The sequence below is a fragment of the Uranotaenia lowii genome, chromosome 2, assembly GCF_029784155.1.
Source record: "Uranotaenia lowii strain MFRU-FL chromosome 2, ASM2978415v1, whole genome shotgun sequence".
NCBI lineage: Eukaryota > Metazoa > Arthropoda > Insecta > Diptera > Culicidae > Uranotaenia > Uranotaenia lowii.
The window spans coordinates 97,385,099-97,654,801 of NC_073692.1; the positions used below are offsets into that span (position 1 = coordinate 97,385,099).

At 34.9% G+C, this 269,703-nt stretch overlaps 4 protein-coding genes across 8 annotated transcripts; 2 read left to right on the top strand and 2 right to left on the bottom strand.

Annotated features, from left to right (window-relative positions):
- The first annotated feature begins 3,147 nt into the window (after positions 1–3,147).
- Positions 3,148–157,539, top strand: LOC129749775 (tyrosine-protein kinase Btk29A-like). 2 transcript variants are annotated; one of them, XM_055744850.1, is made up of 11 exons: positions 3,148–5,049; positions 112,442–112,935; positions 131,420–131,542; positions 132,312–132,392; positions 132,578–132,837; positions 132,907–133,100; positions 153,976–154,147; positions 154,215–154,383; positions 154,450–154,687; positions 154,758–154,891; positions 154,995–157,539. In XM_055744850.1, exons 1-11 carry the CDS (start codon positions 4,920–4,922, stop codon positions 155,091–155,093), a joined length of 2,094 nt encoding a protein of 697 aa, XP_055600825.1. In that variant the 5' UTR covers positions 3,148–4,919; the 3' UTR covers positions 155,094–157,539. The 2 variants fall into 2 exon arrangements, with proteins under 2 accessions (XP_055600825.1, XP_055600826.1); XM_055744851.1 differs by lacking the exon at positions 3,148–5,049 and adding an exon at positions 57,549–59,298.
- LOC129749777 (ficolin-2-like) lies at positions 138,452–139,858 on the bottom strand. Its single transcript, XM_055744853.1, has 3 exons — positions 139,715–139,858; positions 138,818–139,645; positions 138,452–138,703 (listed from the first exon to the last, which is right to left on the bottom strand). Exons 1-3 carry the CDS (start codon positions 139,843–139,845, stop codon positions 138,577–138,579), a joined length of 1,086 nt encoding a protein of 361 aa, XP_055600828.1. The 5' UTR covers positions 139,846–139,858; the 3' UTR covers positions 138,452–138,576.
- LOC129749776 (microfibril-associated glycoprotein 4-like) lies at positions 151,840–153,206 on the bottom strand. The gene is made up of 3 exons (XM_055744852.1): positions 153,032–153,206; positions 152,136–152,963; positions 151,840–152,022 (listed from the first exon to the last, which is right to left on the bottom strand). The coding sequence occupies exons 1-3, from the start codon at positions 153,160–153,162 to the stop codon at positions 151,896–151,898; spliced, it is 1,086 nt and encodes a 361-aa protein (XP_055600827.1). The 5' UTR covers positions 153,163–153,206; the 3' UTR covers positions 151,840–151,895.
- Positions 157,540–197,378: 39,839 nt separating the features above from the next.
- On the top strand, positions 197,379–265,186 carry LOC129746053 (uncharacterized). 4 transcript variants are annotated; one of them, XM_055739481.1, is made up of 11 exons: positions 197,379–198,320; positions 245,634–245,690; positions 245,854–246,094; positions 247,249–247,551; positions 250,071–250,169; positions 250,234–250,536; positions 250,705–252,576; positions 252,665–252,763; positions 259,345–259,443; positions 264,201–264,457; positions 264,618–264,905. In XM_055739481.1, exons 2-11 carry the CDS (start codon positions 245,688–245,690, stop codon positions 264,735–264,737), a joined length of 3,396 nt encoding a protein of 1,131 aa, XP_055595456.1. In that variant the 5' UTR covers positions 197,379–198,320; positions 245,634–245,687; the 3' UTR covers positions 264,738–264,905. The 4 variants fall into 4 exon arrangements, 2 of the variants coding, with proteins under 2 accessions (XP_055595456.1, XP_055595457.1); XR_008737228.1 differs by lacking the exon at positions 264,618–264,905 and adding an exon at positions 259,677–260,444 and having other exon boundaries at positions 197,380–198,320; positions 264,201–264,339; XM_055739482.1 differs by lacking the exon at positions 264,618–264,905 and adding an exon at positions 264,916–265,186 and having other exon boundaries at positions 197,380–198,320.
- The last annotated feature ends 4,517 nt before the right edge of the window (positions 265,187–269,703 follow it).

Genomic DNA, 269,703 nt, shown 5'->3' on the forward strand with positions numbered 1-269,703 from the left:
AATGAGAAATGATGAGAAATGAGAAATGATGAGGAATGAGAAATGAGAAATGAGGTATGAGAAATGAGAAATGAGAAATGAGAAATTAGAAATGAGAAATGAGAAATGAGAAATGAGAAATGAGAAATGAGAAATGAGAAATGAGAAATGAGAAATGAGAAATAAGAAATGAGAAATGAGAAATGAGAAATGAATAATGAAAAATGAAAAATGAAAAATGAAAAATGAGAAATGAGAAATGAGAAATGAGAAATGAGAAATAAGAAATGAGAAATGAGAAATGAGAAATGAGAAATGAATAATGAAAAATGAAAAATGAAAAATGAGAAATGAGAAATGAGAAATGAGAAATGAGAAATGAGAAATGAGAAATGAGAAATGAGAATTGAGAATTGAGAATTAAGAATTTAGAATTGAGAATTGAGAATTGAGAATTGAGAAATGAAAAATGAGAGATGAGAAATGGGAAATGAGAAATGAGAAATGAGAAATGAAAATTGAGAAATGAGAAATGCAAAAGATTTTTAATGCAACAAAAATTGAATTTACTGGAATTTTTCAAAGTTCACTACTTTGCGCGATTTTTTTACAAATTGAAATTTCATCTGTTTTTGTGGTCCACCGTCATGTTGTACCCGGATTATCAGTGCTTTTATTTTGTTTGGACCAACCAAGAGTATATTCATTAGAAAGCACATTTAATCTACATTCTAGTGAGGTGCTGCAATTCACGCTGTGAGATTTCACAAAAATATGAAAATTATAAACATAAAATCATTCCTGAATTTCTAGAACTACAAGCACCTCGTCCAGCAAAACGTGTTTGTTTGCTCTCCGAGTAGGTACGGTGGGTGGTGATTCGGGCAGAGAGCGAAGCCGACAGACGAAATAACGATGCGTGTCGAGCGTTTCTTGGTTGGAAATTTTCTAATGATAGTAGTTCGCGTTTGCTTGTCACGACACGCATCATTATTTCGTCTGTCGGCTTCGCTCTCTGCCCGAATCACCACCCACCGTACCTACTCGGAGAGCAAACAAACAAGTTTTGCTGGACGAGGTGATTGTAGTTCTAGAAATTCAGGAATGATTTTATGTTTATAATTTTCATATTTTTGTGAAATCTCACAGCGTTAATTGCAGCACCTCACTAGAATGTAGATTAAATGTGCTTTCTAATGAATATACTCTTGGTTGGTCCAAACAAAGTAGAAGCACTGATAATCCGGGTACAACATGACGGTGGACCACAAAAACAGATGAAATTTAAATTTGTAAAAAAATCGCGCAAAGTAGTGAACTTTGAAAAATTCCAGTAAATTCAATTTTTGTTGCATCAAAAATCTAATGACAGCAAAATGTTGGAATTTTAATAGATTTTGTAGTCATATTTTTTTCAAAACTCTACCATCGCTCAAACAGTATTTACTAGCAATCGAATGAAAAGTAGGATTTTTAGACCACTTTTTTGAACTTTTTGTGACCATTTCATTAAAAAAAATTTAAAAAAATATTTCTTAACTCATGATGTAGGCATTAACTTCAGCTTTCATATGCATAAGGCAAATATTTTTTTGGACGTGTAACATATGAACTACAACAGTTTTCGTGAGGCATGTTTTTTCGGATTTTTTTTCTTTCATGCTGAATAACGAGAAAACTAGTAACTTTAGCTATATATAATGTTCTAAACATATTTCACTGGCATTACAAGGTTTCTTTTGATGTAAGTTTTGTTTAAATCGGTCTAACACGCCAAAAGTTATAACGATTTGAGCTTGTGGTGTCAAATTGACACCACAAGTGCTGATTAGGGTAATGAAATCTAATGCGGATGAGGGTTAAGAATTGAAAATTGGCGATTGAGAAATGAGAAATGAGAAATGAGAGATGAGAAATGAGAAATGAGACATGAGAAATGAGAAATGAAATATGGAAAATAAGAAATGAGAAATGAGAAATGAGAAATGAGAAATGAGAAATGAGAAATGAGAAATGAGAAATGAGAAATGAGAAATGAGAAATGAGAAATGAGAAATGATAAATGAGAATTGAGAAATGTGAAATGAGAAACGAGATATGAGAAATGATAAATGAGAAATGAAAAATGAGAAATGAGAAATGTTAAATTTGAAATTAGAAATGAGAAATGAGAAATGAGAAATGAGAAATGAGGAATGAGAAATGAGAAATGAGAAATGAGAAATGAGAAATGAGAAATGAGAAATGAGAAATGAGAAATGAGGAATGAGAAATGAGAAATGAGAAATGAGAAATGAGAAATGAGAAATGAAAAATGAGAAATGAGAAATGAGAAATGAGAAATAAGAAATGAGAAATGAGAAATGAGAAATGAGAAATGAGAAATGAGAATTGAGAAATGAGAAATGAGAAATGAGAAATGATAAATGAGGAATGAGAAATGAGAAATGAGAAATGGGAAATGAGAAATGAGAAATGAGAAATGAGAAATGAGAAATGAGAAATGAAAAATTAGAAATTAGAAATTAGAAATTAGAAATTAGAAATGAGAAATGAGAAATGAGAAATGAGAAATGAGAAATGAGAAATGAGAAATGAGAAATGAGAAATGAGAAATGAGAAATGAGAAATGAGAAATGAGAAATGAGAAATGAGAAATGAGAAATGAGAAATGAGAAATGAGGAATGATAAATGAGATATAATAAATTAAGAATGATACTTGAGAAATAAGATATTCGATATACAAATAAAAAGGAATGGAGAAATGACGAATGGTGATAAGCAATCAAGGATTCAGGATTTAGTATTGAGAATTGAAAATTAACGGTTGAGAATTGTCTGAGAACATTTGTATTGAAAAAAGGTACAGATATTTGTAGTTTATGTTTTTAACAACACATAAAACACACACGAACAAAACTATAATCTTATGTCAAAGTGATGATGATATAATTTAACTCTGGTGAAGCCGCACTTGAAAGGTTACTTCACCAGAGCTGTTTAGTTTACTTTCGTTGCGCGATCGGAATGTCTTTGGCACACATCCAGTGCCTACACCTCACAGATAGGGGCCACTATCAACGATAACAACGCACGGTTGATTATGATGCTGGTACTTTGGAAACACGAAAAACGTTCGTGCGTTTAACAATTTGTTTTCATTTTTACAGTTTACAGTTGGCGTGCGGTGCCTGAAGAGTCGCTCACTCAACGTTTGTTCCGGCCCGAGCACTTTGCGTGACTTCAGTCTCGTCAGTTTTCGTTTCTCGGCTGTTTGTCAACAGCAGTGTTCCAAACTTCAGTAGAAACTCTAATCAACAACAGTCCCTCTTCCGAGAGAGAGAGAATCCTCTTGTTTAGTGCGGCAATTTTTTTACCATTTTTTTTACTTCGAGTGGTCGGCATTGGCCTCTGTAATCATCAATTCCCTTTTCCTTTTGTATACTGGGGACTGTGAGAAGGATTCCGTTTTGTCAAAACCAAGACTTATGGAGGAAAGGTGCTCCTTCGGTTGAAGAGAGATGGTCAAATATATCCGGGTCGTGATCAGCCGAGCTGCCGAAAAAGTGAAACCATAAATGCGATCCTCCGCAGCCTGGACTGAATTTGGCCGTGACATAGCCTACGGACTACGGAACATAAACACGATCGTCATCCGGCACTTGCTGAGACCTCGCTCTCGGAATGAAGATCGGAAAGGCCTCGCTCCGACCGAACGACGAATGATCGTGTGTAGTGAAGAGTGAATGAAAATAAGAAAGAGAGCATTTCGAATCCCTCGGGAAGAGCAACACATCGTCGATCTAAGAAAGAACGTCGCCCGTCGTCGTTGATTGGTGTCGAGCAGGTTTTTTTTCGTGTCGTCGTCAGTCATCTTCCAGAAGTCGGCTACTCGTGAAGCGTGGTGCTTATGCGTTAGGTTAAGCGTGCGCGTGCGTAATTCTACAAGTGGTGAGGCGTACAAGTGTTTGGAGTTAAACGCGTGGTACTTTTGAACCCGCAGATTTCAACCGAGAGCTCTAAGAGTTGATCCGTGCAACACGTTTCTGTTTAACGCTTTCCAGTTAATTTGATTCACACCGTTTTAAGATCTGCGCGTTAAACGCCTCAAGAGTGTGTGTACGTGTACGTGGTGTTTCACCTCCAAGAGGGTTCCAAGTTTCGTGAGTCGACCTAGCACGGGTTCGTACGTTCAGGCGCAAGAAGTGCGCGGGGGTGTTTCTGCTGCCAGTCAACAGGCCAGACCAGAAGTTCCAGAAGATAAAGCGATTTTCACAAAAACCTGTTTTTGGTAGCGGTGATCGTGTCTTGCGTGTGTATGTGTGAGTGTATTTCTACACGTATAGGCGCGCGCTTGGCCCAAAAGGAAGGAGCTTGAACCACTATCCAGAGGTCTTGTTGTCAGTTTAGTAAAGTCGCTGAAGACTTGCGCGGCCCATCGGAACGTTCCGAAGTGAGTGTATTAAATACGCCTCGAAATTCATTCACGCTACCAGGAAAAGTTGTCCAAAACCGGGGGGACAATTACATGTGATGACCGTATCCGGTAGTCCGGCTTGAAAGTTGCCAATTATTATTGTTATTAGTATTGATGCTGACAGCCCCAAAAATTCCCTTTCGAGGGATCCAACTGTCTACGCGCGAATAACCGGAGGGGCCAGCGAAAGTGAGAAGAGTTATCGCCGAAGAAGGTCATCAGATTGAAACAAGTTTTGGTTGGAAATTGGCCTACTGCCAGTAGTTTTGATTACAGTGTTAAAGGTTGTTGTAAACAAGTGAAGTGCAAACTGTGTGTCAGTCACTCGGAGAAAAAAATCCCTTACCTCTTTACACGTAAAATTTCTCGAGTGACACTTGGTTTTTTTTTTGTTCAATAAAAGCATATCGCAAGTGAAAAGTGAGCTTGGAGTGGGAGCTGATGTTGGAGCACGGCCATTAAATGATTCCGTGCGTGAGTCTCACCGAAACCAGTGTCCTTGGGAATATGAAAGAGCGCGTTAAAGAGATGCGCGTCTTCGGCTGTCGACTCAACTTCTGGAACAATGTTACCGCTAATTTTAGCAATAAAGGTAAGCGACCGACGATCTCACTAGGTGGTTGGTGGTGCTCTAAATGAAAAAAAAAAACAGATCCGCGAAACTTTGTTGCGGTTGAAATTGTCTTTGCCGGATTCAGAAAGAGTTTCCGCACAGTAGAATGAGAAGAATATTGATTTCAATTATAGGTTTCCATACCAACATCCGCTATTCTAGATTGATGAATCAATTCGAAGGATGTGGCTGTCAGAGGAATAATAGCTATTCGTATGTCAATTTTCTCGGCTAGTCAATTTCCTTCACTAGAATATATTATTAGAAAATGTTATTAGAATAGTGGAAAAAAAAGTTATTATAGCCTGGGATTTCAACCTTCTGGAAATATTTTTTGTCAATTATTGTGTAATGTTGATGGAAGAATGCATAATATCTTAATTCGGAAAAAAAACTTGATTCAAAATCAAATATGGGGCCATCCAAGCCAAAGTATAAGTGCAGAAATGATCGATTTTGAACACTACAAACTACATATATTTGATGATTATTATAATAAATATTTGAGGCCCTTGGAGCCAAATGCAGTTGAACTTTGTTGTGTTCCATTGAATTCCATAAATATTTTTATGAGCTTTTTTCATGAGAATGATCTTTTAGAATGAAAACAAAGCATTTTACACAATTTTCACTAAAGAAAACAACGTTTATTTTACGCAAATTGAGGCGACTCATGTTTTTTTTTATTTTTGCGCTTATACCCCATTGGCTCCAAATAGATTCACCTATACTCCTTTTCCACCAAAAAACTTTCACATTCAAGTGTTTTGATCTTGTTGATATGGTTAAGAAAACTTTAATATTTATTTCGGTAAAAGTCAATAATTTTTTATATATTTTTTTTCGCGGTTTTTATATGAAATGTATTCTGGTACAGTATAGGTTAAGAGATTTTGTGCCTAATGATCGACCTGGTCTTGTCAACTTGAAGTCAATCTCTTCAAACAACGATATTTCATCGGGATAATTTATAAAATAATTCGTGTAAGGTATTTTTCCACTAAATTTCAACCACTGCATGTGTTGTGCGTCTTTGCCTGATCAATTGAACATTGGAAATGGACTTCCAGTCAAGGTTGCCGAAAATAATTCTGTGTTTTTGAGAAAAAAAATCTGACTTTCTGTGATATTACCCAAAAATTCTGTGCTGGTTTTCTGAGATGCTATTTCCTTTAATTTAATTGAAAATTCATAATAAATTGGATCTTTTTTACATTTAAGTTGGGTAAAATCAATTAAAACTACCAATCTTATCATACTTTTTTAATTCAAAGTAATAAATCTTAATTTTATATAGGCCAAACAAAATGATTTTGTAAATGCATTCAAAATTCAAAAATTTGTGAAATCTGTGACTTTTTTCTAAATTCTGTGTTCTCTGACTTAGATTCTGTTATGAAAATTTGCTCAAAATTCTGTGAAATTACAGATTTTTCTGTGATTCCGGCAACCTTGCTTTCAGTTATTATGAGCTGATTTTTAACATTTAATTAACTAATGGCACTTCAAAATTAACATAATCGTCTCGTTCAAATACATTTTTCAAGCTTTTTTTATGAGCCCCATATCCGTGACACACTCCATATAATAGTTTTTTTTTGTGATTCACTCATTGGTGGTTGAAATAGAAAAAAATAATGAATTTTAATAATATCACTAAGTGCAATTAGATGAATCATAGTTGATAACGTATTTTAAACATCATCAGCTATCAAATAAAAGAAAATCACTTTTTTTTATTAATTTTTCGGTCCCTATTAAAAATCACTACTTTATGGCAATCAAGTTTGTGCAAAGGCGAAAAAGTTTATTGTCGTAACGTTATATTGAAGTGTTTTTCATTCAGGATACTTTTTTTCCTAATTATTTAAGTCCTAATACTTTGAAAAGAAAAATCCATTCAAGTGAGTCGGAAGAGCAGCCAAAAATCGGAAGTTGCTCATGGTCAAAGGAAATTCGAAGTCCGTTAGTGAAGTCATTATTTTCGTTTCAAGCATAAAGTTGTATTTAAGGGGGGGGGGGGGGGGGGGTTGGGAGGGTAGGGTCTTACACTTTCAAAAAATCTATTTTTTTATTTTTTTATTTTCTTATTGTAAAACATTTCAAGAATGTTGTGTCAAATTTTCAAGTCAATTGAAGCTAAACTGTAGAAATTATAGGCCTTTATCTCCTCCCATCTAATACTGCAAGAAAGCAAGAGCAGAAACTTCAATCGCGTTTTTCTCGAAAGCACATTTTTAAAGTCCGTGGACATCGTCATTTGAAAACTACTTATCCGATTCTTTTCAAATTTGGAACATATTTTCTACATATAAAATACCAGACCCCAACGTTTTTCTTTTTTTTTTTTACTTTGGGGAGATTTTGCAGATAAAAAATGGCGGATTTTCTCGTGAAAAATCGTAGTTTTTACTTCAAACAGCCACAAAAATTTCATAAATTTTTTTTAAGTTAAATAAAAACGTTGGGGTCCGGAAAAACATCTATTAAAAATATTTTGCCCTGATTTTTTGACTTCAGATGATTCTGTGCTGAGATACAGTGTCCACCGCAAATTCTGTCATCTTAAAGTGCTCCGTCACCGGTTCATTTTTCAATATTTTTTACGAAAAAAATACTAAATGTGCTTTTGACAATGCTTTGTATAATGCAAAAAATTTGAATAAATTTGTTTGAACGATAGCTCTAGAAAAAAATCGTGAAAATGGTGTTTTTTTACCCGTTAGACCTCCCCCCTTAACATAAAATGCTTAACAGATTTTTTTAAACTGTTTCATAAAAATTCGGAAAAATACTGGCAAAAATATGTAAACCAAAGGCTTGTGATATATTTTTTATTTTTGAATATTGACGGAAATTAAGAAAGTTCAATTGTGAAGCCTGGGTGAACGATTTTAGATTTTTTATCATCATGAATCAGCCGGCATCTAAGTTACCGACAAAAAAGTAAAAACAATAGATATCTTACATTCTGTGATTCGACCGAAAAGGTCTTTGACGATAATTTGTGAAGCTTTTTCAGAAATTTGATTGAAAAATTATAATATAAATCGATAAATTGAGTTATTTCACTTATAATTCGCATTCCACAATACCAAAGTCATATTATATCTTTAGAAATCCGATCCCAATGATATCAAAATAAGATTAAAAATTATAAAAATTTGGATAAAAAAGCTAGAATCAATAATGTAGTTTTTAAATAGTTTTTTTTTCTCATAATATGTGATATTGAACGTTTTTCTGTTATATCGACATCTTCGTTCATCATCTCAATGCAATGATCCAATACAGAGCATCAATTTAAAAAAAAAACAGGGTTTTTACCGTTTATAGGAGAAAAATTTATGCTTCGAGCAAAAGTTTTACTAGTGGAAAAAAGATAACAGAAATCCAACTAGCAATTCAACGACAAACGCTAAGAAGACGGCGATTTCTTTAAATATATATTTCTCACACTCTTAGTTATCACTGTAGTAAGTCTTGGAAGATTTTAAAATGTAATTTATCACAAATAGTACCAAAGGTTTTAACATGAATGTTGTAAGAACGAATGTTCGACAAAAACATTATTGAAAAATTGAGAGAATTTAAAAATGACAATTTCAAGTGATGTACCTTTTCAATATCGGGTATTTAAATAGTCGTGTTGAATTTCTGTTTTTAAACACGTGAATTGTTGTTATCTTTCTTTTTTCTGATTATTTTCGCTAAAAATAACGTGAAGCTCTGCTAATTATGAAAACAAAAATTAATTATAAGTGCGACCCGTCGATAATGTTTCAAATTTGGTTGAAAAGGTTGCTCACCCCTGTTCTAGATGCTTATAACAGTTTTTTTTTCAATTTTGTCACCTTTGACTCCAAAGGCCTCATTTTTAGAGTTTTATCTCCATACCAAATAAAAATACAAATTATCGAACAATCTTTGTTAAAAGTTTAAATACAACAACTTGAAAGCATTTATGTAATCGAGATTTGCTGTTATGTACTTTTAATCTTTTGGCTGCTTGGACTAGAGTCTCCAATTCCGGGATTTCACGACCGAGAATTCCCGTTTTTTTTTTATTCACGGGAAACGGGAAACATTCCGGGAATTCCCAAACCCAATTAATAGGCCTCATTTACTAAAAAATTACACGACCCGAATAGAAAAAATGTATCAAATGCAGCAAAGAAAAGGATTAAGCTTGCCAGATTGCGCGGTTTTATCCGGGTTTACCCAGATATTTAAAACAAAATTTGGGAAAAGTTGTTGTAATTTTTTTTGGGTCCAGAACGAAATTTTTAGAGCAAATTTAATCAAAGTAATCATAAATGGTTTTGTGAAAGCTTAAAAAACGATTTTAAATCTGCTAATAATTTTTTTTAGGAAAAAAAAACGGATTTTTGGTCGAAAGTTTTTAACTCAATACCCGAATTTTGCTAGATTTTGAGATTAAATAGTCCGGATTTGCCTGGTCCGCATACGTGCTGAATAATTTCTGGCAACCTTAGACTATTTTTTTTTCTTAAATCCGGTTAATACATTTAACTCGATAAAAATAGTTTTTTTTTCTTTGAAAGTTCAGTGTGTAAAAGTGAAAAACGATTTTTAAAATTTGATTTCCATAAATTACGTTCGAAAAAAAAAACAAAATATCAAAAAAGTATGATAAATCTCTGATTACAACAACTTGAAAGCGTTTTTTATCGAAACAAACTGTTATGCAATTTTGCCAGATACTTTCAGAAAAAGCGGGACATCGCCGAAAAAAGTGGGATATTTAAGATACTCTAATTAAACCTAATTTTAATAGTTGATCTTATACACAAACTCTGAGCCTTATAACTTTTATTCATAGAAAAATAGAATTATTGAAATTCCAATAGTTTTTTTTTGTCCTGTTCTATCTAATCCAATATTTGATTTTTTTAGCTTAAATTAGAGATAATCTAGAATGTGGTATATAATTCAGAGATTTTACTAGTATTCCTAATAAAATTAAGCAATCATAATCATTTGTAAACATTTTGAAAACTGTTTTTTTTTTCAATTCAAAGTTATTTCTATCGTTTGAACTTGCTCAGGAAAGCTCTACTGTACCAGAGTATTATTGGGAAGCTAAGAAATACACGAGTTTTCTTATCTTGCTTCTATGGCTTATTTAGAAAAAAAAAACGAACCAAAAAAATCTATTTGAATAATTATTTTTCGAAGAAGAATAACATTTTTTTCAAAGAAACAAGAGATTCAGTTCAGACAAGAATATCCTCTGGGTTTAAAAGGTTTTAAATAAATATCATCATGAAAATCGATGAAAGCGGTATCATGAATTTTTCGAAAAAAGGCTCACCGTCGGGATTCTCATGCTTCTTAAAAAAGCATCATCTTTGAAAATTTGATAGTTCTCAATTACAGAGGTACCAAAGACCTCATCCGAATTAGATTTGATATCTTGTTTGAATGATATTTTGTCTAAATTTCAAGTGAAAGTCTAGCAAACGTCGTGAAAATTTCTCAGAAAAAAGCGGGACATTAATAACAAAAGTTAGAAGCCGGGACATTTTGCGGACGCATTTGCGGGACGAATGGCAACCCTAACTTATACCCCTTTGGCTTCCCAATAAAGCTGGCCCAATAAAAGAGCTAAATTACTAAAGATTTACACGACCTTAATTGAAAAAAATGGATCAAATTCAGCAAGGTAAATGATTGTACTACCTTGATATATGGCGTAGACTTAAATATTTGTTTTTCTAAATTCCGGTCTAAATATTCCCAAAATGTAAATAAGTATTATTATGTTTCATCTTAAATCTAGAAATGGATGGCATTTAGGTGAAAAACAGGTATGAAAATCTTTTAAAAAGTGATTCATTCTAAGCAATATAAAATATTATATTTTTACTGAAATTTTAAATTTTAAGTGGATAATACTGCCCCTACTTTCATAACAGTCCCATATGCAAAAACGAGCAAGCGAGAAAATCAGCTTTTTCTGTTTTGGAATACATTTTTAAATTGTGACCACAGCTTCCAGCATAAACAAAAATCGTTTAATGGAATATGTTCTAGGTTGCCATAATAAATCGTAGGACCTGAATTTTTCGAAATTTGACAACTGGTAAGGTCAGGAGCACCATTTTTGTTTGTTATGGGACTGTTATGCGAGCATATTCGAGACCTTTTTCAAATCTACTCGCATAACAGTCCCATACAGAATATGGTTTGTTCGCCAAGCTACCTTCTAAGACTTAAATTTGATCATTTCTTAACATGTAAATGTAGTTCATGAATTCCACATTGTTAGTTGAATCTTATCATGGTTTTTAGGTTTTTCTGATAGTTTTTCTCATAGGAAGACCATCCTTCCTTTATCTTAGCCTGCCTTTCAAAAACTGTAGTTAAATTTACTGTGTAGTGTGCATAATTCGACATCAAGTGAGTTGCATCTTGTTTAAATGACTTGAAGCAATAAATCAAAGATCATTTCACCGAAAGAAACATAGTAAGGTAACTACATCCGTGGTATTTCACATATGGGACTGTTATGCGGGTATATTTCATATGGGACAGTCACTAGTTGATATTTTTTTCGTAATTTCTAGAACAAAGTCTCTTTTTTTATTGTTTTATATTGAAGTAAAATGTTCAAAATGACGAACTGTCAGGTTAGATGAAAAATGACGAAAATTCATATGGGACTGTTATGCGAGTAGGGGCAGAATAATGCTCGGGATTGTATGATTTTACCGCTTGAGCCGCAAATTCTTGTTGTATTATTCCGATCCAATTCTAACTGCTTTCCTACGTAATTTAGTTTTGAGTTTGAGCAAAATTTAGATCGCGTTTTCTAAATATCTAAGCTTTGCTTAAAGTTTTTTAATTACGAAATATGACTGAATAATAATGCAACCCAGGGAGAGTCTTTTGAAGACATACACCGTCTGAGCCGATTAAGGCTTCTTCTGAATGATCGCTAAACAGCAATTTGTAACCATAGATTAGCCAGTGATAAAAATGATAGTTCATAGATTTCAATATTTTTAAAGTTATTTCAAGAAAAGAACATTCGTTTTTTCAAAATCAATCATTTCAACAAAAAAAAAAAAATGTTTCTTACTGTAATATTAGATTGAGACAAAAAAAAAACAAGATTTCGAAACCGTCCACGTGTACATCCGGGAGAGTTGGTTAGGGTAACGTTGCCAGATCGCCCGGTTTTATCAGGATTTGCCCGGATATTTCATACAAAATTTAGTCTGAGCTTTGGGTGCTGGGTTCTGAATTTGCAATATTGATAAAAAATCTAAGAATTTTCAGTCCGGCCCCAAAAATGTACTATCATATTACTAAAAACTTTAAATTAGAAATTTTAATACAAATTTTCAAAAACGTGCTTAGGGTGAAATTTTTAATTTCTGGATATTTTTAATGAAGAATGCGGTTATCAGTAAAAGCGCAAAATTTTTAAATAACAAATGCCAAAAATTTTTAGTTTTATTAGAATTATTATTTTAAATATAACATTAACGGAATGAAAACTTGAAGTATGATTAAGATAAAAACGTGTATGTGTACTTCCTCATTCCCGATTTAAAATAGAAGAAAATAGAAGAATAAGAATTCAGGAAATGAATATCTACATATGAATACAAATTTTTGTTATCAAAATTTTTGGTTTCCTTAATTAATTTCAGACTTTCAGGTTATTTTTTTTCTTCAGATTCGAAAAAAAAATGCATGAGGGTATGAAATATATAACTCTGACATTAATTAACGCTATTAATGCTTATTTTAAAATAAATCCAAGCTTCACATTTATTTAAGGTTTATTTTAATCTAAAACGCATTTTAACTATACACAAGAAATTTTTCTGCTACGTTTTGTTATTTTAAAAGACGTTTACAAAATTTTAGGACTGAAATTGGAACACTGAAAATGTCGGTGCTGCTTAGCAAAGTATTTCCAATTTTCGAAAAAAATCTCGATTTTTATGCATATTTTCCTTACGGAATATAAAGTGTTCTTGGAAATGTAAAGCTTCTGGGAAAAACTATTCGTGTTGAAATGAATTAAAATTAGAATTCAATAGATTTATACATATATGAAAAACGATTGATACAGAGTTTTTCTGGTTTTGATTCGAGATTCCCGGGGTTTCCCCGGTGTCATTGTTAATTCCCATTTTTTTCTCGGTTTTCTCGGTTCGCTGGCCTCCATGCTACTGGCATAAAGACTCGAGCTCTTGGGCAAAATGATGCAGGAGCACTCCATACAAACGCTCAAGCGAAACAAGAAAAACCTTTTGTGAGATTTTCATCCTATTGGATTATTCATCCCACAAATAAAAAAAAAAGAAAAAGTACGTCCATGAGAATCGAACTCATAACAATTTTCTACCTTCATCTTGCCTATCCAACAGCTCAACCAGTGTACTACCTGAGTCAGATAGAGAACGAGGGTTAATATTCAAAGTCTTTCTGCCACGTCCAATCAGCAACAAAAAAACGCACAGTAGGTACTGGCCTTCTGGCGTTTAGCCGGGGGTTTGCTACTTTTGTTTTATGATGGGAAAGGGAATTGAAAACGAGAAACTATTTTTTGCTTTCCTACTGCCTACTGACCGAGGTGATCAATTCATTCGAGGATATCCTAATTGGCTGCCTGAAGTTTGTTTCCATCCTCCTTCGTCTTGTGATGAGATGGGGAGGGACATGAAAACGTTTTATTTTGTTTCCTTCAGTCATACGGTTTATGCCGGGGCGGTCTCAAATCGAATCGTCGTCGCTGGCTTTCACATCTTATGCCAATGACGTTGAAATATTGAGAACTCATGATTAGAGTAAAGGCGAAATTTTGGGTTTAGATTCGGTTTTGGATAGTTAGCAAAGCTTAAGGTTCACAAACATGAATTTCTTAAAGACATCGGGACATTTCAGTAAGAAGCTAAAGTGATTTGAATTTTCAATATAAAAAATAATCTTTTTAAATACCACCAAACTACTCAATAGGAATACACTTAAAAAATGTATTAAACGTTTAATACGTAAGAAAAGCTCACACAAAATCAGTATTTTTGCTTTGACTTCTGGTTAGATTGACTTAAACCAAAAAAAGTCTACCAAATAAACTGTTAAAAAAAATTAAAACGTTATTTTCAATGGATAAATCAGAAATCAGGATTCAAGATCCCTAGTTCATATTTCTGATTTGATCTCAAAACTGTTGTTTGTTCATCTCAATAATCTTCAAACACAGCCCTTGACAGCTTGTGCAATACCGAGTTAAACAACGAAACCGAAAGTAGAAAAGTAAGTAGAAAGTTAGGGGTCGACCTTTGCTAATCAAGTGTTGTTTTGCTTTACTCTCTTCCTCTATAGGTAGGTACCTACCTAGCTATCTCAACCTGTTTATTATCGTCTCTACTATAAATTGGCACTTTAGCGGCGATGCGATATTGAATTATCGAAAGGGGCCGCAATCATCGCACTGGTCCAGTCCGGTACGGTGGAAGATTGTTGCATCGTGATGGTTCCGATCGAATTTTCAATCATTGTTAGAGTGATGCTGAAAGTTGTATCAGGAAAGCCGTGGGAATCCTAGAGAGGGAAATTGTTTTAAATTTGTTGACATTTATGAATAAAAATGATATTAAGATAGAGTTTAGAACAGTACCTAGACACTTTGAATAATAGTTTTGGGATTTGAACAGTTTCTGTAAGTGAAAAAAACAACTTATACGCCCATAGCAGAGGCTGCAAAAGTCCAATGCCTAAAATGTGCGCTAAAACGTACTAAAGATGATACAATTGGGAAAGCATTACTGGCATAAAGATACGAGCTCCCAAGGAAAATGCTTGTATGTAGTATGTACCACTACATTCAAGCGAAACAAGAAAAACATTTTATGGGATTTTCATCCTATTAGATAATTCTTCAAAAAAAAATACAGTGAGAATCGAACTCACTGCAACATCTCATCTCGGTTTGCCAGTACGATATCCTTCCCAGTGCATCATCTGAGTCGGTTAGCAAGCGAATGTTTATTATCATAGTCGTTCTGACACCGCTGATTGGGTGAATGGGCCGTCTGCCGTTTGGCCAGCGTATTTTTTTTTAATCCTCCTTTGTCTTTGATGGGAAAGGGATGAGAATAGGAGGAGGATGGAGTGGGAATGTGAAACTAGGAACTGTTTTTTATTGCCGGCCGGTTTACATACACACGCACAGTTCATCTTTGATGGTGGTTTTTTGCGTAGGTTGGAAACAAAGAATGTATTTTTCCTAATGCCGGTACATCACTCGACAATATCCTTGTTGGCTGATTGTTTCCATCCTGCTTTGTCTTGTGATAGGATATGGGATATGTTTTATTTGGTTTCTTTCAGACATATGAAATGCGGTTGCGCTGGAAGGACAATGCCAGTTATTAAAAAGCTTGTTAATGCCGGTCAGGGATAGAGTCTTATACCGAAAATTCCACCTCCAAGGAAGTTCATTATTGGAGTAGATTCTGATTTTTTGTTGTAGTAATAACCTACTGATCCACCTTGATCGTCTACAGCTCATTCACCCTTCTCGAACCAGGAAAACCCTTCCGTGATGACCATCTCAAATATACACAATGTGCCCACGTATTGCCATCGGTGTTATTATGGCTTTCATGGGCTCCACTATACAAAAAGAAAGTATCAACCGATAGACAATAATTAATGGCTCAATCCCAATAACACTTTGCAGATGCGCTCGTAAAGGCCCAATGACCGATATTCTACAATGTTTCTCCTCTTGATGGGATAAAATCATCGTCATCCGAGCAAAACAACGACGACGTAAAATCGAGTCATTGTCGCCTACTCTCGGTGAGAATCGTTGAGATTCTGCCCAAGCCGTTTGCTGGTGTCCCCAGCTTCGATCACAAAGAAGAGCCATGTCCAGCAGATTTCAGCGCCCAGATAAGTGGCTATTCAATTTAGCTGCTCCTCCTCCTTCTTATGCAAGGCGCGCCGTGGTTCCCAGAACTTCGCGTCGATTTGTTACACTCATTTGTTGACGAGGCAGCAACCACAAACGCATTTCCCCGGTGGGGTGTGTATGTTCAAGGTAAAGACGCGCAAACCTAACGGTACCTTCTTCAGGGAGAGAACAGCAGCGGTTGTCCTTTGTGTTCCAGGAGTAGCTAAATTTGCTGTTACAGCTCATTCGAAAGGCATAATTTATGCAAGGATGACTGTTGGCTTGTTAATGGCCGCCGTTGGACACGATTTGACCGAACTTTGATAAATCACTTTTTTCAAAAATTTAACCCTGTAAGTATAAGTTAGGATTTTTTTTCTGGCCTTCGATCCATGGTTTCACGAAAAGAAACCCCTAAATTCAAAATCAGGGATAAATTGTTCGTCAAAATAAAGTCATTATGCGTTCATTTTTATGGTTTGTATACACGACATCTCAAAACTCATTTTTAAACGATATACATTTAACTGCTCCTGGCATTCCAAGAAGTTTAGAGATGTTTTTTCTTCTAAATAACAAAAGGAAATTCCAAAAGCATTCTCAATTGTAATCAGTATCGAGAAGACAAGAACAAAAATATGAAAACACTACACCCACATTCTTCAGATGTTGAAATATTGGCACTAAATTTTATGCCAAATTGGCGTTTATAAGCTTTGTGACCGCTGGCATTGTCCTCTAAGCGCATTGCATATTAGACTGAGTCGATTTGGGGTCATTTTGGAATTCCTTAAACCCTGGGGTCTAAAAAGCCTCGTCTTGGTCCAAAACTCATCCATGATTTTTTGCAAAATGTTTAAGTAACGTTTACGTAAATTTAAGTACGTAAATTTGAACTTTTAGGTTTGTATGGGAAAATTAAATATTTTGTACTGAAAAATCAACATCATTTTTGTTTGTTGGTTGTACTCCATTTACCCGAAAACCATTGCCCAGAATGAAAAATCCCCCGAATTCCAATCGCCAGAAAGAACCATTCCCCAGAATTTTTTCCCCAGACGAACCATTCCCCAGAAAAATTTTCGCCAGAATGTACCATTTCCCAGAAATTTTTTCACCAGAATGAACCATGTACCAGAAATTTTTTCGCCAAAAGGACCATTTCCCAGAAAATTGAAAACATTTATCCTTACTAGAAATTATTTAAAAAAAAAGGAATTGTTACAAAAAAAAATTGGGGTTTCATAACTTTATTCTTTTGCGGCAAGGCCGCAACCAACGAGGATGAAGGGGCTGAGGCGGCACAAAGCCGCCGAAGCTCCCAAATCCGAGGAGGCCGCCGATCCGCCTTCGGAAGCGGCGGCCCTAAGACATTGGTCTAGGTCTGCCGGGGCTTCCTAGGTCTGCGTGAAAGCTAGGGGTGATCCTTTAGCCCCGTCCGCCACGCGACAGCGTGAAGGACAAAACATCTTTCAAGTTCGAACGCGCAGCGTGAGGAGTCGGATACCAAAACGGTTTTTTAAAGGACCATGGTAAGCATTGAATCAATTAAAGTACCCAAACCACAAACAAAGCACAATATTGGTTCTAAAATAAATTTAGTTGGAAAATTTCAAAGTCGTAGTTTCATTAAAAAAACCATTTTGAAAAAAATAATTTCGAATCATATGAAATATTCAAGAATTCATTAGAAAAAAAAAACAAATAAAAATACTAAGAGAAAAAATCTGGGATTTGTGCCATTCTGGTAAATGTTCCATTCTGGGGAGAAAAATTCTGGGAAATGGTCCATTCTGGGAAAAAATTTCTGGTAAATGGTGCATTCTGGGGAATTTTTTTCTGGGAAATGGTTCATTCTGGGGTTTGATTTCGGGTATTTGTCATTCTGGGAAAAATTCATTCTGGGCAATGGTTTTCGGGTAAATGGGATACAATCTTGTTTGTTTTGTGGAACCGAGCTAGCTGATGATTTGTGTGCCAATTTATCAATTTCCTAAAGGAAATTTTCCGCTGAACGACTTTATTGAAGACTGTAACTTCGTTTCTTATTAGACAAAACAGTTATTAGCTGTTTAACAGGAGTATGTCTTTTCGCATTGATAAACAACAAATTCAATTGACATCACTGTTAGGTGCCTAGCGAGGTATTGCATGACTACTTTTCGTGCAACAATTAGCGAGGATCCAGCAGTGATGTCAATTGAATTTGTTGTTTATCAATGCGAAAAGACATACCCCTGTTAAACAGCTAGTAACTTTTTTCCTAATTAGATACGAAGTTACGGTCTTCGACAAAGTTGTTCAGCGGAAAATTTCCTTCAGGAATTATATAAATTGGCACAAAAACCTTCAGCTGGCTGGATTCCACAGACGAAACAAAAGTGATGTTGATTTTTCAGTACAAAATATTCAATTCTCCCATACAAACATAAAAGTTCAAATTTACTCATGTAAACGTTACTTAAAATTTTTGCAAAAAATCACGGATGAGTTCTGGACCAAGACGAAGCTTTTGAGACCCCAGGGTTTGAGGAATTCCAAAATGACCCCAAATCGACTCAGTCTAATGTAGCATATCCGTAAATAAAACGAATATCAAACGCAAGTAATTAGTTATAGACAGACAAATAAATAAGTAGAGAAATTACTTATTTTCATGTTATCAATCTTTTTACAATTTTCAATAATTCATTCGATAATTTTCTGTAGGCATTCCTGTGAAAAGCATACAAAAAATCACCTCTAATAAAAGTTTTTCATTTTTTTTCTACAATATTAGGTTTTGAATCTAATAAACTGAATCTAACGAATTCCATTATCCTTAGTTTGGAGTTAATTTATGATTTTTTTTTAATTCGTGTTTTTTTTTCTTTTGGGAAAAATCTGAACTACTGAAAAAAATTACAACAATATTTATGGAAAATTGTATAAAAAAAAGTTATTAAAATTAGTTTAATTTATATTTATTACATTAATTCAACTTATTTTTCGAAACTTTAAGCGAAAGTTTGAGTTGTTCTTGGCCATTAAGTTTTCCATACTGATCTATGTTTATCTAATAGGTTAATCCATATAGGAACAAGTATAATCAAAAATCATTCTTTATCTGTAAAATCTAGGAAAACTATGGAATTTTAACTCGAAAAAATGCTAGCAACCCTTTTTCATAGTCATTTTTTTCGATTTTAATGTACTCCACCACAAACATGTTTACTTAAAACTTGGGAGAAATAGCATTATTAGCATTCAGTATCTTCGAAAGAAAGTACTGATTAAATAATAAATACAGTCGAACCTGGATAAGCTAGAAACTTTTAAATAAGAGAAATCACCAGGTTCCATGCCTTTTAAGGCCCAAAACCTCTATAAATAAGAGTTGTAAACCTGTATTATCGAGAGTTTATTCCTGACTATGTAGACTAAGAAAATTCAAGAAAATAACGCTTCCGAACTCAATTTCTAGTAAAACTATGACATCGTGATGCGAAGGGAAACTGAAAATTTTAAAAACAATGCGTATATCTATACCTTGATCTTTAATAAGTTTGAACGGTTTTTTTTCTTATATCCCAGAAATATTGAATGTGTTTGTTTTTTTTGTCAATTTCCATGTATAAATTTACGCATGCAAACGTTACTTCAAAATTCTAATTTATATGGTTTGAGAAATTCAAAATTGACCCCATATTGACTCAGTCTAATGTACGGTGGTGTGCGAAAGAATAGTAACGCCACTAAATTCTAAGCAAAATGCTTTAAACCCATGTAAATTTGATTCACTAGAAAAAAAAAATCATATGGGTGTGTACAATAAAAAGAAGAATATTATGGATTTTTTTTTTCGTTAAATTTTTGTTTTTTTTTTATTGTTTTTTTCTTCTGCGCTACACTGGACGGAATAAAAACATAAGAAAAAACCGAAAATTTTATTTTTTTTACTTTAAAAAATCATTAATGTAAAGAGTGCGAAAATGGTTGAACAGTCATTCAAAAAAGTTTTGAAAAATCCGTCAAGACATACAAAAATGTTTCAAAAAACTAGTATAAAACTCTTTTTCTGTTAAAATCTTGGTACTGTACATTATCTTTTGTTGTATAATGGTTTTTATATTTTTCAATATTTCCTGTTACCTTAAAATTTAGCAATGCTTTATGTAAGGATTCAACCTCTTAATATATATCTCCAATACATACTAACTTACATAGAATTCATAGCCAGGTTGAATAAAACCAACTTGCCTCAGGGCATAATAGTTGAACTCAAAATTGGTAGTATTTTTCCATCATGTTTAAACGTTGCTCTCCCATTAGAGGGATGGATCTGACGCACGAATCTTATTCAGCAAAATGTTTAGATTTTAAAGCAATGGCTAACGATCACTTTTTTGGCGTAGAGATTTTGCTAGTTTTTTTTTGTTAAACGAATAAAATAAGAGATCATCCTTTTATTGCTTCTTCTGGAATGGTGCTGAAGCATAAAAATCCAACTAACGAAAAAGTAAAGCACAACAAAAAATCGACACATGAATGAGAGGTTCAACTGTTTTATGAGTTGTTTCCTAAACTTATTTAATTCCGAGCAACATTGCTGGGCAAAACGGCAGACTGGCAGTAGGAGCCCATAAGCTCGATTAATCTTCCCACCTCGATGTGTGTTAATTTGGAAAGGGTTCGTCTTTCCAGTTCATCATTAGGCCTCAAAATTGAAGTTGGGGATCGGTAACAAACTTTCCGAGATCAATTTGAACCCCTTGATTCGATTCGTCCGTCGAATCGGAGCAAGTTTGAATTTCTTCGTAACAACAAACAACATAAACGTACATCAGAGTCATTAAAAGCTCCATCATTCGAAACAGGTAGATCGGCAAACAGATCTTAGCTGTTGGGGAGCGGGAACCTGAAGGGGAATCCGAATGAAGATTCGATATAAATAAACAGCTGTGATCCGAGCGAGAGTGGTTGTGTTTATGGGTGGGAGCAACCGCCCGATCCCTTCATCGAGAGTCACGATAAATTGAAACAGATAAGACAGATTCGATTTATGACTTCGTTGATTCCATGTGTGACGGTTTTGTTGAGCTGTTGTATTTTTTGTTTATTATTAGTTACCATTTTTCTCGATTGTGAGAGCTAGAAATGTTGAGAAAGTCTCTTCAATTCAACAAAAAAAAATCAAGCAGCTACAAATGTCCCGATTGTGTGAGTCAAAGACAATTCAATTAAATTTACTGAAGCTTTCAGGACGATTTTTAAGTAGATAAAATTATTTGCATAAAACATATTCGACAACATCTAAAAATAATCAATGTTCCATTTGTTTGGAATATAAGAAGAGAAATCCTTTGCGTTATTCTAAATATCTTGCAGGTTTCTTATTTTTGACGATCACCAACCAATGAAAAAATCCATTTTTTTTTTATTATTTAGGATATTTTCTGTTTTTGACGGTCGCCATTCAAAAGCGTTTTCTAACAAGCGGTTTTTTTAAAAGAAATATTGAAGTTTTTCACGGTCGCCATGTAATAAGAAATCAAAGCGTTTGCTGAAGAGTGGTCATTTTTCTTAACAAAATTCATGTTTTTAATGGTCGCCATCCAATGAGAGAGTCAAAAAATTTCTGATCTTCTACGAAAATTATAAATTTTTGTTTATCGTTATCCCATGAGGAAATCCAATAAATTGGGATATCTGGACCAAAAATTCCTATCATAAACAAAATGTTAATGATTGGTATTGAACTTGTTGTTACTCATATTTAAAAAAAAATGCGTTGAAAAATACATCCATATGTTCAAAATTGTATTGTGTAACCGTTAGTTCCGACAAGTGTTGTTACGTAGTCCATCGCTAAAGGTATCTCCAAAATAAAGTGCTAATCAAGAGAAAGCCGTGCTCGCGACGAAGACGGGCGGTCAATAGATATAATCTAAAACAACCCTGACCAATCGGTTGATTTTATTTACCACATTTTTCGGTTTCGGTTTTATTTCCTGTGAATTTTTCTACATGACTCATAAATGCAGTTTCCGAATAGAGGAAGGTACCGAAAAATTAAAGCTCGAAAATAAAATAAAAACGAGGAACCGTAAACGATTGCACGACTTATACGGAAACTTGATCAATCTGCCGCCAAATGTGGTGAATCCCACCCAATCGACACACGGCATCAATCGATTCCACAACGTGCTAATAGACGAAGGTGAGGCTTTTTTCGGAGAAATTATTTATAAGTTAAGACGAGTTGTTGGTATCTCTCTTTAGCTTTCCTGATTTTTGCTTTTATATTTGGTTACAAGCCACTGGTCACAACAGTGACGCGTATTTTATTTATTGTTACATAAACTGTAAAATATTAGTTTTGACGTGTGCCATAGTGAAGATTATCTTCACATTTTCAGAAATTTTATCTTCCGAAATATTTGCGGGGATCACTTTTATGTGTTGTGAACACGATGGGATTCAAAATAATTCCTTGTGGATCTTCATTTGACAAAGAGGATCATTTTGATTAGCTTCAATCATTATGGATCATTTTGGCACATGACAAATGACCAACAAACCTACCTGTCCCGGACGATTTAATTAATTCGTTAAAAACTAAAGCTAGAAAAATAAGCATTCATATGCTAATCGTCGCGTTGGTTCGTATCACTATCATCCGTTTTTTTTTCGATGCCGATTTTGTCATTTTCAGTTTCTAGCGGCGCGACTCGTGTTCGCCGGCTTAAAGATTCAGGTGGAAGATTAGACTCTCGGAGTTGAGCTACAACAGTCGAGAGAGCTAGCATTTGTGTTCATGAAGCTGCTGGTCACGTTTTGCCTTTTTTTTCGAGTACCTAATGATCATCGAGTTCTACCTCATCATGATGGTTGAAGACGGAATTGAAGAGGTGTTTAATGCTGTTATTTAGATACTTAATGAGGTTACATATTGAACTATTAGAATGAATGTAAGCTTCAAGATTGAAGTCTTGAAAGATTTCAAATTCAGATGTTGAAAAATATATTAACGTTAGAATTAAGATATTTCATTCTGTTTCGAAAACACTAACTTATATTTTTTCTTTCTTTTTGCAGGTAAGTTGATGACAAATTTAGCAGGAGTAGTTAATTGTAAGTGTTCAACATCAAAAATGAATCGACTATCATTCAAATAATGGATCCACATAGGGACATGTGTTTAGAACACTGAAAAATGAGGCCAACATATCCAAGCGTTAATAATTTTTTATGACTTTCCAATACAAAGTTAAAAATCCAAAATCAATGTTGACATAAGAGATAAGAATTTTAGAAATAAGTGCGAAAATTTAGAAATCTGGGAAATCTGTGAATTATTTCAAAATTATGCGTTCTGTGACACAGATTTTGTGATTAAAAGTTCAAACTTCTGTGAAATTATAGATTTTTCCGTGATTTCAGCAACTATGTTTGTTTGTTGGATATCTTTAATATACTTCGCTATAAAAATTCGCGAAAAACGACTATTCATGAATTTTGAATCTCTACAAACCTTCTTTTTTATTTCACTAGCTCTTCAAATAATTGAATTTTCTTGTGCAGAAGTGTGTCATTCGTTATAAAATTATTGATTTTCAAAGCGAAGTCATGAAGATTTGTGAAAAAAATTTCGGATTGACCGCTGTGTGGCTCTTCAAGCACTCGACTCAGCCAAATTTTATTGGTCTGTTTTGTTGCTCAACTATAATCAAACTTTCTGTCAAAATTTGGCGAAATTTCATCAAGATTTGTAAATGTTATGTAAGATTTAGTACATGTCCAATTGAGTAATTTGAGTAATTTAAGGTGATAAATATCCTTTTTACTAAACTAGTATGAGTAAAATAATTATGAATTTTGTATTCATTCGTTCATATTTGAAGACATGAGTTATGAAACTGAATAATTTAAATTATATTTCAGCACAGAATGGCTGCAAATTTTCCGCTATATCATAAAGAGCGAAATAGTTCTCATATTGCTTCAGAATACAAAACATTTTTAAGTCAAATGTTGGGAAACGAGGATAATTAAATCAGTTTAAATGTCATTTGATATTACCGAAAATTAACGGTACCCAAAAAAAAAACAATACTTGAAAAAAATGTTTTTAAAATATTTTCATACAAATCAGATAAAAATAACGGGTATTTGAGATGTAAAACTTTTTATTTAAAACGAATAATTGTTCAATTTAACAAAGTTTATTCATTATTTTTATTTTCTCAGTTTTCCGTCGCGAGACATAACTTGATGCACCTAATTACTAAAACTTACTCGGTTCAAGGCCACCACATGCCAATTATTTGGATGTTGATTCAATTTCCATCTTATCAGATAAATATACGATTGTAAATTACCGGTGTTTAAATAATGAATAAGTAAATATATTATTTCAAGATATGATTGAAACTTTTTATCAGGAATGACAACAACGGAATTTTAAATAGAAATCAGTTATTTAAAATTCATATTGAGTCATGGTTTCTGGTTTGGTATAATTAAGATTTGTCAAAATACCTTAAAAAAAAGATGCAAAATTCCATCAATAATTTCCAAAATCAATAATTTCATAACGAATGACACACTTCTGCCCACCATAAATCAACGAGTTCTCATTGTCTGTTGTAAATGAAACCAAAAGCAAGCGAAGTTTTTTTTATCTTGTTCGAGTTATAGGGTTGTGAATTTTACCAGTCATTTTGACTGGTCACGGTCCGAGTGTCTATGGCGAAACTTTTTTCACTTATTTAAAGAGCTAGTGAAATTAAAAATACACAGTTTTGTAGAGATTCGAAAATTATGAATAGTCGTATTTTTTGCGAATTTTTGAAGCGACGTTTTTAAAAGATATTCAATAAACAAAGTGTCCAACCAGTCATTTTGACTGGTGCGGTCTTTCTAGTGTTAAAGCCTTCAATATCAGGTTTAATTTATATGCAATATTTAAAAAAAAAACTTTTGTGCTAAGAATGCTAGAAAATATCTTCAACGAAAAAATTGAAGTGAAACCATGCATCCATGGTCAATACCCATGACTATTTTACAAGATTTTTTAATATAATTGATAATGTGTTTAAATTTTTTGATAGTTATAAATACCCGCAATCATCGTCAACTATGCCAAAATGAGGTGATTCCGTGCACCCATGATGATAAAATATTTCCATTTCATAACAAATTTATTATCGAGTAAGTAACAAAATAATGTAGAGAAAAATGTTAGAAAAATTGTTACTTAATTTATCGGCCATATCGGTGAAAATTGATGTACTTTTTAGTTAGAACATCTTAAGATTATGAAATTTTAAAGACAGATAGAAAGTAAGTAGGAATGAAAGATGGTGAAAATTGACGGGTAGAATTTATTAGAAGCATTATCATAACAAACCGAACTTTTGTTCTGCACGGGCCAACTACTATGAAGTGGTAGATACAATTATGTTATAAAAATTTTCCCATTTACCAGTCATTTTAACTGGTCAATCATTTTCATTGGTCACGATCCGAATAGGAATCTTCAATTTGCCGGTCCTTCTAGTGTCAAAGATATTTCCGTTTTCAACGGTCATCATCATCAGATTTTTTATTTCTCGTACCAAATTTCTGCTTTGACGGTCGTCATCCGAATGGAAATGTATGTCTTAAGAGATCGTTCAACGACTGTAATGCTAGTTGTAATTTTTATTTTATTTGAGCATCATTTAGTACTTACATTTTACATGAGCAAATTTTACTCGATGAAAACCTAAATATTACATCATAGATGGATTCAAAAGTATCGTCCAGAAAATCTTTTCAATTCTGAATGAATTCCTCATATTTAAAAATCATAACGAAGTATTTTTTTTTTGTTCTGTCCGAACCATTTTTATGTTATTTAAGCTGAAATAAAATCAAACGTAATGGTGCTGTATACATTTAGAGGAAGAAATTATTTTTTTTTTGCAAACCCTCCACTTCTATGTTCAACATTATACCCAGAAACTAATTCAGATTCTCCTTCAGCAAAATCGAAAAGGGGTGTCGAAATCAAAATTTAGCTGGAAGAATATCAAAAACAAAAATTCAAAATAAAAAAGGATTTTTTTTTCTTAAATCATTTTCTTACTCATGACCATCACACAAAATCGAAAAAATAATAAACTTTACTGATTCGACTCAAAATAAATCAGAATCGCAGTTTAGTTCAATGTTATGCCCTGAAAGATATTATTAAATAATTTAAGATGATGATTCTTATTCTGAACTATTAGGTCATAATTTTCAAAATACAGAAACCGAATTCGGAATAAAATTTCGAACAAAACCAGAAGCTTTATTCATAAGAATTAGTGCACAGAAATGGAATACATAAAATATGAAACCAGATTCAAAAAAATAAATAAAATCCGAATTTTAAAATAAACTTCAGATCAGGTCAGTTATGACCCATGATAAAAAATTGTCAAGCAAAACTATTATAAATGGTAACCCTTAATTTCAAGATTTTTTATTTTTCCAGGGTTGCTAGCGAACCGGGAAAACCGGGAAAACCGGGAAAACCGGGAAAAACTTTGGAATTTCATCACGTCACCGGGAAACCGGGAATAAACCGGTAATTTCGGCATCTCACCGGGAAAATTGACATTTTTTAATTTATTTCACGAAGTTTCAAAAATATTTTTAGAATTATTTCAAAATTTAAGATTTTTTTGAGAGTCTCGATATAGATTTATCTCATAATCGCTTATTTTCTTTCATTAGTAAAATAAGCGTTTATGTTATTACTTTTTTAACTAATTGCGGAGAAATACGAGTTATCTCATTTTTTCGCTCTCCGCAAGTGTGACACACTTACAAGCGTAGCTCAAATGATATTAATTTAATAATGAAACTATTATCGAAAAAACTAAACACAAAATTGAACTTTTTTCCTTTTTTTAAAGAGGTTTCCAACTTAACCAGGTTCTCTTTTCTAGAGGGTCAGCAACATACAAATGAATAAAAGTGATCTAGAAATTCAACTGTATTTGATAAAAATCCACCTGACACCAGTTGATGCATCAGTTCGAAGTTTTCTGAGTAAGTTTCAATATGGTGCAAAAGTGTTATTTTCTCTAACTTCATTGGTCTAGTCAGGAAAACGACTCTTATGGAGGACGAGTTTATGGAGGCATTACACTCTAACTTGAAGAGGTTTTGTGTTTTGTAAATCTTGAGACTTGTTGTTTTCCCTCACTATAGAGGTTTCTCGCACATCAAGGTTAGGCTGTACCATTTTCAGTTTCGACGTAAAATTATTCTGTATTCGATATACATATTTCATAAAATTATTTTATGCAAAAAGCCAATAATTTGGCAGCGTGAGACGTTTTTAAGCAGAGTTACACCTCTTTTTTATCAGAAATTCATCGGAATTTTCAATGTTGTTGTTGTTGTGGAAGGAAACATTACATCGCAAGTGTTAAGTTTTTAATTCATTCTACGTTAAGCTGTTGCTTATAGTTTCCGAAATCTAAGGTCTTAACTCTGATAAAAAATAATATCTTAAACTCAAACTATTAAACCTCAGCCCTGTTTTATACACGGTTTCTATATTTTCACGAATCTTTAGTTCAAATGACTGTTACTATAGTTATTCATTGTTTTGTTTTAGAAAAACATTTTTTTCAAAAGCATTTCTTTGGATTTGTACACTGGATTTAGAAAATAACTAAATATTTTCCGGCATTATTATGATTTTGAAGTTTTGTAATCCCCATTCAAGTTGATTTTATAGTATGTTTCGATGTATTGTTAACATATTTCTATATAAATTATACTTTTTTTTCTAGAACTCTATAGAAATTCTAGAAAATTTATATTGGCTGAAAAGTACTACATCATAGTTTCAAGGTCAATTTAACCGGCCTTTTTTTTTGCAAAATTGTTGAAATTGTGGAGCAAACCAACGAATAGATGCCCAGTTCGTTAGATTTGTTTTAAAAAAATCATGAAAGCCTGTAAATTTGAAACGAAAAGACTACGTGTTACAAGACGCCGAAGTGTTTGCCATGATTTCTAATCGGTTAACAAGTTTTGGGATACAATTATTAGAAATTTGAAGCCTTTTATATTAATTTTTTTTATTCGTTATGATTTTAAATCAAAAACGAGTATAAAAAATATCGGAAAAATCATCATTTATAACCGGGAAAAAACCTGGGAAAAACCGGGAAAAACTTTGGAATTCCAAAACGAAAAATCGCTAGCAACCCTGTTTTTCGTTAGAATCATTTTAAACAGTTGCAAATGATGTGTACATCAAGAAAAAAAATTTAAATAAAATACGATTTTTCACTTTTTTCATACATTAATTGTAGCAAATTTGTTACTTTATGAAACGAAGGGTTAATTATCACACATTTTGATATACGTTTCTTTTTTTTCATTTTCAATCAAAGGGTCGGTTGGAAAATTCATTTTTCCTATCATAAATTTGAGAAAGTATTTAATCACAAATTGAAATGTGAATTTTCTATAAGGAAAAAATATCCATTTTGAACTTAAGTGAATTTATCAAAAACCCATTGATGCTAATTGAATTGAATTTGATAAAAAAAAATAGAAAATATGCAATTTTATTTCAAGAGTGACAATGAAAAGTCGACGATAAAATTCTCTTCCAGTTATCAGAATCAATGGCTACAAAGGTTTGATATTTTTTTCATTGCGTCATATTCGATTCTTAAAAGATGAATTAACAGTACAATAACGAGCAATACAAATACTTGAAACGTTTATAAATTTTCAAGCGCAATTTAGTTTGAATTTTAAGTTCTGAATATTTTGTCGTCGCCAATTTAAATATTGGCCCCCGGAAAAGATAAAAGATATGTAGACTCTTAGTTTGATTACAAAATCCATTTTTTATTTTTTATTTTCATAATCTTGAAATGTGCTTTTTAAAGGAATCTAACTTTCACTGATATGGTCGATAAATTAAATGAAAAAAAAAGTATATGAAGTTTATAAAATTAAAAATGCATCAGTTGAATCAATCAATGCATTGACAACAGAGAAACTAACAAATCTACATGAACAAACTGGTTCAGAAATTGTGTGTTATATTTTATTTTATTTAGGAATGATATTTTGATGATGATGATTATGATGCAAGATCAAAAAAGTTAAATTCTAAAGATTTTAAAAATTATCACATATTTGTTAAAGTTTGCAAAACAATTTAATTTTTGCTTTTAAAAATGTCGTTAATTCAATCTTGTTAACATTTTTTTTTTGAGAAAAGTAAACAAATAGAAAACTTTTATAGCTTTTTTCACAGAAGTAGAAACTTCTTGGGGTCTTGAAGAAAGTTGATAAAAACTTTTATTTTTAAATTTTTTATAGTGTTTTAATGTTTTGTCAGAAAAGTACAGAATTTTTTTAAATAATTTTTACCTATTTTTAAAAGTTTCAGAGCACTCAAATTCTTAAATTAAAGCTTAGTTCTTTTAGAAATGGGACAGTTACGAATGCCTGTATCTAAAAAACCATTCGTTAAAACGAAATACTTTCTTTGACGAAAAATAAGGTAATGTTATGATCTTTTATGGAAAAATTTGAAAAAAAATATTTACCGTTTTTGGTTAAAGAAATTTCTACTTTATTCTTGGTATCTCCCATTGGCCGGCGCACACTTTTTTCAGTCATGGTATTGATCAGTTTCTCCAACTTATACTTCGTAAAATCTATATTTCAGGTGGCTTCACCCTCCTTCTTCAATTTTTGATACTTTTTGGTCCAATACTTCTCTGGAAACTGGAAACTGGAAGCATTTTAGTGGATACAGTTGTTCCGAAATGAACAAATTTGATTATTTTTGACCACATTTTTGTACGTTTTTTTTTCCGGTACCGGTTTTACAGCTTAAGCGCTTTGGAACTATCAAAAAATATATGTTTGAGGTTGGATTTCAATGAGTCATCACTAGGCAACACTATCAGCTTATCGGAGAAAATTGTTTTGGACATTTCAGCGATCTACCCTTAGTTTTTCGTTTATTAAAAATTAAAAATGCTGGTATGAGACTTGACTTCCTTGATGACCCTTAACCGTTGTTGCCGATCATGTGCTTCACTCCAATGCTTGATTTGAACTTTGTGGACATTATTTACAGTGTTTGCATACTTATCCACCACAAAAACTCAGTAATTCTTTGAATAATCAACGGTTTTTTCAGCTATCAATTTGATAATGACGTATTTTAAAGGAAACTGTGCAAAATAATTTTTTTCTTTTTCTCTTGCATCGTACATATCTCAAAAACGCGTAAAGTTTAAATTTTGAAAAAAATAGGTCGAATAGTATTTTTTACAGGCAACAAAATGCTGTCAAAGTTTTTAATATCCAATAACTAGTTAACGAGCTATTAGCAAATGAAAATGTCCCATTTCTAAAAGAACTAAGCTTTATTTGCTCCTCAGAAAAATGTGAATTTAGTGGGCTTGTGTAATTCATCAGACCCTTTCGAATGTGGAGTCACAAAATAAAAAAGATGCTGAAATTGTTTTTTTTTTAGATTATTTTGTACATGCATAAAATTTGTAATGATATAAACGATTTTTATTATAAAATTGATAAGTAATAAAGAAATTGATGAACTTTCTTAGATACACTTTTTAAAAACCAGTTTTAAATCCGAGGCAGGGTTTTTAGTGTATCAAGATTTGAGTTTCAATATAAAATGTTTACTTCATTGCAAATCGAAATTTACAATTATAAATTAGTTTCAATTCGTGAACGTTATATAGTGTCGAAGAATGAAATGTCTTAGGCCTAGATTGATTGAGAACTAAATTCCGCCGGAAACAAGCCAATTTTTTTCTGACATGTTTGTTAACACTCGTTTTTAAACACCTTCTGGGATCAAGTAATATCACGTTACTACGATAAGTTCATTCTTGAACTGAAAATTTAACTTGGAAAAACAAAACAAATTCGATAAAAAAATCCACTTATTTGACCCACTATGCCGATTTTCAGTTTTAAAGTTGCAACTTTCAAAAACAAGTTAAAATTTATAGTTTTCGTTAACTGATTTATACTAGTTGCCTTAGTTAACCGAAGTTTATTCAACAAATGGTTTCAAAAATTTGGTTTCTTGAGTTGTAAATTTGACATTAGAGAGATTTTATACTGATATCGTTTAAAAAGAACTAAAACAACAATATTTTACGAGCTCAATATCGGCAATAGAGAAGAATTGCGCTAGTGAGTACCCAAGCAGATGCACCTGCCTGTCACCTTCTGAATCAAACCTGATTCGCGAGTCGTCTGTCTGAGGCAATTCTTGTCTTTCATTATTGCCTCTTTATTATCCTCTAATTTCAATCATCTTCGTGATTGGTAATAACAGAGAGCAGCATAGTTAGAAGGACATCAGCGATCGAGCGAGCGGGCAAGCGAGGAAGAAGCCCATCCATTCATGTTCCATCTTTTTGGTGGAATCTCCTTCCGATACACTCAAGAATGAAGCCTATCATCGATACACGTTTTCTCTATCAGATCTTTAGCTAACCTCGTTTGACTGATGAGCGAGCGAGGGACCTTCATTGACGTCTTCCTCATTGCCGGTGTACAATGACATCCGCAGCCAGAAGGAAAAGAAAATGAAGAAGCACCGGCTCGCTAAGTTGTTGCTGTGTTGATGATGATGGAGGATAACACCCCAATTGAAGGGGGGGCTTCAGAATGATTGAACCATTGAGCCAGAAAAAAAATTGATGAAAACCAGAATCTTTTAGTGTAATCACATGCTGACGAGTCAATGCCTTTAATGGCTTAAACATGCATGTTGAAGATTCTGATGGGAATAGTGAGAAAAGGTTGAGGTTCTGACTAGGATTTATCAATGAAATTTGCACATTCAAATTTTTAAATTTTTTTTTGCTAAAATTGAATTCGAAAATCTTTAAATTAAAAAACAAAATCGTTAAAATCTACGAAAATTGCAACTCAGAACCCGCTGTGCAAAATAATTGATCGTAAAAGCCTTTTTGAAGAGTATCGGCTGGTCGATGTTTGCCAGTAGTTTTTTTTGCTCGTTTTCCTCAACGAAACTCTTTCGGCGGGTGCTTCTAAACTCATTCAAACGCTTATAATGACGAGGGGGTAGTTGGGTACGTCACGTTTCTGTCCGATACGGCGGGATGACGTTGTCTAACCCCATCGCTACATGTAGGTGAGTACTGGCTGTATGGGTGCGATACTCGATCGGCATGTTTGGGGGAGATGAAATAAAAAAAAGCTATCGGTATATGGAGCTTTTCACGTTTTTCCTCCCTTGATGGTGGATTTTTCATGGAGCCCACTCATTCATTCATTGGGTGAGAAATCAAGCAGCTTGCTCGATATTTTGTTTCGAACGTGCTCGCTTGCTCGTTCGGTTGCATAGATTGAGGCTATTTTTATTTGGACGTTGAATGTTGCGGGTGCAATTCGTGGGTGCATTTCTTTTACTGTGCGCATGAATAACAATCACGGAGTTTTTCTAAGCGTTTTTCTAACTTCAAACCGGTGGCATGGGTTCGATACTGAGTGTAAAATGTACCTACATCTTAAGTTGTCTACGTTTATTAAGTCTTTAAAGCCTAAAACGGCAAAGACTGTGTATGTCTTTTCAAAGTAAATGAACGTTTGAAATCTTTCACACAATATGTAAGAAATGTTCATAATCGATAAATATTTTCAGGATGGTCACTAACTATAGGTAAAGTCGGGAAATGCGAAAAAAAAATCGGGATTCAAAATGAGTCGGAAAAATGCTGGAATTAGTTGGAAATTCCTTCAAGAAATCGAGAATTTTCGGCTCAGCTGCTCAGTGCATAGTATATTTCAATGAATCCATTGCTAGAGAATAACTAAAAAATCTTGAAACTAACACCCAAACTGTGTTCTGGTATCAACTTCTAGCAACTCAAAAATGATAAAATTGTAATCTTCAGTATCCAATTGTTTCCAAGTAAATGATTATTTTGGTGAAACTTGCTCTAAAAAAATCTTTTTTGGAATCAAAAATAAAAAAAACTAAATTCGAGATTTTGTTTGATTTTGCAAATGAAGTGAATAATTCCGGGAAATATACGGGCTCTTTTCAACGAAATCCGGGAAACCTTGCCGGACCGGATAAAAAAGTACATACTAAAAATGAATAAACTTTCAATAAATGCTTAACATTGCTACGAACTTTGACCTTATTTTCTTATTTCTGTTTTGAGTCAGAGCCGTAGGAAGAACGGCCTTATGGGGGGGGGGGGGGGGGGGGGTTTGGTTGCTCATTTTTTCTATGACATACAGTGAGCGAAATAAGAATAGCACCACTAGGTGTTTTGCTTGAAAAAATATGAGTACTTGAAAAATACGAAAATTTTCTTCCACAGTTTGTCCTGAATTTTAAAAGTAAATCATAAGTTTACTTTTTTCGGACGTAGCAATTGGCGTTGAGGACCAAAAATGAGAAAAAAAGGGTGCGAAATAAGAATAGCACCACTTGAGTTTTTCTACAAAAACAAGATTATTTTTAAAAATTTTCTGTGTAAAAGTTAATAATAAAGTTTCTATGAATTATTTGAATAGATAACTGCATTTTAGGAGTTTTTCAGAATTCAAAAGGTTTTCAAAGGTATTAAAAGGGTGTTTTAAAAGATGCTCCTCAAGCGTTAAGGAATTTGATTTATGAGCCTTAAAACTTTATCAAACTGCTTGATTTCTTCATTGACATTCATAAGTATGATGCGAAATGATGAAACATAGATTTCAGGCTGAGTTTGAATCCAAAAAGTAGGTTGGAATTCAAAAACACTAATATTTTTTGATAGTCAAACACTATTTATCTAGTTTTAAGTGATAGATGGCAGCACTATCTTGCCATTTAACAAAATTCATGCCCATTTTCGAATATCCGGGATTGATTAGGGAGTACTGGATTATTTTGGTCAAGAAATAAATACATGTACCGTGTGAACGCTTTGGAAATTCTAAGATCACAAAATCCAAAAAAAAATTAGAATTGCATCAAGGTCACTAAAAGTGAATTTTTTTGACCGATTATCAGAATAAAGTTATACTTTGTGATGGAGCTTGATGGAGCAGACGGTTAGCAGTATTATTGGTATGATTTGCAATTGAATCGGATGTTGAGATGAGCAGGAATTTTTTCGGTTGTACATTTTTGTGCTGGTGATTCTTTTGCAAATCCGGAAAAGCTTTCTGCAGCATGAACTTCCACAACACTGTGATGGAAGAATACCTCAAAACGATGAATATGGGCCTAAATAAACCTGAAAAATCAATATTGAGACAAAATTTGGTTTTAACTGCAAGATAGTGCTGCCATCTACGACTTGAAACTGGAAACAGTGTGCTTTACTGAACAAAATAAAAGTTTTTGATTTCCAACCTATTTTTTCTGATTCAAAATTAATCCCGAATGTTTGTTTCATCATTTAACGTCATTTTTATGAAGAATGTAAGTAGTTTGATAAAGAATTACAGCTCAAATATCAAATTCCTTAACGCTAGAGGAGCATCTCTTAAAAACCCCCTTTTAAAACCTTTGAAAACCTTTGGAATTCTGAAAAACTCCTAAAATGCAGTTATCTATTCAAATAATTCGTAGAAGCATTATTAGCATTCAGTTTTTGTTGAAAAACTCAAGTGGTGCTATTCTTATTTCGCACCCTTTTTTCACATTTTTGGTCCTCAACGCCAATTGCAACGTCCAAAAAAAGTAAACTTATGCTTGATTTATCCGTTAAGCAATTCAGAACAAACTGTGGAAGAAAATTTTCGTATTTTTCAAGCATTGATATTTTAACAAGCAAAACACATAGTGGTGCTATTCTTATTTCGCTCACTGTATTTGCTCAAACAATGAAAGAATTAAAAAAATCGAAAAAATATTTTTTATTCATTTTACCTAACCATTTTTAAGTTCTTTTACATAAAAAGTTTTATGTATTACATAGAAAATTTTGAATATACATCCGAAAGTCTTTTAAATGGTAAACTAGATTTGTATAAGGAATCCTTCATTAACAAATTAGAGAATTCATTTTCATCGATGGTTAAAATATTTGTTTTGAACAAAGAACAAGTTTTTACAAACAAACCTTCGATTTGCTAAAAAAAAAATATTCTTTGCTCAAATCGAATAAGCTAAATCTTTCAAACTCACGAGCAAATTCAAAGATATTAACCATTAATAAATTAAATTTTCAAAAGTAAAATATTTGTTTGAAGTTTTGCAGTTCAAAAATGAATTCCCAAAACTCTGTTGATTTCTTTTTTCTAAAAAAATCTTATAGACTTTGGTTACTAAGTTGAAATTTTGAAATTAAAATAACAATCAAAATTATGCGCCAGCGATCTCTTGCAATTTGTATTCTAAATTTTGAAAATTAATTCTATATCTAAATTCTGAATCTGAGTATGAATATGAATACGTATCAGAATGCAGATACAGCATTAATATTCAAAATTCAGATTAAGCTCATAAATGAGTGAAAATTTTCAAGATTACTAATTATGTTATTTTAAATTTTGATCTTTTTTCGAGTTTCAATATGATTTTGAAATGTGAAAAAAGATTTCTGAATTTAGATTCCATATTAATATTCCGATATGAGCCAAGAATTGAGAATGGTTTCAATCTAGTATTTTATATTTCATGTTTTGGGGTTTTAATCTGAATTCATTATTTTTTCTAATTTTTAATCTGATTTAAATGTTGAATTGCGAATGATGAATCTTATTTAGACTTGTCAATTCTGGATCGCCAAAAGAATTAAAGTTAAGAACCGATCTGATTATAAATATGATTATTTGATATCTGATCTAAGGTTGATGTCTAAAGCTATAATCATTTAGAGTCTGGGCACTTCATTTCGGTGATAACTACATTTCTAGTGTTCGTATATATAAACTTTTGACAGCGTTGTGTTGGTAATCAGACAGACTACTTTTACTATTTTTTCAGATGTCTAAATTAACGTGTTTTTTAGAAATTAAAAATATTTTTGCACAATCATCTCGGAAATCTTCCATTGTCGACTTGAAAACTAAGGAGACTTACAAAAATGCTCACGTTTTTCGATCAATCGAATAGTTTTTAAAATACACGCGTTTGTAGCTGCCCGGATTGTAAATGATCATAGCCTTAAAATGTTTTTTCCGATTCGGAAAATAATTTTTTTAAGGCTTATGGGGTTATAAAATTGTGGATAAAATTTTGAATGAAATCCAAAACCAAATTTTAATAACAATTTCAAATCACCTTTTCACTTCTTTTTTTCAATGATGATGCGAACTGAAAATCACGAATCCTAAACTAGAAACATAATGTGAAATATGAAAACAGAAATACAATTAAAATTCTGATAATAGGGAACCAAAATCCTGAAATGAGTTTAATCTATTAATATTTAGTATTTAGAAATAAAGTTCCATGATCAAGTGAGAAATTTTTGAAAATGTGTAACAGAATTCTGAACCTGGGATTAGTTTTCGTGGTTTTGGCATCAGCTCTGAGTAAAGTTTGTTAATTTTGAATAAACTCATTCAATCATAAAAATTTGAAATAGAATTTAAAATTTTGAGTGTCGAGAGGAGGGGGGGGGGGGGGCTTTATACCCCCAAATAACAATTTTAGGAACGTCGCTGGTGAACACAGACTTCCGGCAATCTAGTATTTCATTTTCCTTTGTCGGAAGTCCGGACTTCCGCTGCAAAAATTTGGTGCTGGCGCGATAATAGCATATACATATGTATGATTGACGGAATTTAGTTTCTTAGGTTTAAAACTACTGATTGTTTCTTAAGGATTGATTTGTATATTCAACAGAAACTTTTCGAAAAAATCAGCCATTTTTATCGCCATATTATCGATCTATTTTCTTGAAAAACATAGGGTTTTACAAAGTTACATTCAAACGAACTATAACACTGGGTGACAGCCAAAAAATAGTCTGAGTTAGAATATCACATTGATTTTGCTGTATCAGGTTAACTTTTTGAGATACAGCCATATGGCTATATACGCTTCAATATACTAGTAATAGGGGTTTTGACCTGATTGAACAAAACCATGGTCATTTTCGGACTCAGGGCGTCAATATTAGTCTAATTCAGTTGGAAAACCCTGGTCATTTTCAAAAAATCTTTTTTTGTTACTCAGTGTAATACATGATGGTTGCACATAAAATTAAAAAATGACCTCCTTTGTGATTTGAATTTACTTTAAATTAAATTAGAAAAATTATAATTTAAACACTTATTAAAGGTTGGAAACCGTTAAATAGAGCTTTTAGGACTATTTTTTTTAATTTTTGAGAATCGAATAATTTCGTTTTTGGGAATTTCGTGAGACCATGCGGGAAAAATTCGGAAAATCAAAAAATTTATTTGTATTTGATAATTTAATCTGAAATTGTAATTTTTTAATAAGCTGGACGCAAAAATAATATTTCACTCGAATCATTACTTTACTTTACTTTTGCAAATTAGAGAACGACTATTATTTGGTACCTTTTTTGAGAAACCAACTGAATCTTGCTGTTTTGTACTATTTTTGGTAAAGTTATTTTTCTTATCAGTTTTTAGCCATTAAAAGGTTTAAATATTTTAGAACTCGATTATTGGATTCTTACAAATTGCTTTGCTGTTTACTATCTGAAAATATTTTTTTTTCATTGATATACATCGATATCTGGGAACCCATTGAAAGTTCATTTCAACTTTTTGACTTTATATCAACTTTTGAATAAACAAAAGCATCCCAGTATTTTTCAGGTCATTTAATTCGTTTTTATTGCAGCCAAAACAAGTTTGTCATCTGATAGTTTATGAAATGATTCGAAAATAAGTCATTAATTTTTTTTATTTTGCTAGATGAAACGTTTATTTTTGTTTTTGAGTTGCACTTATTGAGCTCCGTTTTAGCTTATCTAGAAAAATAAGCAAAATCATGGAAAGGGTGGCTTTTTTTGGAATTCGCATAATCGGGCATCATTTGAGTTGTTTGTTGCTTAAAAAAACAAGAAAGCGCACTTAAGACGGATTTTTTTTGAACAGTTAGATATTATATTCCCAACAGAATTGTTAGCCCCCTCAAAAATTTAAAGTTTCAAAAAGTCATTACGCATTGCATTCATTTCTAAATTCAAATTCGTAAACCAAACTACATACTTACAAAACATGAAAAATACAAGTTTTGCACTTTTTCGGTATCTGTAGATTCCAGTCAAGACTCGGAGGAGTTTTTAACTTTTTAACAAAATGTATGTATGTATGTATGTATGGTTCCCCCATCGGTAGCAAGGTCCTGCCTATGTCTGTGTGGCTTGGCCTTCGAATTTCTTCTAGGGCTTCCACGGTCCGATGGTTCGTCGAAGGAAGGCATCCAACCCTCAAAAACCTACAATGGCCGGCTACCCGTGCCGCTTGCAATAATCTCCTTGGGTTATCCCCAGATGCATTCCTTCTAAAATAATAAAATATTTACAATACAAGAAATACCTAATTCCCAGCTATATGGCCGTAAGGATCATAACTCAAAATATTATAAAATAATATAGTTAGATATATAAAATTATGAAAATGATTATGTGTATTTTGTGTAGTATTGAAAAAAGGATACTGATCTGGAAAGTTTATTGGCATATTAAAATGTAGAGACGCTTCGTCTCTTTCAACCCACTTGATTAGACTATATTCATTCATTTACATGATTCACGACAGTTGGGAACTCCCTTTTCTAAATATTTATAATGTTTATAAGAATAGTAATCATGTTACGACTGTAACGAACAAAAAAAATCGTCGAGAAAACCCATATTTGCATATCTATCATTAACGGCTCTTAGAGACATCTATTGTTGAAATACAGGACTTGCAAAAAACCCACTCTTTTGCTCTTCGAGCTTTTGCTATCCACCGCTACCGAAATATAGCAGCATCAGCGGTCAATTAAAAAAAACCCACTATGCTATGGAAGCTATACTTTTCGTGGGAAGAAAATGAATATCAAAAACCCGATTTAATACACTTAACAGTGGATTGGAGCCTTTCTAACAGAGTTTAAATTATATTTGGAAATATATAAAATAATATAGAATATACATGATAGATTCCTTCCCTCTGAATCATATAAGTATGATTTCAGATATTCAAACACGAAAAATTCCAATCTCAATATAAAAAAATGATGCCTGATACGTTTTTTTGGGGAAAAGCGAACTGGTATGTAAGGAGCTCATTTTATGTATGGAAAGAATGGTATTTAAACAGTAGAATTTCCAAGATTTATAACACGCTGAAATGGTGCCGTGGTAGCAACCAGAACTTTCACGTTGCTGGTCACGGTTCGAATCTTACTGTTTTTTTATGCTTTTTTTTTACTGAATAAGTAAAACCAACTACAATATTGATGGATAGCCGTGACGCGTGCCCTAGCATGATACCTTTTTTAGAGCTCAACCATGCATAGAGGAAAAATTCCCACAAAAGGAGGGGAAAGTAATATGACTATTAAATGATTAATCTCATTCTGTAAACTAAATCTGAAATCTTATTCTGATTCTAAAGTTTGAATTTTGAGTTACAACACTTAGTCTAATATTTGAATATAAGTTCCAATTTCAAATTCCAGGTTGATCTTTAATCCAAATTCTTAATCAGAATTCTAAATCTGAATTCTCAATCTGAATTCTGAATCTGAACTCTGAATTTGAATTCTAAATCTGTATTCTGAATCTGAATTCTGAATCTGAATTCTGAATCTGAATTCTGAATCTGAATTCTGAATCTGAATTCTGAATCTGAATTCTGAATCTGAGTTCTGAATCTGAATTCTGAATCTGAATTCTGAATCTGAATTCTGAATTCTGAATCTGAATTCTGAATCTTAATTCTGAATCTGAATTCTGAATCTGAATTCTGAATCTGAATTCTGAATCTGAATTCTGAATCTGAATTCTGAATCTGAATTCTGAATCTAAATTCTGAATCTGAATTCTGAATCTGAATTCTGAATCTGAATTCTGAATCTGAATTCTGAATCTGAATTCTGAATCTGAATTCTGAATCTGAATTCTGAATCTGAATTCTGAATCTGAATTCTGAATCGGAATTCTGAATCTGAATTCTGAATCTGAATTCTGAATATGAATTCTGAATCTGAATTCTGGATCTGAATTCTGAATCTGAATTCTGAATCTGAATTCTGAATCTGAATTCTGAATCTGAATTCTGAATCTGAATTCTGAATCTGAATTCTGAATTCTGAATCTGAATTCTGAATCTGAATTCTGAATCTGAATTCTGAATCTGAATTCTGAATCTGAATTCTGAATCTGAATTCTGAATCTGAATTCTGAATCTGAATTCTGAATCTGAATTCTGAATCTGAATTCTTAATCTTGTAAATCTCATTTTGATTGTTTTGCATCACACGGTTTTCAACATTGAAATTTCTTTCATCCAAATTTTTTTTTATGATTTCGGATTTTACAACTTTTAATAGTATGGTTTTACCCCTAAAAGTATGCAGCAAACTTAATTTCAGAAAAATTGTGAAAAAAAGTTTTCACAAAACAAAATCGTGTTTTCATGCGTAATGATCTTTAAGTCATCGCAAATTTATCAAAAACTGTGCAAATTGGTATTCTTGGAGAAACAATTCCAGAATTGAAAATTGATAAAGTGAGGAGAAATTTTACGGATGATGAAAAGAGCGAAAGAACATTTTTGCAAGGAAAATTTATTAACGTACACCATACTTTACCTCGCAACATCCAGCTTCATCAATTTTTAATTCTGATATTCTTTCTCCATGAATCTAAATTTTTCACCGATATGCCGAAAATAAATTTACAAAAATTCTGAATCTGAATTCTGAATCTGAATTCTGATTCTGAATTCTGAATCTGAATTCTGAATCTGAATTCTGAATCTGAATTCTGATTCTGAATTCTGAATCTGAATTCTGAATCTGAATTCTGAATCTGAATTCTGAATCTGAATTCTGAATCTGAATTCTGAATCTGAATTCTGAATCTGAATTCTGAATCTGAATTCTGAATCTGAATTCTGAATCTGAATTCTGAATCTGAATTCTGAATCTGAATTCTGAATCTGAATCTGAATTCTGAATCTGAATTCTGAATCTGAATTCTGAATCTGAATTCTGAATCTGAATTCTGAATCTGAATTCTGAATCTGAATTCTGAATCTGAATTCTGAATCTGAATTCTGAATCTGAATTCTGAATCTGAATTCTGAATCTGAATTCTGAATCTGAATTCTGAATCTGAATTCTGAATCTGAATTCTGAATCTGAATTCTGAATCTGAATTCTGAATCTGAATTCTGAATCTGAATTCTGAATCTGAATTCTGAATCTGAATTCTGAATCTGAATTCTGAATCTGAATTCTGAATCTGAATTCTGAATCTGAATTCTGAATCTGAATTCTGAATCTGAATTCTGAATCTGAATTCTGAATCTGAATTCTGAATCTGAATTCTGAATCTGAATTCTGAATCTGAATTCTGAATCTGAATTCTGAATCTGAATTCTGAATCTGAATTCTGAATCTGAATTCTGAATCTGAATTCTTAATCTGAATTCTGAATCTGAATTCTGAATCTAAATTCTGAATCTGAATATGAGTTCTGAATCTGAATTTTGAATTCTGAATTTTGAATCCTGAATTCTGATTCCTAAACCTGTATCCTGAATTTGAAAACTGAATCTGAATTCTGCATCTGAAATTGAATCTAAATTATGTATGAGTATGTAGAAATGAAAAAAAAAACATAAATTCATTCTTCAACACGAGTAAAAAAAACGAGGGTCATAAGATCTTCATATAAATTCCCCCCCAACGCAGTTTCCTGTACGGCTCTGCATTTTGTTGACACCCGGCATGGCTTTAGACACTATAATTTCATAAATGAAATTATAATGTCTATAGGCATGGCGGACTCTGAAGGAAACGCCCATCCGCCATTTGCTGCATTGAAAAGCAAGAAGTGTAAGATATAAACACTGTTGCCGTATTTGCCCCAGCAGACTGAGAAACTGCCCAGACCACGGTGCGTCTTAGTAATGCCTTTTACCTATTTGAGTTTGAGCCGCTTTCAATCAAGCGTGCCGATGGTTTATTGGATAGCGCTTGCAACTTGGGATCTGAAGGGTTTTGGTTCAATTCTCGAGTTAATAAAAATATTATTTTTTTATTTTGATTATCTTCAATTTATAAATGATTGCTGGTGCTGCTGCTTCGAGGCGCCACTAGCAACTTTTTTTTATGCCATAATAAGTATGATATGTATTTGGTAAAGAAAACGGTTTCAACTATTTTGTTTTTTTCCCGTTTTTGAAAGGGTTGTGTAGAAAAAAAATGCATTCTTTTGAGACTAAAATCATTTTAATTGTGCAGCCCAGTTTCGCAAAAACGTTCTAGACATTTTTAAAATGGCACATACAAATCCACGGACATCAACAGAACTCGTCGAGCTGAGTCGATAGGTACCTATAAAGGTATGTCTAAGACCCATAATTAATGATCTCTCAAATCGACCGATAACCAAACCTTTCTGTTAGAAAGGCAAAAAAGATGGAACGCTCTCACCCGTTTTTTCTCTCCTGCTGTAAACGCCTTCTGCTTTCGCTTGCTGTGATCGGAATAGGCACGTTCGAACATGTTCCAACAAATTCCTTCTAAATTTTCGCACTTATTCACTATAAATCACCTAAACACTAACAACAAATCTATATCCTGTGGATCTAGAAGAAATTTCTCAAACTTTACGCTTCTTGTACACACAATTCTATGGATTCCGAAAACCAGCCTCGGCATTTCTTGTTCGAACTTACTTTGAATAACTATGAGTCGGGAGAAAGAAGACGACCGAACCGCTCGCGACGAATGCACACCGAAGACTGAGTTTTTAACTTTTTAACAAAATTAACAAAAATTGAAATTAAGAAATTCGTTTTATAAATTCAACTATACAAACAAATTTGAGCGCAAAATTTTGAAATTTCAAATTTTACGGTCAACGTAACGATTTTAGAACTTAAGATTTCTTTTTTTATTTGCCAAAACTTTTTTTCTTTTTTTTTATAGAGTTTTTCAAGTTTCAGCTGATTCATCTCTTAGTTGGTAAAAGCAATTTTTCATCATTCGGATTTTTTACGTTATTTGTCCTTAAATTTCTAAAATGGTTTTTTATAGACATGAATAAATTAAGTTAAAAAATCCACAATTCACTTAAAACCATCAGTTGATGCCTAAAAAATTGCAGCTGGAAAAACTGTTTTAAGTTGAAATTCCTTTTTTCCCAAAATTTCTGTTTATTAAATCATAATTTATTACTATCTCTAACATTTGTGTTTAATTTTATAGAAATCGGTTTTTGTTTTTGTACCTATTTTCTCAATGCTGATAATATAAAGTTGTTTTTTGTACTGAGAATGCGAATCTTGATGATGATAAATTTTCTAATAAAACTGGTCATTAAATTGAAAATCCGAACTGTTTGGCATATTTTCTAGACGAATTGCCGAAAACTCTTAATTTTTCCACTAGATTTAATGGTTTGAAATTTTGATTAAAGCTTAAGATCATAAGCCATTATACAAAGATGTTTTTCAGCAAATTTATTGTCACATATCACAGGTTTTCGATAAATTTTACCAATTTTCTTTCATTTTCATTTGATTATTAAAATGATTTTCTACGTCAAATTTTACTGAATTTTGATTTTATTTATAAATTAACTTAATGGTTTTACAAGTGTTTAATACTTTTTTTTCTCATTTATTACTTAAAAATACATTGTTATTATTATTAACGCCATTTTTATAAATTTTTGATAATTTTGTGTTATTTTTCGTTATTTTTATCCAGGGTTGGGCTATTAATATAACATAATTAATGATGTGTTTGAAAAGGTGTTACAATATATGGTGTACTTACTGAAATTTTTCGTTTTAATTGTCCAAAAAGTTTTTTGAATCTGCTATTATTAATAGACTCCTTGAAAAAGGCATAATAAATGCCGAAACGTCGGATGAAGAAATAAAAATCGTTTTATGATTTTTTCGTGACTGAAATCGCCAAAAATCGATTTATTCATTACCCATCCAGTCAATTGAATTTTACTATCAAATTTATAATTATCCTTGGACTTTCAAATAAATTAAAACATATGCCATATTAGAATACTGCTGTTAATGAGGTTTGTTGTTTTTTTATCATATGAGATTTTGTTTTGCATTTAAAATACTATAAAAAGTTCCAGATAAAATAAAGAAACTTTAATCAGGGCTCAGAATTATGAAATCTAAAAAATTTAGATCGAACAGGTTTCAAAGCTTTGAAAATAAAAGCAGGATATCGGAATCAAAACGGAAGACAAAAATAATCAGATTTCGAATAGTTTTGAGGTTCTGAATCCATGTATGGTATTTGTTTCTTTTTTCATAAGCCCTCATTTTTTTTTATCAAGGGTTAGCTTTTCAAAAGAAGGAATCATTCATTTAAAATGTTCATGCATCTGTTTTTTTGAGAATTTTGAAGAATATTACCAAAAATTTTAAATTAAATACCTTAATCCGTGGTAAGATTGATCACTTTTTCAATATTTTTCGATTATTTTTTTTTCTGAAAGGATAATATGGCATGTTTCATGTTTTTAAAAAACAAGTAGGTACTGGACATGTATGAACGTAGAACATGGTAGCAGAAATTTATTAGACTGTTTTAAATTTGATTTAAACATTGATTTGACACTTAACATTCATCAGTCTCTATTTTGACGGTTTTAAAGAGTTTTCTTGATTTTATGATGGATACTAAACACCTTCATAATATTTACAAATGCTAGTTTATCAATTGCTAAGGCAGCTTGGAACAAATTTAAATGATATAAAATCATTAAAATTGAACACCACATGGTGGCTCAAATATAATAAATTTGTAACTTTTGGTCTAGTGGTCGGTGTTTCTTGGTTCAGATTTCTTTGCGGTCCTAAAAAAAACAACATCGCATTCCTTTATGCCGAACAAAAATTAAAATCGAAAGATAGACAATGATGCTGCCTTAATTAAGGGGCTAAATTTTTTAACATTGCTCATAAAATTTTAACTACAAGAAAAATAAAACTTCGCCTTCATTCAATTCCCTAGGACCTTGCCCTTTCCCTTTTATATTTTCCTTCAAACTTTACCATTTGATAGGGTTTCCAGCCTTTTGTTCTATTCTGGCTTATTCTTGGAAAATGTACCTATTTTTTTAGATATCAAAAATTTGCCTCAAACTATAACAAAAAAATACACCAAAAGTATACGTTTACGAAAGAAAATAGTTGAACTTTCACATAAATCAACCTGTTTGCTTCTAAATGCTTTGATTTCATCAGAAAGGGTGTTTGCGAGCCTTCGAAAAAAATAGATATCTCAAAATTTTGAAGTATCATTTTTACTTACATTTGGAATTTTCAAAAACAAATCATGTTTTTCCCTATTTGAAAAATAATTTATAGGTTTTTAAACGTAGAAAGAAAAATTGAGATATTTTAACTTTAGATTTAGTTATTGATGTTAATATGGAGAAATTTCATGTTGTTCAAAATTTTTCATCAAAATTTCCTAGGTGATCAATGTTACCCTGGTTTACGGTACCCCTTGAAATCGATGATCAACTTTCTCGAAGACCGCAAGTAATTTTGACTCTCAAGAAAATAGTTAAAAATGTGTTTTTATGATTAAATTTTCCTGTTCGTTAAAATATGAGAATTTCGGCGAATGTTTTAGAAGTTTTTTACCGAAAAAAAATCTAAGATACTTTTAGAAGCGTCAGTTATAATGTTTTGCAGTCTTCTACAAAGTTGTCTAAAAAACATAATCTTAAATATCAAAAATCTAAAACCGTCCTTTAGGTGGTGTCAGAAAAAGTTATAAATTATTTTTTAGAGTTTTTAGAAATAATGGTATTGAATTTTAAAAATTGGTTGTATCAATAAAAGTAAAATATTTCAAAAAAAAAAATGTTTTTTTTCTAGTAGGTATGCTAGTTTTTCAGATAATAAATATTGGTTAAACTCAAAATTATTCAGTTTTAAAACTTTGAAATGCTTCATCACTAAAACAAGAGTTGATAAGCAAAATCAGACTTAATATGCATGCAATCTCAGGATGGCAAAACTTTTTCAAATTGGTTAATAGAACATAGGCACCAAATGAGCAGTTCCCCTGTGTTATTTTCATATGATCTTGTTTCTAAATTTTGCAATTCATAATAAATCTTCTCAATTCAAGAATCATTTCCTAAAATTCTAAGAAATCTCATAATCAAAGGTTGTTGGTTCAAAAAAAAAAATCCACTGTTAGCATATCCACTTTAAGCATACTAAAACGAATTCAATAGTATTTTTTAAAGGCTTGGGTTTAAAGATTTGATTAATGAAAATAATTTTTCAACTTGTTTATACACACTCAGGAAATTTGAATGAAATGTAAGATTTTTTTTTTCGTGCCATTTTGATCAAAACTTCTAATTTTAAAGAAAATTTTAATTTTTTGCTTGAAATGACCTTAAGGGGGGAGTAGGGTCTAACGGGTGAAAAAAACACCATTTTCACGAATTTTTTTTAGAGCTATCGTTCAAACAAATGTATTTAAATTTTTTGCATTATACAAAGCATTGTTAAAAGAACATTTAGTAATTTTTTCGTAGAAAAATATTGAAAAATGAGCCGGTGACGGAGCAATTTCGAGGATGCCTTTTAGAAAACAGGATTTGCGGTGGACACTGTATCTCAGCACAGAATTATCTGAAGTCAAAAAATCAGAGCAAAATATTTTTAATAGATGTTTTTCTGGACCCGAACGTTTTAATTAACTTAAAAATTTTTTTATGAAATTTTTGTGGCTGTTTGAAGTAAAAACTACGATTTTTCACGAAAAAATCCGCCATTTTTTATCTGTAAAATCTCATCAAAGTTAAAAAAAAGAAACTCGTTGTGGTTTGGAATTTTATATGTAGAAAATATGTTCCAAATTTGAAAAGAATCGGTGAAGTAGTTTTCAAATGACGATGTCCACGGACTTTAAAAATGTGCTTTCGAGAAAAACGCGTTTGAAGTTTCTGCTTGCAGTATTCTTGCAGTATCAGATAAGAGGAGATAAAGGCCTATCATTTCAACAGTTTTGCTTCGATTGACTTGAAAATTTGACACAACATTCTTGAAATGTTTTACAATTAGAAAATTTAAAAAAAAATAAAAATCGATTTTTTGAAAGTGTTAGACCCTACTCCCCCCTTAAAATTGTTTTCTCCAACACAAAATTAAAAAAAAAATCTACTTGCTTACATTTTCCGTCCAGTAGTTGAAGCAATAGGGCGTGAAACTACGTAAATGCACAATTACAGGGGCATAACTGCCGACTAAACTGATTCATTCCCCTTTGCCATTGCCAATGCAAACAAACGGAAAAAAAAATGTCGGGGGAGAAAAAGGTTAAAATGACGTAGTCTTTCTTGGTCGTGATAAATGTGCATTCTGGTGCAAGCCTATTTAGGAGGAGGTGAATATCTTTGGATGGAAATGGATGGTAGGAAAAAGTATCATTAAAAGAGGTGTGGCAATAAATACAAACACCAACCTTCTCAGCAAGTTTGCGTGTCTGATAGCATCTCCCCTTCACGGGTCCATGAATGGAAGAAGGGAGACGGGGGGAATAAATAGTTTGAAATAGTGTATTGACTATGCACGCTATCGCTATGAATGGATTCAAAGTGGTGCCCTCTTTAATTATTCCTCTCGGCGGGCGTCGTCGTTGGTTAAATGTCTTTTTTATAGTCTTGAACACGATCCAACTCGAATTTGCATGGATTCGAGGCTTTTTTTTTTGAAGAATTGAGCAAGCAGGTCTTTGTCTCCCGATTGATGGGGTGTTTATGATTGCAGGAAATGCTCGTTTAAGAGAAAATAACCATTCGAAAGACCACTTTTACACGAGCTTGAAGAACCCTTTTCGAAAATGGTCTATGCCGGGGAGCTATTTCTAGAGAAAACGGGCGCATAATGATTAGTGAAATTTTTTCCACATCAAAAGCGATAACTAATGGGAGGAGAGAAGGAACGAAAAAATCGATGACCCGAACCCAAAGATGAAGTGGGGGAAATCGAGTTCAATACCGGATGAGCGCCATTCAACCATCAATCATCGTTGTTTGAATTGTGTTGCGGGATCGCTTCTTTGAGCCTCTTTTTCCGACGAAAAAGAGGTTTATAATTTCAACCTTCATGGATGAAAATCCCTTTTACGTATCTGGATCTGCTGACCAGAACAAACTAAAAAAGCTTCCCTTTAAGAAGAAGGAAGAAAAAAATCTCTCAAGATGATCATGCCAGATAACGACACCTCTCAATCGAAATCACGTTACAACCGGGAAAGGATCAAATCTCGAAACCGAGTTTCTCAATGGATGTCGCTTAGCCTTCACAAATCCTCTTCCCGCTTTTAAGCATACCTAGAGGTAATCAGCGCTGAGATCCGATCCGATCAGGGGAAACAATCCATTTGCCATGAAATCGATTCACTTGTAAAAGGAAATAAATCAACACAACAACGATCTGAGGGAGGCAAAAAGGCAGTACGATCGCTCTAGCGCGGTCGAGGAGACTTCAATGCAACATTCTCGCCGCCAGTTGAAGGTAGGCGACGAACCTCGAGTTGTGTTGATCTTTTTTTTTTTTTTATATTCATCTGTTGTGTTACAGAACAACTATCATTCTTATCTAAAAAAAATGAATGCCTCCCCGTGTATTGAAAAACCTGCTGCACAACTTTTGTTCGATTTTTGTGAATTAATGTAAATAATGTTTTTCGAACGGTTCAAAAATCAAACGGTTCAATCAATTATAAGTTAGTTTTATTTTTCGACATTTTAATAAAGAATGTTTTGGCTGTTGATCAAAATAAAACAATTTCCAATTTTTATCCTAAACTTTTTGAATCATTTTATTTTAGAATTGCACCATTCGTCCTCTTGACGAGAACAAGAAGACAAAGGCTACAATATAAGAAAAAAAATCTCAAGCGAAGTGCAGCAGAACAAATATCAAACAAACGAGAGAAAATGTTGTTAACCTTAGATTCCCGCCCCTCAAAATTTTTTACTTCATTTTACAGCTCCGTTCAGGGATAACCCTCAAATTTACTGTACTGTATACAAACCAAAAAAAAATCATTCGATCACCAGGGAAAAAGATGGTAAATTCTGACCCCTACAAACGGGTATCTTCTCTGGCTGGAGGTGCATCGTTGCTGTTTTCGATCGGAAATCGGTGCCGGACAGCTGACGTCGTGGAACATGAAACTGAGAATAGAACGGTACAAGACAGGCGATCAGATCTTTCTACTTTTTGTTATTTTGGGATTGGAATGGGATGTTTTGAAGGGTGAGTAGATCAAAGGTCGGAAGTTTTTTTTTTTCGTTGGTTAGTTTGTTCAAGATCTGATGAAGATAGATACGTCTTTGTTTGTTACGTATGTTGATTATACATTTTTCCTCGATCGATGTGTGGAATAAAAAAGGGTTCAATTATTTAGTAATGACGTGGTATTGTCACTGATTGATGATTGCTTCGAAACGGATTTTTCCTCAACATATGTCGTCAATAAATTGCCGGTCATTCATCTTCGTAGAAGATGTTATAAAGATATTCAAACTAAATGGATTAACAAAACTTTTTTTTCTTTATTCCTTCTTCTAGGTAAGTCTGGCACTTTATATAAAAATGATTGTGAGTATTATTGTGTATTTTTAAAAGTTCTTTAGGTTTTAAAAGTACTGTAGTTTCTCGATTTTATCACTATTCGATTTTATCAATACTCGCCAAATTCACGCTCGATTTTATCACAGTTATTGTTTCGATTTTATCACGCTTTTTAAGAAATCATTCAGAAACCATTTCCAGGTCCTTAATTTTCATTCAAAAGCATACAGCGTCTTTGTTTATGATATTTTTTATGGTTTATGTTAAAGTATATAGGTATCCAATAATATGAAAATGTCATTGAACTGCTTATTTTATCTGTATAGTGTTTAAAATCGTCATTTGGATTTTAAAAACGCTTGTAATAATCGACACAAGTATTTAAACGTCACGCTGCTGCTGGATAGCCTTTAGTATTGTATGATTTTGGAAGATCAAAATGAAATTCTGCTAGCTTTGTCTGAAAATATGACTAAGATTTCTGTTTTTCTACATATGAAGACAAAAGATTATCTGCCCATAAAGCAAATTTCGAGAAACACACTGTAAAAGTCTAAGTTGAGCAAATTTTAAAATATTTTTCGAATAAATATACTTTTTAGTTCATCAAAGGTGTCAAGATTAAAATATTGAAATTTGAAACAAGCAGAATTTTTTTTTTTGATGCTAATTTCTTTGAACTTTTTTTCAAAATCGAAATAAGAGATAACGACTGTTAAATTTCCACCAAAACAAAATAATTCATTATAATTAGATGTAGACTATCAAATGGATATACAACATGGTTCAAGAAAAAACCTAAAAATTTGCTTTAGAGAAGAATAATTTGAACTGAAAACGACCCATTTTGTTTAGTAATCTTTAATAATTACGGCTTATGATCAAAATTTATTGATTCAAAACGTTTCCACTACTGAAAACATTATAAAATATTGATTAAATGCAGTAAAAATACTTTTTTCTACTTCAATTTTTTGTTTCGCCAAATTCACGGTTTCGCCATATTCACGGTGAAATTTTTTTTGACCGTGATAAAATCGAAAAACTACTGTAAACTAAAAATAAAGCGCCCAAAATCTAATTCTTTTCAAACTTACGGACAATAATTTTCAAACTATGCGTGATCTTTGGTCATTAAATACTTCTCTACGTCCAATTCCACTTTAAAGGCTGCAGCTTATGTTGTGCAGAAACCAACTTTTTCTTCGTTTATTTATCGGAATTGATGCTTTTGATATGCTCCTTGAGTAGGCACTCAAATAGCTTAAAAATAGCACAGTATTTTCCGATGATTCTTAGTTCAAACTAGTTCATGGGATTCATGTTCATACTGACCTCGTTGTCTGTATATCACTTCATGAATTTTTTTTGAATGGCGGATCGAACGAAGCTTAAATTCACTGTGCAGTTTGGTGTCCCAAAATTTGCATTATGTCTAGAAATCTGGGAGCTATACCTTCAAATAATAGATTAGAGTGTGAAATATGGAATTTTTTTAACATGAGTTTTTTCTCTCATTGACCTGAAAATGTGTACCTAGCGTAGCGGATTGTTGTGCACTCAAACTTTACTGAACATACTTTGTTCAACGTGTGAAGAGCTATTTACAATTCAATCGTTAAAAATATTGTTTTTTTTCTGAATATTAAGGATATTTTTTTTTATTATTTTACAAATTCGACTTTATCAATAATCTACTGGAACATCGAAACACTTGCAAAATAACTAAGATATTTTAAGAAAATTATGAGCAGACCATATGCCAAATTTGATCTTAATCTGACGACGGGAAAGGAAAGTCTGACGTGTAACAGGGATTCTGAGACATCGTGCCTAGTGAGGTCCCAGCAAACATGAAATCGTACCAGAAAGGATAACTTAAGTCGTTTACAATGGTATTGCGAATCGTAATTAGTAATCGAATCGTAAAAGTTCGTTTGAAATATCGTCTGAAGTCAGTTTAAATCGGTTATGATAGAAGGTCCACTATGTTTGTAAATTTTGAAATGATTTTGCTCCTGCGCAGGCTGAAAATGAGAAAATCATCATCATGTTTTCTCTGCAGCCAGCAGTGCATCCAGATGGCTAAAAATTAAATGGGAATTGAATGATATTGACCAATCAGAGAACTGGAAAATATTTTTGCTGGCAACGATCCGAAGGCTATGAGAGCAAAATCTTGCGCTCTCTTGCATTCTCCCGATAGGTACGAATAAGGTGTCGGATAACGTTTTCGTCGCTTTAGAAAGAAATGCAATTTATTTATGTATATTGCCTCCACTTTGGTAGGTAAATGCTGTTTTTCCAACATTCATACGATAATTCTATAAGGGGCCGTTCAAATACTACGTAACGCAATTTTTGAGCATTTTCGACCCCCCTCCCCTCTACGTGATTCGTCTCAGAATTTCTAAGGAAAATCCATAAAGCGTAACAAGCTGCTAAACCTCCTCCCTCCCCAAAAAGCGTTACGTAATATTGGAATAGTCCCTAAGTTATATACATCGCAAGGCACGAGCAGTGATGTCAGGTGAATTGATTGTTTTTCGATTCCAAAAGACAAACCCCTTTAAAATAGATAATAACTTTTTTGCATGATGGGATACGAAATTTTGTTCTTCGACAAAGTTGTTTTGCCGAAAATAACCTTTAAAAATTTATAAATTGGCACAAAAACCGTTAACAGGCTCGGTTCCACAAAAGATAAAAAAAAATTATGTCAATTTACATTAATAAACATTCTGCATAAAATCATGGACGAGTTTTGAACCAAAACAATTTTTTTTAAGACCCCAGGGTTTTAGAAATTCTAAAATGATCCCAAATCAATTCAGTCTACTGCTACGTATCACTTCATCTGGCTGACGATCTGTTGATGCGGAAACTTGAATAAGTCAAACATAAAAGGATTTAAAAAAAATAACTCAAAACTTAAACATAACATTACTATTTTATTTCACAGAAAATTTTGTTGGATTCCGTGTATGGTATCAAAAGTTGTAATAAAAAAATCGCTGCAAAGCTAATTAGACTTGGAAGGAAATTTATATCCAAAAATGATAATCTTTAAAAGTGTTTTGCTTATGTATATTTGTTGTTTAAAAAAATTACAGTGGTTAAAAAAATGTGTATTTTAAGCCCAAAAATGTGCATTTCTTAAGTGAAAATTCGGGTAAAAATAATTTCAGATACCGCTGAACATTCCAAACGAAAAGAAGTAGCCTATTTTACCGTTATTCTTTCCTTTTTTAAACTAGAAAAAAATTCAGCTTATGTATTATGATATTCAGCATCATATCAACCAAATATGATGGATCTTATATGATTTTTTCCATTAATTTTAAAATAACGCCCACATTTGTATGCTCAAACACAATTCAGAATATAGAAGAAATATAAAATAATCGAATTAAGAACATTAGAAACTGAAGAAAAGGCCGTGTGAATGAGGGGGGAGGGGTGTGTAGGAAGGTTTGAACGGGTTGACCTCCCCCCCTCAAGAAATTTTTTAAAGGAAAAATTTACATTTAAAGAATCTCATCTTAGCAACGGGAATTTCTAGATCCCTAAAAATATTTCAAATATATAATTGTTGACAATCATGTCAGAAAACTGGCTCGCCTCCGAAAAGAATCAACTCTTATGTATAATACTCTAGGACTGAGATATTCATTTAACGATGGTATATTACGTAGCAATTAATATTTTACTGTGAATTTCGAATTGCAATTCTCCATTCTTTTGTATTAAAACGCAAATCTGAAGCCATGTGTCAGATGTGTACTTCTCCAAATAGTCAATAGAATGAGCTAAAATAATCTAAAACCCAATATGAGCTAAAAAAAATCTAAAACCCAATATACATCACTTTTTGGTTGTAAAAAATATTGATTACAAACTTTATGCTGATATGAAATGTTTTTCAAAAAACCAATTTCATCCTTAATTATATTTTATGTTTCTTGTTCTTCTTAACGCTCAACTCCACTTTTGTTTTCGTTAACATTTCCCCATTCTGTAAAATAAAGGAATTTTGACTATTTTTTTTTTATAAAGTTTTATACCCAATTCAATTTTTGGATATTTTAAAAGCAATTTTTTTTATTGTTTTAAAATAACTTTTTCGTTAATTTCAAACCTGAATTTTAATGTCCTGAAAACATAATCTTCTGCGAAGCCTTCCAATCTGAATTTCAAAGTAGAAAAACGTTGTTTGTATCTTTTCATTTTTCCAGGACCCAATATTTTAAACTATCAAACCTAGGTTTGACAATTTATAAACGTTTCATTTATTTCTATTGTTTTAAATTTCCTTTTTTGAATCGATCATGATTTTTTAATTTATCGTTATGAAAAGTTCGAAAAATGATTCGAAATAGCTAGTTTGAACAAGGTTAATTTTATTCAATTTAACTATTAATGGTATTTTTGTTAAATACCCAATTTTAATAGGAAAAATATCAAATGAAAGTAATGAAAATTATATACGTATAGATTGGATTAGAAAGCATGATATGTGTTTAAAATGAGTTTTCTCATAACATGCTCTATGCCCATTTTCTTTCTTGTTCTTTGCACTAGCTATCTATTTAACTTGAAAAGAAAATCTGATGATTTTAATCGGAGAGTAGCAGGCTATATGCGCCTATAACGCAGAAAACTGATTTTATCAATCATTCCATCATATAGGAATTTATAAACTATATACACAATTGCGGGCGTCTGTTTTCTATAAATTGGAGTAATTTTTATATTGAAATCTCCTTCAGTTTTCAAGAAAACGATTTTATTATAAAAGTTTCGTCTTAATAGCCGAATCTCCAAAAGTGCGGAATATATCAGCCTATTTATGTTTAAGCGAAATTTCCCTTTCCTTAGCAATATTTTAGTTAATTATATTGAAAATGCTTGAATCCGAATCTGGTCGGTATGCTCAAATATTGTTTTAAACTTCCAAAATTTTGCCCGGGTTTATTCAGTTATTTGCTGAATCAAGTAAAAAATTCAATATTCTTTTAGAAAATTTATTAAATTTTTGTTCAAGAACGACATTTAAAAATTTTTAAAATCAACATAAAATTTTGTTTAATCCTTAGAAACGTTTCGAACACTGCTGCTGTGATTCAATCATTGTTATTATTTATTTATTTCATCAACTTTTGGCATTCAATGGCCGATGTGATTCAATGAAAAATATAAATTTCAAGATTTTTTTTCTTCTTTTTCCTCTTGTATGTTTCAATATAAAGCCTAGATTTTGTTAAGATTTTTTCTTTTTTACAATTTCTTCAAATATTGTCCTGAATAGCCCGTCCGTGTGGATACGTGTGGTAGCTTTGGGTTTAAGATCATCGTTGATTTTAAGGGACTATTTCGAAAAATTTTTGCTCAAATGCATCTTCATCTAATTCGATATCGAATAAGCAATTTCAAATTGCTTGGCACCTGTTTTGACATGGTTTGTCCCAGAGTTCACAAGAACCCAATCTCTTTGATGATAAACGCGCTAGAAGCGACAAGTCATCTGATGTCCTTTCATTTTTTCAGTTGATCCAGTTACATTTTCGAAATCAGAAGCCCCTTTTTGAAAATAAGATCTTGTACTACATTATCTTGTAATATCATCTGTTTGAAAATAGTCGACTCAAAAACAAGAGGGGCATTAAAATTGAAGAAATAGGAGGAAATTGAAATAATCGCTTTTGTTTTTTTTTCATTGAAAACTCAAAAAAAAATCGACCGAATATTCGTAATACTTGGAAAGTTCAATATTCGGTAATCGGCCGTTGGCCGAATACCACTATTCGGTACAACTCGAAAGCTGTTTAAGTATAAAGAAAAAAGGTTTCTGCGATTTCCTCCAGTTATTTGTTTCAAATTTCATGTTTTAGAACTATTTTTGTAAAATTTCTGTCACATTTAGCATATTTAGTCATTTAACAGTTTCAAAAATTTCTATGTGAGTTTTTTGTTTTTACGAATCACACCATTTTTAAAATTCCTTCTTTTGTTCAAGCTATGTCCGTTTTTACCACATTTTACTACTTTTCGCTTTTTTTCAAAATATTTTTTATCCAGTGTAAATGAAAAGCAAAGCAATTAGTAAGTTTAGTCTCTGAAGACATCATTCTAAATAATAATTATTTTATTATATCTGTCTCAAAGAGCACTTAATCAATTTATCTCCGATTAGATCTAATCCGTAAAAATTGACTCAATGAAAGCAACTGTTATCATAATTGCACTACACATGGCGACCGTTATAATTCAATGGTCTGCCATAATTTATATTGAAAACCAATATCTGAGTCCTTAAATACCGGGATATGTGCTCAGAAGTAATAGTCTAAAGTGTACCAAAAATAAGGTTGAAGAGTAAGTTGTGTCTGTCGGCAATAAAAGCATTCAAAATTATCAATATTTTATATGTGTCAGCTGGCTCTGTGCGTATATGATCAACTCATCTTCGGTTGGATCGCATTCTGAAGAACATCATCGATCAAAATTATCGAGTAAAAGCAGCTGCAATCAGAACTAAACAACACATGAAGACCATCATAATTTTATGGTCTGCCTTTATGTTTATGGAAACTTTTATATCTGTGACTTTGTTTGTAGTTTTGAACCAAACCATCGCGTTTATCGAAACAAAATGTGCAAAGGACAGCCAAATTATGTAGAAAATAAAGGATTGGTGCTATTGAAAAAACTTCCAGAATCCCTGACCCTGTTCATACTCCTCACTCTGGACATGGCGACCGTCATAATCTTCACCAGAAAATTTAGAGCCTATTCCCGGTCTCCATTCAAACCTAAATTTAGGAATCTCTTGCTGTACGTAGATGCCAAAACACCAACAAAAGCGTTGTTTTTTTCGCTGAACATGTTTCCCCCATCCGGTGCGATGTTGTTGTTTTCGATGCCTTCAGCCGGAGGAGTTGGTGGTGAATGTTCACTTCAGTTGAGTTGAGAGTCTACACCGCGTCAGCTAGCCAAGTTCACCACTCGAATTCGCATCTTCAAGTACGGCGCGCGCGGAACGCGTTCGTTCAATGAATTTACTTTTCACCATGAACAAAAAACATGTAAAAGAAAATCAAAAATTAAACAACAATCGCTCTGAAGCCGATTGAAGCCACACCGACCGAAAAACCAGGGTTGAAGCCGACTTTGCCGTCCGTTGTTGGCATCGGTCGTCATCGTTTTGAATAGTGAGTGAATGGTGGATGAGTCTCACTACGTATATGAGAGTGGCACCACACGTGTGGTGTAGCTAAGTAGCAGCATCGAGTGAAGGTTTTTCATTTCAGACTTTACAAGTAGGTACAGGTACACACAGTTAGAGTAGTTGGATTGTTCAATGGGGGGATCTCTTACCGGGTTTCAAGTATTCTTCCAATTCGACGCGGTGGATACATGGGGGAGAGTTGTGGGGCTTTTGATATCCGAAGAGAATCACGACGACGACTTGACTTGGTAGCTTGGTAGCAACCGTAGCGAGTTGTTGTTGATGTGGAAGTAAAAAAAAATTGAAAACGTAGACCCGCCGAGAAAAATCATATTTACATTAGTGAACAACAACGTTCCGGATCGTGCGGACGACTTAGACGACGACGCTCCAAATCGCGCGCGCGGTTTTTCTCTAGTAGTTACTTTTTTCGGGGTTTCCGAGTGTAGTTTTAGTTAAACTAGACTGGCTGCATCTGCTGTTTGCGGCGCTATACCTAATAGTGCCTGCTAGCTAGTGTTGTTCCAACTTTATTACGTTGCAATAAAATCGTTTTTCTTTTCGTGAGGTCTCTACAGAGTTTGATCGCGCTTCTCCGTCTTCTTCTGCTTGTTTGGGCTTCATCTTGTTTTAGCTGCAAAATTTCAATTGTACGTGGCCTCTGGGCGCCACATCGTGGCCATCATTTGGCCGTTGTCGTGATTTTTGGAGGCGCGCAGCCAGCCAGGTGGGGGTGGCGGATCGGTTCCGTGGCCATTGGCCGGGCTTGGTAGTTGTAAAGTTTCTGTTTTGAAACGTCGTCGTAGTCGTATTCGTCTTCGTTTTCGTCGTTGTTACCGTCTCGCGTTGTTGCTGCCTTACATTTGGATACCCATCGCGGTGTTTTACGCGAAAGCGAAAGTAGTTTCCAACAACCAATCCCATCGAATGCACGAAGCGCGAGCGAGCGAGAACTTTGGCGTCACGAGACAACTCAACGCTCAAGTATTGACAGAAGCTTGATCAAGAACAGTGAGTTGTTGTCCTAACACGTATACTTAGAACACACCTCCAGTCTCCGGGAACTGCATCGACTAATGCAACAGGTGCCACCGTCTAGTGAATCAGATTAGTGAAAGGTAGTTTTTGTTGTGGGTCCCAAGGAGAAAAGTGTGACCCTGAGGCGCAAAACGAGTAGTAGCTGTCGTTATTTCTATTGGAGCGAACGCAAACGCAAAACCGAACCGAAGGTTCTGCTCCAATAGCCCAGTTACGCCAGAGCGTTCCAAGTGGCCGATCACTTACTTCCTCAATTACAACTCTAGTAGGAGGCTCGGGGCATCGTGACGTGACGTGAGTGAGTTCTCCTTCTTCAAGTGCGGTGAAGATTTTTTGCCATGCGAATCGTAAAACGCTGCTGGTCTCGTTTACCCCACAACAACAACGGCAACTTCTTTCCCATTAATTGCAGGCGAAGAAAAAGTTTAGTTGAGCATCCACCACCGATATCCACTTATTAGAGAAGCAGCGCTATTGTGTCATGAGTTAATCGATTTCTTGCACTCTCAAAATTCGACGGGAAGAACCCCATCCAAGAGCCTCCAAGAAAGAAACGGGTGCCAGTACTTATGATAAATGAAGTGAAACTCTCTCCCAGTTTTTCTCCGCCTGCAACAACAACAAATCCACAGCTCCAAAGAAGTTAATCCGAAGAGTGTTCCGAAGAAGCAAAAACCAAGCCAATCGAAGCCGAGCCGTGTACCGTACACGGTTGTGTTCATCAAAAAGGGTTATTACTTCCTTACTGTGTGCTGCTTGTACATAGTACATAGTCGAGTGTAATTCCATTGAATTAAGCCGTGTTCAATACCATAATCAAGAAAAGTAAGAGAATTGAAGCAACAACGAAGAAAAAGAGTCGATTGTTGTGAGCGTTTTGCCTGAAGCCTAAGTGTAAGTGGCCTGAAGCCTCTAATGTAGAAACCATCCCATCGTCGTCGGAGGATATAGCAGCACCAGAACAAGCCCATTAACTGGACCGCCAAAGTTGTTTGTGTATCGGTTTAGCGGGATGTGAATCTACAAATCCCGAGAGAAGAGATCCAATAGTCGAGCCGAAGCCAACCAAGTGGTAGCGGATTTTTTTCCGAAACGTCTGCTTTAAGGCGATCTCAACTCCAAGTTCGGGTTTAGCGGGCGGAAAGTGCGGCACTTTGTTCTGTTGGCCAATGTGCCAGGATGCTACTGTCTACTGGCTGGAGAATCGGTAATGTTACTCTGAGCTAAGCTATATATGTAAGAGGCCATTCAAATATTACGTAACGCGTTTAGGAGGGGGGGGGGAGCGTTATAACAGCTTGTAACGTTTTGTAGATTTGGTTTAGAAAATCTGATCCGAATGTGTTACGTAGGAAGGAACGATCGAAAATGCGGTAACGTACTATTTGAATGGCTTCTTATGAAAAATAAATCTTCGAGTATTTTGAGCTAGATATGATAAACAAAATATCCCGATCCCAATCATGCCAAATTTTTATTTAGATATCATCAACTTTCAGCTGTTCTATGGAAGTACAGCAGGTTTTTATCATGTTACACATTAACAATGCCCAATTATGGGAGGGGCAATAGGGGCAATTTTTCCGGGGCCTCCGGCTCAAGGGGGCCACCCGAGGAGGAAAAAATATAACATCATACTGCTTTAAGCTCTAGAAATCTAGCCAAACAAGAATTGAAACGAGAAAATAAGAGAAATATAACATGTAAGGGGGCCTCAGTAAAATAATATTTTTAATAGTTTCACTATAATATAAGCTAAGGAATAAGAATTGCATAATTTTTTTCCATATTTTTATTGGTTTGACAAGTCAGTTCAATTATTTTCAAACCTAGTTAAATCTGGAATTTAGTTTTGAATTTTTGTATGTATGTATGTATTGGTCCCCTATCGGTAGCAAGCGAGCCTATGTCTGTGTGGCTTGGCCTTCGAATTTCTTCTAGGACTTCCACGGCCGATGGTTCGTCGAGGGAAGTCATCCAACCTTCAGAGGCCTACAATGGTTGGCAATCCACTCCGCTTGCAATAGCCTCTTCAGATTAACCCCAGATGCATTCCCTCAGAAATATATATTATTTATACAATGAAACACATCTTACCTGTCGGCAACTTTTGGGATTCGAACCCAAAAGTTTTTCTTGCCGATACCGGGAATCGAAGTACGCCTGGGTTACCAGACTCGCGCAGGCCTATCCGCTAGACCACCTCAGCGCTAGGAATTTGGTTTTGAATTGTTTTACACAAAATTCGAACAAATCAAATCCTGCTAAAAAAATCTATATCAGTGTGACCTACACCAAATACCTCAAATTATCATTTTTTATCAAAACTTCTCAAAAACGTTCGAATCGTTTTTAAAACTACAAAAAAAGAACTCAGCCGAAGAAAATTCAGACTAATAAGCTTATGAGTTTTGTTTGAGTCAGACCATAGTTCGCTTTTCTTGTCCGGTAAAAACTATCAAAACAAAGAAAATATTCTAGGAGCTACTAGCGAATCAAATATTATTTTTTAATATGAAATATTTTTTCAATGTTTGAAAAAGGTAATGATCTTTACGACAGCTAACGGGAACTAGAATAATAATAAAACCGAACAATCGGAATGCTCACTTCATAAGCATGCAAAAGTATTAGTATGAAAAATGCAAAATTATTGTTAGTATTTCGATCATTATTGAAATTTGCACTTCCATTTTGAAATTATCCTCTATTTCAGCAAAAAAAACCGGAAATAAGTCTGTCATTCTCTAGTTGATCAATCGCAAATTATTGTTGATCATAAAAACACACTCATAGTTGAATTTCGAATTTCGTTGAGTGATTCTCTAAATATGAATATAATTTTAATCTTATCTTCATCCAGATTCATGATTCTGTGTTTTGAACATTTTTCCACATAGAGAAAAACTATTGGACAAAAGTTTCTGTTATTTCTTTAATATTTGATCTGATGAGAATCTTATTCTTTATAAAAAATTTTTTGAGAAGAAAAAGTCTTAAATAAATTGGAGTGAATTTTAGCTTTTAATAGAGTTTTAAGATAGACTAACTTTTATGCAACATTTGCACGTGATGTATTAAAAATTATTGTTTGAAGACATCAGACAGAATTGTTGACAATGCAGTATAAAAAAAAATTAACTCCAGTTTTTTGTTTGGTTTTGCAAGAAATGTGAATAAATCTGGCAGAAACTTGGCTTTCCTCAAAAATTTTCGGCTTACTGGGCCGGGCCGTAACTTTCCCAAATTTTGAAATTGAATATTTGATCATGCCCGTATAAAACCGGATAATCTGGAATATACTGAACTTGTTTCCAGGTTCTTAATATGTTTAAAATATTATGTTTTCTCTGGGACGGTGGATGAAAAAAATCATAGGGCCCCTGAAAAAATTGTTCTCGAGCCCCCCGAATTCTTAATCTGGCCCTGCACATACCATACAAATACTATACAAATACCATACCATACAAAAAGGAAGGCCGCCTATCGAGGGCATTAAGTAAGAAGTAGTTGATTATTCTTCTGAGTTTAGGATTAGACGCATCCAATTAAATCATGAAACGAAAAAAAAAGAACAAATTTAAGACCCCCTCCTCTTTATGTAACCCGCCAAGACGTACCCCCTTGGTTAGTTAAACGTAAGGCAACATGATAACCGGAGTCTTCATAATTGAACTTTTCAAATAAAAATTTTTTGGTAGACTTTGTGATGATTTTGGATCTGATCTAAGAAAAATTCTAAAATCTTTAAAATTTGCATATACATAATTTCCACAACTTCCTCACAACTTTAACACAACTTTCGGTATGTTAAAAAGCTGTAAGTTCATATAAAAAAATGCGAGCATTAGGCAAAAATTCCAGGAGAATATTTTTTTTTTAGTTTTTTCGAATAGTTGTTGTTTTAAATTCAATTGGAAAAGTATGAAGACAAAAATGCTGATAATCTTAAATTTGAACTTTTTTCTTCGCCCATAATTTTCTCTGGCTTTGAGGGTCTCATTTGAACCTATTTTTCCATAGGGGAGAATGGGGAAACTTGCTTTCTTTTTCTTATTTTCATCATATCTTTTTGTGAAATATTTACAGATAGCCGTCTTTTGCATTTTCTGACAGTGTGTAATTTCAAGTTTATATGCTCCAAAAATAAGATCGATTGATGAACCCGTAGATGAACCAGAGGAGTTCTCGTGGGACTAAAAAAATTGTGAAATTTTGAAAGTTAAAGAAGACTTGATCCCTTATTAAAGGAGACTTGAGCTAAGGTGCCCTTAGCATTGGCAAAAATCATGTATTGTCTAAAGATAAAAGTTCCATTAACGTTTTTGCCATACAAGTTTTTGCCATTCAAGTTTTAACAATTTAAAAGTGTCAGACAAAAAGAATTCTAAAAGTTTGTTTACTACCCTATATTCATTGCTTTTCAAGTCCCTTTCACGGGAAATAATTGGATGAACATAAGTCATTGAATATTAAAAAATTCGTGCTATCAATGGCCAACATCCATCAGAAGAAAAAATACATCATTTAGGACTGGAGGGATCAAGTGAACTCATAACATACCTTCTAAAAAACTTTTTAAACAGAGTGCAATAACTCAAATTTCTTTTTAATTTTTTTTTTAAGATAACCGGTTTGATGTATTGTTCTGTAAAGTAAATTTTTCTAGAACATTTGATATATGTAAGACATTTTAAGTTCGAGATATAGCTGAGTAATCAAGTACCCCCAGGGATGAGGTAGAAAAAAAAATCTAAATTAATGGATTCGAGATAACGTTTAAAATCTCAAACAAGTACGAAAGATATATTTTTTTTTTGATAACGCAAAGTACCATTTCGTATGGTTTTTATGTTATAAACAGCAAACCGATTTTGAAGTAATTTAACATCCTGAATTCAAGTTGATTTGCTTATGACATCTAGTTTGAAACTTCAATAGTTTTTAATAAGACTGATTGATATTATACAAAGATCAAACTTCAAATTTTTCTTTTGTCACCCGGGGAATGGGGAATTGAGAATCAAAAGTTCAAAATTTAGAGCAAAGCATAAAAAATAAGGAAATCAGGAATGTGAAGCTGAGAATTGAGAATATTAACAGGAAAAGTGAGAACGGTGAAATGTGAATTAAGGGTGAGAATTGAGAATTGGGAGAAAGGTACAGAGAAAAAAGTTTTGAATGACAAAAATGACAAAAGTGACAAAAATGACAAAAGTGACAAAAGTGACAAAAATGACAAAAATGACAAAAATGACAAAAATGACAAAAATGACAAAAATTCCAAAAAATGACAAAAATGACAAAAATGACAAAAATGACAAAAATGACAAAAATGACAAAAATGACAAAAATGACAAAAATGACAAAAATGACAAAAATGACAAAAATGACAAAAATGACAAAAATGACAAAAATGACAAAAATGACAAAAATGGCAAAAATGACAAAAAAGACAAAAATGACAAAAATGACAAAAATGACAAAAATGATAAAAAATGACAAAAATGACAAAAATGACAAAAATGACAAAAATGACAAAAATGACAAAAATGACAAAAATGACAAAAATGACAGAAATGACAAAAATGACAAAAACGACAAAAAATGACAAAAATGACAAAATGACAAAAATGGCAAAAATGACAATAATGACAAAAATGACAAAAATGACAAAAATGACAAAAACTTTAAAAATGACAAAAATGACAAAAATGACAAAAATGACAAAAATGACAAAAATGACAAAAATGACAAAAATGACAAAAATGACAAAAATGACAAAAATGACAAAAATGACAAAAATGACAAAAATGACAAAAATGACAAAAATGACAAAAATGACAAAAATGACAAAAATGACAAAAATGACAAAAATGACAAAAATGACAAAAATGACAAAAATGACAAAAAAGACAAAAATGACAAAAATGACAAAAATGACAAAAATGACAAAAATGACAAAAATGACAAAAATGACAAAAATGACAAAAATGATAAAAATGACAAAAATGACAAAAATGACAAAAATGACAAAAATGACAAAAATGACAAAAATGACAAAAATGACAAAAATGACAAAAATGACAAAAATGACAAAAATGACAAAAATGACAAAAATGACAAAAATGACAAAAATGACAAAAATGACAAAAATGACAAAAATGACAAAAATGACAAAAATGACAAAAATGACAAAAATGACAAAAATGACAAAAATGACAAAAATGACAAAAATGACAAAAATGACAAAAATGACAAAAATGACAAAAATGACAAAAATGACAAAAATGACAAAAATGACAAAAATGACAAAAATGACAAAAATGACAAAAATGACAAAAATGACAAAAATGACAAAAATGACAAAAATGACAAAAATGACAAAAATGACAAAAATGACAAAAATGACAAAAATGACAAAAATGACAAAAATGACAAAAATGACAAAAATGACAAAAATGACAAAAATGACAAAAATGACAAAAATGACAAAAATGACAAAAATGACAAAAATGACAAAAATGACAAAAATGACAAAAATGACAAAAATGACAAAAATGACAAAAATGACAAAAATGACAAAAATGACATGAATGACAAAAATGACAAAAGTGACACCAATGACAAAAATGACATAAATGACAAAAATGACAAAAATGACAAAAATGACAAAAATGACAAAAATGACAAAAATGACAAAAATGACAAAAATGACAAAAATGACAAAAATGACAAAAATGACAAAAATGACAAAAATGACAAAAATGACAAAAATGACAAAAATGACAAAAATGACAAAAATGACAAAAATGACAAAAATGACAAAAATGACAAAAATGACAAAAATGACAAAAATGACAAAAATGACAAAAATGACAAAAATGACAAAAATGACAAAAATGACAAAAATGACAAAAATGACAAAAATGACAAAAATGACAAAAATGACAAAAATGACAAAAATGACAAAAATGACAAAAATGACAAAAATGACAAAAATGACAAAAATGACAAAAATGACAAAAATGACAAAAATGACAAAAATGACAAAAATGACAAAAATGACAAAAATGACAAAAATGACAAAAATGACAAAAATGACAAAAATGACAAAAATGACAAAAATTACAAAAATGACAAAAATGACAAAAATGACCAAAAATGACAAAAATGACCAAAAATGACAAAAGTGACAGAAATGACAAAAGTTACAAAAATTACATAAATGACAAAAATGACAAAAATGACAGAAATGACAAAATTACAAAAATGACAAAAATGACAAAAATGACAAAAATGACAAAAATGACAAAAATGACAAAAATGACAAAAATGACAAAAATGACAAAAATGACAAAAATGACAAAAATGACAAAAATGACAAAAATGACAAAAATGACAAAAATGACAAAAATGACAAAAATGACAAAAATGACAAAAATGACAAAAATGACAAAAATGACAAAAATGACAAAAATGACAAAAATGACAAAAATGACAAAAATGACAAAAATGACAAAAATGACAAAAATGACAAAAATGACAAAAATGACAAAAATGACAAAAATGACAAAAATGACAAAAATGAAAAAAATGACAAAAATGACAAAAATGACAAAAATGACAAAAATGACAAAAATGACAAAAATGACAAAAATGACAAAAATGACAAAAATGACAAAAATGACAAAAATGACAAAAATGACATGAATGACAAAAATGACAAAAGTGACACCAATGACAAAAATGACAAAAATGACAAAAATGACAAAAATGACAAAAATGACAAAAATGACAAAAATGACAAAAATGACAAAAATGACAAAAATGACAAAAATGACAAAAATGACAAAAATGACAAAAATGACAAAAATGACAAAAATGACAAAAATGACAAAAATGACAAAAATGACAAAAATGACAAAAATGACAAAAATGACAAAAATGACAAAAATGACAAAAATGACAAAAATGACAAAAATGACAAAAATGACAAAAATGACAAAAATGACAAAAATGACAAAAATGACAAAAATGACAAAAATGACAAAAATGACAAAAATGACAAAAATGACAAAAATGACAAAAATGACAAAAATGACAAAAATGACAAAAATGACAAAAATGACAAAAATGACAAAAATGACAAAAATGACAAAAATGACAAAAATGACAAAAATGACAAAAATTACAAAAATGACAAAAATGACAAAAATGACCAAAAATGACAAAAATGACCAAAAATGGCAAAAGTGACAGAAATGACAAAAGTTACAAAAATTACATAAATGACAAAAATGACAAAAATGACAAAAATGACAAAAATGACAGAAATGACAAAATTACAAAAATGACAAAAATGACAAAAATGACAAAAATGACAAAAATGACAAATATAACAAAATGACAAAAATTACAGAAATGACAAAACCTTCAAAAATTATTAAAATTGCTAAACTTACAAAAATTTCAAAAACTACAAAAATTACAAAAATGACAGAAATTACAATAATAACAAAAATGACGCAATAATGACACAATAATGACCCAAAAATGTCACAAAAATGACACAAAATAGACACAAATTTGACACGAAAAAAGCACACGAATCACATGAAAATCAATCAAAAAGAACACAAATATAACACAAAAAAGGTACAAAAAAATACTCAATAATGGCACATAAAGTTACAGAAATGTGAATTAAACGACTATTTACCGTAAAACTTGAACTTTTTTGTTTTATGATGATTGTGTTTCATTGAATATGAAACAGCATCTTTCATTTTCATTTTTTAGGCCCTATAATGTTAATTCTGAGTTTTTTTTTTCGAACGTATTGAATAGAATTTCATTTCACATGTTTATTATCACAAATTTGATAATCGAATTCATGTTATAATAGAATTTTAATACAAGGCAAAAGGTTGTCCCATTCCACTGACACAGGTTCATTGATTTTATTATTTATTTATTTTAGCTTTTCTCGGTTCCAACTTTCGTAGAGCTAACGTTTCAAAAACTTAGAAACCGGGCACCATTTTAGCCCAAGTATTCGATTGCTCACAAGTTGCGAAATCAACTTTCTTAGAGAGAGATTGCCTTTAATTGACCCATCAGTTTATAAATCTTGACATATAACATCTAACTACAGACTATTGATTTCTGCCTTTTGAACTTTTATTTTGGACTACTGACTTCAGATTTTGATTTCTGATTTCTAATCTTTGAAATCCGACTTTAATAATTCTCTTTATCAACTGCTGAATTCTTATTCATTTAAACTGTAATCTGGCTTATATCTTCTGAATTCTGACTTCTGACTTCGGGGTTCTTCAACTTTTGGATTCTTGACTTTTTACTTCTGACTGTTGAATTATGGCTTGACTTGTTCAATTCTAAACATATGATTCAAACATATGATTTGAGTTCAGAGTTTTTAGTTTTGGTTCCTAACATTTATTATTCGACTGTTTACTTTTGATTTCTAACGTATTACTTTTGGATTAAATAAATCAAATAATTGTACTTTTGGATTCAGACTTCTGACTTAGTTTCTGTTTCTTACCTCAAGCTTCTGAATGCTGTTTTCTTAATTTTGACTTTTGATGTTTGACTTCTGACTTCCGATTTTCGACTTCGCTCTAGGATTTTATCGACTTTATTTTGGCAAGTTTTTATTTAAAATAAAACCTAAATTTATCGGTTATTCAGACAGAACTACTGCCCATCGTGTAACCTAAGGTTGTCATGAATTTTTCAGTACGTATCTGGGCCGGATAAATCCGGATAATTTTATATAAAAGCCTGGCAAAATCTGGGCATTTGATTTCCAAATTGACGACTTAAAATCCGGGCAATTTTTTTCAAAATCCAGAAATTACTCAACATGAATAAAGAAAAAAAAACATGCACAAAAAATTTCGTTTTGGGGGCATAAATTATAAAATATTACAACAACATTGTTTTTTTTTGTTTTATTCGTCAAATAAAATGAATAAATCCATGACAAATCAGAGCTTTTTTCAATGAAATCCATGCAACCGGGCCGGGTCGGACTGTTCCCCAATTTTGTATTTAATATCTGGGCAAACCTGGATAAAACCGAGCAATCTAGCAACCTTATTCTAACCTAACTTGTTTTTGAACTTCGATCTTCTTACTTATGACTTGTGGCTTCTGCCTTCTGACTTCTGATTTTTTATTTTTGATCTCTGACTTTTGACTTAAGAGGGGAGTAGGGTCTAACACTTTCAGAAAATCGATTTTTTTTATTTTTTTATTTTTTTTATTGTAAAACATTTCAAGAATGTTGTGTCAAATTTTCAAGTCAATCGAAGCAAAACTGTAGAAATTATAGGGCTTTATCTCCTCTTATCTAATACTGCAAGAATTCGCAAGCAGAAACTTCAAACGCGTTCTCGTAAGCACATTTTTAAAGTCCGTGGACATCGTCATTTAAAACTACTTCACCGATTCTTTTAAAATTTGGAACATATTTTCTACATATAAAATACCAAACCCCAACGATTTTCTTTTTTTATTTTTTTTTCTTTGGGGAGATTTTACAGATAAAAAATGGCGGATTTTTTCGTGAAAAATCGTAGTGTTTACTTCAAACAGCCACAAAAATTTCATAAAAAATATTTTAAGTTTAATAAAATCGTTGGGTTCCAGAAAAACATCTATTAAAAATATTTTGCTCTGATTTTTTGACTTCAGATGATTCTGTGCTGAGATACAGTGTCCACCGCAAATCCTGTTTTCTAAAAGGCATCCTCGAAAGTGCTCCGTCATCGGCTTATTTTTCAATATTTTTCTACGAAAAAATTACTAAATGTTCTTTTAACAATGCTTTGTATAATGCAAAAAATTTGAATACATTTGTTTGAACGAGTGGTCTAAAAAAATTCGTGAAAATGGTGTTTTTTTAAGCCGTTAGACCCTACTCCCACCTTAAGGCTTTTGACCTCTGACTTCTGATCTAACTTCTGATCTTTTATTTTTGTCATTTGACTCCTGATTTCTTACTCCTCATGTTGGATTTTCGACTTTTGATTTCTGGTTTCTGACCTCTGACTTCTGATTTCTGACTGCTGACTTTTGGTTTTGGACCCTCTGCACTTCTGATTTCTGACTTCCGACTTTTGACTTCTGGCTCCCGACTTTTGCTTTTGATTTCTGTAATATTTTTTGTTTTTATATCAGGTTTTTGACATCTGATTTATGACTTCTGATATTCAGATTCAAACTCAAAAAATAAACTTCCCTTTTGAAATTTTACTTCAATTTTTTAAATTTCTCATTGCTTATTGGTTTACATTTGGGTTGTGATTTTTGATTTTTCGAATAAAGACCATTGGGTTTTAAATCATGATTAAAACTTTATTATTATTTTTCATGTTTTCCATATTTTCTGTCCATCAACCACATTTCTGCAGTATCACAGTGGCAAACTGGTTAGCAGTTAGGCCTGAAATTGCAGATTAAATGAAATAATCCAATTAAGCGTTAGGTTGTGGTAATGTTAGTTTAAAAATATCTTAAAATACTCTTGAAATATTTTATTTACAATTTGGTCTGGAATGTATTTTTTTAAAGGAATATTTGAAACTTGAATTTGAAGGATCTTAAAAATGTAATGGGATATTTTTAAATTGAACCACTATTGAACTACCGTTTTCATTCGGTTTATCTTTAGGTTTTCATAACAATGTTCATATTATTTTTTCCTCCGTTTTATATCTACCTTTGCAAATTAATTGAGTTCCCAAGCTGTCGATTGCATTTTATGTCCACAAGACAGCGCGGCAGTTGTCAACTATTTGTTCAGAATTAAGCCAACAAACGATTCGGTTTAATCTCCCTAAAAAGGATATAATTTTTAGTCATTATTCCAAACACTGCCTGGTTGGGATTGTGGTCTGGTTGTAGTTTCAATTGACTGCTGCTGCTGCTGCTGCTCGATAACGACGTTGTAAAAAATCGCACAAAAAATCACCACCAGATGACGAGAAACAAACAATACTTCGGCGGCAGTTCAAGTTCCATTCAAGATATGGAAAAACTGCTGGCTCCGGGCTGAGTTAAGGTTGGTTTATTCACAAACTCAAATGAATCGAGTTTTTTTTTCGTTCGTTCGTTCGTAGCTATACAGCAGAACCAGACTTGCATTGTCTGTAGTCGCCACATCGAGTGGTTTGGTTTAGTGTTTTCAGTTGAATCTTCTTGGTAGGAGTTTTTTTTCCCTTCTTCTTCTGGCCCTTTAGTACACTTTGTAGGCCAGTATTGGTTCCCTCTAGCAGACTCTTAACTATGTGTCTAGTGTTAAACGTTTTCAATAAAAAGATACATAAAAACAGAGACCTCTCAAAGCTACACCGTCTAATGGAAACGACAGGTTGGCATTTGACAGTTTCAACCTACCACCATCATGATGGCAGTTGAAGAAAGAAAGAAAAAATAGACAAGTCCAACGACGATGGATAGAAGGTGGATGCAGATGAAGTAAGAAAAGTTCTATCATGTGTTTAGGTTGTAAAAAATGTGTTCAATTGATTCAAATTGGTTTTGAATAAAAACAATGATGACTGATATTTTTTAAATGTTGTTTAGAACGTTTTCAGCAAAGAAGCTTTCTATAAGCGTTCTTACAAAAGCTGAGATAACTTTTAAGGTTATGATCCCTCTCTAGTAGGGTGGGTTGAATTGGACCTTTTTTTTCGGATTTGAAAACTCCTGTTATCAAAAAAGTTCCCTTTTTGAATTTTTTTTCATGAACCTAGCTGGCCCGTTGTGCTTTGCTACACCTTGTAAATTTTAAAAATGTTTGAATTTTGTTTTGTTAGTACATTATTTAATACATACTACTTTCAGCATCATGAAAAATCAACCCCTTGAAATAAAAGCATGACATTCGACTTGCAATACAAAGAAGATCATTTAAATTCTCTTAAATATTTTTTTTCTCTTCTCAAAACCTTATCCAAAATGTGTTTTCCCATCATTATATTGTGTCTGAAGTTAAACTCTGTATGTATTCTTCAAAAGATTGTAAATTCTTTCAAAATAATTGTTTTAACTGTATACATTTTTTTTCATAAAACACTGATCATATTTGTGGTTACCGTAATGTGTTGTTCTTAGAGTTTCATTAACACATTTGCTCACGTGTTCTCAGCTGTCCAATCTGAGATTTAATCTTCAACCATCGATGAAGAAACCATCATCGCCCTTCCTCAAGATTAGTGCCCTCTGCTGAAGGATCGTCGATGAGAATCGATTGATTCGATACATGATTGCCGCAACCGTACCCACGACTTTATTCATCTAGCTAGGGTCAAAGTTGCTGCAGGTGAAGGATTTCACTTTCGATCTGTCTGTGGTTGATTCGCTATACGTGTTGGTCTGGTGCCATGTTAAAGTTTAGGCTTCATCACCTGAACTGAACGTCAGCAGTCTCAGAGGAGGTCATCATCGGCGAAGCTAAATAATTACCTTTCCTCCTCTCCCCATGAACATATTTATCGCGCGGCGATGAATGGCTTATGCGAATCTACAGCTGGCTCCCAGCAAATCTTGGAGCGCGGATTGGATCGATAGAGACACAGCCGTTCGGTGTGACCTACTTAACTGATCGAGAGACACACAACTGACCGCAACAATGAGAGACAGAACTCATAAACAGCTGCTCAACTCCCCCATCATTACGACTATGCGCGACGCCGACTACATTGCGTGTACACAACAGCTCCAGAGATCTTAAGCCATAATCATCGGCTCAGCTTCCAAGCGCAAATAACATTGAAAAAGTGTAGAAGCAGCAAAAAAACAAAATCGTGCGCAGATTTCAAGTGGCTTCACACTTGCCACCAATCTCTCACGATCTCCGCGTAACTCAAACGGAACATGAGAATCGCGCAAATGTCAATGCCTTCAGATGAGATGCTACTGTTTAGCTTGGTTTGACTTTGCAGCTCGATGGGGCTCGACAGCTGCACCCTGTACGACAATTCATAACCATTTGAGTTAGAACAATATGGCTTCCTGTAAAATCACTTATTACGGCTACAAGATAGCCAGTCAAACAAGTTAGCAACTTTTAAGTTACTCAGGTGTATGTAACCCATATCCGCTTTCAGCTTATATGACCCCCAAGGTCATTCAAAATTCATCTAGTCTGTTTGTGTAAATATTAATATATTTTTGAATCAACCACTTGGGGAACGGGGTCTGAGTATTTTTTTTTTTTTAATTCGTTCATTTGAAACGGCTCAATCCTTTAGGTTAAAGAAGCCATTTTTTTTTATTTTTTAACGCTGTTTCTTATGATCAATAGCTAGAATAGATGAGTTTGGAATGAGTTGAATCAACGGCACATCTCTTACAGTCACATCACAGGTTGCCTTCCATTGACTCGAAGCGAATCTGTAAATTTCACTCTGGCAATCAAGAGGACCTCGCACGACACAACAACGTGAGCACAATGTCGTTATAACCATGACCACAGCTACACAATTGGTGCTAGATAGATTCACACGATACAGTAACGCGTTCGAGGAACAGTGATTTGACATGAGTCGGGAGAATGTTTTAATATAATCCCGGCTCAGGGTTAAACTTTGACAGAGTCACCTTTGGGATGATCAAATATAGCCGTTTTCCGAAAAACTGACTCCCAGAGTCCCAGAGAGTCGATTTTTGCCAGAAAAAAAATCCGATTAACATCCGATTTCGACTTTTTGTGCATTTTTATGTCATTTGGCATTAAAATCAAAGTTTCGATGCTATTTTGTGGTTTTTGAAGGAAGGCCAATTGGCATTGAAGCGTATTGGCTTACTTAAATATTCTTGGCCTTTAACACAGCCACACTTCCCCGATTATTGTGTACTTACGTCTCTGCAAACTAGGTACTCGCTGGAGGGACCTTTTCCTTCTCGGGCTTTGTCTGCCCCGAATTTTTTCGGTTTGCAGCCGCCTTGTGGAGCGCCGATTCTGTGGCCCCAAGGGAGCCTACGCCTCGATGGTCTGGGGCACTCTCCTGGAGACAACGCATCGATGGTCGGCTGTCCTACGCCTGAGGTGCCGTTTTGATAACACCCGTGGCTGCTGCTTCCTGAATTCGGGCTACTAGTGCTGCTAGTTTGATGTCGGCCGCTCTTCGCCAGGAGTGCCGACTTGGTGGCACTGGTGCCTCTGCTTCACTCTGCTTCACTGTTCGGCCGCCCTACGCCTGGGGCGCCGATTGGATGGCACTATAGCCGCCCTGGGGCTTGCTATCGATTGGATGGCACTATGGTGCCTCGGCTTTGCTCTTCGGTCGCCCTACACCTGGGATGCCGTTTGGATGGCACTATTGGTCCCTTTGCTTCACTTTTGGGCCGCCCTACGCCTGGAGCGCCAATTGGATGGCACTTTTGGTGCCACTGCCTTCGGTCGTCAGCCGCCCTTCGCCAGGGGCGCCGATTGCATGGTACTTTTGGGGCCTCTGCTTCGCTCTTTGGCCGCTCTGCGCCTGGGGCGCCGATTGGATGGCACTATTGGTGCCTCTTCCTTCCAAAGTCTACCAGCGGGCTGCTTTTTGTTTCGGGCTTTTATTTTAATCCGAATTTCCGACCTTTAACCTTGCCACCGAGGTGTGGAGTGTCCTGCCGAGCGTCTTGCCTGGACCACGATAGTCGGGTTCCTGCTGGGTTCGGAAATGGCGTTAATAAATTTGCTTTTCCCACTATGGGTTAACCGTAGCTGCTACTTTGGGCAACGTTGGGGGTCCTCGCACCTCTGTTCCGCAGCCATAATCCAACCGCTTTTTCTTGTGGCCAGTTTCCGAGCACCAAACTTTTTCGACGACCGCTACCGCAATAAGCCAGCACTTGATACAACATGGCGTTTTTTTCCGGTGTAGATGATTTGACAGGTTCAATACACGCTCCGTTTGGTTTCCTCAGTATTGGGTGTTTTTCACTGAAAATCGAAAATACCCAAACTTGAGAACTGCCACCCGCCAAACCTAAGTTCAAGATTGACAACTTAAGTTTGTGAAAAAATCTTAGCTTGTTAATACGCCAAACTTGTCCTTCGAGCGGAGAACTGTTTTTTTTGGGGGGGTTTTGTTGTAAGCGCATCTGATTCTGTTACCTCCATCGTGGCAGACTTAGGTTTGGGGGGTAAGTTCAAAGTGAAGAACTGTTTTTTTTTGGGGGATAACTTTTATTCCCGCTTCATTCGCAGAAAGTCTGTCGAGCGGTGGTCGAGCGGTTAGCATCCTGAGATGATAATCGCAAAGCCATTGCAGGTATGGGTGTGATTCCCGTACCTGCAGTAATTTTTTTATTTTGATTTCCGTTTTATTGCGGTATCAGATTTTGGGGGATGAGTTCTCCTTTAAGAGCTTAACTTTGGGTTATGCCTCCAATAGCCAAACCTGTAGGGAGGGAGTTTCATTCGGGTTGGCGGGGAAAGTTCTCAAGTTTGGGTATTTTCGAGGTTCAGTGTTTAACTCGATACTACACGCTTGGCGTATTTTAACCTATGTTGGTTTCATATTAGCAACACGCTAAGTTTAACCAGTATGGGGATGGGTTTTATGTGTTACTTTTGCCAATCGCTTAGGACTATTAATGTATGTATGTATGTATGTATGTGTTTTGCTTTCTTAGGACTATTAATGTATGTATGTATGTATGTATGTATGTATGTATGTATGTATGTATTGTATCCACCTTGGGTTTACGGCAGCGCCGCGGTTGTGGCAAAGAAAACGACCGCGGCGTCCACGCGTCTCTCTTGGTTACCACGCAAGACAGTCATGACCACTCAATGAGACTTCAAAGGGAATGGAATAGTAAGCAGAAGCACTTACGGTATCCAGGGTTAAAGGAGGAATAGTCTCGAGAAGCTATGTCTATGTTCATGTCTAACCAAGATAGCAAGCTTCCGAAAAAAGAGCGCGTCATTATTTTGCAAGAAATAATCTAATACCATATTTTTCTCAAATATGCCAAATTCCCTTGACATTAATTGAGAAACGTCCAGTATTTGATACAGGGACTAGCATACATGGTCACCCGCTCTTTTGCAAAGCGAGGATACCCAGATGCCCCTACCCTTGTCTTTTGTTTATAAAAAATAATATATGATATATAATTTGCAGTATTATAATGTAATGAAATATAATGTGATAAAATATAATATAGCAAATTGATAAGATATGATAAAATAAACATGATTCAATAAAATGATAAAATATTCAATGAAATAAAAATTTAATCAATGAAGGCGGTAATTATGAGCTAACTACTGAATCCAATGCTTCAAATTCTGAATGATGATGCCGCTGCAAAATGAATTGATTAGATTAGTAATATTATATATTATGTATTGTAAAATAACCCTCAATGTTAGGACTAGTAATGTAGCTATAAACTTATATGCAACATAACTTTTTCTGAAAGTTGGTTTTCGAATTTTTTTAAGGGGGCTCGGACGAATGATGTTAGGCCGCAGGTCGCTAGGCCGAATGGTTGTTCGGTTGAATATTAAAAAAGGCCGAATGGAACATAAGCCCGAAGGTTTTCCGGACGAAAGTTGTTAAGCTGGATGGTCACCGGCCAAAATTGTTGGTAGGCCGAATAAACCAGAAGTCTAATGTATGTTAGACGTCACGATTCATGGTAGTTAGGCCGAAAAAGCGTTAAGGTTCATTGGGCCAAATGAGCAATAAGCCAAATGGGTGAGGCAGAATGGTCGAATGGACTTTAGATCAAATAAGGCTGAAAAGATGTAAGGTCGAATGATTTTTTGCATTTTTCTTCAAGCATTTTTTAAACTAGCACAATTTTTGAAAAGTTGGGATACAACCTGGAGATTAGAGCCTCAACTTTCAGATTGAGAAGTGCGCAAGTTACCACAGAACTATACATTGGAATGAGAGCTTCGTAATGTATGTATGTATGGTTCCCCCATCGGTAGCAAGGTCCAGCCTATGTCTGTGTGGCTTGGCCTTCGAATTGATTCTCAGGCTTCCACGGCCGATGGTTCGTCGAGAGAAGGCATCCAACCTTCAGAGACCTACAGTGGTTGGCAATCCACTTCGCTTGCAATAGTCTCTTCAGATTTACCCCAGATGCATTCCCTCTGAAATATATAATTATTACAATGAAACACATCTTACTGTCGGCAACTTATGGGATTCGAACCCAAAAGTTTATCTTGCCGATACCGGGAATCGAATCCAGTACGCCTGGGTTACCAGACTCGCGCAAGCCTATCCATTAGGCCACATCAGCGCTACATTGGAATGAGAGCTTCATAATGTCAATAAAAGCTTTCGAAGCAGGCAAATAGAGGCACAACAAACAACTATTTGTATCAAAGGAGATATAATCTTTTTTTTCGAAACGAACGACAACAACGAAAATATTGATTTCAAAGCTATATATCTGAACAAGATGTCTCGTGGAGATTTATTTGAGTAACAATTTTTATATGCTCTCCTCATCTGGATAAGCTTGTCAGGTTGAAATATCCAGAAATGCCCGGATATTCAATATAAAACTTTGAAATGGTCCGGCCCTGCATAAAAAGTCTGAAGTTTGCAGGAAAACCATGTAAAAAATCAAATTGAATTTATTTTTCTGCAACAAACAACAAAATTTTTTATGCAATTTTTTTTTAAAGTACACTTGATAATTTTTTGAAATTTCCGGCCAGGATTCACGTTGAAAAAATTCTGGTACTTTTAGCTTATGACATAGAGGAATCAAAATAATTCGACAAAACATTGTATAAATATTATTTTGGAGTACAGACGAAGATAAAGGTCTAACATGATATCTCAGTATCGATTCAATTGATGGCATGTTGACATCTATTATCAAAAACAGTCGTATTAAATCTTATTAAAACTCAAAATATCAGGTATACAGAGTAAGAAAAACTTGAACAGATCGAAAATCAATTCGAAAAAATCGATTAAATGAAATTGACTAAAATTGAACATTTGATCCAAAAAATTAAAATTTTTGTTCAATACGTCGATCTTGAAAAGTTAGGTCCAAGATCGACCAAACCTAACTGACACACTCTAAATTAAATTTTAAGAATTCTATGGATGCCGTTTCCTTGGTCTCTGATTTGCTTCAATAACAGAAAACGCCACTGAAACTTGCAGAACCAGTTTTGACGGTCGCCATAGAAGGAGAAAAGTCTGTATAACACAGAAAATTTAGATGATTTTCCAGCGTATAACGGGTAAAATTTTCGAAACATATTCTTATTGAGATTTATTGCAGGTCACAATATTATCTATTAAATGTGTCTTTCACATCATAATCATCAAAAATTGACATAACTCTACTCGTTCAAGTGGGGGAATCTTCAGGGACGGTCCAAACGCAAATTCCCCACGAAACAAAGAACATCCTTCCGTAATTCGCGATCTGCCAAATCCTTGAGAGTTTGAGATTGGGATATGCTTGGGTGCAAATTAAAGAGGAATTTGATGATGGCATCAAGTGTAGGAAGTATTTTTTTATGACGGTGGGTTATTCAGGTAGATTAGAATTTCTGGGTTTTCTTTACTTGTGAAATCCACTCGCAATGGATTTAAGTCAATTTGGGATTTAAATGTTTTGCCGTGAACTTCACCCAACTTTTATAAAAATCATTCTCATTTTTCAGTCATTTTTTATCGTATCATCGATTTTATTGTGTAATGACACCCCAAATCCAATTAAATTACAATAATAAAAAAAATTTCAACGACATTCCTCCACATTTAGTTATTTTGCTGCGAAGGAGCACATCATGACAACAAAGTCGACACCTTACAAAAGACATTTTATGGCAGTTTAATATGGGTTCTAGACCGTGGGTAGAATATACATTACGATGAAGACTTACATTTTATATGCAGCGCTGCGATGGTGCCGAGTGTTCTTCTCAATGTTTTATTCGGAGTAATGAGGATGGATTACGTCCTCTGTTTGGAACAAAGATGGTTGAAGTTTGTGCTTGTAGCTAGATGGTGAGCTTTGTCTTCTGTCGTTTTATATAAGTAAAGTTTTTTTTACTCATTTTAAATGATATGTGCTCACGTAAGAACTTTTACTAGACACAAAAACACACGACGTATTACAGGACACGACACTTAACGTTCTTACTTAACGGAAAAAGGGTTTAAAATTACCTTTTTTGTCGACCGGTTTCGGGCTCGATGTTGCCCATCTACAGGACGATGTCCGACTCGTCGTCCGACTCCGAGTCGGACATCGTCCTGTAGATGGGCAACATCGAGCCCGAAACCGGTCGACAAAAAAGGTAATTTTAAACCCTTTTTCCGTTAAGTAAGAACGTTAAGTGTCGTGTCCTGTAATATAAAGTTTTTTTTTTTTTAAGTTTTTCCCTTTTTAACATTCTCACTTCGAAAATAGGTATCGCCTAAAATTTTGTTTTGCTAACCAGCTAACGCCCTAATAGAAACATTTGTCGAAGATGATTAGTGATGGGTCAACCCTTTTGAAGGGCACTGAGACCCACCATGGTGGGTTATAATTTCCATAGAATGGTTTTGTACCCCTTGCCCTTTTCCACGACCCAGAAAAGAAGAGACTCCTCTTCGCAAGACGTCAAGTGCCTGCCTACAAAAAAAAACCATTGAAGGTGTTGGCAGCTGTCGGTTTCATTAGCAATGTATATTAGACAGACTGATTATGGCTTAGCGTTAATCTTCCCATTAGGGGTGCAATTTTAAAGTATCTACCTCCTTCTGATCAGCGACTGAGTAATGTGAGCGACCATTCAAGGTTACATAAATGCCTCAAATGAGCGTCTTAGGAACTAAACGGTTGTATGTACTTTTATGTGCTCAGAAAAAAAACTGATCCAATGCAAGATTGCACCTTCTGTTAGGCTCACTACCCAAAAACTGCTCATCCTAATGATGATGATGAGAGATTTTGCTTGGCGTCTTAACTTCAAATATTTCGCTCCTTCAAAGCACTCATTGTTTGTCGGATTGCAACCAGTCGGATCAAATCGCCAAATTGATCTGTGATCGTTGCTTTTTTTGGGAAGATCGTTGGTTTAATTTTTCGGCAAGATGAATAATTTCTTTATTACCACTGCATGTGTGTGTACTCACCTGGGCCATCATCACCCCTGCCTTGATTGGTGCAATCTTTTGCGACGGATCTTGATTGGTTATTGTTGGGATGGGTCGCTTAATTTGTTTCGGAGTTGCCGCCGCCGATATGATCATTAATTAGCGATTCGTATGAACAATTGACAACGAAGGTGAGGCTTTTCAATGTGGAATAATATTCTTATTTGTTTATTTTCTGCCAAAGTTTACATTTAAAACTTTGAGGTTAAACCCATCTATAGGTACCTCATCGAAAGCGCCCATAACATTCATCATCATTAACCTCAATTATAAGTCACGATTTCGCACCATGTCTATCATCATCTCGATCAGACCCTTGTGATGGGTCGTTAACTCTAGTTTCAGTTTTTCAATTTTGAAAATCGCTAACGAGAAATTTGGCTGCGTTGTTACCTTTTTTGGGTTTCCAAAAACGTCAGTTTCCCCCGAATGATTACATACTATTAAGTTTGTTTAAATTTATGTAATGTTCAACAACAGTTGTTGAATGCAAAAATTCAACTTCAGGTCTGTGTTTCAAATCTAGCTTTAGGTCAAGTGTTATCTGTCAATCTGCATACGTAGAAGAAGCGATGTTTGCATACGTAAAAAGAAATTAGCGAGATTGCTGCAGCCGTTATGCGTGAGGTGTTCGATTGCGATAATCAATCAGATGAGATAAACAAACGATTGATAGCTCGAAACATCGGGTGCAAACACAACGTGCAACGGTTGGTGTGATATCAATTGATATCTTGGGGGTTGTTGTAATTTATTATTATTTGAATGTATTTTTTTTTTCTCAAAATGCTGATGCTTGGACAATGCATTTCAAATCACAAAGAAATTTTCCGAGTTTTTGTTCACGAGTTAAAGTTTTTAACTAAATAATTTCTTTGAACATTCGGTGAAACGCAAACTCGGTCGAATATTCTGTCGAGTTGTCATACCAAAGCAACTATTTAAATTTCCTTCTAGTTCTCCCATCTGAAACCTCATGTTTTAAAGTCGATTATTTTCAATCAGATGTGTAATGCATACCCGAGCAGACTTTAATTCCTGAATTGATAGCAAACAGTTACCAAACTGAGCTATCAATGCCAAAATGATAGCATAAATTACTGTCGCATTTTTACCGACTGAAATAAGGTATTCATTGAAGCATCAATATGTCGAAAAATTCCAAACCAATACCTAAATGAAGCATTGAGAGCAAAATGAAAGCAATATTTGGTTTTGATTTTTCCAAGAAAAAAAGAAGGTAACAATAAGGTTTTGTTTTTTTCATCGAACAGAAAAGTGAGATGGAAATGATATCATGATTTGGTGTTCCATTTTCTGCGATAAAAAAAAAGTTCATAAAAGAGTCAGAGGAACTGAAAAAAACAAACAAATTGTCACCAACATAGTGCTAGCATTATGGTGTTTCATTTTTCAGTAATATCGAAAGTAGGCATCATCAAGGTATCATTAATAATCTTTCATTTTCGTTTCGGTGGAAAAACTGCTATAAGCATCAATTCATCTTTTTTTATACAATAGCAAATTTGTTACCATGCCCTGTTATCAAAACTTGGTACCAATTTACACACACTTAGGCGAAAATATTCCCATCATTAAATTTGTGAAAAACATTGGATTTTTCGAAATATTGAAAGTGTCCGTTTAACCCGAATTTCCTATTGCTCAGTGTCTAGAAAGGATTTGTTGATCGAAAGACTTTTAATAATTCAATCAAACATTTTTTTGAATGGTTCTAAAACGCCTCGTTCACAGTTCAGTTTAATTTCTGGTGTGTAGCATTTTGTTGTGAAAGTTTTTCAAATATATTTGTAGGCACTTAAAATAAATGTTCAAGTGAAAATTTGTCAACAATTTTTATTTGTTTTGCCTTTCTTCATAGAAATAGTTAAAAATTATTTAAAAATTGCAAAAATGTCTATGAATTGGTAAAAAGTAGACATCGCTTTCATAAACTTTGAGGCGACTTTGAAGAATAGCCTCTATGATTTCAGCGGAAGGTGCGAAAAAAATCAAATAACTTAGTTCTTTACTACTGTATATTTTTTTAACAGAATTTAGAATTTTCACTCTGTTGATTTCCTACTATAGCTCTTTTTGTTTTTTTTTACTTTAACAAAGTTATTTTTATTTAAATTCAGTTGACCATATAAAAAATAGAGAGAAGTTCGGGAAAGTTTTTTTCAATTATTTTAGGCAAGCTATACAAGTTTACCCAAAATTGCTAAAACGTTCTATTCCTAAAAACACTATTCAAAGCTTCTGCATTCCGGGAAGGGGTGGCTATATCGAGCCATTCTCCTAAAATCGGTATTCAGTATTTCATTTTCCTAAAAAAAATCCGTTAAAACCAAAAATACCGGCATTGGGGAATGAATCAACAACAAAATTATTAAAGACTAGATTGTTTTTTAATGGAAAATTACGCGTTTTGGAATTAAAACTAGTTTTTTAGTAGATTCTATTTATGAAACTATCAAAAAACTTATTTTTTGCCTTATTCGTATCGAGGACTTAAATATATTTTTTCATGCTTCTTCAACACCTACCATCAATTCTCACTCAGAACTTGAGGACCTTTCTTATGAAAATACAAAACCGTATCCTGAAAGGGCTGCTTCAATGCCGGTTTCAGCCCGGATTTGCCCAGCCTTAATACGAGCAGGAAAAATTCTAATAATAAGTAAGTATGTAGCATAAGGTTGCCAGATTTTTTTCAGCACGTATCTGGGCCGGACAAATCCGATCAATTTTATAAAAAAAAACAGATAACAAAAATCAAGAAGAAAAAATTTAAAAAGAAATTTCATCCAAAATCATCGACAGATTTAAAATCGTATTTTAGGTTTCTAAAAATCATTTTATGATTATTTTTATAAAACTTTGTCAAAAAATTTCATTTTGAAGCCATAAATAAAAAAAAAAACTTTCATCACTATTCGTTTTTTTCTTTTTGATATACCACATAAAGTGAATAAATCCAGGGAACCGGGACTGTTCCCAAATTTGGATTAAATAAACGGGCAAACGCGGATAAAACCGGGCAATCTGGCAACCTTAATGTAGCACCATTAAAATAAAATTCAACATTTAATCCAGATGTGAAAGTCCGATAAAGAATGCAGATTTCATAGCTTTTTGTGGTATACTTTTTTCGACTAGAGGATATCAACACATTGCGGACCAAATACAAAATATCTCGTTTTTTTTGCCCGCCACAAGGGTGTTACACTTCTAAGCATAACTCAATTGTTTTATATTTTACTTTTTATGTATTACATTCGACAAAATTGTACACAACCCTTGTAGTAACTCTAAGATGCTAAATTTGTGGATTTTTTTTATTGGTTTCTGAGATAAAGAATGCCAAATTTCGATGTTTCTTGGCTTAGAATTTTCTGTGGCCCTTAATGTGTTTAATAGTAAAACAAACTTTTTATTTTTGATTCCATGTTGCGATTTTTATCGCTCACTTTAAACATTATCAAATAATATATTGGAGTGCGAGTGAAAATATACGCAAAAGATGAGATGTGTTTCCGGTGTCTTTTTTTTAATTGCTTTTTTATTTTTATTTTCATGAGACAGCTTTCTGCAATTTTTCTTCTCATATTAGGCACAAATCCAACAACACAAATTTGATATTTGCCGATTCCCAACATCTTCAATATTTAGCAAAAACAGAAGTAGAAAATCATAACAGTGAAGTATTGATACTGATGAACATAAATCCAAAATTGTAGAACAAAACTGATTTCTATCGGGTACTCAGAAAATTCTTTTTTAATAGAACATTCTTACGAGATCACTAACAAATAGTTATACATTATAAAAGAACTGTAAGACAACTTTATCTGATCTAAGCATCAAACCAAACGAAAAAACGAGATTCTATGCATCCAACAAATTTCATCTATTGTCAGTTCATCACTTTAAAAAAATTGAATCCTGAATTTTTAAATCTGATTTTGAAATAAGACTTGAAATTCAGATTTTGAACAAAGATTCCGAATTTCAAATTGCCTTCCTATAAGTCTTATAAGACTGAAGTATAAATCTGATTTCACTCTAAGGAATGCAGATTCCTTCAGAATTTGGATACATAAATAGAATTTCTAAATAGTGGGAGTATTGATATGCTGAATAAGAAAAATATTTTGTTGAATTACCTTTTCAGAAGAATTATAACAGGAGTAATTTTTGCTGCAGTTGATGCATAAAGTTTTTCAAAAAACCTCCCCTCTTTGTGATCCCTTCAACACTATTTACACTCAAAATAATCTGAACGTCGTGGGTACGTCAAAAACTACATATTTTTTTTTAATTTTTATCCAATTGAACTTCACGCAGATGCTTTGAAAAAAATATGTAAACGCGCCCCTATTAGAATTGGTACTTTATGAAAATCAGCTACAACTTTTTTTTTTGTAAAATCGATGTGGTGCACCAAAAGCATAGTTTACGTGAAAAAGGAATTTGAGCATTCATATTCGTCAAGTTATTTCGTTAGGCGGAATAATATGAAAATAAAAAATAAACGTAAAAATACCGTAAGATGGATTTCTAAATTATATCTAATTATAAATAAAAAAAAAATTTTTTTTTGTAAAAAAATGAATCCAACTGTGTTAGATGAAATTTCAGGGACTAGATAGGATGAACATTGATGTTATAAAACATGCGAAAAAAATTCGTCTTGTCTCCCGGTGGGACTTGAACCCACATCTTGCTCTTCTCCAGGGCCCATGTATTAACATTCTACTACAGGAGACATGTTACATCAAATGTGTTTAGTACTGAAATGATATTTGCGTATATTTTCTTTTCATTTTTTTATTCAAAATATTGCTTGTGAAATTAAATTTTATCGTCAATAAGATTTATTTTCTTTTTCTTTCACTACACTAACTATACTTATTTTGCTGTGGAAAAAATCTTCAATTCCGGTAGATCTTGCTAGTGGGTTGATTCATGAAATTCTGTATATCTATATATATAAAAATGAATTTCTGTCTGTCTGTCTGTCTGTCTGTCTGTCTGTCTGTCTGTCTGTCTGTCTGTTCCCTATAGACTCAGAAACTACTGAACCGATTTGCGTGAAACTTGGCAGGTGGGGGTATTGGAGGCTGGAGAAGGTTCCTATTATGGTTTGAGACCCCTCCCCCTAACAGGAAAGGGGGGAGGGGCCTCCCAAATAATAAACAATTTTTTGCATAACTCGAGAACCAATCAAGCAATGGTATCAAATTTGGCATGGGGTGGTATTTGGGGACGGGTAATATTTCTATGAATGTTAGGTACCCCTCCCTCCTATCAGTGGGGTGATAGGAAGGGGGGAGGGGGGCTACCTTACAATTTTTCATATAACTCGAAAACTAATCAAGATATTGGAACCAAATTTGACATGGGCAGGTATTTTGATACGAAAAATATTTTTATGATATTTTGAGTTCCCTCCCTCTTTCCAGTAGAAAGGAGGAGGGGGCCTCTTTCATATTTTTACACATAAATCATAAACTAATAATGCAAATGGAACCAAATTTGACATGGAAGGGTATTTGGATACGAAAAATATTTATACGATTATCTGGGACCCCTCCCTCTTTCCAGTAGGGAAATACAAAGGGAGGAGGGGGCCGTTTTTATAATTTTATACATAACTCAATAACTAATTAAGCAAATGGAACCAAATTTGGCATGGGCGGGTATTTGGGAACGTGACATATTCTTATGATTGTTTGAGACCCCTTCCTTTTTCCAGCGGGGAGAAAGGAAAGAGGGAGGGAAGTTTCATACAGTTATTACTGCACAACTCAAGAACAACAACAGCAAATGGAACCAAATTTGGCATGGAACGATATTTGAGTACGAGAAATGCTTCTATGAATATTTGGTATCCCTCACTCTTTCAAAGAGGTGGATGAAAAGGGGGAGGAAGATCTTTCTTGCAATTTTCAGTATAACTGGAGAGTTGATCGATCAAATTGAACCATATTTGGCATGTGAGGGTATTTGGATACGAGAAATGTTTCTGTTATAAATTGAGGCCCCATCTGTTTAAGCGGAAAGATATAAAGGGAGAAAGGGGGCTCCCATACATTTTTTTGCATAACTCGAGAAATTATCGAGCAAATGCAACCAAATTTAGCATCAAAAAGTATTTGAGTACGAAAAATACTTTTTTATATGTGAAACAATTCCTTTCTTGCAGTAGGATGATAGAATTGGGAATATAGGAAGGGAAGAGGAAGCTTACATTTTTTTTCTACAAAATCCGAGAAATGGACAAAACTTAACATGAAAAATTATTTTGGTATGATTCTATGATTATCTGACACATTTTCAGTGAGTAGGTACAAAGGAGAAGAGAGATGAGCCCAATACAAATTTGTAAGCATAAGTTCTCAATTTATGCTAACGAAGCCAACAAATGGTAACAAATATGCCATGGAAAAGTACTTGGTCACGAGATATGTTTCTACGATTGTTATAGACCCTTACGCTTTACAGTGTAGAGAGGGTAAGAAAGGAGGAGGCTCCATATACATTTTGTTGTAAAGCTTTAAAACTTATGAACTAATGCAATGGAACTATATTTGATATAAAAGGATTTTTGGGAACGAAAAAAATGGGTATGATCATTAAAGATCACGACCTCCATTCAGCAGAAGGTGAAGGGAAGGACAGGGGAGGGGGCTCTCTTATCAGTTTATAGCATAAATCCAGAACATATCAAGCAAAACCAACCATATTTCATAAGTTAGATTGTTTGAGTACGATTAATTTGAGACCCTCCAGACAGATTAACATTATCAGATCTTTAACACAAATTTATTGATCAACATTCAGAAAATTAGTTTAAATCATATTCATGTTGCAATCATATTTATGTTGCAATTCAAAACTCCAGCTGCAGCTCTCATTTTATAGCGGTTGCTTATGAATTATGTTATAATTTGATTTAAAATAATGCCAACAAACCAATAAAAATTTGAATAATTTTTGAAAATATAATTTGATTTTGAAAGGTGTAGCAAAGCACACCGGGTCAGCTAGTCGTCAATAAGAAAATATTAATTTAAAGGTAATCATTTATATCTAAATGATAATAATTTTAATAACCTCCATACAATTCTTAAAGTGCCTTCGAAGAAAGATTGGTCGTGGCCGATACCAGCACCCTCAATGATCAGCAACATATCGACATGACTTTGATACAATAAAAGAAATTCGTAAATCGATAAGTTTTGTGTATCAAAAAGAATTAAAAATATTATTTAAAAATCTCAGCACTTACGTCATTAGCCAACGAGTTGACAGGTACACGGAATAATCACGAAGTTAGCAAAAACGAATACAACGCCCTCAGAAATTTTCACACAAGTAAAAAACATTTTGTGAAATTATTTATCGGCTATATCGGTGAAATTTATATTCTTTGAGAAAGAATATTCAAGAATTGAAAGATTATAGACGGATAGAAGATTAGAATAAGATGAAAGATGTTGAAAATTGAGCGGAATAAATAATAATTAAATAATTAAATAATTTCACAAAATAAAATTTACGGTGATTAACTCTTCATGTAAAAAACATTGGCTGAATAACGACAATTCCTTTTCCTAACCAGAAAAAAACGCAAAGAAAAATCTTTCACTCAGACTTAACGTGAAATTCATGAGCTATTTTAGAAGAAAATATGGAATTACTACAAGACACACGTAAAATCGATGTGGTTCACCAAAAGTATAGTTTACGTGAAAAAGGAATTTGAGCATTCATATTCGTCAAGTTATTTCGTTAGACAGAATAATATGAAAATAAAAAATAAACGTAAAAATACCGTAAGATGGATTTCTAAATTATATCTAATTATAATTAAAATAAACTCGTGCACGAATACAATCTACCATCTATAAAAGTGAAAACGGAATTCAATACAAACTTACAGTTAGATTTCAATCGACGATGCCACGAACAAGACTATAGATGTTATTATTTTTAAACACTATCAAACATTAGTCTGTCTACAATCTTCAATTTGCAATATTGAGCTTCGATAGAACTTGGTTGAATCTTGAAAATACGGTTGTTGTGAGTAAAAATGGCTTTTTCGCACCAAATGTATTCTTCAAGACCCATGCGATCTTTTAAGATAACCATCGTTGCCGTCGTATTTCGAACCGTTCAATAGAACAAGTAGTGATTTAACAAACATCTAAATACGACTTTTATTATTTGAGGAAATATTTAGTAGTAGTTCTTGTAGTTTTATGTACAAATAAAAACGTTTTTACAAAAAAAAATATACATAACGAATAGTGATTTCTCTAAAATTGACATACGACTTCTATTATTTAAATAATTTTTTTACGGTCGCCATGAAAAAGTGCGGACGTCTGTCAATATCATTTGCGCTTATCAATTCAGGAGAAAAAAGAAACTGGTATTATCCCACATGACAAGGTTTAGGATCCATTCAAACATTTTAAGTAATCGACAAAATTGATCGGTCAAAACTCTTCCGCACCGGCAGCAGTTCTTTTTCCCAAATCAAGCTGTCGCTATTGGAAATGTGGAATCGATTGAACTGGTCCGCCAAGCTATCAAATGGCTAGGCTAAGCGGCCGCCTCAAAAGAAGAAGCTGCTAGTTTACGAGCCCCATTGAGCCGGGAGATGTGTCCATAAAGCCATTGATGCGAAGAAATAGTTCCATCTTTCCCACGATAAATCCATCCCAATCTGACAAGTATGCGCTATAATTAGTACCCTTTCATAGTGTGGCTGGCAGACAAAAACTGAAAAATGGGGAGCAAACTTTTCCGGCGATCGCCGCTCCGTCGGTGTTTCGGATAATGTCTCGCGGCCTATTAGCGATCGGAATGGAACGGAATGGATGATGGCTAGAATCCGTTAGTTTTTTTTTCTGGGCAAGAATTGTGGAATGAAAAATGGCCAATGTACCAATAGATTGGTGTTAGAGCCGATTGAAAGATTACCTACCGTAAGGTGGCTTCTGGTGTTAGCATTTCCACGCTTTCTAAGAGGCTTAAAACGCCTTTTTCCTCTTTCTCACTCACGGGTCATCTGAAAAGGTGTCTTTCTTCGGGTGGGCTCAATTTACAGCATCATTGAACAAATTTACATGAAATATCGCTTTACGACAATGGTCGGTGTTTATGCTTTGGAAAGATGCTTCCGCTACCGAATTTTGAAGGGGCCTAAAAATACTTCGATCGTGCTAAGTGGAACTAAACCAGCATTTGTGTGCTTTTCTGATGTTCGAAAGAAGTATTACGCAACTGTTGCCGGTTTCATTGGAACGATCGCATTTCGCCGTTGTGTCAATCTGACCAAAGTTTTTAATTTATCTTTTTTGTTCCTCTAATTAGCACACTTATAGTAATTTATTGCTTTTTCTCCTTTCTTTACAGGTGAGTCATGGATACCAGTTGCGGTAGGCATTTTTTGTAATCAAAAGACACCAAATAATAATTTGACACTTTCTTCGAGACGGCAGGAAGGCAACAGGGAAGAAATCATCAAATTCAACTCTATAATTATTTTAAAACTCGACATAGTATGATTAAGCTACAATTTTTCAAGGCATAAGAAGTCAGTTTGAGTAAATTCTGTCGAAGGAACCAAGCATTTTTCTAGTTTCGTAAAAAATTGTTGTATTCATTCATAGGGCATTTCTGACCTACGACTATTGCGGATTGGATAAATCGAACAAGTCATGTTGCAAAATTTAGCTTTGGGGCCACTGACAACAATGTATGGCTTGACATCGATGCTTTCTAGCTGAAGGGGCAGGTATCGTAACAATTCTAGCATAGCATAAAATGCACCAGCAAATATGCACCCGGACTGACACACTGGTTAAGGGTAGAAGTAGTAGTAGAAAATTCATTTTATTTCATGCTCCAGAGCGCACTATGTAGGAGCTACGAGGAAATCAATCCAACTCTATCCAACTCTCTTCCAATTGTATCGTCATTTTCGTCGTTGTCACGAGACACCCTCCTCTTTTTACTCTGCTCCAGTTTTTTGTTGTTGTTTGGTTCTTCAATGAAAATAATGGTGCCTGCATTTGTAGTTGTCTTATTTACTATCGATGCCATTGATACACTACTTACCCGTACGACTTTTGCTGCGCGTTTCGGAGCAATTTGTGGGTGGCTCGGTTTTGTTTTTTTTTGTATAGTTCCATTGAGTTTTTTCCCCTCGTTTGCTAGTTTTCGTGCAATTTTGCCAATAAATGAGCCTCTCGGTGCTCGATTGAAGGCTTCCCAATCTGAATGGTTGGAAAGCAGACAATCTTTGTTCACGTAATGACAATTTTGAATTGTATGGACAAAATTACAGTGAATTTTAGATTTCCAGGCTTTTTAAGGCTTTTGCATGTTGGTTTCACCCCACCACAATTATTTCCCGAGCAGACTTGAATGTCTGAAACGATAGCAAATAGTAACCAAATGAGCTATCAATGCCAAAATGATAGCATTATTTCGCCTTTTCCCGATGGCAGAATAAGGTCGCATTGAATTTGGCGAACCATGATGCCTAACCAATACCCGAATAAGGTATTAAGACCAAAATAAAGCACCTGATACCTGAGATCAAAATGATAGCATGATTTGGTATTAAGTTATCTGTGTAGAAAAATTTGATTTAATTAGGAAATGAATCGAACCGAAAACAAACAACAAATTTGTTCGTTACCGGCATAGTGCGCGCATTTTTGAGTGATGATTTTTCAGTCATTGCAAAAATTAGTACCATTAAGGTAGCATTATTTTGAAAACTGACGTTACACTCCCAAGTAACAATTTAAATTCAAATAGGCTTTGTAAGCAAATGAGGGTGTTTTATAAAAGTTTCAAAAAGTCTTTGTTATCCTTAAAGGTATTTCAATAAGAACTCTATAAAAACGTTCTACAAGATAGCTACAAAACCTTTATAAAACTTTTTATTAAAGTGTCAATTATATTTCTTTTAAGGTTCTTATAAGAGATTTCAAGAGTTCTATAAAACCATTTCCACACTTCCTAATAAAACCTGAAATGTCTTCTGAAAAAAATCATAATTGCTTTGATACAGTACAAAATGGACTGTAGATGTGCGCTGCAATAACCCTTATAAAGAAAGAATCCTTGATTAAAACCTAATAGTTTAATAGTATTACAAATTGACAGTCAAAATACCCTTAAATAACCCTTATGAATATAGAAAGTCTTAATTAAAACCTTACAGTTTAATAGTATTACAAATCGACTTTTAAAATACCATTAAATAACCCTTTTAAAAAAAGAAAGCTTTGAATAAAACTTAATAGTTTTGTAGGTAAACTAAGGTAAAAAAAAGGGCAACGCCAAATAGAATGTAAACAAACTTTTTGCATTTTGATATATTGTGAAATTTATTGAATCATATTTCCTTTTTAATCTTCACACCAGTTACAAAATATTTAATCTAACTTTTAAGGAGTTCGTTAGATTTCAATTATGGCTAGCATTAATTTCATCGAGCATGTTTTGAATATAAGATGCCCGCCGGAAGGCTGTGACGTTCTTGATCCTAAATAACACATCGACTCCACAGCACCCACATTCACTGGCCCATTCCCGAGTTCCATTTCTTCCTTCTTTGAGGTACTTGTTGTTCCGATGATGCTTCAGCTTACCGTCATACCGTAAAGGCATTCCTTAAACGATGACCTGGAGAATCAGAGGGGATCCCATCCGCTTAAGTTGCCACTATTTGTGCTATCGTCGCCAAAAGGCGCGACTGACCACAGTCCTGGCTTCGGCTTTTCGCGGCGCACAATCCAAGATTCGAGTTTGTTCAGCTTCACTTGTCCGAAATAAGTATCCGGATTGCCGTAGTAACGGGCTGGGCTTTGGGATAGTAATTTACCGGATAAATCACCAAAACCCATCTGGGTTCTTCTGTACGCTCTAATTAAACGACAAATAACCTTAAAAAAGAAAGCTTTGTATAAAACATAATAGTTTTATAGCCAACAAATTTCTCCGGATACAGTTTTCTTCAAGAAAAAATGTAGAATAAAATGTTCTATAAGATGCATAAGGGATTTAACCAAGTACAATTATTCCAGAAAAGAGATTTATCTAGACAATCTAGTTTTATAACTGACTATTATAAATCAAATAGGAATTATTCTTCATTCCCCATTTTTTAAAGAGAAAATGTTAAAAAAATATTTTTTTTTATTGAATGTTATCGCATTTAAAGCAATTTTTTAGCGTATATTGAAGAAAAATATAATTTTCGCTGTATGTAATATAAAATTCTGACGAAGAAGACTAGGAAAAATACATTTTCACAAAACGGAATGCTATTATAAAGAAAATTGATTGATTTGTTTTAATAAATTTCGAAGGTTTAATGTGGGGCGCATTTTCATTGCTAGTTTTTCAAAAAATCAATAGATAAATTCAGATGCGCAATATCTTTATGCGAGAAGAACTTGAAAAAAAATCAAATGTAACTTTATGATTTTTGATTATTGGATTGAGAAAATATAAAAACATTAAGTCATAATGATTTGATTTGATATAAACATTTTTAATCCATCTATTGGAGAGAATCGATTTAATCAAGTATTTTTTTCCTATCACGAGAATCCATGGTCTTAGAAGAGTTTTTGGTAAAGGCCTTATATATTCTCATGGTTTTATAAAGTATTTTAATTCCTGTCTGGAAAACCTCCTGTAGGTGGGCCTTTTTGTATATGTAAGCGTTTTATAAATGTTTTGGAGGAACTTATAAAATTTGGTGTTGATTTAAGGGGAGGTTTTATAAATCTCTTGTAGATTCTTATAAAACTAAAATTGTTACTTGGGACTTATACGAACCGCCTTTCTTCTTTTTCACTATTGTTGAGTTGAGTAGCTGCGACTGTTACGCCTCTTTCGCCTATTATCCTCCGTCTGAACTTTTTGGGCATGGATAAAATATTAAAATTCCCTTAACGTCTACCTTAAAACGTGAAATTTTTAAATAGGTTCGTATTTCCGGAGCTTCAATAACTAAATCTAAAGTTAAAATATCTCAAAACTTTTTTCTACGTTTAAAAACATGTAAGTCGAGTTTCAAATTGGGAAAAACTTGGTTATTTTTTTAAAATCTCAAATAAAAGTAAAAATGTAATTTCAAAATCTTGAAATATCTATTTTTTTGGAGGCTCGCAAACAAACACCCTTCCTGATTCAATCAAAGCGTTTAGAAGCAGCAGGTTGATTTATGTGACAGTTCAACTTTTTTCCTTAGTAAATGTATAGTTGTTATGTAGTTTTTGTAGTATTTTGAGGTTAATTTTTAATTTAAAAAAAATTGTTTTTTTTTTTATTTTCGCAATCCTTAGCAAATCGGTACTGAAAGGATCTGAATTTCCCAATGGGAATTGCTATCCACCTCACGCCTGAATAACACCCAACAGAGCGCGGCTAAATGCGCATACTAAGAGGAATACTAATTTTTTTCAACATCCGGTGTCCGAATTCTATATGCACATGAGCAGACATCTGTTTTCTATACATTGTAAAAAATTTCATGTTGAAGTCATTTTGAAATCGTCCAAATGTCTGCTATCAGATGCTTCTTAAAAATTTGGGTTTTGATTTTTATGGTATTCAGAAAACGACCTTAAAGCCAAAAAGTAAAAAAATGGGTGTTTTGCATCAAAGATTACTCATTTTGTTGAAGTCACTGCTTGGTTTTACAGACCACAGCTGGTAATTTGAAAAGTTCATAATTTTTTTAAATGATTTTATAACTATAATTTCATGAGAATGACCAATTATAGTATTAAATCATAGAACTTCAACATATTAAAATAAGCCAAAGTTGAGCTGACATAGAAAAATTCCATTAATTCAACCGGTATGGTCACGATCATCGTTCAAAAACGCCATTTTTTTTTTGATTATTTTGTATTGTTTTACACCAAGGTTTTTTTTACACGGCTTTTTTACACGGTTTATGAGAATTAATGCGGTTTTTTAAACGGATATCGCGAATTAACACGGTTTTTGAAAGAAAAAAGTCTTTTTGAACGGGAAACACTTAGAAATTTTCGAAGTTGGGAAAATCTTAGCTCTGAGACTAAGAACGTGATACATGAGACCTAAGACCTGAGACTAGAGATATGAGACTTGAGACATGAGACATGAGGCATGATACAAAAGCCATGAAACATGAGATCTGAGACATAAGACTTTAGACCTGAGACCTGAGACAAGCTACTAATGTTAGTACCGCGAGAAATTAGTTTAGCACCCATTTCTAGTCTCAGGTCTTAGGTCTCAGATCTCAGGTCTCTGGACTCAGGTCACAGGTGTTATGACTAAAGTTCCAAGTCTCAGGTCTCAGATCGCAGGTCTCTGTTCTCAGGTATCATGTCAAAAGTCACAGGTCTCAGGTCTCAGGTCTCAAGTCCCACGTCTCAGGTCTATGTATCAATTGTCTCAATTGTCAGGTCACAAGTGTCAGGTACCAGTTCGCAGGTCTCAAGTCTGGATGTGAAGAACGTCTTCAACAGTGTCAGTTGGACAGCGATTGCGTCATCGCTCATCCAGATGAGGATCCTGGTATATCTGTATAGGCTTGTGGAGAGTTACTTCCACAATCGCTAACTACAGTATATGACCGGTGAGGGATTACGAACACAAGAGTTCTCAGCGGGTGTTCCACAGGGGTCAATACTCGGCCCGGTCCTGTGGAACATCACATACAATAAGCTTCTACGAACGAGCCTCCCATCGGGAGCTGAACTCGTAGGATTTGCGGATGATGTAGTCCTCTTGGCGAGAGGCCCCTCAACAGCGGAGGTTGAGCTACTGACCATGGTAGCTATACAGGCAGTGGAAAGCTGGATGCACTCCAAGTGCCTGCGTCCAGCCTACCACAAAACCGAGATGATGCTAATCACCAATTGATCTCACCCCAAATGGGTACCATTGCAGTTGGACCGTGCAATATCGTGTCCAAACGCGCAATCAAGTACCTAGGGGTGATGATAGATGGCAGACTCGGCTTTACGAGTCATGTCGACTATGTGTGCAAGAGAGCAGCAATGGCCACGGCCGCGCTCACACGGATGATGACGAACTCCTCGGCAATTCGCAGTAATAAAAGGAGGATACTGGCAAGTGTGACAACGTCAATCTTGCGGTACGGAGCAGCGGCCTGGAGGCAGGCCCTGAAAAGACACTGTAACCTGCAGTGACTAAGCAGCGTTCAGCGGCTGATGAACCTGCGGTTTATCAGCGGATACCGGACCATGTTATCCGAAGCAGCCTGTGTAGTGGCGGGCGTTATGCCCATCTCGGTTTTGCTAGAGGAGGAAGTCTATTGCTACGACAACAAAGACACGCCCAACGTTCGAGATCTCGCCAATGAGCTCGAGGTCCAACTGGCAGCAGCTGTGGGACAGCTCAGCAAGAGGATCGTCTGATACCGCACATCGGGAGCTGGATCGGAAGAAGACACGGTGAAGTGGACTTCCATATGACGCCATTCCTGACTTGTGGTGTTTGTCTGTCCGAGGTTTGCGGCGGTACGTACATTTTTGCCGCCTGCGGGCCCGACACGACAGCAGACAACGTGGTACGGAGGATGTGTGTGGATTCCAACACTTGGCATGCGGTCAGCGATGGGTTTACCCGGATCATGACTGCCCTGCAGAAGAGCTAGAACCAACGGCAGTCTGCGAACGGTGACTCCATCGGCAGGGAGCATCCGATTAGTTTGCGTCCGATCCCTTGATCGAAGCTACAAAAATAAGGCATCATCTTCTGCGTAGCGGAGGTCAGGGGTGCGCCGCGAACGTGTGTAGGATACCCCAAGGTCGGGAGGTATCCGAGTAGTGCTGCTTCCTAAGGGGGAAACTGCGGTGATAAGACTATACCTTCCTCGTAGCCGACCTCGCAGAAAGAAAGGGTTAACCACTGTTGGGAGATAACCACGGGTAAAAAGGCTATCGATGCCGGGCGAGCCTCTCGAGTCAGTGTAGGATGTCGTCACCGTCGGGAAACATCCGAGTCGTAGCGTCCAAAGTTTCGAATGTGTGCCGTGACAGGCAAGAGTCCAGGACAAGCTGCTCTCGATCTGGCACACGACGGGCAGAAAAAGCCGCGAGCCGAAAATCCTAGGGTTGCCAGCTAAAGGGATAAAAAAGACCGGACAACGGACTGTTGAGTAGTGTGCGATACAAAGATAAGGCAACACTTTCTGCGTAGCGGATGCCGTGGGTGCGCCGCGTTCGTGCGTAGGATGCTCCACCTTCGGGGAGTATCCGAGTAGGGCGGTTCTCAACGACCGAAGCTGCGGGGATAAGATTTGACATTCTTCGCGGGCGAAATCGTTGGGAAAGGGTTATTCCACGATCGGGAAATACCCACGGGTAGAGTGCCGAGTGAACCGTTCGAGTCGGAGTAGGATGACGTCTTCGTCGGGAATCATCCGAGTTGTCGCGTAAGTCCCTCGCGTGTGCCGTGGCAGGCGCGAGTCTAGGATAAGCTGCTCTCGATCTGGCACATGACGGGCAAGGTGGCAAACCTCGAATCCTGGAGATAAGAGGTCGGGCTTCGAGTCGTTCGAGGAGAGCTCAGGCCTCGAACCTCCAGGCGGAGAGGTTTGTGTGGTCAATCTTGAGCCTTTATGATAAGAGGTCAGGTCTCGAGTCGTAAGAGAAGGGCTCAGGCCCTTAATCAACAAGAGGAGGGGTACATGTGGTTACCTCGAGTCATTACGAGGAGAGGTCAGATCTCAAGTCGCTAGAGGGTAGATCGGGCCTTGAATCGTGCAGAGGAGAGGTCAACCTCGAGTCGATGCGAGGAGGGGTCGGATCTCGAGTCGTTAGAGGAAAGATCAGGCCTCGAGTCGCGAAGAGAAGAGGTTTGTGTGGGAATCTCGAGTCATTGGGAGGAGATGTCGGTTCTCCAGTCATTAAAGTAGAGTTCAGGAGGTCGTAAGGATAAGAGGTTTCGCTAAAAGTGGTCTCGTTAATGAGTATTGCCTTGGAGCGCGCTAGCGCGAATAGACCTCCCACTAATGAAGTATAGTGTGTTAAACAGTTCGAGGTGGGAACTAGGTCTGCGGCCTCAGGTGGAGTTTAGGGAGTAGGGGGTATATACGGAGTATATCATGAGTATTCCAATTGTACCCTTAAACCCAGAGTAGCTAACTGGGGGACGCGGTGGCTCGCCGTGCTTTGGAATACAATCCGTAAACCGGGATTTACCACCATAACAACTAATAAAAAAAGGTCTCAAGTCTATAGTCTTAAGTCTCAGGTCTCAAGTCTATAGTCTCAAGTCTAGAGTCTCAAGGCTCAGGTCTTATGTGTCAAGTTACATGTCTTATTTATTGTTTCAAGTTTCAGAGCTGCAGAATTTGAATGATCTTTTTACACGGTTTTCCGCAATTAAATATAGGCGTCATTACATTGAATAACTGAGTTCACGGTTCTTCCCTGTTTTAATTTTATTTCGCAAAAATAAATTTAGTAAAATTTTACAACACCCCAACACCCGGCTTGGTTGTTTTCGGCAAACTTGTAAAACCTTCGACGGATCCACTTAACCTTCCAGCTAGATTAAGAGCCCCCCAGTGCGCAGAACCCCTATGGTGCGTGTAAAGTGATATGGGGGAACCCCTTCAAAGACGACGACGATTCAGTGGTTCAAGATCACTTGTTTTTGTTGTTGTTGCTGCTCAGTCTCAGTTGCGAAAATAACTTAACCCTTCGTTTCATAAAGTAACAAATTTGCAACAATTAATGTATGGAAAATTGTAAAAATCGTATTTTATTTTAATTTTTTTTCTTGATGTACTCATCATTTTCGACTGTTTAAAATGATTTTTAAGGAAAAATAAAAAAATCATGAAACGAAGGGAAACCGATAGGTAATTTAGCCTGTAAGTACTACCGTGAATAATGACCGACAGGGAAAAAAACTACAAGAAACTCAAAGATCCGAAACATCGATAGCAATCAATATTGATGGGGTAAAATTAATGAGTTACGTGCATTGACGTACATTTCCGGCTTCTAATGGAACCATTAATGTGCCAACCGTATTCAAATTGATGGTTTACGTTTTTTTTCTAGTTTGAAAAAAACCGTCACTTGAATAAAAAAATACACAAGAATTCTTAGGTTTGTACAACATATTGTATGAAAAACTATACGCAAATCGAAAATTTCGAAAGAGTGTTGTACAACATTGTATGCAACTCCTTCAATATGAGTCATGGTCAAACGATGCATATTGCAGAAAGCATCCCTTTTAATGCTTGCGAGTAGATGAGTCATCTCTTCACCTTCTTATGCACCTCAACATTCAATGGAAAGTTGGTTGAAATTTGGGTCACCCCAAGATGATAGGCAACATTAAACGTATGATTGAAAACTTGTCTTTCTGGATTCCTCAACAGGGCGCGCGCGCGTTACCGTGCATGAATCACGCGCATAACTTAAGTCAGTTGCGTGCGCTGCTGCTGCAGCTCTTCTTCGCTCATGTACTTCCGATTTAATGCTAAACGATTTCATTAGCGAAATTGTTAAGTCCATGCCTGGGCGGTTATTCGTCTTTTGCCCGTATATTTACTAACTATTGTGTAAAACTAGTTCAGTTACGAAACCAGAAAACCAGCTGAGCCGAACGAATGACGGACGGACTCATCCGTCTACTTGGGGTTGCCGCTCACGCGACTTGAATTTTTGCTTGCAACATTTTTTTTTTCATTCAACAAAAACAACAGAAGAATAACACTTTTCTACCGAACCCCAATGGCAAATGGCAAAAATGGCAAAGATTTTTTGGTTAGCGTGCATTGCAATCGTAAAACTATTTCTTGAACCGAGCGATGGAGAAGTGGTGGGTATGTTGCAAATAAATGCCCGTGGAATAGTCCCAGTTGTCTTTGGAGTTTACAAAATCAACGAAACATACGAAAAAATGAAAAAAAATTCCACTCAACTTACTTATTTTATTTTTTTCTCCTTGTATTTCACACCTAATCACAAAGTTTCTTGCTTCTCCAAAATATTAAAACTGTCACAGTTTGATAATAAAAATACACAAATGCTTTGGACTTATCGAGCAAATCACCAAAAAACACGGATTCTACGCATAAATACATTTTTTTATTAAGCTAGATCCATCCGACAAGTGGCAGTAAACTATTTTTTTAATATAATTAAAAACATCGGTGATAAAAATAGAGAGATTATTATTTGTTTTCTTTTGTTGCTTTTACCTTTATTTAAATAGAAACTAACTGAGATCCTCAGTTTCAGTGATTTTAAATTATAAATCAACAAACGATGCAAAGGTTTTTCTGTATACTTTATTAATATTTGAATCTATTTTAAGCTTATCTCGACATAACTAACCCTCAAAGCAAAAAAAGAGGACGAAAAATACGCTTAACTTGCCTAAATGATCTAAGATACTATAAACATCAAAGCTATTTTTATGCCGAAAAAAAGCTTTCCAGAATGTAAAAATTTAAAAACACTTATACATTGGTAACTTAACTTTCCTTTGCGGTTAAAAAAAGGCCAATTTAGGCGGTTAGGGTCAAAATACAGTAAGTTTTTTTTTTATATTGATATACGTACCGCTTAAAAAACCGTGTTAATTCCTGAAAATTGTGTAAAAAACCGTGCCTAATAATCAGTTTTTGTAAAGAATATCGATTTCTTTTGAAATATGTACACCTCATTTTCAAATAATATTCAGCATATGATTTTCCACTTGGAGCGCGCGGGAGCAAAATAATTTCAAAATAAACGAACATGGCAGACTTTCTATCATATCCGATTTAAACTGACTTCAGACGATACTTTATTCGATTTTTTTCGCTATGCAATTGGAATTGCGACTCACAACACCATTGTAAACGACTTAAGTAATCATTTCTGATTCCGATTTCATGTTGCTGGGCGGGGTTCGAATCAATAGTTTATAATCCAAGGAACACACCCCAGTGAGTTCTTGTACATGTTTCGGTTTCGCATCATAATGACATGAGTTTCGACATCGACATTTCAGTTCGGTCTGGTCTGGTCGAAGGCTGGCAAAATGATATCTCGAGTCAAGCTTCAGGAAAACAAAAAAGTCATCAAAACAGCTATAGTTTGGGAAATGAACCACCATAGTCATAAAAATATGTAAATACCTCAAATGACGCACAAAAAGTTTAATCGAAAAACTTCTAAATGCCTTTATTGAAAAATGTTGTTCGATATCCCGGATTTTCCGGTAGAAAAAAAATTACTTAAAAAAACATCCAGTTTTGGCTTTGCTCCGCTGTATCTCAATTCTTAATAAAACAAATTTCTAAACTCAAATATTAGTTTTTTCTCTTAAATTTTATTCTCATTTTCATAGAACATACCTAGTCTTTAAAACAACTCAGTTCTTCAGTATATTAGGTTAAACAAAACTCCAATAAAATGGTTAGTTCAGTCATATTTATATCATATGATTGATTAAATTAGAGATATACCGAATAGTGGTATTCGGTGAACGGTCGAATACCGAATATTGACCTTTTCCACTATTCGTTCAAACGAATATTCGGTCGAATATTCTATTTTTTCCGTCTTCTTATGTTTTTGAGTTGATTACCTATTTTCAACCATATGGTACTTCCAGATGATCTATTACAAGATCTTTGGCTAGTAGGGGTCTCTCTGATTTTCAAAATGTCACCAATAACTGAAAGGAAATCAGATGACTTGTTGATTCTAGAGCATGGGTGGCCAAGCCATGGCCCGCGTGCTGTCTTTTTGTGGCCCGCGAAGCATTTTGTTTTCTTCTATATCATTTAAAAAATACCGACTATATCAAGCAGAAGAGAAACCTTTTTATATTCTTCATTTTTTACATATATTTATTTTACTTTGCAATCACGTATTATGCAATAAACATTTGTTATTTAGTAACTTCATATAAGTGGTGTTGAAAGTGAATTTTGAAGAGTTTGGCAGGCGTCAGGGAGATATGCTCACAAATTACGAAATAACTCGAATAACTCAGTACACTAAAATGATAATGAGAAACTAATAAAACTTTTCTGTTTATTTTGAGCTGAAAATTCACCGTATTTCTAAATCTTTCAAAAGATTTTTATAAAACATAATTTTTTTTTGACTTTGCAGTCCGAAATTTCATTTGTCAGCTTCGATTGAACAAATCAAAGAGGAAAACAGAAGCTCTAAATAATTTAAAATTGGTTTGTAAAATTATCACATTATATTGTAATGACATCATTATCAGAGCTATATTGGTACAAAACATCTACAATTTGTAATTCAAATTCTATTTTCGAAACTTTGTTTACCAAAAAAATATTGAGCTTGTTAAAATTGATTTAAAAAGCATAAAAACTCTGCACTTTATTTGTATATGATTCAACAGAAAAAGGTAACATTTTTTAAATTAAATCGAAATGATATATCTTAGTATTAGTAAAGTATTTTAAATTTACGTGCAATGGTGTATGAACTAACAGACGGTGTTGGGCATTAAAACGCTAGTCGCTAATTAATGTGCTTTTTTTTTTTTCAAATTTGTGGTTAAAAAGCTCCACCAAAGACAATTTGACAAGCGAGAGAACTGATATAAAAATTTTTGAGCATTTTTTAACTGTAAGCTCATAAAAAATTAAGAGAGAAGATAATTTAGAAAATATGAAGTTAGCGGCCTAGTAAATGATCATATTTTTAAAGCGCAAGTCTGCAATTAAAATATTCAGTTAGGAAAATTTTAACTAAATTTCAGCTGGAACTAATTTGGTAATTACATAGTACGGAGAAGGGAGACTTTAAAAAAAATACATTTTTTATAGTAATTAGTTTTTTCTTGTTTTTTTTTTTTTAATTTCAAAAAGGTAAAATGGCCATGATGATTTAAAAAAAAATCAAATTATTCATCAATTTTATGAACGGCTTTTTCCCACTTATTGAAATTCAGTTTTTTCAAATGGGAAATTTAAAAAAAAACGATCATTATAATTTTAAACTTTTAGATTCGGTGTGAGCAAATTTTGAAAGTTTCCCATAGAACAACACATAAAAATAACACGGAAGAGCTCTTTTTATATTATTGTAGTTAAAGAGCGTGAAAAATTTAATCTGGTGTAAGAAAAGCTTAGGGAGGGTATTTTGTGTTTACCAATCCCGTTCTGCAGAGTGATCCTTATGGGAATAATAAACTCAGAAAGTTAAAAATATCTTAAAATGCTACGTGTGTGAAGAATTGTCGAGAAAATTAAATTCAATTCATGACCCATGTATTGAGTCTGAATTGGAAGGTAAAATCTTGTCTGTCAGCTCGTTGAAAGTATATTGAACACTTTTGAAATTTTGGTTTGATCAAATAAGGAAGAACTGGTTTGTTGTGTTGCCCGCAAGCAAGTATCAGTACTAGAATCTGGCAAGCTTGTTGAAAATTTTGGCCACACCTGTTCTAGAGCGTTTATCACCAAAGAGAATAGGTTCCTGTGAAATCTGTGGCAAAACACGTCGAAACAGGTGAAAAGCAAATCGATATTGCTAATTTGGATTATTTGCATGAAATTTTAATTTGAGCGAGATATCTTCAAATTAGTTTTTTAAAAGAACGATGATCTTTAACCTTAAGCATACCATACTTTCTACCACACGGTCAGGCAATTCAAGGCGATATTTAAAAAGTGCAAATCTGAACAAAATCTTGGGCAAAAACATACAAGATTGAAAGGAAAGTGAAATTTCAAGTTTTCATTGAATCACAGCAGCAGCAATCGTAGCTAAGATTTTTTTCAGTCATGATATTGAGCAGATTTTTCCAGTAATACGTCATTTAATCGGCGATTTAGGTGACTGCATCCTCCTTCTTCAATTTCCGCTACTGTTTTGAGCAGTACATCTTATTTGACAGACAGTGGAGACAATGTGGTGGATTCGGCTGTTTCGAATTAACCAAAATTCGATTATTTTTTTGCCACTAAATCACGTTTTTTCTGAAATGTCAGCTAGAAAAATCAAACAAAAACGTTGTAGAATTTTCACAAGATTCAATTTAAAGTAAATTCGATTAGTTGAGATCGTTAATTTAGCAGTTTTCAAACAAGGCTACTATTTTTAGATTTTCCTAGGTTTTCGTCATAAAAATTTAGTTTTTTTTCACAGAAGCAGAGTCTTGCTAAATCATGATATTCTTCCAAAAACTAACTAGCAAATATAAACTTTATTCCCTTAGGGACCTTGTTAGAACCAGAGATGTTACAGAATTCAACAGCCGTAACTTGGGAGGAATAAATTTTCTGGAAATTTGAGAGATGTACGGGGAAGTGCTAAGTCTAAATGCGAAAACAGCCTATCGACGAAATTGCTGATAAATCAACATATCTAATAAGCTAAGATTTAGGGTGAAAGAAACGCTTTGAACACACGGCATGAATTTTTTTTTATTGAAATACAAAGTCCAAAAAATTTATAAATTTCAACAAGGTTTATCAAAATTTTGATGTATAAGGTATACGCGGACAGAATCTGTAAACAAAAATGGTAATTTTTTTTTCTTTCTTATTCATTTGATGGTATACACAACGGTTTGATCAGCTCTCGATTTCATAATGATGGATTTTGAAGAATATTGTGCACAATTATTTTTGTCTTCTTCTCTTGTATCTTGAATATCTCGGAAATGTGTTAGTCTTAAATTTTGAAAAAAAAGGCAGGATAGTACTTTTTACAGGCAACACAACGCTATCAAAATTGTGCATATTCGATCACAAGGATCTGAGCTATAGGGAAGAATGGGGATACTTGATCCCCTTTTCTTATTTTCATCATTTTTTTTTTGTGAAAGTTTTGCAACTAGCCGTATTTTGCATATTCTGACAGCGTGTAATTTCAAGTTTATATGCTCCAAAAGTTAGAACGATACATGAACTCGTAAATGAACTAGAAGCATTTCCGTAAGACTATTTTTTTTTGATATTTTTAAAGTTACAGAAGACTTGATCCTTTACTAAAGGAGACTTGATCCTTAATTCAGGGAGCTCTGACACTAGGCAAAAATCTAGTAAAATCCCAAGATAAAAGGTCCGTTGACAATTTTTTACTGTTTTAGTTCTCATTTCACAGTTTGTAAATATCAGACAAAGAGAATTCTAAAAGTTTGTCTGATACCCTAGAGTCATTGCATACTTTATGGCGCAATTTTCCAGTTTTAAGTTAATTACGGTATTTTTAGTCCTTTTCATCCGATAATTACTGGATGAGCATTAGTTATTAGACAAATATTGAAGATTTCATGATAACTAATGATCACAATCCATTCAGAAGAAATATATGTCTTTTTGGATTCCAGGAATCAATTATACCCATAACATACATTTTAGAAATCTATACTTCTTAAAAAAAATCACAGTTTACTATTTCTTTGAAAATATGGCATTATGAAGTTCATATTATACTCTTATGATTGAAATATTGGAATAAATATTGTTATTAAAATTTTGTCATGTGAGAAACTTTTTAAAGTAATAAAAAAAGATCTTCAAATCACATTTTGTTAAATTTTTCAAACAAAGTTCAATAACTCGAAAAATAAAATTATTAAAATTTGTTGACATTACAGCATTGTTGTTTTGTTCTATTTGGCACATTTTTCTAAAACATTTGATATTTGTAGGACATTCCTGTTTTGAGATGTAGCGCAGGAATCATGTATCCCCAGGGATCAAGTATCCTCATTCTCCCCTATCCGAGTGAAAGTGTCCCATTTCCAAATAAACTAAACTTTATTTACCCGAATATTTGCCCATATATTCATATATATTCATAAATATTCACATATATTCAAAAAACTAGAAAATTTAAACGAGAGTTGATTTATAGCATAGAAAACTGGAAAATAAGATACACTTGTAAAAATGTATAAGAAATAAGAAAATTATTCAAATTTAGGTAATTTGCCGATATACGAGGTAATATGAGCCTCCTTGGAGTACATTACGAGCACTCAAAAGAGTAGCGAACGTTGTTTTATAGATGTTTTTCGACCAAAGAAGCTTTTAATCACATTTGACATCTCCAATAGATTCACAAAGATATTAACGAAGAAGCATCATAAGTGTTTTAGAAAATTTAGAATATATTTACGATCGCTGTGTAAGCTAACTGTTGACCACCCAGCCAACAATTTGGTAGGTATATCAAATGATATACGTACATCTATGTCGATAATAATCATCGTATATTACGTTAGAAAAAAGCACATACCTACCAAAAGTGGAGGCGATATACGCACATGTTTTCGTTATTTTCTGATTTACGACTTCGACAGCATCATGTATGATGATACTACGATGCCCGAAATACTTTGGTACTTTATGTTGCACTGGTGGCATATTGTACGTTACAATCAAGGAATCGATTCATTCTCATTTACGATGATAGGCCGATTGACAGTTCCAATCACACTTTATGCGATGTGTTTTACCCTTTTACGACTTGAAGCGATCTGATAATAAATTGGCGATTTAAGTCACTCTTAAGGCGAGGTGTGTTGAACTCTTGTACGACTTGAAGCAATCTGACGATGAATTGGCGATTTGAGTCACCCTTTATGCGAGGTGTGCCGAACTTTTGTACGACTTGAAGCAATCTGATGATGGATTGGCGATTAAAGTAACCCTTTATGCGAGGTATGTTGCAGTCATATACGATGTTCAGAAATTTGATCATCGATTGACAACTTAAGTCACACTGTATAGGAGGTGTGTTGTACTCTTGTACGATGTGAGGCAATTTGACGATCGTTTGGCGATTTGGACCACACTCAATACGAGGTTTGTTATAATCTTATGCGATTTGACGGTAAATGGATTTCACGCACCTCTATACGTAGCATCTAATGTGTACAATTGCGATTAAAATACGATTTTTGGAAAAAGGCAGAAATGGATGATAAATAATAAAATAAAAGAATAAAAATTAAAACTTTCTACAGTTTAATATGTGTATTTAAAAGCAAACTGAAAATACAATAAATTATTATCAAAAATATTCACACCATTTGCAAAAACCACACCAAATGCTTTTGCCTTTTTCTCTCTGGAAACAAATCATAATAAAAATTATGTCGCGTTATTTTTCTAGAAATTGGTTGCCGTACTTTCAAATTTGAATCAGATGGCGACTCTTCTCAAAGGCACAATGCCTTTTAAGAAATTTCCCAACCAGTATTGCCAGTATAAAGCTCGTTCTGGGAATTGGAAAACAGTCGTAGAATATCCATCGGTTATTTACCGCTATGTTTAAAGGCCTCCATGCATTCTAAAATATAAAACAAATAAAATTAGTTTGGATCCAATTTCTCGATGCTAAGTGTTTTTGCCCTATAAAAGCAATAACGTTCCAAGTATTTGGAACACCCGAATAGTGATACAAATACCATCAGCCATACACTAATTTTTAGTTATAATCTGCTAGATCACGTATTGCTGGTTACTTTGGTAAGCTAATCACGAGCAATCTGAAATTAAATTAAAAAAAGAGAATAATTTCAACAAGATTGTCCTCGAGCTTTCAGTATACTTACGCACTTGGACAGACTTTATTCCTGCTGTTGACGATAGTGGCCAGACTCGATTGGTTGCCGGAATCAGCATCGCTGGCTTTGCGATATTGTACCTTAGGTGCCTATGCGAAAGAAAATGAATTTTTCAAATTTTCACTTTCATGCATGTTTGTGGGTCGCCACACCCAGTGGCCAACCCCAGTGGATATTCTGTGATGCTCTTACAGCCGACAGGACAATCACTTTGTTAAATATTAAATTATGCCACTTACCCTCATAGTAGATTACCAATGGAGGCAAGTCCTCTGTAAGGAATAAATCCGAGTTCTGCTTTGTAACGAAACGCAGGTTCGTACAGCTGAGTGACTTTCGGGCAGCTTTTTTTCGGGTTGTTACCGATTACCAAGGACTTTATCCGATGCTCATCCATCGTGACGAATCCGTATTGCTGTGCCGGTAACCACTAAACGAAAAAAAAATCTGCGGAAGTGCACAACCTGCGAAAATTTCAAAACCACAAAACCCGTGGAGAAAACAAACGTGTGCCGCGCGCGATTACGGTTGCACGAAAAATTTCAGTTACTTATTTTTTGGGTGCTAATTATTTTAATGATTACGACACTGGATAGAATTGAATTTTTCCTTAATGTGATTATGATTTAGAAATACACATAAGTGTTAATGGATGATGCGTATGTTTGATTTTTTACGATTCTGTCTGTAGTCAATAACGATTTCGATAAGAAAATAATTTATGTACGAATATAATGCGTCATAAGAAATCTTAAGTGGTGGTTAAAAGATTTAATAAGACATCGGTCGTACGGAATACGATTCCATCCAACATATCGTAACTAAATCGTATTTCGTTCAGTTTTAACATCTTGTACGATGAATAAACGATAGGTCGAATGTTAAGTGTACATATTTACGATTCCGATTTGAGTTGCATCCATATACGAGTTTGGCGATGATTTATTTTACGATTTCATGTTCACTGCAGATGCTCGATTCCTTATTCGTGTGTTTTGCTGGGTCAGATACGATCTATACTTGTTGAACATAGTTGACCTGCCTCCGTCAGGGTTTTTTTTTCAATTTTATATTTACGGTTTGTTAGTTTTCATAAGGTCTAAAGACATCTGACTTTTCACTCCAACTGACTCCAAGATGGACTGTGAGTAATTTAAAACCATTTTAATAACAAGTACATATATTTATGTTAGTTTTTGAAACGTCGCCCAAACACTATTATTAATTCCAACCCAAAAGCTAAGGTCACACTTATTAATGATCCGTAATTGCTAGTCAAAATTTGTTTTCGAAAGGAGCACCTGCGCTCGACCATGATCCAATATCCACCCCTAGATCATTCTTGGCGGTGTACTCGATGTCTCATGTCGACGTTTATATGAAAGAATAAAAAATCTCCACTAATAACCCAAAATACAATTGCAAAACGATGGTGGGCCGGAGATATTTTATGCATCGTTGCTCTCCCCTGGAACCAGCTTCCATTCCTCAACTGGTATCCTCAACTTGATTTGATCCGGTTGCTGCCCAGGGTGCCCTCCAAATCCAAGAGTAGCTAGTTGGCGATCGACTGACTTGTCAGACAAGTTTCGAAACAATATTCTGAATTATTTTTTCTCTATAATTCATTTTGGCGTCGCCAATCCACACCGCACCGCTTCTTGCTTTTGGTCTATACCTACTAAGAGTAGACTGCAACCGAATCGATCGAAGCCATACATGTATCGAGTGATCATGCTGCGCCGAGAGAGTAGTTATCCTTGCAATGTGCTAAAAAGTGCTGAACCGAGACTGGGTAAACAAAACTTTATAAGTCGAGCATCGAATCGCGCACAAACGAGAAAAAAAAACAGCAAACATAAAAACAAGCTGCTGACTTTAAACTGACAGCTTCAACCGAAACGTACCGAACCTTCTAAATGGGTTTGAATTCGAATGCAAGGGGTTGGAGATAGATCTTTCAGGAGGCAGATCCCCATATTGATTTGTAGTTGGCAATACCTTTTTGAAGTGGTGTTTATGATTGATCAGGTATGGAAGCATTTTTGCTTCATCAATGACGACGGTGGCATGTTTCTCACTTTGTGTTAGACTGGTGTTTAGCATAACACAAAGTACAAATTGACAGGGCAATGGGCGTATGGTGTTGATTTTTTCAATGGAGTTGTAAATTGGATTGATCAGCGTTTAGTGGGCTAGTTAAAAAAATGTGCCTTAATGTTAAACATCTATGACTAAAGACGTCGATCAACCTACGAAAAATGTGAAATTGAATTTCAATAGCTTATGATTTCTGTTTAAGTATTTTATGCAATAAATTAAAGAATTCAAGAGGAACAAAAAATCAGTTCTCAGTTTTTCCTTTTACTCGCTTGTCTTCACAGTCTACTATATTTTTCAAAATTAAGTTGCGGGCTCATAAATTGTAAATTCAATATTTCTTACTCCTGGATATGTAACCTTTTTCATTTTGATGATTTGATCTTAAATAACTAATCATAAGATTCTTTCATCAACTTGAACGAATCACGAAAAGGTCACCCAAGTTCACCAGACATGTTCCCAAACGCCAGAGTTCGGGGCTAGTGTGAAACAAATTGTTTCTCAGCATGTAATTTGAATTAATAACCGCCGAACGGCGCGTCAAACGCCAATTTCGCTGGAAACATTTCCGAGGAAATCATTTTCTTCCCTCTGATAACTCCCTCTTCACCACAGTAGTGTCTCGTTACGGTAGAACGAAATTTATTCATTCCTTTGTCTAATTCAAATGTGCGCGAATACATTAGCTTCTTCCTAAAAACAAAAAAAAAATGCTGGAACGCACCTTAAAGTTTCGCTCTAAACCAAAAAAAAAAAACATACTTGATGATAGTTCTCAGATTCGAAAGAAAAAAAAGGGGCGAAACATTTCCGAGAACCCACGTGAAGAAACTTCTCACCGGGCCCGCATAATTCAAACTTTTAAATTTACCCCCCTCGCACGGTTCTGGTGTCGGTATCGGCAAATATGCAGTGTTGTGGGAGTTTTTTTCCTCTTCTTGTTTTGGACGGTGCGTTCGGAACAAATTTTTGAGACCCTTTTAAATCATCATCATCATCATTTTCAGCACCCGGGTCGTCGACGTTTTGGTCAACAAGCTGAAAATGGAGAAGTTCCCCCTATCCGAAACTTTTCGCCGGCCACCTTGCAGGTGGTTTGTCTTTCTCTTCGGTTGAAGTTGAAGATGGAATCCAAAAATATCTACCACAAAACAACAACATTAGGGTTTGTGTAGCAATGAAGAAGCCGCCGCGAAGGGCACTAGACATTAAAAATGTTATCTAATTTTCCCACATTCTTGACATTGAGAATTGTTACGGCAGGGCCGATGAGGTCAACCGGAATGGTATTTGGGCGTTTTGGGAAGCTCGGTTTTTTTCTGTTTCCTGTGAGCTTGGTCAGGGAAAATAAATTAATTAAACTAGACTCTACGAGTGTTGAAGAATTAAACGTTCTCACCAGTGACGAATGCTAATGAAGCTGTGATTTGATGAATCGTTTCATAACTGTAGAGTTAATATGCTTTTTAGTCACCTCGGTTTTTAAATTTTATCACAATCACATGAAATAGGAAAATCAAATTTTTGCTATCCTAAAATGAAAAAAAGGAAAATAAAAATGAAAAAAATGACAAACATATAAAAAAAACGAAAAAGCAATAATGATAAAAATAAGACAAAAAAGACAAAAAAGACAAAAAAGACAAAAAAGACAAAAAAGACAAAAAAGACAAAAAAGACAAAAAAGACAAAAAAGACAAAAAAGACAAAAAAGACAAAAAAGACAAAAAAGACAAAAAAGACAAAAAAGACAAAAAAGACAAAAAAGACAAAAAAGACAAAAAAGACAAAAAAGACAAAAAAGACAAAAAAGACAAAAAAGACAAAAAAGACAAAAAAGACAAAAAAGACAAAAAAGACAAAAAAGACAAAAAAGACAAAAAAGACAAAAAAGACAAAAAAGACAAAAAAGACAAAAAAGACAAAAAAGACAAAAAAGACAAAAAAGACAAAAAAGACAAAAAAGACAAAAAAGACAAAAAAGACAAAAAAGACAAAAAAGACAAAAAAGACAAAAAAGACAAAAAAGACAAAAAAGACAAAAAAGACAAAAAAGACAAAAAAGACAAAAAAGACAAAAAAGACAAAAAAGACAAAAAAGACAAAAAAGACAAAAAAGACAAAAAAGACAAAAAAGACAAAAAAGACAAAAAAGACAAAAAAGACAAAAAAGACAAAAAAGACAAAAAAGACAAAAAAGACAAAAAAGACAAAAAAGACAAAAAAGACAAAAAAGACAAAAAAGACAAAAAAGACAAAAAAGACAAAAAAGACAAAAAAGACAAAAAAGACAAAAAAGACAAAAAAGACAAAAAAGACAAAAAAGACAAAAAAGACAAAAAAGACAAAAAAGACAAAAGAGACTAAAAAGACAAAAAAGACAAAAAAGACAAAAAAGACAAAAAAGACAAAAAAGACAAAAAAGACAAAAAAGACAAAAAAGACAAAAAAGACAAAAAAGACAAAAAAGACAAAAAAGACAAAAAAGACAAAAAAGACAAAAAAGACAAAAAAGACAAAAAAGACAAAAAAGACAAAAAAGACAAAAAAGACAAAAAAGACAAAAAAGACAAAAAAGACAAAAAAGACAAAAAAGACAAAAAAGACAAAAAAGACAAAAAAGACAAAAAAGACAAAAAAGACAAAAAAGACAAAAAAGACAAAAAAGACAAAAAAGACAAAAAAGACAAAAAAGACAAAAAAGACAAAAAAGACAAAAAAGACAAAAAAGACAAAAAAGACAAAAAAGACAAAAAAGACAAAAAAGACAAAAAAGACAAAAAAGACAAAAAAGACAAAAAAGACAAAAAAGACAAAAAAGACAAAAAAGACAAAAAAGACAAAAAAGACAAAAAAGACAAAAAAGACAAAAAAGACAAAAAAGACAAAAAAGACAAAAAAGACAAAAAAGACAAAAAAGACAAAAAAGACAAAAAAGACAAAAAAGACAAAAAAGACAAAAAAGACAAAAAAGACAAAAAAGACAAAAAAGACAAAAAAGACAAAAAAGACAAAAAAGACAAAAAAGACAAAAAAGACAAAAAAGACAAAAAAGACAAAAAAGACAAAAAAGACAAAAAAGACAAAAAAGACAAAAAAGACAAAAAAGACAAAAAAGACAAAAAAGACAAAAAAGACAAAAAAGACAAAAAAGACAAAAAAGACAAAAAAGACAAAAAAGACAAAAAAGACAAAAAAGACAAAAAAGACAAAAAAGACAAAAAAGACAAAAAAGACAAAAAAGACAAAAAAGACAAAAAAGACAAAAAAGACAAAAAAGACAAAAAAGACAAAAAAGACAAAAAAGACAAAAAAGACAAAAAAAGACAAATAAGACAAAAAAGACAAAAAAGACAAAAAAGACAAAAAAGACAAAAAAGACAAAAAAGACAAAAAAGACAAAAAAGACAAAAATGACGAAACATTTGAAAACTGCCAAACTTTTGGGCAAAATGTTTTAAACATTTTTAGCTCGTAAATTACAATTTCTACGCAATTGTGGTTCATGAGAGAATTTTTGTTAACTGATTAAATTTTTAGAAAGATATAATGATTTTTGTTTTGAAATCCTACACTGAGAAAAAATTAATTTCAAAATCTAAAATTCAATTTCCCAAAAAAATCCATCTCATAATTTGATTAATTTTTTTTTTTGTGTTAGCCTTATAACAATAAGGGTCACAAGTCGTTCATACATTTCAACTTATGCATATTTAGGGAAATAAAGTTTTTTAACATTATTTTTTTATTCATTAGATACCAAAACATTTGCTTGGTCTTTTTTCAATACTAGACCCCGAGAAAAACCCTCCAACTAAAACTATTTCTGTACGGTTAGATCTCTCAGTGTTCCGTTAACAAATTATCGTCCATAATTCCGATTAAAACATTCTTTACCGGATGATAGCATCGCTTAAACGCATACTTCACCGAGCAATGGTTTACTGTCCAGTGCGCAAAAAAGAACCATTAAAATATATCAACCTGCCCGGAGGCATTCTCCCAGAGTGGACAATCCTCCGTTGAACAAAGATCGTGATCATATCGTTATCGTTCCAACTTGTTCCTAACTGCTGTTGTCCAGAGTGCTTTCAAATCCCGAAACGCCCTTCTGACATACTTGCGTAATTGCCAACATCCCTGACCTAATGGAGGAGTGAATGGAAGACGCACATTCTCCTTGTGCCCTTCGGCCGATTGAAACGTACCACTTGATCAAGTAGCAATAACCCTTCTCGAGCGCGGTTGGTATGAATGGGAATTTCGCGGTGAATTATTTTCCTTTGGACGAGCACAGCATTCCTATGTGGTGAATCGTTCCCGGAGTTGTGCATACCTTAATCGAAGAACTAAACCCAAGCACCGTCATTTGAACATAGCAATTTATTAGGAAGCACGTTTTATCTTTCGTTCTCTTCTCTTCTCTTCCCTCAGGTAACGGAAGTTCACCTGCCCAAAACTCATCCCGAAGCATCAGCCCGAACACGCAGCAGCAGACGACGGTGCTGCCAAACGGAGGATCCCACCTGCAGGCGTCTTCTGGTCATCTCGTCATCTCCGGGTCCGGATCGGATCGAACGTCTTCCTCCCATCATCACAGTTCCCCATCGTCCCTTTCCTTGGGACACATTCCGCAGTCAGCGACGACGATCGTTGGCGGACAGACAATTGGGGGCAGCACCGTGGTAACAGTCGGAGGAGGAGGAGGAGGAGGAAGTACAGGAGTTGTGGTTGGGCAGCAACAGCAGGGCAGTCATTCACCAACATCCGGACAGTTACAGCTCCAGGCCAACGGTTCCCAACCATCGTCCCATTCACCGTCGCTGCAGCACCAGCAGCTCCAGCATCAGCAGTCGTCCCAGTCACATCACCTGAACAGCAGTTCCAGCAGTTTAGGCAACATTACGCCTACTTTTGCCCAACCCCAGGTGAGATTGGAGTCTTAAGCCATATCTAGATATAGGAATATGAAACATGAATGGTCTGCATATTGGCACCTGAAACTCGAAAGATGTTGTGTTTCATCCTTTGGTGTGTCCATAACATTGTCCATAACGATCGGCGAATAACATGTTTTAACGCAAGAAAACTATTTTCAAAATGTATGTTGTCAATCTTAAACAACAATCTAAATATATAACCACAACAAAATTTACCTTGAAAAAAATTGAGATTTCAACGGAAGTGCACTGCCAAAATAAATTAAATTACATACCACAAACATATTCCACAACAAAACGTCAATTATAACGGTGTTATCTATGTAAATTTTAGCTATATCAAATACACAAATGATTTGAAAGCGATGATCTATTAGGGATCCTTTCTAGTGAAACGATGCAAATTCACATGAGTGTCTTTTTGTGTTGGTCTAAGTCTAGAGAGTATTTGTTATTCTTGTTTTTAGACAACTCAAAAGTCTCTGACAAGGATGTTTATGATTAACAAAGCTGCGCTATGGAAACCGCTTTTTAATACACGATATATTTAGTAAGCTCAAATTATTATTATACTTGTACGTTTCTATTAGGGAACTGTATAAGTAGCTGAACCGGTGTGCTTTGCTATACTTTCCATTGAAGCTTGTAAAAATTACTTAACAAGTTGTATTAAGTCATCGGGAGCCCGGGGTAATTTATCTCACGGGCCCCCCTTGATTCAATTTTTATTTATATTGCATCCCATAGAATACATAATATTTCAAACATACAAAAGAATCTGGAATGAGTTCAGTATTTTACCTTTAAATAACATTTATGTTTACTTAGAAAGTATTTTCTGATATCTTCAAACAATAATGGTTAATACATCACGCGCCAACATTACGAAGGAGTTATTCAACCACCAAATCGAAAATGAAAACTCTAATTACAGCTGTCCAGGGCAAAATTCTTTTCGTTATTTATTCAATGACTTAATCACCAAGACAAATCCTCTGTTTTAGAAATATTCAAAAATAGATATTAACATATTTTCATTCCAACATTAACCGCTTGGTGTGTGTTTTATCGAAAGTAGGATGAATTTTCCCCATTTTGGAAATTGAATGGTAACATTAAGATTTAAGACTTGGAGTCCGAAATCATAAGAAAGAATAATAGAAGAGAATTCAATTCATATTCCATGGTGATACAGCGTAAAAGTTTGCGAGTAAAATTGAGAGTAAAATTGATCTTGAGATCACGACTTTTCAGAGAAAACATGAAACTCAAGAAACAACACATGAAATGCAAATTATCAATAAATTGAATTTCCACTATAAAACCTTGAAGAAGAAAACCATATAAATATTCATGTTTAGAGAATCACACAATAAAATTCACAATTCAACTATTCGAATATTTTTATGATTACAAAAGTTTTCTTGGCAAAAAAAATTAATTTAAATTATGTAGTTTAGGTCATATCCTTAGTTTCTTTAAATTTTAAATTTTAGTTTTTTCATTAGATCATTCATGGATCTCTCAAATATTAATAATCATTTTTAAAGTTCTCAGCATTATTAAAATATGATCGCGCTTTTAATTACTCAGATTTTTCTTGGTTTTGCTGTCAGACATGCTGAGAACAGTTAGCGTCCCTTACCAGGGAGCTAGAATTGAGCCTTTGGTTTGGGAGAGTGTAGTGGGCTGCTAAGAAAAAAAAATGGAAAATGATAAATTGGAAAGTGATATGCTGAAGTTAAGATTACTTTTCAACATAAAAGTTCCTCTAAATCAAAAGCATAAAACTCCGGTTTAATCAGTTAGAAAAGCTAACATATATTCGAATATCAAATCGAAGATTGAAACTGGTATGGAAAATGTATAGAGAAACTCAGTATGGTGGATTGGTCTAATTTCAGCAACTACAGTTTTTTTTCTAGAGAGCTATCCATAAATTTCACGTTTATAAAATTGCTCCTAAATAATATAAAAGCTCAAAGCAAAGGCTATATACCATTGTACTTAATGCGAGAAATTTGTGTTTAATGAAAATGGGAAATGTTTTTCTATATTTCAGCTAATCTGTACTGCAAATGTTCTTTCAAAAAGTGAAAATTACTGTTATTTATTCAAATTTCGACAAACCTGAGAAAATTTATTCTACCCGCAGTAAAAAGCTATTACATTTTAATTTTAATGTGAAAAAATTTATCATATTCAAATATAGCGTTTGATTCACTGGCAATTCCTAAATGTTCATTATTGATTTGTTAAGAGGAAATGACATTTTATATATTGTAGGGTAAGCATTCCAGAATCTCCGGATTGATTCGGTCAAGTCTGGGTTTTCAAAGTAAAGTGGATAAGTAAAGCAAACTACGTTCTAGCCTGTGTTCAGAATATATATTGTATTTATATTGTATTTATATACATAATTTAAAAACAAAAACAATTGAATAAAAGTTGGTTAAATTTTTCTGAGCTAGCTTTAGATAAATGGTTTTTTTGGGGTTTGAAAAACGATTTGAACGTTGCTGGTGACGTGTTTCGTTTGAAAAAAATGTGGTGTTTTTCCTCACTACTTTTACAAATTTTTAACATAATCACTAGTTTCAGCTTTGTTCGAATTTAGTGTTGAAAAATTTCTAATGCCCAGATTTTGCCAAGTTTTGGGAAAAATTGTTCCTTATTTGCTCAGCCCACATAAATGCGGGAAAATTCTGCAATTCATACTGTAACCCCTTGACTTGTGTTAAAGTGAAACTATTCGAGATATTATTTCGTGGGGGAGGAGAGGGGGGGGGGCGCTTAGCTGGTTTACTTTTCGTTTTAACACTCCAATTTTCACCATTTTTTTTTACTTTTTAGTTAGTTTTAGTAATTTTTAGTTTTTACTTCCTTCCCCAGATTCCTTGAACAAAAGCAGTGGGATTAAAGTAAAATTAAACTTCTTTTCTCGGGGGTGGGGGGGGGGGGGTGGGGGGGTGGGGGCGATGCAATTGATTGCAAATGCAATTTATATTTGCTTAAAAAAAATCCCTTCTAAGTAACGAACGCGTTTTGATTTCATTTAAGTGTTTAGAAAACATATTTCAAGTATGGATTCATCCTCAATTATGGGTGCCTGAATACTGTTTTCAACATTCAAAGTTCGTCAAAATTGCCTCGAAAACTGTAGGCTACAACGTTATACAAGACAATTCGGCTTTATCTGTTTACTGAAAAAAAGTTTTTAGGTGTAAATCATGCAAAAAGACTCGCTCTTATATTTGATTGGAGAATTTCAAAACGTTTGGTTTGATTAGCATTTTTTCTGAAAAATCTATCTTTTTAACTAATTTAGTCACGATAAAGTTCCGTCCTGAACCACTGTGCACTGCAAGAAGGGAGGGGTCTTTATTAAAATATTTTTTTCCGTATCGAAAATTCCTTCCATGCCAATTTTAGCTCCATTTGCTCGATTTGTTGTATTGAGGCTTATCACTATCTTTCAAACAAAAGAAGGAAGGGGTCTCAAATAATGATAGAAATTTTTCTCGTATCCAAATATCATGCTAAGTATGCTATATTTTGTTTGGTTCACTCGATTAGTTCTCGGGATATTCAATAACTGTATGGGAGCCCCTTCCACCTACTTTCTTCTTAGTAGATGGAGGGAAGAGTCTCAAATAGTCGTAGAATGATTTCATGTACCCAAATCCCTTTTCATGACGAATTTGGATTTCTCATTTGATTAGTTCTCAAGTTACTATTTTTTATGGGGAAGGAGAGCTCTTTAATGGCAGAAGCGATGGGTCTCAAACTATCATAAAATCTTTTCTAGGAACCCAATATCCTCCCATATCAATGGGGGACCTCCACCCTCTCAGCTCTTCACTGGAAGAAGGGAGGGGTACCAAATAAGGATGGAAATAATTCCCTCACTCAAATACCTCCCAAATAGCAATCTTCTTCGGCCTCCAAAGCCCCCTTCTGTCAAATTTGATCGTAAATCGGGTCAGTTTTCTAGTCTATTGGGTACAGACAGACAGAGAGACAGAAATTTATTTAAGTATAAAGGTATAGATATGGAATTTTTAGAAGATAGACAAATCAATGTAACCTCTGGGGCCGAGGAAGAATGACCTTAATGGGTAAAATTCCTATAAAAAACGAGAAAATTACCTCTGGGATTACGATATTCTCAACCAACCTTATCAAATTTGTGCCAATATTAGTTCATTTTGATTAAATTAAATTCAATTTAATTTAATGAATGCTAGAGTAACCCAAGTCAGCTGGCTATCTAAAATCAAATGCTTAAAATAAAGCTCTACCTATCAGAAGACGACAAAATTCGATCAGTTCAAACCACGGGAAGTGGTTGAATTTTATTATTTATATTTTATGTGAATTTGATACACTTTGAAAGCAAGAAAAATCTGTTTTCATTCAAATCTTTTTTTAGAAAGAACCACAATTATCCAATAGATTTCAAAGTTAAAAGTTAAGATCAAGGTTTTAATATGAAGTTTTGTTCAAAAAAAAAAATGCAAAATTTGTTCGGATATTGTTATTTTATGCTTTTTCTTGCTGTTTTGCTCCGTGACATAATATTTTGGCTACAAATTAGCTGGAGATTGCTAAGTGATTGAAATAGTGAGAAATTGTTGTAACGTTGTCAAACGGCATGCATAAGCGTTTATCATTTGATGAATCTTGCAACACTGCCAAGGCATAAGGCAGAATGAGAAGACTTGATCCCTGGGTGATATGATCCAAACGCAAAATCTCGTTACTGGAATCTCTAACAAAAAACTAATGTTCAAAAAAAAATGTGCCAAAATAGAACAAAACAACAGTGCTTTTACCTTAGAAAATATTTAAACAAAAAATAGAAATTTTGATTTATTTATGAAAAATTTGATAAAATGTGCCTTAAAGATTTTTTTTATCATTTTCAAATGATTCCAACACAAAAAAAAAAAAAAAATATTTTCGATGTGTCAAGCATCAGAGAATAGTATGAACTTCATAATGACAAAATCTCAGGGCAAGGGTAAGCTGCTTATTTATTTTAGTTTTTTTTCAAAATATAACTTTTGGGTTCAATTGATTCCTTGAGCTCAATAACGATTTTTATTTATCAAAATGTATTTTTATGATTGTAAAGCACGACATAACTGGTATTCATTTTCATGTAGACTTATAGTCTTACTCTCATGTCCAGATTATTCATGTTCAATTAATCAGGAACTAAAAATTTCTCCTACTTCTGAGCGCCGATGTGGTCTAGTGGATAGGCTGGTACGAGTCTGGTATTGGTACGCCAGGCGTACTGAGTTCGATTCCCAGTATCGGCAAGAAAAACTTTTGGGTTCGAATCCCATAAGCGGGCCGACAGGTAAGATGTGTTTCATTATATAACTGACTATATAATTGGAATGTTCAATCAGTTGCCAGCTGGTCAGGCATATACACGGATGCCGGAATACCTGTTATAAACTAGCCCACCTGATTGATTCGTTCTTCCAAAATATACCTACACCAACACACGCAATACATTCACCACATAACAGTTCATACGAAGCCATGAGGTCCGGGTATGGTGGCGCGCTGCATTGGAGATTTGTTGAACCTAATAATCTAAGGAATGCATGTGAACCTATACTTTGGCAGAAACTGCGGTGAATCCGTGCACCCATGGTGGTTTACCCATACATACATACTAAAAATTTCTCCTACTTCTGCTGCGTAAAACTAATATCGATGCCTATCCACTCTACTAACTATTTTAATAAAGCGACCAACGCCCATTCGAATCGGTGATTGATGCAGTCCCATTTGGTTTCCAAACGACATAATTGCCAGGCATAGCTACGGGTCACCTTCCGTATATATCGGTTATTCAAGATCTGAACCGAACGCATATCTTAATCGAATCGCTCACCCGACCAAAGACTGGGGGCACGCGATTCTTGGAACTCCGTCCTCTCCCTTGCTGTTGGGTGAATTAGTTTTCGTTTCGTTTTTTGATATTCCTGAATCTACCCATAATCAATCAGGAACGTTCCTCAACAGTAGTGATTAGTGCTATCCAAAGTTCTCCAAATAACAGAATAAAAAAATTATTTTTACGGTCCTTGTCCCGGATGATGATGATCACAATAAAACAAACCGAAAGAAAGAAATCATCTTAAACGCTGAAACATGGTCTAAAGACACAAGACGATGTTGGAAGGTTGACCCTCGAATACCGTGAGAAAATTGGTTCTTCACTCGGTAGTTCGTTCGATCTCAACTGGAATTTGATAATCATGTTCAGATACGCATGTGCGATTTGATCTTGAAGCTGGAGTTGGAAGCACACAAAAAAGCTACTTTTAGTCTGTTTTTTGTTTCTCACTTGCTACCTTTGGCTGGGTTGAAAGCTTACAGAAAAAAATGGCACTCTGATTCATGTTGACTCAAACTTCAACATTCTTCATTGTGTTTTCTGGAATGCGACTGTCACGCTATCTTGGTGGCCGTCGTTCATATTTAAATTGTTTAGGGCTCTGAAGTAGGTTCTGAAACGGATAACGGATAAAGGTGAAAATAAAGTTAACATATCATAACAATTTTCTTCAGCCTTATAATCAATAAGAAACCATATCGAATTCACTAATCACTAATCACTAATAGTACTTCCACAGCCAGAACTTATGTCTGAGTCCCAAAGAACAATAAAAGTGAATTATTATTCTTCTTGTCTTTGTTCATGCTTTTCATAATTTTAACATAAAAATATTAAAATGATCAAAAACATAAAGTGGTTGGGCTTACCATGGAGCAGAGAACGCAGAGATATCTGGAACACAGGAACAGGAAGAAACGTGGACCACCAGTACCATACGTTTCAAATGGGCAATATCGTTGGAAACATGCTAAAAAAAAATGATTGATGATATATTTATGTGTAATGTGATGCAACTTCATCAATATCTAGGAACTTTCTCCAGCGGCTGGAAATGATTCATTTTGTACACATAAATCACAAAACTTAAGAATTAATTCATTTTAAAAAAATATGGTGAGATAAATCAAAGGATTTTGAAATAATAATTTTTTTATTATTTCATAATACTGTTTTGGATTTCAGTGTACAATCATTTCTGGTCATCGACCAAGGATTAAGCGCCTTTACTTACTCTTGAAAATAAAAAGAGAAACGGAGAAAATTAGTAGAATAAAAAACCTTTCGAGGTTTATTTCCAGCTCGAAAGGTTTTTTTTTTTGTAAATTTAATTCTTACAAAAGAGATCTGTCCATTATATTACCTTGGAAGCGCCCCATTAATCCTCTGTTTACAATTGTTGCAAAAAATTCACAAATAATTTTAAAGATATAATTTGTAGCAGTTCAGTTAGTAAGAAAAATGTTATTTAAATCTCTATAGATATGAAAAAAAATTCGTTGAAAAAATACCCCACTGCGCGAATCAAGAATTATTATGAATAATTATCTTTGTGTAGATAGTCTCCTTTAGCCATTGGGAATGACAGAGAAATCCGTAAGCGTCTTTAATGTTTTGAGAAACTTTATCTACACTTCACTGGGGCACATATGGATGGCGATCTGAATGGTCAACACCTTGTATAAAATCCACTGATAAACGCATAAAGCTGCATTTGCCCTACTATCGTAAATAAACATCAAATCGCAGCACTCCGGAATGTTTCCCACTCACGCCCTCGTGGCTCACACATAATTGGCTGTGTAGGGTAAGTGAGCCTTAATTTGGCATGCTCCTTATCTTGGCCTGCCAAAATGCATTTTGGTGTTTTTGATGTCAAACATACGCCAAAAAATGAAAAAAAAATCAAACATAACAGAAAATCGCATATTGCAACATTCTGCATAGCATTTGTTCACATTTGAATTCAAATGACTAGGAAATAAATTTTTTTCACATGACAAACTGCAAATAAAATTATGATCTTCGGAAAAAATCTTAAATGAACCTACCTTGCTAGTGCATCAGCCAACTTCGGATTGATTTTGTAAACACACCTCTTCACGGAAAAATCACTAAAAATCACCGTTGCTAACAGCAAAACATGGCAAAAAATATAAAATTATTATTTACTCCAAACTACGTACATTTTTATCTAGAATTTAAGAAAATATAAACATTTTTTTTGCCTAATCTTGGCATGTAATTCCACAAATAGAAGTATGTATGTATGTGTGAAAACGACATCAGCAGGCAGCCGGCGGCCGTTTGTCGGCCGACGGTGCACAGTGGTCTGGAAATTGAAAAGCCGGTCAAAAGTAAAATTAATGATTGAAATAAATTTAAAATATCATGAATGTATTTTGGACTAAAATTAATTCATTTATCTCTAAAGTCGACTCAAGCTTATTTGGCATCTTAGTTGGAATTATAATGCTACAACTTGAGCTGCTCTTTTATGGTAAATTTCGAGAACTTTTCTTCTCAATAAAATTTACCTCTCAATAAATTAATTTAACGTATTTTGATTTAATTTGATTTGCTGCATATGTGTCGCTTTGAAAGAAATTGTTATAAAGTTCAAATTATGACACTCTAAATATTATGTTTATTCAAAAAAAAATATTACACTGCAATGTTGGAATACTATGTTGTAACGAACTTGAATTTTTATTGTTTGCAGTTTCATGTGAAATCAAAAATAATATTTTGACCAATTTTATTTTTTATTATAGATCACTGTGCATCAGCAGGAGGTGATGACGTTTGTTCTCGGTAAGAAAGGAATATGCGAAAGAAGCGCTGCCGAGTTTGGGTGATGATTTTGCATGAGTGCGAGTGGGATGCAGCACGAATATCATGATTGCATGTTACAGATTTAGCAAACGATTTGTTTGCTTGATTAATGAACATATTTATGTTATGTTTATGCCATAGTTTGGAACTTATAATAGAAGTTATGAATACACAAAAACTGAAATAATCTAGTAATGCTTTTTGACGTAAGATAAAAATTTTACATGCAAATATCAATTAAAAAAATTGATTGACATTTCGTACTTCCGACTTTTTGAAAACAATACAGAACATTGATGTGCTTCCTTCCTGCAATGAATTCGTGGGGGCTGTTGTTGTATTAGTGAGGCAAGTTTTTCCTAGAGACGGCCAATTTAAGGAACTCATAAAGGGCCAAAATTCGGCGCGGGGGCTACAATAAGGAGCATTTCGATCAAAAGTTTGATCAGGTTTATCTCAAATTATCAACCGTTTTCAAGCAAGGACATATTTTTACTGCATTTCAGGCTAGTAAGCAATCATATTTGTCGAAGGGCTTTTGAAGGTACACATTACTGGTAGACTGCAATCATGGGAAATCTAGTCAACCATGCCTTAGGGGCCAAGATTGGGTACATTCACCCTATAATAAAATAAACAAAAACTTACCAGCAACTACAAATAGAAATATATATCTACACAACGATTGAATGCCAAACATTTTGTTACTTAAGTAATGGTTTTTATGAACACAACTCAAAATAAATCAATTCAATAAACCACGTTACAGAAAAAAAGAACACCTTCCAGAAATCATTCCTTTTTCGTAGAATAAATATCATGGAACGGACTCACCAAAGATCAGTTTCACGTCAGCTGGTTGTCCAAATTGTTTATGACACTGGAGGAGGTCGCAACTCTCGATTTTTATCACTTGATCACACTTAACGAATAATGACACTTTCGGAAATTCTTTAAAACATATATTTATAACATTTCAAATTTATTTTACCACTTAAATATTAAAAACATAAATTTGAACGACGGAGAGAAAATAAAACGCGTCCTCTGCAAACCAATCATGGCCTACTCCTCCTCAATAAGAAACCATATCGAATTGATCTAAAATAGAAACTTCACTTTTAAAATTTAGAGTATCAACCCGAGGGTTGCTGGTCATTTATTTAACAATTATCCTTCCTTCTTGATTGTTCTGGCATCACAATGTCAGTATGGTGCTCGATTGTGTTCGTTTAGTTTCAAAATCTTGTCTCTGAAATATTGAAAGATATTTTCGATTTTCTTAGTTTATTCAGAAAAACGACACTCGCTTATAAAGGTTTCACATTCTTACTTACACAGGTTTTGGAATTTTAACATCTAGAGATGATTTATCTCGCTTATCCAGTTCAACGCCTATCCAGGCTCGACTGCATTTATAAAACGTTTTTTGTTTTACAACCTCAAAACTGTTTTTAAAATCTGTAATGGAAAAAATCGCATTTTGCATATTACACAAAATTCAATAGCTTGGGATAGGTTTGACTTGCCAAACTCTCTTCCAACTCCAAGAAACAAAATAGGAATAACACTAGAGAACTTAATTTTTGGTGCCTCTATTTTAATAACTGTTGTTGGAAGATTTTTGCGTCCTCAATTCGAATCGTATGCCAGATTTTTTTTTATCAGCTCATTTTTTAAGTGATAAAGCGTGTGAAAATTTTGAAATTTACCGATTTCGAGTAAAATCGATCGTTGATAACTGATGAACCAAAAAACCTAAATTAAAAACAAAAACTGATTTTGAATCTATATACAGACCCCGTTTGTTTTTGGAAACATTCGATTTTGGCAACATTCGATTTCGGCAACATCCAATTTTGGCACATGTGCAGAATCGAACGGTTTTTAGTAGTGACATAACCTTTTATGTTTCTCTATAACAGGACCAATATAATTTGGACAAACACCAAAAATACGTTTTTACGTTCAGAAATGGTGATAGAATATAACAACAAAAACAAAAAAATTTAAAAAATTTATAAAGTACTCAAAAATTACAAAAAGATGAAAAATTTAAAAAATATACAAACAAAAGACTAAAAATTACAAAATCAACTTAAAAATAACGAAAAACGACAAAACGGCAAAAATGACAAAAGAAGACTAAGATATAAACAAAACAAAAAAGTTCAAAATGCTTCAAAAATATGAGAAAAAAAATTATAAAAACTCTAAGATTGTCGGAAACTGACTTTAAATAACGTTAATGATAATAAAAAGAGTTATTTTGTAAAAATAGGAGATGAAAAATTTCAGGAAAAAAAACGTTCGATTTTGGCAACATTCGATTTTGGCAACACAAAATGTTCGGGCATGTTGCCAAAAACGAACGGGGTCTGTATTATTATAAGTTTAGAAATAAATGACTTTGAAAAATTAACTTCTGCAGTTTTAAGTAATATAAATAGATAACATTACATCTATTTCTGACACAGTTGAAAAAAAAAGTTTGAGAATAAAGACTGCAAAACGATTAGACTTATAATTTAAAAACTATCCACGATTTAATTTGGATTGAAATCTCCTAAGTTTTTTGTCAAAATGCCGTTTTTGCGAAATTGGAAAAATGTACCATAAGAAAACTTTTTTCTTTGAAGTCAAAATTATCGCGATTTTTGGAAAGAAGATCATTGAAACAAAATCTTTAATTTTCAAATCTTTGTCTACAGTTTTACCAAAAACGTGCAAAAAATTATTAAAATGCATTTTTAACCATTTTCCAACGTTATTTAAAAATTTCAGCGCCTCCAAATTAGTCTAAATTAGGGATACCATACGTATTCTGTTCTGTACACGTTCTCTTTTTAGATCTGGAAATGATCGTACTCTTCTTTTTATAAAATTTAACGGAATGTTCTCGTTTTTTAGGCAGTATGCACGGCAGAAATTTGCTTAAAAGTCTAGTACACAAATCGAAAGCGTTTGAATCTAAAATAATGATCTATCAAAAAGGAAACATATATTTTTTTTCAGGATCTGTATATAAAAAGAAATTTCTGTATGTTTGTTTGTTTGTTTGTCCTCTATAGACTAAGCCGTCTTAAGAGCTAGAGATCTGAAATTTGACATGGATGCTCGTTAAGACCAGGAATGATGAAAAATGTTTTCAGATTTTCGGATGACCTCTTCTGAAGGGGGTCGTCCATACAAGACAAATATTGTTTTCGCGATATTGACGTTATTTTTCGTCGGATTGTGTTAAGAGTTTGTTCATGAGTGTTTTGAAAGACAATCAATCGATTTCAGGTGTTACATTTGGTGTAAGAAGTCAGTCAAAGGGGTCGTCCATATTAACTGTTCGCTAATTTTGCGATTTTGACGTTACTATACATCGTATTCAGATGACAATTTGTACACGATAAATTTGAGTGACGTGCAATCGATTTGAGGTATCAAATTTATTGTAAAGGGCCGGCAAAAAGGGTCATCCATATTAACTTTTCAATATCTTAGTGATATTATCGATTTTATAAATCGGATTGGGATGAAAATTTGCACACGGTCGATCCACACATGCACATTCACATGCACATCAATTTCAGATGTCAAATGATTTGACAGGGGTCGACGAAATGGTCGTCCATATAAGTTATTTTTTTCACTGCTTTTAGTAATGTTGACGTTATTATGCAATGGATTGCTTTGGAAATTTACACACGGGAGTTTTTAGAGAAGGGCAATCGATTTCAGATATCAAAGATTGTCACTGAAAGAGGGTTAACTTTTTGGCAATTATGCAACGATCGAGTCAAAATTTATACTCGAGGGTTTTTTGGCACGTTGAATTGATTCCTGATTTCAAATTTGGAAGCAAACGAAAGAAAAAGTGATCGTCCAAAATTTTTGCAAATATTACTAAACAATTAATTCGGAAGTGCATCTGGAAAATCTTTGGCAATTAGAGTATTCATACAAACTGTTCATGGGAAATTCTAAGTTGAAAGCGAAACGGAGTTCTTATGGGATCAGCTTATATAAAAAAAAACTTTTCTTTTTGAATAATCCAACTAAATTCAGCCTTTGACTATTAATGAAAGTAACAAGGTAAAGAATATGAATAGTAAAAAAGACGTACACCGTCTTAGCTGATTTAAGCTTTTCAGACTGAATAATTGACGTGGACAACTTATAATTAACATTTAACACCCAGTACCGAGATGGGAATCGAACCCATGCCATCAGTGGATCAGCGATTACCGTCTTGCCACGGTTTGACGAACAATCCAACCTCTGATCATAACAACACAACAACTAACTTACGTTTTAAAAATAGTTGATTGTAACAAGCTTCAATTCTTTTTTTTACTATCCGTTCATTTAAAACGGCTTGTACCGAAACTTCAATTCTATGAATTGAATACAAAATTTGACATAAGTCCAGGGTGGCTAGCGAACCGGGAAAACCGGGAAAACCGGGAAAAACTTTGGAATTTCATCACGTCACCGGGAAACCGGGAAAAAACCGGGAATTTCGGCACCTCACCGGGAAAATTGACATTTTTGACATTTTTTCAATAAGTTTCAAAAATATTTTTAAAATTATTTCAAAATTTAAGAGTATTTTTGAGAGTTTCGATATAGATTCATCTCATAAACGCTTATTTTCGTCCATTAGTAAAATAAGCGTTTATGTTATCACTTTTTTAACTAATTGCGGCGAAATATGAGTTATCTCACTTTTTCGCTCTCCGCAAGTGTACTACACTTACAAGCATAACTCACGACAAAACTAAACACAAAACTGAACTTTTTTCTCTCTTAAAGAAGTTTCGAACTTAACCAGGTTCTCTTTTATAGAGGGTCAGCAACATACCAAATGAATGAAAGTGATCTAGAAATTCAACTATTCAATATGTATTTAATAAAAATTCACCTGACACCAGTTCGAAGTTTTCTGAGTAAGTTTCAATATGGTACAAAAGTGTTATTTTCTCTAATTTCCTTGGTCTAGTCAGGAAAACGACTATAGCTTATGGAGGTATTACACTCTCACTTGAAGAGGTTTTGTGTTTTGCTAATCTTGAGACTTGTTGTTTTCTCTCACTATAGAGGTTCCAGGTTCGGCTGTACCACACGCTCCTTTATTTTAACTCAAAATTAAGTACGACCGATGTTCAAAACATAGTTCTATTCTATGAACTTAAAGTTAAGTACTCTTTTTCCTCCTTGCGATGGTTCAAAACGGAATTCGAACTGCGAACTCTAAATTGATCCTTTTTTTCCTTCGGCGAGGGATCAAAGCTGAGTTCTACCTTATGAACTAAAAATTGAACTCTCTTTGTTGGACTGAAAACACTTAGCGAGTTCAGTTCGAACCGGAACAGAAACCAACGAACATGTCGCAAAATTTTGTCGTATCGGAACAATTACCGGAAGACTATGAAGGAACTTCATAACGGAATGCATGCTCACCGTGTCAGCTTAAAATTCTTTCCGTCATTGTTATCATACGGTGAGCGGCTTGGAATGTCCGAAAACTTCCGGATGTTGTTTACTTCCCGTAGGAAGTAACATCCGGAAGTTTTCTTTGACCGGGAGTGTCAAAACTTTCCACCGCTCCGTAATTGTACCGGACACAGCAAAAAATTTCTAAAAGTATACGCAATCTAAAATACGAGTGATCTACTTTTTAACCAGTGTAATTCAAAACTGATGTAATTTTACACTCTTTTTGATCTATTTTTGAATCGTTGGTATAAACTTAATTTTGTATGATGTATGTTTACACGCCCTGATCTAAAAATATATCTCAATATAAAATTACATCGAAAACAATGTAAAACACGACAGATCCATTGTTTTCCTTTTTTTCGCGGCATAAATTGTTCTGTTTTTATCCGAGATGGTGGTTTATTGTGCGAAAAGAAAAAAAAATCGCTTCCGCAGTTAATTTAGTATTAAAACCGAACCAAATTCTTTCAGAATTGAATTAAAAAATGTTAGATTATAGTTATAGACGAAATGAAAAAAAAAATGGAACTTCAAATTCTCTTTCGATTGCAGAAATTGCTGTTTTATAAATGGATCAAAAGCCGAATCAATGTTGAATGTTTCTAATGTTTAGGGGATTCCGATTACTATGCTGTTCCGGGAGGATTCAAGAATGCAATGTGCCGGAACAGCAACATCCGGGTACAAGAAATTTTAATCTTCCTTTAATTCCCTGAATAAAAGCTACCCTCGAAAAAAAGGATAAATTCGAGTTCGGCTGCCGAACTTAGTATTGAGTATGCCTATCAGAACTTAGTTTTGCTATTGCCCAGTTGAACTCAAAGTTGAGGGCTGCCATCGAAGTGCTGTTTTGAACCAAAACTACTTAATTTTGAGTTTAAAAAAAGGAGCGTGCAGTTTTAGTTTCGACGTAAAATTATTCAGTTTCCGATATACATATTTCATAAAATTATTTTATGCAAAAAGCAAATAATTTGGCAGCGTGAGACGTTTTCAAGCAGAGTAACACCTCTTTTTCATCAGAAAAAAAATTGATTTTTCAATGTTGTTGTTGTTGTGTATTTCGTTTGAATTGGTCTGAGGAAGGAAGCATTACACCGCAAGTGTTAAGTTTTTAATTCATTCTACGTTAAGCTGTTGCTTAAAGTTTCCGAAATATAAGGCCTTAACCCTGAAAAAAAATATCTTACACTCAAACAATAAAACCTCACCCCTGTTTTATAACGGTTTCTATATTTCCATGTATATTTAGTTTAAATGACTATTACTACAGTTATTCATTGTTTTGTTTAAAAAAAATTTTTTTTTCAAAAACATGTCTTTGGATTTGTACAATATATTTTTTCTATTTAAAAAAAACTAAATATTTTCCTGCCATCTAATAATTTTAAGTTTTGTAAGACAAATTGATTTAATAGTATGTTTCTTTTCAGCCAATATAAATTTTCTAGAATTTCTATAGAGTTCTAGAAAAAAAATATAATTTATTAAGAAATATGTTAACAATAATATTTCTAAATAAATTATAATTTTTTTTTTCTAGAACTCTATAGAAATTCATGAAAATTTATATTGGCTGAAAAGAACTACATTATAGTTTCAAGATCATTTTAACCGGACTTTTTTTTTGAAAAATTGTTGAAATTGTGGAGCAAAACAACGAATAGATGCCCAGTTCGTTAGATTTGTTTTTAAAAAAAATCATGAAAACCTGTAAATTTGAAACGAAAAGACTGCTTGTTACAAGACATCGAAGTGTTTGCCACGATTTCTAATCGGTTAACAAGTTTTTGGATACAATTATTAAAAATTTGAAGCCTTTTATATTGATTTTTTTTATTCGCCATGATTTTATATCAAAAACGAGTATAATAAATATCGGAAAAATCATCATTTATAACCGGGAAAAAACCTGGAAAAAACCGGGAAAAACTTTGGAATTTCAAAACGAAAAATCGCTAGCAACCCTGTAAGTCTAGCCCGGTCCAGGTGCCCGGATCTCATGAAAAGAAGACCGTATTTTTTCCAGATTCATTTTTGTTGCCAAAACAAATAAAACACAAATTGTGTGGTAAAAGTTGAGCAAGTTTGTAAAAATAATCATGCACGGTTTTTTGACAGCATTCACGATTCAAAAACCGCTGATGAATCATGACGAAAATAAATTTTTCTTCAAGTTTCCTTTCTTGAGTTGTTTGTTTGTTTATTCAATCAATCAACGGACCAAGTATAGGTCCAAATGACGACTTAAAGTTAAAGTTACATAAAATTTACATCTAATTAATGATTTCTTGATAATCTTAAAACACTTCTTCGAAAAACATTCCGCGAATCGTCGAAGTCGAAGAGTTCGGAAAAGCGGTTGAACGTTTTCATCACACCGATGAATGCACTATTGGCTCCATAGTTGTTCAATCGAATGGGAACATACAGTTGAAGGTCCTGGTTTCTCAGTCCATGAGGTCTCACACTAAGAGGAATAGCTTCTAGTAGCGTAGGACAATCGATACGCGATGTCAGTATATCGGCGACAAAAGAAGCTCGTGTTGCATTTCTTCGGGCTTGAAGAGTATCCATGTCTATAAGACGACATCGATGTTCGTAGCTTGGCATGTGGAACGGGTCTTGCCAGTTAAGGTGTCTGAGGGCATAACGCAAAAAGCGCCTCTGGATGGCCTCGAGCCGCTCATTACCGTTCTGGTAGTAAGGACACCAGACAGCTGAGGCGTATTCGAGGATGGATCGAACTATGCTGCAATACAGGCTCTTCAGGCAATACACGTCCTTGAATTCCTTGGCCACTCGGAATAAAAATCCGAGGCTTCTAGAAGCTTTATCGACGACGTAGTTCGTATGTGTTTTGAATTCCAGCTTACGGTCGAGTATTACGCCCAAATCATTGATGTGGTCCACCCGCGCAATGGACTCATCTCCTAAGAAGTACTCCGCGCAAAAAGGCTGCCGTCTTCGTGAGAAACTGATGACTGCACATTTACTGCGATTCAAAGGCAGGCAGTTGATGTCGCACCACTTTGCGAAAAGATTAAACTGGTTTTGCAGAAAATCAATGTCGTCCTGACCTTTTATGGCGTAAAACAGTTTAAGATCGTCAGCATAACAAAGTTTCGGGCCGTTAAGGAGTGTGAGCACATCGTTAAAATAGATTAAGAAGATAATCGGTCCTAAGTGACTACCTTGGGGCACACCAGAGGAAGCAGAGAACTGGCTGGAGAGAGTGTTTCCAGTGCGAACTGTCAATTTACGTCCAGTTAAGTAACTGCGGAACCATCCAAGTAAAGGTCCGCAAAGTCCTAAGCGCCCAAGCTTACCAATGGTGATATCGTGGTTCACCTTATCAAACGCTGCTGACAAATCGGTATAAATGGCGTCAGTTTGAGACTTAGCAGCAAAACTTTCGTGTACATAGGAGGTGAATGTCAACAGGTTAGTTGTCGTAGAGCGTTTGGGCATAAAACCGTGCTGATCGATCGAAAAATTTTGCTTACAGTACGAGAAAATCGGATCCATGACGACTAATTCGAATAGTTTGGAGATTGCACATAAAGCAGAAATTCCTCTATAGTTGTTGATATCTCTTCGGTCCCCCTTTTTATGGACTGGAAACATGTAGGCTTCCTTCCACAGTGAAGGGTAGGTGGCTCTGTCAAGAGAGGCTTGGAAGATGAGTCTTACAGGTGTCAGTAAAACAGGAATAAATCGCTTTAAAAAGGTAGATGGTATGCCGTCCGGGCCAGTAGAGAGGGAATTTTTGAGCTTTGCCGCTGCTTTAGAGTTGTGTTTAGTTATTCCTGGGTTTTGACCAAATTTGCCCGGATATTACCCGCATTTTTGGTCGACAATTTACTATCAAATACGTGATATACGCTGATACGGATACGTGCTGAAAAAATTCTGGTAACCTTAGGTTAGACCAATTGGAGCGTGATCTGGCGTATGTGGGATGCCCGAGAAGATGGAGAACGGTTGCCACGGAAAACCATGTAAATAAGAGTTTTATTAGGTTTTCTAGTACCATTTATTGATTTATAAATAAAAATTATGATATATCTTCTGTTTTAATTTTTCGTGTGACTTCCTTTCCTAGTCTCGTTCTTAAGTTAGGGTTTTCACGAGATACTTTTATCACAGCATCAATATACGATTTTTTTTGTTCATATCAACCTTTTAATAATAAAATATGTATTTCAATTCTATTTTCTCCAGTCCCCCAGCCACTCTTTCAAAACGGCGTCCATAAACGGTGCGGGTCATCATACGAACGGAGGCGAGCTAAATATGCCCGGTGGTCCGACAGCAGCGCCCGGAACACCGAATTCAAAGGCCAAGGTGGGTATCATTCCTGAATACATAATCCCAGAAGCCAATCCAAAAGCAACAGTGACCGTAGCCTGAGTTCAGTGAAAATTAAACAAAGTATATGAAGATCGCACTTTTGTTTAAACGTTTCGAGTCCCACGCCTTTCTTCCCCATTTTTTTCGTTACGTTCTGGAATTGTTTAAAAAAAATCTGAAATCACATCGTCCCGGCAGTCCCGATTAATTTGCATTCTAATTTGACGCTATCGTCGTCACCCATTGGGTTTTTTCTCCCATGACGGAACATTCGAGCTCGGTTTCGGTCAGAGTGGTCGGATGCATTTTCGCGGTCTTAATTACTATTGCTGTCCATCTAGTCTCTTTCTTTTTCATGAAACCATGAAATAATGGATGCATTTCCACTGAATTTTAATGCATATGATACGCTTTGGATTTTATCACTTTCAATTTCCGCTGTTGTTTGTTGCACATTTTATCACAATCTTTCTACTTGTGAACTGATTTTAAATTAAATCGAGTTTTGAGAATTTGTACAATTGAAAAAAAAAATCATAACTCCGAATTACAAACTCAATGCTACCCAGCTGACACCGGAAATCCAAAGCATCGTCATGTGGGAAGATAAACCAAAAAAGAAGGCTCGACGTCTCCGCGATCAATTTAAGCCTAATTAAGTGAGCATTCGATGAATAAAACAAAGCAACAACGAAGCAGACGATAAGGTTAAAATCTAATTAATTATTTTCCCATTTGTTCGGTATCTTCCCTCCCATTATAGGATGTCTCTCCGCGGGTCAAGATAGTGGTAGCACTTTACCCGTTTAAGGCGATCGAGAGCGGCGATCTGTCGCTGGAAAAGGTAAGCTTTAGGATGCCAAGTTTTTTTTTTAGTCGTTGTTGTTGCCGATTTCCTATCCCGGAAGGTGCCAATGTCAATTTGTACAAACTAACTCAGCTGATTAGAGCCCCGGCAATTTCATTGATTAAACGACTTCCTGATTGTGGTTTGCTCACATCTCACATCTTTTTTTTTTCTCTACTCAGAACGCCGAGTACGAGGTGATCGACGACAGCCAGGAACACTGGTGGAGGGTCAAAGACCAGCATGGCACCATCGGCTACATTCCGAGCAACTACGTCAAGGAGAAGGAACTGCTCGGGCTGCAAAAGTACGACTGGTACGTGGGAGACATGTCCCGGCAGCGGGCGGAATCCTTGCTGAAACAGAACGACAAGGAAGGCTGCTTCGTCGTCCGCAAATCGTCCACCAAGGGCCTGTACACACTATCGCTACATACCAAAGTGTAAGAGATCTGTCTCTTTAAACAAGTTTAGGGAAAACCCTTTTAACATACCTTTTCCGTACATTTTAGACCCCAATCGCACGTGAAGCACTATCACATCAAGCAGAACGCCCGCAGTGAATTTTACCTTTCGGAGAAGCACTGCTGCGAGACGATACCGGATCTGATCAACTACCACAGGCACAACTCCGGCGGGTTGGCCTGCCGACTGAAGACATCGCCCTGTGATCGACCGGTGCCGCCGACGGCCGGACTCTCGCACGGTAAGTTTGTTACTCGAAAGTTGAAAAATGAAGAAGAGACCAAAAGAGATCGGTACATAATTTTATCAGACAGATTTTATACGGGTGCCCTTAACCTCCCTATAGTTGATATGGAACAAAAGACTAAGTCGAATTGGGATCATTTTTGAATTTCTCAAACCCTGGGGTCTAGAAAGCTTCTCTTTGGTTCAAAATTCATTCATTATTTTTGGCAGAACTTTCTTCTCCTTCTTCTTCTACTTGAGCTGCTTCACGGGCAGCTCGGGTTAAGGGCCAGTGGGCAGAACTTTAAAGTAATGTTTACATGAGTAAATTTGACATATAAGTTTGTATGAAAAAATTGGATATTTTGAACCGAAAAATCAAAATCATTTTCGTTTCGTCTGAAGAAGCGAGACTGCTTATGGTGTTTTTGTCAATTTAAAAATTCTCTAAAGGAAACAACTTTATCGAAGACCGTTCTAAAAGTTGTAAAGTTTCGGATAGAGAGTCATTAGACCAGTAACAACTACTGACTTTAGGAACGGCCAAAGACGAAATAGAACGAGTCTATTCGATTCGTCAACTTTCCGATTTAAAAATCGCGGAAAACCGAAAACGAACGGACATCACAAAATCCGATTCCTTTGTTTACAACTGCAAACGCTTACACTATATTTTTATACAAATCAATTTTGGGTTCGTTACAATTCTCACCCTTCAAAGTTCACGAATACTAATAACTACTGGATTTACAATTAAAAGCAACTAATGTAAAAAAAAAACTTTCATTTAAAAGATTTGATCCAAAAAAATTAAAAACTAGAAATATATATAATCACTGTGTTTCAGCAACTTCCTTCTTCTCAATGATTTTCTTATCACCGGCGATTCCAGAGGTTTTTCAAAATTCAACATTCGCCCAGGATGCATCTCATTTTTGGCGGGAGGGGGTTGACTTGGAGATGAAGGAAACCCTCGAAACTCCTCTTCTTCTACCGATTCCTCACGAACGCCTCTTGGATCCATTGATTCCAGACGCCCTCGAACTCCCCTCTCTCGGCTCTTCGGTTGTCTGCCTAAATTGAAACGCCACATTGCGCCTAGGTTCAGTTCTCGCTACTCTGATCTGCCCCCTGTGGGCCGAGACCACATGCGCCCTAAGGCTATCTGAAAAACATTACGAGATATTTTTTTTAAAAAAGGTTTCATTTAACCATCTCTCTAATCTTATGGTTTATGGTTATGGTTTTCATAGAGAACCTTGTCTCCCCTTTTCAAACTGGCTAAAGGATCTAACTTCTTCATTTCGTATTCTGAAGGACCCTGTTGGATATTTTCACCTTAACTTAACCTTCACCTTAACCACTTTATTTGATTCTTGACCAATTAATTGATTTTTATAGCTACTCTTAGGGTTCACTAAATCCAACAACGTTTTTGGCTTGTATCTGAATACCCTCTCTGTGCCCACCACTGAATCAAACAAATTCCTCGCCAACCAAAAACAACAAAGAAACCGCTAAACACGGCGTCCACAATGGCGAATCACGACGCCCGCGATGGCGCTTAACGACGCCTGCAATGACGCCTAGTAAAAACTCTGCTCCAGCAAAATACCCTTAAGTAGCGTCACCAACACCGGCTACTATCAAATTATAAAGAAAATTTCCTACTAATTCTTCCAACAAATTTGAATATACAATATTCTGAACAAACTCACCAATAATTTTCACAAAATTATAAATATTTCTTACTCCAAGCCAAAATAAACAGCTCCAGCTGACTGGTCAAAACAAACAATGTTCCCTACGGATAAACAACACTATGTTATCATAGTTTTTAAACACTTTTATCCTCGTCGCCACTCTTAAAGTTGGAAAGTTTCGCGGAAAACCTAAAACGAACCGACAAAACCCGATGCCTTTGTTTACAACTGCTAACGCTTACACTATAATTTTATACAAATCAATTTTGGGTTCCTTACAACCGTAACTTTACATCTTCTCAGACAAAAAAAAAATATTAGCTGTTTCTCAGGGGTATGTCTTTTGGCCTTGAAAAACAATAAATTCAGTTGCCATCACTGCTAGTGCCTCGCGAAGTGTTGCTTGTACAAAGCTAAGGTCTTCGACAAAGTTGTTCAGCGGAAAATTTCCTTTAGAGAATTTATTAATTGGTACAAAACCCATAAGCTCGACTCCTCAGAGGAAACAAAAATGAAGTTGATTTTTCAGTACAAAATATCAATTTTCCCAAACAAACCTAAAAGTTCAAATTTACTCATGTAAACGTTCCTTCAAAAATTCTGTAAAAAATCATGAAGAGTTTTGAACCAAAACGCAGCTTTCAAGACCCCAGGGTTTGAGAAATTTAAAAATAACCCCAAATCGACTCAGTCTAATGGAACAGTGTTAATTAATATCCTCGAAAAAAAAAACAGTGTTATGTTCCGACCTGTACGGAACCAAATAAAAATGCAACACTATAGAATAGAACTAATATTTAAAATTTAAGATTTCCAATTGAGAATCAACTTTCTTGAAGATAAAGAGCATTTTTGATTTTTGATATAAAAGTTACAGAAAGCTTGTTAGCTTATTTTGTTTCTGTCATTCGAAAAAAACCGAATTGACTTTTAAACCATAAGAGAACAAATACGCTAAAATAAATTCCACTATAACCGTCAAATTTGGCTGGACATACTTTCCACCTTTTAACCACCATAACACTTAATTTAGAGCTCATAGATAAAATACAACACCAGATTCTAATTCTGGACGTTAAATTATTTCAAAATCAGATTTTTTAATTCAGAGAAATTCATCGAAACTACACTACCTGTGCGCAAGGCAATTCTCGGACATGAACTAGGTGCAAACTATGATCTTCGGATAGCATCCTTCATGCGTCAGGCCTACCACCAAGCTCTACCAGAGTACATTCAACAACATCTGCAACGAGGAAGACACGAACGGACCCGCTGCTTCATCGTACCACAACATGCAACATCTGGCGGAAAGAGTCTGCTGGTGTACGGAACTTCGTGCTGGAATAGAACTCCACTGGACGTGAAAAGCAAAACATCTTTAGCTAGCTTCAAAAACGCCTACAAACTAACATTAGAATAACTAAAACATATTCAGTTAAATTTCACTATACCTTGTTTGAAATGTTAAATCTTTGTTCAGTTTATTTTTTTTTTTTTTACTAACAGTTGTTCAGAAATGTAATACTTTGTTTCGAATGTACTTAAAATTTCCTTGACCTTATGAAAAGGCCTTTAATTGCTAAAAGGTTTTCGTGTGTAAATAAATCAACAATTACAATTACAATCGACATCCCGATAAGGTGAGAGTATGAAAATTATATCAAGATGAGATTTTGATACTTTTTTCTACGGAATAAGGTACCTAATATTTTTATACTTACTTTTAGGTTATTAAAATATCTCAAGTTCATACGATTAATAAGATTTTAACAAGATTTTATGTAATTTTTTTGGGGTTTAAAAAAAATTGGTTCATTCATCCCCGATTATGTCATTCGAACATACATGGTGACATATTTTTACCTATGATTTTTGCCCAACGATACACGATTAAAAAAAAATCAAATCAAATTATGTTTGTAACTATATGATTATTCATTTTTAAGTACGCATTAATAGTTTTCGTATTACATCGTATTTTTAGAAAAGTGGTCCTCAACCTAGAAGGGGGGCTAAATTTTTATAATAAAACCTTAAGAAGCAAATTATGGAATTTGCTTTGGATCTTTCCATTTGTGTTTGGTGGATCAAACTTATTTGACTTGAGCATAAAATAATTTCCACGTTTAGGAAGTTTGCAGAGCTTTACGTTTTTTTTATAACGATAAATTTTCAAAAAAAAAGTGAAAAAGGAATAAAACGAACTCATGTACCTGCATAGACATTTTTTTTTCAGTAGATATAAATAAACCAGCCAAAATTGAATAATCACTTAATCTTGATTAGTGATCCATAATGTTTATATTGATTTGAAATGTTAAGCGAATATTTTTTTTGACAGCAAGGAATCATCATTCATTTATCTTTTATTTGAAAAAAAAAACGAAATTTTATGAAAATTTTACTGTGGATCGTTAAAAGATTTGAATTGTTCTCAGAAAATAATCCATTTTTGTTCAAACATGTGCGATGGTATTTTTTCTGTGTCCGTTTTCGAAAAGTTTTTTCACAATCTAAATAATTTTTTTTGTGCAGCCACAATTTTTCTTCTAGAAAAGGTGATTTTTGTTTTTAATTCATTGCGTTGAGCGTTGAGATATTGAGCATAGTTTAAAAATCATGGAAAAAACATAATTTCACAGATTTTTATCCAGCTTTGTTGGTCAATGTTACAGTTTAAATTCTTGATCCTAAAAAGTTTTCACAGTTTTAATAAATTTTCTCTTGGATAGGCTTTCTAAGGCTGAATCATCATAATCATATGACTTTGGAAATGAGGATTATTGATTTTCAAGTAAAATTACTCAATTTAATCGATGCTTGTCATGATTTTTCAATAAAATTTCTGGAAAAAGCATCACAGATAACCACTCTAGACTAGAGGTCAGCTCTAGTTTTCGAAATGACTTTTTGAAAAACGATAAAAAATTATTGATTAAATTTGAGTACTGATTGAACAAAACTGTAAAAAACAAATACTTATTGACTCAATGATCAACATTTTCCAGAGACCGCGAGTAATTTAAAATTCTGAGGAAAAAGTATGGAAATTTTCCTACTGTAATTTTTTTTCCAAACCTACAAGTTTTGTCAGGAGTATTGACGAAATTCAAAGAAGAATTAAACTAAATTGAATCTTAGATATTTTTAAAACCGTAAATATAATTCATTTCGTAGTTCTAAACAAAGTTGTTGATTGAGTTAAAATCTTCAATATCCGATATTCAATGACTTTCTGTAATGATGTCAGACGAAGTTGTAATCTTATTTTTTTTTGTAATTTCAATATATTGGAAAGTTCAATTATTTGAAAGCGTCGTACCTCTCATACAAGAATACTAATATCTGAGCCCTTGATTAAATGAAAGATTGTTAATTGATTTAAAATCTGCTTTTGGTTTTTGTGAAGGTTTATTAGTTTATCAGTAATAAAAGATCGATTTACAAAACAAACTGAACAATTTTAATCTGATTTTTAGATTAAAAACGGCCTTCAACATTATTTTTCACATTTCATTTAAAATTTCATAAGGATTTTTTGATGTTCTGTAAGATCCCCCGCTAATTCAATGAATTGATAATGAACTCATGTAGTGGCAGAATATTTAATAGTGCATCTAGAGTCTCGTTTGACAATCGAGAAGCTTTTTGGCAGGGTTGATTCAAAGTTGTGATGAATCGAGTAGAAAATTTCGACTGCTACAAAAACGAAGTAAAATTGTTTTCGGATGACTATTTATTTATATCCTGAACATGGCAAAGTCTATTAATCCGACATCAAAACATTCACGTTTCTCTAACGGCACGAATCATCATACGGGATTTATGCAAACTTTCGTCTGAACTTTTGAAGGCATTCCAGCACATCGAGTTTGTATTGAACGATCCTTTCTTATATAGACCGTTGAGATTGCTGCAAATAAAACGATAAACATGAAATTGAAAAAGATTGAAACGATCGGTGAATAAATGGAGACTCTGACTGCTAAGTAAATACCTCATTTGAGAATTATTCGATAAAAATTACCTGAAATGGCAAGCCTTGTACCACCATGCGCCCTTGTAATCCACAGCGCAGTTTCCTCCATGAGTGTCGTGATCGGCATCCTGTGTAGTGAACTTCATGTTGAGGCCATAGCTTAGCGAGTCTCCAGCACTTCCACTGTAGGTGCCCAACTTTGACAAGGCGTACTTCTGATCAGCTCCATCAACCAAAAAATGAGAATACTTAGCAACGGCCTTCTTTCCATCGAATGCCTCCAGCACTACGTGGAGCTCGTGAGTCTTGAACGAGGTGAGCCGATGAATTTTCTCAAGGCCCAACCAGAACTCGCTCTCTAAATTGCCAAAGCCTTGTTCATATTCTGCCCATTTTCGGTAGAAATCTACCGATCCATTAAAACGGTTCTGAATAACCGTCCAACCACCTCCCTCGTACTCTTGGTCACACAAGGCTTCAAACGATGTACTGTCATCGGGTTGCAGCCTGTAGATGCCGGATGTTCTACTTGTAAGGTCAGAACAAGTTTTAACGGTTTGAGCTTCTTTCTTCGAAAGTTGTGGGATGTTGCCCAGTGTTTGTTCGAACGAGCTATTGGTTAGAAATCTTACAAGCAGGTCGTTCAACATTTCTGTACTCGGCTGTAGCTGTTGAAGCTTGTGTATCGCAGCATTGCTATTTGTCAGCCTTGTCAAGCTCATGGTCGTAAGTTCTGCTTCGCTCTCCAGTTTGGCCAGTGTTCGAGAGTGTCGTTGTGCAAGGGCTTCGATGCTACGTATCGAATCCCGGATTTCTTCAAGCTCTGCCCGGAGACCGTCGAAGTGCTCTTTCGATCGCAGGTAGTCGCTGTGCATGCTGATGAGGAAAAAATAAAAGATACTCAAACAAACTTAAATGGTATCGAAGATGAGGGTTTCAACTTACTTGAAATTGATGGAATCCAATCCTGCAATCGTCAACTCGTAGCCTAAAGCTGGTGCAGAACTATTTTCCAATGGTATCGCACTTCCGTAGTAGCAGAAGACTATGGTTAGAAGCGCTATTTTCGTCTCCATTGTGCAGTGATAGAAGTGATTCCGATAACTGGATTCAAGTTAGATCTTGCACATTCCTTTTATAGGTCATCCACTAAATATGGTGTACGAAATATGGCTATGTCCATATGATATTCTCAACTTGAACCACGATAGCTTCAAAATATACTCCAGCATCATACAATATGAGCCATAAATATAAAATAGCCTACGTATCGAATGAATCTGTTTTCCTTATGGTGGTCTTCGAACAAAATTCAGGTCATTTATTCCGTCCCAGCTGGGGTTGAGCTCGTTGTTTTGTTCTAGTTGCTGTTTTTTCCACCAATAGATTGCATTTGCAGAAAAAAAAGTTTGTATCGTGTGTGGGCGAAAAAAGATGTACAACAGGCGTATTAGAATTATCGCATTTGCGCAAGTGAGCCATTCTTTTTTCCTTGTTAGGAGAAATCTACTGAGACCAGTAGTTGAATGATTTCGATTTTTTCATGCAACGATTGGTCAATAAGACTTGAATGCATCATCAAAGGCAAGAGCATAGCGCAATTTAGCACTGCATTTTAAGCGTTCTAAGCGGAGGTACGGATCATTATATTTCACTCCTGAAGAAGGCTAAAGATGTTCCAGAGAATGTAAAATTAAATTTTACTACATAAAGTCTGTTTCACATAGAATCTTTTAGCATCTTTTCATTTACTGCAGCGCCCCTAGTTGTCACATCGCGAATCTATTGACAGTGTTTTGATCCGGATGGTTTGTTTACTTAGTGGTGAAAATTTCATCAAGATTGAAGCAGTCAGTCAAAATTTATCGACGATGGAACGCGAAAGGCGAGAGACAATTCTGCACACTCACGTAGGGAAACCGACGTGGTCAGGGGTAAAGAACGTGAAATTCCTGAAATATCCAAAATCGACTGTAAATTCGGTGCTGCAAAGTTACCGGGAAACCCTTACGGTGCACCGAGCGAAACAAACCAGGCGTAAAAGTGGAACATATGATTGGAAATTTCGAGCAAAGGTTGATCACAATAATCCTGGAATCTCCTTGCGTGATTGGGCGGAAAAGTTTAAGACGAACTACAGCACAGCTCGACGAATTTGTTTGCGAGAAGGCTTGCGGTCGTATCATGCAAGCAAACACCCCAAAAGGACGGTGAAACAAAACCTGGTTGCCAAAACCAGGGCAAGGAAGTTGTGCGAGAAAGTGTTGACCAAGTACAACGGATGCATTTTGATGGGCGACGAAACTTACGTCAAAATGGATTTTGGACAAATACCCGGTAAAAAATTTTACCTTGCGAAGCGTAAAGGGATTGTTGCGGGTAGATTCAAGTTTGTTTTCGCAGATAAATTTGCTCGTAAGTTGATGATTTGGCAAGGGATCTGTCGTTGTGGGAAGAAGATCAAGATTTTCATCACTGGGGACACAATGAATGGAAATGTTTACAAAGAAGAATGTCTCCAGAAGAGGGTTTTGCCAATCATTCGGTCCCACAAAAGTCCGGTGAAGTTCTGGCCGGACCTGGCAAACTGCCACTACAGCCGGGATGTCGTTAAGTGGTTTAAGAAGAACAAGATCGATTTTGTTATAAAAAGTATCAATCCACCAAACTGTCCGGATTTTCGTCCCATCGAGAAATATTGGGCAATAGTTAAGGGCAAACTGAAGAAATGTAGCAAAACCATGAAAAAACCCGCTCAGATGGAAAAGTGGTGGAACAAAATGGCGAATGAGGTTACCTGCAGTACTGTGCAGAAAATAATGGGTGGTATCACAAAAAAAGTTCGAAAACTCATCCGAAAAGCTGACGAATGATTTTTATGTATTTTTTTGCCTTAAAGTGCAATAAAAATCCTACAAAATGACATTTTTAATTTTGTTGTACGTTATTTCTTTGCGGAGAAATGATCTGTTTTATCCGACCAGATTCTATGTGAAAAAGACTTTAGAATCCCGCCGAAGTCATGGTATTTGGAGTGGTTGTTTCGAAAGAATTAAAGATGCCTCATGTTTTCATAAAAGCTGGAGTCAAAGTTAATACTGAAGTTTAAATGGACATTTTGAAGAGTCAGGTGCAAACTTCGATAAACCCGAGAATATTGTTTTCCAACAAGATGGAGCCCATGGCATACCTCAAAACGGATCCAAACCTGGCTGAAGAAAATTATTAAGTTTTGTCGAAGGGTCTTTGGCCTCCTAGCAGTCCGGTTTTGAACCCGCTCGACTATTTGATATGGCGTATGTTCTAGAAATGGTCAGCCAAGCCAAGTGTCGATTCTCTAAAACTTGCGAAGGTATGCTCACGATGCAGATGTCGCCTGATCAGCACAAAAGTGGACACATCGATTAATTGCTTCTTAAGCTGTCTATCTACATGAATATAAAAAGGCGGGATGAAATTATTAACTGAAATTTTATTTTCATAGAATATGAAAGAAAGGTGGATAGACAGGCATTAGTGTTCCAATTGAATAAAGCATGAAAAACCATAAATCTGGACGCATTAAAACGAGTCTATTTCGGAGCTATGTAAATGATATAAAAATGTTTTTCCCTCAAAATGTAGGATTTTCATTTCTCCACTCATCATAGTTTGGACACCCTATTCGGTGACCTCAGCGGAAACTTTGTTCCACAATCTCTTCATCTCTGTGTTGTGGGCAGTTGGGTGGGTTGATGTCCTTTTCGACAAAATCCACCCGTTTGCCCGATACCACTGTAGTACCTCTTTGCTGTAGTGGCAGCTTGCCAAATCTGGCGAAAACTTTATTGGTCCTTTGTGAGATCTAATGTACGGAAAAAAAGTTTTTCAGGCACTCCTCGTTGTGCATTTCGGGGTCCATGGTCTTGTTTTTCACAAAAACCGGGTTTTTTCTTCCGCAGCTGCAAATACCTTGCCAGATCAAACACTTTCTTGCAAAACTATTGGCAAAAACGAATTCGAACTTGCCGGGGACATCACCCCGACCAGTGAAGTGCACCTCTGCAGTGGCTTTATAAAATTTTTCGCCAGGAAGCTGCCCAAAATCCATCGTACGTTTCCTCATCCATGAGGATGCATCCTTCGTATTTCGTTGGAATCTTGTTGTATAACTTCCGGGCAGCTACTAAATTCTGCTTCAATGTCCAGTTTGGTTGCTTACTGGCCCAATAGGATCGTATTCCTTCGCGCAGACGAATTCTTCAAACGGTGCACCGGTCGGCGTTGAATTTCTTGGCGATGTCGTAGTCCGACTACCCCGTGTTTGCCTTGATCGTTCTCAACACCTTCAAATGCAGTTTCCTATCCTTAATTCAACTATGACGCTATGTACGAACCAGCCGATCGATAGTATGCATCTCACAGAAACGTTTGAGAACGCTGCACATAGTTGATTTGACAATTTTTAACGATTTCGCGATTTTCGAACCCGACCACTTGAGCTTCAGCTTGAGCTTGAATAAACCGTACATTTCAGTAGTTGCTACTCCGTGATTGACAAGAACCATCAAAATTGTACATAGATCCAAATAAATGAAGCTTGGGATTAGCTTACCATTTTCTGTGTACACGTTTCGAAGGTTCCTTATCTTATATAGTCAATAACGGCGCCGGCCACGTCCTTACGGTTCATCGGGGAAAAGGAAGGATAGTTAGTTCGACTTCCGTTGCTACTAGAGACCGAATACACCTCTAAATCTCCACGGTCGTCACAGGAAGGGTGGTTTGTTAGTGGAGAAGGTAAATAAGATCTGGATTCCCTTTGGGAAGGGATTTGATCAAAGCAAAGTTAAATATTTAATGATCGTTGCATCGCACACTATCGAGTACATCGCGTTTTTATTTAGAACAAATACGTAATAACGTGGCAATGCCATACACGTACAATGCATTTAGCACCGGTGCAACTCACCGAAGATTATAGCGCGCTGCAAACTAGAAGAGCAAAAACGTCCTAACGTGGGATTGTCATACACGTACAATGAACAATTCTATCGCGAGCTTAAAATGAGAAGAGCAAAACGTCCTAACGTGGAATTGTCACACACGTACAATGCACTTGGCACCGGAGCAACTCACCGAATTTTATCACGCGTTTAAAAAGAGAAGACCAAGAACGACATAACGAGCCAAAACGTTCTAACGCATTATGCAAACGGAGAGAGAAAGAGAAAAACAAAAAAAAAACGCAACGCGATTTATAAACACCGACGTCCAACGACGATCACGTCAATTTTCCCCACGCAAACACACACACACACACACACACACACACACACACACACACACACACACACACACACACACACACACACACACACACACACACACACACACACACACACACACACACACACACACACAAACTCTTTGAATGATAGCTACAAATATATTCAAGAAAAATACTTAGCTGGGATCCACGATGTCAACTGAAAACTTTCTATTTCTTGATTTCACTCCATGATGTCGCTGTCATCAGGCTGACCTCTCTTTCGCACAGGGTTGCGTTCAATAAAAATGATGTGCAACTTTAGCCTTGTAACGCCCGTTACGCTCTGTTCGAGCTTTTAACGCGTAATTTGCTCACTTTTTGAACGAAAGCTTTTAATATTCATCGTCGCCATTTTCAGCATCACTTTTCAACCCAAAATAAAAATTTCACTCGGCAAATAAACCATCAAATCACACAATTTCCACTAAAATTTTACTTCCTACTAGAAAATTTTTAAATCAACCGACTAGCCTTCGTATCAGAAGTAATTGTTTGATCTTTTTTCGGCCTAATTTAGTAAGTTTTAAACACCGATTCGAAAGCACGACTTATACTTGGCAATGTTGCCAGACCTCTCCCTTCGCGATTTTCGAACCCGACCACGTCGAGTTTTTGACGCGGGTGTCCAAAATTTATTTTCGTCTCGCGGCTTCCATCACGTGTAACTTTTTTAGAACAAAACGAATCGCAATGAAATTTTCAGCACTGATAGAGGAAACATTTCCAAACAAAGTACTGTCAAAACTGTCAAAACCAGAATAGACCTGGTTTTTACAAACGTTGAAGAAGCTGAAGCGACTATTCTTCCGGATCTGCGGGTGTCAGATCATGAATCAATAAGCGTCTTTATTGGATTTAGTCAGGAATACAATACATCGGAAAGGTTTCAAGTTGTAAAAGATTGGAGTCGGTACAACAAAATCGATTTCTGTCGAATTATTGAATCTGGATTGGGTTCATTGGTTTGCTGTGATTTTAACGAATCTGTTAAAGGTTTTCATTCATTACTGAAGAATAGTATCAATGCGCTTGTTAACGAACGAGGCGTAAACAGAAAAATGTACTGGTACTCTAGTAACCTTCGTCTGCTGAAAAGGAGAAGAGATCAAATGTACAGCCAGTCTCTTCGTCAGTAATGTGAGAGAAATTGGCTGAAGTACAAAACTGTTCGAAATGAATACTCTCAGAAAATAAAAGAAGCTAAAAATCAATCAGTTCAAGAGGAGTTAGATAAAAACAGAAACGACGGAAAACTGTAATGGAAAACGATTAAACGTTTGGTCAATCCAGGAGGTGCAAAACTTGAATCAGTTTGTTTTGATGGAGTTGAAATTACGAATGAATTGGAAATTGCGGAAAAATTCAACGATTATTTTGTGGACAGTGTCATGCAAATCCATGATAGTATAGCTTCTGGTTCAAATATCAGCTTAGGTCAAATAAATTTCAATTGTCAAAACTGGAGCTCCTTCGAAAGCGTTAATATTCAAGAATTCTTTGAAATAGTAAACAACATGAAATCTACAGCGGGCATTGATAATGTGTCATTAAGAGTTTTCAAGGATTCTTTGACAATACTTACAAATCCATTATTGGAAATTATAAACACGAGTCTGCAATCAGGTACAATGCCAGACACATGGAAATTTTCAACTGTGGTCCCTGTTTAAAAACAGACCAACACACGAGAGTCAACTTTATTTAGACCTATTAACATGTTGGAATTACAAGAGAAGGTGCTGGAGCTAGCAGTAAAACGGCAATTGCTACAGTTCATTGAATCGGAAAATATTTTGATTGAGGAATAATCTGGATTCAGGAAACATCATTCCACGGAAACGGCGGTTAATTCGATACTTCGAAAATGGAAAGATAATGTTGAAAATTGTAATTACACAGTCGCTGTTTTCCTTGATTTCAAGAGAGCGTTTGAAACGATTGATCGACTGAAATTGTTGGATGTGTTAGTAAGAATCGGCTTAAGTGGCATGGTCTTACAGTGATTTCAAAGTTACCTGAAAAAGAGAATGCAACGGACAAAGTTTGGCTCGTCTAATTCTCAGTAAAAAGAAAATAATTTAGGTCTCCCTCAAGGAAGTGTCCTGGGGCCAATTCTATTTATTTTATACATCAATGACTTGAAAATGTGCCTACAATACGGTCACCTGAAACTGTTTGCTGATGATTCAGTATCTTATTGGACTGGTAAAAATTTAGAACTCATATGCATGAGGCAAATGCTGATCTGGAAAACATTACTGAGTTTCTGAAACAAAGAAAATTATGTCTAAATCTCGATAAAATAAACTGGATGATAATAGGCAACCGCAAAATTGTGAATTGCCCAAGTCTGCTAATTGGCGGATGTGTGATCGAAAGAGTACGTAAAATTTAGTATTTAGGAGTTCAAGTCGATGATAAGCTAAACTTTATAGAGCATGTGGATTATACTATCAAAAAAATCGCAAAAATATGATTTACTTTGTCGAATAAATAGGTATTTGACTTTCTGGTCAAAAATCATTTATGTGAAGTCAGTAATTATGCCACATTTCGATTACTGTTCTACAATTCTACTTCAAGCCTCAGACACACAAATAAAGCGATTGCAGAAAATCCGAAATAAGATTATTAGAGTTGTGAAACGTTGCAACCGGTACACGCCTAGTGCTCTTATGCTTGACATGCTTAAATGGCTGTCTGTGAAACAACGAATTGCTTATAATAGCCTAATGTTTGTCCATAAAATGAAAATTGGAATGTTACTTTCATTTTTGGCTCGAGATCTACAGTTTGGAAACTGTGCAGACTGGTCCGACGCGACGTTCGGAAGTAAGACCGGTGGCCCGCTAGGCCGCTCCCAGGCGGGGGAACTACGCGATGAATCACTTGGCTCGCTCACCCGGTCGCGTTCGCTGACTGACTGGCTGGCTCGCATGCACGCTCGTATCGGATGACCAAGTGTCGGTTAAATGCATACACACATCCTCCTCCTATCCTAAACAAAATGTGAAAGACTGATTATAAAAAAATATTGTTGTTTGATTTTCAACAACCATGGTCATAAAATTATATCATAGCACAAAAAAAATCAGCATGTACAATTTTTTGAAATTTTCATCATTTTGGATGATTCCGCCCGATAAAAGTACAACCGCAGAGAAATCACACATCATAGGCAAATAGGACCACAATCGTCATAAGCCTCGTCGCCCGACAATTGTTTACAATTTACTTGATTGTTTATGAACTTAAACACGGTAAACGTAATCTATAGAACTGTGATAAAATGTTGTTTACTCATTTATATTCTGTGTTAAAGTGAGTTCATTTGTTCAACTCATTTTTCCACAACTTGAATTTCAAACAGCATGCTCTCAAAAAAACTCCGAAAGTTAATTTGAACATAGTATTCTAAAAACGTCATTGGCTATATGATATCTATTCGCAATATTCCCGCGTTTAATTTAGAGAAACTTTTCAGACATTTGAAGACATTTCAATAATCACGAGGGAAAGAAATATCAGCGAATAATTGAGGGCTGTCATTGCTATGTTGGGAAACTTTGCTAATGGTATTAGGATCCAACAATTTCAGGAAATGTTTATCTCGTTTTTATTACTTTCTATGCAAGGGTTCAACCACTTACAATCATTGACTCGCTCACCCGGCATATTGTTTTGATCAATTCAACAGTAAGGTAATTTTTCTAAATATGATTACTACAAGTTTTGCTATTTATCCCTCTATTGTATACACATCTAATATTTAGGATGACTCGCATTAACCATTCCAATAGGTATTCTAATCTAGCTTATCCATTTTAAGCTATTCTATTTTTATTTGTTTAAAGAGGATTTTAATCTCGTTGGTCACTTCATTTATATTGAAATTTGAAAATGCTGTAAGTGTGTTCTTGAATCATTTCTCAATCCCTATTTTACTTCAAGTAACGAATGAGACAAATCACTATACAATTCCAAGTGTTCACTCGATATATCCAACGATTTATCCCAACAATTGCTAACAAATTGCTTGACTTGGATTCGGCACTGCGCTCCAGCTTTCCTCTCAGATCGATTAGTTTATAATTTTCCAACTTTCCTCTCTATATTTACTTAGAAATCAAAACATTGTACCCAAGCTTCTCAATGCACTAATTTCTCAATACCAAGTTGTAATTTGTTTAAGCAGTTCCTCGACTTGTATAATCCAATAATCCTAAATAATGCTTACTTTTCAATCTGCTCCATTATACATTTGTTGAGATACCGGATCCTCAAAACTCGCTTTCAGATTTCAAGTTCTCTCAAATGGATAACAAAAGAAAAAAAAACAAAAAAGGTGCTCAAATGCCAAATTTATCTTATCAAATCACCGACCAGTGAGCAGGCATCAAATTTTTTTTCATTAGAATGACCATTCTTAAAACTTTTTTTTAAGTCATTGAGAGAGTTTAGCTTTGGATTAGTTTACAAGTTTTACCAAACTGAGCATGCCTCATCTATTAAACAACAGCTTTGTTGATTTTGTTTGGTTCCGGCACGAACTTTTATCATAATCTTTTTAAAAAGTGCTATTTTTTTGGCGAAAAGTAAAAAATGCTGCAAAAATGCTACAGCAAAATTTCTATTTGCCTGACCTAACTTCAAACTGTTTTCTATTGACACGCTTCATGAGTTTCCCTTAACCCAAACTGTCATTTTAACACGTTCAGGGTGCCTTCTCAACTCGTTGTAATTTCAATCAACAGTTTTAAAAGAAACACAATACAACGTTATCTCTTTTCTAATTTACAGCTCGTATCATAATTTCAATACTTTTTACTCGCTTTATTCCGTTATAATTGCAAGATGTCGTCCACTTTAGTTAAAATTCCAAACTGTGTTCTCCACTTTTTCAATAGATTTTTTCAACCTTGTTTCAAAATGTTCTCAACTACCTTGAGTTGCCATTTTCACCAATCTGCCATCTTAACTCGCTTCAAGGTTTTTTTTTTAAATAATTTTTGACAAGCTGTTCTCTAAACCCACTCGTGTTTTCATTCTCACCAAGCTGTCTTCAACACACGCACGAGTTTTAATTTTCAACTTATTCAAGGTGATTTTGAAATTTATGTCAAGCTGTCCCTCTTCTCGCTTGAATATTTTCCTCTCACCAAACATTCTTCTCAACTCGCTTGAAGGTCGAGTTAATGAGCTCGGGCTGTCCTCCCAATTCGCCTTCCGGTCTCAAGCTGTCCCCTCAACTAGCTGGAAATTGTTATCCAAACGCTCAGGCTATCCTCACTACTCGCCTCTAAATGTAAAGCTGTCCTCTCAACTCGCTTGAAATTCGCGTCAATAAGCTAAGGTGGTTCTTCCAACTCACCTTTCAATCTCAAGCTGTCCTCTCAACTCGCTTGCAATTGTAATCCAAATGCTATGGCTGTCCTCTCAACTCGCCGTTTAAATTCAAGCTGTCCTCTCAACTCGCTTGAAATTCGCGTTAATAAGCTCAGGTGGTCCTCCCAACTCACCTTCCAATCTCAAGCTGTTCTCTCAACTCGCTTGAAATTGTAATCGAAACGCTTAGGCTGTCCTCTCAACTCGCCTTTCAATTTCAAGCTGTCCTCTCAACTCGCTTGAAATTCGCGTCAATATGCTCAGACGGTCCTCTCAACTCGTCCTCCAATCTCAAGCTGTCCTCTCAACTCGCTTGAAATTGTAATCGAAACGCTTAGGCTGTCCTCTCAACTCGCCTCTTAATTTCAAGCTGTCCTCTCAACTCGCTTGAAATTCGCGTCAGTATGATCAGGCGGTCCTCTCAACTCGCCGGTTTTCATTCATTTTCATCTCAACTTCCTTTTCAAACCTCCATACTAATCGAAAACGCATCCGAAAATCATCAATTGGAGATAGCACTTTCACTCAATGGGTAGATATATAAATTACCCATTTTAAAAAACGCTTTATCATAGAATGGGTTCTTGAAGTACTTAATTTGAAACATAGTTTAACTGAAATTACTTCACCGTGAACCATGAAAAACAAAAATTTGCTGTTCGGTTCTTTTTTCTTCTCGTATTTGGATCCTTAATTCCGACTTCCAAAACAGAGAAACCTGTCACGGTCGCCAAATGTGCAGACTGGAAGACCGGTGGCCCGCTAGGCCGCTCCCAGGCGGGGGAACTACGCGATGAATCACTTGGCTCGCTCACCCGGTCGCGTTCGCTGACTGACTGGCTGGCTCGCATGCATGCTCGTATCGGATGACCAAGTGTCGGTTAAATGCATACACACAGAAACGATATTCACAGTTACAATACGAGAAGGGCATGTGATTTTTGACTTCCATTTGCTAAGAAAGAAATGGCGAAACGATCTATATTCTACAACGGATTGAAGATGTATAACAGCTTGCCGCAAGACATCAAAGATAACTTAAATATAAAAAGCTTCAAAAGAATGGCAATACTATAAGTGAAGGCAAATTTTTAAGATATGCTAGAATCCCAAATGGGTTCTAAATGATGTGATTATTTATTTATTTATTTACATAGTATTCCGTCTCACGACATAACTTGACGAACATAATTCCTAAAATTCACTCGGTTCATAGCAACCGTTCTCCAATTTCTCGGGCACCCCACGTTCGCCAGATCACGCTCCACTTGGTCTAACCACCTCGCTCGTTGCGCCCCCGCTCGTCTTGTTCCTACCGGATTCATAGCGAACACCTGTTTTGCAGGACAGTCGTCCGGCATTCTCGCAACATGTCCCGCCCAGCGTATCCGGCCAGCCTTCACCACCTTCGGGATACTGGGTTCGCCGTAGAGGCGCGCGAGCTCGTGGTTCATCCTTCGCCTCCACACTCCGTTCTCCTGTACGCCGCCAAAGATAGTTCTTAACACTCGTCGCTCGAATACTCCGAGTGTACGCAGGTCCTCCTCGAGCAATATCCATGTCTCGTGCCCGTAGAGAACAACCGGTCTAATGAGCGTCATATACAGGTTACACTTCGTGCGAGGGCTAAGTCTTCTCGACCGCAGTTGCTTGTGGAGTCCATAGTAGGCACATGTCGTCCGTTCGGCACATGTGCACACTCACATGGCGGTCGAACCATCCATAATTAACTGTATCGAAAAATGTAGTGCCTTCTCTATTGGGTACTACTTCTTCAATACAGTTAATTGATGCGGGACAAAGAATTTAGCATGTGGTCAAGCTTCTATTTCAAATGCTCTTCGCTCTTTTCACCACCTTAGAATTTTCTTCTGATCTTCTATCCGTCTTTCATTTCAACTCTTTAACCCTCACCGATAAAGCCGCAAATTCATTTCATAAAACAAATTCACGGTGATTTCTCCTCTTAAAATACTAAAGAATGCTTGTTTTAATGAAAGAGTTTTCAGTTTGGAATATTTATTCTGGAATCTCCAATTTTTTTTTGCATTTGTCAGATGATAAAGCAAATTCGTCAAAACAAGGGCTCCGTAGCTCCTAGTGTTTCAGACGTAGAGACAAAAAAGAAGGCTCTCCAAAAGATGATGATAGATTTTGAGTATAAAATCGGGAAGTCAAGCAGAGAACTCTTTTTTTTCAAATGCAATATTGTGAAACAATCTATAATCTTAGTTAGTACATTGCTTCTCTCTTCCGAACTAGTGGATCAAATGAGTGGCTTGTTTGCAGGACTGGTTCAAGGTTGTGATGACCTGAGTGAAATCTTTCGACTGCAGCATTAAAACTGCAAAGTAAAGTAAAACTGTTTTCGGATGAGTATTTATTTATATTCTGAATATGGCAAAGTATATTAATCCGACATCTAAGCATTCACGTTTCTTTAACGGCACGAATCATCATACGGGATGTATGCAAACTTTCGTATGAACTTTTGAAGGCATGCCAGCTAATCGAGTTTGTATTGGTCGATCCTTTCTGATATAGACCGTTGAGATTGCTAAAAATAGAAGGATAACATGAGAATGAAAAAGATTGAAACGATCGGTGAATAAATGGAGACTCTAACTGCTAAGTAAAAACTTTATTTGAGAACTCTACGATTTAGATTACCTGTAATGGCAAGCCTTGTACCACCATGCGCCCTTGTAATCCACAGCGCAGTTTCCTCCATGAGTGTCGTGATCAGCATCTTGGGTAGTGAACTTCATGTTGAGCCCATAGCTTAGCGAGTCTCCAGCACTTCCACTGTAGGTGCCCAACTTCGACAAGGCGTACTTCTGGTCAGCTCCATCAACCAAAAAATGAGAATACTTAGCAACGGCCTTCTTTCCATCGAATGCCTCCAGCACTACATGAAGTTCGTGAGTTTTGAGCAAAGTCAGCCGGTGAATTTTTTCCAGGCCCAACCAAAACTCGCTTTCTAAACTGCCGAAGCCTTGTTCATATTCTGCCCATTTTCGGTAGAAATCGACCGACCCATTAAAACGGTTCTGAATAACCGTCCAACCACCTCCCTCGTACTCTTGGTCACACAAGGCTTCAAACGATGTACTGTCATCGGGTTGCAGCCTATAGATGCCGGATGTTCTACTTGTAAGGTCAGAACAAGTTTTAAGGATTTGAGCTTCTTTCTTCGAAAGTTGTGGGATGTTGGTCAGAGTTTGTTCGAACGAGCTATTGGTTAGAAATCTTACAAGCAGGTCGTTCAACATTTCTGTACTCGGCTGTAGCTGTTGAAGCTTGTGTATCGCAGCAGTGCTATTTATCAGCCTTGTCAGGCTCATGGTCGTAAGCTCTGCTTCGCTCTCCAGTTTGGCCAGTGTTCGAGAGTGTCGTTGTGCAAGGTCTTCGATGGTACGTATCGAATCGCGGATTTCTTCAAGCTCTGCCCGGAGACCGTCGAAGTGCTCTTTCGATCGCAGGTAGTCGCTGTGCATGCTGAAAAGGAAAAAGAAAAGATAGGTAAACAAACTTAAATGGGATCGGAAATGAGGGATTCAATTTACTTGAAATTGATGGAATCCAATCCTGCAATCGTCAACTCGTAGCCCAAAGCTGGTGCAGAACCATTTTCCAATGCTATCGCCCTTCCGTAGTAGCAGAAGACTATGGTTAGAAGCGCTATTTTCGTCTCCATTGTGCAGTGATAGAAGTGACTTCGATAACTGGATTCAAATTAGATCTTACACATTCCTTTTATAGGTCCTCTACTAGATATGCTATGTTATAGCTATGTTGACATGATGACCGCAGCCTGAATCACGATAGCTTCAAAATATACTTGAGTTTTGTACAGTATGTGCCATATATAAATATAGAATAAATATTTTATCGAGATCTGTTTTTTTGTTTTCACCAACGATCGTTTGCATTCATGAAAATATGTATGTTTGTATCGTGTGTGTGCAAGCAAAGATGCAAACAGGCATCTTAGAATCATCGCATTTGCACAATTGTGGCATAGTCTGTGGCACTCTTGACAAAAAAAAGTTGTGGTAGTTCAAAACCACTTCCGGAACGAAAATGTGCTCGTAATCAATTTCTACCGGATCTAAGACAGATAGTCACAGGGCAAAAAAACAATCCCTTTAGTTTTTGATCCTTGAGCACTACAACGGCATCGTTTTAGGCGACAATTGTCTAGTTCTTGAAGGCGACGAAGGCTTTCGAGGGCTACCTTGGTCAAAGCGTGGACTTTCACTGCATGACAAGACAATCAAACACCAGTGTTTAATTAAAATTCTGTATAATTAGATTAAGTTTTCCCCTTTTGAGAGGGAGTAATTCCTATCACTTTTGGTTGAGGCTTAACGCCAATGGTAGCACTAAGCTGAGATGTCGTATTTGGCATATGAATTGTTCCGTGGAGGTAGCCAAAACCTTTGTAAAACCTATATAAATATTTGGCAAAAGTATTCACCTAACTGATTTTCCCTTTCCTTCTCTACAGACAAATGGGAAATCCATCCGTCAGAGTTGATGATCCTCGAAGAGCTCGGCTCCGGTCAGTTCGGGGTGGTCCGGCGGGCCAAATGGCGCGGCTCCATCGACACCGCCGTCAAGATGATGAAGGTCGGCACCATGTCCGAGGACGATTTCATCGAGGAAGCGAAAGTGATGACGTAAGTTCCCAAAGGTTGTATTTTTACCTTACTTGAAGTAATAATAATATTTGTCTTATGTCTACAGAAAACTTCAACATCCCAATCTGGTGCAACTGTACGGTGTCTGTTCCAAGCATCGACCCATCTACATCATCACCGAGTACATGAAGCACGGTTCCCTGCTCAACTACCTTCGGAGGCACGAGCAGTCGCTGATCGGAAACATGGGACTGCTGCTCGATATGTGCATACAGGTGAGATTAGTTAGGAAGAAGAGTTTAATTTTAGGGTTTTAATATGGAATTTATCTCTCTCAACAGGTTTGTAAAGGAATGTCCTACTTGGAGCGGCACAACTACATCCACCGGGATCTGGCGGCACGAAACTGCCTCGTTGGTTCGGAGAACACCGTCAAGGTGGCCGACTTTGGACTCGCTCGGTACGTCCTGGACGATCAGTACACCAGCTCCGGTGGAACCAAGTTCCCGATCAAGTGGGCCCCGCCGGAAGTGCTCAACTACACCCGTTTCTCCTCCAAGAGTGACGTTTGGGCCTATGGTATGTTTTTTATATCCTTCAATTGTTCATGTACCTAACCATGTTATTTTTTTTTGTTTCTGGTTCGTAGGCGTTTTGATGTGGGAAATCTTCACTTGCGGCAAGATGCCCTACGGTCGGCTAAAGAACACCGAAGTGGTGGAACGAGTGCAGCGAGGAATCATTCTAGAAAAACCCAAAGCATGTGCAAAGGAAATTTACGATGTGAGTGTATAGTTTAGTCTTAAATTAAACTGATTTTTTTGAACTACAATACTTGAAGTTCGTAAACAAAAACGCACCTAATGCATGGTTTTATACATTCCAGGTGATGAAAAAATGCTGGTCGCATGGTCCCGAAGACAGACCCGGTTTCCGAATACTCAAAGATCAACTGGCGGTTGTCGCCCAAGGACTTACCGATTAGAAAGACATCTACGTCACCTTGGGAAGTCCGGAATAAGGATGTCGTTTCCTTGTAGGAGACGTTAAACCTTTTCCAATGCCGTGTCGAAATAATCTCAATCACACAAGCACCCAGCCAGAAGACACCCTTCAACATGAAGAAATAGAAAAAAAAACTATCATCCACACAGTTAGACTATTCGAAATTTAAAAACTTACTCATCCATACCCGCTCCGATAGATGAAAAACCTACGGTGGGGACACAACATATTCGTATAAATGATATACACAAAGCATTACCCTATATTCAAAATATACCAATTTTATCCTAGTGCTAGAAGAATTCGTTTTCGTTCCAAACCGGGCAAAACTTGGAATCAAAGTATCTCTATCTGTTACAAGTATCCTAAACTTAAAGAATCATCAACACAGTATATCATCGATCACAGCTGGGCCCTGAAGAAAGCTGAAGAAACCAAGCGTAGGTGTTTTTTTTTATACCTTATCGATGGTACATCGTAAGCAGAAAACCGTTTGTAGTAGACTTGTGCTACCGGAATTTCGTATAGGTACAGATATTTCAGAAGAAAGCGCACACTTTTAACCATATCCTTATCCGACGGTCACTATCAAAAACACTACAGTTTAGGGAGAAGTTTGAGTCAAAACCTTACCAGAAAACTGAACTTTAAAGTGGCTCCAGAGACAACAAAAGTTAAGCCCGTCATGGGTGTTGTCCTTTTTTCTTGGTGCTGACCTGAAGGTAAATATTAAACAATCGACTCCTCAAAACCTACCAGTACTTCTCAGTTTCTTTGTTTCTGCATTTAAATACGAAACACTATTCCAATGAATCAACAACCAACTTCCAGTTCCAGATTCATTCTAGTTCTCATAGGATGAATTGACTAAAAACTTCCATTTTTTCAGCTGTGTCAAGCAGCGTTAGGACACGTATTGTTTTTTTTCCCTATAAAATATTTCCAGTTTATAGTTTATTAATCGTAAGTAGGATTCAGAGCGTGAAAAAATAACTATTGGAAAGCAGCTCCACAAGGTAACATTAAAGTAAGTGACGTGAAGTCTGAAGGGACCGAGCAAGAAAAGCATAAGTGATATTTTTATCTTTAGTGTTTACGACAAAATTTCTTAGTTTCCGCAAAGAGATGTTTTATTTCTCTCGGTTTCCTCTCCATTGAGAAGTTTCTGTCGCCGTTTCGATTTGGGGTTACCAAACACAGAAAGTTATTTAAAAAAATTGAGAACAGGAATTGAAGTATAGAAATGAAAACCGGAATCTAATCAGTATAAAACATCTGACCTCACTTTTGAATTTATTGGGGCAATTAATTTGGACTTAAACTAATTCTTCGCGAGTCAGGAAGTTTGGTAGCTCCATCTTCAATGAACAGGATCAGTCATTTCCCACACAAAGTAACAATTTCCCCCAAGCTTCCAGTACCGTTTATTTCTTACTTTATGCAGTAACTCAAAGTCATTTAGTTTTCTAAGTAAGCATTTTTATTGTCTTATGTGAGTTTTTTTTTTTTTTCGTTCATACCAAGTATCGATTTGTAAATAGTATAGTAATTTCGTAGAGAGTCATTTTTGTTTCCGAAGGTACGAAAAAAATTTCCGTGATACAATAAAAGAATGGAAACATGCGAAAGCGATTAAGCGGATCTTTCATTCTTGAGCAAAGCCGGAAAGATAGTTAGCAATAGTTATCGAACTCGAGCTCCTTTCCAAACCATACGAATATTTAACTTAAACACAAATACTATTCGAATAACGACAACAACAACAACAAAAAAAGCATAACAACAAGAGAACTCAACAAATGCCATTTTTATATTATTGGAATATAGAACTTTAATGTTTATTAACAGTAATTAGAAAACTATAGAAGGATAGGAGATATGAAAAACACGCAAAAATCGCCTCGGATTCAAATTTAAGCCAACATTCGTACAGGATTTGATTGAGATCAGGCCAAACGAGAACCATCCTAGAAAAATAGAACGTGAATCTAACTGGCCGTGAGACGCAGGATTCGCAGAAAATATTAAATTTTTCTAAGAAAGCGAAAATCTTCACATTCTCAAAACAAAAAAAAAACTAACCCGAAGAAAGAAGGCAAACTAATAATCGTGATGCAATGTCGAATACCTTTTTCGAAATATATATACACTTATTTTTACTTGTGAAAGTTGATTGTAACTAAACACAGAGTAGGGCGAGAAGAGAGGGAAACCCGTGTGTTGCCAACCCATTTTTGCGGGAATCTGTTTCCACTTGCTGGCTGACGCCCGCCGTGGGTTGTTGGCTGTTCTCGACACCCATGTCAAAAAGAGCATTTTTTGCGAGCAAATAATTGAACCTTGATGAAGCCGATATCAAAATACTATTTCGACGGAGCTTGTTACACGTAGGTAAACCTTAGGAGAGTAGATGAAAGATGACGAGAGAGAAAAATGATATATGAAAATAAAAAACTTATAGGATGAAAATTGCTGTGCAAAAACCTTAACAAAAAAAATGAGAAAACAGAGAAAAAAAATCAATAAAATAATCAATTGTGGTGTCACACCATGTATTCGGTGAGTGATCCGAGTTTGGTTGATCGCGGCGTGGCTGTCGCAAGCTGAGAAATCTAAACATAATAAAAAAAATAATATCGATCGGAAGAAAACAGGACATAACTGTCGGAAATTTGATGTCTTCTATTGGGGGAGATATCTCCAGGAAAAATCAATAAAAGCAAAAAAACACACACATAAACAATGCAGATAATATCTTGTATTAAAAGATTATACGAAAAATCAATAAGAGTTGTTTTGTTTTCGATGGTATTTGAAAGAAATGTTTCCTTGAGCCAAATTTTTAGACCATTCTTGTATTCGATTTTTATGTCGAGTAACTCCGCCATTTTTAAGCCGACTTTGACAGATAAACACAATTCCGAATCGTCATTTAATGCCATTTTTACTATGAGTCGATACATAATAAAAGAACGTGCTGATATTAAAGCGTTTTACATCGAAACAATCGTTTAAAAGTGAAAAAAAATTAAAAGTGTAAAAACTCAAAAATAAGGCGTTATAACTCCCTCATTCTCTGGATTCAATGATCCCAGACTTTTTTTTTCTAATGGGAAAAATAAAAACTGAAGTTTACGCAAACCGAAGAACATTGATGAACTTAAAGCTAATAAGGCTATGATCATTTAGATTTCGGGCAGTTACAAACGTATATATTTTAAAAACTGTTCATTTGTCCGGAAAACTTTCTATGAGGGAAATAAACGTGTTAATATGATATTTAATGTAAAAATTTAAGAAAAATAATTACAAGAAATAATTTTACATTATTATAAATGAAAAAAAAAACTGCAACAGACTTGTGCGAGCCGCGAGTGTATGGCTGTGGGTAGGGTTGATATTTGATGATTTTTTTAAAGTGTGGAAATTATACAAAACGTAAGTTATTTTAAATCGGAAAATAGACAATATGGTTACGAGTTATGATACAGAATAAGGTCGGTTACAGCTAAAGGTAAGCTTAGTGTGTCTTGAGGTAAGTTGGGTATAAAGGTAAGGCTATTCTGTTGTTAAACTATTTCAGGCATTGATTATATTATATAAGAACGTTCAATCAGTTGCCAGCTGGGCAGGTATCTACACGCATGCGGAATACCTGTCGTAGATTCATAACACTAAGAATGTTATGAATTTTATACGGTTGCGAAACTGTTTGCTCGTTCTACAAATAAGACATACACATACACGAAATACATTCATTACATGACAGTTCACACGAAGCCATGGTGTCGGGTATGTGGTAATTTGCATTGAAGATTGGCCGAACTTATAATCTAAAAAATGCAATTTGGCGCATACGTTGGCGAAACTGCGGTGAATCCGTGCACCCATGGTGGATTATCTACATACATACATACATAATTTTACATTATTATAAAATCTCTATTTTATCTTTGCACACTTTTTTCAGTCATGTATTGATCTATACTTTTCCACAGAGGCAAAACCTTTGCAAAATCATGATATTTTACAAAAGTTCATCTGAAAAACCAAAAGGAATCTGAATGGAACCTTTTCAGGAGTAGGCTTCTCGAAGAATTTGACCTCTTAAATTCGGTTTTAACATAAATTTCCTGGTCACTCAGAACACATCTGTCACATTGCGTAAAAACCGGTTGCACAGATTGCGATCTATGGAACTGTTCACTATTAGTTATTTACTTGGTATCTACTAGTTAGGCAACACTTTTTATCTACCAGAAACGCATTTACTGCATAGTTAAGAGGTCTGCATTCAGTTATCCCCAATAACCATAGACTTTTAACAATAGTTGAGATCAAGGGTTCCACTCCGATGCTTGGGTTGAACTTCGTGAGCATTCTAGAGTGGCTGCTTATACTTCTTAACAATTTGGGGCCAAAAAAAAATCCAGAAGCAAATCAACAGTTCTTGAGTTTTCATCGAAAACTCTACGACAAACTTCTGCCCGTAAAAATCGTGTTGTGTTAGCATGGATGATGAAACCTACATCAAACTTGTTACCGTACACACGTACAGAAAGCAATCGATATAAATAATAAGAACCCATCCCATGTATATATTTAATTCATTCAAATAAATATTGTATTTTTAAGGCTCCTTTTTCGACAAGTTAGGTACTTTGTAAATAAAGCTTAGTTCTTTTAGAAATGGGACAGTTACGAATGCCTGTATCTCAAAAACCATTCGTTTGAACGAAATACTTTCTATGAAGAAAAAGAAGGCAATGTTATGATCTTTCATGAAAAAATTTGGAAAAAAATATTTACCGTTTTTTGTTAAAGAAATTTCTACTTTATTCTTGGTATCTCTCATTGGCCGGCGCACACTTTGTTTAGTCATGGTATTGATCAGTTTCTCCAACTTACACTTCGTAAAATCTATATTTTAGGTGGCTTCACCTTCCTTCTTCAATTTCTGATACTTTTTGGTCCAATACTTCTCTGGAAACTGGAAACTGGAAGCATTTTAGTGGATACAGTTGTTTCGAAATGAACAAATTTGATTATTTTTGACCACATTTTTGAACGTTTTTTTTTCGGTACCGGTTTTACAGCTTAAGAGCTTTGGAACTATCAAAAAATGGTTGTTTGAGGTTGGATTTTAATGAGTCATCACTAGGCAACACTTTCAGCTTATCGGAGAAAATTGTTTTGGACATATCAGCGATCTACCCTTGGTTTTTCGTTTATTGAAAATTAAAAATGCTGGTATGAGACTTGCATTCCTTGATGATCCTTAACCGTTGTTGCCGATCATCTGCTTCACTCCATTGCTTGATTTGAACTTTGTGGACATTATTGACAGTGTTTGCATACTTATCCACCACAAAAACTCAGTAATTCTTTGAATAATCAACGGTTTTGTCAGCTATCAATTTGATAATGACGAATTTTAAAGGAAACTGTGCAAAATTATTTTTTTCTTTTTCTCTTGCATCGTACATATCTCAAAAACGCATAAATTTTAAATTTTGGAAAAAATTGGTCAAATAGTACTTTTTACAGGCAACAAAATGTTGTTAAAATTTTTAAAATCCAATAACTAGTTAACGAGCTATTAGCAAATGAAAGTGTCCCATTTCTAAAAGAACTAAGCTTTAGTTGTTGGTTTTCTGGTAGGAAGGTTATTTGATTATGTCCGTTGTCCATCCCTAATGCTAACTCCTATCCCTCAACACTGAGCGCACGATAAATAAGGGTAAGGTCATCTGTATTCGTGGTCTATTATTGGGTCTAATTTATACAAGAATTGAACCAAATAAATTAGATCCGATCCAATGAAAATACTGGCAACTACACTCGTGTTCCATTAACTGTCAAACGGTTTAGAACTGCGTCAAATTGGATCCAAATCTCATCAGTTTTGGATCAATCCTTATACCAGCTTTAAAAAAAATTGGGTTGAAACTGGTATAATAGATCACCACTGCGGTTGCTCGGGTCGGAATTTGGGTCTAAACCGGCTGTTTGGACCACGAATACGACTCGTGCGCTCAAAATGAAGATGACGTGGACATGACAGCTGAAGATCCGGAGAAGAAGGCGAAGAAGAGAAAGCTGCGAAGAGGAGATCCGGTGGGCATCCAAAGTTTGGCTACGATCAAGGACGGTGCGTCTTTGTCCAAGATCCAGAGTGCAAGTTCGGTGACCGCGTGGAAGGTAAAACCGTGTTGGCCGAAATCCATCAGACGAACCGTTTTTGGGAGGGTCGCAAATTGCCCCCATAAATCGGATTCCGGTCAAGTGTCCCAGAGAGACGACCTTGTCAAGCGGTCCGAACCCGAAGAGCACCATCAAGCCGAACCACGCCATCCAGCCAAATACAAACTACGCACCGTCCCAGACCCAGCAACATAACCTCAAACCCATGAAGCCCATCATGTGGCTAACTCAACTTGCCCGGGGGATCATCTGTAGCAGATCGGTCGCACCGTAATCCCTTTTCCTTTTATGTTTTTTGTTTGTTTAAAAAAAAAATAAAATAAAATAATGTAAAACTTAAAATTTGATACAAATTTACTTCTTTCGAGCCGATATACCTCGGAATGGTTCTGGGGGGGAATTTTCTGGGGCGCGGTCCCTCTTCCTAGTGACGTTTTGTTGAGCCATTCCTTTGCAGCGGCGACCCTGAGTGTTGGAGCCGCCTGAGCTAGTCGATCGTTACAAACTCGATCATAAAACTCTGCCTGGATCACAATTTTATACCTCAGCGAAGGGAATTCATCAGTGAAAGCCATTTACACTGAAAAATTTGGAAAGAAGGTTATAGCACTGACCATACTGACTGGACACTCGATTTCGTTTGTTGCATAATTTTTCCAACAGTACGCAATATCGATTCCAGAGTGCGCATCGATCGATTTGAAGAAATTCTATCCCAGTTAGAAAGTGCCAGCCAACTTTCAAACAAAAACAGACAATTCCTACGATAAAATTGGGCTAAACAGGTGTGCCATTTGTATCGGAAAAATGATAGGTTCGCCACCTACCGTCGGTATTGCGAACCTGCAAAATTAGACGAAAAACTGTGCAGAAGCTGATGTGTAGTGTTAGGAAAAAGTAAGAGAACTCAATTACTTTACAAACACTAATGCTGAAGAATTATACACTCCAGCAAATACATAACATTTATTTTTAACTACATATTTTATCGGTTTTTCACATAAAAACTCACATCACAAGTTTTACGGCCCACGTCGACTACGCCTGCAAAAGAGCGGCAATGGCGACAGCGCATAGTGGGGCAGACCTTACCAATCGATGGTCAAAACCTCATAACTTTTTTAAATGAAATCCTACTGGTTTGAAGTCTTCTGAAAAGTTGTTCATCTAATCAAAATCTTTAATTTGATGTAACTTTTTTTCATCTAGATGTTGTTAAATTTGATCTAGAAAACCTTGTTTAGCAGTGTTTCTTTATCAACTTGAAGGTTTCTCAGTAGGGTGTCCCAAAATTGCATAATTTCTGGGAATCTGGGGTCTCACCTTCCAAATGGTAGATAAGAATGTGGAGAACAAACTATTGTATGGGTCCGACTAAAAAAAAATCATGTTTAGAGGTTCCGCAAACGCGATCTTTAAAAAAGTCCACTTTCAAAATATTTGATTTTAAATAAATTCTGGGTCCAATAATTTTCACAAAAATTATATATTTTATTTTTTTTTTAAATTTTGTTTGGATTAAATACTACACGTATAAAATGAAAACTGAACTAAATTCGTATTAAAATTGAAAATAAGCAAGCTATCTTCAAGAAAAAATTTTTTTTGGTCCAAAAATTATGTGTTCAACTGACCAAAAGGTGTACCTAGCGTAAAAAAATTTTGATACCAATGCCATCGAAAGGTGCAGATTTTTGTGCACTTGAACTTTGCTGAACAAAGCATGTTGTTTGTATCATCGTGTGAAGAACTATTCTCGGTTTAATCCTTAATAAAATTCACAATTTAGGATATTTTTTATTTAATTTATCAAATTCGTCTTAACAAATACCTACTTTAAAATCAAAACAATTTCAAAAAAGACTTGGATTGTTTAAAGGAATCATCAGAAGGCTATATGCCGAATTTGAGCTGAATCTGACAATGGAAAAGGGATGTAATGAATCTCAAGTGTGAAAGGGATTCTGAGACGTTGTGCTCTAAAGAAGCATAAAAAACTGGTTTTTCATAAAATATTTTGTTCTTTACCAATCATTTCCTTATTTATGTTAATTTTATTAAAATTCAAATTAAGACTAACATTTCATCCTAAGACTGCAACTCGATTGGACTTAAAACAAAAAAGTTATGGCTATTCAAAGAGTGTATTTTGGTGGCAAATTGTCCAAAAACATGATTCACCAAAACGTGGATAACTTTTGAATAGGCAAAAAGTGACAACTAGTTTTTGTTTTGTTGGATAGCTGAGACTTCCACTTAAATGTTCGAGTAGAAATGAGAGTGGGGTAACGTGGGGTAACATGTTTTCCAGATGATGATTCCAGATGATATGATGAAAATTCGTATGTTTTAAACGTTATACGTTTATGTTCGTAAAAAAAAATACGATTTTTTTTCAATTCTCCAACCTCAAATAAATAAATTTCATATTATTCTGAACACATCCATGTTAATTTTTTTTAATTTCTTCAAGAAATAAAATTTTAGTGGAGTATTGAAAATATTTTTTTGTTTTTGCGACAAAATGCAACAGCATCAAACCCCAACTTCACCTACGTAGATAATTGTATGAAACAACGAAATTTAAATTTTGTTTGACAGATTTGTAATCGTTGTAATGTCTAGTTTCCGAAAAGCATAAATTTATGATGAATTTTTGAAATTTACAAAAAGGCGTTTTGGCCAAGCTTTCATAGGTCCTGCCCCACTGTGCAGCGGCCTCACGAGGGCCATGTCGAACAACTCGGCAATCCGCTGCAGCAGAAAGGTCCTTGCGACCGTTAACTCGTCCCTTTTGCTGTACGGAGCGCCAGGCAGTGTAATCTGCAGAAGCTGTGCACACTGAAAATCAAAAATACCCAAACTTGAGAACTGCCACCCGCCAAACCTAAGTTCAAGATTGACAACTTAAGTTTGTGAAAAAATCACAGCTTGCCAATACGCCAAACTTGTCCTTCAAGCGGAGAACTGTTTTTTTGGGGGGTTTTTGTTGTAAGCGCATCTGATTCTGTTACCTCCATCGTGGCAGATTTAGGTTTGGGGGGTAAGTTCAAAGCGAAGAAATGTTTTTTTTGGGGATAACTTTTATTCCCGCTTCATTCGCAGAAAGTCTCGCATATACGATGATGTAGCTGCCTCTCTCAACAACTCTCCGGTGGTAGAGCGGTTAGCATCCTGAGATGGTATTCGCAGAGCCATTGCAGGTATGGGTGTGATTCCCGTACCTGCAGAATTTTTTTTTTTATTTCGGTTTCCATTTTATTGCGGTATCAGATTTTGGGGGATGAGTTCTCCTTTAAGAGTTTAACTTTGGGATGTGCCTCCAATAGCCAAACCTGTAGGAAGGGAGTTTCATTCGGGTTGGCGGGGAAAGTTCTCAAGTTTGGGTATTTTCGAGGTTCAGTGCAGTGTGCAGCGGCTGATAATCCTGCGAGTTATCAGCGCATACCGAACAGCAAAAAAAGTGTTGCATTGTTACATCAAAAACGTGCACATAACTTGAGTCGCAAATGCTACCTAATATAACATCGTTTTGATGTAAAACCTATGACCTCGATAAGATGTAACAAAATTACACTAAAAAATTTATCGTAGTATACAAACATGGGAACATTTATTTAGCATCGAAACGATGAAAAATGTTGATGCAATCCAAAGGACAATATTATTCTTGTAAATTCTCGTAGAACTTTCAGAAACGTGGACAACTCTACAATTAGCAAGTTTCGTTCGAACACTTTGCTTTAGAAAAAAAGCGAGAATCAAAATGACTAAATATTTATTGCAAAATCACAATTCGCCAAACAAATGATACTCCGTAGGAATCAATTCATAAATAACTGGAACATTTTAGATTGGTAAATATCCAAAGTTATGTTTCACTACAGCCATTTTTTTTTCGGAAGGTCAATAACAGGATTTTCAATTGAATATACATTTTTTGCTTATGAGTTCTATGAAACGCGTCTGTTATCCTTGGGATACGTTTCGAAGTTATCAGTTGTTGGCCTTTGGCTCCTTCGATCACAACAAAGTGTAGCTATGATAACAAAGTCTAGCTATAGACTCGGAACAAAATAACTGTCTCTTCTGACGCTGGATCTCGATATTGACATCGGATCGGCATGTTAGGCCTGAAGAGTTCCTCGATGTATTGCATTGGGCCTGGAAAAAAAGGTGAATCTCAAGATAGCGAGTATGAAAAAATATTCATAATAGGACTTACTCTCCTATTCGTTTTTTAAATTTCTTTCCACGCCCTTTGAACAGTACAAATTGTACTTTTTTTTCTTCAGAATAAATTTCCTGGAACCAACAAAAACGAAAATCAGTTAATATCACTGGATTTGCTTAAAAATAAGAAACAAATCGATATATCTTACCATCAGATTGGTTGCCTCTGAGCCTCAGAAACCCTTCCGGAATTTTTGATATGAAAACTATTTTATTGACAGTGAGATGCTTCGATGTGATTACATTGACGATGTGATACTACATAAACAGACATGTTTAAAATTGTGTACATCCATTGGATGTAATAAACGGATAGTTGAGTAGTATCACAATAAAATATCATAATATTACAATTTGTGGCTAACATCAGCTCAAATAACATCGGCCATCGTTACATTATTTTTTGCTGTGCTCGGTAGCTACTGATGTTGTGGCGGGGGTGATGCCCATCTCGGTCTTGTTTGAGGAAGATGTTTTATGCTACGAGCACAGGTGGGACAGCTCGGAACGCGGCCAGTGGACCCATCGCTTGATTCCTAACGTCGGATTTTAGATGGATCGGAGACATGGAGAAGGTTGATTTCTAACGTCTTCGCCGGGAATCATCCGAGTAGTCTTTCGTAAAGCCCCGGACGTGCGCTGTAACAGGCGCGTGTTCAGGATAAGCTGCTCTCGATTCGGCACACGGACGGGCAAAGAGGAGAGGGCCTCGAGCCAAGCCAGGCGGAGCCAAGATCTAGAGTCGTTAGAGGAGACGTCATTGGTCTCTTGCAGTGGTCTCGAACAGAGGCGGAGCACACGATAGTCGTGGAAGCCAAGCAGGCCTCGAGGTCCTTAGTCTTGAATCGTCACAAGAGACAGGGTATATATGCAGTAGTTTTGACTTTAAACTGAGTAAGCAGCTGGGCGCTTAAGCGAGGACTTGGTCTCTCATCACGGGTACAGCCTTCTTTGCAGGTCCGAATGGGAATTATAATTATGGCAAGAGGCCCCAGGTGCCACATGTGGCCCGTGACCAACTTTTTGTGGCCTTTTTGTGGGTTTTCAAAAATTTAAAATAAAAAATTATGAAAAATGATTAGAAACTTCCTACTTTGTTTTAAAACATAAAATGTTTCCACAGAGTCAGTATTTAAACACATGTTAGAATGTTTGTATGAAATTTCTCTATCAATATTTTCAAGTTATAGTATTTTTTGAAACTGTGTTGTTTTCATTTTAACGCTGTTGAAACATTTTCTTTTTCCAGATAAAGCAGTAACAAAGTTTTATTAATTTGCTACAGTATTATAGCAACAAAGAGCGTACGGATCAGATCCAAACCACTATGTATATTTATTGCTGAATTTTGACTGGTTTTTTAAAAGATTTATATTTCTTTGTATTCGTTTTGATTTTGAAAAAGCAAACTTAATGGGATCACGACCTAGGTTGCGGGGAAAACATCCGTATTTTAGACAACAATAATCTGTAATTTTGTGAGTCAACCAAAAACTTGGTGACAGTGTTTTGAGTTTTGTGTAGTTATTAATAAAGTCTTTTTTTAACGGAAAATCTATTTGTATATCAAATTTCTTGACATTTTCATGAAAGACTTTAAAAACTTTAACTAAATCTGATACTTCATATTTGTCGTTTTTGTCATTTTTGACATTTTTTTCATTTTTGTCATTTTTGTAATTTTTGTCATATTTGTCATTTTTGTCATATTGAAAAATTATGAAAATATTACAAATTTTGACAATTTTTCAAATTTTGACCAGATTTCCAACTTGACAATTTGGGCAATTTTGGCTTTTTTGATAATTTTAACACACGCAGAAAAAGAACGGGCATTTATACTATGAATGCAGATTTTTCGATACTTTTCACAAAAAAGCTGAATTCAAATAAACGAAAAATATTGTTATTTGTACACTCACATTTTTTATTACTTTTATTTGAAATCTGGTTTGTTTCAAAACGAAAAATAATTGTTTTCCATGACCGTGTAACTTTTAAACGATAAGTAAAAAAAGAAAAAAAAAGTGCGTGGAAAAATGTTCTTTGTAAATTGAAAGAGGAACGGAGCTGGAGTTCTTTGCGCTGGGGGTCTGGTCCGGAGTTCCCAAAGGAGCGTTGGATTCATTCCTGATGGATCCTTATGCTTCGATTAAGGTGAGATGTTCAAGAGATTTGAGATTTATTGTAGATTTATAATTTTTATAACAATTTGTTTTCAGGAAAATGAACGGCAGGCGAACTCTAAGAGATGGGTTTATTGCATTTCCCTCCCATCTTTCATGGAAGTCGAAGCAGGCAAAACTCCAGAGTGGATGCACGCTCTTTTTTTTTAACTCAAAATTAAGTATGACCGAGGTTCAAAACATAGTTCGATTCTATGAACTTAAAGTTAGGTACTTTTTTTCCTCCTTGCGATGGATCAAAACGGAGTTCGAACTGCGAACTTAAAATTGATCCCTTTTTTTTCCTTCGGCGAGGGATCAAAGCTGAGTTCGACCTTATGAACTAAAAATTGAACTCTCTTTGTTGGACTGAAAACACTTCGCGAGTTCAGTCCGAACCGGAACAGCAACCAACGAACACGTCGCAAAATTTTGTCGTTCCGGAACAATAACCGGAAGATATGAAGGAACTTCATAATGGAATGCATGTTCACCATGTTAGCGTAAAATTCTGTCCGTCATTGTCATCATATGGTGAGCGGCTTGGAATGTCCGGAAACTTCCGGATGTTGTTTACTTCCCGTGGGAAGTAACATCCGGAAGTTTTCTTTGACCGGGTATGTCAAAACTTTCTACCGCTCTGTGATTGCAATGCAATGTACCGGAACAGCAACATCCGGGTACAACAAATTTTAATCATCCTTTAATTCCCTGAAAATCAGCTACCCTCGAAAAAAAAAGGATAAATTCGAGTTCGGCTGCCGAACTTAGTATTGAGTATGCCTATCAGAACTTAGTTTTGCTGTTGCCCAGTCAAACTCACAGTTGAGGGAAGCCACCGAAGTACTGTTTTGAACCAAAACTACTTAATTTTGAGTTTAAATAAAAGAGCGTGTGCCCATCGGAAGAATAAGTGAAAACCGAAATAAATAAAGTAACAAAATGTTTTTTTAGGTGGTTTTTTAATAAACTTTTATGAAAATCCTTACTATTTAAAATAAATTTGAAACCAAATTTATCTACTTTTCATTTTAATTTAAAATAAAACAATTTCAAACCCTGAAACTGTTGTTATTTTGATTCGGTTTCTCATTCTCTTGATTCCAGAAAATTTTATTCGTTTTACCCAAAAAAATATTTATTTCGATAGAAATTTTGATTCATTTTTAAAAAGGGTGTATTTTTATTTCCAAACAAACGATAAGTTTAAATTAAATCGATATTTTTAATCAGGGTTACCAAAAATATATTTGTGCCTTTTCCCAACCAAAAATTTTATTATTTTTGGTCGAAATCTTATTGTTTCTAAAATATATTTTTCTGCGTGCAATTTTAGCAATTTTGCCCAATAAACCATTAAGCCCGGTTGTAAGCCGCATAAGGGACAGATAACAGCACTTCAGTGCCTATTAGCCGTAAATGATGGTTTTAAATGCCGATAGGCACTGTTGCAACTATAGGCCGTATATCGGTACTAAGGCGGTGCTTTAGGGCTTTCAAGCCCTGTATAGATTGAACTGACATGAATGTCAATGCATTTGACATCTGTGTCTTGGAGGAAAGTGAAAAAATAGAGTCGAAAAGAAGAAACGTAAAAATATTTGTTCGAGTTTTCGCGATCAGGTTAACAATTCTATTTTTGTTTCGTTTCATTTCGGTTAAAAATATCCCTCGCAGAATAGTAATTCAATCGACGGATCTGTTGCAATGGAGTTCCCGATTCAACATCAATTTTTTCCGGAAAGCACCGTCAACCCAAAATTTGACCACACCAAGCAATTAAAGGAGCAGGGGAAGGATGATGCAGAATTCTGTTGGCTTTTTCGTGGTCAGTTATCTCGGAAAACTCATCGCAATCGTCGGCAATCATCGAAACGTTGGATGGTGTGCGAATATCAGGTTCCGGAACAGGTGTCCGGTGCCGAAACAGTACCAATAGTTCGCTCAAATAAGAAGAGCTATCAAGTGTTTTGAATGAAACAATGCATGCATAAATTTTGTGTCTTGTAATTTTATCATCAATAAAAATATTTTTTAAATTTAAAAATTTTTCATTATTTACGGTGTTTTCCTTTGAATAATAACTCACAAAGCTTCATTTAAGAGGGTCTAATTTGCGTCTATCGACATAAGAACGTAAATAGATCATGCAGCAAAGACAGCACTTAGCGCATAGTCCCAGAAATTCTAAGTTCAATTCCAGATCCTATCCAACAGCAATTGAAAAAAATACGAGTGTGAGGGAGATAGAAAGAAAACAAGGAAAGAACAGTCTTGGAGAAAAACGACAACACATCGATTCTTTTTTTTTTCTTTTTTTGCGGGGAATATATTCTGACAGCTTCGCATTGGCGTGTTTCGAAAGTGGGGTCAAGCCGTATATCGGCCGAAATACACGCCAAAAGTGGCTTTTGGACAGCCCTTAAGTCGAATATAGAGCTTAATAGGCTTTGTAAGCAGGTTCTATATTCGACTATAGGGCTGACTAAGGGCCAATTAACACGGCTTAATGGTTACTTGGGTGACTATTTCTCGCGTGAGCTTTCATTACGTCGTATAAAACATCTTAAGAATTCACAGAAAACTGCAGCGATTCTATTCTACAGAGTTTGGGACAAAAATTCGTCGAAAATTATATGAAACTGTGTTTTGTCTGGATAGATTTTCGGATAAGAAATTGACAAGACACCTTCTCTTGTCGACGACTAAAAGTGAAGAGAATTGTCATTTCATTCTGATTACAGTTTTTATCGCGCAAATCTCATCAAATGAACATGAACAATAATTCAATGCACGGGTAACATTATAGCAGCAGTCCAAACGAAGCAAACAGCTAGCAATAGCTAGTATACATCAAGGCGTTTTCAATATCAACTCAGGGTGACCAATAGTGATGAGATTCATCAAACTGCTATAATTTCTGCAACCTCAATGCGAAATTATAATAATAAAATGACAAAGATAAATATTATGGTTATCATGATTTATGACAACGGGATTATTTAAAGGCACAATACCATCTTTTTCAATTGAAAATGTTGCAAAATCTATTGCGTTATAAATTCCGAGCAATTTATGCCATTATCACTCCAATTAAACGGAACCTTTTCATGAGTTCGAAATACTTTGAAAAATACCGGTTTTACCGGTTTTATCGGTTTTATAAATTACAAATACCGAAATACCGGATTTGCAAAAAACCGGTAAATCCGACCACCCTAGAATTATGGCAAGAGGCCCCAGGTGCCACATGTGGCCCGTGACCAACTTTTTGTGGCCCGCGAAGCTCTTTTTGGAAAAAAATATGTGCTAAGAATTGAACGTTTTTCTTGGTCTGCATATATCATTTGGACAATTATATCTAAATCTTTACTTACTCAATTCAAATCAAAGATCTTAAAAACTCTTTGAATAGATATAAGCCAAGGGGTAAAAGAATATAAAAACTAATTTTGAGAAAATGCGCTTTTCGATTGTTGTGTTTATCCATTTTCCTAGCATTTTAAGTACATTTGCAATTTGGTAGCAAAGTGATGCAGAAAGATAGTAGGATCGTATCAAAAGCGTATGAAAATCCTAAAAAAATCACCGAATCTTATCAACATCTTATTTGAAACTATACTTTTACAACAACTTCAACCATTCGTTACTTGAATTCTATTCCAACAACTTCGTTCATCCTTCTAAATTTAATAACTTTTGCAAATTATGTTAAATATAGTAAGTTTGCTCTGAATTCTTTTGCAATCTGTTTTTTATGCAAACTTTCAACAGAAAAAGGTATATTTATGAATATTAAACCAAATCCGAATATACTTTAATTGGCAACGTGTTTTGTATTTATGTAAATCAAATATGAAAAACTAGATAGAATTTACAGTTGGGTTGTAGAACCGGTTTGATTTTGACATGCTCTTAGAAAAACGACTTTTTGTAGCAAAACAATCAAATTCGTATTCATCATGTTTACTGATGGCTTTTTTTAAAATATTATTTTAAATTTCAAAAGTTTGTGAACGTTACTTTTTTCAACAATTCCAATCTTCATTTTATTCAATTTGAATTTCAGATTTTTCTAAGGAGAACAGTGAACTTCAAAACTTTGGAAAATCGGCGGTCATTTTTTATATTTGGAGAGAATAAAAATGACTAAATGCCAATAACAGTCACACGATTTGATATTTATGAAATAAATAAACAAAGAAGGTTTTAAATCCCTTGAAAATTTCGACGTAAATACAAGTATTGGGAGGGATACCGTCAAACGGGGCATCATGCAACAGCGGGGTTCGATGCAACATTTATATAACACTACATTGAATCAATTTTTAATTTAATGTATTGTAATAAAGTTATCTTTTAATGATAACAAAATGATGATGACATAATTTCTCGCATCTTAAGCTAGTTGTCTTAAGTTTTTTATTTTTATGTGAAATTTGAAAAATCGAGCAATAAATGTACAAATTTTAACATTTTTTGATGCCTAAAAAAACTTTACCCAGTATGACAGATCGGCTTGATAAAATTACCTACAAACTTTTTACAGGTTTCCTCATATTATACCAACATTGTTAGTGTAAAAATATTTTTCGAACAATCACCCATTTTTTTTAAATGAATATTTTTAATATTCAGTTAGGTGTCTGGGGTTAAATGCAACAAAATGCAAATCAAAGAAATACCTTGTAAATCTCGTTTCCAAGTGTTGGAATATGAATGTTTTGAATCATGCGTTTGTAAACATTGAAATTTCATTCATCCAAACATTTATTTTTATGATTTCAGCTTTTAGAATTTTTCGTAGTATTATTTAACCCCTAAATGTATGCAGCATCCTTAATTTCAGAAAAAAATGTGAAAATTTGTTTTTACAGACCCAAAAACTACTACAAATGGTGTTGTCATGCGTAATGGTCTTTAAGACATCGCAAATATATTAAAAATTATGAATTTTCGTACGTGTTCATAAGATTTTTCATTAAAAACAAAGTTTGTTGCAAGTTACCCCATTTTCTAAGAAGGGTGAAAATCGCATGTTTTTAGAAAATTAAAAATAACTGAAGAAACCAATAATTTTGTAAACTACGCCAATTTGATGTCCGAGCATCCTTAAAACTGTTGATGCATAAAGGATACGATTAACTGTGAACATAAGTTTTTTAGAAGCTATTGAAGTTCAAAATTGTTGCATGTTGCCCCAGTTGACGGTAATTAATTTCCTATTGCGTAGTATTTCTACTATTTTCAAAATAGAGCAAAATTTGTAAAAATGTGCTAGTAACAAAAATGGTTTATTGAGATGAATCTATACTCGATGTAACCAAGACAAATGACTTTTTTATAGTGATTTCAAAAATCTACTTTTTTTCAAACAGGAAAACAGCTTTAATTTGTAAGTTACTTATTTGTTTCGTGAAATTTTAAAAATTTTTGCCAGAAAATCTGTTACTGTATGTGCAGTATAAGCACAATTAATCAGGACACGATGAGTCTTCTGATTACCTCTTCGACACCTAACGAGGCCAAATTGTCAAATGAAGCAAGTCGAGCAGTAGGGGAAAGGTTTCCTAAATGGGCCTATCGGGCTTAATGACCCTAACGCCGTTTGGCGAAATGGCTGACAAGACAACATATCTAATAAATGCATTTTGAAGGTTATATGCTTTGAACATATGGCAAGAAAGAATTTTATGAATAAACCAACTCAAAAAAATTTAAAAAATCATACAAGGTCTGGATACCTTTTGATGTAATATTTTGACTTTTAAAAATTATACGTAAAGAAGCTCAAAACAAAAAGTTGGGCGGTTTTTGTTTCTTATTCAAAAGAACCTTAGAAGTTAAACAAATATTAGCTTTTATGATGGTTTCATAATGATGGGAAAGTGGAATAAGAGAGTGTTTTTGTATGCCCCCATCATGTTTGTAAAATGCCGCTACCCCAAAATAACAGGTTGAATAGAATAAATAAATGATTTTTATTATTAAAACTTCAAATCTAAGCTCTAATTAACATCTTAAGAGCAAATCGAAGATCTCAAAACAGATTTGATCAAATTCATCTTAGGAATGATATTCCTCCATATGATGGCAACCTTAAATTTTGTTTATTCCATAAAGTTATAAAAGACAAAGATTTTTATGAAACTTAAGCTTTGTCGTATGAATGTTATGAGTTTTTAACATTTCCAATGAAATTATACGGATGTTTTGCCAAAAAAACAGAATTTTTTCCTAAAACATAAATAGGCGCGTTTAGCCCGCACGTTTTGAGGTTCGGCATTTTTGACAACAGTTATAATAAAATCAATTTCTCAAAAACGGAAGGAGATTTCAACAAAAAAATTACTCTAATGTATAGAAAACAGATGTCTGTTCATATGTATATATTTTTTGTACACATATTCGATGTAATATTTGATTAAATCAATATTCTGCTTAATAGGCGCATATAGCCCGCTCCTCCCCTAGCTCTATAATTCAGTTGACTTCATCGAGTTAAATTCGCTGCTAGATTCTACACAGTAAACGAAAATTACCGAGTTCGGTAATTTTTTTACCGAAATCCTAACATGTGTAAATCGTTAAACTGTTCGGTAATTTTTTCGGTAGAAAATAAACGAACATCGGTAAATCGATTCTTCACTTACCGATGTTCGTTTATTTTTTACCGAAAAAATTACCGAACAGTTTAACGATTTACACATGTTAGAATTTCGGTGAAAAAATTACCGAACTCGGTAATTTTCGTTTACTGTGTACGGCAGAAAATGCCCATCGTGCCCCGATCAATGGCGCTCTATACGCTTCGGGTAAACAAGTTAAAGATAAAACGCGTTCAAAATTGGTTATAGTGAAAAATCAAAAATGTAATGATAGTGAAAGTTGAGGAACACTGTGTGAATCACGTTGCAGTGCGTATTTCATAAATCAAGGTGTTTTAACGATCATTAGAGCCTATTTTCCGGTGCTCAAAAATAATAATATTTTCGTCACTTGAGCACCTAGTTAGTTTTTTAAAAATATTTTTGTAAAGATGATAATGAGATTTATTTTGTGCCGAAAAATCAATACTAAAGGAACTACAAAACATTTTTTCATGAAAATTTATTTGAGAAAATTCGAACTTTCTTCGAAAAATGGAGTGCTCGTTATGCCCTTATCTCCCCACTTGAACAATTTGTTTTTGGCCCGCCATCCAATCTTTTTTCTGAAATTTGGCCCGCCTGTTAAAAATGTTGGCCACCCATGGCCTAAAGTATACTATTATTGTTTAAATAAAAAAAAGAGACGCGGTGGCTCGCCATGCCTTCTTTAACCGCCACTCCACAAAGTCTGACCCGACATTCGAAATTCGTCTTCGTTGTGATCTGCCACTATTGCCAATCACGGCTATGATCGATAATATTTCCTTCTGGCGGGGCGTTCGAGGAACGGACTTAGGGAATCTGTTAGATTAAAAAAAATTGTTTTCGTGAATGTCATGTTCAATTCCAGTGCTTTTAAGGATTCAGATGTTTTTTTTTGCTGTTCTGAGACAAGAGATTCTCAATTAAATGAAAAGCTTTAAATTTTTCACATCTACCTACTTTCAAACCGTTTATAACGTGTTTTATAATTTGCGGTTCAATCTCCTTCAAGCAAAAAATATTAAAAAAAAATCAAAAATTTAATAACACGCACGCATCTCCGTGTTGTTCCATGATCTAGGGAACAGATTTGCGGGGGAGTACTTAATGAAGAAGTATAACTATACCTTCGATCATCGTTAGGGAAGGTGCTTCGAGCGAAGACGTACATAGGTACGTGACATTATGGCCCGCAGATCACCTCCTATAACGCTCTTCAACCAGTCAGTGGTCAATCTATTAAATCCAGAAGATCGCCAAATAAGGCTCTCCAGACGAGCTGAACTTAAATGCGTTCACAGATCCAGCCAGTGGATCCATTTTCCAGCCGCGCACAGGTCAATTCGCTTATTGAACTGATCTATGATGCTTGTTGTCTGTTGCGCCCCGGCTTTAATCGTATAGTCTAGATTCATTAGCTTAAGCGAGCTGCAACTAGGCCGGCTTGGGAAAAATAAAAAAAAAATGAAAACATAACATTTGTTCGAACTGCAAACAGTAGACCTAAGTTCGATAAAAATTTCTGTTTTGAAAGAAATGATATAATACTACATTACTCAAGTAGCTATAGCAAGAATCAAAATGTGAATCTTTTTAAAGGAAACCTTAAAACCAGTCGGTCCAACTGATCACAGGTTCCATACAAAGTCGTTTTTCCTTTACCGGATCGAACTTCCCGGTGGGGCACACAAAACATACTCCCACGCATCCGCATCGCAGATGATGACGAACCGATCCAAAAACAACAAACCGGACAGAGACAGTGACAGTATTTGTGACGCTAATTTATAAACCAATCATACTTAGCACTGCGCAGAGTTGATCAAATCAAAGCCTTTAGAGTTGAGCAGGAGCGATCGGATAAATTTTTACACGAAACCTTTGTTTTTTTAACACTACTGAGATCAATAAACGGTTGATGACCAAAAGCAGCAAAGTTCCTTCAGTGATTTGGATGCGTTTTGCTAGATTAGGCGTTCCATCAGACCGCGAAGTTTACAAACAACCACATTTTTTTTATAAAAATAATAACCTTTAATAGTGCTCAAAGAGTTTTTTGATGTAATTATTTCCATTACGGGTATATGGGAGAATTTAATATTCGAATTTTTAAACAGGGAACCATATACATTGGATTGGACCAAAAGAAAAAAGATCTTTGCAGAAATTGTGTTCATTCAAACTTTTGGGAATGACTCAAAAGGCTTAACTACGATTTTTTTACCCACAAAAATCACGAAAGGTGGGACTAAAAGAATTCGGAAAAAATTGATTTTGAAGCTAAATTAACAAAAAATGAAGAAAAGGTCCATAAAAAATTCAATTTCTATGATGAATTACTTCGAGTTGTGAACAAACGAAAAAAAGAAAAAAATGACAAAAATGACAAAAATGACAAAAATGACAAAAATGACAAAAATGACAAAAATGACAAAAATGACAAAAATGACAAAAATGACAAAAATGACAAAAATGACAAAAATGACAAAAATGACAAAAATGACAAAAATGACAAAAATGACAAAAATGACAAAAATGACAAAAATGACAAAAATGACAAAAATGACAAAAATGACAAAAATGACAAAAATGACAAAAATGACAAAAATGACAAAAATGACAAAAATGACAAAAATGACAAAAATGACAAAAATGACAAAAATGACAAAAATGACAAAAATGACAAAAATGACAAAAATGACAAAAATGACAAAAATGACAAAAATGACAAAAATGACAAAAATGACAAAAATGACAAAAATGACAAAAATGACAAAAATGACAAAAATGACAAAAATGACAAAAATGACAAAAATGACAAAAATGACAAAAATGACAAAAATGACAAAAATGACAAAAATGACAAAAATGACAAAAATGACAAAAATGACAAAAATGACAAAAATGACAAAAATGACAAAAATGACAAAAATGACAAAAATGACAAAAATGACAAAAATGACAAAAATGACAAAAATGACAAAAATGACAAAAATGACAAAAATGACAAAAATGACAAAAATGACAAAAATGACAAAAATGACAAAAATGACAAAAATGACAAAAATGACAAAAATGACAAAATGACAAAAATGACAAAAATGACAAAAATGACAAAAATGACAAAAATGACAAAAATGACAAAAATGACAAAAATGACAAAAATGACAAAAATGACAAAAATGACAAAAATGACAAAAATGACAAAAATGACAAAAATGACAAAAATTACTAAAATTAATTAAATTACTTAAATTACTTAAATTACATAAATTACAAAAATTTCAAAAGTTACAAAAATTTCAAAATTGACAAAATTTAAAAAAATGACAAAAATTACAAAAATTTAAAAATTACAAAAGTTTAAAAATTACAAAAAATTACAAAATTACAAAAATGACCGAAACGGCAAAAATGAATATTCAGATCTCACCCTTCAAAAAATTGAAAAAGACGTTTGGATTTCAAGTGTTAATCTAGTTTTTTTGACAATTATTCATTAAATTGGATTAAATTTGAATTCAGGACATAATATCGGCAACTGAGATTCTCTGTGTAATTTTTTTATTCTTCCCAAATAAATGCAAAATTATACGTGAAATGTTAGCGTTTATTGAAATATTAACAGATATAAGTTTCTTGTATGTAATACTGTAAAAACACAACTCAGAATAATCAAATTTCTTGGGATTCAAGTTCCAACAATGAACAATAACAGAGTTGTGCGTCGAATTGCTTTTTCGATACTCATTTTTCTCATCGTCAATTTTGGTTTCCAAAACGGATATATTGCTTTTATTTGCCATCATGTAATGGGTGTCAGCTTACACAGATTTATTTCTATTGCTAAATAACGGTATACTAAAAAGCAAAGCCTTTGGTCTGATCAGCTGTGGGCGACTTGTGGAAGATTAATTACATCATTTCGACAGCGATAGATTTTTGTAGCTTGAGCCTTAAATGGAAAGTTGAAGACCTCGTCAAAGCTCGTACCCGTATGAAATCTTTTCTTATGCCCGCAAACTGTAAAGCATTTCGTCAAATAATTCTTATCATCTTAAAGAATGGACCCCTTATGACACGTTTTATTTTATTCATCCTTACTTTGAATTTAATCAAGTTGCAACGCTAAACGTCCATTTAAGATCACGATGACCCACTCAGAAGCCGTCATCCCATCGTCTCCGTCATCGGGGAGTTTACATCCCCGACAACAATATCTACTTCCTTTCCGGGACATCGTCGTACTTTTTGTTTTTTCTTTTTCTAAAAAAAACTCCCCCGCAATTTGCCTCTGCAAACTCACAAAAGCAAATAAATATTACCTACCCCAAAACTGGTTTGCTCTTGTGCATCCAAAAAGAAATCGAATCCTCCCCAAAGATCTGCGGATGGCCGTGCGATGATGAGTTAACTTTGCTCTAGATATGGTTGAACAGTGTTGGTTTCTAGCTTTTCGAGTTGAAATGGAAAAGTTTTCGATTTCCATCGGTACGCACCTTAAAAAGACATTGATTCGATTATGGGGCTGAAGCTTTGTTTTCTAAGCTACATCGCCAAAAAGGATTTTTCAAATGACTCATGAGACTGTTCGATCATCGGATTAGAAACTTTTTTGCTGTTTAGGTTCAGTTAAAGTCACAAATTCAGTATCCTTGCGAACCCTTCGATATTCGACGTTTCAAAATGCAATGCCGTTGCATGGTGTTTAACGTGCATCATTCAAACCATGCTGTCATAGTAGTTTTCAACCGAGTGACTTCAACGACCGCGATGTGCAACATCATAAAGATGTCGCACACATCTTCAACACTTCAACGACATCGTTGCACGAGTTTGCTGAAACGTCACACCCGTCAGTCGTCTCGGCAACCGTCGATCAGGTTTATTGATATGCTTGGTATGGTCGTATGGTTCTACATCTAGTAACGTTGTTTGTATCAAAACATGACACCAAATAGCGATGCTTGAAAATGTTTCTATTAGAAAATGTTGCAAACTCACCGTCTGTAATTTCGCAGGGATGCAGACATGGATTCCGGATGTTCCAGTGAAATACTTTATAATAGTATTATACAATATGAACAGTTGTGACCATGGCCGAAGGAAACCTTCTTCAGTATTCAACTGAATATTCGAAATTTAAATTCCTCAGACAAATTTAGATGAATCAGTAAGGTTATATATTCTTGACTTAGAACTGATACCAAAACCTCAAAAACTAATCCCACGTTCAGAATTTTGCTACATTTGTTCAAAATTGTCTGACTTCTTGATTGAAATTTATATCAAGATGTTAAATTTTTTTAATTACATTTTTGGTAGATATGTATGTCCTGAGAGTGTTAGTGAAAGTTTTTTGATTAATTTTTCTGCTTGAAAAATGCATAGTGGTAATCGGCGAACGGCTGAATACCGAATATTGACCTTTTCAACTATTCGGCCGAACATTCGGTCGAATATTTCATGAGTTTTGAATGAAAAAAAAAACAAAAGTGATTATTTCAATTTCCTTTCATTCCTTTCATTTTAATTGCCCCTCATGATTTTGAGTCGATTATTTTCAACCAGATGATTACAAACTCTTTTTCAAGTGAAGATCTCTCTGATTTTCAAATGGCTTTGTGTATCATCAAAGAGATTGGGTTTGATAAGGCTAAAGAAAAACACGCAGTTGCTCTTTACTCGTTGGTGGTTTATTGAAGACTAAAATACAGTGAGATGGCAATTCGCTATAATTCATAGCGTGCACGGTTAGATAAAAACACTCAATTTAATTTAGGTCTGTTCTTCAACACCCCTCTCAGACTTAGTGCGGCTCTGAGCTTATTGAAAGCAACTCCTGGTAGACTCTTTGTAAACAGATCCCTAGCTAGCCGCTCCCCGGTCGGTCTGTATTCGAGCTTGATCTGCTTGTCCTGGATCGATTCCCGAATGAAGCAATACCTTATATCGAGATGCTTTATCCTTTTCTGGTCACGAGGTTCTTCCGCAACATGGATACACGACTGGTTGTCCTCATACAAAATAGTTGGTGCATCCATGACGTCTCCAAATTCCGATAAAAGGTTGCTCAACCAAATCGCTTCACACGCTGCTTCACTGAGGGAAACGTAGGGAAGGAGCGGGCTATATGCGCCTATTAAGCAGAACACTGATTTAATCAAATATCACATCGAATATGTGTACAAAAACTATATACACGTGTGCAGGGATTTGTTTTCTATACATTGGAGTAATTTTTATGTTAAAATTTTCTTCTGTTTCCAAGAAAACGATTTTATTATAAGTGTTGTCAAAAATGCCAAACCTCAAACCGTGCGAGCTAAATGCGCCTAGTTATGTTTTGAACAAAATTTCGGTTTTTTGGGCAATATTTCCGTATAATTTCATTGAAACAGCTAGAAAGTAATAATTTCCGTACGACAAAGCTGAAGTTTTATAAAAATCTATGTATATTATACTTTTATGGAATAAAACAAAAGTTAGGGTTGCCATACTATGGAGGCAGTTCTTCCATGAGAAAAACTTTATCAAATCTGTTTTTAGATCTTCAATTCTCTCTTAAGATGTTATTCAGAGCTTAGATTTGAAGGTTCAATGATAAAAATCATTTATTTATTCTATTTAACCTGTAATTTTAGGATGGAGGCATTTTACAAACATGATGGGGGAATACAAAAACACTCTATTATTCCACTATATACATCATTGTTTTTGTTTTAAGCTTCTTTACGTATAATTTTTAAAAGTCGAAATATTACATCCAAATGTATCGAAACCTTGCAGATTTTTTAAATTTTTTTTTGAGTTTGTAAATTCATAAAATTCTTTCTTGCCCTATGTTCTAAGCGTATCACCCTCAAAATGCACTGGTCAGATAAGCTGTCTAGCCAGCCATTTCATCAAACAGCCGTAGGGTCATTTAACCCGATAGGCCCATTCAGGAAACCTTTCCCCTACTCAGCTTCAGTTGACGAGAGAGAAACCGTGGCCTGTTTTCGTGTTCTCCAAGACACCGAGGTTCCGAAGATCTGGAACACGTATCCGGTTGTGGACTTAAGGCGCCCGCACAATAGCCCGTCGGACGTCGCGTCGCGTCAGCGTCGTTTTGACATTTCATTTCGGGGATACCATTTCCTGTTTGAGCCACCACAACGGTGCGTCGCGTCAGTGACTGCATTGTACTAAAACGCAAAACTTTTTCTAAACAGCAGCGTTCTCCAGCGTCGACGTTTTTGTTTTGAAAAAATAATCAGAGTTCTAGCGCGTCAGCTGCACTTTTAGGGTATTCCGTTTTAAGTGTTTTTTATCGAAGTTTGAAACAAATATAACCAATAGTAGAAAAAAAATATTCCATTTTCTCTTTTCAATTTTTTTAAAATAATGCCATCAAAAATAGTTTTTTCTCAAATAAACTTTTTTAACAACTTTGAAGAAATTAACGTTTAGTCATACTAGTCTGAATTTACAGTTTTCGTTTTTTATATCATTTTATTTCGATGTTATTACATTTTATTTACGTACTTTCGTATCTTAACTAGTCATTATTTCATGTTTCATGCTATACTCGAGGCTGCGCTTGATTTACAAAATATTCACATGTAAATTAAATTATTTTTACAAAAAATGATAAACTAGAAATTATTTTAATCAAAGAAAAATATTTTTTATTGCTGCATTTGTTGAAATTACATAATTTACCATTACACACTAATTACACTGTCAAATTGGCACTGTTGGTAGGGTGATTTGCCAATCGTTGCACAGCTAAGCACATGATTTTGGATTTTATGCTGTATTTCAGTCATTTCAACCAAATTCACTCGATTTGTTTTTGTCGATGCACTCACACAGGATTGGTCAACAAGATCCAAAAGTTCAAATGTTTGAAATTAGTGACATAAAAATTTAAAAAATCATTTAAAACAGCTTGTCAGTGCCCAATAGTTGCACAGGCAAATTTTATGTCGTGCATAATGTTGTTCGCTTTTTTCCTATGGTTGCACATTTTAAAAATCTTCTTAAGGCTCAGCCAGCATGTGGTCGATGAGGTTTATATTTGTTACTTCTAGTTCAAATGCAATCTAATTTGGTGACGGCCCCTTTGAGGGGGGGGGGGGGGGGGGGTGGGAGTTGTCTTCCATATAAACCGTCCAATGCACAATTGGAAAATTCGGACCCAACATAAAAAAAACTCAAAGCCGCCGGTTTGAGTGTCTGGAATAGCATTTATCACACGTGAAGTTTTCTCAGAAACTCAAATCTACCTCTTGGTTTAACCGAAGTCATTTGAGTAGAGTGTTATTTGACCTTATTTGTCCAGTGTTGAGCTTATTTCTTTATATGTCCAACCAACATAAAATTTTATGTCTTTAAAATCCCATAGAATGAACAAAAAGAAATTTAATGCTAAATATTTAAATGCTTATTTACAGGTAAAAAGATTAAAGAACGTGATCTGTTTTGCCCCCCTTTATCCCTATGAAGAAGATGTGATTTTATAGAACAACTGCTTTAGGACTGACTTGGAAGTCGATCGATTTTTACATAATGAATATCAATTTAAAACTTGAAAATGGACACAACCACGCCCAAAATTTCAGATCGTTTGACTGATTTATGCTCATGATATACAATTTTGTATAAGAATTTATCTTTTCAAAAAGTTAATTGATTTAAATATTTTTTTCATGTAAGTGGGTTTATTTGTAATTAATTTAACCTAAGTAGCATTTCATCAATCTTCAGAAAACAATCACATAACATAGAAATGTTTCCCAAGAGTTTTTCGGCTGAAAAACTGTTTTGAATCAAATTAATTTTCACAAAGCTATGACTGTTTGTTTCTCTGGATGATAAGGGCCAAATAAAGCTTTACTTAGATGTCTTCAGTGACGGCAACTCGACGGCAGATTCGGATTTCTGAGAAAATTGCACATCAGATAAATAATATTTCGGGTCCTCCAACCTTCGACTTCGAATTTTTGGGATTAAGGGTCTACGACCCTTTTCCGACTGTACAATAATTTGACAATATTATCAACAATATCAAGGGGATCGCTGTTGACATGGAATACAATTCTTCAAGATTTGTCGTCTCAAAATTTGAGAAACAGATTTTTCTAGAAAAAATTTTAGATTCTTTGCATAAAATAATGAGTAAATGGTCGGAATTATAGATTTCAAAGTAAATCTGATAAAAAAGTAGTCGCTCAAAGCCATTGCAGTTGAGGTGACTTTGACACTTTTCAGATAATGCAAGTTGCCCGACTTTCATACATACATATGTTTTTTCAACGAGTTTAATAATTTCAAAACTTCAATATTTAGATTTGACGGTAGAAAAATAGACTTATGGAAATATAAAGTGTCTTTGAATTATTTAATTAATTATTAAAAATCAACATTGAGTGCAAAAAATATGAAAATACTGAGTGGAAAATAATTAATTGGAGTACAGAAATTACTCAAATTACTAGTAAAACGTCAATATCCACATAAATGTTCTGAAAAAAAAAAATTCATATCAATAGACAATTCGAGTTGTTTTAGTTGCATGTAGTCGATGGACGTATTCAGTTTTGTATGACAATTTGTATGGAAGAAGAATATTTCGCATATCCAAGAAATTCAAATAAGTTTGAAATTAAATTTATGTTAAGTTATTAGTTTTGCCCATTCTTTCGCTTAATTTTTTTGCCAGTATAAGAAGAAGCAAAGTATTTCATGAAAACAGTTATTACCATTTAAAAATAAAAAAAATCTAAATCCATTGAAAAGTATTATAAAATTGCTGGGTTTGCTTCCTGGAGACTTTAATAATTACATGACACGTTTTTGCGAAAGTTTTAAATCAACACACTTATTGGCTATGCAAAGCAGTATAATGCGATTCTTATTATCATCCTACGGTTAACCAGCTTTCAAATTAGCTGTCAAAACACTAAAATTAAAAAATATTTATCTTTTTTGAATTTTTTTATGACAACCAATATCATTTCTGGGGAACAAGTTAGGTTTAGTTTTTGTTTACATGAAATGTATTGTAAGAACCAAGAAATATTTCAAAAATCCAAAATTATGTTTTTTGAACTTTCAGTACATCTCTGATGGTTTTTGAATGAAAATTTGGATTTTTCCGTACAAGCCTCCTTTCTAATTCAAAACACGTTTTTATAATTCAGAACATAATCAATCGCTACAAAATTTTTTATTGCTATTTTTGGCTGTTAAAACAACTAAACAAAGTTTTTGGAGGCAAACGAATTTATAAATTTGAAATTTCCAAACAAACTTTGCAGCGGAATTATGTACAACAATGGGGCAGGAGGAGATTGAGCGGACCAATTGTTGCACAATCCGACATTTTTTCTGGTTAAGTATGGATCATAATTTTTTTTCAAAATCATGGTGTCAAAATTGTCCAACAAACGTTTCGTATAGAACACTGATACTAAAAATGTTTTGTTCTGACTAAAACCTTATTTGCCGTAGAAGGAATGTTAAGGTTTTTGTTAACAATTAGCACAAAAACCGCGCGAAAAAAACAAGAAAAATTCAAACTGTCATAAGATACACATTTAACAGCAGAAAATATCTCAAAAGCCTCATTTCATCAGAAAACATTCCGAATTACATGCTTCAGTATTATTTTTGAGGAAAAGTTGAAAAACAGCTGAAATATTGACAATTTAAGTCATGCTGTGCAACGATGGGTTAGGGGACAACGATTGGCAAATCACCCTACTGGCCGGAGCTGTCGATCCATTACTGACAGAATAATTGAGTTGACCATCGAAAGGTTAATTATTTCGTAGATTGAAGACTCCTGTTCTGGAAGATGGTGCCTATTCCGCAGGCGTTGCTAGTACCGCCAATGACACTGGTTGTAATTCAGTTCCTCTGCGATGGAGGCGAACAACCGCATTCTTGCTCTACCTTTTTTTTTTTTTGTTTCGATTATAGTCGTTTTACCATTTTTATGGCATTCGCGACTTTATCAACGTTACAGTTGGCAGATCGTTATTGAAAAACTTATCCGTTACAACTGTGTTCGATGTTTGCTCTTGGGCTCGAACTCGTGGACATCGGCTCAGGAGACAACAGACTTGCCAACTGAGCTATATCACAAGCCCTTGCTCTACCTTATGATTTTCTGAACTAATCGAAGAATTTTGAATTCCACTCGCAAAAACTTGACACTGTGAACGAAAGAACCGAATCAAAACAAATTTTTGGTTGCTATGTCACCTGACGCTGTATTGCAAAAATCGTTGGGTGCGTCGCGTCAGCGTTTTAGTACCCAACGACGGCGTTGACAGCTGACGCGACGCGACGATCGACGTGGTATTGTGTGCGAGCCTTTACGATCAACGATATCGCTGCCCCGGCGAAACCACCTAAAGAAGCAACGTTTTCGGTTCGACGATAGACGAGTTCCACCTTGTACCTTGTAAGTAGCATAAGATATGTTTCAGGCAGCTCCAGTGTCTTTCACTTGCTCCACTTTGGAAACGACTCAGCAGGTTTACAGCGCTGCTGATTTCCGGCCTTGAGGATAGCATCGAGTTAAGCATCCTACCAACTCTCGATATGGATGCTTCGTTTCCGGTTCATCGTCCTGTAGTCCTTTCAATTTCAGATTTGGTTCAAGAGGTGTCGACACTGGCTTACAGTTTTCCATTCCGAATCGCCTAACATGATCCGAAACATACTTGCTCTGGTTGATGCTCAGCGATCCATTCTTCCTGTCTCGTGATATTTTCAGTCCGAGAAAGTTGTTAAGTTCATCCATATCATCCATCTCAAACTAATGAGCTAGCCGACGTTTTGTGTCAATTATTTCGTTCAACGAGTTGGAAGCCAGTACAATATCGTCGACGTACAACACCAGATACATCTCGATATCCTCCTTCACCTTCACGTACAGACAGCTGTCGTAGGACTTCGAGCGCCGAAAACCAAGCTTAACGACAAAGCTATGAGATCGCTCGTTCCAGCTGCGAGGGGCCTGTTTAAAGCCGTACAAGGATTTGATCAGACGGCATACTTGACTCCTCCTCTCAAATCCTCCCTGTGCAGACTGGATTGGCCTTCCGTAGTGGAACCACCGGATCACTTGACCGTATCTGGCCGGGACAACTACGCGCTGTCGTGCTTAGCTCGCTCACCCGCTCGCACTCGCTGACTTACTGGCTGACTCGCGTACACGCTCGTGTGGGGTGACCAAGTGTTGGTTCAATCCATACACACATCCCCTTCCTATCCCAAAAAAAGTATTAAAAAAAACCCTGATAGCCAAAATATTTGTCGTTTGATATGCAACAAGCTTGACCATAAAAGGATTTCTAAGCACAACAAAATTTTGCAAGTACAATCTAAGATCACACGCCAATTGGATCATAATGATCTTAAACCTTGTCGCCCGATGATTGTTTACAGTTTTGTATGAGTCTTTTGTTTAGTTCTAATATATGTATATCTTTTACTTTGTTTAATACACGGATTCGTTCATCTTTATGAGGTAAAAAAAAAATCAAAAAATATTTGAAAGCTTTTGTTGCTATCATGGCATATTTTTCTCATATATTATTCTTCAATTATAATTTTCTATGCAAAGTACAATTACTCGCTCTCAAAGCATATTGTATTTATCAATTCAAATATCAGTAATGCCGTTTTCGTTTTTCTCCACTAGCGCGGGGCAAAACTTTTTCTGAATAAACAAACAGAATCGTTACCCGGGACGATGCAAATATATGGTTGCTATACTCACCCTTATGTTTACCCCCAACACTGACAACTTTTACGGGGTGCAACCGCCTGCTTGAGGTTCAAATCTCGGGCAAAACTATTCGACTTCTGAATTAATAAACGAACATAATAACAGCAGTTAGGGCAAAACTCGTGGGTAACTAGGTTGCCACTGCCAATAAACGAAAATACTATAAGTTCATGTTTTTCAATATACAATTTGTAGGTCCTTTTAGCCCCTTCTATTGTATACAAATAAAATGTTTAGGTTGATTCGCATTTTTTCATTTTTAAGAGACATTCTTAACTCGCTTTCCAATTTCAAGGTGTTCAAGCTTTTAGAGTATAGGCCAAGCTCATTCATGTTTCTGCGGTTAGCGGTTTCTTCTATTCTTATTAAGTTTAAAAATGCTTTAAGTGTTCTCTCAAATCGTTAAAGTGGTTCAAATCCTATTAAATTCACTATACAATTTCGAGTTGTTCTATCGATTCACCTTATGATGTATTCTTATCTAAAGATTTTCTAATGTTTCGTTTGACATGAATCCAACACAGTGTTGCAGCTTTCCTTCCACATCTGTTTTTGTCTTTTTCATCCATATCCTTTTCCAGATTTAAAGTTGTTCTATAAATTCACTTGATATTTAAAATTATTTTTGCAAAGTATTCTTATCTTGACACGCTCCATATTTTTTCTTATCTCAAACTGCCATGTTAACACGAATTGCTAAAGTTTCTGGCCATTCAGTCTACTTGGTTAAAATACATATTTTAACTACTCCTTCGCTTTGGATACACCTATATTTACGCAACTTTATTTCCCATTATTTCCGCAGGCATTGCTTTGGAAAAACTTAGTGATACCGTTGCTTCGTATTTGTGACTCTTATTTATTTGATTAATGATAAGCTGTCCTATAACGTACATTAAATTTTTACCGCTCTACATGATATCATGTTTTTTTTTTAAAGTTGTTTCTCTCAATAACTTAATATTTTAATTTCAACATTTTTTTTCTGTTTATTGTGATCTCTCAATATCTCTTTGAAATCTGTCCTTTGAATCTATTTTATTTCAATAAAATACACTGACATTGGTGTTTTTTTTAAATTAATATTGAGCTTTCCTCTCAACCTGCTTTCCATTTATTTCAAGCTGTCCTCTTAACTCGCTTATAGGTGTTTTTTCAATTGCTATCAAGCTTTCCTCTCAACCCGCTTATTGCTTTTTTCCCTAATTTCTATCAAGCTGTCCCTCAATCCGCTTGATCACCAAGCCGTCCTCTCAACTCGCTTTAGTGGTATTCAATTTTCATTAAGCTGTCCTCTCAACTCGCTTGTTGGTGTTTTTTTTTCAATTTCTATCAAGCTATCCTCTCAACCCGCTTGATTACCAAGCTTTCCTTTTAACTCGCTTATTGGTGTTTTTTTCCAATTTCTATCAAGCTGTCCTCTCAACCCGCTTGATCATCAAGCAGTCCTCTCAACTCGCTTATTGGTGTTATTCAATTTCTATCAAGCTGTCCTCTCAACCCGCTTGATCACCAAGCTGTCCTCTCAACTCGCTTATTGGTGTTATTCAATTTCTATCAAGCTTTCCTCTCAACCCGCTTGATCACCAAGCTGTCCTCTCAACTCGCTTATTGGTGTTATTCAATTTCTATCAAGCTGTCCTCTCAACTCGCTTGAATATTATTATATCACCAAACAGTCTTCCGAACTCGTTAGCTGGTGGTTTCATTTTAGAGAATTTACCTGTTTTTCATTTATTTTTCTTTATATTTTCCTTTTGAACAGCATTTCACCACATTTGAAATTAAGTCTAATTCACTTTTGCACTTAAATCATTAATAAATTATATCAAAACAACTTATTTTTTTTCCAACTATTGGTAGAACTTTCTAAGCGTGTGAAACTTTGACGATGTTTGTTTTTATTCGGCTCGATTTTAATTTCCCAAACTTTGTAACGAAACACAATTTGATTGGCAAATACCTGCCACGGTCGCCAAATGTGCAGACTGGATTGGCCTTCCGTAGTGGAACCACCGGATCACTTGACCGTATCTGGCCGGGACAACTACGCGCTGTCGTGCTTAGCTCGCTCACCCGCTCGCACTCGCTGACTTACTGGCTGACTCGCGTACACGCTCGTGTGGGGTGACCAAGTGTTGGTTCAATCCATACACACACTCCCAAATGCTGGTCGATGGGGGAAGAGCGATCAGCCGATCACCATGTTGCCACAAAACTCTACAAACAGCTCTCCGTTTGCGCTCATCTGTCCTAGACCATGGCGCCCCATGATGCGCTCAAGGTCCTGATTGTCGGAGCCAATCTTTACGTTGAAGTCGCCCAAATGGATTTGAATGTCAGCCTTCGAAATTTTCTTTTCGACGCTGTTCAGTTGACTGTAAAACTGCTCTTTCTCCTGAACTGGACCATTTTACAATGGTTTCTAACCGGTCTTCTAAATCTGGCTACGATTATTCTTTCGTTCATCGGTTCCCATGCGGGCTTAACAGGAAACCAACTCTTTGTTCCCGAGTAGCGTGTTCTCCTCGTATGCCAGAATACCGCAGTACTTGCCCGGACTGTGTCTTGTGTTCTCCAGTGTTAGGCCAACGAACTTCGCTCAGTCCCAGAACTTCTAGTTTGAGGCGGCTAGTTGCTCTAGCAAGTTGAGCCAGCTTGCCTTGTTGGGCAAGGGTGAAAACGTTCCAAGTGTCAATTCGTGTCCGTGTTTTCATGCTCAAAATCAGGGTTACCAAAAATATAATTGTTTCTTTTCGCAACCGAAATTTTAAATATTGTTGGCCAAAATCTTAATGCTTTTACAATACATTGTTCTGCGTGTAAGAATTCCAGACCTGTATTTAAACACTGCATTTGTGAAGCAAAACGCCACTAGCTAAAAATAACTATCATATAGAGTGGAATTTACGAAGCAGAAATGTACACGCAGCGAAAAGATTTTTTATTTGAAAGGAAAGTGCCGCAAAAACAAACGATTTTTTCGTTTGATTTTGGGAGAAATAAAAATTCCGTTGGTTCAAATGCATTTTATTTTTTTCAAAGATTTTTTCTTTTGAAAAATCTTTGATTCCAAATCTTAATGCCTTGATACAAAAACCAGTTGCATTTGATTCAAAGTTATTATCTTTTGCTCCAATTTAATTTAGATACAGTAGATAATTGTTTTCGACTGGTGAAATTGTACAACAGGCAAATATTTCGACTTTTTCGTCAATTCACGGATCCAAAACATCTTCTCTTCTTATTTCGATGTTTCGTTCTTTATTTGAACTTTTCCACAGGCATCTACAACAAACTTCGCAATCTCTTAATGAACTAATTGACAACATAAAAAAGTAGAAAACTTACAGATAATTGTGTTTCTTCATCTGGAGGATCATTTAAAATTAAATTCACATACACTAATCGGACACATTTTACCATAAAAACGCTTGAAGATTTAAAAAAAAAACTTAGACGAAAAACTTATTTGAATATTAAAAATGAAAATTACTACCTAGAGCATTTCCCTTCTTGATAGTGTTGAGGATCCCGGAATATGTAGAGCTAAGATGTTCAACATCGGATCTCTTATTCACCTTATTCATCTGTGTTGATGATGTGACAAACTTCCAGTAGGGGAAAGGTTTCCTAAATGGGCCTATCGGGTTAAATGACCCTACGGCTGTTTGATGAAATGGCTGACTAGACAGCTTATCTGACCAATGCATTTTGAGGGTGATACGCTTAAAACATAAGGCAAGAAAGAATTTTATTTTACAAACTCAAAAAAATTTTAAAAATCATACAAGGTTTTGATACATTTTGATGTAATATTTCGACTTTTAAAAATTATACGTAAATAAGCTTAAAACAAAAACTAGGATGGTTTTTGTTTCTTACTCAAATGAACTTAAGAAAAAAAACATATTTCAGCTTTTGTGGAGGTTTAATAATGATTGTATAGTGGAATAATAGAGTGTTTTTGTATGCCCCCATCATGTTTGTAAAATGCCTCCATCCTAAAATTACAGGTTAAATAGAACAAATAAATGATTTTTATCATTGAACCTTCATATCTAAGCTCTGAATAACATCTTAAGAGAGAATTGAAGTTCTAAAAACAGATTTGATGTAGTTTTTCTCATGGATGAACTGCCTCCATAGTATGGCAACCCTAACATTTGTTTTATTCCATAAAATTATAATATACATAGATTTTCATGAAACTTCAGCTTTGTCGCACGGAAATTATTACTTTCTAGCAGTTTCAATGAAATTATACGGAAATATTGCCCAAAAAACAGAAATTTTGTTCAAAACATAAATAGGCGCATTTAGCCCGCACGGTTTGAGGTTCGGCATTTTAGACATCACTTATAATAAAATCATTTTCTTGGAAACAGAAGAACATTTTAACATAAAAATTACTCTAATGTTTAGAAAACAGATGCCTGCACACGTGTATATAGTTTTTGAACACATATTCAATGTGATATTTGATTAAATCAGTGTTCTGCTTAATAGGCGCATATAGGCCGCTCCTCCCCTATGGGCAGTGCTGACTCCCGACACCTTTTCAATTAAAGCGATGTTCTGTGTGATAAACTTACACTGACCATTTTGCATCCTGAATCCTCCTTATTTAGCTAACTCCGTTTCACTGGTTTGATTTTTAAAACGACATGCAAAATTTTATTCGATTGTTCGTTTTTCTATTCTTCTTGCAAGTCAATCCAAAACGTCTACGGTGGAAATTTTTAATTTAAGAAATCATTCCTTTCAATTTAACACATATTTCTTTGGTTTAAAAGAAGTTTACTTTGTTTCAATAGAAATATCGAATAAGCAAATGAACAAATTTCTTTAGAATCAAAGAATTAGTTTGAAATCAAAGTCGACAATTATTTTGAATGAATTATGAATTAAAGTTTATCACCGGTACTTTTTATACGGTTTTTGCTTATTGAGTTTTTTCGGTGAGTGAAACAACTTTTTTAAATTTTACGTAACGTTTCGGGTTACTTTTCTTCACCCATCATCAGACGTCTAAAAATATTTACTTTTATTATTTTGTTCCAAATTTTTTTTTTCTTTCAAGAATTATTGACCACCACGGAACCATAATTCATTGATTCAAATAAATCAGCAGTTTGATTCCAAAAATGAATGTTTTTAATCAAAGTCAGTTTTGTTTCGTTTCAAAAACCTAGTTTTCTCTGCGTGTATAAATGAATATTGAAAAAACTTTAGGATTTTTTTAAATTAATTTGGTATCCTTAAAAATGTGATGTTTTTTGTTATCTTATATTCAATTCGGAATTAGCTTAGCTTAGCTTAGTTGACTACTCATATCCACCTTAAACCATTGAACTTGAAGTGCTTAGTTATGATCATTCATTCAAAACTTCAGATAACATACTTGATTAGACTTTGCTCAACTTACACACTTCAAATTCCATGATCGCTGGCGTGGCTAAGCAGAACAAGTTCTACCTCGCCAATGGTTGCTACTCCGTGATTGATCGAGGCCATCAATTTTGTGCAAGGGCCAAACGAATGGTGCTTGGGACTACAAGTTCATTCACATTGCACAAAACTCATGCTCTCCCTTTGAAAATAACCAATAACGCCGGTCACGTCCTAGTAGTCAATGAAGAATGAAGGAAGGATTGTTAGTAGGATATTTTCTAGGATCAATCCACAACCTTTTGTCCCTTTATATTCCAAAGATTAATTTTGAAAAATTCAGAAACAAAGGTAAGTCAATATCTCCAACTATAGAAACCGTCTATACGTCTGCGAATCTATATTTAAATATCCAAGGGAAGGGTTGTGTTAGCAGAGAAATGGATTAAGATCAGGATCCATTTTGGTAATGGTGCGATCGAGGTTTCCTACACCTCCTGGTGTAGTTTTTATCATTTTTAACTTGTTATGTAGATTGTGATAACTAAATAAGATCGTTTTTGGAAACTCATCCAGTTGAATTGCATACTCTTTGTGAAATAATTATAAGGGAAAAAAACTCTCAATTGCATAACTTTGAATTTTGGATTCCTGCATTAAGTATTAAAACACGATTTTTAGCTTTATATAAATAATTAAAAAAAAAAGGATTTCGAAGCAATCGATGCATACGATTGCATCAACTGCTGGAAAAAAATGCAAAAAAGATCTTCAAAATCCCACGGTCATGTAAACCGAACTTCTGATTATCACTATTTGCGCTTCGTTCAAGAAAAAAAATCGTCTATCCTGCCTTTTGGCAATCTGGATTTTCCACCGGTACTGTATATTCTTCCTTATAAATACCAATACCATACATTTATATTTATAAGCCGTGGAAATTCTGCCCCACAGGATATGAACACAATCCACATATTTTGGTGTCAAAAATGTAAAAAAAAACAATGCAGCAAAAGCCATAGGAGAGTGAAAATATAACAAAAAAATCGGAAATCTCTCACCGGGATTTCCTGTCCGGGATCCGTCTGCCATGGTCCTTCTAATTGTGCATCCATGTTTACTGCATGTTCAGCTTTTCTGCCACAAATCACTAGAATATCCGTGTTCGTGTTCCGATGAGCACGATAATACAATTTTTCGATTTTTTGCAAATTTCTCTTTCACTTATTTCTCAAGTGTAGGAGTTGTATTATTAGAAAACAAAACTTTAAATATTGCATAGCAACGAGAAGACAGAGAAACGCGTCCGCACTCCAGCAAGGCCTACTTGGAACCTCAATTCGGAATTCAAATGTTATAAACTCGTAAACCCACATTTCAAATCCAAGAAAAAAGTTATTAACAAACATATTAAAAAGGCTAAACTTCACTTAAAAAAAAATTATCGCTTATCACCAGTTTTTGATTTCTGTTTATCTCCTCGCACATTGAAACTTAAATGTACGAATTATTGCTGGATTGTAAGGTGAGTTAATTTTGAGTACTCGAAGTAAGGCTATGATCATTTAGTATCCGGGCAGTTACAAACGTGTGTATTTTAAAAACTATTCATTTGATCGAAAAACTTTGTATGGAGGAAATGAAGGTGTTAATATGACATTTAATGTAAAAATATAAAAAAAAAACTACTTATCAATTATTTCAAGAAATACTCTAACTTTTTCATAAAATCTCTTTTTTATCTTTGCACACTTTTTTTAGTCATGTATTGATTTATTTTTTTTACTACAGAAGTAAAACCTTTGCAAAATCATGATATTTTACACAAATTCACCTGGAAAAAGCAATAGGAATCTGGTTGGAACCTTTTCATATGTAGGCATCCCGAAAAATTTGATCCTTTAAATCCGGTTTTAACATTTTTTTTTTGATCCATCAGAACACATCTGTCATATTGCGTAAAAACCCAATGCACAGATTGCGATCTTTGGAATTGATCATTATTAGTTATTTACTTGGTGTCTACTAGTTAGACAACACTTTTTGCCTGCCGAAAATGGATTTTCGGCATTATTTAAGGAGTCTGCATTCAGTTATCCCCAATAACCATAGACTTTTTACCATATTTAAGATCAAGGGTTGCACTCCGATGGTTGGTTTGAACTTCGTGTAGATCCTAGAGTGACTCCTTATACTTCCTAACCATTTGGTTCGAAAAATAAAATCAGAAAATATCAACAGTTCATGAGCTTTCAAGTCAACAATGAAGAATTTTCAAGGCGCAAAATGCGTAAAAGGAGCAAATTTGTGCAAAATTATTTTTACCATGTCTTTTTGCATCGTAAATATCTCAAACACACAAAAATAGACAAGATAGTCCTTTTCATAACCAACAAAACGCTGCTAAAGTTTTGCAGATCCGAGCTCAATTAACGTAGCTATCACCAAAATAAAGCGCCCGGATACTTAATGAGCATAGCCTTATCATTTGGATTTGGATTGGATTGTAATCTGTTGATGCAAAAGGTGAGCCTTTTTACGCGAATATGAGTTTTTTGATCGAATTTCAACTTATATGGGCTTTTCCCCTTCCAATGAAGATAAAAATAGAATGGAATTTTGAATAAAATCAGAAGCAAATTTTTGAAGATTAAAAGTAATCATTTGTTAGAAAATAAGAAAAATTGTTAGTTTAGTGACAAAATTTCAAAAAAAAAGTAACTGGTGAGTGACCAGCTTAAAAAAAGTGACAAAGTTAATAAAAAGTGACTAACTTCTAGCCCTGCAGATCTGGAAATAGGGTAACGGACTTATTTTGGACCGTTTTGGGAAGTGACTATGTTATTTTCCAAAATAATAAAGTACATGTCGAATTTTTGACTGCTTTTCCGTTCATTATGAAGATCTAGGCTTTTTCTATCGAAACATATAGTCGTTTGTTGCAAAGTAATAAGATTTAAGCCTACAAACTCGTTTCTCCGATAATAACTCTGGTCGGTATTTTGGACCACCAGGTTCCCTTTTTTGGACCACCCTCTGGACCTATTTTAGACCACCCTTAAACTTAATAAGATTTTTTATTAATTTTGCCATTATTACGACAGCGATTGATGCTTAATTATTCTAATAATTCAGTTAATCTATTCCTTTCTTATTCTTGTAGTCAAGTTTTGTTTGTTGACGTTAATTCATTCATCTCGACGGAATTCGTTCTGAAGTGTTAAATACTAGCCTGATGGCTTATTTTTAGGATCAATTTTCAGAACGCAAATCTTGTTCAGGTGACCCAATAATTAGTGAAGAATGTCTGACATCATGAACTCCACGACATAAATTGATGCATTATGACTTTCAAAACTTTTCGTGGATTTGATTTGGCTTCAGTTCTGTAGAAGGCATAAATTCAAAACAGATTAAAATGTGCGACATTTATGCGATCTTTTTAACCATCTAAATAAAAGCTAGACATTTTCTTCCAACCCATCCTTGAAACGGGGTTTACATTTCGTCTTTTCTACCTAACCAAGTATATATTTTTTTATCGATAATCAACCCTGTCTGCTTGTTACTTTTAGATCAAACTGTCAAAAATTTTCATGAAGCATAAAATAATGACTTAATGAAATATTGGCGCATGTCCAGTTTTTTCATGTTTTTAAGTTTCTTTGAGCTGTAGCTTTTGACTTTTGACTTTAGGTTCGTTACTTTTGACGTCTGCTTATCAATCAGTTACTTTTAATGTAGATTGTAAGATTAACGTGGTTTGAAGCATAGTGCACAAAAGCAAGTTAAAACAATGATTTGCTTGGTTTTATGCCGATTGAATTGAACCCCGTCTAAAGGTAGGTTTGAGCTTTGGCGAGTTGATTAAATGAAAAAAGCCAAAATTCTAAACTAAATTTATAATAAGCAATTGAAAAAGTATGCATAATTCTTTTCATATCACCGTACAACATTTTATTACGTTCATGAACATTTAACAGCAATTTTATATTCAGGTTATGTTGGGTGATCCAAAATAAGTCCCTAAGGAATTTAGTTGGACCTATTTTCGACATGGGTAAAATTTCGATTAAAACAAGTTTTTCTGGTTCTTCGAGCTTGCAAACTAATTTTCAAGTGTTTTATCATAGCTGTAAACATATTTGTAGTTGTTAAATTCATCACAGCTGGGCAGAAAACTTCTTGGAAGTTGACTCCAATAATGGCACGTCCTCCTGAAATGGGCTTGATTTAGCCCAACTGTGAAAAACTAAAACTTTATTCTTAATTTTGTATCTCAAACCATCTTATTAAAATGGAATCTTAGATATGATTAGAATCATAAGAAGTAGCTTCAACTATATTTGTTAAAATTTTCATGTTTCTAATGATGTATGAGAGAAATATTAGAAAAAAAGCGGCAAGGTGGTCCAAAATATGTACCCGGTCCAAAATAAGTCCGTTACCCTATACGTCCAGTTTTTTATTGATCCATCTTGGGTGTAGTAAAAGTTAATAGTTTTAAGATTATTTTTAACGCTTAAAATATATGTTACCGGAATTTATAATCATGTCGAAACAGATGATTTTGTTTTTGTTTTTGTGTGTGGGTCGTTCACGTGGCTCGAAATATAAATTCAAAAATGTTTATTGCAACATCGCACTGGAAGTATTTTGAAACAAAAGTGAAGAATTTTCTCCCCATTAGAGTTATGTATTACGACATCCAGTAGAACGTGCAACTTAAATTGCGTCACACTGCTCCCGCCTAAAATCGCGATACAGTCGCGAATCTCCCGCAAAACTGCACAAAACTCTCGCTGTACAAAACTAAGCACACCAAAACAATCGCGCGTCGTCGTGCAAAATAACATAACAGAAAACACCTTCACAGTCGAGCCAAGTTTTGGAGACGCGTCGTGTGCCTACCCAGTGAAGAATTTCGCGGCGCCCCAAGTCTCATGCACTAGTCAGTTGCCTCTAGGTAAGTAGTAGGTGTTTTTCAGCCATAGAGGCGTTCTGCTACATCGCGACATCGCGAGCCCCAGTCTGTCGTCGGTCGTCGTCTGGCTCTAGAAGGTATTAAATAACAGCGAACTTGTCCGGCAACGTTTCATTAGTAGACGCGCCGTCAATCCGAAAACAAGTGCCATTTTACTCACAGTGAACTCACGCGTTTCCCCGTTCGCGACGAATTGCAAAAAAAAAAAATTGAAGTAAACCGACCGCCTTGTTCCGACCCTCTTTCCTGCGCTTAGAGGCACCCTCGAGTTAGTAGATCGTAGTTCCAGTTTAGAAGTAGAGCGTGGATTTTCTGTTGGTTTTTTTTATTCATCTTCCAGAACTCACCGTAATCGGATTTAAGTGTACGTTTTGTAGAGGGGCTTATTAAAATCTAAAGTTGGAAGGAAGTTTCCCTATCGTATCATTTGACATCTGTTTTGAGTTTGTGTGTGTCCGGGGTAAATTTTTGTTCTACAAAGTTCGAAGACTGTACGATAAGATCTAGTTAAGTGCGAACCGAACATTCGAGCATTGAGCTCAACGAATAGTGCTATATAAGTGATTTAGTTTCATCGGCGCAGCTTCTAAGCTTCCATATCGAGACAAAGTTAGTGGAGATCAAAATCTTTGATCTGAAGAGCTCTCGCAGCATTACTCAGCCAGCATCGCTAACGGAAACGTGCTTCAATCATCAAACTCACGCGCCAAATTAACGAACGTGTAGGATTACAAATCCATATTAGGATAAACGCTTCCAATCGCAAAGATCACAGACTTAAGGCAACAAACAGTTCATCTAACTTCGAACGGTAAGTCCAAATCGAAGGGAAACTACAACCCAAATGGAGACGCCTCATCTTTCTACTTTGTTACTGATGTGTGTGGCTAACCTTGCTAATCCCATTTCTGCGTGTGTTGCATCTATCATGACATTGCATTTACCTACTTACTGATACTGATTTTCCCGACAACAACACATCTCCCCTTGATATTAATTTTTCTACAATCCATTTTCACACCCATTAGAGCGGTGGGTGAAATTTTTTTCCCCATCTAAACATAAGAACCATATCACTTGCGGAATTTGGTGGTTAGAAGCAAGGGAAAAAAAGAAAAAAAATCTGCCGTTGTTATTGATTTATCTAACCAACCGAATGTCTAGGATACCGGATCCAGAGTCGTCGACATGGGGTCGCGAATTCCCCAACTGCCCCAACCTAGCAGCCGTGGGTTTTTAGTCGCGAGTGAAAGCACGTGTCAACAAAACAGTGCAAAGAAATTGTTGCATGCTCGCTTATCCTAAGAACATTTTCCTTTCTTTGTGAGGGTTTATCTAAGTGTGAACTAAACTCAATGTTTTTAAAGTGTAATATCAAAATAAGCCTCAGTTTCCAATATCTACAAATACATTGTTTTTTATCCTTATCACTGGATATTTCTTTTCCGAAACACATGATCCAACACATGATGATTTCGACTTGAAACACATGATTTTTGTATTTGGAATTTTAATTATAATTTAAACCATATTTCAATTGCACATGAATTTGTCATTTATCATCGGAAATCATAAAACAGCAAGTTAAAACGCATTTCCATTTTTAAAAGCTTTTCAAATAATCTTTTAAAAAATAATTACATTACCATTTATTGGAAATAGTGCGTTGAAAATATGTTTAACTTGCATAGTTTATTCGTTGGAACTGGTTTTCAGTTTTGCTGAATACTTCATACGAAGTACAAATGAATCTACTATTTTTATCGGTTTTTTCTTCAACGGTGTTAGAAGAGCGCGGAACTTGCGTAGGGTCAAGTGGGGTAATTATGAACACGGGGTAATTCCGAACAAGTGCCATACGCGCTGGTGTGGGGGATGAATGAACATAAAAAGTTCCAAAAGTGGTAGTTTAACATCTGATTGATAGCTTATGGCTGTTTCCGATCTGTTTTCAAATCCTAATGATATCATTTCAGATGTTTTAAAAAACTATTACTTCGTGGAACGGAAATCGTTTTGGACAGTGTTCAATGTTTTGAATATCTCATCATAGGAAATCCAGCTAGAATGTTGTTATCAACTGTTTTACATCCGGTTAATGATGCTTTGTCTGGATTTTGAAGAAATTTTGAAAAATTTTATTCGCACAGGTTCACAGATGAGTGTTCATATTTACCCCATAGTTTTTGTCCTATGGGGTAATTATGAACACACATTTCCTGACATTTCTTTGGCTTTTTGATGGTCAAATGTTGGATTCATCAACTTAAAGGGTCATTCATTTATTACCCAAGCATTTCCAGACCCCCTTCCCCCTCCTCCCCTTGTAAATTTTTTTTCACGAACCTCCTCCCCCACCCCTTTTCTGTAAGATCTTTACACAGGACCGTGAAGAAATCTTAGCCAGTAAATATCTTCATTCGACATTCTTTATCCAAGGATCTTACTGGACCAAATTTAATAAATTTCATAGTTAAATTAGGTCCGCAATGTGTTAAGTTTTGAATTTTTGAGAAATTGTTTTTAATTATCTAAAAATGAGATTCAGATTAAAAAAAAAGCTATGCCAGTTCTTTTCAGTCTTTGAAAAAAAAAAAATTGAACACAATTTTGTAAAAACTGAATAAAACTTCAAGAGTGAAAAAAGTTTATAAAACAGAAATTTTGAAAAAAAAGCAAAATCCGCATTTAAACAAGTCTTAATTTTGTTTAAAAAAATAGTGATAAGAACTTGCTTTTTGTTGATAGAAAAAAATGCAGTCAAATGTTTTCTCATTTTTGTTAGCAGTGCGTACGGATAGTTTTACCGGTAATACCGAAACCGAAAACCTGTATCCCAGGAATAGATTTCTAACACCGAATAAAGGTTTAACGTCCTTCCAAAACCTGTTGTTTTTTGGTAATGATGAATAACAAGGTTTTACACTAGACTTTAAGAATTTTTTTATTATACTAAAAATAAAATTCACCATTTTTCAACAAAAGGTTTGCTGCTCGAGCTTTAATTCATTACCGCGTGAAATTTAACATTATCATAAACCTTAAATCTCTGTGGTAAACTGTAAAATATATTAAAAACCCTGATAAATTTAATAGGTGAATAAGTACACAAAACAAAGATCAAAAAGATAAATTTTCCTGTATGTTTGGACAACGTGCTGCTATTCAGAGCATTAGAATTATAGCAAAGAATAATTGTTTATCAGTTACATTCGGATAACAAAGATCCAAAATCTATTTTCTTGCTGTTTTATTTTTAAACTTAGTAACTTTTTTCAATCTTTATTTGTTGAAATACATTTTTTTAAATTTAGTACAAAATGGAAATCTTTTGGTTGAAGTTTTTCTCTTTCAGTTTGGTGAGGAAAACTTCTGCAGTAATAAATATTTATTGAGAAAATAGAGCTACTAGTGTGAAATTTCGTACAGGTGATAAAAAAAATTATTTGGTGTAAATATTTTTCAAAACAGTCGATCATATAGAACTGACAAGCCTTGCAAAATATGACTGTTCACTGATCCAAGAAGATTTTAATGGGTGTTTTTGTGATACAACCATCTTTAAAAAAAAAAAAAAAATTTGTATATGTATAGGTTTCAATTTCATGATATCTCGCACGTACGTAGAAAGCCTAACCCACGACATATAGTGGAAAACTTGATGTTTGCTGCGCAGGACATTTAAAACGGATGTAAAAAATATCGAGTAGCCTAACTCGCCTAAAATTTCACACGTATGGAGAGGTCCTATCAAATAAAAATGATCTGTAACGACATAAAGAAACGAAAGAAAAAGAAACCAACCAAAACGTAAAAGAAGCAACAAAAATTTGAACTACCGAAACATAAGATACAAAAAATCAACACAAAAGAACACTAAATAGCTATTTTTTTGTGATGCTCTACCTCTATATTTTGATTACATTTGTTTATTTTATAAGTTTTGTACATGAATTGAATTGAGTTTTTATTAAACAACCCATTTTCTTATTACTGCTAATTATTTTCATTCTTTGGTGTTGAATTGAGATTTTCTGACACCATTTCAATCATATTGGACAAGTCTCGGGGTAAATATGAACAGCGTTCGGGGTAATTATGAACAGGGTTTGGGGTAATTATGAACATAATTTTTTAAGTAAAAAATCTCCATACACTGCTTACTATGAGTAAATGTAACGTATAAATACTGTTACTTTAAAAAAATTTTATACCAAGTCCGTAATCCGTGTTCATAATTACCCCCTAGACAGGGGGGTAAATATGAACAGACGGGGTAATTATGAACAGACGTCTCAAGGACGTGGGTTGCGACCAGAAAAAAAAAGTTGCTCTACAGAATGATGAAGAGCATGGAAACATTCATTATGGGCAGGTTTTCAGAATTTATGATAAGAAATAAACATATGGTTGCTGTGAGTGTGTCAAATGAAGAAATTTTGTTCATAATTACCCCACCTAGCCCTATATGAGTTAGAGTGTCCATTTCCCGGCCATTTTTACGTTCCCTGGACTCGGGAAATCTGATCATCCAATTCCCGGGTAAAAATCGAAATTGGAAATAATAACCCTTTTCTACTGCATTGTACGTAATCATAGATATATGGTATTTTGTACTTACTTTTTTAGGCTTATTCTTAACTGTAAAACATATAAATCTATTTAAATATCTCAAAAATTCAATAACTGTTACGATTTTTTTAAACTTTAAAATTTTAAATCAATTAAAACTATTTTGAAGAATATAGACTTCATTTGCCTGCATTTTTTAGATACAGGTGAACAAAGTTATTTCCACTAACGACAATGTTTTTATACTTCTGTCATAGTTCATGCAGCAGAAGGTTTAAACAAAAATGATTTAACATTGTAAATCATTTTATTCGAGCAAAATATATGAAATCATAACTATTATAATATAAGCATAAAACTTATTTCTTGGAAAAATTATGGTAGTTTTAACCAGTAAAACAAAACATTTTTTTAACTGTGTTAAAGCCATATAATTGATCCAACCTAATAAATTTAATGCTTATATTATGTATTACATTGATTTTGATTAATTTAGAATAAAAAAATTAAATTAGTGACAAAAATACTATTTTTTTGGATGTTGCCAAAAAAGAACGGATAAAAACGGATTCACATTCGCATGAACAGTTGTCTAAAACTTCGGTTGACGCTACTCATCAACTCTCCGTTTTATGAAATTACAGTGGTTCGGAATTGTAGTTGTAGTTGTGAGTTATGGTCATTCCAAAAGACTATGAAATCTCTTAAAATCCTAAAATCGAATGGGCACTGCAGTACATTAAGCAACAAAATTGACTGCTTCTTGCTGCGAAAATTGGAAAAAATTTATAATTTTTTTTTCACTATCGATAGAAGTTAATTTTCTAGACTTCAGGATATTCATCAAATATAGTAAATTTTCAGAAAACTGCACCGCTGCACTTATGTTTTAAAAAATGTCATTTATCTGACAACTAGCTGACCCGGTGTGCATTGCTACACCTTGCAAAAATAAATGTTATTGTTAAAATTTATTCAAATGTAGATTTTTGTAAGCATTTTTTTAATCAAACCTCATCGTGCGAGCTCCCCCATCTTTTCTAATTTTGTCCCCACTGCTTGAAGAAGGTAGGCTGATTTACCTGGCTCGTGTTTACATAAATTTTTTATTGGAAGAAAAAGATTCGCATATTTTAATGTTTTGCACGTTGTACTTTATGGAAATAGAATATTGAAAACCGATCAATAGCGTGAATCGGGACAGTTTTTTGGGTATATTCCTAAAATTCTGAATAATGAGCACTTCCAGCCCCTGATTAGATGATTTATTTTTTCGAGTTAAAAAAAAAAGTTATCGAAATTTCAAAAAAAAACGATGAAAAGAATTTTTATAAACATTTTTAAACAGCTTTTTTCACCATCTTCGCTCTTCGAAGCAGTTTGAATATTTATCCCTTTTGCGCCATATGCCAAACTCGTGGACATGAGACATTATAGCTTGAAGTTTTCCCAAACAACACTTATCATGGTATAAAAATTATCGATTTTATACAGTGCAATTTTTTAAAGTAAATTTATTAAAGCAAAAAATATCAGTTGCATCACTAAATAATTTCTCCGCGTTTTATATTTTCTCTTTGAAAGTCAAATATTCAAAAATGATGGCAAAACCAAATTTCTAAGTTAACATTTGTCCCGTATAATGGGGCAAGTGTAAATGCAAAGCTTATTTTCAGATGCGTCAGAGTAATAACTTTAAAATGGATTTAATACGTATATCTGTTTGTTTGTTTAATCAAGTTTAATTTACACATCTGCAGTATTCCAGCAGTATAAATTTATGTTTGTAATTCCACTTTTAACGAATGCTGTTCAAAGGAAATGAACTTCATTTACAAAGACATTTAAGAATTTTAAATATCCGCTTCGGTTTCAACTTTCGGAATACCCCTTCTGGCCTTTCCAACATATTGAATCATTTTAAAGATGAATTTCTTAAAAGTTCAACGATTGCCCTTGCCCCATCGTGTAAGTTGACAGGAGGGAATACTGTTTTGAACACTTTCAAAGTATACTAAACATTTCTCATAAAAATTTTGCTTCCAGTTGAATATCAGTTCTAAAGTCTCACTTTTCAAAAAAGAAGCGGAACAAAAATCTCTTTTATGCAGCCATGTAACACAAAAACACTTTTCATGTTAAGTACGTACTTGAATTGGTATGTAAGCAAAAAGCACGATGTTTTTTCAGAATTATTTAAAATAAAAAGCTCCCATTTCCATTTCTAAATTCGTTTCAGTTGTGTATTTGGGCCGTAGTAACAATTTTTAGAAGAAAACATTATTTTATATTTTTTTTTGGAACAGAGAAAAGTTGAACGTTTGAACATGCTCTAGTGTTCCTTGAATAAAAATACTATGAGAAAACGAATTCCCTCACTTTTGGTCAATAAAAATCAGTTTATTTCACTGAAACCTTTCATTTATGCACACGACAGTCCTATTTTATCCAATTTAAAGAAAAGGCTCTTGATCAGTTCATGTGTCGGATCGGGTTTTTTTTATCTTCTTTAAATTTTAATGGCGCTTGATAAAACTTGTTCATGTTCAATAAAATGTTTCCGATCTATCTCTGTAGAAAACATCTTATTCCTATTTCTGTTATCAATATGATTCAAAAATAACCTTGTAGGCAAAATGGGTTGAAAAATTGTATGTAAATTCTTAACTTTCAGTATTTTTTTTTTCAATTGTCCGCAAAGTGTCATACCATTATTTCATTAGCATCAGAACTAAATTTATATTTTTTATTTCCACGTGCTGTGTGTACAACTAAGCAAGGAAAAACACATCTAAGTTGTATATCGCCCCCTACTTGCTAAGAAATATAGTTACTTGGTTGAGAAACAGGCGTCTAATTGTTAAATTTTTCCAGCGATCAATAAACAGCATGCTTTAGTTACTATCCACTTGCGACGACGTTTTCTTTACCATAGAGATGAAAAACAAACCCCTCAAAGAAAAGAAAATCTCTAAAAATGGATGCCATGAATTTTCAATTTCAAATTCTGGAAAAAAAATGTATTTGTTTTATTCGATCGGCATAATGTCAATCTGGATAACATCTAGGCGTCATTCATAATCATGTGCTGTACAAATGAGCTAGGATTCAAGTAGAAAAAAAAATCACATCAAGGCTTCAAATCGCCACCCCTTGCATTGAAAATATGCTTGGTTGAGAAATACGCGCCAAAATATTCCCACTGATCAGTATGCTATGCCATGGTTACTATCCTCTCGCGACGTTGACTCGCGACGCCTCGACCATGGAGACGAAAAACAAACCGCCCAAAGGAAAAAAAAATCTCGAGAAAATGGATGTCATGACTTTAATTTGTTTCCAAAAACGACAAATTTTGTATGGAAGCCCCCTCTTTCTTAAGTTGGGGCGGTTTGTAACTATTACAGAAACCATCCCCGGCCCCAAAAATCCTCACATGCCAAGTTTCACGATTATCGGTTTAGTAGTTTCCGAGTCTATAGGGAACAGACAGACAGACAAACATTAATTTTTATATATATATATATATAGATGATATTTCTACTGTCCACAGTGTGCAAAACTAAAGGTCTAAATGATGAACATTGCTAAACAGAGCATTCCTTCTTTTTTGGTGATGTTTTTTTTTATTGATATTGTTTGGTTTTACATATTCGTTGTTTTTCACTTGTAACGCAAGGTTTTCTTAAAAACCCTTTTTTAATTAAATTTTGTTCTGTTGATGTTCATGTTTCAACAATCTTCAGAAAAAAAAAAATCGGCCATATACTAAGGTAGAACAGTAATTTTTCTTACTGACTATGACCTATTTTTTCATTTTAGATAGTGTCATTTTTCGAAAATTAAGCTCAATTTATTATGTTCGGAAATTCCCGGGATTTTTCCATCGTTTCCCGGGATTCGGGACGGGACGGACACTCTAATATGAATACAGTTGTTCAAGAATTGTTAGTTTTCAATGCATAAAAAGAGACTTGTTGTCCTTATTCCTTTCATAACTCATAAACGAGTGAACGCTTGAATTTTAGTGTACTGAGAAGGAAGTTGCAACATAAAATGGGATACTTAAAAGTATTTTCACAGAATGCAGAGGTAATGCCGACGGTACTTTTGAACACTTAACAAGCTTATTCATGTTGAAATTTACTACTTAAAATATTTAAAATATTTTATAGGGAAAGCTGATAAAGTTTTAATGCATTGGATTTGGTAAATAGGCTGTGGCCGTTGATGACGGTTGTGGTTTTTTTGGCACGTAAATTTTGAAGACTCTTAAACCATCCATTAAAAAGTTTAATTTGTGCTATAAAGTTTTCAAGACTGCGGTGGCGGAAATGGGAAAACGGGAAAATTATTCGGGAAAATATTCGAAATGTGTCTCACCATAAATCCTGATCGAAATATTAGTATCAGATTTTAATATGTAAAAACCATCTGAAACAATCCCTTATACAATAGACAATCAGAGAAGTCAATCGTATGCCCAATTAATGCTTTTAATAATTGAGATATTTTTTGAGATTCAGATTTTATCCTAATTAATGGCTTTGAGCGTATTGTACTTTTTTAAAATGACACACAAATATTTTAATGGGAAATTATCAATACACATTGTCATAGTATTATTCTCACTAAGAATTAAGTTTTTTTAGGTACCGTAAACTGGGAGAACTTTGATCAGCGGGGTAACTTTGAATTTTTTGCAGATAATCATCATTAACTAAGTATAAAAATAAAATATTTAAAAACTGTTTTCTATGTTTGAAAGCCTATAAATTGAGTTACAAATAAGTTTAAATTTGGTTTTTATTAGGAGATTTTTTATTTTACTTAAAATGTAATTAAAAAATCTTTAAATATCTGGTTTTTTGAAGGCTCGCAAACAAACATCTCTCCTGATCAAATTTAGGCATTTAGGAGCGAATGCATTGATTAATGTGAAAGTTCAACTTTTTTCTTGGTTTAGGTTTAGTTTAAATGTTATTTTTATGATCATTTGATGATAATTTTTGGATATTGAAAAAAAAACGGTCATTTTCCATGAAAAGGTCCGTATAGAAAAAAATGACTAAAAACCCTATCAAATGGTTAAGTTTAAAACTTAACCAAGAAAAAAAAAGAACATCCGAGGACCTAGGGAATTGCATGAAGGTAAAATTTAATTTGTTTTTAAGGCCAAATATATTGAGAAATGCTTATAATTTTTGCCCCTAGACGTGTGCAGCAACATTGTTCATATTTTGAGTATATTTGTTTTTGAAAGAAAATGTTGAAAAATTCAATTAAATCCAAACAGAAAATAACTGTTATCGATGTTTCGAGCCTTCTGTGCTAAATGGCATCGAACCAATAAATTTAAAGCTATTGAGATACGTAAAAACCAGTGATCAAAGTTACCCCGAAACATGAAATCTGGTATTGTAACAAACATTTAGTTATAGCCACTAATGTGGTTTGAATTTACTGCAATCAATGATCATGTTTGATACTCCTCACCTCAGTAAGTGTTTTAAAGCTTTTAGGCATTCCGAAAATGCAACACTTTCCAAAATATTCAAAAATGATTGAAAAAGTGATCAAAGTTCCTCCTGTTTACGGTAATTGAATGATGTGAATGCTAGTGATTTGAAAGAAATTGTGTTTACCTGCGCAAAACTGTTAACAATTTCGACAACAATAATTTCTAAATGTTATATTGCAAAAGCTCAAACATCCGCCAATAAAATCGTGTTAAATTCTATATTTTTCGTGATTAATTTATCCCCTCATTCCCCTTTTGAATATTTCGGTTTCTGAGTGCTCACATAATAAATTTAGCCTGAATATAAAGTTAAAAATTTTATGCATTTATGCTATAATGGTCTAATGATACAAGTTGTTGTATTCGTGTTCTAATTCTTCTACACGTAGGTATATAAAAAACATAGTTGGGCATACTTCAATGAACGTAATTTAAACACTATCAAAGCACGATATCTTGCACTGTTCATTTAAAGCTCGATTTTATTGGAAAAAGGGTTCGATACGATTGCAATAAAACGAGAAGCCGTTCATTTATGAAACCATAGGAGTGTAGAAAATGACAGATTAAGTGCATTTGAAATATGGTTTTATTTTTGATTAAACCATATGCTTTTTATTTCAAATTAACTTCAGATATCTATGAAAATAAGATTTTAAAAAATCTGTCAAAACTTATGTTTTGAGGTCGCAAGAACCAACAAAATTTTGGGAAAACCGAGACTCTTGTTGCAAACTCTTCAGTTAATTAAAAAGAAAAACCATCGATTAGAATTAATGAACCTATACGAGTTCTCACAATTTTATGATTGATTTATTTTAAATGTTTTTAAGTACCAACTTAAAACAATTTTATTTTTTTCGTAACAAATCTGGAAAATAACCAAACCGAAAAATATCGGTAACTTTATCAAGGATAGCGGAAATGTCTCGTGGTCTTGAAAAAAATGAAGCTTCATTTCATTCTGAGATAAAGTGAAACAGAAATAGTACCACTATGTTTTTCGCTTGTTAAAATATGAATGATTGAAAATTGTGAGAATTTTCGTCAACAATTTGTTATAAATTGTTCAACGGACAAATCGGGCATAAGTTTGCTTATTTTTCAAGAGTAAATTGTCGATGAAAAAAGGGTGTGAAATAAGAACAGTAAAACTTATGTATTTTCTACAAAAATCAAAAATATTTTTTAAAATTGTGTGTGATTAAAAATGCCTCCACGAACTATTTCAATGGATATCTGCATTTTAGGCGTTTTTTTTTGTATTCCAACCGACTTTAAAGGGATTTTTTAAGATATTTTCCTCTGGCACTAAGGAATCTGTCAGCTATTTTATTTATTTTATCGAGCTGCTTAATTTTTCATAAATATTACGTAAAATGAACAGTTTTGTTTAAATAACTTGAAATATGAACAGGGAAATTGATGCATTTTGCTCTTAGGAGATTGATTTGAGATGTAAGCTATTTTCAAAAATTTGAGGGTTTTTGGATTAGGTGGTACAAAGTTTTTGAACTTTTTATTGAAAAAATAGAGGGTTCTTCAATACATACTTCTTCTTACATCGAATTTCACTTGTCTAATAAGCATGGTGAGAAATACTAAGAAACTTTTCACGTTGGTTATATGTTACTTTTATTGACTATGAGAGCCTATCTTCACAAAAATGCCCAAATTGCACCAAATCTGAATTTCAATTTTATTTCTTTGAAACAAAAAAAACAAAGTTTTCATGAGATATTTATGAATATGATTCTCATCAGATAAAAAAATGTTATCAAATTGTTATTCAAAATGAGACAAAAGTTTCATTTGATGCCCTCAAAGCCAATGGGGTTTAAGTGCAAAAATGATCGATTGAAAAAAATGAGATTAAATGTTTAAAACACAGATTCGATTATCATTAAAATTTCAGATAAGGAATCCAAATGAGATAAGTACCTTATACAATGATCCTGTCTTCTCAAAATTCGGAAAATCCATGAAACTGAACTTCAGTAACTGAAGAAACAACACAAGACTTGAAAATATCAATAAATTGAATCTGGAAAAGATTAGATTAAAAACATAGAAATATTCATGTTCAGATAATCACTCAATGATATTAGCAACTCAATTATGAGATCGTTTTATGATAATTTGAGAATGATCATTTGGAAGTTGATATTTTGAATTCTAGATATCTACTTGAAATTGTTTCTATACGAATTTCAAGTCTAAGACAGATATTAAGATGGAACTGTCGATTGGTCCAATTTAAGCAACTACAGTTTATCCAATGATATTATTTTCAAAAATAGGAAGGGAAAAGGGTTTAGAGTTTATAAACCAACGGAAGTTTCAATAATAATGATTGAAAAGTGACAAGTTATAATAATACCCGGATACTGCCCGGGTAAAAATCTGAAATGTTTATAAAAAAGCTTCTTTGTTCTCTCTGAGGAGAAAATGAGGAGATGTTTTTCTTTATTTAACCTGTTCTGTACAATCATGTAATATCATAACTGACAGGTTTCGATAAAAAAAATGAAATGTTTTGCCTCTATTCTTCGCAATTTTTTTCGAGATTAGAATATTTTTATCCAGATTACGGGTTGAAAATTTTGAAATTCAATACCAAGATTTGAATATTCTTAGGTCTCCAAATACGGGAGAACTCCATCACTGCTTACTATAGGGGGCTCCTCAACTTATCTAAGAAAAAAACTATTCTGTGTCGATTTTCTGTGATGCTCTTTCTTTTGAGTTCATTCAAAAGTCATGTCAAATTGCGTCTTTTTTACATTTTACTTAAGAAAAATAAATTAACATTACAAATGGTATAATATTTTTCCGATTCAAAGACAATCATCCAAAATTTATATTGACATGAGAAATGAAATTTCGAAAAAAGGCCAAAATATTAAAATTCTGTGAAATCTGTGAGTATTGCTTAAATACTGTGTTCTGTGACACAGATTCAGTAATGAAAATTGGCTCAAAATTCTATGAAATTATAGATTTATCTGTGATTTCGGCAACCTAGCCCACCACCCCAGTACATTACTTCAGTCTGCTGCTAAAGCCTCCGGCGATGCTCGCGTTTTTCCGTAAATGTCGTTTAAGACCCTATCAGCACATCGTCAAGCTGAGAGTTTTTCCGATAAGATGGATTACCTACAAAGGATGCTCCTTGGGTTATCGATCTGTGAATTTGGCAGGCCAGTATTCTTGAAGCTAAAGCTTCAAAAACGAAAAGAAAACAAATTTTTACAATGACAATGGTCGATTTTGCAAAAAATCTTCACGTTCCTAGCCTACTGAAGTTGTGATTCCATCTGGACCAAAGTGCTGAGTTGTGCACAGCTTCAGTACATTACGAAGGATCCGTTGCTAAGTGGAACTAGTCTTGAAGTTGCACTACCCAACTCCCCAGAACATATTGGGTAGGGTGGTTCAAAAAGGATGTATGATCCGGAATCATAACCTTGATTACTGATATCGTTCCTTGCCTTACCAGAAGGCCCCATGACAAATTTCAGCTTATTTGGTCATCTCTAGGGGTTCACTTAAGTAGATTATTTGTTGATAAATCTCACATTATTTTACATACGAAATGATTGCTCAACAAAAATTATAGGTACCGTAAACTAGGGGAACTTTGATCACCGGGGTAACTTTGATCAACATGAAATTTTTGCAGATAATCATCATTAACTAAGTAAAAAGATAAAATATCTGATAACTATTAACTACGTTTGAAAACCTGTAAACTAAGTTACAATTAAGCAATATTTTGTTTTTATTCGATGATTTTTGATATTATATAATAATCTTAATTTTAATTTTAAAATCTTAAAATATCTGATTTTTCGAAGGCTCACAAACAAACATCTCTCCTGATCAAATGTAGCATTAAGAAGCAAATGAGTTGTTTGAAAGATAAACTTTTTTCTTTATTTAGGTTAGTTTAAGTGTTATTTTCATGGTCATTTAAAGAAATTTTTTGTATATTAAAAAAAAGGTGATTTTACATAAGAAAACTCGTATAGTTAAAATGGCTAAAACCCTATCAAATGGTTCAATTTGAAGAACAACAGAACATGGGAACAGTGCGAGTATCGAAGGAATTGCAGGAAGGCAAAATTTCATTTGTTTTTGAAGGCAAGAAAAAATTGAGAAATGTTTATAATTTTTACCCCTAGATGTATGCAGCAACATTGCCCATCTTTTGATTATAAATGTTTTTGCAAAAAAAAAACGTTGAAAAAATAATTTTAGCTCTCACAAAAATTACTGTTATAAATGGTTATGCGTTTCTGTGCAAAATGGCACTATAAAAATAATTTAGAAGATGTTGAGAAACGTAAAAACCACAGTGATCAAAGTTACCCCGAAACTCGAAATCTGGTTTTAATACGAACATTTAATTATAACAACCAATGTCGCTTGAATTTACTGCCATCAATGATCATGATTTATACTCCTCACCTCAGTAAGTATTTGAAAACTTTTAGGTATTACGAAAAAGCAACCCCTTCCAAAATATTCAAAAATGAAAGAAAGAAGTGATCAAAGCTCCCCCAGTTTACAGTACGATACAAACTAGTTGAAATTTTAGATTTTATTTTTTTATTAAAGAATAAAAAAAACTAGAGTTTACTAGAGCACTTTAAAAAAAGCAAATAATCGACAACAGCTAGCAACGAGCATACTCCACAACATAACGAAATTCGTTTCTCTTTAACCTAGAAAGTCTTATGCGTACAGAACGGGAATATGAAACACAATCAAACACAAACGAGCCAGCACGGCAATATTTGTTTGCAAAATCAAGGAAACAGCATAACGATTCCATTGCATTGCTTCGGGGCAAATCATAGTGCCATATCATTCCTCTTGTAGTATCCCCACCCGGAGCTTCCTTTCCAACCCGGTTTACGAATGCCAGTCCCCCCAATAATGTTTAAACGTTAGAAACTAAGTGTGTTGCATGAGCATTGTTTATGGTGCCTCGAAAATTTCTCCTTGGCGGCTGACGAATGGCAAGGATTTTTGGCGCTATGTTTTGAGCTGTATTTACGTTCATGTGACAGGACTAAGGTTATTTTGGTGCTGCCAGAACCCTTACATGTGTTTATGTTTACCTAATCGGAATGCTGAAATCGGATAAAGAAAAATGAATCAATTTGGCAGTTCCGTTACTTTGGAGATCAACGAACTTAGCCACGAAATTTTTTAGGGTGAAAATTATGCTGGTGGTTGTGCTATTTTGGAAATACCCTATGAATCGCGTGTCCCAAAGCGTCAGGTGCAAATTTTTGGCAATTATTCCATGTTTGCATTTATCCTTGGTAAGAAGAACTATGTAAAAACAGCCACAACTGTTTGACGTTGGTGCAACAATTCATGTATTGTTACCGAGTAAGTTTCTTTTGGAAATCTCGCGCTTGGAAATAGGGAATGATTTTCAAGGTGGGTTGATACTATTGTCGAATCAATTATGAGTTCTCATTATTTGTTACATTGCATCCATTAGAGAAGGTGGCAATGGCCTTTTTGAAATTTTGTAGTGGATTTTTTACCAAAAAAAATTTTTTATCGAGACAACACCAGATTTTATGCATTTTTAAGTCTTTTTTCGCAAAAAAATAAAATTTCGATCTTGATTACCCATGGTTGAATATTTAAAAAGTCTTTGCATTGCATCTCTAAATGATTCTTACTACAAAAGGATTCAGTTCACAATGTTACCCTTTTAAAGCTTGAATGATGTTAAAAATTAAAGGTATTGATGAGAAACTTTTAGTATCACACATGGCTATGGGTCACTAACCCAGTGTCTAGTTTCTTTGAGGTGCCGCACTGAGCTGAACCTGCACGCCAACTTGCTCAAGGATATCAACTGCTCAATTTAGCTGGACATATCTTAAGTGCCAAGTGCCTTTCGATTGCCGCTGCAAATTATTCCAATCGCCATTCAACTCCCTATTCTGTGCAAATGAGTTTGCGAGCTATCAGCAATCATTCGGAAGCAACAGAACCCCCAACAACATCCCTCAACCAACATTTGCAGCTTCAGTCAGGTATGATTCCAGAATTGTATAATATTCGTATTCATTTCTCAATCCCATAACAGCCTGATCCGGAGACCGAGCTGAATCCGCGTTAAGTTGCTTGCCGTGTCGTGTCGCTTCCTCTCTGCTCTTGTAGAAAGCGGAATTTCCTTTTATGGATGCAACCGCGAACTACATCCGAGGTCGCGAAATCCAATATTCCTGCTGGGTTCAGCAACACCACTTGGCAACTACTTAGGTACTTTGTTCGCCGTTGAATAGGTCTGAGGAAGATGTTTATGAACGAACAGAGCGATTGGATCGATGTCGATTGTGATGCTCAATGACTGATTCTGTTTAGCGAAACAGATCCACAACCAGCAATGACTCGGCGCTGTCAACAAACAGTGAAAACAATTGTTACCCACTTACAATCGATCCCATACATGATTGATTGAGAATGACATTTTTAGAAATAAGAAAAAACAACCAAATTAAACAGGGTTGGTTCGTTCAGACGAGCGTTGAGTTTTTTCTTTGCATCCATCAGCATGAACTCATTCGAAAGCAAGACGCCTTATTAATATCGGATCAATAAACAGCATGAAAAGTTCCGCGTGGTAAGATTATTTGCAGCAAGAATAAGCCACATATTCTGAGCCGGTTGCGTCGGAGTCAACAATGTTAGGTACCGACTTACCTGCTGCTAGAGCTGATCTGAATCACGATCATGCTATTTGACCATGAGTGCTTTTGCACCGATTGTGGGTGTGAGGAAATATTATACGCTTAATTCTGGGATCAAATATTGTTCAGCACAAACGCCTGGAAAACAATCCAAAATTTTGAAGATATATTTAGTTATCAGGAAAGGTTTAGGGAGAAATTGCCTACATACAACCGGTCACTCAAGGTTTTTTAGCAATGACTTCAAAAATAATTTTTTGTCATATTGGTTCCTTTACAGATTTGAAGAGAATCAATATGATGATCACTAAACTATAGTAGAGAAAAACTATTTATAAACAACATATTCATGTGGTTAGAGAAATCATTTCACGTTAGTTCTCACTAATTTCCAAAAGTGTTGTCTATGGCCGGACATTACGGATTACTCCACCAAAGTTGTCACCAATGCAGTGGTCCAAGATGGAAATTTATAGTGACAAAATTAATTACGAAGGTACTATAAAAGATAGACAAATGATGTCTTTAGAAAAAATGCTCATAAAATCATGCGCTATAAAAATCTTAAATCACAAATTTTCTTCTACATAGTTATAGCTCACACTTTTTAAGGCAACATAGCCGAAGACACCACTTACATAAAGGGTGTCCACGATGAAATTGCCACACACAAAATTGATTCGCAAAATTCGAGTTTTCATCCGATTGCCATAAAGTTTTTAGGGATTGAAGAATAACTATTAAATTTCATTTTATCAACCGAATTTTGCATGTAAACCCATACTTTCTTCAGTTCCTCGACAATCTTCACTACCTTAGGTCGTATAAGAAGGAGCTGCTTCATAATCGCCCAGGACTTCTCGATGGAGCGGAGCTCCGGTGTTTTGGAGGGTTGAACATTATCAGCTCGAAATTGACTTTATTGTCCGCATACCACTTGAGACGTCCTTGGAAAAGTGGCATGAGGCCAAATCCGGTCAGATGATTGTTGGGACATTGTAAACCGGGAGAGGAAGCAACCACTTCTGGAGGCACTCTTTCATGTACTTTCATGTCCGTTCATCGTGTCCTGGGTCACGAAAGGTGCACTTAGCTTCCGCACGTGCAGATGACTTGCCAAACCAGGAATTTATTCGCAAATTTGGACATCATCAGAGTGCGGACATGCTCCGGAACGCTGAACTTATCCTTGGCCGTGAAAAACAGGTTACCGGGGATCTGTTTTAAGTCGGCCTTCACATATGTTTCGTCGTCCATGATGCAGCGTTCAACTTTCGTCATCATGTTGAGGTACAACCACTGATGAACTGATGATTACTGATGTATAAGCTAAGCCTTGAAAAGTGTGTAAAGTCCCTACGACCGTTTTGAATCAATTTTATGTTTTTTGGTTGAGCCACCAGATGTTTCCAAGGACACCAGAGAGAACTGTCAAAATTGAATGTAAACAAAACAAAATAACAAGCTTTTAGTCCATTATGAAAAGGTCGTATTACTATTTGACGAGTTTCGAGCAAATTGATGTTGAAGATTCGTTACACATTTATGATTTGCTTTATCCAAATTATAAGCTTAAAGCTGTTTTTCGAATTGCTTCAAACTAGCATGAAGCACTTAATATAAACAGATAAGATGCTTGAAAACGCCCGCTCAGAGAAGCCTAGAATCTGTATTTCTTAGTTGGATTGTTAATTTTAAGCTAAACCGGATAAAATAACTGGTTCGTCTGGCTTGTTCAAAGTTGTTAGTTAGTCTCTTTAGTAAAAAGAATCAGGGTACAATGAACCAGATGAATTTACCTTGTTGTGAATATATTGAAGTCGTCCATTCTTTTACGATGTTAGTTTATCAATTTTTGAGATCATATACCATTGCGCTCTTCCAAGAATCAGGTACTTCCAAAGTTGATTCGACTTGTTTATATGATAGCATTTGAAATTTGCACACGTTTCTGGAATTTTATAATTTTAGCTTTTACATCTGTCATTTCGTCAGTCTCTCTAGTGAAACATGATGATGATACTGTTTTTCTCAGCTGAAATTTATTTGTGGTTCATCTTATTATATAGAGCAATTCATCTAATTGTATTTCAAAATTTGATTTTATTTATTAATGAGTTAAAATACCGTTGCGCCCTCTCGAAAAATTCTTACTTTCAAAAGAGCTGTCTAGAAACAGTGTCATCTATTGCGCCGTTCAAAAGTTACAAATCAAGCAATAGATGGCACTGTTTTTCGTCACTTTTTAACGGCTTCTTTAAAAAAGAGCACTGGAAATTTTACACAAAATTCTGAAGATTTTTTGTTCGAGCTTGTACATCTGTTCGTCTGTGGTACAAAAGTTACAAATCAAGCAATAGATGGCACTGTTTTTCGTTACTTTTTAACGGCTTCTTTATAAAAGAATACTGCAAATTTTACACAAGTTTCTGAAGACTTTTTGTTCGAGCATGTACATCTGTTCATCTGTGGTACAACCTGTAACGGGTTTTGACGGACTTGTTCTGCTTCTCGTCGCGATTAGGGGTCTTTTGTACTTTGAACTTTCGAAGCCCAGCCTTAGTTCTGGCCTTCTGGTGCAGCTTCTTAGCCACATCCCGAATGGAGGCGTTCCAGTTTTAGTTGAAGGCCCCAACTACAGGGTTTTGATTTTTGGTGTTGTACAGAATACTTTTTCCTTCACTTCTGGGCTTCCGATCGACGGTCAATAGTTCCTTGGACCGCTTAATCCCTCGCGAAACCGTGGAATTCGCGATTTCCAATGTTTTAGCGCTGAAACGATGCGAGAGATCCTTGTTCTCGTGATGAATGCGCAAGATTTTATTACGCACGAGCTGTTCTTTCGACTCATTTCCGCGAGTTTAAATCACAGGACTTTAAAAGTTGCCGGATGTAAACAATACACTATAAACTAAATCCACCAAAATTTTCAATCAATTTTACCCAAGGGTTAAAAAATTAGAGCAATATCATAGTGTGGCAATTTTATCGTGGACACCCTTTATGACGATTTGAAAGGCACAAAAACGTAACAAAATGACTCAAATTACTTGCACAGGTCTTGTGAGTACGGGTTTTTGAACATTCAAAGTAGCTTATTATAGAAGATTTTTTGACAAACCAGATTTATAAATTTGGTTTCGAAAAAACTAGAGAAAAATTGTTTATGATCGGACAGTAAAATTCAAAGTTTCTAAGAGGGTGTTATGTATGTATGTATGTATGTAGATAATCCACCATGGGTGCACGGATTCACCGCAGTTTCGCCAACGTATGCGTTAATTGCATCCTTTAGATTTTTAGTTCGGCCAATCTTCAATGCAAATTATCACATACCCGACACCATGGCTTCGTGTGAACTGACTTGAAATGAAAATGTTTCGTGTATGTGTATGTCTTACTTGTAGAACGCGCAAACTGTTTCGCAGCCGTACAAAATTCATACCATATTTAGAGTTAAGAATCTACGACAGGTATTCCGCATACGTGTAGATACCTGCCCAGCTGGCAACTTTTTGCACGTTCTTATATAATATATCCAATCAATGACATATTTGTATGGTAAAATAATCTTACCTTTTTACCTGTCTTACCTCTAGACACTCTCAGCTTACCTGTAGCTGGGACCCACCTTGTTTAATTTCATAACCTGTTCACTTTCCGTCCGATCTAAAACAAACAAACAATTTTTATATTACTACAAATCATCATCCCTCTATTCAATAAAACCAAAAAATGCTAGTAAATTACTGACTTGTAATTTGAATGCGTGTTTCTGTATGTGTGTGTTTTATACTTGGTAAGAAATCGATAGATTGTTTTGAAATTTTCAAGTTTGCGATCCTAGTAATGTATGAAATGAAATCAATAACGGCACCAACAGTGATGGTCATCATTCTTTCACCTTCTGAACTATTTTTATATTAATTTTTTTTTTCTTTTTTTTTTTTTTTTTTCCTTACCTTGTTTCACCTACCTGAGCCAACTTTCTCTAACAAAGATTATTCCTTCTCTCTTGCCTCAGGGATAATTTCAGGGTTTTTTTTTTTTTTTTTATGATGTGTGTGTGTCTGTGTGTGCTGTATATCATTTGTGTATGTAATGTAGAATTTTTATGATTGAGTTAGAGAATTTTTATGAGAAGATACATTTAAGAAAAAAAACTAATTCTAAAGAAATTAAGATGTGGTAAAGCAATACGTTCTATCTAGTAAGTAGGAAGTGAATGGTACTGCGAAAGATTAGCATAGAAAGTGACATTTGTTCTTAGTGTTGATTATTAGATGTTTGTGTGTTTAGGTTATGTTTTGAAACTGTAAAAATAAAAACTAAAAATAAACTGTAAAAATAAGAAAGGTTAGTAACTATGATATGCAAGAACAAACTTATTCAAAAATTCAGTCACCTAGGTCTCACTGCTGTCTTTTCGCCCACCTCATCTTCAGTCGCTTGGATTTTCCTCTTTCCATTTCCCAACCTTCCATGACTAATATTTTCCTTATGAGTTTTCTCTGTTATATCAAGGTTCACGCATTAACTATATTATTAAACAAATAAAAATAAAAAATCTTTTTTTTTTTTATTAATTTCTCTATTTTGAGTTTCGTTTCTAAATACTTTTTATTTTATTCTATACAGGCTTCATCGAGTTAACGATTGAGTACTTTCCTATATTAAAGTTCTTCTTCTCCATCTGATATTTCACTTCCGCTTCTACTGAAGATCTCCTCCACTTTTTTCTTAAGTTTTGCTCTATCCTTTACTAGATTTGACCAGTCCACTTCTGTCATATCTGGGTATTTTGTTAAATCCTGTTCTAGTGAGCTTCTCCATGTGTAACTTGGCCGCCCTCTTTTTTTGCTAGGAAGTTTGTATTTGAACGCTAGCTTAAGTGGATGGTTTGGCTCTCTCCTTTTTATGTGACCAAAATAATTAATTCTATTTATCCTCACTCTCCTATTCACCGTTTTTCCTCCGAGTACCTTTCTAATGTTGAGTACCTTGTTCTTTGTGTCCCTACAAGTTTCCCAAATTTCTTTGACTATCATCTTCTCATATCGCGAAATCTGATTCCTACTTCTCTTGGTCAATGTAGCTACTTTGGTACCATAAAGAAGACCTGGTTGTAGAACTGTTTTGTATATTAGCAAACCTATTTCCCAAGATGGATTGAATTTTTTACAAAATTGTACCACGGACTTTGCTGCTTTAAGTGTATTTGTGCATCTTTTTTTTGTAGTTGCTGGCCTATCTAGTGTATCCGTTAGTGTTATACCTAAGTACTTGATATTTTCACTCACTTTAAACTCTTTTCCATTCAATATTATGTTGTTCTGTCGTGTTTCTTTCCTATTAGGAGTTCTTATCATCACTTGACTTTTTCTATTGTTTATGGTTAGGTCTACTACTTCTAATTATTTTTCTAGTTCTTTAATAATTTTTTCTAAGTCTTTCCTGTTATCTGTGATGACAAGCAAATCATCTGCATATGCTAAAATCATAGGTATTCCTATTTGTCCGATCTTCAACAATTTAAGTCCAGTAACGTTTCTTGCCAACCTTTTCATTACATGGTCCATCACCAAATTAAAAATGTAGGGTGATAGTGGACATCCTTGTTTTACTCCTGAAGCTCGAACCCCCTCCTCTGTCGTCTGTCCCTGCCATTTTATCCTGATCCTATCTGTTTTAATGCAAAGCAATACTCTATCTATTAGAAGGCTTGGTACGTGTAACTCTTCAAAAATTTCCTTTAGTTTGTTTAGCCTTATGTGATCGAAGGCTTTTTGAATGTCGATACTAGCTACATACATAGGTCTTCCCGCATTCCAACTTTCTTCTAGGATTCTCCTTGCTATGAAAATATTATCATCTGTGGATCTATCCTCAGTGAAACCTGCCTGATATAATCCTGGCTTGCCCGCAAATGTAATCAATTTGTCCCTTATCCATCTAGCATATGGTTTGTAGATTACGTTACATAAGCTTATAAGTCTATAGTCGTCCACTTTTACAGGTCTTGTTACCTTCGGAATCGGAATCTGTATCGATTTTTCAAATTCTTCTGGGAATATATTTTCTATCCATATTTGCTGCCATAGCCTTACTACCTCGTTCCATGTTTCTTCGTCTGCATATTTTATATATTCTACTCTTATTCCGTCTGGTCCAGCTGATTTTCCATTACAGGATTTCTGAACAATACTTCGCATCTCCTCTTCTCTTGGTGGTTCTAGTAGAGGACACGTATCATGACTTTCACAAAACTTGACTTCCTCTACCAGTTCCAAATTAATAAGTTTACTCCATTCCGCCTTCGGAATATATGGAGAGCTCTTCCTATTAGCACAAATTTTTTTCAGAAATTTATATGATTTTTGTATTCTTACTGCTGTATTATAGTCGTTCAAATTCTTGTAAAAATCTTTTATTATTTTTTCTTCGTGTTCCTTATTTGCTATTTGCAATTCTTCCTTCCTGTTTTTTATCAACCGTTTGAATGATTCCACATTTGGTCTTTTATTACTCTTTTTTATGGCATCTTTAACTCTCATCAACGCTCTCTTTCTTTTTGGTGTCAAAGGTTGTTTATTAGTTTCAAGAGCTTTTGCTGCTGCTTTTCTCATATATTCACTAATTCTTTCATATTTCATTCCAATGTTCTCATTTTCAGAAGTTTTGCTGTTCTTTTTCATGTTTTTCAAATTGTCTTGGTATTTTTTTGTGATTACTTCATATTTAAGCGCTGACGCATCCATTTCTTTTAGTTTTTTCTTGTCTATTCCTCCTAATCGTTCATTTCTTAGTGATATCTCAGTAATTATTAATTTGTGGTCTGTTTTAATGGGTGTCCAATATCCTTTGATGATCCTACAATTTAATCCTTTCCTTTCTTTAAGAACATGATCAATCTGACTTTGTCTATCTCCGTTCTTCCATGTTACTTGTATATTTTTCCCTATTTTTGATGATATTAGCTGTAGATTATTTATGTGTAAGAAGCTTTTAAAATCTTCTCCATTTTCGTTATTTTCTTCAAATGTCATCTGGTCTCCTACTATTTCTTTGTCCTCCTCCTGTATATGATTCAGACCTATCTGCGAATTGAAGTCCCCCTTTATTAGTAGTTTTCCTTTCCAATTTGGTTTAGCTATGTCTGTCCCTAGTTTTGCGAAGAAGTGGTATGCCTTTTTATTGGGTGCGTGTACATTTACTAGAACTAGCCTGAAGTGTCCCTTTATAAATACTTTTGCCGCATACGCGTATTTATTCAGTTCCTCTAGCTCTTTTATTTCTACCCCTCCGTTGTTTCTCAGCAAGATAGCAAGTCCTCTTATCTTATTTTGGCTTTTCTTTGATATGTACCATTGGTAGTCTTTTGTCTTTATCTGTTCTCCTAACGCATTGACTTCTTGCAATAACGCAATATCCACCTCATAATATTTAAGCGTGTCATTTATGGTTTCCATCTTTTCCTTCATTGTGCATCCTCTTACATTCAGTGAGCCTATTTTTAGAATTATTTTGCCATCCGCGTTTTCGTTTACTTTCTCCTGTATTAATCTTTTTTCTACCTCTACCGCATTTTCCCTATTCCTATTATCTTTGGTCATTCTGCTTTGTTCCTCTCCAGATTCTGATGTCGTTACTTCTGTCCTACTTGTGTTTCCTTTTCTATTCTTAACTTTTTCACAGCTTGTATCCCCTGGAATTCTTTCTATGTTGTCCTGTTTTGATCTTTCCCTGCCTTCCTTATTAAGATTTCTGCCCTTCTGCTTTTTTCTGAACTTTTCTACCACCATCTCTAATTCATAGCCATTTCTCCTTTCGTTGATAACTTCTCTCACGCTATCATAGTGGTTTTTTTGCCCTGCTCCTGTATATAGTATTCTTATAGGCTCCTCTAGCTCTCCCCCTATAATGATTTCTGGTTCATCTTCTTGGTGAACAATTACCCTCCTGTTGAACATTGCCGATACTGCGACCAAAGCTTCATGCCCCAACCATTCCCCCATTCTTCTAATGTATTCAATGAAGTTTCTAAGAGGGTGTTATAGAGATGAAAAAATGAAAGTTTCAAGATAAAATCATGTTTAATTTTTAATATTTTGTTGCCCGATATTTTTTTTAATTTTCCTAATATTTTGTTTGAACTTTCGTTTTGTTTTCTTAAATCTACTGTAGTCGAAATATAACAAACATAACAATATTTATGTGCAATTCACGTGTTACAAGCCGACTGACTGACTGACCACAATAAAAGTGCAAAGTTTAGGCGATCCTCTCGGTACTGCTTGGCAAAAGCATTCGGTGCGTATCATAGGTTTACATTTTCAGATTAAATTACCATTATTCAAACAGCATATCAGGCTTCTATTTACTTTATTTCCATGGTGAAAACATTATAAGGATAATGCGTTATCGAAAACACATACATAGACGCATAAACAAGATCCCCTAATATTAAATTAAATTAACAATTATGATTGTAGCATTAGACTGAGTTGATTTGGAGTCATTTTTGAATTTCTCAAACCCAGCGGTCTTAAAAGCTCCGTTCTGGTCCCAAATTCATCCTTGATATTTTGCAGAATTTTTAAGTAACGTTTACGTTTACATGAGTAAATTTGAACTTCTAGGTTTGTATAGGAAAATTGAATATTTTGTACTGAAAAATCAACATCATTTTTGTTTCTTCTGTGGAGCCGAGCCTGCTAATAGTTTTTGTGCCAGTTTATAAATTTCCTAAAGGAAATTTTTCGCAGAATAACTTTGGCGAATATCATAACTTCATATCTTGAAAAGTGGTCATCCAATACCTCGCTAGACACCCTGCAGTAGTGTCAATTGAATTTATTGTTTATCAATGCAAAAAGACATACACCTGTTAAACAGCTAATAACTTTTTTGTCTAAAAAGAAACGAAGTTATGGTATTCGACCTAGTTGTTCAGCAGAAAATATCCTTTACAAAATTTATAAATTGGCACAGAAACCATAAGCAGGCTCGGTTCCATGGAAGAAACAAAAATGATGTTGATTTTTCAGTACAAAATATTCAATTTTGCCATACAAACCTAGAAGTTCAAATTTACTCATGTAAACGTAAACGTTACTTAAAAATTCTGCAAAAAATCATGGATGAATTTGGGACCAAAACGGAGCTTTTCAGACCCCAGGGTTTGAGAAATTAAAAAAATGACCCCAAATCGACTCAGTTTAATGCTACAATCATAATTGAGTTGAAATTTACTCACGTAAACGTTGCTTAAAAAATTTACAAAAAATGATGGATGAGTTTTGGACCAAAACGAAGCCTTTAAGACCCCAGGCTTTGAGAAATTAAAAAATGACCCCAAATCGACTCAGTCTATTGTAGCATGTTCTTTTTAAAAATGTTTCAAATTCAAACTCTGACAAAAGAAGAAATTAATAATTGTTCCAGCCTTATTTTCAAAATTAAACTATATATCCATTGAATTTATTTGGAATATTTTTTATTTTTAGAAGAATGAAATGATTATTCTATATTTTTAGAGCATTTATCTTTTGCAAGAAAAGTCCTTCTCGAGATTTCTTCAGAGCTGAGCTTCACATGAACCACATGGGGTTATAGATTTTCTACCTTATTATTCCGTTACTTCCTCAGAACGAAATCAACTTGACAACCGTAACGCAAAACCAAACAGATACGCGACACGTTCCGGAATGCGGTTCTCCTTTTTTGGGAAACAGCCAGCAAACAAAAGCCCTTTACTCAGACAAAAATTGGGTCAAATCGAACAACCCCCAACAAATCTATTCAGCCAAGTCGGGAAGCAATTCATGCTGAGTAATAAAAATGGAAAATTAATTTATCAACAAACAACTTCAGGGCAAGGAATCCTTCCTCACTATCTGCAGTGTTGCGATGAGGCCACCCCGATTTAGCTACTTTAGAGCAACTATGTATGTAACAATCCTGAGTGACTTTGGAAAATCACTTACAGTTTTTTTTTACTCGACTCACTAGCGTGTTGATGTACTTCCGGAGAGGGTTGATCGCTCGAGGCCATTCCGGATCTAGGTAACGTGAAGTGTGTCATTGGAAAGCCACGAGTTTTTTTCCCAGAAAACTTTTCTCATTAAACTCGCAAACATTGGGAGTGGTTTTGGTTTTGATGGGTTAAGCTAATCGTGGTTTGTGATTTGATTTAGTTTTCCAAATGAGAATTGTTTACACTTCCACGTGCAACAAACAACTGCAACTATGAAGCTTCCAGTTTCATCAGCTGATAGATGCAACCAGATTATTTCAATCGACTTTCAGGCACCAGTTCAGCCACATTGCAACATTGGAAGTGTGTTTTTCTTCCCACCCAACAAACTAGCTGGCTTCAAAGTAAAATGTCGATAAATCAATTGATTTGCCTCTAGGGGCTAGTCGAAACTAGAATATGGGGACAAAGTGTGGGCTTCGTAGCTATGTGTCTAGTACCTATGCAATTATTGGAATCCAGCCCCGTTTAAGTCGGCTGAATCTGAGCATTTCGATGGATGTCTAGTTCTGAGTATGTATGATAGATTAATAAAAGCTGGACTCGCTTTGAATTTAAACTATAAATGAAAAGTAGAATTTGAATAAAAATAAATAGGTTATATTCAGTTTTCTTTGAATTAAACCAACGAAAATTTAATAAGTGTTATCTGTTAACATAATTAAGTTAATTAAGGGCATGTTATATAAAAGTAAATATAAGCGTTGTTATTATCCTAAAGGGCAATCACAATAACGTGAGATTTTTTATCCGAAGGTTTTCTAGCCCAGAGATGGTTTGTAAGTTAAAAGACCATCTGACTTTAGAAAGAGAGGGCTTCTGTACTGAATAAAGTCTGTTTCACATATAATCTGGTCGCATCTTTTCATGTACTGCAACGCCCTTATTTGTCACATCGCGAATCTATTGACAGTGTTTTGATCCGGATGGTTTGTTTACTTATACCGTATTTGTTTTCACCACCCGAAAGTGTTGCACCTTCCACGCTGAAAACGAGCATGAATCGAGTTTTGCACCCACCTTTGTTGGTGTACGTGAAATCGGCAGTGTCAACAGAAAACATCAAGCTGTCAAAAATCCATTACAGCTGGTATTTGTTTTCGTTTGACTTCGAAAATTGAAATGAAATTTACTTTAGTTGATCATTGTCTTTTAAATAATATGAAAATTTTAGCATGAATTTATATATTATGATGAATTGTGAAGATTTCAGATTTATTTTGCTTGGTAGATTCGCCTATGGCTCTGATGATAACTGCAATACCGGCTGATTCTGGGCGGTCTATGCTTGCTGCTGCTGCTAGACTGCAGTTACCCCAGCTTGAAGGTTCCGGTATTTTGAACGTTTATTCCTCGCAAATCTCATCTTCGTTCGAGTACCTATTTCCGTTTTCAGATTTTAAAAAAAATTCTTGGAAGTCAAAAAATGGCGAACTCGGATCGCGGAAGTCGGGGGAGAAAGTTTTGCTAACAGACCGAAACGAACGAAATTCAAGCTCCCAATGCGGGTGTAGTCTCAAACTACCGTTTTTGAAGGGCAACGGGTGGAAATCTGGGACTTGGCGCAACCGAGCATCGTCGCCCTAAGGCACAGCTCGAAGCTGGCTTGTAGCAGAGGAGCTTCGATGCAGCTGAACGCTTCTTGCTGTGGAGACCAACTTATAGGACCCTCCCGAACAAGAAAACTTTTCGGTTTGGGCGATTCCACCAAATCTTTGGGTTGGCCTTTTTGCACTCGGATTTTCTGTTCTTTTTCGGCATCGCCTGGAACCGATTGCAGCAAGCCTTCTGGGCACATTTCTTCTTGGGAGCGTTGTTTGCTTTGGAACGTGCCATCCAGGTGAAATTCTCCGCCTCTGTTGGAAACGGCACTGGTATTGAATCCGGAACAAGTTTCCGTTCTTCGGGATAATAAAGAGAAAAGCTCGAACGCAATTTTGCGGTATAGAAATAAACCAACCAGCTGATATTTGTTTACATCGGGAAGCACGTGCTGTCAAAATTCATGATAGTATTGGTGAGAGCGCAAGCAACACCGAATATTTTCAGAGTGTTCCACCGTCCACTTTATGGTGCACTACCAGTGGGCTACTCTTCGTGAAAACGAGCATGAAAACAGCAAAAAGTGCACTACCGGTAGTGCCCCGGTGCACCACCACTTGAAAACAAATTCTCTATTAGTGGTGAAAATTTTATCAAGATTGAAGCAGTCAGTCAAAAGTTATCGACAATGGAACGCGAAAGGCGAGAGAAAATTCTGCACACTCACGTAGAGAAACCGACGTGGTCAGGGGTAAAGATCGCGAAATCCCTGAAATATCCAAAATCGACTGTAAATTCGGTGCTGCAACGTTACCGGGAGACCCTTACGGTGGATCGAGCAAAACAAACCAGGCGTAAAAGTGGAACATATAACCGGAAGCTGCGAGCAAAGATAATTCGATCAGTTCACAATAATCCTGGAATCTCCTTGCGTGATTTGGCGGAAAAGTTCAAAACGAACCACAGTACAGCTCGACGAATTTGTTTGCGGAAGGCTTGCGGTCGTATCATGCAAGCAAACACCCCAACAGGACGCTGAAACAAAACCTGGTTGCCAAAACCAGGGCAAGGAAGTTGTACGAGAAAGTGTTGACCAAGTACAACGGATGCATTTTGATGGACGACAAAACTTACGTCAAATTGGATTTTGGACAAATACTCGGTAACAAATGTTACATTGCGAAGCGTAAAGGGAATGTTGCGGGTAGATTCAAGTTTGATTTCGCAGATAAATTTGCTCGTAAGTTGATGATTTGACAAGGGATCTGTAGTTGTGGGAAGAAGATTTTCATAACTGGGGACACAATGAATGGAAATGTTTACAAAGAAGAATGTCTCCAGAAGAGGGTTTTGCCATTCATTCGGTCCCACAAAGGTCCAGTGAATATCTGGCCGGACCTGGCAAGCTGTTGCTACAGCCGGGATCGTTAAGTGGTATAAGAAGAACAAGATCGATTTTGTTGAAAAAAGTATCAATCCACCAAACTGTCCGGATTTTCGTCCCATAGAGAAATATTGGGCAATAGTTAAGGGCAAACTGAAGAAATGTGGCAGAACCATGAAAAAACCCGCTCAAATGGAAAAGTGGTGGAACAAGATGGCAAATGAGGTTACCAGCAGTACTGTGCAGAAAATGATGGGTGGTATCACAAAAAAGTTCGAAAATTCATCCGAAAAGCTGATAAATGATTTTTATGTGTTTTTTTCCTTAAAGTCCAATAAAAACCCTACAAAATGAGATTTTTACTTTTGTTTTACGTTATTGCTTTGCGGCGAAATGATCAATTTTATCCGACCAGATTGTATGTGAAACAGACATCAAACTTGAAATCTGGCACAACTCGATCAGTTTCCAAGCAATGTCCGGGTTCCAATTAATTCCAAACATATTAAATTTAAATACATTCGATAGCAAATTTCTACATTTCAACGCTTGTCAACGGCTTGATTTTATCTAAGACGCAGAATTTTTTAAGCCACGTGCCAGCAATCGTGTGACAATGTTGAATTTTCAAAGTCATATGCCGAAAATCATTCGCTCTTGCTTTTGGAATGTTTTCAAGTGCCTTTATCTTTGCGGTCTACTACCTTCCAAGGGAAATTTGGTGTTTTGGAGAATTCAGGATTTGGTAGTTTTTTTTTTTAATAATCCACTCTTTCTCCACATAAATGTTTTAATAATCATCGAATCAATTGATGATCAATGACTGGCTATTTTTCTCTGCGTAACGATAAATTCATCAGATCTTATTCTTCAATGAAAAAATTAAGCATCAGTAGTAATTTTAAATGTATCCTCATTAGTCACATTCATAAAATGATCTTGATGAGTGAATAATTATGCATTGAGGTAAATGTTAGAACCGATACGCAGAGGAATCCAAAACTTCTAATGAATGGAAACTATTCTTCCTGGAGTTAAACGGTAGGTAGACATAATCTGAAGCCGTTCTTCGACACGTGTAAGAGAATTCGCGGCGAGGAAGTAAGGGAAGTTAATTCACGATGAGTGGGTCGAACTCGTTTGGTGTGACTTTTCCCTCTCGACTGATCATTGCGTGCGTGGGAGGTCAGCAGCTGAAATTGATTTAATTTCACGGCTTTTTCTGGCGTCTGGCTTCCTCAAATGAAGGGGATAAAAAATACGGAGACGGGAGCGCCGTCGTCGTGATTTGATATTGACATTGGGCGGCTATCGCTAAATGCTCACTCCCTCACCGCAATATTTGAGCCCGCTTTCCGTCCCCAAAGCGCGTTGACGCGACGTCCGGTATTTGTGTAGTCGGCCAGTATAATTTCCATAACGATACGATGACGGCTGTCTTCCGACCGGTTCTGACAATCGTCAAAGAATTACGGGTTGATTGCGTGAGAAAATTAAACGGTGGTCAGTTCTGATATACAGAAATGTGTAAACGTAAGGTTTTCAAATCAAATAAAGGTTGGGAAATCTTAGTTTATTTTATCTGACTTTCTTGACTCTCTTGACTATTTTTACTTTCTTGACTTTCTTGACTTTCTTGACCTTCTTACTTTCTTGACTTTCTTGACTTTCTTGACTCTCTTGACTTTCGAGACTTTCTTGACTTTCCTGACTTTCTTGACTTTTTTGGCTTTTTTGACATTCTTGATTTCTTGGTTTTTTTTTTTACTTTCTTGACTTTCTAGACTACTTTACTTTCTTGACTTTCTTGACTTGATTGCTTTCTTGACTTTCTTGACTTTCTTGACTTTCTTGACTTTCTTGACTTTCTTGAATTTCTTGACTTTCTTGACTTTCTTGACTTTCTTTACTTTCTTGACTTTCTTGACTTTCATGACTTTCTGACTTTCTTGACTTTCATGACTCTCTTGACTTTCTTGACTTTATTGACTTTCTTGACTGTTTTGACTTTCTTGACTTTCATGACTTTCTTGACCTTCGCGACATTCTTGACATTCTTGACTTTCTTGACATTCTTGACTTTTTTGACATTCATGACTTTCTTGACTTTCTGGACTTTCTTGACTTTATTGACTTTCTTGATTTTCTTGACTTTCTAGACTTTCTTGGCTTTCTTGACTTTCTTGACTTTCTTGACTATCATGACTTTCTTGACTTTCTTGACTTTCTTGACTTTCTTAACTTTCTTGACTTTCTCGACTTTCTCGACTTTCTTGACTTTCTTGACTTTCTTGACTATCTTGACTTTATTGACTTTATTGACTTTCTTGAATTTCTTGACTTTCTTGACTTTCTTGAACTTCTTGACTTCATGACTTCCTTGTCATTCTAGACTTTCTTGACTTTCTTTACTTTCATGACTTTCTTGAATTTCTTGACTTTCTTGACTTTCTTGACTTTCTTGACTTTCTTGACTTTCTTGACTTTCTTGACTTTCTTGACTTTCTTGACTTTCTTGACTTTCTTGACTTTCTTGACTTTCTCGACTTTCTTGACTTTCTTGACTTTCTTGATTTTCTCGACTTTCATGACATTCTTGACTTTCTTGATTTCTTGACTTTATTGATTTTCTTGACTTTCTTGGTTTTCTTGACTTTCTTGATTGTCTTGACTTTCATGACATTCTTGACTTTCTTGACTTGAAGGATTTCTTGATTTTTTTTTTTACTTTCTTGACTTTCTAGACTACTTTACTTTCTTGACTTTCTTGACTTGATTGCTTTCTTGACTTTCTTGACTTTCTTGACTTTCTTGACTTTCTTGACTTTCTTGACTTTCTTGAATTTCTTGACTTTCTTGACTTTCTTGACTTTCTTTACTTTCTTGACTTTCTTGACTTTCATGACTTTCTTGACTTTCTTGACTTTCATGACTCTCTTGACTTTCTTGACTTTATTGACTTTCTTGACTGTTTTGACTTTCTTGACTTTCATGACTTTCTTGACCTTCGCGACATTCTTGACATTCTTGACTTTCTTGACATTCTTGACTTTTTTGACATTCATGACTTTCTTGACTTTCTGGACTTTCTTGACTTTATTGACTTTCTTGATTTTCTTGACTTTCTAGACTTTCTTGGCTTTCTTGACTTTCTTGACTTTCTTGACTATCATGACTTTCTTGACTTTCTTGACTTTCTTAACTTTCTTGACTTTCTCGACTTTCTCGACTTTCTTGACTTTCTTGACTTTCTTGACTTTCTTGACTTTCTTGACTTTATTGACTTTATTGACTTTCTTGAATTTCTTGACTTTCTTGAATTTCTTGACTTCATGACTTCCTTGTCATTCTAGACTTTCTTGACTTTCTTTACTTTCATGACTTTCTTGAATTTCTTGACTTTCTTGACTTTCTTGACTTTCTTGACTTTCTTGACTTTCTTGACATTCTTGACTTTCTTGACTTTCTTGACTTTCTTGACTTTCTTGACTTTCTTGACTTTCTCGACTTTCTTGACTTTCTTGACTTTCTTGATTTTCTCGACTTTCATGACATTCTTGACTTTCTTGATTTCTTGACTTTATTGATTTTCTTGACTTTCTTGGCTTTCTTGACTTTCTTGATTGTCTTGACTTTCATGACATTCTTGACTTTCTTGACTTGAAGGACTTTCTTGACTTTGACTTTTTTTGACTTTCTTGACTTTCTTGACTATCTTGACTTTCTTGACTATCTTGACTTTCTCGACTTTCTTGACTTTCTTGACTTTCTTGACTTTCTTGACTTTCTTGACTTTCTTGACTTTCTTGACTTTCTTGACTTTCTTGACTTTCTTGACTTTCTTGACTTTCTTGACTTTCTTGACTTTCTTGACTTTCTTGACTTTCTTGACTTTCTTGACTTTCTTGACTTTCTTGACTTTCTTGACTTTCTTGACTTTCTTGACTTTCTTGACTTTCTTGACTTTCTTGACTTTCTTGACTTTCTTGACATTCTTGACCCTCTTGAATTTCTTGACTTTCTAGACTTTCTTGACTTTCTTAACTTTCTTGACTATCTTGACTTTCTTGACTTTCTTGACTTTCATGACTTTCTTGACTTTTTTGACTTTTTTGACTTTCTTGACTTTCTAGACTTTCTTGACTTTCTTGGCTTTCTTGACTTTCTTGGCTTTCTTGACTTTCATGACTTTCATGACTTTCTTGACTTTCTTGACTTTCATGACATTCTTGACTTTCTGGACTTTCTTGACTTTATTGACTTCCTTGATTTTCTTGACTTTCTAGACTTTCTTGATTTTCTCGACTTCCTTGACCTTCTAGATTTTCTTGACTTTCTTGACTTTCTTGACTTTCTTGACTTTCTCGACTTTTCTTGACTTTCTTGATTTTCTTGAATTTCTTGACTTTCTTGACATTCTTGACTTTCTTGACTTTCTTGACTTTCTTGACATTCTTGACTTTCTTGACTTTCTCGACTTTCTTGACATTCTTGACTTTCTTGACTTTCTTTGCTTTCATGACTTTCTTGACTTTGGTGACTTTCTTGACGTTCTTTACTTTCTTGACTTTCTTGACTTTCTTGAATTTCTTGACACTCTTGACCTTCTTTACTTTCTTGACTTTCTTGACTTTCTTGACTTTCTTGACTTTCTTGACTTTCTTGACTTTCTTGACTTTCTTGACTTTCTTGACTTTCTTGACTTTCTTGGCTTTCTTGGCTTTCTTGACTTTCTTGACTTTCATGACTTTCTTGACTTTCATGACTCTCTTGACTTTCTTGACTTTCTCTTGACTTTCTTAACTTTCTGGACTTTCTCGACTTTCTCGACTTTCTTGACTTTCATGACTTTCTTGACTTTCTCGACTTTCTTGACTTTCTTGACTTTCTTGATTTTCTCGACTTTCTTGACTTTCTTGACTTTCTCGACTTTCTTGACTTTCTTGACTCTCTTGACTTTCTTGACTTTCTTGACTTTCTAGACTCTCTTGACTTATTTGACTTTCTTGACTATCTTGACTTTCTTGACTTTCTTGACTTTCTTGACTTTCTTGACTTTCATGGCTTTCTTGACTTTCTTGACTTTCTTGACTTTCATGACTTTCTTGACTTTCATGACTCTCTTGACTTTCTTGACTTTCTTGACTTTCTTGATTTTCTTGACATTCTTGACTTTCTCGACTTTCTCGACTTTCTTGACTTTCTTGACTTTCTTGACTTTCTCGACTTTCTTGACTTTCTTGACTTTCTTGATTTTCTCGACTTTCTTGACTTTCTTGACTTTCTTGATTTTCTTGACTTTTTTGACTTTCTTGACTTTCTTGACTTTCTTGACTTTCTTGACTTTCTTGACTTTCTTGACTTTCTTGACTTTCTTGACTTTCTTGACTTGAATGACTTTCTTGACTTTCTTGACTTTCATGATATTCTTGACTTTCTTGACTTGAATGACTTGAATGACTTTCTTTACTTTCTTGACTTTTTGACTTTCTTGACTTTCTTGACTCTCTTGACTTTCTTGACTTTCTTGACTTTCTTGATTTTCTTGACTTTCTTGACTTTCTTGACTTTCTTGACTTTCTTGACTTTCTTGACTTTCTTGACTTTCTAGACTTTCTTGACTTTCTTGACTTTCTTGACTTTCTTGACTTTCTTGACTTTCTTGACTTTCTTGACTTTCTTGACTTTCTTGACTTTCTTGACTTTCTTGACTTTCTTGACTTTCTTGACTTTCTTGACTTTCTTGACTTTCTTGACTTTCTTGACTTTCTTGACTTTCTTGACTTTCTTGACTTTCTTGACTTTCTTGACTTTCTTGACTTTCTTGACTTTCTTGACTTTCTTGACTTTCTTGACTTTCTTGACTTTCTTGACTTTCTTGACTTTCTTGACTTTCTTGACTTTCTTGACTTTCCTGACTTTCTTTACTTTCTTGACTTTCTTGACTTTTTTTACTTTCCTGATTTTCTTGACTTTCTTGATTTTCTTGACATTCTAGACTTTCTTGAATGCCTTTACTTTCTTCACTTCTTTTCAAAAGAGTCAGACTTCTGTAAAGGCAAGTAATTTCAATTTCCAAACTGTAAATTGTAGCTTCGAAGACTGACAACAGACCGTCTCGATAGTCTTCTAGGAACCCATTATTTTGATGGTCAGCAAATTACCCTTCTCGAAATTTGCTGAAACATAAATTGACCGACTAATGGTTTGGTTGGCGGAAACGCCTCTTCCAGTCGGGGAAAAGAAACAGTTTTTTTCGCGTTCCTTTTTCTTTCGGCACTGACCACGAAAATTTTCCTCCTCACGTCAAGCGGAAGTACCAGGAAGCCAATTGGCGTGTGCCACTGTTTTAGATTACCATAACCAGTTTTTTTTGCCAACATTGATCCGCTTTGGAGCCGGACGTTAGGAGGAAGTCAGCCAACCGTGGCTTGAGAATCTCCCGCAGTCCAGCAACGGCGGCGAGCGCAATGTCGCAGAATTTGCATAAATAAACACCTTCTGGCACGAGAGACGGACGACGGAATGATTCGCCCAAAACGAAGGCTCTTACCAATCCATCGGACCGTTTCGGTACAATGTCGCTGCAGGATTTCTGAGCGCACCGGCCAAGGAAAAGTCATTCCTTATGCTTTCATGTCTGAACTGGCAGTTTCATCATTTGAGCCTTCTATGGAAAAACTATACGCTTTACTCTGAAAACGTGATGTGGCCACGGTGAAGGTCAACACAATTCAGGAGTTATGAATGAGAGTCTAATTAACTGCACGTCACTCTGTTTAGCGGTGATTTAGCACTGGTTTAGACCTTCTCAGGCCTAGAGCAGGACAATTTTGAGGGTCAAAGTTTTCGCATGTACAACGACTTGGTAAATCAATCAATATTAGTTACGAACGAATGACACATCCGTTGTTTAACAGCTCCACTTAATTTGAAATGTGAATACAAATCCATTTGCATTGACAGATGAATTGAATGATTGAACTGAATTTAGGGAAATTGAGCTTAGGATATTCATAAAATTAACATGTGCTTCTTTGAAAGGTTTCTGTTCTCTACTCATTTTAGATTTTTGTTTTCATCACTTCAAGTCTACAATGTGCCAAATTTGATAAGCTATTCTGGTCTCACGGCTGTCAATTTACGACTTGGTTCAAATCACGTGTTTTCCACTTCAATGTGACATTTCGAACAACTTTTTCGAACATAACAACTAAACAAGGCTACCTATCAACTTGTTGAGCCACTTAAAACGAACACTTCTTTCAGGATCATTAATGGGAAACACTGTTTCACCCTCAGGCATGTCGTTCTGTTCAACGTACTTGCCAAATCGGGAAAATCAACTATGGCCATGTGTGAATTTCCAATTGCAAAATCCCGCTGTCGATTGTCACTTGAAGTGGTGCGCCAGTTTGTCGATCTCACAATTTGATGTCGAAATTGTTTCTATATCTGAACGATTTCGATCGAATCGGCGTGTGCGTGAAACAATTTGTCCGTAATCCAGTTATGGACAAATTATTCGAGAACGGTCTTGCTAAGTTGGTCTGCAATGTTAAAACCCTACGTAAATTAAACCTTTATTAGCGAGGAAAAGTGTAGCAAAAATTATTCTCGTGAGGACTGACAACTGCATTTACTTTCTAAAGTTATTAAGTAATTTTTGTACATCTGAAGTTGTTGGCAAAAAAAAAAAAACTTACTCCAAATAAAAGATTTTTTTGTGTTTTCCATTTAGTTGATATTTACTTTGGAATCGAATCATCTTCAATTTTTGAAAAACTTGTTTAAAATGACATTTAGTTTCAACTATCCAAACTACAAAGAATATAATTTTTGTAGTTTATAACTAATTTATTGATCTAGGTCTGCTGGGGCTTCCTAGGTCTGCGTAAAAGCTATGGGTGATCCCTTAGCCCCGTCCGCCACGCGACAGCGTGAAGGACAAGACGTCTTTAAAGTTCAAACGCGCAGCGTGAGTTGTCGGATACCAAAACGGTTTTTTAAAGGACCATGGTTAGCATTTAATCAATTAAAGTACCCAAACCATTAACAAAGCAGAATATTGGTTCTAAAATTAATTTAGTTGGAAAATTTCAAACCTCTTGTTTCATTTAAAAAATCATTTTGAAATGTTCCATTCCGGGATGATAAATGGGATACAATCCGTACAAATGTTTCAGTCCAATCTAGTGTGCTGCGTATAAAAAATATCTGATAACTTTTTACCAGAGTTCCGAAAATCAATCAAAACAAACACTCAGGATGCGTTTCTTGTTGGAAACATTCTGATTGTATAATGGGATATCGCCTCTCGCAACTGCTTTGCCTGACTGGTATGCAATCTCGATCAGCGCTCCACTCAGCAATGCAAACCGAGTCGCTTCATTCAGAATCATCGGTTTTGAGTAAGATACAAACTGATCCATTCTGAATGTCGCTCACTCAGTATCTGCCTTACTTATTTGTAATTCAAAATTTTTTTTTCGCAGAACGAGGAAAATCAAAGAGTTTGTGCGATTCTCAGTAATTTTAACGTAACGGACAATAATTTAATAAGAGAACTTGTTAAAATTTAAAATACGGCGGAAGTGAACATTTTTCCCTCACAAACACAACTGCATTTTGATTTTGTTCATACTGATGTTAAAAAACGTTATAAAAATTAAAAAAAAAATACTAATTCGCTTGCTTAAAATCAAACAACATTCGCTACTGATCGGATTCTTGTTTCACTCACTCACTGCCTCAACCATTCACTCCTGATCGAAGACCAACATGATTCGCCGTATGCATCGCGCATTGGTGAGATTCCAATTTGATGATGGTGCTGCATCATGCAAGCATCATGCGAAGTGATCTGTATTTTAGCGATGAATTGGACGATCGATGATCGGAAAGGTCCAGTAGCAATCAATAACAAAACCCGACTGCTGTACGTTCAGTTGCGAAGTGCAATCAGAAACATTCATTGAAAGTGAGTGAGTTTCGGAACACTGCTTTTTACTAGTAAACCTGATCTCCTTGGTTGAGTTTTCAATTAGAAAGCTATAAGCTATACAACAAAAGCTCGAATCGATTGGAATCGATTTTGACAGTTCTATTGTATCGATTGGAATTTTGTGTTTCAGACGTCGCTTCTCTTACATGGTTCACTACTTTTTACTGTCCTCAACAAATTTCGATTTTCAGAACTAAAGAGACTACATACAAAGAGGCGCAGTCTGATCCCTTTTGAAATTATAAGTTTGCAACCCTGTTGTGGGGCTGCCTTAACCTTCCAAAGTCGTTCGGGTCAATATGACCCGAAGCGCACATTCAAATCATCATAACTCTTCGAGAAAAAATCGCAAAAATTTGATTTTAAAAACCTCCCTGGGGAATCACGAAATACACAATCTGTAGTACCAGGCAACTTCCTGTGACCACCGGAAGTGCTCCCTCAAAAAAATCCGTAATTAGGCTGTTCGGGTCTATATGACCCGAGAGTTTGCGTAAGTTCCCCTGGCCGCAAATATTGACCGATTTCGATAAATTTTAATTCATTGTATAGATAATTTATTCTAGTTCCTCAATATTGAAAAATAAAGTCGAAATATTTTACGAAATCACCAGTAGCTGATTCCGAATGAAAAAAATCCCGAAAAAGAGCTCTTTTTAGAATGCCTATAACTTGAGACAGGTTCCAAATATTGCGCTGATTTTATAATATTTGGAATTGTCAAGAATAAATCTATCCATGGATGTATAAATTGTTGGTGGTCCAAAGGAAGTTTTGGCCGCTATCCCGGAACTTCCGGTAGAAAAAATTCTTACTTCAAAAAAGTCACCCAATTTTTGCTTTGCATTGCTGTATCTCGGTTACCAATGGATCGATTCTCTAAATTCAAATTTTAGTTTTTTTTCGTTAACTTTATTATTATTTCCGTAGAACATAGTTGGTTCCTCAAAAATCTCAGTTGTTCAGTATATGGTAATGAAACTCACATCTTTTTTGTCATTTTTCAAACTCCCCCTCGTGTCGGTGGGTTTACGCGATTTTGTTAGCCTGATTTCTCTGAAATTTGAACTCAAATTGGTCACTTTTTATATACCTAGAGATTCATTAGAATCTCCTCTTTCGATTGACATACATTTTGTGTGGTGTTTTGAAAATTTGTAGCAACGTTTTTCGAATTTACTGAAAGCTGCCAGATTTCAACCAGTTTGGTCCACGTTTTCAACAGGTTGGTGTACAAATCTCGCTCCCCTCACGTAGCTGCGGGAGAAACAAATCCTGTAGCTCTCTTTTGTCGCTCACCAAATCTACCACCCAACCCAGCAGCAGGAGGAACTGCCGTCTCGCCGCGTGGTTTGTTGATTGATTGTGCTGATGCTGATAACGAAATGAATGCTTTATTGTTGTAGGAATTGCTTGAATCTTTTTTGATTTAATATTTTAATGGATGGGCAACATTTCTAAAGTTCACGTCCATGATTTCAGATTCAGATTACAGATTTCAGATTGCAGATTTCAGATTTCAGATTCAGATATCAGATTTCAATTTCAAGATCCGATTTCAGATTCAGATTTCAGATTCAGATTTCATTTTCAGATATCAGATTCAGATTTCAGATTCAGATTTCAGATTCAGATTCAGATTTCAGATTCAGATTCAGATTTCAGATTCAGATTTCAGATTCAGATTTCAGATTCAGATTTCAGATTCAGATTTCAGATTCAGATTTCAGATTCAGATTTCAGATTCAGATTTCAGATTCAGATTTCAGATTCAGATTTCAGATTCAGATTTCAGATTCAGATTTCAGATTCAGATTTCAGATTCAGATTTCAGATTCAGATTTCAGATTCAGATTTCAGATTCAGATTTCAGATTCAGATTTCAGATTCAGATTTCAGATTCAGATTTCAGATTCAGATTTCAGATTCAGATTTCAGATTCAGATTTCAGATTCAGATTTCAGATTCAGATTTCAGATTCAGATTTCAGATTCAGATTTCAGATTCAGATTTCAGATTCAGATTTCAGATTCAGATTTCAGATTCAGATTTCAGATTCAGATTTCAGATTCAGATTTCAGATTCAGATTTCAGATTCAGATTTCAGATTCAGATTTCAGATTCAGATTTCAGATTCAGATTTCAGATTCAGATTTCAGATTCAGATTTCAGATTTCAGATTCAGATTTCAGATTCAGATTTCAGATTCAGATTTCAGATTCAGATTTCAGATTCAGATTTCAGATTCAGATTTCAGATTCAGATTTCAGATTCAGATTTCAGATTCAGATTTCAGATTCAGATTTCAGATTCAGATTTCAGATTCAGATTTCAGATTCAGATTTCAGATTCAGATTTCAGATTCAGATTTCAGATTCAGATTTCAGATTCAGATTTCAGATTCAGATTTCAGATTCAGATTTCAGATTCAGATTTCAGATTCAGATTTCAGATTCAGATTTCAGATTCAGATTTCAGATTCAGATTTCAGATTCAGATTTCAGATTCAGATTTCAGATTCAGATTTCAGATTCAGATTTCAGATTCAGATTTCAGATTCAGATTTCAGATTCAGATTTCAGATTCAGATTTCAGATTCAGATTTCAGATTCAGATTTCAGATTCAGATTTCAGATTCAGATTTCAGATTCAGATTTCAGATTCAGATTTCAGATTCAGATTTCAGATTCAGATTTCAGATTCAGATTTCAGATTCAGATTTCAGATTCAGATTTCAGATTCAGATTTCAGATTCAGATTTCAGATTCAGATTTCAGATTCAGATTTCAGATTCAGATTTCAGATTCAGATTTCAGATTCAGATTTCAGATTCAGATTCAGATTTCAGATTCAGATTTCAGATTCAGATTTCAGATTCAGATTTCAGATTCAGATTTCAGATTCAGATTTCAGATTCAGATTTCAGATTCAGATTTCAGATTCAGATTTCAGATTCAGATTTCAGATTCAGATTTCGATTTCAGATTCAGATTCAATTTCAAATTTCAGATTCTAATTTCAGATTCCGATTCAAATTCCGATTTCTGATTAAAGTTTCTGATTAAAATTTCAGAATATTTGTTACTTGAATCATAGATTTTGTGTCTCCTGCAGTAGACACTGCTTGAAATAAAAGAATCGAATCATGATAGCATTCAAAAAAAATGTATCACTGAAGAATTCTAAAATTCAGAAAATTCAGAAAAGAATCACGATAATATTCAAAACAAATGTATCACTGAAGAATTCTAATGATAAAATATCTAAAAAGATTCAAGAAGCTCATTTCAATTTGGAAAAATAATATTTCTCTATTTTAAAATCAAAACATTTACTACGCAAAGAGGCATCAGCATCAGCACAATCAATCAACAAACCACGCGGCGAGACGGCAGTTCCTCCTGCTGCTGGGTTGGGTGGTAGATTTGGTGAGCGACAAAAAGAGAGCTAAAGAATTTGTTTCTCCCGCAGCTACGTGAGGGGTGCGAGATTTGTACACCAACCTGTTGAAAACGTGGACCAAACTGGTTGAAATCTGGCAGCTTTCAGTAAATTCAAAAAACGTTGTTACAAATTCTCAAAACACCACACAAAATGTATGTCAATCGAAAGAGGAGATTCTAATGAATCTCTAGGTATATAAAAAGTGACCAATTTGAGTTCAAATTTTAGAGAAATCACGCTAACAAAATCGTGTAAACCCACCGACACGAGGGGGAGTTTGAAAAATGACAAAAAAGATGTGAGTTTCATTACCATATACTGAACAACTGAGATTTTTGAGGAACCAACTATGTTCTACGGAAATAATAATAAAGCTAACGAAAAAAAACTAAAATTTGAATTTAGAGAATCGATCCATTGGTAACCGAGATACAACAATGCCAAGCCAAAATTGGGTGACTTTTTTGAAGTAAGAATTTTTTCTACCGGAAGTTCCGGGATAGCGGCCAAAACTTCCTTTGGACCACCAACAATTTATACATCCATGGATAGATTTATTCTTGACAATTGCAAATATTATAAAATCAGCGCAATATTTGGAACCTGTCTCAAGTTATAGGCATTTCAAAAAGAGCTCTTTTTCGGGACTTTTTTCATTCGGAATCAGCTACTGGTGATTTGGTAAAATATTTCGACTTTATTTTTCAATATTGAGGAACTGGAATAAATTATCTATACAATGAATTAAAATTTATCGAAATCGGTCAATATTTGCGGCCAGGGGAACGTACGTAAACTGCAGGTTAAATTTATCAAAAATAGATTTGTACGGAAATTTTGCGAACGACTTTGGAAGGTTAAGACTGCTTGGTTTTGCTCGATTGTTGTTGTGGGGCTGCCTTAAGATTGCTTGGTTTTGCTTTTTACTGTCCTCAACAAATTTCGATTTTCAGAACTAAAGAGACTACATACAAAGAGGCGCAGTCTGATCCCTTTTGAAATTATAAGTTTGCAACCCTGTTGTGGGGCTGCCTTAAGACTGCTTGGTTTTGCTCGATTGGAATGACACTGACCACAAATCGAAAATTCCAATCGTCCAATTCGTCTCTTTGTATAGGCTCATTATTCAGAACAAACAAGAAACGTTTCAGACCTGTGAAAAATTTGGTTAGGGTGACATGAAATCATTTAATTCAACTGTAAATTAAATGCTAGTATAATGAACAAATGACCGGTCATAAATTATTAACTACTGAACTGTTGAGTAACAAAATCATTTGAATTGCATAAAGGAATGAAAAAGATTATCATTCATTATATAAAAAATTTACCAGGTGTTGAAACTGACACTCAGCTATTGAAATGAAGCCAGTTCGAATGTTCTATTTAAATATTTTTTTTTTATTTTTGAACACGAGTGTCCAATTATACCTTTACTTTCATAACAATGCTATTGATTTGAAATTGAACTATTTTTTCTTATTTTTATCAATCAATTTCATATTTTCATTATCATTGACGGTTCTTAGAACGCATTCCAGATTCCCCGGTTTTATCCGGGACTGCCCGGATATTCAAGGAAAGTGTCGAAGCGAATCCGTATCGGCCCGGATGCTCGGACTTTATTAAAAATTGCCCGGATTTTGCCCGTATTGATTCACATTATATGCTTAATTTACCAAAAAAAATTAAATTCAATAAGTTTCGATTTTCTTATCCGAAAACGGTTTTTTTTTTCAGATATATTTTTATCAAAATTGAAATTTAAGAAGCATTGAACACAATTTGCTGTGCTTAAACGAAAAAATAAAGTTTTAAGTGATTTTTTTCTATTTTATTCTTGATTATGTTCAATAATCGATAAATTTTGCCCAGATTTGTCCGGAAGTTGTCCGGTTTATGCCAAATTTTTCTGAAAAAAATCTCTCTGAATATTCCAGACCTGGAAACGTGTTTGAAAATTTCTGGAATGCTTAGTAGAGAATCACATCGTTTTTGGCACCGCTAGCAATCGATTCGCTCAGACAAGCAAGCACATAGAAAAGCTCGTATCAGATAAATGTTTTTTACAAAGGACTGAAGCAACTGTCAAATCACATACAAACGGACCGTACCGACTTTTTGGAACCAGAACGTCAGTTCCCCTTTGATTTCAATGGCATTTTGGTACCAAAACGTCAGTGCGGTACTGAAATGTCAGTTCGGAAATTTCCTTCTCATTCAGCCCCTTGGTTTTTTTATAGAGATGAATCATCAGACCGGATGAAAATCACAGAGTTTTTTTTTTAATTTGTTGAGAAAAAAATGAATTTCAATTTGAATTAAAACCTCAAAAAATTTGCCAGCCTATCTTTTCATGTTTACTTCATCCCTTTCTTCTGCGCTCATTCATGTTTATTACGGAAATAAAACAATTCCTGAGGTAACTATGGTAACTATCGTAGCGCATTATGGGAGATCACGGTATAAATAGACATGGTAGGCTACTAACACGAGTAAACAACTCGTTTGAATGTAAACTAGTGACGTAATTACTAAAGTCTTGAACTCGTAAGATAATGCTGCATACACCGAGGATCACTAGATGGATAGTAATGACGACATTATCGGGAAGAAATCACCTTATTATATTGAACACCGTGATGGGAGATTATCATTCAAACAAGTGGATAAATATGTTCCCAAAATGTGTTCAACAATTTGACTGTCATTTCTTTTTCTTACGATCGTAAGATCATAAGTTAACATTTCATTATCAAATTTTGGAAGTGGCTTATGTTTATATGAAGAGAGGAAATTGTACATGGATTTGTGCGGAACTCTGGCTCTTATCCTTTCAGCGGCCGCCATTTCATTTCTTAAAAACTTCCAGCCAGCTCTTATTTGTAAAAAAAACACGTTTGAAAAGTTAGCTCTCTATAGGTAGCCCATTACGGTGCTAAGTTTCAAAAAAAGGTGACCTGAAAGCCGATCTGCTCGTTTTCTATGTTCCTTTCAGGGGGTAGGTCTAAAAAACTGACAGTGGCGCAATTCTCAAAAAGCTCTAAATCTATAGATCGGAAATGAACTCTTCAGAACTTGTTAGAATATCCATGTAAAACTTAAAAAAAAATATCAGTCAGACCGGCAAAATCTAGTTCAGTGGTCGGCAAACCTGAATCTAAGTGCCAAAAACTTCAAATTTTCATAATTCCAGAGTTTGAAAGAGCCACATTACAGATTTATTGTATTGATTTTATTGAAATAAAAAAAATAAAAAAATATATCATATATATGACTGATCAATGAACATTAGTTTACGATATATATTTAAAACCATTAGAGTTTTTTTTCAAACTCTTGTATTTTTCAATTAAATCTTTTTATAAAAACGATTAAGTATATTGTATACCTATATTGTATGTATTGGCAAATATCGAGTAATGAATTTGTTAAATCCATATATGCTTAAATGAATTACTTGCATGGTGTTGAAGTAAAGGGTTTGAACATATTTACAACAGCAGAATATTTATAGTTTTTTCGGCAAAGAAAAGCTTTTTTAAGCTTTCTTAAGACGTTCCCCATATTAAGCTAATCCTTTCCAAAATCCAGAAGTATGAGGTAAAATACTACTAAAATTTATGCAGTCTAAATTCAAATATTCTGCCCCTGACAGCAGGTAAAATTTATAAAATTCATGACATGAAGCGACCGTGTCTACAGAATTTTATGCATCTGGAAAATTCATAAATTTCATGTTATGTTACATGTGATTCTTCAGTATTGTGCGTCCAATTGAATGAAAAATGAAATTCAACACATTATTGTATCAATGCTTGCCAAAGATTAAATTACCGGAAAAAAATTGTGGTTTAACCTGTATAAATCTGAAATATCGTGATTTTGTAACCTTCATATTAAATTCGTGAAAAATAAAATAGAAACAGTACATTTTAACTGGAAAAGTCAAGGATACTTTTGAAGTTTTAAAACAAAATTAACAAAAAAATCAACGGTGATTAACTCTTAATCGAAAATTAAAAAAAAATATGTTCGATACTGAAACTTCTTTCAAAATTTGAGTGATTTTAGTAAATATTGAGTGATTTTGAAAAAACGTCAATTAAGTAATTGATAACGAGTATTTAGCCTGTGATTAAGTTTTAAAATAGATTTGCAGGATTGAAATTTTCATTAATTCTCAATGTTGATTCGAGTTCGAAAAGCTGTCAAACTTCAATTTGTATTTTTCAGTTCTTATTTTTTAAAATTTTGTATTATATCTATTCACATTTTTCAACCCGTTGTTTATCGAGTAGGCTTCCAAATTTTTTTCTGTACGTATCCAGGACGGGCAAATTCTGCGTTGGATTTCTGAATTTTCAACTCAAATCTGAAGAATAGCCGCGCAAATCTACCCAAAATTTACATATTTTCTACAAAAAAGGCTAGGGAGAAGCTGAAAAACATACACATGTAAAATGAATTTTACTTAGGCAGATCCGCGGCTTTTTATCTTATTTTATCTTATCTCACTATTTCAAAATATGCATGCAAATTTATTTTGCTAAAGTTGAAAATTTGGAATCTCGTAAAAATTGTGAATAATCCTCAAAAAACGGATCTTTTTTCCTCGATCTGCGGGCAACCGGACCGGACCTGGCATTTCCCATTATCTTCTTTGAAAATCTGGGCAAACCCCGGGAAAACCGGATAATCTGGAATGCTAATAAAGTATCCATATTCAGAAACATTAAAACTATCGTTTTCAATGAAAAATAGTATTGAGGTTGAATTTTCAAATATTTATGTTGTTTTCTCCAAAAAATTATTGGTCCTTTCCGCTTGTTCCTACAGCGGATGCAATTGAAAAATTCTCTGCTAAACCTATGATATGAAAATCCGTGTGCCACGTAAAAAGACTCAATTCTCGCTTTAGTACGATTTTCCAAATATTTTTTTCAAAAATATATATAACATAAGCGCAGTGAACTAAAGAGCCGCAGCTTTACATAAAAAAAATCCATAAGTTGCCGACCTATGAACTAGTCCGAAAACTTTGATTTTTATTTTTTTCTGATTTTCATCATTTTCTCATGCTTTATCTTCTGATTAGTGATGCTGAACTTCAGCGGCTGAAGTTACTCAACACTGTATTTTTATACAGATTATCGATTACAACAATATATTAATCGTTAAAGTTTTTTTTTTTGTTATAAGTGATTCTAAATTAAGGATTTTAATTCTTTTTTCAAACATATATATTTTAGCAATTTTTCATCATTTTTCAATAATTTAAATATGGGAGGGCTCCGGAATCTGAGCTTTTCTTGAATTAAGTGTCTACTATCCATTACAAATTTAGACGAAATATTTTTTCCCCAATAAACTCTTCGGAATGATGACACGATTACAAAAAATTGGTAAAATTTTAAAAATACCTAGAACACTAAATACTCGTTGGAAATGTATAATTTTTATTACATATTATTGAGATGTCACCCCAACATTATGATGTACGTTTATTAGTGAACTTCAGCTTCTATTATTATTAATTTATGATATTAAAAAAAATACACATTTGTTTTCACTTAATCCCACCTTTTTCACATCCAACGACAGTATTCAGACAGTCTACATCTGTAATACTTTCACCCATCAGTAGTAAAAGCATTTTGTTCTGTTTCATAACAATGTTCTTTTAAATGGATAAACACGATGCCAAAATCTGAGATAATAATTCGCCAATCTTCACTCCACCCACCATGACGTAGCACGTGTTAACAATTAAACACACAAACAATATTTGCCTACTTTGGTCTCCCATCTTGTTTGTTCTCAACTTTCGGTTAAATCGAATTTCTACTTTGACATTCAAATATCGTTTTTTTTCTCTTGTTTCTTTTGTATCTTTCAGTTTAAGTTTTTCTTAGTTTTACGACCCATTTGCAAGCGAAAGAAATCATCTAAAATGGTAAATGCAATAAATTTTAATGGCCACGCATATAAAATCAAACATTTCATATTCCTCTCCTAAAAAAAAGAGTCCATCTAACAAAACACTAATTTGCTCTTTCCTCACTTAATTCGAAAACACGCCATCATTCATCACCTCAACCGGCCAATGTCCACGATAGGTTGTCCTGCAGAGCACCAGCGCCAGTGTCACATCCGCCTCAGCTGCCGCCGCCGGAAGCACCAAGGGTGGCCGCAAGATATCGTCCGCTGCTGGCGGCAACGTCCGGAAAAGGTACCGACACGCGTACCGGGTGATGGTGGGATTCGAACAGCGACCATGGACCCCCACCAAGAGACGTGGCCCGATCGCTGCCGAACATCGAGGCCCTGGACCGCAATATCTGCTGCCACAATTGCTCGGTAAGTTTGTGTTTAGTTTTTATTTTTGAGTCATCATCCCAATCGCTTGACTTTGGCTATGGCGAGGGATTTCATCCCCCGAGACCGAAACCAAACTTGGCTGACATGTGGGAGGAGAAGCTAAGCTGCGTGTCTACTGCAAGCAGCATTGCCTTGTAAGGTCACGATCCAGGGTTAGTTTGCTGCTAGCTTGGTATTACTAAATAGGTAAACACACACACGGTTTTGGTCAAACATGGCTTTAAATAATATATTCCAAATTTTGATACTCGTTGATACTTTTCCGAAATCGGATAGTTGTTATGCTAATGGATGGTCTATTTTTGTTCACGTTTAGGCCACCCCTGCGAAATTAGATTTATTTGAAAGCTCGCAGAACACGGCCAACAGTACCAAATCTGCTCAGATAGGGATATTTATTAAATTGAACATAATTCAAACATTTTCCAAGACGAAATTTTGCATTTATTTAAACTCGCAAAGCAAATACATACGTAGTTAATAGAATGATTCTCTATTTGCCTATCATTCATAACAGAATTTATATCTATAAACTGTTTCAAATTTAAATTGTTTTAATGAAGATACTGGTTGAAAAGGACTAGTTGACCCTTGCCCAACAAGGCCGGATGGCTCAACATGCTAGAGAAGCTGGCCGCCTCAAGCTTCAAATTCTGGGACTGAGCGAAGTTCGTTGGCCTAACACTGAAGAACACAAGACACAGTCTGGGCAAGTACTACTTACTTTTGGTTAGGATTCATGAACGAAAATAATTAAGAAATAGATTTCCATTATTTTTTACAAACATCTTAGTTCGGTTTTATAATTCTTCGTCATAACTGCTTTGCTTAAGAAATTGTTATCCAAATAAAGTCAACGAGTGTATCAAGTTTGTTGTTTCTCTTTTCGCTAGTAGGTCAATAAACATTTGTCCGTTGAGTCATTTGTCCGTCTTTAACATAACATATGCTTTTACATACGACAGCGAAAATGCAAATGCGTTATATTGCGGACTTAGTTTGTTTCTTCATCAACCCTTCATTTCATGATTTTTTTTATCTTTCCTTAAAAATCATGTCAAGCCGAAGTCGATCGATTTTAATTTATTTGTTCAAAGATAATCAATCCTGAATGTCCAAAATCTTTTCCGCAGGTACGAGAGTGGTCGATTCCAAACGGGCGGCCGCTCCGGCATACAGTTTCGGCCAGCGGCACCGGGCCCGGACCGAATCCTTCAGTCCGGGTCCGCTGTACAACATCACCGGGCTCGGCTGCAAAGGTAAAGACACCCCGCCGGCCTACTGTCTGCAGAGCCGGCCCAAGGAGATTCCCAAGTACCTGACGCCGGCCCCGGGCGAGTACAACATCGAGAAGGCGAACCGGATGCTGGTCAAAGCGGCCCCCCGGTACACATTCGGCGTCAAGAAGCCCCCGAAATCGACCAGCGAAACGCCAGGTTGGATCACTTTTGTGTAAAATTATTTAACCACCAACTCACCTCACATTTCTCATATGAATCGCTAATCCCATGTTCTAATTAATCACCTCTTTTCATTGAAAGTTAGTTTGATCTGATCGAAGAAGTGAACTGCAAGATCAAAATTTGTCCTGTAAAATATTGTCTACAAAAAGTATTGAAGAATGTTAATAACTGAGAACTAGGTTTCATGATTTTTAAATTATTCCTGAGCACTATTTTTTTGATTGTTTGATTCACGTTTATAGTACTCTTGAAAAAGGTAGCGGTTTGAAATTATTCTACTCTTAAATTTATGTTTTGTGAAGATTTTTTTGAGTAGATCTAAACAAGTTTATGGTCTTTTCAAAGTATGTAGTTGACATTATGTTTAATATAACTATGGCTTTTCAAATCGAGTTTATACAACTGAGAAATAATAAGAATAGGAGCAAATTATGACTGCGCAAAAGAATGAACAATCTCAAATTTAAGTTTAAGATTTCTCTAATTCGAGAACTTAACATCCGATTCATTATTAAAATAAAAAAAAATCAATGCTTTTGAAAATTTCCAATTCAGAAACAGCATAAAAAATGAAAAAATTATAGAAATTACAGAAACGTCAAAAACGATAAAAAATGACAAAAATCACAACAATTAGAAAAATGACAAAAATGACAAAAATGACAAAAATGACAAAAATGACAAAAATGACAAAAATGACAAAAATGACAAAGATGACAAAAATGACAAAAATGACAAAAATGACAAAAATGACAAAAATGACAGAAATGACAAAAATGACAAAAATGACAAAAATGACAAAAATGACAAAAATGACAAAAATGACAAAAATGACAAAAATGACAAAAATGACAAAAATGACAAAAATGACAAAAATGACAAAAATGACAAAAATGACAAAAATGACAAAAACGATTAAAAATGACAAAAATCACAACAATAAGAAAAATGACAAAAATGACAAAAATGACAAAAATGACAAAAATGACAAAAATGACAAAAATGACAAAAATGACAAAAATGACAAAAATGACAAAAATGACAAAAATGACAAAAATGACAAAAATGACAAAAATGACAAAAATGACAAAAATGACAAAAATGACAAAAATGACAAAAATGACAAAAATGACAAAAATGACAAAAATGACAAAAATGACAAAAATGACAAAAATGACAAAAATGACAAAAATGACAAAAATGACAAAAATGACAAAAATGACAAAAATGACAAAAATGACAAAAATGACAAAAATGACAAAAATGACAAAAATGACAAAAATGACAAAAATGACAAAAATGACAAAAATGACAAAAATGACAATAATGACAAAAATGACAAAAATGACAAAAATGACAAAAATGACAAAAATGACAAAAATGACAAAAATGACAAAAATGACAAAAATGACAAAAATGACAAAAATGACAAAAATGACAAAAATGACAAAAATGACAAAAATGACAAAAATGACAAAAATGACAAAAATGACAAAAATGACAAAAATGACAAAAATGACAAAAATGACAAAAACGATTAAAAATGACAAAAATCACAACAATAAGAAAAATGACAAAAATGACAAAAATGACAAAAATGACAAAAATGACAAAAATGACAAAAATGACAAAAATGACAAAAATGACAAAAATGACAAAAATGACAAAAATGACAAAAATGACAAAAATGACAAAAATGACAAAAATGACAAAAATGACAAAAATGACAAAAATGACAAAAATGACAAAAATGACAAAAATGACAAAAATGACAAAAATGACAAAAATGACAAAAATGACAAAAATGACAAAAATGACAAAAATGACAAAAATGACAAAAATGACAAAAATGACAAAAATGACAAAAATGACAAAAATGACAAAAATGACAAAAATGACCAAAATGACAAAAATGACAAAAATGACAAAAATGACAAAAATGACAAAAATGACAAAAATGACAAAAATGACAAAAATGACAAAAATGACAAAAATGACAAAAATGACAAAAATGATAAAAATGACAAAAATGACAAAAATGACAAAAATGACAAAAATGACAAAAATGACAAAAATGACAAAAATGACAAAAATGACAAAAATGACAAAAATGACAACAATGACAAAAATGACAAAAATGACAAAAATGACAAAAATGACAAAAAATGACAAAAATGACAAAAATGACAAAAATGACAAAAATGAAAAAATGACATTAAAAATGAGATTCACAAAATTCAGGAAAATGTCCGAAATGATAAAAATTGCAAGTAACGAAAATTTTAAAATTAAAGTTTTTCAATGATGACAGAGAAAGCATAGAAGAAGTACTTTATTCGTAGATTCTTCAAATTTTAGTTTTGATTTGGTAGTTTCAGTTTCATGCAAATAAAATTCATTATCACCTCTATAATTAGATGCTGTAGAACGAGTTCTTTTAGTATCCAACATTTAAACGAAATACGTTAAACAACTTTTGAAAATCATTTTAGCACCATGTGATTACAAACCAGAGAAAGTTGTATTAGATAACACTCCTAAATTTTCCTTTGGGATTCGACCGGAAGTTAAAGTGCGCAGTGAAACTCCAGGTGGGTTATGAGTTTATAGTAAAAAAATACAATAAATAACTAAGAAATTCTTTTCAACCTTCAGCTCCCGGATCCTACTCACCGCAAAAAGTATTATTCGACAAATCACCAAAGTATAGCTTTGGCCTGAAAGTGATTCCGGAAAAGTTCGAGGACATCCCTGGACCGGGATCTTATCAGCCGGAAAAGTCCAGCCTACTGCTGGACCGGAAACCGGCCTTCACATTCGGTTTGAAGACAATCGCTGAAAAGCCCAGCCAAACGCCTGCCCCGTGCGCATATGAACCTGAAAAAACGAAGCTGGATAACACGCCCTCCTATAGCTTTGGTTTAAGGCCGAATTTGGAGAAACCCAATGCGAATCCAGGTTAGTTGAAAAATAAAATTTTTAAAGTGTTATTTGCATGAATCACTGTATGTAGATGGTTCGATTTTTCTCTTTATTAATTCAAAAATTAAAGTTGATAGATTTTTATGGTCGTCATTGTATGTAAATAGTCTCATCATTACTGTCACCACTCCATTCATTTTGTAGCACCTGGTCAGTATGCACCGGAGAAGTCGAAAACCCTCGACCACTCACCAGCCTATCAATTCGGCATACGCCTCAATCATGACAAGCCAAGCGATACACCAGCTCCAACGGCTTACGCAGTAGAGAAAGTAAACCTAGCTCATCATCCGGCTTATAGTTTTGGGCAGCGAACGAATGTGGCCAAACCGAACAGCAATCCTGCCCCGGGTGCCTACGCACCGGAAAAGGCCAACGCAGAGGGTGGTCCCAAGTATAGCTTCGGAATCCGACCGACAATCGATACCGTTGATTCGGTGCCCGCTCCCGGATCTTATTCTCCCGAAAAGGCCAAGATAGATAGCAATAGTCCCGCGTATAGCTTCGGAGCGCGAATCAATCATGATAAACCAAGTGCCAATCCCGGACCGGGAGCCTACGATGCCGATAAGGTGCTGGACAAGAATGCACCTTGCTATAGTTTCGGAGCCAGAACGAATGTAGATAAGAAAAGTGATATTCCTGGTCCCGGAGCCTACGATACGGATAAGTTAGTTGATAAGACTCCTGCTTACAGTTTTGGTGTTAAGACAAAAGGAGATAAACCTAGTGATATTCCTGGCCCTGGTGCATATGATGCTGATAAGGTTATCGACAAGGGTACTCCGGCGTATAGTTTTGGATTGAAAACAAACGTCAATAAGCCGAACAACGTACCTGGACCAGGAGCGTACGATTCCGACAGAGTTGATAAAGGTGCTCCTGCGTACAGTTTTGGCGCAAAAACGAATCTCGATAAACCAAATCAAGTACCCGGACCAGGAACTTATGATAGCGATAAAGTTGACAAGACAACTCCAGCTTACAGTTTTGGCGTGAAGACAAATCTAGAGAAACCCAACAATGTCCCAGGACCTGGTGCGTACAACTCCGACAAAGTAGTTGACAAAAATACGCCAGCTTACAGTTTTGGTATAAAACACAGTACCGAAAAGTCTGATAGCATTCCAGGTCCCGGAGCTTACAACTCAGACAAAGTTGACACCGGAGCTCCAGCCTACTCCTTTGGTGTTAAAACGAATGTCGACAAACCGAACCAAGTCCCTGGACCTGGTGCCTATGACTCCGACAAAACTGTTGACAAAAATGCTCCTGCGTACAGTTTCGGAGTGAAAACTTACGTCGATAAGATACCTCAACTTCCTGGACCAGGTACATACGACGTTGACAAAGTTGTAGACAAATCGACTCCAGCTTACACATTTGGGGTGAAAACCAACGTGGACAAAAAGGACAACATTCCTGGCCCGGGTGCCTACAATAACGAAAAAATCCTAGACAAGGATACACCTGCTTACAGTTTCGGACTGAAAACAAACACCGATAAAGTAGATAACACACCCGCACCGGGATCATACGCCCCGGAGAAGTGCAACCTGGACCACACACCCCAATACACTTTTGGCATCAAGACAAACGTCACCCGAAAGGACACCATTCCCGGTCCGGGAACCTACAAAACGGAAACCGTCAAACTGGACAACACTCCGGCCTATTCCTTTGGAGTACGCCCAAATATCGATAAAGTAGACTCTAACCCCGCCCCCGGAAGTTATTCTCCCATTGTGCCAAAAATTCACAACCCAGCGTACACGTTCGGGGTGCGGCCAAATATCGACAAGGTTGAGTCTACTCCGGCGCCCGGGGATTACAAACCGGAAACCGTGAAGCTGGACCACACCCCTGCCTACAGCTTCGGCACCCGACCTAGCATCGATAAAATAGAACTGACTCCGGCACCCGGGGCCTACGAAGTGGAAAAAGTGAAGCTGGACCACGCTCCCGCCTACCAGTTCGGTATCAAAACCAACCGGGAAAAGGTTAACGATGTACCAGGTACGAACATTTAGCTGGTTCCGATTTTGGGGTTAGGGGTTTAATAAAGTGAATTTTATTCGTCCTGATGTTATATTTTCAATTTTAGCCCCCGGTTCATACAATCCGGAGAAATGCAAACTGGAACACGCTCCTGCATATTCGTTTGGAATCAGGCACAAAGGAGAAACGCTTAGGGATACGCCAGGTAATTATCTTTGCAATTCGTTGAAAGTAATCTCCTATACTTGGCCCAATCAATTAAGACGCCCTTACTTCTTTTCAATAAGAAAAAAAATCGATCCAATAGGAAAAAATAAAAAATAATATCGTAATTTTCAAAATGTACTTCTTACGGCAATACTCTAGGGGTACAAATCACACAATGCTCAAATGAATTTCACGTCACGAAAATGTGTTATCTTAACCGTCAGAATCGCACATAACATTTCCAGCAATCCTAAAGCAACAGTAACAGTCTTGATTTTGATCCGAGTAGAGTTATGCATTAAAAAGGTAAAAATTTTATTATTTTTTTTAAATATTCGTTTTATATTTTGACGAAAAGGGCAAAGTATAGGCAATTTTTTTTTTTGTTTCGATTATAGTCGTTTTAACATCTTCATGGCATTCGCGACTTTCTATCAGCGTTGCAGTTGGCGTACAGCTACTGAAAAACTATTCCGGTACAACTGTGTTCGATGTTTACTCTTGGGCTTGAACTCGCGTACATCGGCTCAGTAGACTACTAACTTGTCCCTAAAAACTATAGACAAAGAAAATTTAGGAATGTCTAAAGATTGATTTTGTTTTGTTTATGAAAAAACCAAATGGGTTGTATGAACGGCATATATTATAAAAATTGATTTGTTTGTGGGTTTGATCTAAAGTTGCAATAAACCATAGAATCAAAATTATTGGTTTCCTTGCAATTGTTAGATTTTGGAAGAACTTTAAAATGACTTTCCTGTACACGGAAGTCTTTTTGAATGTGCTTGTCAATGAGCGCCATAAAAAGGTAATTCTTATGACAAAAATGAAGTTCTAGCGTTTTCAACTGTAAAACGAATGTAAGCTCCAGCAATTTTTACACCTAATTCGTGATCCAAATACGGTAGAAAATCTAAAATCAGAAAATTCCAAGGTTCTCGATTCCGTTCCATGGATGATCCAGAATCAGGAAAATGTCAGGATAATGTTCTGAATCTGGGTCCAGTATTAGGATTCGGAAACATTATCCAAAATCAGTATCTTGGATCAGGTTCAAGATCAGTATTCGGATCAGAATCCAGAGTCAAGATAAGAACCCAGAATCAAGATGTAGGACTAGGGTTTACGATCAGAATCATTATCTTGATACGGATCCAAGATTAGAATCGAATTACGAGATTCAATATTGAAATCCAGGATTCTGAATGATAAAGAAAGGTCTCGGAGTAGAATCCAGTATCAGGATAAGAAGACAGGTTTCCAAATCAGAATGTGACGTCAGAAATTGAAGATCCAGGTGTAAGACCTAGGATCAAGTTAGGGGTTAGACTCAGGGATCTTGGATACGGTATGAGGGTTCAAATTCGGGGTCGGTTCAGCATCAGGATCCGAGTTGAGGTTATATGATCAGATTCTGAAATCAGACATCTTCCTCATCTTCCGAAATAACCTTTTGAATCCTAATTCAAAATAAGGATTTGGAAACAGGAACAGAATTCTGGACTAGAGCCCGGAAGCTAAGATTATCGTCGAATCATAGATTATGTATTGGCTTTCGATCTTAACAGGTCAACTATAACACTTTTTATATGTGCTTCTTCAAACGTTCCGAACTACATTAATTTTTCATCGAGGAACTATGATTGAATAAGGGAACATAAAACATATTTTCTCATAATTAATATTCGTATTAATAACTTACTTGAACATTCGTGTTATTATCCAACGCAGATGCAGCGTTCATCAATCGTCGTGATTCTGGCTATAAATTTCGAATATGAATTCTTATTTCATGTCGGAAGTGAGGAGGAAAGCTTGCGTGTGACTTACGTGCCCAATATTTTGATATCGGCTAGGGCGACGGCGCCTACTCCCTCGTTTTGGAACACATCCATAGCAAAACTTCTATCACTCGACTCATGGCCGTAGGAACGGGGGGGGGTTTTGGGGGTTTAACCCCCCCCATGAGGGTCCAAAAATGCAAGCGAGGTATTCTACTCTACACTCAAAATTTGAAATTCATAATCAAATTTTGATAATAGAGCAAAGATATTCAAGAGTAACTATCTGAACTAAAAACTAGTACCAACCAAAATCCATTCCAAGTTAAAAATTCTGCTACAGTTTTTCAAAATTTTCTCACTTGTTCATAGAATAAGGTTGTCAGATTTTTTTCAGCACGTATGCCGGCCGGACAAATCCGGGCTGTTTTATATAAAAACCGGCAAAATCTGGGTATTAGATTTCAAAATTGTCGACCAAATCCAGGCAAAACCGGTCAATTTTGGTCAAAACCTAAGAATTGCTCATCAAAAATTTAGAAAAAAAAACTTAAAAACCTTTCATGATGATTTTCCAATGAAATCTGGGCAACCGGGTCCGGCCGGACTTTTTGCAAATTTATTATTAAATATCCGGGCCAATCCGTTTAAAACCGGGCAATTTGGCAACCTTATCATAGAAATAAGGTCTTAATATTAAATTTTAAATTAAACCCATTTTTGAGGTTCTGATGAATTAAGATTAAACCAACAATACAGAATTTAAATAAAAGATTCATGAATGAGGGCTCTAAGATTTGGCTCATGAAATTCTGATCTGGAATTAAGTTTCGGATATCGTATTTTTTGTATGTTTTGGAAATCGTATAGAAATTCGGAAACAGATTTGAAGTTAATTTTTTGAATTTAGGTTTAGAATTCAGAAGAAGATTTAGCTTGTGAATGAGTTTTTCAACCAACATAAAATTGTTCAGAATTTCAAGAGAACATAAACATAAAAATTTGCTTGTCAATTCAATTTCCAGATTTCGTTGTTTTTAATCAAAATAAATTTGTACACACAATTCAGCTGAAAATCACAAATTTTAGTTTTTTTTCTAAATTTTGATTCATGCAAAATATCCCAAATTATATTTAAAAAAAATCATCCACAGGATTTTTAGTATGGAATTGATTTCTTATGAAAAATATTGCCTGTTTAAGAAACATGTACCTGATCTTCACCAAAAAAAATCTGCAGATTGTATTTTATTTTCTCTTTTTTTTTTATTTATATTGCAGCTTTCTTTAAGCCAAATTTCAAATTAAAATCATAAATTTAGTTCAATTTTGCATCAAGCAAGTTTGATTCGAACTTTTTTTTTATCTCTTATTGTTTTTATTCGAAAATTTTAATTATTTTCATCAAAGGTTAGAATCTTGGAGTTTGCAATAGAGTTTAGAAGATTGGTCTTGTTTGATTTGAGTATAGAATAAGTTTTTTTTTAAGAGAAATTGAAGGCTACTTGAGCTTATTTTATGCTCAAATAAACTAACTTTGATCTACCAGACTTTTAAACAAATTTAAAAAAAATTTACCATCGATGAAAGCAAATTTCATATTTTATTTCTAGAGGTTTCATTTAAAATAATTTAGCTCACCCTTTAGGTTAAAAACCACTTTTCTAAAGTTACTTTTTTTAAGGTTTTCTAAGCCATCCTTGTGGCATTCGTGTCTTCTCTTAAGTTACAATTTCATACGAAAACCATTAATGAGTACTTAAAAATGAATAATCATATAGTTACAAACATAATTTGTTTTAATTTTTTTTATTCGTGTGTTTTAGACAAAAAATCATAGGTAAAAATAAGTCATCAAAACCCCCCCCATGAGTCGGTTCTTCCTACGGCCCTGACTCGACTCACTGTTTTTTATTATTGTTTTGGCTTTCATAGCGTTTTCCTTACAGCCGGAACCCGGCGTTCATGAGTGCTTGCGAGTGTTTGCGTTTGTTGTTCTCTCCCATCTGTGTCACTCTGGATGTTGACGGTATTCGGTATTCGGATGTTTCGAATATTCATTATGAGAAAATATGTTTTATGCTTCCGTATTTAATTTTAGTTCCTTGATAAAGAATTCATATAATTCGAAACGTTGGACGAATCACATATAAAAAGTGTTATAATTGACCTGAAAAGTTCGATCGTAGCCAATAAATTATTCCCGGTCAAACAACAAATTAAACTGGAATCAGAATCCGGAATCAGAATCCGGAATCAGAATCCAGAATCAGCATCAGGATACAAAATAGGGATCCTTATCCAGATTTAGGACCCGGAATCAAGACCTAGACCAGGATCAAGGATCAAAACTCACGATCAAGGTCTAGTATCAGGAGTCAGGATAAGGATCTGAATCCGTTTTCGGAATCTTTGAACCAGAATACGGGATCAACATTAGGCCTGGATTCTAAGATCGTGATCTAGAATCAGGATTCCCAGGATCATGATCGATGATCATCATACGGAATCCGGAATGATGATTCAGGGTCTGGATCGATGATCATCATACAGAATCCGGAATGATGATTCAGGGTCTGGATCGATGATCATCATACAGAATCCGGAATGATGATTCAGGGTCTGGATCTGATATCAGGATCAGCATCCAGAATCAGGTTAAAGATTGAAATTAGGATCATATCAAACATATTATAATCAACATTGGTAACTCTCAGCCAGAGGTATGAAGTATTCATAGAATCCCATGTATATCAAAAATCAAAGATAGAACAAGAGATATGAAGTGTTCATTTGGAATGCGAGGAAAGCGCATTGGTAGCACACTGAAATGTGCGGAACGGGCGGAAATTCACCAGATGTGCAGCAGAATTCATCAAGTGTGAACAAAACTCACCAAGTGTGCGGCAGAATTCACCAAGTATGCAGAAAAGTTCATCAGATGTGCGTTCCATCTTTGATTTTCGATTTACATGGGATTCAATGAATACTTCATACCTCTGGATGGTGCACATCTGATGAACTTTTCTGCACACTTGGTGAATTCTGCCGCACACTTGGTGAATTTTGTTCACACTTGATGAATTCTGTTGCACATCTGATGAATCTTGCTGCACATTTGGTGAATTTCCGCCCGTTCTAGCGCATATTTCCGCACATTTCAGTTTGATACCAATGTGCATTCCTCGCGTTTCAATTGAACACTTCATTTCTCTGCTCTCAGCCAAAAAAGAAGATGAAAAATATTAAGAAATAAAAAAAACATGGTGTATTGGTGTAATGGTATAATTATCAGATCGGGACACAAAGCTTCGGTTAAAATGAGCTTTTAGAAAAAAAATGATTTTTTTTTCTCTGAAGTCACTTAGATCTTCTAGATATCATTTATTCATGCTGGTAAGAACTTTCGTCACTTGGAGGTGCGTTTGATGTGTCCTTTTGGGGAGCTTAAGAATATTCCTATTATAAATATATTGATCAGAATTAAGTATCAGGATTCGGTATCCAAGGTCCAAGATCAGAATCGGAATCATGACCCAGGATGAGGACCACGATAAGAGTCTAATTTAAGATTGCCAAATTGCCTGGTTTTATCCGGGTTCGCTCGAATATTTAATACAAAATTTGAAAATATTCCGGCCCGACCCGGTTGTCCGGATTTCATTGAAAATTGCCCGGATTTTTCCCGGTTTAATTCACTTTTTTTTTGGCAAATAAAACAGAAAAAAAAGAAATTTTAATGTAATTTTTTTTCTCATGCTTCCAAAACATAATTTTTTGAGCGAGTTTAATTAAAGTTATCATAAACAGAATTTTCGAACCCTTAAATACGATATAAAATCTTCCGAGTTTTGGAGGAAATATTTTTATTTTCATTTTTTTCTGTTTAGTAAAATTTGGATTTGGACTTGGACAAAATTTGCCCGGATATTTCCCTGATTTATGGCCGTCAATCTAGATCCTAGAAAAAGAATTAATTTAATTCAAAATGTCGGATGAAGAACATACAAAGCGATCTTACTTTTCAAAACACCGAAAGCCAACATAACCTCAAAACTTACCTCCGGTCGAAAAACAAAATTAAATAAGAATCCGGGATCAGACTCTTAATCTTGATTCGGATTATATACAGAAATGAGTTGAGAATAAGGGCAGAATTCAGAATCCGGATCTGGATCCAGAACAGGTCGAGGATTCATGTTTTGTATTTTATGTTAGTTTTGTTAATGTTATATATTGCAAGTCAGAGAGATCAACTTGAAGATGTGTGTGTGTGTGACACAAACGCCATTTAAATTACCGCATCTGAAATATTGTTCAACCTTAACCGATTTAGCTTATTTAAAGCTAGAAATACCTTGACAATCTACTACAGGTTATCGAAATTTTACGTTAACCTTCATTTTATCTCAAACTTTTTGGAATTTTTTAAATTTATTTTCGGCATATTGGTGTAATATTTAAATATTCATGGAGAAAGAAAGGCATGAAATTTTATAAAGTTAGGAGAATATTCACAGATGTTGAAAAGTGCTTAAGGGCATTTCTGCAAGAAAAACTTCACAATACTTCACGCCGCAACTTCTCATTGTTTAGGAGAAGTAGGATCGGAATAGGGGTGGCACAAGTTTCTCCTAACTTTTCTATACAATTTTATCAATTTTCAATACTGATATTCTTTTTCCAAGAATTCTCCAAGAATATATATTTTACGGTGGCTAACTTATCAAAAAAAAAAATTGATTTTTTTTAAATTCTAGCCAACATATTCTAATCTCCTTTTTCTTTTCCTTTCTAGCTCCTTCCGCCTACCGCCCAGAGCAATGCAAAATAGATGTCGCCCCAGCGTTCACCTTCGGAGTGAAGGTAAATCCTGAAAAGCTCAGTGATAACCCAGGTAATCATTTGATTTTTATTTGCTGGTACAGCAAAGCCGTACTATCAAGAGAATGATAGTATGGATGCCACCTAGAGCATGTTAATTTTCAAAGTTGACACCATTTTCATGTTGTTATGTTTTTTATTTGTTTCTTTTTCAATGATCTTAAAAATCCGCTTGCTCTCGCTTACGCAAAACCGCAAAAAAAAAACTCAAACCCACGGACTCTCTATTTGCAATACAAAAACCAGTATCAGAGTCCGCCGGAAACACAGTGACGACAGTCTCGGCATTGAGCAATGGCAACGGCACTTCCATCACTTCCGGCAACCAGGTTCAAACCTCCGCCGTTTCCGCCACAGCTTCCCGAAAATTGACCACGGTGATAGAAAACGGTGGCGGAAGTGGCACCGTTGCACTGAAGCAATCTAGTAGCACCAGCAGCAGTGCCCAAAGTAGTTCTATCCAACAGAAACAACAGCAAAATTCCACCCAACAAGTGGTGGCCAATGGAAATGGGGTCTTAACGACGACCACAACCACCAGCGGAAGTGTCAAGATGACTCGGGAGAGGAAAACTGTCTGCGAGGAGCGGGTCAGCAATGGCAGCAGCACCACAGTTAGCACAACCGAGGCCGTTGTCCCAAGTTGCATTTCCGGTCAGGTGAAATCGTCCCTACAGCATCAGCGCATGGTCTGCACCGGACACTTCCGGGCCTAAGATGGGTTTCCTCCGATTTCATTCGTGTTTGAGAAAAAGAAACGTAGTGTTGTGTCTGTGTTGATTTTTGTAAAAGTGTCGTATATAGAGTTTTTTGTGCTTCCTATAGATGAACTAGCTTTTAAAGTGCTTTTTATTTGAAATAATGAACTCACAAAACCCTAAAAGTTAAATAAGACAAAAATACTGTGCACCTGAAACGTAGACTTTGTATTGGATTTTGATTCCTACGTAGCTGTTGTAGATTTTTTGCATGTTTTATCATTACCGACATTCTCAATATCATCTGTAACAAAAGGTAAGTACCCACATTTTAAATTAAGATTTTAATGAAATCTAGTTCTCAATTTTTAACATATTCTAACTTTGGACGCGAAAATATTTTATCCAAAGTTCAATTTCCTACCATAAAAACGTCGGTGTTTAAGAATTATATGAGCTCTTAAGAAACCTGTTGGATCATTTTCATGATACTTCTGAAACTACACCCATAGGAGAGGTTGAAAAAATCCACTGAATATTTAGCAAATCTCTTTACCGAAAATGCACTTAAAAGTGCAATGTACCAAAAATGATATGATAGGAAAGCACTATTAACATAAAGACTCGCACTCCCAAACACAATTATGCATGACCACTACATGCAAGCGAAACAAGAAAAACATTTCATGGGATTTTCATCCGATTGGATAATTCATCCCAAAAAAAAATTAAGTGAGAATCGAACTCACTGCAACATCTCATCTCGACTTGCCAATCCGATATCTTACCTAGTTCATCATCTGAGTCGGTAAGAAATTTAAAAAAAAAAGGCATACACCGTCTTAGCCGATTTAGGCTTTTCAGACTGAATAAATGACGTGAACAACTAAAGGTTAACATTTAACACCCAGTATCGAGATGGAAATCGAACCCATGCCATCAGTAGATCAGCGATTACCGTCTTACCCCGCTAACCAATCGACCACCGAGATGTACAATTTTTATCATTCTTCTTTGTCTTCGATGAGAGAGGGATGAGAATGAGATGAAATTAAAATTTTAATTAGATGGTTCATATTAAAAACTAATTTAATTAAAACTAGGAAAATCGTCATTTTTGAGCGATAAAAACCGGGAGGAACTTAAGAATTTAAAAACGTAAAATGATTAGCAATCCGAGAATTTTTGTTTTGTTTTGAGTATAGTCGTTTTAACATCTTTGTGCCATTTGCGAATTTTTTTTTATCAACGTTGCAGTTGGCAGTTATTGCCAAATTTATCCGGCACAAATGTGTTCGGATAACTTTTACATCACCTTAGAGAGTAATTGATTTGCCAACTGAGCTATATCACAAGTCTCTACCCCTGGATATCGCTTTATCAAATGAGTTTAGCATTTATTGATTCAAATAACATCACTTTTATTTGAAAACACATCTGAACGAGTTTGAACCCGTTCGAGTCCTATACAAGTTATGGCTAACTAAATTAAAAATCAATTCTGAATTGTTAATCTATTTATATCAAAAATTTATATCACTATTTATATCAAACATTGATGATTGAGATTTGGTAGATGTTTGTTATTCGTTGAGATTTAAAATATTTCCTAATGTGTATAAATTACAGCATTAAATTAATTCTTAAAATTAATTCAATGAATATGTTGAAACCATACTTTAAATGTATGTAAGAAAAAAAAATGAGCTGGCTAACAAGAATTTTTTGGCCTGCAGACAAATCACATTTCCAAAATCTGGCCCACCAACTGCAAACGTTGGCGACCTATGAACTATAGGGAAGAAAGGGGAGACTTGATCCCATTTTCTTGATTTCTTCAAATCTTTATGAAAAAAATTATCAATTCTTCGTCTTCAGCATTTTGTGACAGCATGTAATTCCAAGTTTATATGCTTATAAAATAAGAACGATATTTGATCGCGTAGACAAATTATTCAGAAGCATTTTCGTGAGGAGCAAAAAATTAGTGATATTTTAGTTACAGTTAAATTTAAAGAACACAGTAAACGAAAATTACCGAGTTCGGTCATTTTTTTACCGAAATCCTAACATGTGTAAATCGTTAAACTGTTCGGTAATTTTTTCGGTAAAAAATAAACGAGCATCGGTAAATGAAGGATCGATTTACCGATGTTCGTTTATTTTTTACCGAAAAAATTACCGAACAGTTTAACGATTTACACATGTTAGGATTTCGGTAAAAAAATGACCGAACTCGGTAATTTTCGTTTACCTACTGTGAAGATTTGATCCTTTCATTCCAGGAGACTTGATACTTTATTCAGGGGGCCCTAAACGTGGACGAAAATTAGGCGTTATCGAAAGATAACAGACCCATTGACTATTTTTAATCATATTATTTTTTATTTCAGACTTATACTTTAGTGACAGAAAAATACTATTTAAAAGTTTCTCTACAACCCTATCGTCTTTGCATACTTAAGACGCTTTTCTCTAATTTTAAGATAAAATCAATCTGTTCAGTCTTTTTATCAGGAAATAGTCATATAAATACCTATTAGTAGTCGGTTAAATAATATTACTCTCGTACCAAGGGATGATCACGCTCTATTTGGAAGAAAAATATATCTCTAGGGATCGATTGAACTCATGACGAACATTTAAAAAAACTTTTCTTAAACAAAGTTTAGAGTACCACTGCTTTGCATTGTTGAAAAGTTTATTTGTGATTGATATTCCAGGGGCAGCAGAATTTTTTTTATAAATTTTCAATATGACCTGAAAGTATTTAAACGTGTTTGAACTTTTTCAACCATTATTTTAAAATAATATTAACTCCTGTCGTTTCACATGGTGGAACAAGTTCAAATGCGCTTTTCAGCCATGAAACATGAGAACAGTGCAAAGACCTAAGGAATTGCATGAAGGCAAAATTCATTTGTTTTTGAGGCCAAGCAAAAAATTGAAAAATGTTTATAAGTTTTACCCTAGATGTATGCAGCAACATTGTCCATATTTTGGTAAAAAATGTTTTTGAATAAAAATGTTGAAAAAATCTGTTTAGTCCTAACAAAAATTACTATAAAAAATGTTTATGCCTTCTGTGCTAAATGGCACCATAACAATAATTTCGAAGATGTTGATGTACGAAAAAACCATAGTGATTAAAGTTACCCCGAAACTCGAAATCTGGTTTTGTAACAAACATTTAATTATAACCACCAATGTTGTTTGAATATTCTGCAATCAATGATCATGTTTTATACTCCTCACCTCAGTAAGTGTTTTTAAACTTTAAGGTATAACGAAAAAGCAACCCCTTTCAAAATATTCTGAAATGAATGAAAAAAGTGATCAAAGTTCCCCCAGTTTACGGTACGATTAATTTGAGGGGGGGGGGGGGGGAGTTTTATTTCTGGGTGGAGTCGGAAAGTAGGATGCCAGTCTTTATTCATATTATATTTGGCATAATTTGAAAACTTATCAGACAAATAAAGCGAAATGTTACGTCATTTAGATACAAAAAAAGATTTTTTAGTTGTTCGTTAGCACTTCTTGCATTGCAAGATGGAAAGGGCTGGAAGTTCATATAATTAGATCATACATAATGAAATAATTAGAAACTCTATGTATTTTATAAAAACTAAGTTAGAGTTCCAGATCTTGAAAAACAAATTTTGAAATCTATTCTAAGAATAAACTATTGAAACATCTTTGTACTGAGGTTAGAAACTTCAGATGCTCTCGTTTTAAAGCATTTGCTTCTAAGTTATGTTGTAATTTGGTTTGAAACGCTGTCTAGGAAATATAACTGAATTTTAATTATTTTAACAATTTTTAAATTTAGAAGGTTTAGCAAAGCACACCGGGTCAGCTAATGATTAAATAAAAATCTCAGATTTGTTCTGGCGCAGTTTTCTCTTCTACAATTAAATAATTGACACATTTTGTTGAAATTTATATTATTCAACTAATAATACCGAAAATTGTAACCCATTCATTGATCTTTCAACATTTCACCAGAATATCAACACATGATGTTCAATATATGCTTTGCACCCTGATTACTCCAAATCCCGCTATTTTGCAGCCCCCAACGAATACCACATTCCAGAAGTGCTCGGCTCAAGCAAAGAAGGCCAGATCCGATCCGCCCCCGCCTACACAATCACCGGTCGCCAAAAGCCTCGGCTTCCTGAGTGCATCACTTTCCCTGGTCCCGGCCATTACGACGCGAAAATCGATCCGCTGGTAAAGAAGGCTCCGATGTTCTCAATGGCCACCCGATTCAAGGTTCCGACGGACGAGGCGATGAAACCGGGCCCAGCCGCCCATCATCCGGAGAAGGTAAATTTAAATTTATTAACCGACAACGATGACGACGAGTTTGCAACTCGGTCGGTTACATTTTGTTATGGAGGAACTAACTTTACTCAAATGCTTACCATCACCATAAATCACCATTTCACACTCTGGAACCTTACCCCTCGAATCCTTTTCCATCCAGGGATACTACATGCATCGTTCAGTCCCTGCCCCGACTTTTGGCGTTCGCCATTCTCAGTATTTAGGTTACAAGAACATTCGATTGGCAGAAAACATCCGGAAAGCTTACTGGGACCCATAAATGAAACTTTCATTCAAATCGAAAATACCATTAAATTAAAATGTACCGCAAATCAAATTTTAATCGTTTTTCTTTTATTTTTTTTTTCCATTCCATACAACACATCTACTTGATTTCTTCATCTCGTCCCTCCAAAACCATCTCTCTCTCGTTCACCTTCCGACCGAAAACTTCACAGATCAATCTGGGACACGTGCCATCGTACAGCTTCGGCATCAAACATTCGGAGTATCTTGGAGACTTCCCGGAAGCGACACCGTACCATAACCAACTAATCTACTGAGAAAGGCAGTTTTAAGTTTTCGAATTAGATGAAATCTAACTTTACAGTTTTACAGTTGCATTTCATTTGTTTGACTTAACGATTGAGTTAATATCATTAAAGAATTTTGTTTGTTTATTCGTGCTTCTCTGGGACACAGAATTTGATTTTGAGAATAAATTTTACTCACGATACATTCGATTTACATTAAAATTTGAAAGAAAGCCGATGAGAACAAAGAAAACCCAATAAAATAGAAATTATAGTCTTTATAAGTGCGTTATTTATCCAAGCATGATTCTGGGAAATACTTATGATAAGTGGTGTTCAATCAAAAATCACAATTCAATTTACCCACGATATTATTGACTCATATACAGTTTTGTGAACAGCTTTCGAATCCATTGATGAAAATTGAATAAATTTAAAAAAAAAAACTACCTTGGGATGTAATGTTTAAAGGTACCTAAACCCTCATCCGTCTTACATTTTTTTACCCGTTACAGTCCCTGGAGTATCAATTTGACACTCCTGACCAGTGATGGTAAATTTCGCCCGTCACGCTTGACCCGACTAGTTTTGTTTCATCAAACGACTGGCACTGTTCTCAATTGACGGAGCCTCACTACTCGCATGACGGATAAAGCACGACAACAATCAACATTTCTCCATCATCGACTGGCGAAGCTCCTACACATGGTCAAAATTTCTCCTGAGAGTAACTGGCAAATCTCTTCACACTTCGACCGGCTGCTGACGGCAGGTACAACTAATTGAACGACTTGCTGGCAGAGAGCAACAATAGCAATAAAAAACTGAAAACGAGCTTGCTGGCAGGAGCAACAATAATAATAAATGCTTTTCTTGTTCCTCTTCGGTCGTCTTCGGCTTGCTGGCAGGAGCAACAATAATAATAAATGCGTTTCTTTTTCGTCATCGGTCACTTGAATGCGATTGCTTGACTAGGTTATTATTTTAGCTTCAAATGAATGGGGAATGAATGACTGGCAAACGAAGTGACTGGTCGTTAAGGAACAGTCGATTGAGTTTGACGGACCAAGAGGCTTCACAGTCACAGCTTCACGCCTCATGACGATGACTTTTGCCAAGCATGCTCCTGACCAGTGTTCCGAAAATCAATCAAAATAAACACTCAGGATACGTTTCTTATTTGAAACATTCTGACTGTTTAATAGAAAAGCGCCTCTCGCAACCAGGGTTGCCAACATTTATTTTCAAAAATCAGGGAACTGGCGAAATAAAAATCAGGCAAAATCAGGCTACGTAAAATAAACGGAAATTTTGCTCTAAGTGATGACCTTTTTTTTTATGGTCGTCGCTCCACATTTTCACTCTAATATAATGTTGGAGCCTCCTTAGTTGAATAATTCTACTGCATCAAAGCAATCGAAAGATTCCCTTTAATTATCTTCTTAAATAAAAATTAACGGGAATCTTTCGATTGTTTTGATTCAGCCACATTTTCACTGTTTTACTTCAGCTATGGTACCTACTCCAGTTCCTTATTACCCATTTTCACGACATTCGCAAAAATCAGGCAGAATCAGGCATATTTTCAAAAATCAGGGAAATTCAATGGCTTATCAGGTTGTCAGGCAGAGCCTCGAAAAATCAGGCAACGCCTGAAAAATCAGGCACATTGGCATCTCTGCTCGCAACTGCTTCGCGAGACGGGCATGCAATCTCGATCAGCGCTCCACTCAGCAATGCCAACCGAGTCGCGTCATTCAAAATCATCGGTTTTGCAAACATCGTCTATCGAAGATGAGTGAGATACAAACTGATCTATTCTGAATGTCGCTCACTCAGTATCATTCTGGTTTATTTGAAATTGAAAACACGGCGGAAGTGAACGTCTTTCCCTCACAAACACAACTACAATTTGATTTTATTATTACTGATGCAAAAAATGCTGTAAAATCCAATAAATTTATCAATTGGCTATGTTTAAAATCAAACAACATTTACTAATGATCGGTTGCATGTATCACTCACTCACTGCCTGAACCATTCACTTCTGATCCTAGACCAACATGATTCGCCGTATGCATTGCTCTTTGGTGAGATTCCAATTTGATGATGTGTGTGTGTGTGTGTGTGTGTGTGTGTGTGTGTGTGTGTGTGTGTGTGTGTGTGTGTGTGTGTGTGTGTGTGTCTTTGTGTGTGTGGAATTTACTTACTTCAGTTGTCTAAATGCCGTCCAAGGAAGAAGACCAGCGTATCAAAATTTTGCTCGCGCATCGCGAAAATCCGAGCAACTCGCACGCAAACGTAGCAAAATCGCTAAAAGTTGCCTAATCAACCGTTACAAATGTAATTAAAGTGTTTGGGGAACGTTTGTCGACAGCCAGGAAGTCTGGATGGTGGGGAAATCGAAAACCGGAAGCCGCTGAGACAACAAAGAGAGTTGCCGGTAGTTTCAAGCGAAACCCTAACCTCTCTCTCCGAGATGCCGCAAATAAGCTGGGTGTATCGTCTACAACCGTGCATCTAGCCAAAAAATGAGCTGGACTATCGACTTACAAGAAGGTAGTGACTTCAAATCGCGATGATAAACAAAATACGACTGCCAAAGTGCGATCCCGGAGGCTGTACACGACGATGCTTACGAAGTTTGCGTGGTAATGGACGACGAAACCTACGTTAAAGCCGACTACAAGCAGCTTCCGGGACAAGAGTTTTATACTGCAAAAGGAAGGGGAAAGGTAGCAGATATTTTCAAGCACATAAAACTGTCAAAGTTTGCGAAGAAATATCTGGTTTTGCAAGCCATCTGTACCTGTGGCTTGAAAATCAGCATTTTCATAGCTTCCGGGACTTTCAACCAAGAAATTTACGTGAAAGAGTGTTTGAATAAACGTCTGCTGCCTTTCCTGAAGAAACACGGTTGTTCCGTACTGTTTTGGCCTGATTTGGCATCTTGCCATTACGGTAAAAAGGCCATGGAGTGGTACGCCGCCAACAACGTGCAGGTGGTTCCCAAGGACAAAAACCCTCCCAACACGCCAGAACTCCGCCCAATTGAGAAATACTGGGCTATTGTCAAGTGGAACCTAAAGAAGACCAAAAATATACGTTTCGGTGGTCGATTGGTTAGCGTGGTAAGACGGTAATCGCTGGTCCGCTGATGGCATGGGTTCGATTCCCATCTCGGTACTGGGTATTAAATGTTAATCTTAAGTTGTCCATGCCAAGGTTGCCGAAAAAAATTAATTTGATTCAAAATTCATGTCAAATTGCGACTTTTTTACATATTACTCAAGAAAAATCAATTACTATTAACAATTTTATCTTTTTTCCTAACTCAAAGATAATTTTCCAAAATTTATACTGAAATAAAAAATTGGATTTTGGAAAAATAACCAAAACTTTAAAATTCTGTGAAATCTGTGAATATTTCCAAAATTCTGTGTTCTGTGACACAGATTCTGTGATGAAATTTTGCTCAAAATTCTGTGAAATTATAGTTGTTTCTATGATTTCGGCAACCTTGGTCCATGCCATTTATTCAGTCTGTAAAGCCCTTAATCGGCTAAGACGGTGTAAGTCTTTTTTTTTAAACTGCTAAGGACTAGGCAGCTAGTTCTCCATGTCAGGGGCGGCGTGCGGAGTGCAACAACGTCCTGGTGGTATTTGGAACCCAAAACAGCTACATCACGACGGTCCATGGGGTTAGCTGCGGGCCTTGCGAGCCCGCGACTACAAAAAAACATAAGCAACGACCAACAAATTTCGGATGGAAATCGGCAAAGACCCACGCGACGAAAAGGGACTAGCGATTGGAAACTTGGGACATGGAACTGCCTATCTCTAAATTTTGTGGGCAATACCCACGTGCTCTCCAACGAATTGAAGAGCCGCAAATTCGAAATCGTAGCGCTGCAGGAGGTATGCAGGAAGGGCTCCACGGTACGAACAGCTTTTATAGTGATGGGAAAGATGCAAAAGCGCGTGATCGGGTGGTGGCCGATCAACTCACGAATGTGCCGGTTGAGAATCAAGGGCCGGTTCTTCAACATCAGCATCATCAACGTGCACAGCCCTCACCTTGGAAGTACCGGTGACGACAAAGACGATTTTTACGCGCAGTTGGAGCGTGAATACGACCGTTGCCCAAAACATGATATTAAGATCGTCATCGGGGATTTTAACGCTCAGGTCGGCCAGGAGGAGGAATTTAAACCGACAATTGGAAGGTTCAGTGCGCACCAGCTGACCAACGAAAACGGCCTCAGACTTATTGATTTCGCCGCCTCCAAACGAATGGCCGTACGTAGTACCTTTTTCCAGCACCGCCTCCCACACAAGTACACCTGGAGATCACCGTATCAAACGCAATCACAGATCGACCACGTTTTGATTGACAGCCGGCACTTCTCGGACATCATCGACGTCAGATCCTGTCGAGGCGCCAACATTGAGTCAGACCACTGATGGTGAAGATGCGCTCAAAACTCTCCGTAGTAAACAACACACGAAACCGGCGCTCGCCTCGGTTAAATATCGCACGACTGAAGCAACCTGAGGTCGCGGGAGACTACGCGCAATCGGTCGAAGCAGCGCTCTTGGCAGAGGGCGAGCTTGACGAAGCCCCTCTCGAGGACTGTTGGGATACCATCAAAACAGCCATCAACAGTGCTGCGGAGAACGTCATCGGTTATGCGGAGCGAACTCGACGGAACG

Coding starts and splice junctions, on each gene's coding strand:
- LOC129746053 (XM_055739481.1), top strand. Junction 252,577..252,664: donor AAAGGTTAACGATGTACCAG/GTACGAACATTT, acceptor TTTCAATTTTAG/CCCCCGGTTCATACAATCCG. Junction 252,764..259,344: donor AACGCTTAGGGATACGCCAG/GTAATTATCTTT, acceptor TTTCCTTTCTAG/CTCCTTCCGCCTACCGCCCA.
- LOC129749777 (XM_055744853.1), bottom strand. CDS start 139,845: ATGGAGACGAAAATAGCGCTTCTAACCATAGTCTTCTGCTACTACGGA. Junction 139,646..139,714: donor TTGGATTCCATCAATTTCAA/GTAAGTTGAAAC, acceptor TTTCCTCATCAG/CATGCACAGCGACTACCTGC. Junction 138,704..138,817: donor TACAAGGCTTGCCATTTCAG/GTAATTTTTATC, acceptor TTTTATTTGCAG/CAATCTCAACGGTCTATATA.
- LOC129749775 (XM_055744850.1), top strand. CDS start 4,920: ATGATTCCGTGCGTGAGTCTCACCGAAACCAGTGTCCTTGGGAATATG. Junction 131,543..132,311: donor CACCGAATTCAAAGGCCAAG/GTGGGTATCATT, acceptor CTCCCATTATAG/GATGTCTCTCCGCGGGTCAA. Junction 132,838..132,906: donor CTATCGCTACATACCAAAGT/GTAAGAGATCTG, acceptor CGTACATTTTAG/ACCCCAATCGCACGTGAAGC.
- LOC129749776 (XM_055744852.1), bottom strand. CDS start 153,162: ATGGAGACGAAAATAGCGCTTCTAACCATAGTCTTCTGCTACTACGGA. Junction 152,964..153,031: donor TTGGATTCCATCAATTTCAA/GTAAATTGAATC, acceptor TTTCCTTTTCAG/CATGCACAGCGACTACCTGC. Junction 152,023..152,135: donor TACAAGGCTTGCCATTACAG/GTAATCTAAATC, acceptor TTCTATTTTTAG/CAATCTCAACGGTCTATATC.